Raw genomic sequence first — 288,358 nt, 5'->3', positions numbered from 1 at the left:
GGAGCTCCTACATTACGGGACACAGAGGAATCCACTTAAGAGAGAGATTTGTCCAGATGCCATCATTAAGGAAAATATTTTTTTTTGATAAGTCATTCATAAGACTTCAACTCTAAAACCAGTTCCAATTAGCATTGTGCTTACAGAGCAACTTCTACCTTTGGCTTTACAATACTTCATTGCTCCAGAATTTTTCCCTCCAATGAGTCCCTAGGTAACTTCTGAGAAATCCTTCTGCTGACCTGTGTTTTAGAGGATGTTATTTTACTTTTCAAGGTCATGCAGTGACTTCGTTGGCACTCCGTGAAGGTCACAGAAATGCAGGTCCCAGCTTTACAAAATCCACTACATAGATGAAATGACAGCTCAAATGCCTCTCTTGCCATTTCTGAAAGGACTCAGCTTCTACCAGAAAGAGTGCAAGTACATCGGTTTGTTTATTGACCACACTCCTGCTGACTTTTTGCCTGAAGGCAACTCTTTCCTGTCATGATATTTACTATCCACTTGGGTACGTAATTCTCACTAACCACTGGGGAGTCTCCTTCATCCTTAGCACTGCAGGTCCTCTCCCCTCTTCCCACATGCTTTTACCAATCCAGCTTCTTGAGTTGCCAAGAAGAAGAAAAAACCCTCTCTCTTGCTGATCTTCAGTGTGAGTCATAGATCAGAATTAGACAAAAGGATTATTCAAAAGAGTTAGCCTAATGGTGTCAAAATAACCAATATATTCTAATATTCTGTTTGGAAAGCATTTTCTGCTGGAAGATTTATGATCTTTTATCTACAGAAGACATTAAAAATATTCAGAATTGTGCTAAATATGCAAATGAAAATAATTACATGAAGTGTCCTATGATATTTCAATATGCAGCGGCAAGAAGTGGAAAAGGTGTGTTGATGTGGAAAATTCTTAATTAACATTTGAGTAAGTATTCTCTGTCTGCTTCCTCCTCAGCTCACTGTGCAAGATTTTAATATTCTCATATATTCTCTGTGCTATAAATCCTCAGTTCTACATCAGGGAGTGGCATGTATGATCAACAGTTTCTCGTTATAAATTGTGATAAGCCCTATTGATCTACCTTCCAACGGGATACTTGCCTTTCACTTAAAATGAATATTAATAAAGCTGTTAGCCCTCCATCAAAAAAACAAGTACTTTCTCCGTTTCAGTAACTGAGCACGATAATTGTCATCAGTATCCCTAAATATCAAATTCATTATTTCACCTCCAGAGCAGTCATCCCAAAAAGAGATTTAACATAGTTTTTGAACATCAAAATTATTTCATTTTATTTTGAGAGAACTTGTAAGAACTTCCTCTGTTTGTCAGGAGCAGTTCTTCTGTTTTAACAGTGATGAAAAGGTGTATCAAACATCATTGAAAATCTGTGTTTTCCCCATTGGCTTTCTATGTTAGCAAGGCTCCAAATCATTTCTGATCAATGAAGACAATGGTAGAGGAAGGAAAAAAGTGACAGATATTCCTGCAGGGCTGAAGGGCACACACCACATAATTTTGTTACTGTCAGTTTATTTCTTTTTTCCTGTGTAAAATAAAGGAACCTGTGGCTGGTGACCAGGATTGCTAGCTGTTGCTGGTTTCTGTTAAAAAGCCTTTTAATACCTCTCCCAGCTTTGCAGCCTATGCTAAATTTTTTGTAAGAAAAAATTACAGGTCCCAAAAGTGCAACCAAGGACATGTGGAACACCCTGGGGCTATTGGAGCAGGCGGGCAAAGATGGGATGGAGATATGTGGGAGGCTGGACTGCAGTATGAGAGATGCATGAGACACTACATCACTTCTCTCTCTTCTGTGCCAGCTGCATACTCTGCAAGAATCAGACAATTGCTAGAAGTCTGGGAGAGTGAATGAAGTACTGTGGAAATAAATAAAAAAAGATGGTACAAAAGGCACTCAAAGAATCATAGGAGATCTTCCTCTTCTTGCTAGACAGTCAAATTTTGAATCTAATTGTCATGTAAACTGATCTAAAATATTCAGAGTTTACAAGACCCCAGATTACACTGTAAAAACCCGTACAGTGAGAGTGAGCAGAGAAAAACTAAAATTTCATGTGTTCAAAGCTCAGGGGAAGGTGTTCACAATACAGATTAATTTAGGGATTTAATTAATGACAAATTAATGTGGGTGTTGTGCTCAAGAAGCTATACATCTTTCAAAATCTCAAGTACTGCGTTACTGGTTGATGAGAAGCTCAACATGAGCCAGCAATGGGTACTCACAGTCCAGAAAGCCAACCATATCCTGGGCTGCGTCAAAAGAAATTTGGTCAGCAGGTCGAGGAAGGTGACCTCTTGCAAGATTCCACCTGGAGTTCTGCATCCGTCTCTGGGGTCCTCAGCACAGGAAGGACATGGACCTGTTGGAGTGCATCCAGAGGAGGGCCACAAAGATGATCAGAGATTAGAGCTCCTCTCCTGAGAAGACAGACTGAGAGTGCTGGTGTTTTTCATCTTGGAGAAGAGATGGTTCTGGGAAGACCTTAGAGCACCTTTCAGTGCCTAAAGGGGCCTACAGGAGAGAGAGAGCTGGAGAGGGACTCTGTACAAGGGTGTATAGTGACAGGACAAGGACAAATGGCTTCAAACAGAAACAGGGTAGATCTAGAATAGATACTTGAAAGAAATTCTTCACTGTGAGGGTGATGAGGCCCTGGAACATGTCCAGAGAAATTGTGGGTGTCCCATCCCTGGAAGTGTTCATGGCCAGGTTGGATGGGGCTCTGAACAACCTGGTCTGGTGGAAGGTGTCCCTGCTCATGGCAGAGGGGATGGAACTAGATGATCTTTAAAAGTCACTTCCAACCCAAACCATTCTATGATTCTATGGTACAGCATCAAAATTCATTGAGAAAATAGTTACTTTCTAATATTTGTCCTGAACAATACTGAAGAGACAGCCACTAAAAATGACCCATGAGCCACCAGTGACAAATGAATTGTCAGATCAAAAAGTGCTTGGTATAGCAGGAGTGATTTTGCATCCTCTTTTGTAGGTCTGTTTTCAGAATGGGAAATGGTTCAGAAAATGCCAAGACTGTAAGGGCAACCGAGGTTAAAAAGGAGGAGTTCAGTTAGAGTTGCACCAACTAAGTGGACCAACCAAACTAGAGGCTGCCATTCCCTGCTTCATGTGAATGTCCACACTTCACACCCGTATGCAGCTTGCTCTGTAGCAGGTGGCAGCAGCTTTTCACCCTCCTAGTAATTGGTGCACTAATTGTACCATTTTAAACAGCTCTAAAATAAACCAGATTGCAGTCACATTGAAAAATATATATATATGTGTGTGTGTGTGTGTGTCTGAAACCTGACTACAATCTAATTTCTTTAAAGGTCGCCTGATGCTGATATCACAAGAAACAGTTCTGCAGAAGCAGAGATTGATTCCACTTTCCCTCTTTTGCCAGGCAATAACCTTAGAAAAACTTACATATTGATGGTGATTCACTAGTTTCAAAGGCCAGACAAAATAAATCTTTAATAAAGAGGTTTGCCCCAAGAAGGAACAGGCAGTTTAAAGAGCTTGGACCTCCAAATCGTCAGCCTGTGTGCTCCCTGTAATTTAATACTGCGGATCTTGCCTAACTTCATTAAGAGGATGACAGTGAAATTGAGACAAATCATCCCATGGTGAGTGAAGGACCAATACAGACAAAATTATAACCAGCACAACAAATAGGTTATATTATCACACAGATAACTTACTTCCACACTAGTATTAAAATGATTTTCATTAACACAAACTACATATTTTACATAAGGCTCTTGCTATTGTGAAATTAAGTACATTGTATGATTCACACAAATGCATCTGTAGTTGATGGACCATTCTTAGGTTTAGTTCTGGATTATTTTCATCCCCTTCTTTGAGTGGGAATTTTGTTATCTTTTGTAGTAACTTCTCAGTTGAAAAAAATTACTGTTTTGACGTGTAGAAAGACTTTTCCTCCGGAAAGCTGAGTCACTTTTTGATTAAACACATTCAGCAAAAAATGTGCATTTCAATAACTTTTTTCCCTGGAATTTTGATAAAAATTGCACAGAATAACATTGAGTTCATCCTACCTGGAAAAAATTTAAATTCAGAGACTTTATTTCAGGTCTTGCAATAGCAGCTTTTCAACACCAGTCCACTGTAGCTCCTCACTCTTTTGTGTCTATTCCTTTTCACAGGCAGAGCGCTTGATGCTGAGGGAAAGGCTGCCCTGGCATAGCCATTCTCTTATGTCATCTTTGGGCCATTGGTGGTGCATATCTGCAGGATTGTTTTCATTCCATGTTTTGGAGGTGACCTGGAAGGGGTAGGTGTGGGTTTTCACTCTGTTTTTGGCTGAGCACCATCCTTCTGCTCTCATCACCTCAAGGACACTTGTGGACTACAGACATAACTTTAGCAAATGAAGTCTAGTCAGTACAGATAAGGAGGACACACACCAAAAAGGGTTCTGTGCTACTCCTTGCCCAATTCTACTTCTGGACTCTGCGATTGTGAATATATTAATTTCCTGAAACAAAGTTTGTACTTCAGCATAAAATACTGTAATGTAAGGCTGAATGAAACCCAAGAGCCTTGGCTGGACTAGGAAATCTCTTTTTAATAGTTTTATCCTGTTTGCATTGAGTTAGAATGCATTTCCTTAGTACAGGGCACAGGAAAATATTCTTCTTATAATTGATTGATTTAGAAGGGTTCTGCTCTATATCATCAAGGGAGAATAATACAGATCTGTCATGGCAGATAACCTGATTTTGAAATAAGAGCACTAAACATTAACAACTGCAGTAACTGACCTGTCATGCCATCTACTTAAAAAAGACTTAAACAGTTACTTATAATCTAAACTGTAAAGTGGAGAATAGTCACACTAGCCATGTGTGACTGATTCCTTGCAGATGAGAGCTTTATGTACAGTTAGGGCAGTCACAGGGGCTGCACATATTCTTACCTGGTACCACCAGCCAGGACAGATCTCCTGACTCTTGTGTGAGCATCTGTTGTGGCAGCCAAGGACCTCCCTGGGCCATGAGCTGGGCTTTCTTTCACTGGACTGGGAGAGGAGGTGGCTGGTTCTCCCCTGGCTCTCGCATGGGGGGAGAGGCTGTGGTGAACCGGTTGACCAGGACTGTGTCCAGATAGCTTTTGAATATCCCCCAGGATGGTGACCTCATGATCTCTCTGGGTAGCTTGTGCCAGTGCCTGATCACCTTCACAGTATAGTGTATACAACAACACTAAATAATCACAGAATTACCAAAAAAAAAAAAAAAAAAAAAGTCTGAAAGGTTGCTGGGAAGATTTCTAAACCATTCTTCATCTAAGGACAGGAGCAGCTCTTTCCAGCGGGACACCACCACAAGAGCTCCCTAAAGTTCCCAGGCAGAGCTACCAGCCATGCAAAGACGTGTGAGCCAGCTCATGGGGATTCTGCAGTTGGCATAGCATGGCATGGCATGGCATAGTGCAGCGCTACCTGCATGGCTGGGGAAGCTCCAGGGCTCTGTGATGGTAATGGAAAGGGAAAGCTACTGCTACTGAGGTTTGAACAATGTTTAAAAGAAAAAACTAAATGGAAAACTTTTGCAAAAAAGCCCTCTGAGATATTGACCTTTTTTGGACTGCTCGACAGCAACCACTGATGAAATAGCCTTGTTTTCTAGCATGCACAAAAACTCAGAGCTACATATCCTGTTAAAAAAACCCAACTTCTTGTATTGATGGCATTTGGTTGTAGAAAAGAATCAAAGACTTCTTTAGTAAAGATGTGTTTTCCTCTGGTGCCACAATTTACAGAAATATTAAATTCTCCTAAGGAGGTATTAAAATATTCCTAAGAGTTGGACATATTTAGAGATTTACTACAGTAATATAACTTTGGCAAATCCCATGTAGGTGGCTGATAATGCAGGCAAGTATTTTCATGGGAAAATATGCTGTCTTCATTTGAATTTTCAATCATTTTCCAAGTGTTTCAGACTTGGAAGTGTGCTATTTGACTTAAGTGTTCAGAAATTCTGAGACATATCTTCATTAAGTGGTTAATTTTGCATTTGCAGTTGAAAGAATCTTAACAAGTTCCCTACATTCCCATGAATTCTGTGCACCCAGTGAAGACTGCATAGCTGCAACTTGTATTTTATATATTAAAATATTTAAAGAAGCCTCCAGTGAATAAATAAATAATACTACTATTTCTTGTGCAATATGAGGAATTATTTATGACACTTTTGATTTTTAAGAGTATTTGGATCCTGTATTTGCTGCAGCTTATAGTGTAATGCATTATGTGAAGAGTAAGCCACATCAAAGACTAAATAACAAGTTATTTGGTTGCAGATTATCTTTTAGCTAAAATTCACAATTGTAATGGAGAAGCAAAATAAGGAAATGTAATTTGTTTGTGTATCTAGGTACTAAAGTATGAAGTTTGATTCCAGCTACTAATTCTGACTTTGTGCCTGTGTCTTAAAAGTTTTAAGCATTATTGAAGCTATGAAACCTGATAAAAGTTGAGCATACCATATTTGTATGAAGAATATTGAAGGAAGTGAATGAATTCCCATGTTTTATGAACACTTAATCCTCTCCTTTTGGTAAAATGTGTAAATTTTGTTTTTTCCAATCCTTTGCGAATGCACTTATGGAGAGAGTATTTTCCTTTTGTAGGTTGGCTTGGATAGCAAATATTGCTGTGTAGGTCTCAAAGAGTGCTCCTCTGATTTATGTAAAGAATTTAAAACCTTAAGAAAACGCATCCAAACCTCCAAAAGCTCAGGTGCACTAAAATGTTTTAAAATTAAGTAAGACTTGTTACAAATATTAACATAAACCCTAGAGTAACAAAGTTATTTATAAGACCCTGTAGCTCAGGCTTGCTCAGGAGAAATGTATTTTCCGTAGAGCTTCTCTCAAAATCAAAGCTTCACTGCTATTTTTTCCTGGATGCTCCATTTCCATACAAGAAGGGGTGTCAAATCCTGAGACATTTCTGTCAGGTTTTGTTGCATGGGCCAACAGATACAAAAGATTTTGGGAGGCACAAGCCCAGACAGTTAATGTGAACATGTAAACCTCACTTCCTTAGGAAGTCAGGCAAAGAAAACTTTACCACTGACCCCAGATGATCACATAAATGGGTAACTCAAGTTCAGCTGAGCTCATTGTGCATTGTTGCGTATGGTTTGTTGCCAAGATCTGGAGTGCAATTTGTACAATCTGAAAGCAGCAGTAGCAGCTTTGAAGCCAGTGTTGGAAGTGTGATTGGGTAAAATCCAGGCTCCTTTCAGGTTGGTTAGAAGCCTGCCAGGAGCTTTCAGGAGCTTGGGCTCATTAACTGCAACCAGGTTCAGAAATAAAGGCAAACATGACAAATAATTTCTCAGCTCCTAGGAAAAATATTCTACAGCTCACTCGAAAGTATTGATTTATTTACATAACTCTTCTAAAATAATAATTTTTAAAAGTAGGTAGGTTGTAGATTTTGAAATGGGAATGAGCTAGAGCCAGTGCACCTCCAGGTGCTGTTCTTACAGAAACATCATGTACCTTTAACACAATTAAAACATAAGTATGTACAATTTCTAAACCACAGCTGGAGCCTTCAGCTTTTTTTCTTGATTTGCCATGATGGTTACAGAGCGACACATAATGGCTAACTCGGCAGGCTGCCTTTTTGCAGAGGGACAAGTAGAGCTAGTCTGTACAAAGAGGCGACTTAAAAGAATCCCTTATCCCATTTTCTAGAAAAAAAAATTACTCCCTATCATTGATTTATCTCTAGGAGGTGCATTTGAGAATATATGTAAAACCAAGAAATTGCTCATTTGAGATTTTAGGACCACTGTGGATTATACAGAAAGATCTTAAGAAGTTCATTTACAAGTTCCAGGGAAGTTGCCTGTCACAAGTAAAGCCTATTGAATATTTATCAGCTACCTCTGCTCTGTCACATTTCAGAAAACACCCTTAGAAATCTTTGTTTTCTGAAGTTACTAATGATTTCCGAACCTACCCATGTACCAAACGTGAGCACAGAAGTGCAGCTGCTCTCTCACCCCTTGATTTCTTTCAGCTGCAACCAGAACAAGTTTTCTTTGTTTCAGGATAAGTTAATGGTTTCCCCTTACCAGCAAAGGAGAGACTTTTAAGAAAGATAAAGACTGCCACAAACCTGTCTGTCTCTCCCACATATACAAACAAAAAAACAGTCAGCAAACCAGAAACAACCAGAAGTAGTGTGCAAGACTTTTGGGATGGAGTTGACTACGAAAACAATGCTGACAGCCTAACAGATATGTTCAGTTGTGGGTTTTACGTCACATAATATCACAGGCTTTCTCCTGTCATGCACAGGCAGTAGATTTCACCTATCACAGAGTGTTCACAGCAAAATCACTCTGTTTGTGGGGTTATTTTTCCATGCATAAACTTACATAAAGCAGGCAAAAAAGACTGAGCAGTGAGGATCTCTTATGGTCTGGGCAAGTTTCTGTTGGCAAATAATTTATTTTCTCAAAAGAGGCTGCTGCTTCATCTCACCCAAAACATACCACGATTTCTGTTTTAAAGACATAAATATTTATAGGAAAAATATGTAGGAAAATTGCTTCCTCAGAGCAGCCCTGTAGATCAAGTGTCACCTCAGAGTTAAGACTGATGTTTTCAAGGGTCTTCAGTGTCCATCTATGGCCTTTTTTCCTGTACCTTTCTCAGTTCCTTCTGGTCTGCTGATGTCCTCCTAAGGAAGGTCATATAACAGAAGGGGCCAAGATCCCTCAACCCCATTGCTTAAGCTGTTGCTCCATTGCTGCATGCCAGAAAGACTGGAGAGGGAGTAGATCTTTTAGCTGTGCTCTTGTGCTGCTAGGGTAAAACAGTGGCTTCATCACGGCCCTTTATACCACCTGTTGCTCTCCATGTGTCTGCACTGTTGGAGTCTTAGTCCAAGGTGGAGGCAAAATGATAGCAGGAGAAACATAGTACTAGCTAATACCCAAAGTGACAGTCACAAAACATAGTACTAGCTAATACCCAAAGTGACAGTCACAAAACAAAGAGGAGTTGTCTGTCTCCTTTAGGTGTCTGCAAACATACACCGAAGCCTCAGGCTGATGGATTGTTCCTCTAGAGAGGTATACTGAGAGGAAATTGGGTTTCTTTGCCCTTTTGCAGAGCGTTTGGCATCTCCCTGAGCAATGACACATTTTTTGTCACCAACAACATGAAAATTCCTATGTGGAAGCATTTTTTTGCTTCTGTAGATATGGATGCTTGGGTGAAATGAAGAGATCACATAATAATAAGGAACAGGGCCATTACCAGCAAAACTCATTTGTTATCTGCTGTCGAGCCTCAGCAGTGGAGGAAATAGAGTCATCTGTGTGCCCTAATGAAATGTGACAGACATTTACAGACCGAAGGCTGATATTTTCTGACAGCATCACCATCTGCACTCCGAAAGCTGCTAGTATCCGGACATCATAATCTGCTGTTGGCTGTTTATTATTGTACCTCAAAATCGCAGGTCACGCAGATCCTGGACTTACATGTCATCAGCTTTGTGTGCAGTCCCCTTACCTCAGCTAGGATCTTAATTCTCAGTATATCACTGTGCTCTCTAGTTTGATGTTTAACTTTACAAATAATCAAGCCAATAGCCTAAGATGTAGATATTTGAAAGGGAAAAAAAAAGAAAGGAAGAAAGAAAAAACCTTCTAGCCAGCCAGTAGGGAAAATGGATGTTAACCTAATTCTTACCAGGGCAGATGGAGTTATATAATCTGATTTCCAGGAGTAAGTGATTTTTCAAAGAAGTAAGGTTTTAGTATATATCATGAACGGCAGGTTTTGCAGCTTCAGAATTCTAATGTGGCAGTAGTTTCTACAATCCTATGCACAATGCAGGCACAGGGAACAGCATTAAAGAAAAAAAGGTGCAATAAAAACAGGGGGGTTTAGCTTAGTCAAGAAAAAATATGTTATTCCAGATATGCGAGAACACAGAGAATAAAACAATTATTTTTTTAAAGCAGTTTTCAGAACAAGAGAAAAAGTGACCTTGAAAAAAAACAGTATAGGTTAATTGGAGAAAAAAAAAAGGCACAGAGAAACCCTTAAAAAAACCCCAAAGAGTAGGAGTTAACTTCACTTTGCAGACTTCAAGATTTCCTTGCATTATAAGGAAGAGGAGAAAAAGCTGAAGGCACAAGTCAAGTTAGCGAAGATGTGCTACTTTGGCCTTGAAAAAAATGTTTTTTTCTAGGTAAAGTCCCCTGAAGAGGGGTCCTGAATTTTCAGCTTGTTTCCTAGAGTGCTGAGTTTGCTTTCCTCCCCAGTAGTAAACATGGGCACTCAAGGTCTTTTTTTTTCTTTTAATAATTGAATAAACAAAACACCAACACAATCTCACATAAGGAGGAATATTTCTGATCAGGTAAAATCCTAGTGCCTTCTGCAAAGTTCTATTCCTCAGAGCCTGGCTTGAGACATGCTGCTTTCTTATCCACCCAGCTCCTCTGAGCACAGTGATGAGCAAGCTGTCACCTGACTCAGGACTGATCTTTGAAGACATATTTAGCAAACAGAAGGAAGAGTTTGTATATCTCCTGAACTCAAAGAAGCTCTTGACTTCATGGCATCTGAATGCCTCAAACGCTGAGGAAAAATAGAGATTTCAAGCCTTGTGTTCTTTCAGCTAGTTACCAAAAGGAAGCATGCCATGGGGCTGGTTTCACAGAATTATTTAGGTTGGAAAAGACCTCTGAGATCATCAAGTCCAACCTTTGACTGATCACCACCTTATCAACTAGACCATGGCATTAAGTGCCACATCCGATCGTTTTTTGAATACGAAAAACTATAAACTTGAGGATGATGTAAGTACACACTGTGCCTTTGCACCTCTGGTATCTCAGATATCTGTTTTGTGGACCTCCTGTCGGGAAGCAAATACATAAATACATGAAAATAAAGAAACACAAGGTCAAGAGAGGAGCCACAAAAGCAGCACTGAGAGTGTCATTTTCCCAAACAGCAAAGCTCTGTCACTCCCTGCAGGTTTCAGTGACCTAAATAGAGGAGGACAACAAGATTCCTTGTTCCTGCCTATAGATTTAGCAAGTCTAATGCTCAGTAAAACAAAGTGGTTGAAGAAAAGTATCTACAGTTCTGGGAAATATGATGGGAGGAAATACAAGATCTGATAAAAAGTTTTACTTAAGGTTACTGGACCGCAGACATATAAACTTCTTCATCTAGTGGAGTACAAACATACTCAGCAATGTACATATTAGACCTGAAAGTCTGCTGTTCTACTATAGTGGGTAAAACTATGTATGTGGTCAGCGGAAGTCAGCTGGAGCTAAAATCTGTTACAAGGCAGGACAAACTGTGTCCCAGGAGTAGGTTTTCCCTTGGAAGGCAATATTGAAGATTACAGCTTTATGGGTAATCCCTCAGCAAGAGATAGCAGGCAAGCACTGGCTAACAGTGTCCTTCCTCCTTGGAAATAACTACTTCTGTGGGAAAGGGTCAATATCCCACCAATGAGGCAAAGAAGATTTATTATATTCACTCTCCCCGTTAGGAAGCAGATGGCTTTCATATTTCATCTTGTAGCTGAGGATTTTTAGAATGAGCTGCTTCATGGGAAAGAAATGAGGGGGAACAGCATTAGTAGGAGCTATGTTTACTAAGCAATTACAGGGCAAGGGCATCTACTATAGCAACTGGAGACAGGGTCTAAACATTCTGAGATGCATGTGCAAACAGAAGAGCAGCTCTTTGCTCCATAGGGCAGGAGCAAATGTGTCACCTTGCCAAAAGACACAATTCAAAGTTTTCCATAGACACAAGGAGGTAGCACTTAAGTCTTCAGAACAATACAGTAGTGCTCATTTTCCACCTCATATAACAAAGCAAGCAATTACAGTCTTCACTAGCTGGTATTTCTAAATGGGGTTCAACTCTCAAAGCACTCATGGAATATTTTCCTTAAAGCTACCAGGAGTGCCTTACTCTAACATTTTAGAATTAGCTCAGTTCAGCTTTGAATAGCTGGGTTCAGTTTCCATCTTTCATAAGAGTCAATTGTCTCTCTTTCTGTACAAGTTCTACACTGAGCTACTGTCACAGCATGTGTGAATGATTCATGATGATTTGCCCACATGGCCTCTGGCCTCCTGCTAGAGGCAATTGAGGGAAAAAAACCTCACAAAACCCCCACCACAACTACAGCACTCCCCCTCCAAACTTCCTTCTCTTTAGAACATCATTTATTGTTGTTACTCACCTTTAGTAAAAGGAAAGACAAAAGCCATACCACAATGTAATGTGTAACACCACAGGGGTTCTAATCAAACCCAAACTAAACAGGAACTATTGTTGTTTTAGTGTTAAAACTAGCAAGCTCATATAATAAAATCCAAGTAGCAAGTCACTGGAGGAAAAGTTATTAGAAAAGAAAAGCTGATTATGTTAATTAAAGAAAAAAATCTGCTTGTCAGACAAGAACAGCTTAGAAGCAAATAGATTTAAAATATGTATCTATTTCTTGGTGTTCCCTGGAGCACTCAAACACTAGTATGCAAGTATGTGTGCTCATGCATTAAGTCTTAAGGATTAAAGAATTGCTGGGTAAGTTGACTAAATCCAGGGAAGATTCAGTGGTCTTTAAAAATAAAATCCCATGTGTGTCCACAACGTTTTGTGAATAAAGCTCTGGAAGCAGAGAATAGAGACTTTATTTCTACTGATTTTGACACAGCAGTATACACACAAATTAAAAACCTATTAGGCCTCAGATACCCCCTTTGTTCTGGAAAACCCAAAATAGCGAAAAAGATTCTGCCAGAGCAGAAGGCTCCAAAAGCCTATGAAGAGAAACCCCATCCATTAGAAACTAAGCTCCATCAGTACTGCTACTCACTCCTTACTGAGTGTCAGGTAAAGAAGATATTTACCAACAACACAAGTTTTCTCCTCACTCCCACAAACTCTTTTAACAACTCGATCCCTGTGTTGCAGAAACCCATTGAGAGAAATTAGGTTATGTCAAGAGTCAGGTTTTCATTAATTTCTTTTCAGACCTGAGTGGATAACCAAGAGACTTAGGGTGAATCCCACATACTTTCAGGAATTTATTGTACTTTCTCTTATCCTTCCCCTTAATTGAAATTAAACTGTTTTCAGAAAAGCCTTCAGTAATGACACATTAATCCCTGCATTTGATATTAACTCCCATTTAAAGAAAAACGGCAGCGTATTTCATGGTAGTAATATTGAGAATAGTTACCTAGCAATTTTACTTACCATTGTAGACATACTACATTCTGAAACATTTAAAAAATGCCAACAAAAACCAAAATAATGAGACACAACATGAGTAGAGACAGTAATATTTTTAGGTGGTTGTTTGTTATTGAATAAATATTCAAGAATTTTCAACTCTTAAATATAATATTATCACAAAATGCTTTTATTTTTCTGAAATGATAAAATTAATATGGCTGTTTCCAAGTCACAGTTGTTGGTTTTATTTATTTTAGAGCAAGGAATTCCCAATGTAACCACACAGAACCAAAAACCAAAACCAAACCACCAATGTACAGTGGCATTTAGTAATCTCTTACAACATTCTGCTGTGACCATGCGAATTTCCATTTAAGCATTGCTGCTTGATTACCCTTACAAAGAATAGCACAAGTATGGTAATAAAATTCGGATAATCAAATTAACTGAAAACATAGCAAGTGTAGTGCAGGATTGCCACAGGCACATGACTGTTCTGTTCTTTTGGAGTTGTGATAAATACAATTTCACATAGTTGTACAACCCTCTACTTACCACTGTAAGTGCTAAAATGTGGTGAGTTTGTTTTAAATACCTATAGATACCATTTTGATTGTCTTGTACTTCTAAGATATGAATTATTGTGCTGAATAATGCATTCATTACTACAAATCTCATGAGCACAGTTTGCTTCATGAGACTTGTCTAGTGAATCTGAAAACTGCTTCCCCTCTTCTGACAGGAAAAACCAGAGACATGTAAGGTACTAAGAGTTTCTTTAGGCGTTCTTTTTTATTTGTAGAAAGACCTACATCACATCTGTAATAATTTCTAAAGTCTGTATTTTCTTCAGAAAATATAATCTGTCAGTGAAGATAATACCAAAAAATACCCGCTTTCATCATGTAGTAAGCATATAATGAACCAAGGGTAAAGTTTACTTTTGTGCAGTTTTCTCTCATGTAGCACAAACCTCAGTTGCATATCCTGGATGTAAGTGGTGTGTGGAACATCTGTTGTCAATAGGAAATACTAAATGCATGCTCTAACTTAGGGATGTATACTCTAGATTGGAGACACATCATTTGGCTCTCAGGGAAAACTACACTATTTAAGATGCAGTATTTGTTTGTCCTCAATAGGAGACTATAGAAAACTTCCTCAAGGCTTTGCTAGGCTTCCTACCATTTTTAGTTTTCCAAGATATTAGACTTCTGATGGTATCAGTATTCTGACAGTGGTGGACATGACTGTTAAATGGTTGAGTAATAGTGTGTCTGAAAGGACTAGGACAGTAAAGAGATATTGTAGAACAGTATAGTGGGAGGAGTGGGACCAGGAGTGGAATAGGGTCATATAAAGCAGTGGCAAAAGCCTGGACTCACTGGCTTTTGAAATTATTCTTTCTCTAAAATGATTAATTAAAAAAAACATGACATACAAACAAGTTTTAAAATTATATGAAGATCATTAACGTAATTACCAGGAATACAAAAAAAACCCCAACACAAACACATTTCAAATTTATAGTGACAAAAAACATTAAAGGAGTAGAATATTTTCAAAGAAATTGATATGTTCGATATCTCTCCTTCCTGTAGCATTGTAGGTGAGTCCATGGCAAACACTGTTTTGCACCACAGAGTCTCTCCAAAAGGTTTGCTTTCTCTCATCCACTGGACTTGCCTGCTCGTCAGACTCAGAATTGAACCTTTACTCATGATCAGTTTTCTTAGGCTCTCAGAAAGCAAAGATGCAAAGAGTGCTTAAAAAAGAGTTACCTCCCAACCAAAGGTGAACTGACTAAAAAGCTAATGGTAAAACAATTACTATTAAAACAAAACCACACATGCCTCAAGATCCAATCACTTTCACCTTTTGGTTTGCTTGGCTAAAAACATTCACGCAGTGTCTACAGAACTGAACCATCTGTGTAATTGGAATCCGAGTCAGTTTTCATTATTAGATGATTTGAAACAACTTTAATCATATTGAATTCTTCTTTTAATTTTTAAGTGAAAGAAGATTGAGCTTAATTATTATCTTGTATGAGTCAGTGCTGTTAAGTTAAAAAAAAAAAAAGAAAGAAACCAAGCAAATTTAAAAACTTAATATTACAGTATGTGGCTATTAATGGCTAAGCCTCTGGCCGTGATGAATCCAAAATTGTTTAACACAAGCAACAGGACACAGTAAGTAATAGCCAATTGCTTAACCCACAACCGCTTTGAGAACCACCTAGTTGAGTAGAAAAATAGTTCACAGTTTTGCAGAACATCTGCTTCTCTGTATTTCTAGGTGCATTACTACAGGAATTCAGTTGAAGCAGAGCTACAAGCCATTTCTAGAATTAAATACACAGTTATTAATTTCAGACATATAATAGCGCAATCATCATTACAGAAAGGGAGCATAAAAGTGAAGGGAACGTTTATTTAATTTGTATTTTCTGAAACATCATGGATTTCTTCAGCTATATAGAGCACTTAAAGGGTAAGCTCTGTATTACCAGCTTAATGCAGTGCTATTTAAGGTGAATCTATGTTACAATTGCAAATATATAAAGTCCCTTTACGCACAGCAGGTGAGAAATATCTACCATGACAGAATTCAGACACAGTATATTTTCATCCTTCAAGATATTAATAAATTCAACCCCTTTTTAAGACACTCCAGTCTTGTAAATCAAGCCCCAGAAAAGCTGCAAAACTGAAGAATATATTGGTGAACTCCTTATCATTGCATCAGTTTATCTTCTTTCAATATCAAGAAAATTAAAAGGAATAGTTGAGGCACAAGTGATTTTTATGCAGAAGTATAGAAGTATTTCAAATAAGTAGACTAAAACTTCAGTACTTATTTTAACTTTCTTAAAAAAAGACAGAGATCATAGGTATATGATCACAGTAATAGATCACAGTTACTGCAGTCTTACTCTTTTTTTTCCTAAGATGAAAAAAGAAATTGGCTCACAGAACTTGCCAAATCCACTTTATACTCCATTTCACATAGCTCATGTCTAATCAAAGCAAAGCACAAACCCGTGCTTCAAGGGAGCCTGAAATCATTCTGCTATACTTGACAGTAAACTATTTCTTCGGTAAAGACAACTTCAGTGAACCCATTTGCTCAAAGAAGAGTCCATCCAGCTGAACTGACATAAATGTTGCACGCAGAACTTAACATGAAAGTGCTCTGACAACAAGTTTTTGAGAATAAGTTCATATCATAAGAGTTTGTGCTTGAAACTACTTTTATAACTATGGTTATTGTTTCTGTTAAGAGGCACTGCATAAGTATGGAGTTATTCATCTAATGCACTTAATATTTCTCAGCTGAGGACTATTGCAGTTTTACCCTATGTCTAGGTGTGATAATACTTTGGTTTGCTTTACAACAGTAGCATTGCACTGGCAATACAGCTGATACTAAAGAGAAGGCTGAAAACTCTGCAGACTGGAGGACTGAAAAAACCCAATCTGCTCCCTTACTTCTTTTCATGCTTCTTGGTTAGTTTTCCTCTTTCTAGCTGGAGGCTTGTACTGTTTGTTCGCTTCTCCTTTTGCTGGCTCTCCTGGGAAACTTGCTGCACTGCTCGGAGGATAGCAGTCTGCACAATCTGCTTGCTGGCGTTCTGCAGCTTAACTTCATCTTGCTCCTGCTTCTCACCTGCCAAAGCCAAAAAAGAAAGAAAAGGAACTAAGTACTTGGGACTACTCTGTGAAAACATGAAGGACAGAAAAAGAGAAGAGTAAAAATACCCAACAAAGCAACCAAACCACAGAGTGCCTGGGGAGAGTTTATTACATAAGAAACCTGCCAATACAGAAGACAAATTAGGGTAGAAAGTGCCCCTGTGTGCTCAGTGCTACAGGACTGAATGAAGGGGGAGACTGAGTCATACAGCTGAGTTACCCACACCCCAGCTCTGGGGACAGCTGCGACTTCACAGCTGAAAAAAAGCACAGATACATTTTGCAGTAAGACAGGAAATGAGGGTTTTCTCATCCAGCTGTTAATCACATCCTTTTTGACTTGAGCTGTGTTTCTGGACAGGGAATTGGATTTCAATTTGCAAGCCTGACGTACTACACCACATTACAGAAAAAAATCTGTTTCATTAACATTTCTGTTTACTATTACTTCAGATTAAAAGCCCTCATCCATCAAATTCTAACTGACTTCAACGTACAAAATTTTGTTAAGTGCAGTTTATTAATCCTTAGCTAGGTTTTCAAAGATATCTGCACAACATTAAAAAAAGCTCAGATTGCTATACGTAAAACAGAAAACACTTTCTATAGCAACCTGACAAATACATATTTCTTATGTGAAACTTCCTTGTTTTGCCAGAAAGTTTAATCTGGAGAACAAAAAAGTAATGTAGTGTGACTACTGACAGTTGGTAATGAAGAAGAACAGTTTATGTTAAGAGGTTTCTCTTTAAAAGTGTTTTGATTCCTAACACAAATGACAATTCAGACAATAAAAAGTGTTCCATAACATTCAAAGTTATCTTGATTAAAAAATATATATTCTGAATTAAGGTGATTTACACCTATTGGCATTTAGGAACTCAGGTGCCAATTGAAATTCTTAGCCTAGGTGCTTATTTACATCACTAGATTTAATTTTAAAGGTTTTGAAGACACTGATCTCAGTTCTTTCTTAAATGACTGATATGCTCAAGCATTTAATTAAATAGTATTTGTATTTTACTGTCTTTTTTAATGACATGTATTAAGAATTACATCCTGAGAGAAATCAAACAGAGTGAATTAAAGGTCAGTTGCTTTTATGAGAGGTCCATATCTGGAACCGTGATAAATTCCCAATGTTCTTTCAGGATAAAAAGATAGAAGCAGGATAAAGATAGAAACAAATGGAGAATCACTAGTTTCCTTAAGGAATACACTGTTAAGATGTGATATGCTTGAGGTCCTGCACCTGGGTCAAGGCAATGCACAATATCAATGCAGACAATGAATCGGTGGTGAATTTATTATGAGCAGCTTTCTGAAGAAGGACGTTGAGATAGCCATAGACCAAATAGCGGAAATGAGAAGGCCATGTCTGCTTGCAGCCCAGAAAGCCAGTTCTATGATGGTCTATATAAAAGAAGAGTGGTCAGCAGGGCAAGGGAGGTGATTCTACCCTCTACTCTGCTCCCACGAGATTCTGGAGTAGTCAAGGTCTGGGGTCCTCAGCACTGTAAAGACACGGACCTGTTGGAACATGCCCAGAGGATGGCCATGAAGATGATCAGAGGGCTTAGATGACTGTCCTATGAAGGCAAACTGTGAAAGCTGGGGTTGCTTAGTGTGGAGAAGACAAGACTCTGGAGAGACCTTATTATTGCCTTTCAATACATAAAAGGGACTTACAAGAAAACTGGAGATTTTTTACCAGGGTAAGTAAAAGGTCTGAAAGGACAAGGAGCAATGGTTTTAAACTAAGAAGGTAAATTTATACTGAATGTAAAGAAGAAATTTTTTATGATAAGAATGATGAGACACTGGGAACTGCCTTCCCAGAGCTGTTGTGGATGCCCCATCACTGAAAACATTCAAGATGCGGTTGGACAAGTTTTTGAGCAACCTGATGTAATAAAAGATGTCCCCGCCCATGGCAGAAGGGTTGGACTAGATGATCTTTGAAGGTTCTTTCTGACCCAGACTGTTCTGCGAGCCCAAAACAATGAGCTGCAAAACAATCAAAGCTCACTCAATGAGAAAGGAATAATTCACTATCTCCCATCTCTCTCTAAAAACAAATACTTATTTTTATCATGTTCATATTATACATGTTTTGCTTAAAAGCAAAATTAAAATGTTGTTTAATTCTATTGAAACTGAATAATTAAAAAGAAATCCTGCAACTGTATTGTGATGACAAAGTTTGTCTATAATTAAGAGGTTAAAAATGTGAAAACTTAGAAAATATGCTTTAAACTGGAAAAGCTGACTGAAAGGAATCACTTGAATTCTTGGTACTATTAGCTTCCCTGATTCAGCTTTTCCCACTCCTTAGCACTTGAAACAGTGTTTTTTTGAATAAAATTCAATGTTACTTAACAGTAAAGTATAGATACTTCTTTATTACTCAAATATGAACTCAATTTTATTACACAATTGTAAGGTGATAAAAATTAATTAGTCTTCTTGCAGAGTTGATCAGTCAAGTCAGCTGATGTTCAGAAGATAATATATTAACAAAAGCATAGATAAACATGAAATTCTAAATACAGATGAGTATGTTGTAATGGTCTATGATATTATGTGTAAAGTGAAAAATTTGCCGACCCCTAAAGCCATAAACCCCCAGAATTTATTGCTGAAAAGATACTGTCATTAAGTACATTGCTGTTGAAAATGACTCAGTTTTCTTTCCTTAGGGATGCTTTGGCCCTTGCCATTTAATATCTGCAAAATCTGAATTTTAAATACTTTTACATGAGGAAGGTCATTCACAGCAACACCCAGCTGAAAAAAGGATAGTTTTCCAGGGAATTTCTATCTTTTTCAGTTGTTTATTTTGGAGTAAAACCCATGTGAAAGCACCACTCAGATAAGTGAGATGTAGTTTTCATCTGCTCAGCTTTAGATTAGCAGCTCACTAGATGATTCTTTTATTTGCTGAGATAACCAAGAACAGAGAATTCAAAACCCCTGGACTACTTCTGCCCTGCCTCTGAGGGCTTAGATATGCACAGAAAGGAAATAAGGCAGCTCAAACAAATTTAATTTATATTTGTGTAACTTTTAGATAATAACAGCTAACTGACTTTGGACATGGAGAGAGCCAAAGCTGTTGGAGTGGGGGTGATGTGACCAATGAGACCAGCTTCTGCTGATCATCTAAGTTAGAAAGCAAGTGAAAATAATAGTTATTTTTGAGGGGGATATCTGGCGCTGTGTAGAGGTCCAAGACTATTATGTGCAGAAGCTGGACTGCCAACTAGAATCCAGACATGTTAAGCAGCTCCCCTGGGTGTGTGTTATTAATTACAGCTGGCCCATCTGGACATGATGCTGGGAAAATGGTTCTATATTACCCTACTTGAGCAGGACTTGGACAAGATGACCTCTAGAGGTCCCTTCCCACCATGAATTTTCTTCACTCCTGTGAGTCTAGCTGGTTAGGCTGCCATAAACCCCAATTTTTCCACTTCCTGAAGGAGTAAACAGCCGTGTCTTGAAGAGCATTCCCACTACATTCTCTTCTTCCAATTACTCATTTCAAGGAAATCACTTAGCTAGCTGTTTCTGAGAAGCTCATTTATTTATCGATATGCTGGACCTACTCTGAGGAAGAAGAAAGGAATTGACTAAGGAAAGCAGAGATGATTCATGCAAGAATCCCAAAGAGGCTGAGCTGGAACATATCTACCTTCACCTTGCTGAAATACAGACTGCTGTGGACATCAAAGCAGAAATTTGACTGCCTATAGAATTAATCAGGCATTTTAAGAACTGTGTCTTTTCAATCAGGTGAAACAGACATCACTCCTGCTGTCCAAGTATTTGGTGTTTTGGTAATCAAAATAAGAGTTATTGGGGTGATAACATACAATTAATTTTTATCTATATTTTTTTAAATTTGAAGAATAACTAGTTAAGTTAAAATTCTATGACAAATAGGTCACTCGAAGTAACTGCTGGGGAAAATTTGAAGGATATCAGAAGTAGCATTCTGTCTACTAGTTATCCTTGTCTAAAGACTACTTTTTTTTCTATTGATGTCAGAAAATCTTTTCTACTTACTCTCTATCTTTAGATGCTCACCTGACATACAGGAACCCAGGACCTCAATTCTGTAAATAGAGAACTGAAATATCCAGGTTAATTGATGTTAAATGCAAAGCAGTAATTTATCATTAACACCTGACAAATTGTCTTTAGCATGTTTTTATTACCTTATCTTTCACTTGGTAAATTTTATGCCAACTAACACAGAAGATGAAAATTAACTTTCAAACTCTGGTCTGGTTCTGCAATCTAAAGTTTAGTTTGAGGGATCCAAAAAACCCTCAAAATCTTGGACTGGCTGCAGGAATCAGTCACATATTCCATTTCCAGTTAAAACTAGTCCCATAGATCAGTGCCTTGAAATTCCCTTAGCTTGCTTGAGGATGTTCCCCAAAAAGGAAAACATGCTAGCAGTTTGGAAAAAGAATAAAAGTATTTGAAGTAAATTCCAAGTATTCATTTAAATTAATAGAACTAATATTAGTTTAAGTTCAAAAACATCTAGTGTGGGAGAATTTACATGCTCTGTGATGTTTCTAGACCATGGAATACCCACAGAAAGGTATACATATTAAAAAATAGGTACAGAGAAAAAGCATTTGGCAGAACTTCACTCTGGTTGCACATGAGCCTTTTCTCATTTATACAGTTCACTTTCTTCAAAGCATCCCAAGCCATTTTCTTTCCAGCCCACAATCAAAGTACACTTTCTGTTGATATCCCCTGTGGCTTTTCCCTTTCAGCTTGCTACAAATTTATTATGCCTTATAAACACTCCTACTAAATAACAATCAACAACAGGTAATGTGTTTGAATCAGCATCTAAGTTCTCTACTGTATCTTGTCATAGGATTGTTTGGAATATTATCATGAAACTAAACTACCACAGGCATGACCTTGCAAAGATGCAAGTTCATCCCAGATCCAGTAATGCTGGCAATAAACTGTGGGGTGCGCGATAGGTGATCTAGAAGGAAACAGAAGCAACATTTCTGACATGCAAAGAGAGTAGGAACTAAATGGTGAATGAACTGTGGTAGAATGAAACTTTCCACTCTTGGAGAACATGGAATAGAAATAATTTATCCCATACTTTCTGAGAAGACATTAGTTATGCATGAGCATGCATGACCATGAATGTACATTCAGTCTCAGGAAACTTCTACTGTCCCTCAATTATCCCTTTTGCTTCTTCGCCTGTATGAGGTTACTAATTTTCCAAGGAGAAAAATAATGCCTTTAATTTTAATTCACCTTTCCTCAAAGTTTGTGACATTTATGCAGCTCATCATGTCTTCCTGAAGGTTACATCTCATTCTGTCTTGAGGAACAATACAAACATTGCATTTGAAGAGAGCACTTAGCTTATGTGACAGGTTCCATAGCCCTTGAAGGGGGCATAGCCCTTGAATCTCAAGGGCTATGCATCAGAGGTCAGAAGTTTATGTTCTGCTTCACAGGAATAACAAATGCAGTTTAATTCCAGCAAATGAATACCACTAACGTCAGTCTTCTGGAAATGAGAATTTTTTGTTTGTGTAAACAGCTTTGAGCTTAACCACATCTAAAACTAAGAATAAAAATCACATTCCTCTAAGTAAACTTCTGATCAATTTAGAACTCAGAAATATCCAAAATGTTTTCCCTTGTTAGCTACAATTTTAATTTATGCAGGAATCTTGAAGTTGAAAGAGCCAAGAAGTAAATATTTTTTTCTTCATTTTTACATGAGATTATGCAGGTATAGCCTTTAACCGGAAAATTGACTATTAGTTTTATCAATATATTGCTTTGGATTGCAATAGTTAACCATTATACTATTTTCCGCAGCTCTGCAACATTAGAATTAATTTTTTTCCATTATTAATAAAAATTAATAATAATTCAACATAAATGCTGATCTCTGGAAAATCCATTTCAATTCTATTGAAAATTACTACTGTAATTTTTATAATCCAACTGAGAGTACTGATGAATTTTTAAAGGAAATGACAGTATAAGTAAACAAGACCATGATGATTAGAATTCATCAAATGGTCCAGTGTGGATGAATGGGAGCTGTATTTATGGAAAAAAGTTGCATGTTATTACCTAAATTGTTTTTATAAGCTCTACATATTTAAAAACTTTCAGAACCAGGCAAGTTTATAATAACATAATATACATGTGTATGTTGCAATAATTAACACTAACATTCTTTGCATCAATATTGATATTCTTCTACAAGAAACCAAGTTAATTTCTTTAACTTCCCTGTGGCATTAGGCAGTAACATATCTCCATCTTGTTGACCACAGCACAGAATTTCCAGGTGAGCCTCTTCTGGTGAATATTTCGTAATCTGTGAATTAAAATGGTTAAAAAATCTCCTTCTTTGTTTTGTTTTAGAGGTTGGAGCTAGGACTTCAGTACAAAATGCCTAATTTGAAGAAGAGATATAAAGTATGAGGCTACACAGCATCCATAATCAGGAAATGTTGATGAGTCAGTTTAATTATATCCAGAATGAATGAACACGGCAATCAGTCAGGGCTGAAGGCTTTCCAACACATGTGCACAAACCAACTTTATGCATGAGAGCCATTAAGCTGTTCACAGGATTAGAGACCCAATTTGTATCAATGTTAGTAATGATGCCAGTTCAGAGACCTCATGAAATGATCCTACAAGGAAGTTGTAAATTTAATATTTAAAAAAAATAAATAATAAATGCATTCTTAACTGCATTAGAATTAATTGTGTCCAGTACCATTTCTCATGCTCTAAAATGCAGCCTGGTGCGGTCCTGACTAATAGTTGTCAAGTATTGGAAAGCATTACTCAGTTACTGCAATTCCTTCAGGAAGAAGGGAGGACACTGAACATATCAGAACGGCTAAAAGTGTTTTAATGTGGGATCATTGAGTTTTTCCAATACCCTAATCACTCTGTGCAGGGGATTGTAACACTCACTTTCACTGGAAAATTCATGGTTAGGTTCAGTTTTATTTTTTGCCCTAACATCACTCCCTAATTCCTGCTGCAAAACAAGTATGGAAGAACTTCCCCCAAGAAGGGGGCCAGCACAGACTACTTTTTTCTTCAAAATAAAATATAAGAGCAGAAATACAGATAAACTGTTACACAGACTAATACCCACTATAGCAGAAGGAATCCTACCTGAAAGTCAGTTTGGTTTCAGAGCCAACAGAAGTACCACAGACATGGTATTTGTTCTCAGACAACTGCAAGCAAAGTGTAGGGAACAGAACAAAGGTCTTTATGTAACCTTTGTCGACCTCACCAAGGCTTTTGATACTGTGAGCAGAAAAGGTCTGTGGCAGATTTTGGAACGTTTAGGTTGTCCCCCCAAGTTCCTTAAAATGATCATCTCACTCCATGAGGATCAACACGGTCAAGTCAGATATGGCAACACACTTTCTGAGCCCTTTCTAATAAAGAATGGTGTGAAACAAGGCTGCGTTCTCGCTCCTACCCTATTCACAGTCTTTTTTCAGCATGATGCTCCAAAGGGCCATGGCAGATCTCAATGATCAGGACGGTATCTACATTCGATATCGTACTGATGGAAGCCTATTCAATCTAAGGTGACTGAAGGCCCACACCAAGACCTTAAACCATCTTGTCCGGGAGCCGCTTTACGCTGATGACACTGCCCTTGTTGCCCACACAGAAGCAGCTCTGCAGCGTTTAACATCCTGCTTTGCAGATGCTGCTGAGCTCTTTGGGCTGGAAGTCAGCTTAAAGAAGACAGAAGTTCTCTATCAACCGGCACCTCAGGAAGTCTTCCATCATCCCCACATCACCATTGGCCAACCAGAGCTCAAATCAGTCCAACAGTTTAATTACCTAGGTAGCCTCATCTCCTCGGATGGTAAGATTGACGGAGAGACAGACAACAGGTTAGCAAAGGCATACAGTGCTTTTGGTAAACTCCACAAAAGAGTATGGCGTAATAAACACTTGAAGAAAAGTACCAAGATCAGTGTTTACAGAGCCATTGTGCTGTCTACTCTCTTGTATGGTTCCGAATCATGGGTCATCTACCGCCACCACCTGCCTCTCCTAGAACGCTTCCATCAACGCTGCCTCCGTACAATCTTAAACATCCACTGGTCAGATTTTGTGACCAATACATCTGTTCTAGAGCAAGCAGCAGTCACAAGTATCGAGGCCATGTTACTGAGAACACAGCTGCGTTGGGCAGGGCACGTCTCAAGGATGAAGGACCACCACCTCCCTAAGATCCTGCTTTATGGTGAACTTGCCACTGGCTGCCACATGAGAGGAGCCCGGAAGAAAAGATACAAGGACTCCCTGAAACAACATCTCAGCCTTGACCATATTGATCACCATAACTGGTCTACTCTGGCCTCCAATCAGGAGGTCTGGAGACACACCATCTATAATGCAGCTGTCTCCTTTGAGAACACACGCAGGATCACTCTCGAGGAGAAAAGGCAACGCAGAAAGAACCGTGTCTTGCAGAATATACCACCTAAGGAGTCTTTCTGCTTTGCCTTTTGCAATCGGATATGTCTGTCTCGTATTGGCCTCATAAGCCACCAGTGTGCCTGTAACAAATGTGGATAGAGCCTTCCCAAATCTTCGTTCGTGAAGCCCAGCCATGACGACTTTACTGTATCTTTTTATCCAGACACTACCTACATCTCAACTGAGTTTCTGTAATTATTTTCCCCACTGAATTTTTCAGTTTCTTAAAAGAAGAAAATATCAGGAAGCCTCTTTGGTTTGCTATATGGAAATTGTCTGTTTGGAGACTCCAGCAATTTATTTCATACTATTTGAAATATGCCAGCCAAAATGAAGCTTCCAAAGTTGTTTTTTCTTAGAGCTTGAGATCTATAGATACATTATCTATTCCTAAGCATTTTTTTCAACATATTTTAGTAAGGTTTCTTGCCATAAATTAATAATATTAACTAAAACCAGATTAAACACTTCAATCCATATATTTTCTTCACACATAGCAATAAATTCACTTCTTAAGGACTGTGTCTTTTCAGCTTTGAGACTTAATGTAGTTCAAAGGGTTGGTCACAGACAATTCTGCCACACCCAAACGCATAAATGTGATACTTAGATTTTGATCCCAGAGGGAAAATTTCTCATTCCAATACTGTAAACTAACAATAATTTATCAGAGCTTTTAGCTCCTAGGTTAGAGTTCAGTGTATCAAAAATAAGATACTTCCTAAAGAGCATCTAGGACCAGCTAATTCAAAGTTTGTGAAAAATTTATATTCTCTCCATATGTACAATTTTCTTATTTCTTTAGGGAATCTATTTCAAATACTGAAATAAGAAACCTCTCTATATCAAAACCTGTGATTCGTCCATGGAGGGAGAGGTCTAACGGCACAGAAACAGGTGACCTGTAACAGAATTGTAGAATAGTTTGGGTCAGAAGTGACTTTAAGGATCCAAACTCCCTGCCAAGGAGCATCCACAACTTCTCTGGACAACCTCTTCCAGTTCCTCTCCATCCTCACAGTGAAGAATTTCTTCGGAATGCCTAATCTAAATCTCCCCTCTTTCAGTTTAAAACTGTTCCTCGTCTTATCACTATCTACCCACATAAAAAGTCACTCTCCCTTTTTTTATAAGTTCCATTTATGGACTGGAAAGCTCCATGAAGTCTTCTCCAGGCTGAACAACACAAACTCTATCAGCCTGTCTTCACAGGAGAGGTATTTCAGTCCTCTGATCATCTTTGCTGCCCTTCTCTGCTATAACAGGTGCATGCCCTTCTTTTGCTGAGGACTCCAGCACTGGATGCAGCACTCCAGCAGGGCTCCCAGCAGAGTAGAGTAGAGAGGGAGAATCCCCTCCCTTGATCTGCTGGCCACACACTGTTGGCTCATGTCCAGCCTCTCATCCCAGCACCACCAAGTCCTTCTCGGCAAGGCTGCTCTCCCAGCTCTTCTCCCAGTCCATGCTTGTGTCTGATTGCCCTGATCTGCAGGTGCAGGACCTTGCACTTGGACTTGCTGAATTTCAAGAGGTTCTTGTGGGTCTACCTCTCAAGTTTGCCCGGATCACCCTGGATGGCATTCCATTCTTCTGTTGTGCCAACTGCACTGCTCAGCTTCATGCCATCTGTAAACTTGCTGAGGGTGCACTCGATCCCACTGTCTGTGTCATTGATGAAGGTACTGAAGAGCACCAGTCCCAAGACAGAGCCCTGAGGGACACCACTCATGATCTAACTCTCTCTGCCTTCTATTTTCTACTGTTCAGGTGCTCAGAAATTCCCACACAAATAAAGAAAACATTAAGAATGAAAAGCTAAATAACATTTATATAGGTCTTCTGAATCTGTACCAAAAAGTTCATTGGTGGACTTCCACAAACCCCCACTGAAATACTTAGCTTTTGTGTTAGGAGACTTTTGTATCCAACACTGCATAGCATAAGTAAAGGGGAAGTTTTCAATGGAGGTGTATTCCACTACTAAAGGTTTATTTTGCTAGTTGTTGTATTCATATTTCTGCAGTCTTTTGTGGGTTTTGGTCTTAAAGATGTATGTACAGGTTAATTAAAATTTGCTATATCTGAACCTGATTTTTTTAAAGAAGAAAATTGTGAAGAGTTTATGTAACCTGTAAAAAGCCAGCAAAACAGTGAAAACAACCTGCTACATTTTAGATGTGTTTCCGTTTATACCAGATTACTCAGAATAAGAAATTGTCTAGGTAAACCTCAGCTGATACAGAGCTCTTCTCTAGCTTTAAAAAAAAAAAAAAGTACAAATAAACAAACAAAAACCCCCTACAAACAAAAACCCTAGGAAAAAACCCTAAATTTGCAACTTTCCTGCTTATTTTGGAATTTGACTGGAGTACCAAAGCTGTTAACATGGCTATTAGCAATTGAGGCTGAGATTTTATATATACACACACACACACATATATATATATATATATATGTATGCATATACACAAAGTCACAAGAGAAAGTGAATCAAAGATTATATAAACCTAAAAGGCACCTTGAAAGAGTAAAACCTTTTATTTTTTTTTTTTCATAGCTGTAATCTTGACAGAATCTGTCCTTACAACAGGTTCTTTTCCACCATTGCAACTAATGCTCTGTCTTCCCAGAGAAATATTTCCTGCTCTATTTAGGAACTATTACCTCAAGATAAAATGCAATGTCAATCTGCGAGTATTTAATAGAAGTAGTAATGGACATGCAACCCCTCCATACTGATAAACTGTGAATAGATTCATCGCCCAAAGACAGAAAATACAGTGTCATTGTATCAAATATGCATACTACAAAGTGAAGCAAATGCAAGTAATTCACAGGAGATTATATTTGCCTTACCATTAGAGAAACAGCTGAGTAGTACATGGTTCAATTTACTTCTTCAGGCAGAAAATTTCAAATTCTCTTGAAGAAGGAAGACAGTATCTTCTGATAACACTTCTACAGGCATTTACAGGAGCAGACAACAGCAGCACAGAGCTCACCTGCCCTGACTTCCCTAGCAAGGCATTCTAAAGGAACCTGAAACATTTTATGACTCTTTAGGTCAGCCTTTAATTGCTGCTGACATCAGTAAAGACTCTTCTCCAATTGACATTCACTGAAATTCAGTAGGACCTTTGAAGTTATTATGTAAAGAACACAATACAAATGGGTAACTAGTAGTCAGAAAATTTCAGAAAGCCTATAAAGAAATTATAAATACATTGCTTGTAAATAATTTTTGCTTAACCTAATATTTGTAAACTTAATAGAATGGATTATGTCCTTAATAAAACCTTTAATAGAAAAGATTGAAGGTATAGGAATAAATCTACCTTTCACTGTATTTTACAGTAAGTGCATTTATTTCCATTATCATGATAAAGCTTATAAGACTGGAATCTTATTATTTATGTCTATTACAAGTACAAGAGAACAATTCATCTAGAAGAATAATGACTTGGAGGGATAAATTTTAGAGGTCAGTGTAACTCGTTCCTTTTCTACATTGACTGTTTGACTTTCCTGCTCAGTAAACAGTGCCAATAAGGATGTTAATAATAACTGTATCACTTATTACCACCATCCCCCAACTATGAACAATTCCTTCAATATAGGCCACTACACTGCCACTGTGAAACCAGAATTCTACTCACTGCTAATCTGAATAGGATTCAACCCAGTGATATGGAAGTGAAAGGTGCCAGCCTCAGTTGTTTAAGCCTTCTGTTCTGTTAAAAATAATTTTAAAAAGTACATTCTGTGCCAGTTTTTAAGACTATATTGATTCATACTTTAAAGAAAGATTGCACCTAGAACTGTTGACTATTTTTTAAGCTTGATAATTTCACCACATTTCTGAATGTCTATGAACAAACTTTCTTTCACTTCACTAATGAGATCTGCTAGTAGAGTTTCACAGCAGGGGAAAGATCAATGTGTCATTGGGGAGAGGGTAGCATAAGTAACAATTTTTCCTCAGCAAAAAAGAATAAGAAATTTCCTCTTATATGATTTCTTCCTACCAGGTGGCAAACACTTCAAACTACTGTTGAGAGTTCTTAGCTGTAAATGCATTTAGATACTTTCGGCCAGCAACTGGTCCTACACTCACTACCAGCCATCACAAATTCTGGACAAGAAAAACATATGAGACTGCCTGAAGCCCTGTAAATAGTCTTGTCTGTAGCTTCTGATTCATGTCCATCACATGAACTTTGTCAGCAGTAAGCTAATGAGTAAGAATCCCACATATAAATACTCTTCTGTCTTATTAGGGATTTTTTTTGTAGGGGCTACAGAAATCAGAGCAGTACCAGAACATAGCACAGCAGTTAATGGGGACAAGGACTGCATCCTGCCTTGTTCTCGTGGATAAAAGACACTTCATTAACGGACATAATACCACACTCCGCACAAACACCGGAGATATCCCATAACAGGTTACCTTCAAAAAACCTCGTTATTGGTAGCAATTTTTGCATTCATTAACATGTCCCTCCATACCGTCTTGATCTGGGCATTTTGGACAGGGATCTCCATAGTACCTGTAATTCTATAATCAAAAAAAGAAAAAGTCTATCAAGAAATTTCATGTCTTCACTTTCCACAGTACAACAGGTTGCTGCTATCCCAGCTTTTCCATCAGAGGAGATAAGGACTATTGAGACCAGTAAGTACATCTCTTTCAGTGTGCAGCTGCTATGTCTTCAATTGCAGTTTAATGAGATTCCTAAAATGTTTGGTACAGGATACGCTTCTGATCTTGTGTCATTCTGCAAGTCTGCTATAGTGCTCCTAGTTTAAAAGTGTTAAGAACAGCTGTGCTGCTGAAAAGCTAGTTGAAAAGGTACTGGTGTTGCTGTTGCATGAAAAAGGCGCTGAGCATTGAATATTCTGACTTCTCTAATGTCTATCTTTAAACTTTGTGTTCACACTTTTTCTTTTTTACATAAAAATATTGATACAAAAATTAGTTCTATCTCATTCTCCTTCTTTTTAGATTGCAGGATCATAAGTAAAGCACATGAGTTTCTAGCTATTGAGAAAATGCCAGGTAAAAGAAATTCTTCAAATTAAATTGATAAATAACAAGATTCACTTAAAAGTTGAAATCTCACAATTCAAAGCAGGTACAAGCTTAAAGGAAGGGAGTATTCTGAACTGAAACAAGCTGTCAGTGTAAATGTTCCAATCTTTCTTGAAGTATTCAGATCAAAACTGACTCCTTTCCAGGATACATTATTTAGCCGAAAAACCCCAAACCTATTCAACCAAATACAGCTTTGTACTAGATGAAAGAGTGATAGTCTGCAATGATAAAATTCTATAATTTGGCTATTTTATTTATGGTTTTACAGAATAAGAGAAGAGTAAAATTCTCAAAATAGACTAAAATAACCACAGAAATTATACTCTGGTGAGATCTGCTTAGAAAACCCATTAGGTAGCTCAGATGCCTTTAACAGGTTTCTAACTTTATTCCCAAGTTAATTTTAAAAATGCAGGCCATAGCTGTGCTCTATCAATACACACACATAAGGGCAAAGGCCTAAGACATAAGCATTTGAGCGACTCATGCAAAATGGCATCAGAGAAAATCATTGGAGCATGAAAAACACCTTTGTACTGTGCTTGTTCAGGCAAATGGGAAGTAAAGAGTATTATTTTTATGTTTGCACTGAAAAAAAGACATCTTAAGGTTGATAATAAGCATGGAATATGCCCAAGGTAATTTTTGGAAGAGTAACTAAAGTTTGCAAATTAGTTTGATTAGTAACATTTAAAATTATTGTTAAATTTGATAAATGCCAGTATTGGAAGATCACACCTTTGTAACCTAATTATGTGCTATCAGAAGAAAGCTTGCTGCATTCTGTAATTTTTGCTAATGCTTTAGAACAAATAACTGTTTTAATACCTCTTAATTTCCTACCTCACAAGGACAGATATTTAATCTTTGGAATTATTTAGAGTTATCAATATTTTATAGGCTAATTTGGCATCGATTTTTTCTTTTTAAATTCTGGAATACACTATCCTCTAAACAAAATCTATCTCCTAAGAAAACCTGCCAATTCAACAGTGATGACTTCTCTTTGCTTTTTGATCCAATATAAAACCTTGAAATTTCATGCTTCTCTACTGCAGTCCCATACATAATTCCATCCTTAAATCCAACGACAAGTAACATATTTTTGTCTACTTCTCAGGCTGCCTAAGGCAGTTCAGTTTAGGAAAGGTAAAGAAGTTAAACCTTGCAATATGTAGCTTGTGCACATTTCCACCACATGGATCATACCCCATTGTAAGGGCAGCACAACATGTGAATCCTCCAGAAAAAAATGAATGCCCAAACATCTAAGAATTTGGACTGCATTTCCTATACATCGGCATAACATTAGTCAAATAGAAGAAAACTGTAATGAAGCCCTGCTCATATTAAACCAAGTAAGGAAAAATGTAATTTTTTTTATTTCTTTTTCTGGAACAGATTTAATTCTAAGTGGGAATGAAGAAAGATCACATATGAAGAATACATTTTTACATACCTGCAAATAGCAATACACTGTCTCAAATGACCCAGAAAGTCCAATTTTGAAAGTGGAATACTGCCCTTTTTGTAATAATTTTGATCTATCTAGCTCAGTAATATCCAGGCTTTGGGAGGGATTGTTTATTCATTTATTTTGGGGGATTTATTGTGGGGTTTTTTCCACACAGTAGCTATAAGATTTCAGGAGTTGAAGATTAACAGGAAAGTATCTATTCAAGTAAATAGTCAGTTGGCTCCACCTTTTCAGAAGTCTATTTAAACCTGGTAAGTCTGCTCTTGGTTGTTGTTTTGTTTTCTTCTTTCCACCTCCATTCTGGAAGTATGTTTATCATTCTGACCCCAAACGTTTATAGTTTGATAAATCTTCTGCTTCCTCTCCCCTCACACCCCAACAAATAAATGGACTTTTGCTTCTTCTCCTCTCGCATCTCAACAAATAAATGGAACAGAAAATGAGGTCGTTCATCACAGTGAGATAAAACCAGAAAGTTGACTCAAGAAATGAAACTCAGTTTCTAAGTAAATTTACAATATTCTTACATTACATGGCCTTAAGAACTGTGAAGATGCTAAGGCTATATAAAGCTCTGATTATTTTTACTTTTTTTTTAATATCTGGAGAAGAAATAATGCCAGGTCAGGGTTGATTTGCAGCGAAAAAAAAAAGCAATAAAAAAAATCAGAATCTACTCAGGCTTGCTCTGTCTGAATATAAGAGATTGCTTTATCATCTCTTTTACAAACTCCTACCGAGTTGCCCTATGTATTTTATGGCAACATTTGCAAGGAAACCATGGGCTTTTCTTTGAGTAAAAGCATACTGAATGACTATACAAAACCAATTTGGACAGATTTTTTTTCTGTCTATGGATTACAGTTGTGAAAATAATAATTCATGCAGTTATTAATGACATTTGGGGTTTGTTCTCTGTCAGTCTTTGGGAGGGGGGAAGCACATTTTCATTATTTTAGAGGTAATCTCTTCCTGCAGTATTCTGGTCCCACAGTGCACTTCAAGAACACGTACAGTTAATGGTGACAGTCTGACAGATGAAAGGAGTTCAGAAAAGAGTCACTAATACTGAAAGGTGTATTACAAAAAGCAGTGGCTGGTTCTATTAATATAAATCACTTGGTCCCAGTTTCAGAACACGATGTAAGTGAACGAATCAAATTAGACAGCAACCGGGCCAGTTAAAGAGACAAAATGAACTTCAGATTGTTGAAAAGATATAGTATTTTTTCCAAAAACTTAGACTCTATCGAGCTAGCAAAGTTAATCCCAAGATAATTTATTTTAATGAAGGTTCTTCCCCCTTCACAGACTGGATATAGGACTTCAAAGAAGACAAAACTTCACTTAGCTTTGCAAAAAAAAAGGTTTTAATAGTTATTCATTGTCAAATTGCAGCTTTTACCTTCCCTTTTCTATTGACCCACTATTTTACTGACAGTTATACACCTTTAAACAAGTTATTTTCAAGTCATTTCACTACACATTTATATCCTGGAGCTACCAGGCCTCTCATTCCTTTCTGAATAACAAACTGCCTACTTCAAAGCAGAATGTATGAAATCCAATGCAGATTCTCTGTAGTTTCCCTTCTTCTATGTGTTAGCTGATATATACTATGCAGCAGAGATTCTGCACCCTTATAGAGTGAGGTCTCCCATTAGACATGCACTCCTTCTGAAATCTTCAATTTTGTTCCAGTAAAAATTGGACCGAGCAAACTTTCTGTTCTCTTCCATTCAAATATTTTTGGGGGGAACAGGGAGGAATTGAAATTTGTAAAATATCTCCATGAGTTTCACAGATTGTCTCATCTGCAGTCACCAGTGCGGATGCCGAGGGGGACTCACTCTCCTGTCAGTCCAAGGCCACGTCCCCCTTCCTGACCGTTTTGTACAGTCTGACAATCAGTCCTCTGCACACTTGTATAGGAGGCTCCTCTCTCTGATGGGAACCACAGGGATGACCCTCATAACCTCCGGCTCCACAGCCAAACACATCCTAAGCTAAGCCACCTTCTTTGAACCTACCTGCCTCTGCCTGCTGGCAGCTCTGGCTCACCCACCACCCCCTCCCCGCATCAGTTCTCCGGCACGGCCGGGCCCTTCGCGCTGGCTTCCCCAGTTGGGATCGGGAAGCGGCTGTCCTTACCTGGAGCGAACACCATGGTACCGCCCGGGCGGCGCGGCTCAGCACCTCGGACAGCTCCCGGCCCTGCGGGGGCTCAGCACCACGGACAGCGCCCGTCCCCGCCGGGCTCAGCACCACGGACAGCGCCCGGCCCCGCACGGCGGCGGAGGCGGCTGCGGGCCGCGGTCCCTCCCTCCACAATGCGGCGGGGCGGGGAGGGGGCCGGGGCGCCCGCACGGACACACAGACACACACACACTCTCACACACACTCTCACACACTCTCCCAGGGAACCATCACTGCCACAACTCGTTGCCCTGCAGTGGCAGCAGGGGGAAGGGCAAAGAGGAGAAAAGCAAGAGCGACGTGCCCAGCAGGGAGCCCGGCTAATTGCTCCTAATTACCTCGCGGCAGCCCCGCTGCCTGACATTTTGGGGTACACTGCTCTCACCACAAGCTAACAGCCCTGGTAACGGGCTGCAGCGACACTGTACTTCGTCACAGTATTTTACTTTCCAAAGGTTCAAATGCTGAGGAATTTATACTCTGATTTCACAGGCCCCTTAACCCAGCTGTACCCAACAGCAGCACTTTAAGAGGGAACATGAATGTTTTCACATATAAAATATGACATCAGGGCCAAACAGTAAAGAAAGTAATGAATAAGTAACAAAATAGAGAAGATGAGGCCAAACAGCAGGAGAAGACAATTTAAAATTTCCCACCAACTTTTATGGGTGACATTTAATTTGCTTTTGTTTGTAAAACCCATGCTTAGATTTCCTGTGGACCCTGAACTTCTATAGAAGTAAGATGAACAACAGCCAAATGGGACACAATTTAGAAAAACTAACTGATTACCAGTGCAAATTAGAGAAAGTAGATTTGAAAAAAAAAATAGTATGAATGTTTGCATGTAAATTTTTCCAATATGCAATACATTTTCCAACCACATTTTCATAACCGACAGGTCATTTCATAACCCACAAACTTATTTCATTCTTTTTCACAGTCAAGCATTTTACACACATAGAATTCTCCAATTAAACCTGGAGAGGTTTAAGTCTCAAAATAAGGCCTTATTCTTAAAATACAGATACAGAAAAGCACTAGCCTGTTTAAATAATATTGCCTACATACTTCAACAAGAACTCAAGAAAGGCATCACTGTCAAAGTCAAACTAATTATCTGATGACAATTTTTTCTTTTCTTTTTCTTTTTTTTTTTTTTTAACTGTATAACATAATTTCTCCTTGGAAATGCCTTTCAGATTTACCTTCACTTATCATTTCTAGTATCTGATTTCTGGATATTCCTTTAATTGCTCTTAACAATTTCAGCTTCTTTATTGCCATTTGTTTCTCTCTCCTGTCCTGTATTTCAGGGACTTAATTTCACTTCTCTCAGAGCGCAACCAAATTACAAATAGAAACATATCTCCAGTTGCTCAGAAATGGTGTTCCCTCTATGATTATTACTTCAAAATTACTCCATTATTACTCCATTCTAACCTTTTTTCATCTATTATTCTTATTCACCTAAAGTCTGGGAACTAATAGGGTACCTAAGAACTCAATTAGAACAATTTCTAGTACAAGTATCCCACATGAAATACAGACAAGACTGCAGTCAGCATTATTTAGCATTCTTAAGAGAAAGGTGAAGGATATCCTGTAATCTTTAGAAAATCAGAACTGATATACAATTTGGAAAGGCCGTAAGAAAATTTACACTAGTATTTTTATGATATATCAGTTATGTGGCCCCTAATGCTTGATTTGTGGATCTCCATTGCTCAATGGAAAGTCATCCATCATGAAAAAGAGATGCTAAGCCACTTCTCCCAAAAGAAAAATCTATTGTATATATTTCTATTACATATATCCTCAAAAGAAATTATATGGATGTCTACAAGGGATTGGGCTTTGAGGTAGTGGAGCACCTTGTTAAAAGATTTTCAAAACATTTTGGGGAAAGAATACAGTTCATTAATGATAATGTTCAACACACTTCTTTCTTTGACTGTTCTCTGTGTTTACCCTAACAAATAGCTCAAACCAGGCACATTTTATTTTAGAGTTTTCAGTTTTCTTGCTCAAATTAAAGGTTACCAGCAAGTAATGTTTTCTAACACAGAAAATAAATATTATCAAGAAGCATTTTGGGCTTCTTTTTGTCACATAATTAATTTTCAATTTAAGATTTGGTCACAAGTTCAAATGAACACAAAATCACTGAAATAACTGCAAATGACAGAGCTCTGTAGTGAACTGTCACCTAAAAAAATGTGCAGTTAATGCAGTAAAGCCACCAAAACAAAGACTGAACTAATAGTTATTTTTCATTCAACTTCAGATCAATGGAAAACATCATCAGGTATTCCCAGTAATAAAAAAAATTAATCTTGAGAATGAAGCACAGTGGTAAAATTTACATTATATCTTAAAAATATATGAAAAGATGTACCATCAACTTGTATGAAATAGAAAACACAAAAGCACTTACAAAAAATCTGTATATATTTTTATCATTAATTATACACTCCCTCTGTAACATCTACATTCTTACTGTTCGAGTGAGGAATTACTAATTTCTGTATAACACCAGGACATCTAAAAATTCTTTAGTATGTATCTTCAAAAACTTTTGAAGAAGTCTTGACTTACCTATAGGGTACTTTTTTTAAGAAATGTAATGCTTTTTTAAAAAGTTAACTAACATTTTGAGACAGTTATAAAAATCAAGTTGACTGATGTCACTTTAAATCATCTGTTGCTATTCATAATTACATGGTTTTACATCTGAATTAAACCCTGAAAACAATTATTTGGTTGCATAGAATCAGAAGCTTAGTAAATATGTATTAAGGAGGTATTTTTACCTGATATTCAAAGTTTCAATGTTTTGTTAACAAGTACACACAGCTAATATTTTTCAGGTAAGATTTTAAACTCTTTTCTGAAAGAATCATTCAGAAGTAATTACTTAAACATGAGAACAATTTATAATAAAATGTTTTCCAAAGCGATAAACAAGGTTTCATACATCTACATCAGAGGCTAGTATTATATTTTGTAAAAAGCTTTCTTCTCAACTTTGAGAATTAATTATCTCATATTAGAGTTTGGTTTTGGTTTTGTTTTGGTTTTTTTTTTAAATTTCCCTCCACATCCAAACTTTAATAGTCAAATCTAGCTTTTTGGGAGGAAAGACTAATAGGAAATTGCTTTAACTACTTGATGCCTTTTGCTAAACTAACTGCTATCATAATGGTCTTCAAAAACTTATTACAGTCACTGACTCTCTTACAGTTAAACTTAACAACAAAAATCTTTACTAGCCCAGGTGCAATACATTACATCTGAAAATTCAAGGAAATTGTTCAGAGGAAATTGTGACTGTCAGCAAGAAATATCTAAATATTAGATGAATATTTGAAGTGTCAAATGGCAATTTGTATACTAGGAGTCATATTATTCAGGGTCCTAGATTTAGACACCTAACTTCTAATACCTCTCTGATTATTATACCTCTAACAGAGAGATGTAGTGAATAAACAGAGGAGGTAGAAAGCAAAAGAAGGGGCACAAGTGCAAATCTCCTGAAAAACTAATTAAACGAAAAGCCAGTCACCTTTCTGTGAGTGCTCCAGAAGAATAATGATGCACAGATTTCCAGCAGCTAAAGACATGACACCTTGAAAGCCAGAAGCAAGAACATGCAACATTTCTCCAGATAGGAAAAAGTGAATACCACTGAAGATAAATGTGGCCACCACAGTTTCAATTCATCAGTCTATTAATCTTTCTTAACTAATCTGATAAACTGCACAGTAGTCCAGGGCTGAGATTTACAAATATGAATAAATTTCAGACAGAGTCTAGGAGAAATAGCTGTACAGTTTTCGGGTGGGTTTTGGGTTTTTGTTTGTTTCTTTGTTTTGTTTATTGCAGGGTTTTTTAAGTAGCACAAAGATGAGCCCACCACAGGACTTCCACAGTCTGCAAGTAGATCCCAAAAGCCCCACTTCCCTCAGTTGGTTTTATTGCCACCCTCTCATCTGAATGCCTCACACCCATGAATGGTTATCTTCCAACAGTCCCGTAAGTAAATTGGCATCTTTCTCTTTTAGATGGAAGTCAAAATTAGAGAAGCTGAACCCAAAGCAAAAGCCAATCAACAAGAAATAAGGACCTAGATAAATTCAGAAGGTTTAAATAAAAGATTGACAGACTCACCTAAACATCACTGCACATACAACTGTGCAGTAGAATCAAAGCAATCGTTGCTCCCACCTGCCACACCTCTGCAAGTTGCCAGTCCCTTCACCGAGACAGATGAATGAATCACAGTCCAAAATTCAGAGGCTTTCCACTACACAGGAATTCTTTTATACAGCAAGGAATTCAGTTCAGTCAAGTCCTTGGCTAGTGACTCCAGATCTAGCAGAGACACTGTGAAACATAGGCAGAGACTTTAAAGAACCTCACACACAACAACTGTCTCCTGACATGGACCAGGCCATACCATTCCGCACCACACTGAAGACACATAGGATGGGTTGGGAATCTGCCACAAATGAAACTCTCACCTTCAAACCTTTTCTGTTACTACCAGTGTGACATTTGTTACACTAAAAATGAGTGGCTTTTACGTGTCTTTCTCTCTTCTATAAAAACTGTTTTAAGACTCTGATCATGCCATGGCTTATTGGTGTGTGTAACTTGACACGAATCATAAAATTTGGCATTTGCTCAAGTCTTCAAAGAACCTAAAAGGAGAGAATTAAAGAAACATTTATGACCCATGGCAAAACAGTTTGCCAATGAACTAAGGAGAGGAATGAATGAAGAAACTTCCTAACTCATAAAAAATGCTATTAGAGTCCTCAATAAATCAGTTATACATTTTGACAAATGTAAACAACCTAAATATTAAACCACATGCTTAATTTAATGCTGAGAGAACAAACGTATGTAAATAACGAAATCATAATTTTAATATGCTACTAAACAGCTTAAATTCAAGAACTGAGAATGGGAAATTGTACTGAATTACAGCAATATGAAATACAAACACTAAATACACAACTTGTCCTATAGAGTCAAAAGAATGGAGATTTCATCATGCACGGCTAAAAATTAAAAAATGTGGCCAAATAAGATAAATATATGAATTTTAAATTGAGTTTGAAAACATCAACTTTGATACAAAAGAAAGGATTTAAAACAGTAGAGTATCAAAACTTTAAATTAGGTTAGCAAGATTCACAGAGCATAATGCATGTCCAATTGAAAAGTATCTATAATAGGACATCCCTATTCTAGTAGAATTTATCACATCCATCAAATCAGGGCTACTGTCTGACTGCATTTAATCTGTCCTTGAAACAATGGGAGATCTACAAGAAAGTCATACAACTGGATAAAAGTTAATTACTGAAGTGGAAAATTAAATCTATGCTTTATATTGAAAACATATGACTAACACTCTTAAAATGGGTAATTGTTCACTTCAATTAAAACATTTCTGTCTAACATAACTCTGTTTATGATGGCAGTAATGACATTTTCAAGTAAGAATTACAGGGTTGTGGTTTGGTGGGGGTTTTTGTGTTGTTTTTGTTTTTTTGGGGTTTTTCTGCAGATCGAATGGCAAAACTCGAGCATAAGCAAACTTGTCAGGCACCGTAAAAAATGTAAGTTTTAATTGTTACTATATGTATAGTTATAGATAACTGTTAGTCTAGTAACCAAGTCCAGTTATGTTCAGACTTCTAACTCATCTGAAATACAAAAGAGTAGAGCTGCTCTTTCCTAATTCCCAAGCTGACAGTTGAAATCTTTTTCCTTACTTGACCCAAGATCAAGAAATCCAGAAACAAAATTAGAATATACATACACATACTTTTTTTAAAAAATCAAGTCTTTCCAATAGGAGCAGTCAATGAGATCTTATTGCTTTCCGGGGTATAAAGTTTTCTGCACAGTGCTGAAAAGTTAAATATTGAAAGCTTACACCAGCATTACAAATTTTATACTCAAAATCCTGGTTTAAGTTCTATTTTATACTTTAAGAGCATGAATATAGTGGTCATTGTTGTTATAAATCTTACTGGATAATCTGGACAAATTAGTAAAACATTACTGGGTAAAATATCAAAATCAATAATAGCTGTAATATAAAATAAGGCATTTTGTAAAAAGAAAATATTCAAATACCATTACTTCAGATGGGGAAAAAAATTGTTAAAATCACAGAAAACTATGAGAAATACCAGAGAACAGAAATATTTTCAGGTAAGAATTTCTCACTGAGAGAAGGCAACTCTCAGCAAGGAATACCTTCTGAAGCCTCAGCTACACAACTCAATAACCACATATAAAATGCATTAATCTGAAGTATGTACCAAGTGGAAATGTATGAAAACCTACACATTTTATTTTCAGGCCTTCAAGTGCATTAATATTTATATATTAATATATATATTTATATATATATTTATAAATCAAAATCAATCATTTGAAAGTTTTAAGTTTATCACAGGATCCTAAACCAGAAAGACAGAAAAAAACAACTCTTGTGATGAAATCAGTCTAGCTGACATCACCTAATGAAATACACAACCTACTTTGGATTTATATTATTTGCAATAACTAAAAAGAGTGATTATTTTTTACACAGCAAGTGACCTAAAATAGATGTAAATAACTATGAGGAAAATATTGTTTACTTCTAATACTTGCAAAGATTAACTTATGTTGAAAAAATACATTTTTCATCCTTTTGGGATTACAGTTTTGTTCTTCAGTAAGTTAAATACCTATTGTCTTTTATTAATACCTCTTTTCTCCTTAATTTGATCAATTTGTCACCATTCAAGGCTGTGTAGGATTGTTGAATAAGAGGTAAGCAGGGTCAGATTAACTTAAATAATAACAAAGAGAATAAAAGCCCCAACTTCAAACCCCAAATTCCATTCATCTGAAAAAGCAGAAATGAAGCACAGATATCCCTCTTCGAAATCCCATAAATCTACCAGCAGTGGGTGTTGCAAAGGACTTATGTCTGATCCTTTCTGTTGTCTGGCTGCTTCTCGCAAACCGTGCAACAAGTGCTGTGTTTCATCATATGGCATTCAATGTGGTGCCAAAGCTGGCAAGTCCTGCTCCATTCCTTTTCCTAACTCTAGCAATGTGCTCCTGCCACTTACCTTGGGTCAAACCTAATGAACAAGGGAGGTCAATTTAAAACTAACTCACTGAAGCACTAAATTGCATTGTTATAGGAATACACTCAACTGGCTTATTCTAAAGCCACAAAAGCCACTAAATCCGAGGCTAACAGAGGAGGAAACAGGTGCAAAAGGTAACAGCAAAAAAAGAAAGAATGGGATAACCCCTTTTAGCAACAATTTGCAGTTTTACTATGGCAGTTGAAACACAAAGCTGATGTCTTAAGAGGTAGCTCCACAATAACTGAAGTCGTTCTAAATTGAGGCTGCTCTTCCACTGACCCTAGCACCAAGGCAATCATGTGGGGCTAATAAAGTTAAGAAAAAAAATGCCTCAGAACAGTCATTATTGTTCAGGTGCTTCAGCTCTTCATGAATTGGTTCACTGAGACCTTACAGGAGTGCTACTGCAGGCAGAAAAACAACAATAAACTGCAGCAACCACAACTTTGGTCTTAAATCACTGTGGATGTGATTCCTTGACCTCATTTAGCTCTTTCGTTAACTCGAAAACAGGGAAACATCTCATGATTTAGCTGTGCCTTGGGCATAAAGCCTACTGCCTTGGTGCATTACTTCTCTTTTTTTGTTACCACCTAAGACAGACAAATAGGTTCAAGCTAAATAGAGTGCCAAGCCTCTTCCTGTGCTCAAAGAACCAAGGCTAGATCATCTTTGGATCAAAGTCAATAGCTATTATTTTGTTATAAATAGTACATACTGTCCAGCATATTAATGAGTAACCAGAATATTAGATCTACCACAATTTTATGCATGGTAAATTCTACCTGAAGAAACAGGTGGAATTGTTTTGAGCTTCCCTGGAACCTCTTTACCCTCACAAGTACTCAAAAATAAAGAATTCAACAGGAACAAAAGAACATAATTTAGCAATGAGATTTGTCATGACAAAATAAACCTTTAGGGGGTGAGCTGTCACTCCTTACACCAGTTTAAATGAGAAGGTCCTGTTCCTTCCTCTTTGCTGTTTACCATCATCCCTGTTCTTACCTGAATACTTTGATCACTTACCTTGCACTGACAGAGAAGTTCACCAGACACCTTTCTGAGCAGGAAAGGAATCAAGAAGGAACAATTAAGCTTTACTATACAAAGTATACTTTGCTGTGCCTTTAGAAGACTGTACTCTCAAACAGCAAGCTTTATAGCAGAATGGAAACAAATAAAAACAATGTTTAAATTTAGAAAAAAAAAATCATTGTAAACTATTCTTCCATACACAAGAAGCCACTCTCTATTCATTTTACATCTTTGCAAAGCAATCGGATCAAATTCTACTGCCATCTGAGAAAACATTCCTTAGTGGCCTAAGCAAATCTCATGAAAACTTCAGTTATTTTGTAACAGGAAATGGGAGAATGCTAATGGGTTTATCTAAAGTATAAAAAAGATGGATGTCCAGGTGTAAAGAAAAAAAGTACTAAATGTGATTAGCTATAGACAGTCAGTATAATTTGATATATCAAGCATCAGAGTTACATGACACTTCATGGCTTTCATAGCCAGAGAATCTAAAGCTACACACTGATTCTAAATGCTGGAGATTAAAGTAATGGAAACAAATAAAAAAATTATGATCTGAGACTAGTGACTTCTTAAGCATTGAAAACATATTCTTTAATATAATGTACCCTAAATGTATTAAATACAAAATTGCATTCAATTTGTAATAGTTTAAGAAATGCGGTGTTTAGAACATTTTCACATTACTTTCTTGCCTTTACCCCAACACTTTTCCTTTACTTTGCCCATGCAACCTTAAACACAATAGGAACATGTGAACAAGGTCTGACAGTATGTAAAATTAGAACTAACATTTTGAAAGACAGCATCCCGAAAACTCTTCTCTGTAAACCCTAATTATGCTGATGATGAGTACAAATCAGACAGAAATCACCTGCAGATAACTGATAACCTCAGTTATCAGTTGAAGAGAAACTCCCACGTGGAAGTACACACAATCTTGTGTCAGTACCATTTCCAAATTCTATAGTAGAAAGAAGTGAGGTTTTGATCTCAGAGTGGAGCTCTAGTATACCCCATCCTCCTGTTTGAGCAATCTGCAGAGCCACTACAATGCTTTATTCCTGTAAGCACTGTTTGTAGTACCCTGGGACCCTGAAAAAAAAGTGTCTTTATTACTGAAGAATGAAAACTTAGATGCAGGGAAGCTTGGTCTTTAGAATATTTTAAAAGACAAAAATACTCTAAGTTCTTAGCATATGCAGGTTACTTAAATGTATAAATAGGCCATTGGGAAGAAGTCAGAAAACTACAAGTGTAGGCACAGTAGTGGTTTTAGTTATTGTTTTCAACAGAAGGGTTTGCATCAGAAAAGACATTTTTCTAAACAGAAGAAAAATTCTCATGTTTTGGTGGAAAAAGTAGAAAATAGCTCTCATGATTTAATGATTTCATAAAGATGATCTATATCCAATGCATTATATCTATTTCTCTTAGTTCTTAGTTCAAAAATTACTAATTTTGGCTATTTCAGGTTTCTTGTATTACATTTAAAAATCATTCCTGAGAATAGGTGTCTCAACTCTTATGACACATATTTAACAAATCTATTCATGGAAATTCTCCATCTGTTCTGAAATGAGTAAGAATGTTATTATAATTGTTTTAGATCTATATGAAGACAAATGACAGACCAACTGCAGTAATGGAATTTTTAATGAAATGCGCAAGTTTCTGGCTGATTGGGCATATTGCTGTGATCTAAAGACTAACTGTTTGAAAAAGATGAAAATTCCTTAGATCTGTCTTTACCTTCCAGGTAGAATTATTCTGTTCTGTATCAATCTGCAAATGTTTACATTCAGAAAAGTCATCTGTTGTAAGCAGATGTACTCTCCTGCGTAAATGCTTTGTCCTTTCTGTAAGCCTAGAGGTATCTAAATTTATAAAATACTTAATAAAAGATAATCTGTCCCTAAAAATATACTCTAACCTTAGGGTAGACTTTCTGATATAACCAGATATTTTATTCTGTATGTCACACAGACTCTATTAATTTTAAGTATTCTTACTTAATGGAATAACAAAAGTTATCTCTACATTAGAAAACTGGGGCCTGATCTTCAAAAGAACTTGTTTGGGTACCTAAATGGCAAGACTTTAGTATTTTGTAGCTTATATGAACAAACAGAAACTGATCCACATGTTTGCTACCAAAGTGAGTGTGACGCATTTCCTTTCACAAACTGACCTCTAATACTCTAATCTCCAGGTTTAAATCTTTCTAAAAGAATTAAGCAGAAAAATAAAACCAGAAGTACTCACTCAACTGTGAGTTGCTTCATTTTCTATTATTTTTTTAACTATTGATAAATGAACACTGTGTAAAAGAAGGGGTGGGGAGTGGAGAAGGGCTGAAAGGTATTCTTCCTGAACATTTAGTTTCCAAACTGAGTTGTGCCAAATAATCAGCAGCATACCTATGGCTAACACAATTAGGATCAGAAATTAAGCAGATACCAGAGGACAAAATGTGTTACTTTTGTTCCTTTTTCTCTTAAAAAAAACCCCGAAACAAAACCCAAACAAAAAACCAAGCTATTTTAAGAACACACAGTTAAAATCACAGAATAGCAAAGTTCTTATTTCAAATATTTCTTTTCACTCTAAGTTAGTCTTTTAAGTGCAAAGCCTTTTAATTAAATTATTATACTTCCTTATATTTAGATCTTTTTGCAGCTGAGACGACTGTGGTTTAGTGTCTCATCTGGTGCTGACCTCACACAAGACAATCGCCAAAAGAAGCTCATTTCACATCAACTAACATGTTGCTGCATTGTATACATGTAAGCCCTGCTTACACAACACCTATTAATATACTTAATTCCCATACACAGAGGGTTCCATTGAAGCCACATGGTCATGCAACAACACAAGATGGATGGAGGTTCAGTGTCAGCCAAAGAGAGTAACCAAGTGTTTGCTATCCTATGTATATTAAAGACATAACTGACTCTGATCTCATAAACCACAGATTGATAAGTGTACGTTCAGGACTAATTCTATACATAACATTTTTGCTACTTAATTTGGAGAAAAAAGTAATCCATATTCAATGTTATTTTAGCCATCTATTTTCTACAGCATTCTGTCATTCCTGCATGCACACCAATTAGCTAACTTGCCTGCTCTTCGAAAACTTTTAAGGAATGTTAGACTAGTCTGGCCCCAATACAGTCAACAGCAAAATTCCCTTTAGTCAGAGAAAATCTCATCCACTGTCTCATAAACTCTGAAAGAAGCTGCCATGCCATCCTTGTAAAAGCAAAAATAAAAATTTGCCCATTACTCAATCAATATGGTTTACAGCTTACTGTTTATCAGGTTGGAAAACCTCGGTGGCTCGGAGCTGACACACACCTGCTTTTATACACGATGTCTTCTGGCACAGATGAGAGACAGAAGTAGTAGTGTCTTAAGATGAAGACAGATTTATCTGAACTTCACAGACAGATCCCCACAATATATAAGTGAACCTCCCTTCAGAACATACACAACAAACAGGTTAATTTAGAACACTAACAATAATCTATATACAGCTAAGGTTACATCCACACCTTCTTTCTGAAACCTCTTCCAAAACTTTAAACTTAAGTATTCTAGGCCTTCTCTCTGCCTTGAGTAAAAACAACCATGGAGAAAACCAATTATCCATTGGCTTTCAAAAAAAGAAAAAATAAGGTAATTTTACATCCTTAAAACAGACGGTGGTAGTAGGAATTGTCAATAAAACTTTCAATCAGCTTCAGAAATATAACTGAGCCTTTGCCTTCTTAACCAGTATTGTCAGCTAAGCAGTCTTCTGACACTTAAGCACCTAAAAACTAGCAGGAGGCCGAGGCCCCTTTCAAAACCTTTGACATGGAGACAATTCAATTGACTTCATTTAATTTGATCCTGTCATAGACTGTTAAGACCAAGTCTCACATAAGGTGTTTATACTTGTCCAAGGAACATGCAACAATAACATTTGTTCATGCCTCTGCACACTTCTGTATTAGATTATATATAATATCAATCTGTCCCAGCTTTTAAAAGCTACAAACATCACACAGTCCTTATAGCTGTTAACTTTTCCGGCCACACAGAATGTTATCACACTTTTGGTAGTGAGTCTTTTAATGCAAGCCTGTTTTTCTATAACAATTTCAAATTCACAGCCTGACTGTTTGTGCTCGAAAGTCAGGGGGCAATATTCTTTTAACCGTAAGACTTGAGCTCTGTCTTTCTACTTAAGTGCCTGCTGTCCCATGAGATCCATTTTAATTTATTACTTTCCAAAAAACCAACTAACCAACCAACCAACCAAAGAAAAAACAAACCCTCCCTCCCCCCAACAACAAACCAATGAAGCTGTTCTTGAGAGGTTATTCAGCTTATCCCTCAGCTTCAAAGCAGAATTAACCATATTTAAACCATTCCTAACACATGTTTGTCTAACCCATTTTTGAATGTCACCACTAGTGGAGATTGCAATGTTTCCCCAGGCATTAAACCCTTTAAAAGATTTTTTTTAATGTAAATGTTTACTGTTGTAATTTAAGCTCATTGCTTCTTGCACTTTTCATATTAGACCTAGAGAAAATTTACTTTCTTCACATTTTACACTTTTGAACTCTTGTTACAACAGATCTGTTTTGTATGTTCTTATCAACCCCAATTTAATCTAGAAAAAAAGTGAACACAATTTTAGATAAGAAAACATAGCACAACTAATATATTTAGAAAAAAAACGTAGATCCTATTTTGGACCTACTATCTTTATATCTATGATCATATACAGTAAAACATTTTAACAATGGTCATTTATCATGTTCCTCAAGAGAACCAATAAAATGCAATGAATACACATCCTCTGATGTTGCACAGGTACAAAATGTATAGTTTGTTTACAAACTAATATTACTGAATGTAAAATGAAGCAACATTTTAAAAAAATATATTGGTAAAGGTCCGAAGTTTACATTTTCTAAAATATTAAGTTCATGTTTTATTTACAGACCAGCGTTCAAACAATTACTGGCATTTTAAGATAACTGTTTAACCTGATGAGTACATGAATAAAACGAAGCTGTAAAAAAAAACCTCAACCAAACAAAAAAAAACCCCAATGATAGAAGTTCCATATAACAGTTCCAAAAACACTTTCTAAATTTCTTTTTAGAAAAGCAAGATGTGATGTACCACACAGTAACTTACCAGAAACTGACCTAACACTTCCATATGCTATAGGTATCACAAGTGACCAATGTTACTACAGTGTGCCCAAGAGTGTGGGGTTTTGCCCATTCCAACTTCAAATGAAGTTTTCACAACAGTTGTAGTATTTACAAATTTAAAATAAAGGCTCAATATCCCTTTGGATTACATTACCACTGTTATTGTGTCTTCTCTTGCTGACTACACACAGGAGACTGCAATCCAAAGACAACTTATTTTGTTGACTCTGTGAGTTAACTATTAAATTAGCAGCATGTACCCCAGCTTATCTTAAAAAAAAAAAATAGGCGAGACTAAGCAATTGACTAATACCGAACACTCACTCTGGATCAATTACAACTGAATTCACTCACTGAAGTGTCTCTATTGCTGAGAGGTGGTGAGTTAGAAGGTGGAAGCTTTTAAACTTGAACAGGACCTATGAGCTGGTAAGACAAGCCATGACACAAACCCCAGCTGAACACTGTGGGCAGGTATGTGACAGCCTGTGGCTGTGCTCCGCAGCTCCAGGAGTCTGGCAGTGACAGGTCACTCACCAGTGCAGCTAAACCTCCTGTGCTCCCAGAAACACTCCTTTACCTTTACTGTGCTAGGTTAGGTGAACTGAAAGCTGCATAATAAAAAGCACAGCCTCAGGCTGTATTAGCCTAAACTGATTTCTACTGGGTTTGAGTAAGGAGTACATCTCATCCATGCTGCACCCTTTTCCCTTTGTGGCCCAGTCCCAACTCCAGGGCCCTATATAAGAGTGAACACAAAAACAAATGAGGCAGACTTTTTTACCCACTGAAGGGATTGGTGAATGCCATGACGCTGCTGCTTTGCCAGCCAGAATCACTGTGAATAATGTAGTTTTTTCAAGAAATCAAGTATTTCATTAAACTTGCCACCTTGATTAAAGTAAGAGGGTATCTGGGGGAATGGAATAAGAAGCAATTTCATTCTGATCACCATCCCACTTACACTCTACTGTACCTACCTACATTAAGTGGAAAAAGGAGGAATTAAAAAGCTTAGGGAATCAATGTCTGTTTCTCAAAAAATTATAACACCTTTAGAACTATGAAAACCAAGTATTTCCTTTCCATGTTTGTGATTTTTGAGATTTCAGCACTTTCAAACTTACTGATTCTCACTGATTGCAATGTTATGTTGTATGCAGTATTCCATACTGAATGAAATAAGTATCAGCCAGCAATTATCCCTGTTTTATAGAGAACTTGATCACACTCTCAAATTAAAGCAGGTATTAGTGCGCTATACTGCTAATGGCAACAAAATTGCTTCACATTCTAAGAATACCCCTCTCTGAAATGTTTTAAAATACCTAACCAAGTGATGCTATGTATTCCTATGTAACATTCAATTCTTTAAAAATATGATTTCTTGAAAAAATTCTCAGTCTAAACGTATATCAACACTAGATTTTGTTCATTTTCATTTCTTATATTATTTCTGATAAAGTTTTTGCTTTAGATCTTAACTACAAGCTATAGTTTCTAATTGCTGCTCTGCTTCCGCAGCCATGGCTGCTGCCTGTAACTGTTCTGTTTCACTCTGGATGGAATTGGCTGTAGTAACTTGTTTTCTTTCACTGTGCATATTGTTCTCATGCCTTTTTAGGTCAGATGCCTTAGCAAATGCTTTAGTGCAGGAACTGCAGACAAAAGGTTTCTCTCCTCGGTGTCTTCTTTCATGGTCCTTGAGATGGGACTTGTGCTTGAAAGCCTTATCACACATATGGCATGCAAATGGCCTCTCATTACTGTGAACTCTTTCATGCTTTTTTAGATCTGGTGCGCGAATAAAAGACTTTCCACACACCTCGCAACTGTAAGGTTTGTAGCCTGTGTGTATTTTCAAGTGCTCTTTCAAATGAGCTTGCGTGGTAAAGCCCTTTGTACACATTTCACAAACAAACGGCCTATCAGCAGTGTGTAACTTTTCATGTTTTCTCAATCGCGCTTCGTCAGAAAAGGTCTTGCCACAAGCCTGACATACAATATGTTCCCTGTGACCATAAAGTAAGTACTCAAACTTCATATCCCCAGCTGCCGTGGTCCAGCCAGGTGTCTGTTCATCTTTCACTTCACTTATGCCATCGTTAAATGTCAAAGCCTGAGGGGTCTGAGATCCTAAGTCTTTAGATTCAGTCGTTTCCATAGGCTCTACTTCTTGGCCATAGCAGTTTACTTTTCGAACTTCTTCACTTCCCAACTCTTTCAGAATTGCCTCTTGCACTCTCAGGGTAGTTGTTGGTGACTTTCCATCTTCCTGACTTGGAGGAGTTCCTTCCACTGTCACATCTGATGGACTATCATCATGATCTCCAATTTCTTCCACCTCATCATCTTGTGTATCATTGGGTTCTCCCATAGGACGGTTTATTTTTAGACAGTACTTGCTCTTGGACTGTGTGTTGTCTTCAGGACTAGAAACATCACGTTTTTGAGAGCAGAGTTTATCGAGAAATCGAATACCGAGGATCTGGCCTGAAGACATCATCAAATTTACATCCTCTTTCTTAACAGATATCTTTGCAGTATACATGTAATTGAGAACTTCCTCAAAAATATCAGAACGAAGAAAATCTATTTCTATTACTGATGAACTATCAACTTCCAGTTTTTTGAAAAGCTTTTTGAAGTAGGTACTGCAGGCAGCAAGCACACACCTATGGGCTCTGAACTTAACATCTTCAACCACAATAGCTATGTCACAAAATTCTCCTTCCAAACGTTGTTCATTCAATGTTTTCAGGAACACAGTTTTGTGATCGTCGTCATTATATTTAATGGTTTCAGACATACTGATGAAAAACTCCTGTAAAATAACAAGGGAAAGTTTTGTAATTTTTATAAAGCAGTCTGAGTCATAAAATCCCAACAGACGAAACCATTTACATACTAAAAAAATTGTCAAATAATTTTTTTCTTAATATGATCAGAAAAAGCTTTTAGATTATACAAGCATTACTCTGAAACTTATTTTAAAATTGTAAATACATAAACGTCTTTCCTTTTCACTTTACAATTACTCAGTTTTATTTATTGATTCAGTTATACAAAACTGGAAACCTCCTCTGTGAAACTGCAATTCTCAGTAAATGTATGATCCAACTCTTAAGTAATTCTTACAGCTAAAGAAAACGTTAATACTAAAAATGTGTAAGAAATACTCTGTGTCAGCACAACAAACTGAATGTGAAATATCAAATATAAGCCTTACCATGAACAACGTGGGAAATTTTCTGAGCAAATGATTATTAAATATTTGACAGATTAGCCCTCAGACTGGGCCACCTTCAGCCTGAAAGACAGGAAGATAATAACATTTCAAGAAGTTATAAGATCTATTCCAAAAATTATTTTAAATTTGTATGTTAAAACACAGCACTCTCAATTATTTTATGTTAGACAAAATGCACTGTTAAAATACTCAGTTATTTTTCAGTGGTACTACAGTTCTACTGCATAAACTGCTCTGATAACGTTGATATAAATCATGTGTTTACTTTTCTCTGGCTACTGCACTTCCCTGGCTCCACTTTCCTGCTACTTACTTCGCGCTACACCTAAAAGTCTGAAAAACCTCCACAGGAATCACTACAGTCAACCCAGTAACCAACCCATCAAGAAGCTGATTAGTCTTCTGCTGAACCAGAGATTTGAGCAACCCTAGCAGAGGGTCTGGCAAGCAGATTGGGCATCCCAAAGGACAGCAGACTGTGCTATGGGCAGATGAGCATCAAGGACCAGGGAAAGAGACACCAAGTGTACCAGATCTCCAAACAATGGAGATATCCAAAGAGTAGAAGCATAATGCCAGACACATAATTCAAATTATTTAATCCCAATCGCTGGCATCTCATTGTGACAGAAAAAGGAAACATAGCATAGAGGAGGGAAATTTAATAATGGTTCAGAATAAATCCTCCATCACCTGGCACAGAGCTGCTGGGAACTTCTTTCCTAAATTCTATGACATTCTACAACAGGTATGATGACAGGTATGCAACTTCCACTCTTGGTGCCGTGTGTTTCACATGGTATGGGAACGTTTGACTCACTACAAATACCTTTGCAGGTCTGGCATCTCAGCTAGTGTTCCTCGCTACCAAAAAAAAAAAAAAAAAGGAAGACCACAAAAGAAAACCAAGAAACGCTCTTGTGTCTTGTGTATTTTTCTGGGCTCTCTGAGTCTGCTGGCCCACGAAAACGTTATCAATCCAGCACCAAAGAGGGCAAGACAACCACTATTTCAACAGGCTATGTTTGGAGCTCTTTGTAAGCTGGGAAAAATGCTTTCTTTTCAAACAAGTAGCAAAACGTCACTGCTAATAATCTAGCAGCAATTGCACCCTGTTCTGTTAAAAAATATGCAATTTTACTGCAGTTCTGTTGACATTTACTGAGGGAGAATTAATTACTGAGGTAATTGTCTGAATTAATTCTGATTTATTCCTTCACACACTTTTTACACTGCCGCTACCACCGCCGGGACGTGGGGAGGTGTGTCCGGGGCTGTGCCTGCTCGGGACGCGCTCGGTGCCTGCCCACGCCGGTTCCGGCGGCTGCTGTGCCCGTGGCCGCGGAGGCGCACGCCCGCTCCACGCACCCGCCGGCGGGGACGCGGCGCGGGCGGGTTCCCGGCGGGGACCAGCCCAGCTCCTGCCGCGCCGCCCGCGCTCCCGGACCGGCGTCGGGGGCGCCCGCGAGCGGCAGCGGCTGCTCTCCGGAGCGAGCCCGGCGCTCCCGCCGCGCCGCCTCACGGGGCTGCGCAAGGACGGCGCCCCGCTCGCTCCCTCCCTCCCTCCCTCCCTCGCTCCAACGGCTCCCGCGCGGCTCCCGCCGCCTGGATGCGGCGCCCCTTTGTTGCGGTGGCCGCTGCAGCGCGCGGGGCCCGCGCGCCACAGGGTGCGCATCCATCGCTGGACGCGTCCTCGTCCTCCTCCTCCTTTCCCTCTCCCTCCCATCGCCTGCGGGAGGCAGGCGCGCGAAGGCTCCGAGGCTGAAGGCGGGGGACGCGCCCGCGGCGCCGCCATCTCACCCAGCGCGCGCTGCCGGGGCTGTAACGGTGGCGGCGGCGGCGAGCGGGGGAGGGATGGGAGGGAGGAGGAGGAGGCGGAGGGAGGGAGGGAGAGGGCGCGCGAGGGAGAGCGCGCGCGCGCAGCGCAGCGCCGGCCCGGCCGCCGCGCGGGAGCAGGGAGGGGGGAACCGGGAGAGGGCTCGCGCTTACCTGCCGCCCGCGCGCGCGCGCGGAGCCGCGCTTCCCGGGGGAGCGGGGGGGGCTCCGCTGCCGCCGCCGCCGCCGCGCGGGAGGGGCACGGGGAAAAGGGAAGGGAGGGAGGGAATGGGGGGGGGGGAATTTGGGGAGGGGGCTTCGGGGGGGGGCCTGCGCGCGTCTCTCCGGCCGTCACCGCCGCCTCCTGCACGAGCACTCCAGTGCGCGCGCGCGCGCGCCGGGGGCGGGGGGGTGGGGGTGCGTGCATGCGCGGTGCGAGCAGAGGGCGCGCCTGTGCCCGGGGAGCGCGGAGGAGGCGGAGGCGGGGGCGAAGGCGAGGGGGGAACGGGGGCCGCGGCGCGCCGGCCCCTATCGCCCTCCTCCCCCACCTCTGGGGGGCGCGCACCGCGGGGGCGCGCGGGGCGCAGCCGTTCCCTCCCCGCCGCGGGCACCCGCCCCGCCGCGCCTGCGCCAGCCGCGTGTGCGAGCCCGGGGCGCGGCCATGGCCTCCCTGCCCCGGCAGGCGGCGCACGGCCGCGAGCGCGGCGCGGGCTCGGCCCCGAGCCGGGAGCAGCGGGAGCGGCGCGGCCGGTGGGCGGCGCTCGGGGGCGCGCCCGCGCGTCACCGCGGAGGGGCGGCGGGAGCGCGAGAAGCTGCGGGAGCTGGAAGTAGATGGACTAGCTGGAAGTAGATGAACTTCAAGGTCACTTCCCACCCAAACCATTCTATGATTCTGTGAAATCTTTTAAGTATTTCTGAATCCTGTACAAGAATTCTCTCCAGCGTGGAAGAAGCTTCCCTTTTACAGTTTCACAACATGCTAATTCTTTCTTCGACAGTGCCTAAAACACTCCTGCAATAAACTTCTTACTCCTGAGAAACATGTAGCTGCTGTTCTATCACACTGAGCAGCAAATCGCACCATTTCGTTATGCTCTCCCTTCCTGCTCTATCTGTACAGTGGCTGGTGCAGTGTGGACATGCCTAATTTCTAGGGCCGGGTTCTGCTGTAATGTAAGTAATCAGAATTAAACTACTAGTGGAAAAAAAAATAGGATCTTATGAAAGGTATGGCTATCCATTTTTTATCACTGCTTTTCCTGTGTCATAGGCTACTGCTGAAATGTGTATTTTTGCCTGTTTCAAATTGTATCATTAGTAGCTCCCACTGAGATACTGTAGTAGAGGAAGCCTACGTTCAATATCCAGACTAGGTAACTATGCATTGTGGAGAAGAAAAAATTAAGCATTGTTACTGTCTAACTGTGTGTGGTGTGTTGAGCCTGGCTGGGTCTCTGGTGCCCACCAAAGCTGCTCTATCACTCCCCTCCTCAGCTGGACAGGGGAGAGAAAATATATTGAAAGGCTCATAGGCCTAGACAAGGGCAGGGAGAGATCACTCACTAATTATTGTCAGAGGCAAAACAGACTCAACTTCGGGAAATTATTTTAATTTATTATAAATCAAGTCAGAGCAGGGTAATAAGAAATAAAAACTAAACCTTAAAACGGCTTTCCCACACCCCTCCCTTCTTCACGGGCTTAACTTCACTCCCAAATTCTCTTTCTTCTGCTCCCTGCCAGCAGCACAGGCGAGTGGGGGATGGGGGCTTTGGTCAGTTCATCACACATTGTCCTGCTGCTCCTTCCTCCTCAGGAATAGGACTCCTCACACTCTTCCCATGCTCCAGTGTAGGATCCCTCCCACAGGAGACAGCCCTCCATGAACTTCTTCAACACGAGTCCTTTCCACAGGCTGAGTTCTTTGCAAAGTGTTCCAATGTGGTACCCTTCCATGGGGGGCAGTCCTTCAGGCACAGACAGCTCCAACATGGGTCCTCCACAGGGTCACAAGTCCTGCCAGCAAACCTGCTCCAACATGAGCTCCTCTGTCCATGGCCCCACAACTCCTGCCAAAAGCCTGCTTCAGCATAGGGTGACCCCCACAGGGTCACAGCCTCCCTTGGGCTTCCACCTGCTCTAGTGTGGGACTCTCCATGGGCTGCAAGTGGATGTCTGCTCCACTGTAGACCTCCACGGGCTGCAGGGGGGCAGCCTGACTCACCATGGTCTGAACCATGGGCTACAGGGGAATCTCAGCTCCGGTGCCAGGAGGACCTTCTTCCCCTCCTTCTTCACTGACCTTGGTGCTTCTTTCCACATATTCTTTCCACATATTCTTTCCACAGGGCTAGTTCTTTCACATATTCTTCCTCCTATCTCTTCTGTTTCACAGTTCCCCCTCCCTCCTTAATTACATTATTCCCAGAGGCACTACCACCGTTGCTGATGGGCTCAGCCTTGGCCAGCAGTGGGTCTGTCTTGGAGTTTCCTGGCATTGGCTCTGTCAGATACAGGGGAAGCTTCTAGCAGCTTCTCACAGAAGCCACCCTTATGTCCCCTCCAGCATCAAAATCTCACCACACAAACCCAATACATTGTGTCACATTTTTCATTACATATGAATGTTGCACTAGGTTTTGGAAATAAAAAACAAAAGGCAAAGGTCACAGAAATTCCGGCTAAAGAGACCTGGGCTTGAAAATATGTACTATTGATGGTGAAGCATAAGAATAAAAAACCTCACATCTCCACTAGCGTGTCAGTTGCCAAAAACGAAGTATTTTTTCAATTTACTGGAAGATACCCTTCTGCAGAAAAGGTGTTTGGATCATGTATCTGATTGAAACACTCTTCCTATGAAATTACACTGTGCCTATCTAACACAGATTAGTAATCAGGCTTTGAAGTAATTTTGCTGTTTTCCTATCTGATGAACTAGACTGTAGATGCTGTGAATATATTGAACCAACAGGCTGTTTCCAGATTGTTTGGATTTCAGGGATATCTGTAAGTGATAAGAGCCCTTTGTAGGATGAGCTTGTTTTGTTTAGAAAATTGTGTGACAGGAGTGAAGAATGACAAGTGCCACTCTTTGTAATCATGTGTGAGGCATTGGAGGTGGCAAGCAGGGAAGACTGAAGGTTTGCATCTAGTGTGTTTGAAGTGGTGACTGATTTAAAATATATATTAAGTATCACTGGGTTCTCCTCTATTTGAGATGGTAAGGTTCATATCGTCTGTATGAATTACAAGTGGCAATAGAAATATGATATTATGGCCAGTTGAAATTGTATCTTGTTCTTGCAGAAATGGTCATCATACAAGGACATAGATTTCCCATGTTCATTTTTTGTGGGTCAGGCTTCTAGTCAGGCCAAATTGACAAAAGAAAGTGAAGGTACAAATTGTCCAATATTTGTGAAAGGGTATCAGACTCTGTTAGCATATTTCCACGTCAGCAAGGACGGTCTATCTAAGCCCCCTGAGAGTGTAAGTGAACGTGCTAGAACAGAGAAGCAAAGTCAGGGAGCAGATGCTCCTTGCAGTGTGCGTTTCCCATAGCAACCTGGCAGATTTCCCAGCAGGAATTTGCGTATGAGTTAGTCATGTTTTTGCATCACTTACTCTCTTCTATATTTTCAAGTATCCCCACAAAAGAGGAAATAGTAGAGACAAATGGGGAGCAGCAGAGCATAGATGATGGAGGTTGGTGGCACAACCCCTGGCTAAGCTGTATGAACAGAGATGGCGAGAGGCCATGTCACCCTCCAAATGGCTGAACAGTGCTTACAGTTTGTACCTATGCCCAAAGGGGCACAAGTCCTTTCGAGAGAACTTGATCCAAAAAAACTTACTTAATACTATTGTATTCTAAGTATAAGAGCATTTTAATTACATACTTACCAATTAATTCTCGTACACATTGTGACATGTTTATCTACAGTCATGTATATTAACACATGGTGATACACATTTCTCAAAAGTTGTAGTAGGTAAAAAGATGTGGCCATGTGAACACAGCAGTTCATACTCTGTGCATGCACAAGGCATCCCAAATTCTAGTCAGGTCTAGCTGTAACTTATATAGTTACACACACCTCATTACTGTCCCTGTTAATGATCTCTCTGTCTCTGTGCCCTGTCCCCAGCCCCCCTACACCTTTTATGGGGTATATATTTCTTAACGTTTTGGGATTCGCACTCTATTTCTTCATCAATTTTATCTATTTCTTCCCTTTATCCTCCTCATCCTCTAATTTTTCCTTATTTTTCTTTCTCTTTCATTGTCAATTACCTTACTCTAGGCCCAATTCTTGACTTTGTCTGACATACTATTTGACTGGAACCATATGGATAGTGAGTGAAGAAGGATGGATGCCACACTTTCCAATGCCAAGTACCAGAAGAATATCATGAAACTTCACTTCCTCTCTCATGGTGTTCTCTCCATGTTTCCTTACTCTTGTGTAATTATCTTCCTTCCTTATTCCCTTATGATCCTGTACTCTGGTGCTGAAGCTGAGAAGTGCTATAGGCTTTAGGGAGTAGCAATGTCTACTGTCATTCACAGCACCCAATGGAAAGAGTACACTGAGCATGTATGAGAGGTCCCAGAGGATCATGCATCCTAGGTAAAGATGGTATCAAATGGACAAAACCCTAAAATGACACACTCAGTCTTACCTGTATATTTCTAGACCTTTCAGATGGTAATGTATAGAAGGCATTTTTGGGAAATAGTGTTCTCTACATGAGAGCAGTTTCTGTGCTTGATTCCTTCTTGTACTGCAGACCTGCTAACATTTATGATCACACTGCTAAGAAGCAACTGGTCCATGAGAATATAACAGCTTCCACATGCTGAATCTATCAAAAAAGAACAAAATCCTCATTCACAGGTCAAGTGTATTTTTGATTTACAAAATACATATGCAGCCTGGTTCTATACGATGGTTTTAGTTTCAGCCACGTTTTGTGTGCATGGCAGAGTCTGTCAGTATGCAGTTAATAGGAGAGACTGCCATTCTGTGAATTATTCATGTGCTGTCCAGTTTGTTTGTGTAAGTAGGGCAGATATACTTTTTTGGGTGAATGATCTGCAGGTGTGAGAATGGGCAGCGCAGAACAATTTAACTCTTCTTTGAGGTGGAGTTGTGGTTACCAAGTTATCATGGATCTTATTATGACTATGTGAAGAGGATTTTTATTCACATGTGAATTTCATAGAATTGTTTAGTTTGGAAAAGGCCTCTAAGATCTTTGAGTCCAATAGTTAAGTCAGCGTGGCCAAGTCCACCACTAAGCTATGCCTCTAAGTGCCACACCTACATGTCTTTTAAATACCTCCAGAGATGGTATTTCAACCAATTCTTTGGGCAGCCTGTTCCAATGTTTGACAACCCTTTCAGTGAAGACATTTTTCATAATAATAGAATCATTTGGACATGGCATAGCGTGCATTTTCTGAAAGGAGCCAAGCTTGCCAAATGTAAACAAATGCTGTTTACTGCAATGGATTTATTTTATAAAAAGAGCTTTTCTCTTGTGTTTGAATATTGGAAACTGTTCCTCATAATTATGGATAGACTATAATTGAAAAATCAGTTGTCTCACAGCTACAGCCCTCAGTCCCCTCCAACCTTATTCTTCATCAACCTTATATTTTGTTATTCCTGAAAGTTAGATGTTTATTGTTTACAGCAAAAACTACTCATTAAATTCCACGTTACTATTTTTGTTATTTAATGCTGTGTAAAAAAGCTAAAAGCAATATCTAATTAGATTGTTTCATCTCACTGAATGACCAGTGTTCCTGCACTCATAAAGCTCACACAGAATGCCATTGGTAGAGAGGAATCAAGTTCCCCCAGTAGACAGCTTGACTGCTTCTAGGTGATACAGCTGCTTTCTTCACTGGCTCATTGCAGATGTTTATATATTTATAAGCAGTTAAGCGTATTTTGGCATTCATATCATTAAAGAGAGGTGGCAAGTTTCATACAGTGAACAAGTCGTGTGGCTTTATGTGTGACATTTTATTTAAAGGTAGTCAGACTTTCTGCACATTTTGCTTAAGACCATAGACTTTCACATTTAAAAATGCACATTTTTGAATGGAGAGCACTTTTACTGACTGTTTTAGTTTGCACATTTCAAGCCTTCATCAGCCCTTTCCTCCAAGGAGATCAGAAAGATTTTAGCCTGTTAACACCTGCATTTTCCATCTCACTACTGAGTCTGAATATTTGTAGAAAGCATGGAAACAATTTTATGATAATGAAAATAGAATTCAGAAGTGGTATCATCTAACAGCTAAGTCATTAAAGGTCATTGGAATACCCATCACCAAAAAACCCCAAAGCCCACCATAACCACAGAAAACCATTTGAGATGAACTGTACTCGGACTAGAAAAAAAAAGCTCAGTGCACTACTGAAACAATTAAATATAATTGATTGTAACCTGTTCAAGAATAAGAAATATTTAGATAACGAGAGAAGAATTTAATTAATTTTAAGGGAATAAATTGGCCTAGAAAGCTAAAATAATTATCCTGATGTTGTACAACATTAAGGAGCTAAAATTTGGCTTTTCAGTTTTCTCAGTTCCATGGACAAACACATCATCTTCATTACCAGTTATTAAAAGTGTAGAAAAAGAAAGAATGACTTTGGTATCAACTTACCTTCCCTGAATTGACAGTCTCTTTGGTTATATAAATGTGGCAATAGCTATCCAGGAAAAAGAATTAATTCTAATAGTCTGTAATGTCAGTTTCTCAAACTATCTTACTCCTAATGACAGGCGCACATAAAGTAATAACAAACACAGAAAGAGAAATTGAAGTTCTTCTGGTGCTTACTTTTGCTTATAACCTTTTTATTTCAGAAGAGCAAACCTCATACATTGCCTTCAGGCAACTCTGAGTTGCAACTCTTGCAGTAGCAGTAAAACTGTTTTATATATCACTTCTTGCTGATGTTTTTGGCCACATGCTTATAGAAATGCTGCAGAAGATGGAATCTTATCTATTAGCTTCAAATGCTTCTCAAGCTGAAGAGAGAGATGAAGAGAAACAAAGGGGGAAAAACTAAGATAAGAAAGGAAAATAATGCAGAAGTAGGAAGGTTGGACTGGAACAGGTCTAGTAAAGGCAACAGTACTAGTGGAGTTCCCCTGGCTTGGGCTGGTTTGAACACCCTTGGATGAAGGACCAGTGTTTCTACAGTGGATTCTGACCCTAGCACAGTAGCAGATCCCAAGTGTTCTCCTTATCATCTGCTTGTACTTCTACTACTGGTGTCAGTGGGCCTTGTTGCTGTGTGATTTTTTTTCCCCTGCATTTAATGTTTTTCAGAATGTAACAGACAGCATAATGTAAAATTAGTCTCATAAATCTAATAGGTCTGTAACTGTCCTAAGAAGTCTGCATAACTTTTGTCCAACAAAAATAATAAATATGTATGGGTAGGTTGAGACAGGGGGGTGGTGTGTATAGTTTTGCTTTGGACTCGTGATGGATATCAGTCTCTCATTTCCTGTTGAAATACAGCATAATTCTGGTTCCCATATTCTGAAGAAGATGCAAAAGAAAAGAAAGAAGAAGTAGAAGAGAGCCTCAAAATTATTTGGAGGGCTACAGAAAGTGTTTGAGTGAGAGACTTTAGAACTGCAAGTTATTTAGCTTCCTTGACAAGTCTGCATTAGGATAACTTGTTTATAGTGACTAAGACACTTAACAATGCAGAGAAAATAGTGAGTGAATAAAGGGATCTTTAGTCCAAAGACAAAAGACCTGAATTGCTCATAGTTGGAAGCTGAGACCATGAAACCACCCAGATAAGCAATGAGGCATACAGTTTCTTAAACAGAGGGACTGATTAACTGTTGGAACAAACCAGCAAGAAAACTAATGGATTTTCCATTTCTCAAAATCCTCAAGTGAAAAAATTAATGCCTTTGAAAGTTATGCTTAGTCACACACTAGTTAATTGGCTCAAAGTAACAACAGCAAGTGACATTGTGTCCTGTTTTACATAGGAGGTTAAATTGGATGGTTATAGTTCTCTCTCTGGCTTGCCAGTCTATGAAATACTGCAACTGCCAAAGACCCACATTAAAAGAAAAGTAGTGCTTTGAAGTTAAGCACTACAAGGGTAAAGAAGGAAGAATTGAGGTTACTTTAGTAATCTTCATTATGATCCTCTCTGTATTTGCATTATGATGCAGTCTTAACTGCTCAGTAGCTCAAATTTTTCTTTCAAGCTGGACTATTACCAAAGCTATAATCCTAAGTTTTTGTAAATCAGACTATTCTACAGCTTGCTTTATGGAAGCAACTCCTACCTCTTTTATATGGTTTAGCCCTTAGTGAGGGATGACCCTTACTGAGGGTAACAAGTAATGAACAAGTTGTTGTATAAAGGACTGGCAGAATGAAAAGCACTTTGTATCAGTGTCAAGTTAATGAACATATGTTATCTTCAAGGAGAGAGGATACTCCATTAGGCCATCAAACTGACTATTCTGAAAGGCAGCTCCTCAGTTATGGAGAGGGCACGATCCTGCATATTAAGAACAAATATTCTGTTCATAAATGCAGATACAGAATATTGGTTACTCCCCAGTTGCAGAATACAATGGATTTTTACATGGAGGATTTTCTTTCTCATATTTATGTTTGTTACCTGAGATGAATACAAACATCATAAGACATATGCCTGTTAGGAAAAGGAATGAAGCTAAAAAAATTGCTGCCCAGCAGTTTGCTTGAGCTCATCATCTGTACAGTCAGTAGGAATATTGCCATGCTTTAGGGAATTAGATGTGAACCCATAATTTATAATGCATTGTATAAATAAAACTGACTTATTGACTAACGTTAATTTTTGAACATATCACTTCATATTGAGAAAAAAATATCAAATTTCAATACAGAAAAATGCCTAGAGCTATGAAATTATCTTTTAAACTCATAAAAAATATCCCTCTCTATGGCTCTGTACATAACAAAAAATTCAGGAAATAAAATTACTAAATTAAAATAAAGAAGTGATGTAAGTGCATTTTTAAGGGAGAGGGCAAAGGGAGTTTAATTTATAATGTTGCCTGCCTTTGTCTCTTACCAGTCTCAACAACATTAAACAGTTGTATTCTAGAGTACAAAAGAAAAATGAAAACCAACATTTTGATTTTTTTTATGTGTGCTCCTCTATTTTTCATGCCCTTTCCAAATGTCATGGTGTTCAGAGATCACATCTAACATCCACTAATGTACCTAGAATGGCTCCCATTGATTTCCATGGGAGACAGTGTCAAGTTATGTTAAGGATAGAATTGGACATATCCTAGGTCTCTTCAGATGTAGTGGAGTTTTATTCTGACAAATGCAAAGCTCTCAATGTAAATTATCAGTCTCATTTCTTACAAGATGAAAAAAACAACTATCTCTCCATTTAGTTTGATGAGAGTTTGGAAAAATTAAAATCCTGTATTAGAATCCATGTAAGTATTGTTACTGCCTCGTCTGCTTTCTTAGGCCTGGATTTTGCAAAAGCAGTATTTAATTAATTACTTAAATGTATTGATACTTGTATCTTCCTGTGCTACTCAGTGTGAACAATGTTTCTGGAATAAAGGCAATGATTTTGCTGAATTCTACTAGGTTTACTATTTAACACAGAAACAATCCCCTGTGAACTAGTCTGGTTCTCCTTCCATGTTCATTATTAGTATAAGCTTCCTCTCTATATCATGTGGCTACTTGTCTTGCCCAAAAGAAACAATACCGTAATTGCTTGGTGAATTTGGCTCTATCCCTCCATTAAAGTTTACAAACCCCAAGAATTCCCAAAACTCTTTATTATTAAGTCTCTATCATGTCAAAAATTTGGAGCTTACTTCAGTAGTGTAGGACTACACAATTAATGCAAGTTTATATTTCTTAGGCTTTCCTAAAGAGAAATAAAATAGTTAGACCATTAGGTTCTTACATTAAATTAAAAGAGTAAATTATTGTGGTTTTGGAAACTTACTCCTCAGTTTAGTGCTCCCACTGAAACACTCCAAACCATACACCACTCACTCACTCCCCTCTCCCCTTCCCCTTCCCCCCTGCTGAGAGCTGGAGAGGAGAATTGGAGGCACAAAAGGTAAAGATCGCAGGTTGAGATAAGAACAATTTACTGGAAACAGCAACGAAATAAGAAAACAAACAGTAATACCAGCAATCCTAATAATAATCTACAAGAAAGAGGTGAATGATTCACACGATGGCTCACCAGGCAGAGCCAGGTAATATGCAAACTACCACCACACTTCCCTGACCTCAGGACACCCCTTTCCTGGTTCCTGGAAAATGATGTTGAGGTATTATAGAATAACCTCTGGGTCCTAGCTATGCCTCATCCTGGCTACTACAAAAATTGACCCAGAAGAAGCATTAGCACCAACTACATTATCTTCCACATTGATAAAACCCCCTTCCTGTTATCATTTTTGGGCCTCACAATATTTCAACATGAAGAGATGTTAACTGTTAGTTATGGGATTTGGTGGGTAGAGCGGAACCTTTACTGACATGCAAGTATTTATATGGTAGATAAGAATGATTTTCCTCATCTGAGAAAAAAGCTTTACATAAAATCAGAAATTAGTGTCATATTAAGTGAAAACTGTAGCTAGGATAAGTAATGGAAAATAGCTGGCAATCACTTACTTTGTATATACTAGCCATTTCCCTTTGAATAATCTCCTGAGTACATCCAAGTTAATAATTCTGACTTTGAATTCAAAAACATATCCAGAAGGAAAAGGGGTTTCTGTTAAGGATAATAGTTTTTAACCATAATCAATATGTTTTCTGTTGTGCAGTCTTCAACAAATTGCTTTGCTACAGTTTTATAAATTGCTAAGAGATCCAAATATATCAAAGTGATGATGTGCAGGAAATATTAACTTAAGGTAACAAGGTAACAAAAGCAGCTCTTCCCTTTCCTCCCCTTCTCCCCCTTTAGTTGTTTCTTGGTTTCCAGAGGCTTCAAACGGTACTCAGTATTTGCTGAACTGAAAAAAAAAAAAAAAACAAACCATCAACTACGAGCAAATAATATGTAGTGGCAAAGAAAAAATACTTTCCTCCACTGTCAGTATGGACCATAGTGGCAGATATGATAGGTATCCACAAGCCATTTCAAGGGATGATATTATCCAACAGTTTAAGTTGTCCTGCCTTTGTAGAGACCTATTTATTTTGCTTTTATATGACTGTATCATTTGTGCCAACTCGCTCAAGGAATTATGAGAATAGAATATTCCAAGTAAAGCAATCAGGTTTTGGAGGGGTTTTTTTTGTTGTTGTGTTTGGTTGGTTTTCAGTGTGTTTGGGTTTTTTTCCTTGTTGTTGGCTTTTTTGTTTTGTTTTGTTTTAAAACCTGGTCTTATCAGATCTAGATCCAGAGCATATTCCACCAATTCCTTTTTCTCACCTAGTTACCTATGATCATCATGGCTGGGCTTCACGAACGAAGATTTGGGAAGGGCTCTACCCACATTTGTTACAAGCACACTGGTGGCTAAAAAGACCAATATGAGTTGAACAAGTCCGGTTACAAAAGGCACAGCAGAAGGACTCCTTAGGTGGTATGTTCTGCAGGACACGATTCTTTCTGCGTTGTCTTTTCTCCTCAAGAGTGATCCTGCATACTTTCTCAAAAGCATCAGCAGCGTTATAGATGGTGTGTCTCCAGGCCTCCCAGTTGGAGGCCAGAGTAGACCAGTTATGTTGATCAATATGGCCAAGGCTGAGATGTTGTTTCAGGGAGTCCTTGTACCTTCTCTTCGGGGCTCCTCTCTTGCGGCAGCCAGTGGCAAGTTCACCATAAAGCAAGATCTTAGGGACGTGGTGGTCCTTTATCTTTGAGATGTGCCCTGCCCAATGCAGCTGTGTTCTCAGCAACATGGCCTCAGTACTTGTAACTGCTGCTTGTTCTAGAACAGATGTATTGGTCACATAATCTGACCAGTGGATGTTTAGCATTGTATGGAGTCGGCGTTGATGGAAGTGTTCTAGGAGTTGAAGGTGGTGGCAGTAGATGACCCATGATTCGGATCCATATAAAAGAGTAGACATGAAGTCCAATGTCAAAAAGCCTAATAATATTGCCTTCTGAAGCTCAGATCTGCCAATGTTTCTATTGACTATTGACTTTAAACACAGCACTCTTCAGTGGTGTTTCAGGGCACTTTAATAGCTATAGGTTGGCTTAGCTACCATTGCAGAAGCTTGAAAATAACCCAATTCACTGTAGGTGGTAATGTTTTACCTATGGCAAAATAATCTGACTTTGACTTCTGAGATAATGGCTTAGATGCATTTAACTAACGTACAAAATCTCCAGGGATAACATATGTCCTTATGAACACCGGTAAACACAGTTAACAAAATGAGAAATGTAATGACTACAGCATAAAAAAGGTTTAGGGCAACAGGTATGGCAAACTATTCAATTTGCTTTTGGCCTGCTGCAGCAAGAAATTATAACATGATGAGTGCTTCTGGCTGAGGCAGAAAACATACAGATTTTCCAAATCTGAAGAGCTTGCATGAAAGGGGAAGATTGGAATAGACCCATGGGATGTAACTACTGCACACTAGAATGATAACTGGCTGTAGTGTGCCACTGTCCCTAGTCTGATGATGTTGTACAGTTGGACTTGGTCTGAGAACAGCGTTGGTTGTTCAGCCACAGGATTGTCAACATTTCTGCCAAAACAGGCTAGTCTTACCAGCTTCTTGGATTGAGGTTCTTTCATCTGTTTGAGTCCCCAGTATATGTGTGTGTTTTTTAAACTGATACACGATGTCAGCTGCATGTAGGCTTTAATCAGGTCATGTGCTTCAGTACTGTACAAATTGCAGGAAATACAGGAAACATAACTTGCAATAAATTATAGGCTTGTGTGAATTATTAGTCCCATGGAAATAAGTTGAAGTTACATTTGCCTGCTTTGAACAATTTATGTTTTATAACCACAATCTGTTAGAGTTTTTCCCACAGAGCACATACAAATATTTCCAGCAGCTGCAACTGCCGAATTGGAGCAAATGAACATTGCTCAGTCTCTGTATGTATGAAGAGATTAATAACAATCATGCCTTATGCTCATCCCAAACATTACTCACTCTGCTTTACCTAATGCATACTTTGGACTTAAATGCCCATTGACCTCTCAGCCAAAGCTGTGAGTGATGCAACTACTGCCTGTGATAGTAATACAACAAGTCTTTTTGCTTGATTTGTGCTATGACTTTAAAATGAGTTAGAGTTACATTAATCACTTATAGTACATCTGCAGCAGAATTTGAAAACTTACAGTCAGATTATTTTATGCATTGATAACTAAACTAATCTGCATTTACCACTCAATCCAAATTTATTATTCACAGAATTCAAGGTGAATGGCTAAGGATAGGTCTCTGCTTTCTATCTTCTGCAGTTTTCCTTTATGCTTTATTTTGACATGAAAGCACAGAGATGATCTCAGAAATGTGGAGGAGAAACACATGCTAATATAAGAACTTCTTCTTGTAGAACCCTAGAGGAACTTCAAAACTAAGTTACCCTTCATCCAAGTGTGATACCAACGAAGATACAGCAACTTTTCAAAAACCTTTTATAAATACCAAAATGGATATGCACAGTCCAGAAATTATTGTTATAGTACCTTCTCAGTCTCAGTATCTGTATGTAAGATAAGCCAAAGGAGGAAGGGGTGGAGAGGATAGAGGAGAAAAATTTTCCTAGTATCAGCATAATGGCTCTGGCTACTGTCTGTCAAGCAGTCCAATCTACAGAAAGTAATGTTGCCAGTCTGATCATCCTTTAATGGTGGGTGTCATGGAGGTGAAGTCAATAGAAAGCCTATAGTGTGCTTTAAGATAAGTTCTGTCTCTTCATAACCTTTTCCATCTCAGTTATCATCTCTCTCCCTAAATCAAATGTAACTAGCCATTGCTGATGTTCATACCCTATATATGATGTTCTCATAAGTGGAGATATGTGCAAATAAAGCAGGTGTGTGGTATTGCATATTGACTATCGTTCTCTGACCTTATCATAGACAAAACATAATTTTCCATGTGCTGGCCAGTGCTGTTCCTCATGGCGGCACTCACTGAAATGATAATCAGGGTTATTTATGCACTTTTTAAGCTAGAGATATTTCTAACTGCAGCAGTTTCCAGATTTGTGCTTATTTTAATAAGATACATTGTTATTAATAGAAGTAGACCCAAGTTCTTTGCGTCAAGCTGTTAAAATGACAATAAGTAAGTTTCCATACACATTTAAGCAAATCAAAGTGCTAGGATAACTCTTGCTTCAAATACATCGCTATGAGATAATGTGGCCTTTGTTTCTCTTAGACTATATGTCCTGCATTTGGAGTTAAACCATGACACCATCCTGTTAATTTCTCCCATCAGTGCCTTTGGGACCAGTCCCAGCATGCACTGGAAGTTTCTTAGGCCATAGGATTGGTATCTTAACAGTGTAAGCTCTGATTCAAAGATGTCTTTCAAGCAGACTGAAACACAACAGAAGCAGGAGTGAAATGACAGCAGCTATAAACTTCATCTCTTATATTGCTATAGGTACAGTACATGTCATTCATTTCAGTAGAACAAGCCCCTCTATTTAGGTATTTGACATCCACAAAAGATTTCAGAAACCATCATCATTTCACTTTCATCCCATGTGGTACCTCACATTCTGTCCAAACCTTTGGCATTTGAGAGGGCAAGCACTTGTCAGGAGATATTGTACCACACAAAGTTTGCACTTAGCTGTGTTGTAACTCTGTCTAAAGCCAAATATAGAGAAACATAGCAGGGTGTTTTTTTGTTTGTTTTAAGATCACCAAATATAATTGTTATACAATTCTCAAGTATTCTTATTTGCTAATATAGCTGTCATCTTGTTTCAGAAGAACCTGAGACAGCCTTTATTAGACCACCAGCTTGAAAAGCTCAGTTATAGCATTTTAAAGAGAAAAAAATCCTCTAAATTTATTAGCTGGAGAGCATACAACTTGGTAAGTTAATCAGAGAATCTGGAGTTGGAAGAGACTCACAGAAACCATCAAAGTCCAACTCCTGGTCCTGGACAGGACAGCCCCAAGAATCATACCATGTGCCTTGAGAGTATTGTTCAAACATTTCATGAACTCTGGAAGGCTTGTGCTACCTTTTTCTTTTTTAATCAGAGAATCATAGAATATGCTGAGTTGGAAGGTACCCCCAAGGATCACTGAGTGCAACTCTTAGCCCCACACAGGATATCCCCAAGAGTCACACCATTTGCCTGAGAGCACTGTCCAAACACTTCTTGAATTCTGTCAGGCTTGGTGCTGTGACCACTTCCCTGGGGAACCTGTTCCAGTGCCCAACCACCCTCTGGGTGAAAAACCTTTTCCTGATATCTAACCTAAACCTCCCCTGACTCAGCATCATGCCATTTCCTTGAGTCCTGTCACTGGTCACAAGAGTGAAGAGATCTGTACCTACCCCTCTGCTTCCCCTCTTGAGGAAGTCATAGACTGCAATGAGGTCTCTCTTTCAGTCTCTTCTCCAAGGTAAAACAAACCAAGTGACCTGAGCCACTCTTCATAAGGCTTCCCCTCCAGACCCTTCATCATCCTCGTGGTTCTCCTTCGGACTCTCTCTAACATCTTAATATCTTTTTCATAAGATATTTCTGTGGTGTCCAAAACTGCATGGAGTACTCAAGATAGGGCTGCTATACTCACAATATTTTAATATTTCATGCACCACACAAGTCATCAGCACCTATTGCAGCTTTGGATCAGTATGCTGTTTATTAACCTACTACACTAAGTGTTAACATTATTATATATGTTTGCATGTTTTGCTGTCACAGTTACAAGATCAACAGGATTATGCATGATCAATACAGAGGCTGAATATGTCATAACAGCCTTAGGTATTGCAGGCTGCTTTGATCCAGAAATATTCTGTTGCAGTCCTCTAAAACACTGTTAAAATTTTTGGGTTGCTGGTTTTGCAGGAGCAATTTAACCATGAATTCTGCTCAGCCAATCACTTTGCTTTTTCTGAACATAAGATATAGTGCTCACAAGAGTTTCATGTAAGCAGTAACTCAGGTAAGACTTGGGTGCTTTTTTCCTCTCATAAAATCAGTGGTGCAGAAAGATCAGAGTGAGGATGTGACAGCTTTTGCTTTCCAGTCTTCTTATTTTCAAATACTCTCACTCACTCTGACTTTCAGAGCACTTGATTTCATCTTACTCTTACTATCTCCTGGATACCTGGTACCTTGACTCTGTCAAGTACTGTCTAATTTTGACTTACTGTTCTCTGTTGAATGTCTTACTCCTCTTCTCAAGGTTACTCATGCTCACATGTCAGTGACTGCCTTATTGATGGATGACCTTAACTGCCCATTTCCTCATCCTCACCTCTGCTCAACTTACAAGCTTAGCTCAAAACTCCCACAAGAATAATTATCCAATTTGTGTCTTCACTGAATAAAAATCTCTGTGATCTTTGCCTCCATTCCACTCTGGTACAGTTTAGTTTCTTGCATCATTGGCCCCTATCATCATGTCCTGTCATTAGTCCAGCCATCAAAATCTGTGTCTTAATTTCTCTTAATTTATCTTAGGTTTTGTCTCGGGCAGTCCATTATGGAACTATTTTGAGTTAGTTCTGGGAATTCTCTATAAACATGAATAAAGTGTTTCTCAAGTCCTGCTTAAAAATTCTCCTTTCAAAACTCTTCATTGTAGATAAGCCATGTGTGTTGTTATCCATTATCCTTCACATTCCTTTGTATCTTTACCCAGTCTCTTGCATTACTGTTTGACTGTAAGCTTTTTCATGGAAGAATCCACATTCTTGTTCTGTATGTGTGCTACACCTTGAAAAATGAAGTCCTGGACCATGACCGGGACTTCAAGACAGTATGATAAAACAAATCATATACTGTCCTGATGATGAACCTAATTGTTATTAGTTCCTCACTTTTTACTGTGTTTCAGTATGAAGTAAGTCATTCAATACCATGCCAGATATACAACTTGTGTTCAATACACTTGCTTAAATCTAGGGGCATGGTCAGGAGGTTCTAGATTGTGTATTTACAGTTTCCTATGGAAAAAAATATTAGCACAGTTCAATGCATATTTGCCTTATGAATTACCTTTACATGGTAAAATCAACCTCACCAGTTCAGGCCCTCAAAGGTCTATGGTGTTCACAGACCTTGGTTTTCATTTGAAATCTGTGCTGTAATTTATGAGGCTTCTCCAATGTTGTTGTTCCAGTGATTTGCTTTGGTTTGCTGTCAGATACTGGCTGGAAAACTTCTGTTTAAAGGAACACTGATCTTCTGAAGTAAAATTCTGAGGCAAGATTATACTTCAAAGAAATACTACACAAACATGAAACATTTGAAACATTTTCAGTTTCATGAAACATTTGGTGACTTATGGTTTCAAAGGGCAAGAGGGCTCTAAGAGATGATTGCAGTTCCTGCTAACAGTGGAATGTATACATTCTGTATAAAGTTTACTAAAAGCTTAGTATCTAGGAATGAGAGGACCTTGCAGACTTCTGTTTGCAGCCCCCCAAAAAATTACACAGCAGGATTCCTTTCTTTTCTCTCATCTGGTTTCAAGTCAGCCTTCAACTGTTTCTCATTAATAACAAAAATAACATCTCTTGCAAGTACTGTTCACAAGTTTTGTTCTTACAGTGCAAACACATAGAAAATCTTCAGTTTCGATTTATTTTTCCTGCTTTCAGTACAACCTGGTGCATCTGCTATACATCTGCTCTTTGCTCTAACCTCTTTTTACAGTCACATTCTTCAAACCCATCTTTTTGGGCTATTTCAACTCCTAGAGCTCAGGGTATACACACGTTCTTTTTCAAATTAAATCTCTTTTTAGAGACAAATATTTCTGTTTGTCTCTCTGATACAGGTCACAGTATTTTCTTCTAGATCTGCCATAACTCCCTGGCTGCACTGCAGAAAGGAATACGCACTGTAGAAAGGAATATGCATTCTTTAATAACCACAATACACATTTCTATGTCTTGAGACAACATCTGCCAGTGAGATTTCCTCCCACATGTTGGAAGCTGTTGCCTTCCCACTGCCATGTTTAATTCACTTGTACTTGCACCGGGACAAAGACACAAAAAATAATATCAAATCAAAATTACATGTTTTCCTGTCATTTGGTAAGTCTGATCTGAGAACTACTTGATAATTTTATTTAAAACATGATGTATAACAGTAAAGAGAAAGAAGAAGTAAAGGAATTTCTCTTAATGTTCTGGTTGTCCTGTCTGCAAAAGCAAGATCCTGACAAGCCATGCTGTTGAACAGCATAGCATACAACACGGACATGTGGAGGAATCTACTTCTGAATGACAGCAGATAGCTGTTGTGTACTGTAGGGGCATTTCTTTGCCAGTGAAGCAAAAATACAACTATCTGAGGAAAGGTACTAGGCTTCCTTTTACCTTTGCTCTGTTTAAGCTGAGGATATGCTTTTTACTATTGAAGTCACCCTCATGCAAATTTGAGAGGACTGGCTGTTTCAGTAAACCAAATGACTGAATTCAGTCTAAAAGAAATTCCTATTAAATATATTGAAGGAAATATTCCATTTATTCTCCATCAGCCATGAGATTAATAATTTACACCTTAATGTTTGCAATGAGATATGTTGAACAGAGACTGACATTAGTTTTCCGAGGGGCTCTAGCTGGCAATAATACTGACACACTCTGCGTTTGTGAACTTCTGCTCATCAGCCATAGCAGCAAGGTATAAAGAATTATAAATGATGGTGGGCATTTGATAAATGGGTATAGATATATTGCAGCTATCACTGAATAAAAATAAAAATAGACAAAAGCAGAGGAGGGCGTTACATTATTTATGTTTGAACTTCTCTTTAGGTAGCTATTGTATGCACTTCTCTTCTGCCAACAGAAAGATTAGTGCTTGGTCATACTCACCAAAGGGACTGGGACCCAGTATGTGGGTTTTTATAACGTGGGAAGATCCTAGCTCTGACTGCTATCATAGCAGGCTCTGAGCAGGCTGCAGGTATTGGCTGACAAGTAAGTACACATGCAGAGAGTTTCCCTGTCACCTTGGATGGATAAGGATGCCTATGAAAATTTCTGACAGCAAGGTAGTAGCAATATTGTATTTGTAGGTTAAATTCAGTAGACCAGTAAGGTCAGATCTTCAGGTCTTGTGACTTGTGTCCCTATTTCCTTTTACCAGGAATATGAGAGTAAAGCTCAATGTGTCGCCTGGCCATGACTCCATCCCAGAGAGAAAAGATCGAGATGAAAACTTTTTTAGAAGAAGGATGATGGTGGGTGCTGAGTGCCAAGGGTCCTGTAATGCATACAGTGAGAAACGCTGCAGAATATCTGGGAAGGATACAGAAAGCAGAAACAGAACAAGGAGAGGACGGTTTCTCCCCCTGCTGCTGTTCTAGATTAGTTAAAGTGTAACTGGGCAGGAAAGGCTGGTGAGGAAATTGATGCAAACCAGGTAGAAAAGACACTAACAGATCAAATGCTCTCAAATATCACATCTTCTGAGGACAACGGCTTGCCCTGTCAGAAGCAAAACCTGCATGGGATTAATGACTTCTATCCATCAGTATATTCCCAAAAGTATCAAGAGAGAAACCCTACTGTCTGCTATTTTTTCTTCCCCTGTGAAAAAAATGGATGCAGAGGATGAGGCATCTATATTAAAAAGTCTTAGATACAAATGCTGTCTCAAAAGATCATTATTTCTTTCCTTGGTAGGGAAACAGTGCCGGAGGAGAGACCGATATTGGGGAGTTTTAATTGTTGGTGCCAACACAGTAGACATTAGTTTTGACAAACAATGTTTGCTTTACCAACTGACATATAACAAATCTACTTGCCAGCGTAGTTGAGCAAGCAGAGGTCTTCTTGGACCAAGTAGAGAATTTAAGGTGGATCATTATCAAAGTATGTGTAGCCAAAATCAGATCACTTGGGAGTCTCAGCAATAGCTGCTTTGCATAATTTCATGTAGATATTACTGGTTTAGTGTTGAAATACTTCCATCTTGCTCACGGAATTTGTAGTTTCATGTGTGTAGTTTCATCCTCTGTTTATGAAGGGGAAAATACATATGCAAATACTGCTGCATCATGAAACCCCTTGACATTTGTGCTCATGAATGAGCCATCACCAGCTGTAAAATTCACAGGAATTGGAGGTCTGCAGGCACTGGATTTAGACCATCTTCCCCCTAGTTTCTCACTGTATACATTAAAAATAATAAGAGAGTTTTTGGTATCAAAAGACATGATTAGAATTATGGTTTAGTATACACACTGAAGGCATCTGTGGGACCTAGCAACATTATGGGGATGGCCTTTTCTATTCCTATTTCTGTTCATACATACTAACAGAAGAGATATGTTGTATTGCATATATGATCATTTTGTTACTCCTACAGTACAACATTTTGTCTGATTTAGACAAAGAGGTTGTGTTCTCTCTACAGAAGTCCTGCATTAGCATTGCCCCCCTACCTAATTTTCCTTAAAAAAAAAAAAGGTTTTTACAAAACCCACATAGCTATTGGTTGTTCTGTATCACCTCATGCTACAACACTACTCCCTTATTTTACTTGCATGTGTTTGGAGGTTTTCTTTTTTCTATGTGATAGTTCTTGTATGAACAGCCACAAGATTTTTCTAACCCTCTGTCACCCTTGCTTTTGCCTTAAAGAAGCACAGAATTAGTTCTGTAGACACAGCACAGAGTTTGACATGATGGCGCAGTCTTTTTACTGAGACTCAGTCATAAGAAGTAGCTTTCTTGGTCCTGAACTATTACCAACTACCTTATATCTCAGTCACATCATCTTCCCCAGGCTCAAAAATAAGTTCCATCATACACAGTGAAGGAATTGATTTCTCCACCATAACATGTGAACAATACCGCTGCTGTTAGAGGAATTTTGTTAAGGTTGTGGGTAGGGTTTTTTCCACCCATCACTGGTAGGTTTTAGCTTTGGCCAAATTAGTTTTCCTGTGACAAAATACTTTATTCCAAATCACTAGAGCAATGGGGTTTTGCCTGCCACAGTACCAGGTGTCTTTTCTGACACTGTAGGGTTAGTGGTCAACAGGAAATTAACATACTTCACTGGAGAAACTGGAATCAGGTCCCCACACTGTACATATATTTCTGGTCAAACAAGGACATATAATGATAAAAATTTGGGGAGGGACCCAACTGGTGCTACTGTTGTCCCAACATTCATTAGCTTTTATTGCTGAAATGATTGATGTACTTGACAACACAGGTGGAACATACCAGGTGTCAGCCAAGGTTTCTGTCACTCACAAGGCTATGGCAGAGCTTTTGCTCTGCCTGCTTCTCTTTTGCTATCTCATCCCCTTCCTACATCATTAAATGCACTGAAGGAGAGCTTAGTGGCATGACTGAATAAATAGTGCTGATGCACCATTTTAGTACAAATGTGCCGACGCATGTAATCAGTGAGTTGATACCTGACTTGGCCAGCCTGTGTCATAGCAGCCTGACTCACATGAATCAGAAGATTTCTTTGCATTCCTAGGCTTTAAGTAAGGGCCATAAGTATTAGAATGGGAGGATACAGTCCCATTCCTCAGCCCTTGCTCTGAGCAAATCAGGCAGAAACCAGTTCTAGTTCAGAGATCGTGCAATGTTGGGCCCTACTGAAGACAACCATTTGGTCATGGGGTAACTTTATAGGTGGAAATAAAACTGGCTGTTATGCCAAAACGGTTTTGCCATCAATATAGCGATGATGTTACCTCTTTATTCTCACACACTAACAAATATCTCATTTCCTGGAGGTGTCTCCATTTTGCCTTCGCAAAGAAGTCATAATGTGGTTACACAAATAGCAGAGCTGTTTCTACTAAACAGTGCTGCAGCTGTAAATACACACAAATTGGTTGAATAGAAGTAATACTTATCTTCTTTTTATTAAGCTGGACAGAAATATGGGCTGAATCCACATTCCTGGAGAATCACAGCAAGGCAGTGTAAAGGGAGATAGGATGCATGCCATAAGCTCCAAAGACAGCCTGTTGCTAAAAGAGGGTCAAAGGGACTTAACTGAACATGGAGAAGACAGGATTAAGATAGAAAAGTGGGGTATGTGTCTATAGAGAGGACAAGTCATGGAGAACAACAGAAATGTACTGGTCCTGAGCCTGGAGAAGAGCTGTTGTGGGGGAAAACATGCTGGCCTCCAGAATGGAAGAGAGTAGCTCTAGATAATGCTGACAACATGATACTGGATATGAAATTGAGAGTTGCTGGAGACCGGAGTAGACATTTTTACAGTGAGAGGAACTAAAAATTTAGGAAATAAAGCTGATATTTTTGAGGAGAAAGATGCCTTGGGATGCAATAATGAGGATGTATTGAGGCTTTCAGAAGTTGAAGTAGACAAAAAACTTCTATGTCTGTGAAAAGGGCAAGTGGAAATTGAGAATTAAGAGGAATTTGAGAGGATGGTAATAGTCATTCTGCTTGTTAATTATGCTCTCCTTGGAAAGCATGGGCAAGAGCTCATGCAGAAAGAAGTAGACGCAACAGGCATCATGTATATTGTCTACTTGGGGGAAGGATTTATTTAAATATAAGAGTGTGGTTTAACATTGTTAGAGAAAATAAATGTTTTTGCACTTAAGGAAAACTATCTGCAGGATTTCCATCGTGCATGCTTTTCAGTGACAGGTCAGAAAGAGGTGCGGGAAAGTCAGGATGGGGTTTAAAAGGTCTGAAAGCAGATGACAATCCATTAAAGCTAATGGACCAGAAAACATGAAAGGTCCAAGTGTCAATGCGAGAGAAAATTGGCAAATACTGAAAGAGATCAGATGAAAGCTGAAGAGGGAGAAAGTGTCTACAAAAAAAAAAAAAAATCAAAGGGAGTACTGTAAAATCATTTATGGGAAAGACACCAGTGATGAAAAGAATGAAACAAGACTGAAATTTGAAGAGAGATATGAAAGCAAAGAAATACACACTTAAGGGTTGGATGTACTGTCATTGTAGGAGCTGAGGTGGTTAGGGATGACTGGGGAACACTGCAGGACAGAGAGAACTAGCAAGACTTTAAAGAAGGTTGATAGGTGGGATAAGATGTAACAACAGAATGAATGCAAAGAGAAGCAGCAGATGTAGTCTGCTTAAAAGTCATGAAGTTGGAAGGGAGAGAGGATGCACAAGAGAGGAGCCTGATAGATCAAAGACAGATGGGTTACGTTGGAGAATATGAAAGAAAGTAAGAAGGGACAAAAAGAATTTAAAATAACTGGGAAGTGGTACGATAACTTACTATTACAGGCTGTATTCTGAGAGTCTGCAGACGCTTCCTCATCACAGAACCACATTACACAGATATTCAAGACAGTCTTTTATTTCTGTATTATCAGGCCACAGGTTACAGTGTTTTCATGTTACATTTTCACTTTTATAGATCAGTATGACAAAAGGTATCTGTACTGACATGTCATCTGATTACAGGAAAAAAAATCTTCTTACATGTCAATAACCAGATGGCATTTTGAATGGAAAAAACAAACCAAAACAAAGATCCTTTGTTTAATCCATATTCAAAGATGATTTCATCAAAATACTATTAGAACAAATAATGTTCTGTGGAAATGTGTTTGTTTTAGTCCATCTTAGGATTTAGGTGTTTTAGAGATGAGACGTTAAACTGTCAACACCTCTGTGACTATGTAAAAAGATTGATGGGTATGTAAGTTGTATATAGATTGGAGATTGGACTAAAGGAATATAAATGCCTTTAGAAACCTTCGTATGCCAAATCCATCAACTGTTTGGCCAGAAAACCGATGTCTGAGAAACAGCCTCCTAAATCCACTGAGGAAGGACATCTGTACTGGTAACGCTATTGATTTAATTAAACAGTATCATCATACTAGCTATACTCTTCCTACTGGAAGAGGCTTTGAAGGTTTCTTATTGATTTGCTTTTGTACACTCAGATATATTGCTTTCATTTTTTTCTTTGCTCTGTTGTACAATTTATGACACACCCTTCTGTGAGCCCCATCATGTGCTCTGTATAATCTTGTCTTTTTTACACTATAGTCACACAGGATTATTCATCAAATAACACATGCTCAGTACTTAACATGTGCACTGTAAAGCAGGGCTTGTGTGGAAACACGCTGCTCTGAGTTGTAATTCAGGCAGCCCCAAAGCTCCATTCGTTCTGGGATCTGTGTTTTGCAGTTCCAATTAGTTGACATTGCCCGAGCTTTGCTTGTGCACAGAAGTTGAGAGTCATGGTACACCACAACACAGCAGACAGCAAAGTTACTTCTAGAAAATGGAAAAGAAATGCCTAGTAAACTCTGGAGAAACCCAGTTCGCCTCCCATCCCTTGACCTCCCTCGGTCAAGAATAAAAGGTTCTTCTTTAAGTTTTGCACTGGAGAAAACAGAGCTAGTAGACTGTCGAGATAAAAGTCTAATGTGTTTAAAAATGAAAACAATTTCCAGTGTCAGTACTCTTTCTCATTTTTCTTTTCCACTTTATGTCACTGTAGTCATTCTCAAAGAACAGGCCATTAATCCTACTTAAAATGACTGATGGTCATTTCAGCTTCAAGAGTGAGGTCACTGGTTTATGGAGGTTATAGCTGCCTTTGGGAACACGAGATGATGAAAGAGAGTTGACGGACTTTTTTTTGTGTAATTTGAGCATACTGGTTTTCATTTAAAACAGAATTTTTGAAATTCTGTTCCAACTGTCTTTACAGGAGCCATTAGTTCTAATTGAGAAACAGCACTGATGTTGAATGGGAGACAGAAAAAAGGGTGGAGGTGGAATCAGGTGGTATAAACCAGAGTAATGTACAGTATGAACAAGGGCAAACAGTACTCCCAAGATAATGGAATAATCTGTTTTCAGTTAATGAATACAGAAACTTGTGGAAAATATTTTTATATGAAAACTAATAGCAATGCGCCCCATTGTTTATTTAAATGTAAATCCTTGAAATGGAACTAAAAGATGCGTAACTACAAAGGGTCTTTTTAAGTTGTCATGGGTTAAGATTGACCCCCCCCCCCGAGAGTCGGGGGCTCAGAGGCGATTGAGTGCCAGGGCAGTGTTCCCTGGAGAGCCAATTACCACTTGTTTTGTTCGCTTCTGCTAAAAAATCATATATACACAGCACCAGAAGCTGCTGGCAATTCTCTGTTGGTGTCTGCTGCGTGTAGGTGTAGAAGGCCAGGGGGTGGCTGGACTCCTTCTTCCCCCCACTCCAGGTGGGAAGGGGAGCCCTGCGGCCCCCAACTCGGCCTAGGCCAGAGTTGGAGGCAGCATTGAAATGAGTGTGTGTTGTGAAAGAAGAGATTCACAGCACCTGAGGTAAGAGGGAGAGGCAGGCCCCTTGCGAGGAGGCTAGGACCTCTTCCCCCCCCCCCCCCAACCCCCGCAGCTGCAGGAGGCTTGGGACAGTGTATAACTTGACCGAGCTGCCTGTGGCCAAGGCTAGGGGGCTTTTCCCCCACACACTGCATTGAGGCTGGTGGGGGGTGGATTTTAAGGCTTAGTATTGAAGCTCAGCCAAGAGACGGGGCTGGAGGAGGAGGCTCGGTTGCCAGGAGAAACAGTTGTGATTCATTGCAACAGTTGGAAGAACTTCAGGCAAGAACCGGAGATGGACCAAAGGGCTCGGGAGTTGCCCTACAGAGGTTTGACTGGGGGCAGCTGAAAACTGACTCAGAGGACATTGAACTACAGCAGCCTATGAACCAAGGTATGAGAGGACGAACTTAAAGCTACCTTCTTGGACTTCGTGAGGAGAAAAGACTGCAGCAAACAGCTGGAGGTTGGTAGGGAGTGCTCAGGGGCCCCAGACATCCCCATGAGAGAGAGACTGGCTGCTTATCAGCCTGAAAAGGCTTTTCCTGGACTAAAGGTAAAAGGAGAAGCTTCAAAGGGACTGACAGAAGTGTAATAATATATATATATATAGTTGCTTTTAGTTTGTACAGTATATTTATTTGTGTAAATAAATGTAAATACTTCCCCCTTCCCCTATAGAAGCCTCTTGCCTGAAAGTTTTCTCTTCAGCATTGAGATAAATTGTGGGAAGGGGTGGGGAAGCCTGGAAATTGGATTTTAGATTTCTAACGTGGCTCAAACTGCCACGTAAGTGTATGACCAAGGTTTTGCTAGGAAGACTGGTATTTTGTGTTGCTCTGAGGGACCAGAGCAACCATGGGCAGACTCTTTCCTGATGTGGCATAACACTAGCGACAAAAGACACAGCAAACCACTGTTTGCAGTGTAAGACTGATATAGCCTTTGGAATCTATAGATTTAAGAAAAGTGCTTAATTTCTTCTTTCTTTAAAAATAGTATAAGCAATGGAGATAGCATTTTTCATAGTTGTGCATTAGTCCACCCATAGTCCATCCATAGTACCTCAAACCAGCACTACATCTTGGGATCTATACAGGACTGTAGGAGGTCCAGCTCAGCTCCTGTTATCATATGTAGCCCTTCTTCATGTCCATCCAGCCCCAGATCTTTTGAGAGGATGGATGTTTGAGAGGACTTTGGTCTTATTCCACTCAGTGGAGAGTTTTGTGTCATTTGATAAGCACATGGCCACAGAAAACATCAACCCTGAAAGCCTGTTACTAGAGTCAGGGAGTTTCAGGAGCAAAAGAAAATTACAAAGACATCTCAGGAGACTAGATCAGTAAAGTGAACTGAAGGAAGTTCAGTACCAACAGAACATGTTTAAAAACAAGTGTCTGCTTCATTACATCATGGAATGGGAAAAAAAGAGAATTCAACAATTGTTTTTAACTTCTCCTCATTAGTCAATTTTTACTCTTCCATGTACTTCAGGAAAAAGTGGATCTAAGACCAGGGAATGAGATATTGCCCAATTAAGGATTTTCCTTAAAGTTAACAATAGAGAAGAGCTAAGATCAAATTTCAAAACAGTGAGCCAAAGTTTGCGATATATGTACCTTGAAAAAATTGTCTTCTTAATGCTTTATAATAGCTAAAGTCAAATGAAAATAGCCTTTCCTTTGGTTTAAGTTTGAACTTTGTTTATTTGAGACAGTTTTTTGTGTAGCATCTCAGACTGTATGGTAACTAATAATATAAAACAACAATAACAATAAAATAACAATATAAAATGGTGCTGGCCAGTTTGATTGAGCATGTGGTTAATTTTGTGGGATTTTTTTTTGGGCAATATATAGTATGTGCTTCTGGTGTGTTCAACAAACATTAAAAACTATAATCGTGCAACATATCTCACCATTGCCTCAGGCACGTCACAAACTTTAAATAACTAGGAAAAATAATGAAAAATAAAGGTTTGATTCCTAGCTCTGCAGAATTTAGACCACTGTTGTTCCAGTACAAAAAAGGGGAATGCATTTCATTATCTCACCATTATTACCTGTGAAGAGGGAATGTGTAAAGGTGAAGCTTGTAAATGGGCCTTATGATCCTAAACGACAGAACTATTTTGGTTTAAGGCAAGAAACCTGCAGCAAGACTTGCCAGTGTGATTACCGAACTGAAGCCTGGACTCAATGTACAATTTATATGTCATGAAGAACTATTTATAAGGAGCTGTAATTTTAGTAGATACAAATTGTTGCACAGGTTAACCACATCATCTCACCAGCTGTCTAAATCTGCTCTGGGAAGAAACAGGGCCAAGCTGTTAAATCCTTGCTCTGATCTACTACATGGATTTAGAAGCTTATTAATTTTTTTTATGTGTGCTTGAGCACAGAAATACCATTACTTGTCATTTGTGATGAGACAGCCTTAAAAAAAACTTCAGAGGGATAACTGTTAAGGGATTTCAAAAAATCTTAAAAAATGCCAAGGCGATGTATTCACTCTTTCTGTATCTCTAATGGTCACAATTGCTGTGATCACTTGTGATGCCCACTCTTGCCTGGTGTGCAAAGCCCTGCCCGGACATCTGGGTCCCTTACTAAAATGGTGCAGAGTGTGGGGCTGAAGCTGTGACTCCAGTTGTAGCAAGTGAGTCTGTCTCCTGTACTGCTGTCTGTGTTGGCAATGGTGTTTTCAAGTAACACAATATTTGATGGTTTGTTTTCTAAGCTGTTTTACGTCGAGAGGCCAGACAAAGACCAACAATAAATGAGAAGAGACGGAGACAAAAGATGGTTGGTAGAAACAGGCAGGTGCTCTTTATTTCATGTGGCACAGCATTAGGTAGACAACCCAAGAAACAGTTTCTAACAAAAACCAAAGCCATCACTTCCAGGAACCATCCCCCAAACAAGGGTCTACTACCAACAGTGGCACTGAGATGTCCTTGCCTGTCCACTCTCATCTCCTCATAGTTTGTATGTGCTTAGGCTGTGTCTTAGCGGTGAGCGTCCTTTCCAAGGAGACTAACTTCTTATGACACAATATCTTTAGACAGCATACATACTGTGCAGGATCACCAGAGTACAATCTCCTCAAGCCATGCTAAAATATAATGCTCTAACTCTGGAGAGAAGGCTGTGTGATAGCCTCGTGTCTCTCTGAGGTAATACAAAGCTGTTCCTTAGCTGACAACATGAGGGGCACCTGAGGGAGGATCGATATGGCTTCAGAGTCTATTTTTAAACTCCCGATGCAGTAGGGAGGACCTGGCATGCTGTCTGCCGAGACAAGGTGAGGACCTCCTCCACCCCTGGCCGCCAGCAGCACCAGAGAGCTGAGCCTACTGTCACCCAGAGGGATGAGAACAGAGATGCTCTTGGACTAGGAGAGGGCCATCAAAATTCACAACGAACCGGTGGTTAGTAGGTGAAAAGTGAGCAATGACGGGAGTTTGGGGGGGGGTGTTACATCATTAGCACTCTGGATTTAAAGGCATGAAGAATGGTTGGTGGAAGGAAGATGTTTTAGAGACTAAGGGCAAAGCTTTAAAAGCCTCAGGATATTACTTTTAATTATCTACAGGTTATTCTCTCTATATATACTATTTTTTTTCTAAATTATGAAAATAAACATTTATTAACAAGTCACTGGGTCAAATCCTGCTCTCCAATGAAGCCAAATCCATTGACTTCAATGAGAGGGAGCCCTGTGTAAACAACGAAGGGCAAATTTGGCCCTTTATGTCCTGAAAAGTCTGCTTGTACCCATTTTCTTTCAATACTGCAAGGAAATACAGATTGAAGGGTGAATTAATTGTTACATATATCTCTTAAACTACCAGGGGAGTGTCAATGAGATGCGGCAAAGGAGCAGAAAGAGAGAACCATAAGTAAGTACTGATTTAAAGAGAATTTTATCCATATTTCAGAACAAATGTACTAAAAGAGAGTGGATCTGGATCAAGCCCTACTGTCCTTTACTTTCTAAGCAATGACAAAATCCTTCATTTAGCTTCAGTGAAATGTTTACACAACCAGAGAAAACAGAAGGAACCAAACAGTCCTTTTCCTTTGCAAACATCATATGCACAAAGGTGAACACCGTCATCCCTTCAGTTGCTTTGCTAACTCCCACTGTCTGCACAGTGCAGCGTCAGCCGCTGAAGACAAAACACATCTACTGTGCACACGAGTAAAACCTGTGGTGTCCTACAAATGTAACATTTTGATGTTTTGAATATTAAAAACCTCTAGGTGCTTTTAGACACAGAACAATACGATTTTGGATGCATTTACCACTTTTATTTCACTATGCAGAAACATACATTCACCATGTGTTGTGATGCAGCTGACAGTGTAATGGACGCTATCCCTTCTGTGGGTATTAGAGCTGGACACTAATGAGTTTTTGGTGGATGTTCTGTACAGGTTAAGGCTTGACTCTGAACTAGATAGTAAATGCTGACCAGATTCTCAAACAGATTTTCTTTTTCCTCTGAGAACAAAAGGGAAATCAATAGAAAACCATCACGGTTATTTCAGATTAATAATTTTCTAAAGCTGCAAACTAAGTAAAATACAGATATTCTTTTTTTCTTTCTCCAAAATAACTACATATAATTTACAAGGTTAGGATCTGTGAAGGGTGACTGGAAGCTGACTCTGAACAATGCTGACAAAAATCGGTAAAGTTAATATACTAAAATCATTACTACCTCATAGGGTATTCATTCAGGTATACAAAGCACACTTTGTAAGCATTTAAATGTTTTGATAAGAGTAGAGATTCATCATTGTTTATCGGGCAGTAATAAAACCAGATGAAACAAATATAAGATTCCAGTTGTTTACCGAATAAACTGTGTTATTGGCACATCTAATGTGTGGTAAAACATTATACACAGTACCTATACAGCTTCTAGCATTTTGGGGGTAATCTTCATTTACAATATCCATAAACAAAAGGCTTGCCACCTAACAAATTTTAATTTGTTTAGACTTTCAGAAACTGTGAAAGGCATGAACTGTTTATGTGTTACATGAGATCACTGTTTATATTGTTTATGAACGTGCAGGTATAGCTGAAAACTTAGACATTTTAAGAAAATTAAAAATGCTGCTTTTCTGTAATTTTATTGTTGCTTCATGCAATATTGTTTAACTGCTGCTGATTCAGATTGTTTTCTATGGGAAGGTATCTCTGCCAGTTTCTTTAACTGTCAAGATCAATTCTTCTGTACTGAAATTTTCCATAGACAGATACAAGTCAGTCATGTTGGAACTGAGACTCCGTATAGGCTCTCGTATTCCTACTGGTATGCATGTCTGGATTCATATGCAATCTAGGTTATTCCTGCAGAAAAGAGAATTGAGTTAATTATTTGAAGCAACTACTCTCTTACAAAAGATATTTTGTAACTTTGTTCATGTAAGAAAAGCTATTTGAAAATGGCATCATCCCAGTATGAGCAACTTGGACCAAATCCAAAGTCCACTGATGCCAATGGAAAGAATTAGCGACATCAATAGACTTTTAAGCAAGCCACATTGAGCTGTCTCTGAAACAATTAGCAGAATACCACAAGAATCACAGCTACTCACTCCTTAGTGACTGGTTCCATCTTCCAAATAAATAACTGACACTGAAATTCAGTTTTCTTTAGGGTCTGTATATCCAAAAGCAGAAGAGCCAAAGAGCTTCAAAAGGTGCTGTGCATTATACTCTGTTACTTACACCAAGTGCTAAGGAATACATATTGTTTTAAGAATAAAATGCTGCTATTGATTCCAACAAATCTGACAAGCAGCGTTTTCTTCCCCCTCTGCATACAGCATTCAAAGCAATTTGTGCAGTGGTGCTGGCATTAACAGCTTTTGCATAGCAGGTTAGTATGCATGGCATGTTTCTGCACACAGAAGAAATATAGGAATATTAAGATGTCTGTTTATCCAGCCACTATTGGAGAGCATGCCTTTACTGAAAAAAAGCTTGACACAAGAAAAGCTGCATTATCATCTCATCCTGATAAACAATGCTGCTTTAAAACATAAAATGTTCTTTCAAATACAAGAAAGCCAAGACACCCAAATACTGACAAACTAATTCACTGCGTTTAACAGCAAGTTGGACCATATCTTTGCAAGTTGGAAATTAAAGCATAACTTGTAACATATCTGCAAGGGACATTTAAAAAGCAGCTGTAGGTTTTTTTCCTTGGCATTTTTAAACCAAAATGCACACCTTTAAGAACAAATTATTTTTGTTCTTAAATGATACGAAAGCAGATGATTTTTTATTACTTCAGAATTAGAAAATTAGACTATAACAAAGCATGGACAATGAGGACTTTTCAGAGAGCCAACGAAAGCAAATGAGTAGTTCTCTTTCTCCAGTTGGCACCGTTAAATGAAGACAGATGATTAGAGCTGAACGTGGTTTACTTTCAAATACCAGAACTGATAACCAACGCAAATGCAAGTGGAAAATGCCACTGAGAGAAAGCGAAGAGTTACAGGTGAAATATGGTAGGAGAACAACATTTGCAACATGCCAGCCCAGTAAATGCCTAGGAAAATCATCTAATCTTCTTACCTCTGGTCAATCCTCCCCATCTTCTGGTGTGATTTCTGTCTCTTTATGTACCACTACTTTGGTCACTGACATGTCAGGGTGCTGCTCTTTGGCTTCTTTAATTGCCTGAGCCAGCGCCTATCCCAAGGAAACCACAGAAGGGCAAAAACAAAAAGGAGGTGGAACATGCATGATCAGTAGCAAGGTGGAGAGATTCATGAGATATTACACAATTTACAAATGGGGAAAATGATTAAAATATGAAATATACCATCAATGATTTAACTACTAATCCAGTTTAATTTAAGGCATGCCAGTATGAACAGTATCTGTCAAAGCAGTATTTAGAAATGTTCTCTTTGGCAGTCTTCATGGCAGCTTCTTTAGCAGTCTATAGATTTTACCTGATCATGATCAATATCTGCATCTCCTGTGATGACTATTCTTTTTTCAATTCTTGTCTCTGAGATGCCTCCTTTCACAGTCTAGATGGGAGGGATAAATGCATGTCAGTAACTTTGGAGCGCTGCTACTCATCCAGAGAATGATCAGGGCAGGAACCCAGACATGACTGGACTGAACTGGCTCAAACAGCACATGCAGAAGGGGCAACCCAGAACTGCACCCTAAGCGGCTCTGAAGTCAGCTTGCTCTCAATGGATTAATGACCTCCCAAGGTCCTTCCAACACAGATTATTTTATGATCCCAGTCAATCTGCACATACATCAGGAGAGATGTTTGTATGTCAAAAATGGTAGGTATTTATAGTAAATTTGTCCCATGAAGAACAGAATGGGAATACAGACACTCCATCCAAGACAGGGTGGTATGGCCTTTGTATAGCTCATCTACTAAAGGGTTAGTAGCATTAGAAACTTCCCTGCAGAAAGATGAAATCCTGTCCCCAGTGAATATTGGTAGGAGAGCTATCAGAGCACTAAGAGAGTTTCTGCTTAGGGAGGAACTGTTATTTAGATGCTGTCTTGGAACTTGGAAGACCCAACATCTTTTGTCTTTGCAGCTACGAGTTTTCAGTCTGGCTGTTGGAGAGTTCCCCAGGGTACTACCCAGAAACACAGCCATGGTGTCTGAGCTGACTGAATGTCCTGTTATGATTACATGGTACAGATTTACTATGTGCTTTCAACACCGTGCACGGGCAACAGCTCAGGAATGAAAGGCAGTATAGTCATGTCAGTGGAGCCTCATGCTCAGGTAAATTATTCCTTCCAGGCTACCAAATGATGCCAATGTGATTATACTGCTTCCAGTTCTAGATAGTATTTGCAGGTAAATCAAGTGTCTCTGCACAACAAGGTTTTGTGTTTGCAAAGACATACGCTAAATGTTCATGACTTTCAGGACTCTGGTCAAGTTTTTGGGTGATGAGTTAATCAAGTCAGTATAGCCAAAGACAGGTAATCGAGGACAGGTACCCGAAGCATACAAGATTTTGCCTAGAGAGCATAAGCATGGGTCCACAATTTGAAATAAATCATGGAACTGAGCTTAAGAAAGCATGCACCCTGGTGAAAAAAGAGCTCCCTGTTTTCTGAGGACTTACTTTGGTGATATGTGTAGTAGTTGTAGTGCTGGTGGTTTCAGATGTGATAGTCTGTGCACTCATCAACACACCTGGTTCGGAGTCAGCACCGGAATCCACCTAGGAACCAGAAGAGAAAACCAGTCATCAAAAAAAGTGCTTCAGAGCACAGGGAGACAAGAACTGGACTGTTAAACTTCCCTGTTTCTACAGTTCTTCATAAAGTGAGCATCTAATGGTAGGGAGATAACTGCTATTAGGGTGATCATGTGTCAGTATTTGTCTTCATCTGGAGGCTCCCCTTCACTTCTGGAAGGACAGATGAGAAGCTGGTGTTTTTAAATCTGTAGTTTTATCTAGAAAGGCCCTACACCAGAACATGAGAGTCACCCTCAGGTAAGTTATTCAGATGTACATCCTCCTCATGCCAATATTTAATACTTGAACAATTTTGAACAATTTACACTAAGGTATACACTTAAAAATGGGTAAAGAAACATGAGTTCCTTAAGGGCATATTAAATTAGACAGAATTTCTTACCTGAGAAGACTCGTAAGTAATGGTTTTTGTTTCTGTATGGACTACTGGCACTTCTTTTGTTGAAATTTCAAGGTTTTCCCCACCAGGAACACTGCTGAAACTGATAGTCTCAGTCTTCACAACTGGTGACTGTGTGAACAAAAAACAAGGAATTGGAATATGGATTTCTCAGAAGGTTTTTTTTTTTTTTGCTTGGGGAAAAGAAAGAACAACTAAAAAGTGTTCTGCATTTAACAAAAAAAAAAAGGAGAAAATTATCTTCATTACAGTGGTACATACATGTATATAATGCTGGCAACACTTCACACTTCCCTGGACTTCATGAAAACAAAGTTCAAAAACATTCTAAAAACTACAAGAGGCAATGGTCGCAACCTGAAAAATAGGAGATTGCCTCTGAACATCAGGAGACACCTTTTCACTGTGAGGGTGGCCGAGCACTGCCACAGGTTGCCCAGGGAGGTTGTGGAGACTCCCTTCTTGGAGATGTCCAGAAGAAGCTTTCTGGACATGGTCCTGGGCAGCAACTGACTCTGGGTGTCCCTGCTTGAGCAGCAGGGTTGGAGCAGATGAGCTCACGAGGGTCCTGCCAGCCTCAACTGTTCTGGGATTCTGTGATTCTGTGCTTTCTTAACATGACGAGAGAATGAACCCTGTTCAGGGTTAGTCTTCTGCCTTCTTTGGAAAAAAACCCTCTGCAAACCAGCTCTTGAAATTCTGCTAATGGGTCTAAGGTAAGGAACCTGGGTTAAAACACTGTACACTTGTTCATAATTGTACCAAGCGTGGAAAAAAAAAATCTATTTCCTGTCTTTGAGGACATATGAACTTTGCCAATCTGGACAGACTTTCCCAAAGACAATGCCAGCTGATCTTGTTATCTGTTGCATAAAATGCCACGAAATTCAGTATTTCGCTGTAGCATGAAAAGCACTTTTACATAAAACATGCATGGCGTTTTGCTAACAATGGAAAGCAGCAACAAGCCTTGCACATGCCACGCAAGGAGGAAATAAGAGGAGAAACAAACTGCATGCTTCAAAGATGCAATCATACAAACTTGGTACACTTTACTTTCCATGACAGGAATTAACTTAGTCCACCATTGCCTATGTTCGCAATTCAGCAAAGGCGTGAGTGATTTAATAACAAGTTACCTCAAAATGAGATTTTCTTTCCAAAGACTCTGAAAGTTGGACTGTTGTTCTGTGCTCCTCTGCTTGCTCACATGAAGCAGTGGCAGTGACTCCTTCCTGTTTGGTTAGGGCTTTCTCAGCCTCCATCCTTTTTTCCTCCTTCTCCCCCTCAGTCCCAGAAGAGCCCTCCTTCCCTTTCACGCCAGCAGCCACTGCGGATGTTGCCTCAGCCTGGGCATCCAGCGCAAGTCCAACCACTTTAGCAGGATCCCCGCCTGCATGCACTTCCATCCCATGTCTCTCCTTGACAACTACAGTCTCCTGTACAACCTTCTTCACTGTATCCTGATGTGGTTGAACTGCTTGCTTCATGTCACTGGAAGTTATCTCCTGAGATGTCGTTGTGTCTATTCTCTGCAGGGAAGGAGGAAAAGAACATTCAGCATCAGAAGGAGACAACACTATTTGCCGTAGCTCCTCAGCTTAATGTACTGTGAACATAAACTAAAAAATGGGTATTATATTTTGCCAATTTATTTCTCTCATGTTGCATGGATTTGTTCTCAGGATGTTATCAGTACAGTAGAAATGCAAAACAAAGCAAGAATCACAACTTTTAAAAGTGAAGAGAAATGTCAATGTCAGTGTTTTTCTCATTGGTATTTTTGTGGGAGTTTTATAAAGGCAAAATACAATACCCTGCACAATGACCAAAATAAAGTGAAATGAGAGGAAACCTGGTTTGTTTTTTTTTTCCTTTTTCAGTGAAGTTTCTGTTGTGATCTCTTGTAACAAAGGAAAAGGCACATGAATACATGCATTACTTATATAGTTCCAAATTGTGCAAAAAACCAGGAAACAACAGAAAAGCAAAAGTAATTGTTGTGTAGTTATAACACTGATGGAGGGAATCAAACGGCCACCTGAGCCCAGCTATGGGAAGTTGAAGTAACCCCTCCTATGAACTCAGTCGGTTTTCTGGCAGACTCTATTAGAGTGAAGATATCTGAACCATCCAAGGTTTTTTCACTGGTGGACTGTTTAGTCTAAATAGACAAAGAAATGTAGAGTCATACACAGAAGAAAGGCAGACCCACATGAACAGACATATTAATTGCCAAAACTGAAGGCAGAGACAGAGGAAAAGGAGAGAAGGTTGCAGGGGTACAGAGAAGTTGGAAACAGGAAAAGAATGGGAAAATAAATCAGAGCGAATTCATAATGGCTGTAGTAAGCAACAGTTTAAAAGCATAGTTGTTAGCATTGGCATTTTGCTGGTTCAAGCAAATCTTTTTTTTTTTCCTTTTATTAACAAGCCACAGCAGCAATAGTACATTTCAGTAACACGGATCTTTAAATAAACCAGAAAGGTTGAAAGCCTTATATAATGTCTGTTTCAGACTGTGGAACAGATTCAAAGTATGAGAGAAAAAAAATAAGCTGGGTTGGCTGCTGTCAACACAAAGCCAGGCAGCAAGAGAACCAAAAGGTAGGGCGGTGTGAGGGGATTGCCTAAAAGAAGTCATGCTTTTATCTTTAAATCGTGGCATGAAGTCAAAGCCACTTGTTACCACCACTCTTGATGCAGACGACTCAGTAACATAGTGAGCAGTAGCAATGGTAAATGGTTGTTCTCTGGAATATCTCCACTCAGACAGGCTCTTATCTGTCCAGGCAAACGCCCCTGCTTTTACAGCTTCACTGCCAAGATGCTTCTCTGCTTTGCCAAGCTGTAAGCTTCCCAGTGTACCATGTAATTGCAAATCCTGGTCCATCTTCAGTGTCTTTTTCAAACTCTCCTCTTCAGGACTTTGCAACTGAGATTCTGCTTCCTTTATGGGTGTCAGAGAGTCGGACAGCTTTCTTTTTGTGCTCTGCATGTCGGATCCCCGCCTGGCTTTCTCATCAGTGACGGGCTTGAGAATTTCATACTTGGCCACTATTGGAATGATTTTCACAGATTCTTGCACTTCCCTTTCCATTTTTTGTGAAGTTTCTACTGAAGTTTGTACTGCTTTCTCGCCCTCTTTAGCTTTACTTGTCATGGTTACAATTTTCCCAGACATGGTATCATAGGACTTTCCTAGAGTGAACATTTTCTGCTTATTCTCCTCATTGGATTGTATTTCGCTTTCCAAGTCCTCAAAGCTCTGCATTAGAATGGTACTGGATTTTAACATCTCAGGTGGAAAGGCAGTTTTACCGCTCACAGTCACTACCTTGTATGCCAGATTTTTTTCCGATTCACCATCAACTACCTCAGAGGGTATTTTGTCTATAATAACCCAATCCTCAGTGCCCTATATTTGAGATATAAAAGCTAAATTAGAATATCTGAAGGTTTATCTGTACTTCAGGAACACTAAAGTATGAAGACTTCTAAGAAATCAATGCTGCCTCTTCTGAAAGCACATAACAACTTTTACCACTGTAGTTCTTAAAGCAGTTATCAAACAAACAAGCAGAATCACCTTAGGCATATGATTTCTTTGCCTACTGTCTCCCCTCAGAGGCCCATATAACGTGGACACAAAAAATATTTTTGCCACACTATGTTTGTATTCGTTTTAAGTGGTATAGCATTTCAGGGCATGTTTTAAAATGATGATTGGACTCATCCTGGGGTTAAAAATCACATATCACAGAGGTTCATAATGCTACCGTAAAAGAAAAAAAAAATTACAAAAATAGGGCAAATAAACCCATTCAACTGTTCCCCGGTTGTCACAAACACACTGTTGATGAGGTTTTATAATAGTATGCATTTGTACGTAGCTGTAGCCTGCACTGAATTTCCTTGTTTTCATTAGAATAACTTCAACCCTCTTCAGGATTGTCTAAATGGAGCAGTACAACACAGTTAACTGTGTAAACTAAACATACTACTAAAGATTCTGAATGGAACTTAATTGCAGCATCTTTTTCCCTCCTCATGCAAATATGCTATGTGATTTTCTTTGACTATGCAATCAGCACCCAGCTATTTGACCTTAAGACCATAATTTCTGTATTTAACTAAACAAATGAGGTAGTTTAAAATCGAATGAATTAAAAATAACCTCTAGGGATGATGGGATACTTTTCTGGATAATGATTTGATGAGAAGTAACCAAAGTGCCAGCAGATTCTCCTTCCTGCAGCTTCTTCTCTATCACACTTGGCTAATAGAAAAACCAATAAAAATACAAAGTTCACCATCACTCGGCATAATCTAGATTCACTTGATAATATAAAGGAAATTCATTCTAGTGACAGAAGTGCCCCATTCACCATAACGTTCTCAGTGAGGTTTATGCTGGAAATGCATGCACAACCACAAACAACATCCACAAACAGCACCGTGCAAGTAGATTTCTAACTAGCAGAGAAATCAGTCTCCATTAGGAAGACATAAGCTCTGGAGGGGACTCATTCCTCAGAATTTTGTCCCCGGATTACATCTCCATCTGAAACTTATGAAATAATAATAATAAAAAAAATATTAAAAAGGGAGGGCTTGGAACGGAACAAAAATAATAAAATAATAAATAATTGCCATCCTATTTGACTGCATTTCAAGAAAGTATTGTTTGTTTTTACCTGCATTTCAAGGAATGTAGTACCTCCCTTCTGCAAAAATATGAGTTTTTCTGATTTTTCTCTTTCTTCTTTGGTCTAGTGTCAGGGGAATAAATTATTTTAGTAAGTGGAGGGTATAAAGTCCACTATACAGTAGCTCATCATATTTCTCTACACTAAATATTATTAACTGAATGGTAAATTAGGAAACAGAATTAAAGAGAATCATTTTACAGTTTCCAATAAGAAGTGAAATCAGTGCCTCTCTGTGGTGAATGCAAAGTCGTCACAAGCAAACCACTTGTGTAGTACAAAACCCACTAAAATGAGTAACACCTCAGTGTGGATGCACTGTGTTCCTTTCATCTCATATTGTTCATTTAACAGTGACTGATGTTGAGAACAGGCCCCTCCACCTTCACCCTGGATGAGGCTCTCAGTTCTGAGTTTGCAGCCCTTCCTGCTGAAGCAGGCACAAGGTGTGCCCTGCAAAGATTTCAGTACTCCCTGCTGGTATAAGAGGCCTCAAGAGTCCTCCTCCTACACAGGAAGCTAACCATTGCTCTATTATCACTATAATGAGACACTGAACTCCTCCTCAGTTTTTTATCCCATCAGTGCCTTCTCAGTGCTGTGAGAATAGTATCTCTGCAACTTGACCAACTGGGAAAATTTTAAATGTTGGTAAGACTCCACTTCCTAAGCCTTTTGAGCCACCTTCTCAGCCAGCCACTGTTGCCATTTGGCCAGAGAAAGCAAGTCTCTACAGAACAAAATAGGTTTCTTGCTAAACCCTTTCTAGCCACTTCAGTGGCTATGTGATTTTCTTTGACTATGCAATCAGCACCCAGCTATTTGACCTTGCACTTAGCCACTTCAGTGGCTAGTGCACTTAATAGACATGCCAGTGGAAGTGTTATGACTGGCATGACAAAAGCCTATACTCAAGAAGAAAGGCAGAAATTTAAAGAAAGATATGAAACTAGAAAGAGGAAGGGGTAAAAGCTCATCTCCCCGACTGCGATGAGATGCATAAAAGTGTTGGCTTGATCCAATCCAGGTCAGATTAAACACTGTCAAGGAGTTTGTTAATATGTTTGCTTTCATGTTCTGCAGCTATCGGCCACCATCATGGCAGATATTTAAAACCGTATTTTTCATAACTAAAGAAGAACAAAGTATTTCCTCTACTATTGTAACAAACCAAGTGGGTTTGCACATTTTGAAAAGGCATATTTTCCCTTCTGTTCTTGGGGTTTTTTTAAATGAAAGAGCTACAGGTAACAATACACTGAATACAATTTTAAAGTGGATATGCTAAATTAAATGTGTAACTTCTTTGACTAACAGAAGGCACTACCTAATGCAGTTCTATATGCTCTCTGCCCTGACTGCCTCTGCATTTCTTGGTAAATATCAAGGTGCTAAATTTGACCTATGGATGACTTCAGTTTTTTCCTGAAAAATTCCTCTCTCAGCAGGACATGTGAATTGAAACCACCCTGCTAAGTGGGACCAAAAAGGATGGCCACATGTTACCTACAGCAGGGGCCCATTTTTGCCAGAAGTCACCTCAGAGTTAGTCTCTGATAGTTCAAATCCTCTCTCAGTTTTCCACAGAAATGCCTTCATTTGGGTGAGGTTCTGTGAAATAGCTGTAGATTAGTTAGATACATTGCTTTTGAGCAAGTCATTTTCTACTAGTAAGATAAGAGATACCAGATAAGGATAATTCTTGCCCTTTTCCTTTCCAAAAGAATGGTTAAATTAGGATGTGTTTCCTCAGGGTGAAGCCTACATAACTGTGTAAGCCTTTGCTATTGCTTGTGTGTTTTAATTAAAAATTGTTATTACATTTCAAAAGTAATAAAGACATTACACAAACAGGGTGGTGCTATTTTAAGTTTGCTTCCTCTGCAATCTGATTCAGGCTCAGCTAGCTACCTGCTCCTTTTCATCCACTCCTTACATCTTTAATATGTTAAATGCATCCTGTCCATTATATTTATAATTTTACTTTACAGTTTTCTTTCATGAAAGAAAACCCGTATTTTCAACTACAAGCAAACTAATCTGTTCTAGGGTCTATTATGATTCCTGAACAAGATGGTAGGAACAACACTACGACTCCTCTGTGCTCCCCACAAAAGGGAAGCTCTGGGTATTGAGTCCGCTTTTTTAGGTATTTTAATTCAACTTGATGGCCACACCAGTGCATGTCTGATGCCTGTATCAGCCACTGGTTAGATGGGTATAATGTGGGAGAGGAGGAGGTGACAGCCTTTTTCTTGGCAATATCCCTTTCCCTAAGCGGAGAAGCTGACACATGCTACCTGCGTGCCTCCACAGATTCCCTTCCCCAGAGAGTTGTGGGACTGCAACACCAACCTCTGAGGTTGAAGAGCAGAATAGCCTTTCCAGCCAATTTTTGCTGAGTTCCTTACAACATTACATCAGTGCTGTGGGCACAGAAGCAAACTGCACATCTTTGCAAAATGCAAAGACCACTTGCATTATTGGTCTGTAATGCTAAAACCAAGAGGTAACCATAAAGATGATTTCTGTGAGGCAGACACCAGATATCCATCCACAATAGAATAAAAAAAAATGAACTTTCATGCAAACCACACGAGCTTGTTTCTTTTTGCTCCACTGGATTTTAACCAAGATGCTGTCTTTTTTTTGAAGATCTATGTATTTTACTGCAACATGAATGTTGCTACCCCTACATGTCATTATCTACCCACAAATTAAGTAAATGCCAGCTTTTAAATTCACAAGTTTCTTACAAACACTTCAAAGACTGCACAGTAATCAGGATTTTTTCACACATGCACACTGCATAGAAATGCAGACACTTAGCAATCTGCATTGGGTCTTCAATGGAACAGTATCCAGCAGACTGCAGCGACCCTTATGGAACTGGCCAAAGTGGTCTAATTATCATCATTATTTCTTCCCTGTCTTCAAAGACTGAGAGAGTTCTGCCCTTTGCTCTGTATTTTCTTGTCAAGCCTGGCACCATACCCCCATCTGTCTCACTACACTGCTTCTCCCAGTCAGTCACCATTATTTAAATTTTCTCTCCATCACTTTCACAGTTTCTTTCATGCATGGTTGGACTTCCTCAAGCTCACCGAAACTGTAACGACAGCTCAGAGAGACCCAATTCTGCCACACAGCTCAGAGTGAATTTCATTCTCTAAATACATATATATTCTTATATGTATACCATATATATATTTATATATATGTTGATAGTATCTGCTCTTCCTTGCATCTTCCTTGCATCTAGAGCTTCAGTCCTGAGGAAAGGGGATGCCTACAAGCAGGGAATAGCTTCTAACTACGGCCTCTAATCTACTGAGGGCTGCTATAAGTAAAAATGAATAGACAAATACACAATGAATCCTTTCAGCTCATGCTGACCTCTTCAGGCACTAGTGGTTCAATCATAGGAGCATCCTCCTGCCTTGCTGCAAGCCGAACGGGAGATGTGGAAAGCCTCTTCTCCCACTCATTAGACACAGTCGTTTCTGTGGAGGTTTCCAAGAAGGTGCGTTTCAACTCGCTTATATTGGTCTGATGTTTCATCAGATCTTCCTGGGTTTTGTCTAGGTCCTGGACAGTTTTAAAAGAATAGAGCAGTTTGTGATACATCCTAAGCCAACCAAATTTTAGAGCCAAAACACACAACTTGGTTAGTATAGAGGGAAGTAACAGCTCAGGGAGCCGGGGAGCACAGCACTAACACAACACTCTGTGAAAATGTGGCATTTTGAAAGATAACAGCATAGCATATCTCGTACAAGTGAGTATAAATACACTCTTAGAGAGCTTATCCATATCGCTATAATTTGCACCTGATCAGGAGGCTTCAAACAAACATACATATGCGCGTGGAGGCACACACATATACGCACACGCATATATCTGTATTTATAGTACAAGTTAGAGGAGTCATCATAATCTGAGAAAAAAAAATAATCTATTAGGAGGTGGGAGTACACAGTTCATGCATCATAGTGCAGATCCACAGTTTACCACTAAAACTAACACACATGTACGTACATGCACTGGTATATACCAATACCAACCTCTAACATAAGATTACTATGTTTGACATACACATTTTCACCCTGTATTCGCTTAATCAGACTATTCTGAAAGAAGTGAAAAAGAAAGGGAAAGGTAAGGGACACAGTATTGAAAGGATACAAAATGCTGTTTCTACACATTTCTTCACAGAGAACCGACAGTAACATGCTGAAAGAGGTGAACACCTCCACATTGATACCTGAGCAACATCTAGGCCTTTCGTTTCTGTACCTGTGCCTTTAGATCTCCATCCTCCTCTTGATCCGACTGCCAGCATGAGAAAGATTGGAAAACAACACCTTACCCACTCATATCAATTAAGGCTTTATGGACATTGGTGAGAGGTACATACTGGGTTAAAATCCCATTTTCTCTACAATAAGGGCTTAAGGAGGAGTAGATGCACTGGCTTTGCACAGATTTTCTAACTCAGAGGAAACCTCCTCTTCTCAAATTTGTTATTTGTTAACAAAGTGGTATAAAACCCTTTCCTTTTATAAAAATTGCTACACTCCACATCCATAGATCTCTATTTATGGAGCAGCGCTTGCACCTTCTCACCAAGGTCATGGCTGGACTAGTACTGAATGGTAACAGCAGATTTTTTGGAATTCCGTAAATCCAGAGTTTACACATATGGTATCATCTGGGCAACAAGCAAAGCTTTGCATAAACTCGCCATGGGGAAACAACCCGCAACACTTTCTACAGAAGGAAGCACATTTTATTTACTTGAAATGCTATTTTCCTAAGCTCAGCCCCTTCCTGTATTCCTATAATTTTATTTCATATTTAGCCTGTATATAATCTTTCAGGAGATAGGTCTGCAGCGGTGGTCATCTGGAATGACACAGACATCCCATCCCCTTCAGTGCATGTTTTCTAAAGTAATGCCATAAGGACTGCCCCAGCAACCCGGTTTCTGAGGGTGCAATTTTCAGGTGGCAAATATACCACACATTTTGAAAATCAGGTATCTGTAAGGAAAACTGAGGTTTGTTATATATTCCCCTCTAAAATAAAGATGGCAGCTACAGAGATTAACATACATTTTTAAGTAATAAAATGAACATTTTAAATGTCACAATTTTATGATTACATTTTACTTTCTGGAGGGTTCAAGGCCTGAAGCTATGGAGTGCAAGAGGCACTTCAAAGGATTTTGTACTCCTGACTCGTCTCAACAGAGTTTATGTTGTTGCCCTGTTTGAATTCTTTTAATGCCTGTGCTGATATTTTATCATCAATTTTTCATATAGTCCTAATTAGTCAAATGACTCATGGGAAAATCTGTTGATTACTTTATAACTCAGTTCAAATCTATTCTATTTACAGCCAAGGCTGAATTGTCCTGATATGTCATACGAAAAATTTTTCCTTGACAATAATTTTAACAGTCTCAAATATTAATGAGATCCTTCTGAAAACCTACAGTAGTGTTTGTGATAAGACTCTTGTCTTCTAGTAGATGTCAGACCAAATTCAGCTCATGTTTGCAACTGCAACCATATTAATTATGAAAGCATTATATGCACTTCAGTGAAGTCACATAGGGTTGAATTTGTCTGCGCAGTCTATGTACTATGTTGTGGATAGGAGGCTTCCCAGTGCAAGGAAAATATAAACATTTTATGTTCCTCCTCTGAAGACAATACCTAGACTAGTGGCGTCAATATGTGAAGATGCCATGTGAAATTAAATTCAAGGAAAAACTTAGGTATTTATAATGTGGAAATACCCTTATTCAATAAATTTGAAAATTGCTTTTAACTGTTTTTTCCCCACTCTCTCACTCAGGTGGCAGAGTGTAAGCGCAAACAAACACACAAAAAACCCCAGGGAACGATCTGACCAGCACGACCATCCAGGTGGGGCACACCAGTGTGTGTGACACTGCCACTGCCCCACTATCCGCACAACGTGGAGGCCTTGCAGTTTCCAAACTAAACTCAGAAATAAGAGGAACCCGTAGGGAGCACTGAAAACTCAACTCCCCCAGCAAAGCTGTCCCACTTGCAGGCACACACATGCACACGCGTGCAGAAAGGGATCCTGAGCTGCCGGAACAGACATGCGGTTTAGCCCCGATGCCCAGGGTTGGGAAGAGACAAGGAAAAATGCTCTCCCCTGCCATAGCTGGGTGCCGGCGACTGTACAAACCTCAGTGGCAGTGGTCTCACCATCAGCCGCAGTATCCGTCTGCTCACTGTCAGTCTATTTGGTTAGACAAGTAACCGGGTCCCAAGAGGAAGGCAGGAATAAAGAATAAACCCAGCTCATCAGTACACGCGGCTCACACGGGGAACTGTTAAACTCAACATCCCTGTGAACTGCATTAGCATTGCTTTTCAAACAACACACAAGTCAAAGAAGCAAAATAAAAATGCTATATTAGTAAACAGAACAGACTCAGAGGAAGACTCGAGGCGTACTGTACACAGTATATGGCTTTACTGGAACAAATTTATAAGCCATACAAAACATTACTGGAAAAGTGTTACTTGAATAGCAGATTTTTTTTTTCCTTAAGAAAGCCAGGTAGCTTTAAAAAAAAATGGGGGAAAAAAGCAGCTAATATTTTCTAAACAAACTTTTCCTCCCAATAACTTTTCAAAATAAAATTATTTAACAAATTTTTGTTCTAGCCAATATAAAGTGGTGGTTAAATTTTTATCCAGAGGGGGAAAAGATAATTAAAAAAAAAAAGGCTACTTTAACAGTCACCTGACTTTCAGCCCCTCATTTGTACAGAAGATTTTCTTGTCTCCACATTTATACACCATGAGGCTGTCTGCATTACCAAGGAGTTCAAATAACTATACCCCCAGCCCATCTACTGTCTGTCTGTGGAGTAGTGGTAAGGCTCAGATCCCACTTGGTTCCAATAAAGAGCAGCTGATAATTGTTAATAATAGTAAAAAGAAAGAAAACTGCCACTAAAAGAATAAAAAATATTTCTCATTTCATTTAAGAATATGGATGAAAGCAGGAGAAAAACAAAAGTAACTCCCCCCATCCCCCAAAACAATTACTAGGTATGAGTGATAAAGATGAAACAAAGCACAGCATTGCACAGACTGATCTATCCCTGCTTTGCTTGACACCATAAAGAACATTTTAGTGGAGAACGTAAGTGTCAGGATTTAATAGAGAGTGGAGTGCAGGTTATTACAGGCTGAGAAGAGAGTTCAAAAGATACTTTGCTGTTATCTAAGCATATGGAAAACTAGTAAGTAAAGTCCTCCCTGTTGCTCCAGACTGGCACATCCAAGTTGTTTCGATACCAGCGAGATCTCTGGGTTTGATTAGTGATTTTCTGTGGTCCTTACATAATCTAAAGTAACCCAGGCAGGTAATATAAAGCTAGGACAACACATCTCATGCTCAAATCTCATCAGTACGGACAAGAAAAAACCCATAACCTACTGGTGGATGGAGTATCAGTCTTAGCTTTGAATTTCCTCCAATCTTCTGTCATTTTCTGACAACTCCAATGTTTCATAAAACTGTTTTTTTGATATTTTTTTCATTGCTTTCTTTTCTATTATTCTTTCTTTTGAATAGTTTGTATTGTTTGTCTGACAGGCAGAAGAATAAAGAAGCATTTTGCACTATTTGATAAGTGCATGAATGCAAGTTACATGCAATTTTTCAAGCAATAACCACTCGTGAGACAGACTGCATCCATTTTTAAATGAAACTGTACTGTCAAAATAGTCTATTAGGCTAGTCCAATTGCTTTCACTAAAGTGTTAGAAAATTGTTTCTTTATTAGTGAAGGATCTCATAACTTTATAACACTATAAGCAATTGTAAAGGTACGGCAATAGAAAAGAAAATCTATGCATTGTCACTCCTATTTACAAAGAAAAAAAAGAAAGAGGAATTAATGAATCTAGACATTTAAAAAGAATTAAAATATTTGTGTCAAGACACAGTAACACAAGGCTGGCACATAAAGTTCATTTAAGAACTTGAAGTCAATAGAAATATTGGGTGCTAAGGTACAAACATGGAAGCTAATGAATTCTAAGGGGTGAGATTTTGTCTTTGATTGCACAGACTGAATCCAGATGCATCTCTCAAGGGACAACAAGCTCAACTATGTATGAGATTGGCTCAGGATACTGGCCTTAGCCTTCTGCATCTCTGTGTCCAGTCATTTGTGAATTGAAGGGGAAAAAAGAGGTTCCTATTATTTTACCATAAGAGCAATGAAATCCTAAATAAAGCATAAAATTTGCTTTATTGCAACATACATGTCTGCTAATAAGCCAATCAACAGCCATGGAGTTGAAGTCAGCATTGCTGAGTTACTTGAAATAAAGATTTGGGGTTATCAAAAAGCAGGGAATGGTGAATTAAGGCTGAGCAAGGCAGGCCTCCAGAGCGGAGAATAAGAAAGGTCAGGCTCAGCTCCAAGATGGGCTGTAGTACAGCTGCTGGTGGGGCTGGCGGACAGGCAAGGGATGGAATAGGACAGAAGGTAGCTATTTCCTGAGATGCTGCGCCTGCACCTCCCCTAACTTGCGATCATAATTGCTGTGATTTGTTTTGCCAATGTAATGCAGACATGCCTGAGTTTAAAACATATTCACTTTCATGCAATATTTTGAACAAGAAATACCCCGTGGATTAGGCACAAGTCTGTGTTGTCTGCCAGGGAGCACTGCCAGAGTAATCACCCTCAGAAAAGAGTGACACTGAAAAAGCCTATTTTATATTTTTTTATGCTCAATACTTCCTAACTTTGCTAACAAAAAGAAGCGCTCATTTCTGAAAGAGGAACAGACCAATGTATTACATAAATACTGCCTCATTACTGCCTCTGGAGCTGGCACTATATTAATGCTGTTACTGCTATTAGATTAATCCAAGTGCAGAACTAATGTAAATTGAGACCTAAATGCTGTCTCGAAATGAGGACACAAAATGAGACAGCAGTGTTTTCGATGCCTTTTATCAGAAATTGCACATTATTTTTTAATTGTCAGGCATCACAGAGCCAAAAGCATCCAAACCCAATGTTTTCACAAGACAAATTGATGCAACTTTTGGCTTTCTATAAAAAGGAAATTAAATCCTGCACCCAATCTTACAAAACCAATAGTGGCAGATGACACAAATGTTTAGATGTGCAAGCTGATTTATTGAAGACAACTACTGCAATGGCATCGACAAGTGGCCAAGGCGGTTTTTTACAAGCGGCCAACTGGTCTATCGTTATCTGATCTGGGGCTTTTTTCTTTACATACAAAGCAAAACTGTACTTTTGTACTTGAAGACAAAGAGGAAAAAAGCAAATTGAACTCGTTATTTTATTCTGTCAACAAAGAATAACCAGGCACCAGCAAAAACTGAGATGCCATCTACTTTGTTACTTAAGCAGATTCTTTTCCTACTTCTGGATATATCATCACATCCACTGTTCCCAGAACTACTGCAGACTCCTACTGCAATTGGTTTATCTGCCCGTGATGACCCTGGTGGCTTGAGGCATCGGTTTTGGCAGTGCTAATCTAACATTGCAAATGTCAAGACAGCCCACATGGCACGCTCCCCAAACAGCTGCAGAACAGCTGTCCCAATCTGACCTCTCACTGATACACTGGATTTAACCATAGGAAAACAATTTAATATGCAGCAGAGATGGGATCAAGGCTGAAAATCGAGATCCAGGTTTTGCTGGACCAGAAAGCCTTTTCTGCAGATGGGTTACAGCTGATAGCCTTTTGCAAAAGGCTGAATCCATCTGGATTTTGAATATGCTGAAGTTGGTGAGGGTGCTCTTTACTGTTGGGTAGCTAGTTATATAAATAAATGTAGATACATATGCATATATATGCATGCTTCAGTAATTACGCAGAAAATGACACTTAATATGCACTATTTAGATAACTATTCTAACCCTAGAATAAATTGATAGAGGGAAGAAAAATGTCTGGGTTGGTTGAGATACAAAACTCCAGAGCTGATCTGTGACAATTTATTTAGTGCAAGTGACTTTACACCAGCTCACACAGTTCAAACCAAGCCACTTCCACACAGTGTTGTGCCTAACCCTGGGCCCCAAGCTGCACTCCCAGCATGAGAAAAAAAATAAAAAAAAGAAGAAAAAAATAAACAACAACCCCCAAACCAAAAAAAAAAACCCTTCTAACATATCAGCACAGACAGAAATGAGGCTCTGAAAGTAGGACCACTATTGCAGCAATCTAACACTGGTTAGGACTGAAGCACTGAACACGAAAAAGAGTGTGTTCGATGCCGAGGTACACACCTCTTCCTCTGAACTGTCACTCAGGTCATTGGCAAGTGAGGCACTCAAGGAGGCCGCCTTGGGCTCCAGGTAGCAGAGGCACATAGCCAGAGGAAAGGAGAGAGTGAGGGCGTATGGCACTGAGAAAGAGGCAGAGAGCAGAAAGAAAAAAATGAAGAGGAAACAAGGCACGAGGGAGGGGGAGCGGATGGGGAGGTAATGCTGCACGCTGGCAGGCAGGAAGTTGGTTTCGGAGAGGTTAGGGAGTGACAGGTAGCCATCATCATCCAGGAGGGAAGGAAATGACTCTGGAAGTTGCAAGGAGAAGGAAAACAGCGTTCTGCCCTTGCCAGCTTTTTGCTTGTAGCCGAAAGCCATGTCTTGCTCGGCGGAGCAAACTCGCCCCTTTCTGTCAGAGTCTGGCTCCGACTCGCTGTGTTCTGGGGCGCTCTCTTTGGGCGCCTCACAGCCTAAGGACTTTGTCCGAGCTCTCTCCTTGCATCTCCTGCGAAGCTTTGCTGAAGATACATGGGGGCCAGGTTGAGAGGATGGCGAGGGGTGGTGGGAGTCAGTGCCAAGCACAGATGTCTGGTGACAGAGAAAGAGCAGCAAACAAGGCGCAAAAGCAAAAGGACAAAAAGAAAACTGTAATTAGTTAATTTTCTTCCGTGATGATAAATAATATATATTATATATATAAAATTATAAACAGTATTTTAATACCACAGCTTTCCACTGAATTAAACGGTGCATGTTCCTATGCCACACACTACAGGTATTAGTGATTTGAGATTCCAGCTTACAAAAGGCAACTTCTTGATTCAACGTTTGCCTAGTCCTCTCTGCAGCACAGGATTTACTTAAAGGCCTCCACGGCCACATGTGGACTTCTGGGTTCTGCCAATTTCCACTTACTGTAAGACTGGCTTCTGATCATAAGGAGTTTTCAACATGAAGTACATGGAGAGCAACAAAGAAAGAAGGGAATGTATTTCTAACACCAACACTGCTTGTGACAGCATTCCTGCAGTCAGGAAGAGACCCAGTGGGGGCCAAAATTTTCCCATCTATGTCTTGGACAACCTCAGCAGTAATAATTAAAACTCCAAGAATTCTGAAACTCTACGTGCCCAAATTCCTCCACTGCAATATTAAAAAAAAAAAAACAAAACCAAAACCATCTAGGTCCTAAACCTAACTAAAACACATTCTGGTTTGGGAGGGGGGCATAAAAATCCATATGTTAACTGCTACTGATGGAAGAAAAACTCACTTGATACCCACCCTAGCAGCCAGGTCCTCAGTACAGCCCCCACCGCCACTCAGGCTGGCCTCTCCTGGGCATCCCCACAGCCCTGCCCTCAACCCCTGCCCACCGTGAGCGGGAGCAGGCACAGCTGGGAACTCACCCCCTCCCAGCCATGCACCCTGTCATCCCTCCATGCTGCACGCCACCGGTGGCACATCGAAAGAAGGGAGCTGAGGTGTGTGGCTAGGCAGGCCCCATGTTCTCTCACAGGGGATCTGAAGGGGGGCTGACCAGAGAGAGGTCTGTGCCCCACACAGCCACATCTCCTCATAGTCAAAATGTGACCCTCTACCTACAGGGAAGAGATAAAAATGCACCCAATGCTTTTGCTACAAATTTTATCCCAATGCAAAGAATACTGGCTACCAACAAGCAGGAGTTACTTTGGTATGCCACTTGTAGGGTATTCAAATGGTCTTTCAGGTCATTTGAGGACAAAAAATTGGTAGGAGAAGGGAGGTGATTCAGCAGGAATGGTGACTGTCATTTCACAAGCTCCCTGTGGGCAGCCACAACTGCTTTTTAGAAGGACAACAACCACTATTATCACCAAAATGCATATCCCAGTACAACACATCTGACACAATGCTGATGGATTTGAGAAGTTTTGGCCAAAGTCCACCAGGTGCACTTAGCTGAAGTGGCACACTGGCTCCATGACCAAACCCTAAGTGCCTGAGCTGCTCCATCCATGGTGCATCTCCCCAAGGAGCTATAAAAGCCATTTCAACTGCACTGCCACTCCAGACTCCCAAAAGCAAAATGTCTTCAAAGCCAAAACAGCATTTTCCTCTTTAAGATGGTGTCAAATTGGAGGCAACAAGGAGGGATCCAAGTTTTAGACAGAGGCTGTATCAATGCTAGCTACTAAGCCAAATCTTTACCAGGTATAGTAATGGTAGAAATGGGATTTAAGCCAAGTAATTACACGGTAGAACTCCTTTCCCTCCTCTTAATATTTTGCATCTCTCTCTTCTCTAATAATCCTTCAGTTCAGGCAATCTGTATGCTCAAATTAAGCAATCAAAACCAAGTCTAGCTTCAAACTGCTTACAGGTGTCTTTATGTGTTTAATGCGGTAAGCTCAAGTCAAAATTTACTGCCTTATGTGAGCTAAATACACAGAACTTCTCTTTATATTCTAAAGGCAAAAAAAGCCAAAGTAAATGTATTCTTTGCTAATACAGACTATTCACTTACTGACATCTTCGCAGTGTTAATATTTAGAATAACTTCTGGTACTTAAACACACATGGATAAAACAAAGGCAAAATGTCTTAATGGAAAAGTTGAAAACCTACCTATACAATTCATATACCCTTACACAGGAATTTGATTTCAAGCTTGTTTTGTGTTTCTTGAAGCCCTATTCTCTTTACGATGAATGACAAAGTTGTTGGCAGGTCGGTGTGGAAGCAGGACTAAGATCTCTATAGGCTTACAGAACTGAAGTTCTATTAATGGCTGGTTTAAACAGAACCCACCTCTTGAGTGGGCTGTAAAAATTAATAATTTCTGCATAATTAAGTTCCATCAAAATAGTCTCTTAAAATACCTTTGACTATTCCTAGCTATATAAGGATTGACTGAAATTTACAAACATTTGGAACAGAACTAGCTTCTATTGGATGTTTTCTGCATATTTGATTTTCTTCAGTCTTTCCCCAAGCAGAAACTAATAGAGTTCCAAGAAGACCCCAGCTAAATTTTGTAGAGATTATCTTTTTAATGCTACAATTACAGCATACACTTTCAAAAGAAAATCTTTTCTCATTTGCAATTTTCAGTAATTCAATTTGTTTCTGATTTTTGGTACCACAATTGCAACTCTTTTTGAGAACTTGATCCTTTACTTACGTAACTCATTGTTGCCTTATATGATAAAGCTAGAAGTTCAGATTTTAACATTTGCATGCGTGGGTATAAAGGTTTTTCTTCCTAAATGATGAGGGTAAACCTTATTTGTTTAGCAAGTGTATTACACAGTACACTTTTTGAACATGATTGTACTGTATTTCTCTTCACTGTCAATCTCTAGTGACTGTTTTCTCTGTCCTCCTGTTTGATGTACCCCATATTAAAAACTGATTAGATATTATGCACAACCATGTGCGTATGTGTATGTGGTGGTGGTGGGATTGGAGATGATGAGCTGTGACTCAAGTTTAACAACTAAGAAGAGAACCATCAATGAAAACTGCTTTCTTCAACACAAAACTTCAAACAAGGGAAGCAAATGCTTTTGTAAGCCAGGAAAAGAAAGCTTATATTAAAGCAGATTAATACCCAGAACTTAATAGAGAAAAAAATGCCCATTGAAATTCATGCAAGGAAACAGTGCTATGGCAAGTATAAGAGAAAAATACAATAGTTTAAAGCATAGAGCTACATACAAGAATGCAGAACTGTTTTGTTGCCTTGTCAAAATATAAAAAACATTATGGCCATACTAAAGTCAAAATACAATGGAAGACCAAAGGACCAAACATGCACTGCCAGGTTACTTTTGGGAGCTCTTGAATACTATGTAAAAAACACCGGGTTGACTGTTAAACAGATTTAAAAAAGCAGTCCAAGGCAGGAACTAATTTTTACAACATCCTATGAAAACTGAAAGGACTACAGAAACACTGATTTAAGACATATATACATAGTATATTTCTTTTCATGGAACTTGTTTTATCTCCTCCCTCCCTCCCTAAAAATTCTGTGTTTCTCCAAGTACTCTCCAGGCAGCTCTGTTGAATACAAAACCCTGAAAACTCTACCTTGGTGTCATGACGTATTGCTGAAATTGGGGTGACTTCCTCTGCTCTCTTCTTTTTGCCCTCTTCATCATCTTTCTCCTCTTCTGTCTTTTTCTCTGGAGTCACAGTGGTTATCAAGTTGGTCTGAGAGATGCCCTTTGTTGTGGCGTACTGGCCAGTACCAACCTCTGCAGCAGACACAGAATCCTTCATGTACATTTCATGGTTTTCATTCACTGATGCTAAAAGCAAATATTTAAGAGGGAAAGTCTGAAATAGCTTTTGCTGAGAAGCTGCATAAAATTAAAAAAGCTGGTTTAGAAAAACATTTGAGATAATGCTGAAAACACAAATATGTCATGTTTCAGAAAACCAGAAGCATTTAAATAAATCATTTACTTAAAATAAAGCTCGTAGCTTTTATATGCATAAACAGATTTTATGGATGTGTATACACACATTACTGTAGCTAATGTGTGCATTACACAGTTGTTAAATGTTAGCAAGCCATTTAAAGTACTACTGTAGTAAAACACTAGAAAAAAAATTCAATGCATTGCCACAGTTATCAGGCAGGAAACATAAGGAGAACCGGCTATGACATCAGCCATGGGGGTGGAAGAGATTTTTTTTTAAATCTGTCAGAATATAACAATGCAGATCAAATGCACAGTTAGTAAGGTGCTGCATTATAGAAAATGACAATATTCATGTAACACAGGCATAATACCTGAGAAAAAATGAAATGTGATCCTTGTATTACTGAGTACTAAAGTCTGCCAGTTAGGTGAGCTCATTATCCTAAAAAATTCTGAGAAGCGATATCATTCAATTCAGTGGACCAAACCAGAATATTTTAGGATGCAAGTCTTCAATAATTCAGCAAACTTAGATATATATAAATAATTTTGAAATAAATGTACATTTATACATAGAATGTAATAAAAACTTTGACAGACCCTGCTCTTGAATATTGTGTAACTAATTTCTAAGCCAATAAGATTATTCAAATTTATTAAGTTCCTTGCATCTGTAACAAATGACAGCCTGGATCACAGTATAATCACAGGGCAGAATGTTACAGCCACATCTGCATCATAGTAACGATGCTGGTAAAGAAACCGTAAGCATTGATTAAAAAAACACCTCTTTCCCCCATCACAAAATCCCTGCAGAGTCTAACAAATGCTGGGAAAAGCATTTCAGGTATCTTGTCTCTTGGGAATGCGCTTAGGAGGTGGGAGAAAGCAAAGGGAATAGAGGGAGACATCTTGCTTAGATGTTACAAACAAAATAACGCAGAAGGATAATTTCTGCTTTGAAACACATGCACAGCAATCAGGTCACCAGTTGCTTGGTAACGAGCAAGAAGCGCATCAGTATTAGAAGATTCCAAAATAATTAATGACAAGTAGCACCTTTAGGGGGAGAGAAAAAGGACTGTCACTTGTACTTTTAAATCAAAGCTTCTCTCCCTCCCCACCATCAACTATACTCATTGCGATTTATGATATTCTGCAGGAGAATTCACCTTTTTTTCAATCTGTAATGATTCTGAATTTAGTCTTGGTCTTTTTTCTAAAAAAATAAGTTGCAAAACTACAACCCCTTTTTACTCAACAGCTGATAACAGTAACAGCTGATGGAAGTAGCTGATACTCTGAAACACATGTTGATTTAACGCAAGCAAGCAGCAGAACCTTGACCTCCACAAACCAAGGATAAAGAGAGAAAGGACATGCTTTTAAGCTGCGTGTGTTACTCTGTCTCATACCTTCAAAAGTAATGTACAAAAAAAGTCTTTTAGAGCTCATCCGACTAGGACATGAGGTAATTGGAAGCAAGTGTTATTACTCAAGAGAAATAATTAATTTCTGAATTGTATCAAGCTTAAGTCAAAACCTCCATAGGAAAAAAAGATAGATTCAACCAAAACCCAAAGAGTCACTCATGCAAACCCAGAAAAAGTGTTGACGCCTGAATTTCTTGGGCAGACAGGTCCAGTCATCCTGTTGCTCCCCAAAGCAGGGAAATGGTCTACAGGTGTGAGACGAAGGAGAGAAGTTCTGTGATGAGTGGGCTCCCAAGGACATCCTCTAGGGAAACACTTTGTAAGGACTACAGCAGTACATTTATCATGGAATTTCTCTGCATCGTCCCCTACCCCTACACTGAATGTGCAGGTACTCACAGCCTCTACTCAGCTGAAGCTCAAGGAGATGATATGACAAGAGGTTCATATTTAACCTAGAGCAGTGACCAGTGCAACAATAGCTTTTGACAAAGTCAGCTGAGAGGACCTTACCACCATCTAGGCTGCGAGACATGGTGTAACGTTTACTAGAAGACCGCTCAAAGTAAGGTGCAGGACGGTCTATGAGGGCACTGGCTCTTCTCGTCTGGGCCTGCGTCCGACCGCTGTAGCGAAACTTGGAGCCCAGCGTAAGGAACTTCTTTGGAGGCGCTTCAGGCAGCAGGAGCCTAAAACACACCAAGCAGTACACCTGTTACTCCCCCTCCTCCAAAATCAGTCCACTCTTTCTGCAGAGGAGAGAAGACGACTGCTGGGTATCACTCTCCATCGTAACCTGTGCCTCACAGGTCTGCAGCTAAAAGGGAATCAAAGGATTGCCCCTCATACAGCATGACAAAACCATTTAGCTAATGCATTTGAAGATTTGAGTTCTTCCTAATAGTCAAGAATCACTCAGCTCCTTCCTGCTTGAAAATCAGATTTATTATCTTCTAATCACCAAAACTAAATACAAGGTGTTCCTTGTACCAGGAACCCTCATTGTGCTGAAATACTTTTACTTCAAATTTAACATGGTGCTGCTATGCTGAGGATAGGGCCAGAACAGATTTCCAGTGAATGCCAGGCAGTACTCATTCACAGGGTTGCAGACATTTTTCAGGTTAGAGCTCTCCCACCCTCTGTATTTTGGCCACGGGAGCTGGTTGAAGAAGCCATTCTCCTGCTACGGAGTTTATGCTTCAGACATTGATTTTTCATTAAAAAGTAGAAAATACACCAAAAATGCACACCACATCTCTTTAGATCTTTTGCTGCTAAGACTGCATTTCATACGAACATACAGACAGCCTGAACCAACAGTTTTAGGAAAGGAGAGAAATTCTTCAGTCCTCCCAAACATCCGCCAGAGGGGGTTTTTAAGCACCAAACACCCTGTCAAGTTGTTGAAAATCTCACTCTTTTGGGTTTCCTTCGTTAAGTATCTCTGATGACTATCTTAGCACAAACTGATTACAGCATTTATTGCACTATCCCAAACTTTTCTTGGGTCTTCTTAGAAGTCAAAAAATAGCTGCAAAATTCCACAGTAATCCAAAAATTACAGCTATGGATTGGGTATTTTAGGTGACTAAAAAATAAACTATCTACTACTGTCTGTACTTTCATATGTAATTAAATAAAAATATCCTTTTTCTTTTTAGGTTCTTACCCACATCCCCCAGCAATCTTCCATGTAAGTTGTTCTCCCTATGCAAGTTTATGTGCAGAAGAGCAGCAGTCCTTCATCCTTTTAACTATAGTCGCTGATAATACCACGGCACAGATAAAGCAAAATGATTAATTAGGACCATATGGTGATTTTTAAGCAGTATCTTTCTAAAATAGTATGAATAATTTGGGAGAAACATTTCAAATTTTGAAGAAGCAACAACCTTCCCTTGTCTGCTCAGAGGTACCTCATAATCAAAAAGACAATTTGATTCAAAAGGTTTTGTCTCTGCTGACAAAATTGATCTTTTCTGTTGCGTTTTATATCACACCTTTAGGAAAAGAAATCAACATACCTGAAAAATGTATGGTGTTCAACACACACTTTCCATAAGCGCTTTGCAGCACGATGATTTGGCAACTTAAACCCAATAGTGCTTTCAAACTGCTCAAACTAGGTAGGAAAAAAGAATAAGTACGTTTTTGATGCTGTGCATCTATTTTTAGACAGTGTACACAGGTTCATCTTCATTTCCTCTGTCTGTATCATCTCATTGCAAGGGTGAACATATATGCTCATGTATATAACCACATATATTCTACAGATTACTGTCTGGGAAAGAAGCTGAGTGATAATAAGTGGCAACTTTTGAGGATCATTTTTGTGGGAAAACACTGGTAATGAGCAGGAGGTTTTTTATAGTGACAGTAATGTCTTATACCCCACAGTAACAAAGAGATCAGTTAAGACTTGGAAGACTTCTGAGAAAAACATCACTAAGTTTTTTAACCCTGTTGATTTAATTTCACCAGTTTAAACTACAGTGGGAAGCCTGGTAATATCTGGAGGGGAGCAACAGTCCCTAGGGACTGATTTGGCCTCACATAGCCTTAGACTAAGGAGATTTATAGTGAAAGAACTACAGTTAGTAAATCACAGTGGTTATAGCTAATTTATCTGCTGAGGAGGATGAGGCAAAGACAGGTAATTGAAAAGAGTTGTCTGGGGATACTAAGACACCTTTTTAGATTGTGCTGCAAATTTTTATATTTCAGATGCAGAAGCTGTTCCAGCTACAACTACTGTAACATGATGATGGCTACATGCAGATATCTGAGTAGGTGAAACAGAGTTGCTGTGATGGTGGAAAGGTAGGCAGAAGGGCACTTGTAAGGAAGCCTGGTTCCCTATGGAAGCTGATAGAGAAACAAGGCAGGAAACAGCAAAATAATAAAGATGACACATGGGATGGTGAATCACATTATCATCAAATGTAATTTGGAAAGAGGCTGCATTGATTATTTTATATATGGAACCATGACCTGGTCACAGGACACTATATACTAAGGCCAGCAGAGCATTAGTGGTGGAGAACTTCAGCGCAGGCGCTGGGAACATCAGTGGTTGTTCATTTGTTTTTTTTAAATCACTCAAGACTGGGAATTTGGTTACTAAAACTGTGTCTGCTGATAGGCAGGAGATGTAGTTTTGTGGATTTTAGTTTAGGACTCTAAAAGAGGCTGAGGTTCAGGGGTGGGGGACCTCAGCAGATTTCCCAGGTCAATGATGAATCATTGGCTCAGGACCCGTCTGCCACGCTGCATTAAGGGATAAATGCCAGCCTTCATCTAGGTGATTTCTGTCCTGGTATACAGCCCCACACTCTAAACGGATATGGGGTTTTCATGTATCACAGATCATTTATTGTACCAGCATTTAAAATGGAAATACTCCTTCACCTGTAATGATCCTGAACTTCTGGGATTTTTCCTAAAAGTAATCATCTTATAGGCCAGGCTGGATGGCGCTTTGAACAACCTGGTCTAGTGGAAGGTGTCCCTGCCCACGGCAGGGTGGTTGGAACTAGATGATCGTTAAGGTCCCTTCCAACCCAAACCATTCCATGATTCTATGATTTCTGGGTGAGCGCATGCTCGGCCCGTGAGCTCGGTATTTGCTACGCATCCGGCTGAGCCACGAGAGGGCACTCGCTGTACGAGGTTTCACATCCCCTTCTCCAGAGCCAGAAGACAGGCTCCGGTGGGCCTGGGAGAGCTAATGTGTTGAGGTTACCAAAAATGCTGAATGACGGATGCTTGACTCTGTTTTACCAGTCACTGGATCTCTGCTCCCACTCTAAGTGTACTAGTCTGATATGTTTATGAAGTTTGGTACGGCCTGTCTACATCTCTTGGTAAGATAAATAGATGCCAATTTAAAATACAACATGACAGAGGATAACAAGCTCTCCACAAATAAGAAAGATGTTACTTAAATTCCCAAAGTATTCATAACAGGGATGAGCTTTTTACGTGCAGATGGCCATATTTATTCTTTATGTTAGTTCATGGATGTAAACATAAAAATACCAAAGAAGTTTTTTTTAACCAGTATTTTAAAGAAAGCATGTACCTTATCTTTCCTAAGAAAATCAGCATAAATTAAAAAAATATAAATGGAGAGGAATGTTCAAGGCTTGTAAGACATGAAAAATCAACAAATCAATGAGAACTCAGTTCTTTTCAAGAGGTTCATTCACTAAAGAGTATCAGGATGCCCTTACCTCCCCTGGTCGGATTTTTATGTAGAAGTTGTTCCTCTTGTAGGAAATTTTCAGAACCTTTGGCCAGGCGAATCTATTTATTCTGAGTCTGTCTCGATATATTAAAAGTCCACTTGCACAGACTCCTAGCATGATTTCCACTCCTTCGGAATCCTGGAAAAGCAAGCAATGCACTTTGTTGAGTATTCCTATCCTTGCATCCTACAGCGCTACAGATTCCTGTATCCTGTGTTTCTATCTGAGCTATGTCTTTTTAATGCATCAGCTGTAGTGACCTGATTTCTGAGTGCTACCCTACTCACTGAATGCATTCATGCAAGTAATAGTAAGGTTGGGCAGGGTGAAACAAACTGAGGGCTGCCAATGTTTCCTTATATTTTAGAAAGACTCCAAAAACGGGAGGGAAATTTTGGATGTTATTAAAAGAATTGTGTCAGCCATATATCAAAATTTTATTAGCATAATAAAAAAGGGTTATTAGCATAAATACCAGATCGAAAGTAAGTAGGACAGCATAAAAATTTACATCTCCTGGTATCACTCATCTCCATGACTAAATCTGGTAAATCCCTAGAAAGGATTTTCTTCTGTAGTTTGCTCATCTTGGCTTTAGTAGGTTTGCTAGCTTCTTTAACACTGTTGTGTGTATGCTCAGTAATTTCACTTTGAAATGCCCAGTGGGCAGAAAGTTGGGCATTTGGACCAGAAAAAATTCTTTTTTAGAAGTTTGGGGCTGTGCCTATGCTATAACCTACATTTGACAGGGAAGATGTAGGTCAAACACATTAGTACTACAGAAGATTTGTCCACAATCTTATTAGAATATACCCATAAATATGTATTTTTAAAATAAGAAATATACATTTTTCTTTCCTTTAGAACTCTTCAAATAGTCTAAACCAAATCTTCACTGGCTTCTATTACTGTTGTTTTTATTTTGCTAAGCACTAGTAGTGCTGGAGAAAACAAAAATCCACCTTAAAGCACTGACTGCACTAAAGCACTTGAGGAATTATTTTAAAACAACTTAAAGTCACAAAAACCTGACAGCAGAAGCTATGAAGATGTCAGTCTATGATAATCATGAAATGAATTCATAATTTTCATCTGGTTTTCCCAACCAGCCATCTTTTAAGCACATGATGAAAATCTGATTACATTTTAAAATGAACACAAAGGTACACATGGTCAGTCATGATGAAAAGATTATGGCACAGCTTGAAATAATAATAGAAAAAAAAAAAAGGTTTAAAAATCACAACATAGAAATAGTGCCACAAAGTCACTCCAGTGTTAGAGAATACACCAACAGAGGATAAGTGTTCCAACAATGATAGTATCATAACCTAAAACCAGATTTTTCCTAAATAAAGCACTTGTGTGATAATACTGTCAAGTACTGCAGAAGAGACAAAGCTAATTTTTTTCAGTACTTCGGTTTCATTTTCCTAAGCAAAGAGTAACGCCGAAATACAGTGACCAGATTCTAAAAAAGAAAGTCTCATTGCCAGTAATCCCACTGCCTGGTGAATGCCAGAAATGCCTGTGTGCCCATACATGGCACATAGCTGCAGGTGCAAGGGGCTCCTTCTTTTGATATGCTTTCTCAAAAACTTTTTGAGAAATGCCTTCCTCCCTTTTCTCCACCTTCACCACGGATCTACATCTGTTCAAGCCTTCTCTCTTACTTGTCGGTGTCAGAGACTGGTTTTCAATGTGATACTACAGGTAAAATGAAACTGAGTAAAAGAATTTGGTTTTTTTTTCAGGAGAGATGTGGTTACATGGAACAGAAAACTGTGACATCTGAGGCATGAAATGCTGAGCTGCACATCCCTGCAGCTCCGCATACAAACTGGGGGCTACCTCAGAATGGTGTTAGCCCAGAGGATAAATCTGTCTATTTTAACATATTTTTTATCGCAGCCTTGCACTGGATAACTGAGAACTAGTTTTAACAGCAGCTGGTGAGTCCAGCATCTGTCTAACACCTAATATATTGGCACAGCCTTAATGAATTGACATTAGCATGAAGACATTTGCCACAGCATGACTTCCAAAAGGCATCCACAGAGATGCTTGTCCCCTAGCCTGACACCACCAGATCTCGCTGGCACACTAAAACTAAACATGACTTCTCATGCAGTCTACCTTTTCCACCTCCAGCTCAGTTTCCAGGATTACTGTTGGATTTCCAGACACAATTTGGTTACCACTGTAGCTTTTTTAAATTAAGAGAATCACTTTAGAGAGAGATTGGCTTGTCTACGAACTTCTCTTGCTCTGAGTCTTTCCATTTGAAAAAAAAAAAAAAGAATAGGAAACCAGGATACTAGGTTTTTTTTTTTCAGAAAAGAATAAGTAAAATGTTATCTTAGAATATCCTATCTTAAACTTCACAGCCTTTCTCCAGTATTCTGTAAATAATACTTAATGCTATGTTATGTTATTTTCAGTAACAAAGCCTGAACAGGAAAAATTTAGAACAGAAATCCACTTTGTTGTTGGTTTATGGGTATCTTTGTATTGGAAGAAAGCTAACAAGTGACATTTGCCTATCCATTTCTCTCTGCTCTGAGTGTGCCTCAAGATTTTGTGCCTATCTGCAAGACACAGGGAAGGCAGTAGACTGCTGCCCATTGAGCTGTACTCAGATTTTTCATTTTCATTGAAGGCAATAAACAGAACACAAAAGATTGCCTTGAATTCTCTAACATACATGCACAGCTCCTATGAAATGCCCCAGGGACACAGTTGCAGGCTCTTTCAAGATCCAAGCTGCAAATTTATCTCAGTTCTTGAAAGGATCTGCTGCAGTGCAAAAACAGGCTCACAATAATTTGACCTTTACAGAAAATGCAGTGCTCTCCACAGGGCAGAATTCTTTGGTTCAATACTCATTTGCCAAGGATGCTTGCTAACCTCAAAAATGTTAAAATCCATTAGTCTTTCTTTGAAGAGTGAAAAAAAAATAGTAATTATTTATTTGGGAAAAAAACCCAACCCAAACACAAAAGTCAGACAACCAACACAAGGCTAGTAGCTGGCTCTCTCAAGCCACAATAAGAATGACCACGTTTTATTCATAACTTAACCTGCTGATGATTAGAGAATCTACTTGATCATGGGAGAATGTTTCCAGAAGAATTACTGCCCTTCCTGTCAACTGGGATGACCACACTTCAGAAGAGAGACAAGATGCTGTCTCCCCATTACCATCAATCTGATTAGGTTTCCAGCCCAGCTAAATAACTGTTTGTAAGTTCTCTGCAGCATTAGAAATTATCTGCTTATCTAGTTAAGATAGCATAGTTGGCCTTCTTAAATTGAAAAATGTAGCTGAATGAAATGACAACTGATCACTCTCTGGACAGCTTCTAATATCCTTCCTCATTACTACATCCATTCAATATTTTCCCCAAGGATTTGGTTGTTTAATCAACATGAAAGTTGATGTGCTTTGAATCTACAGGCTAAATTATGTTACAATTACAAGATATATTTATGCTTATCCCATGAGTCACCTTTCCTCATGCTGACACATGATTTATCCCAAAAAATCTCCCATCTCAAAAATACAAGAAAGAATAAATCAGGGAGTCCATGCAGATTAAAGTACCATGCCACAGGAGAAATGTGACCCATGAAAGAACCGAAGTACCTACCTTGGCATGATGGAGATCTACTCCATACATTGATAGTTTTTTGGCATTCTCCAGGAAATGCATCTCAGCTTCTGCAGGTGTCATTCCCCTGAGGAAATGCAACCAGTTCTAGCATAAATGTTAAGGAAATAAATCCAAAACAAAATCCAGCAGCTGGAAAACATTTTCAGCCTGTCAGAAGTACAGCCATACCCCTTAGGCAGCTGGGTACCTACCAGAGCCAAAGATCTGATGCAGACCCTGTTAACTTTCACATTGCAAAGCTCTTCTCTATCCAAAGACACAGAGAGGAGTCTTATCCAAAAAATATTAAGTATACCGCAGCAGATTTTAATATCTCCTGATGCACCAGGATGGTACCTGAAGAAGCAGGCTAGAGCTCACATTGCTGCCCTCTGCTTACCTGTGGCTCTTGTGCAGCTCAATCACTTTGTCCTCCAGCTCTTTAGTGTGATTCGGGGCAAAGCGAAATTCGCTGATGTAGTCGCTGCCGTATTCATCCGGGTCGTAGTCACCGAGCTCCGACTGCACAGTGTAAGAGCCCAGCAGGGCCAGTGTGACGAATGAGCAGGGCAGCCGACCCGACACAATGTCATCTCTCAGCTGCAAGCAGAGGTAGTACCTGCAACAGAGCACCAACGTGGCTCAGACAGTGCTCCTCCACCTTTGCCCTCAGAGAAGCACCACTCGAGCACTGTCAAGAGGTCTCAGTTCCGCTAGTAGTTTGCAGACAGTTCCCAAGCCCATAGTTTTTCAAGTATTTACAAGGATAATAATAATTTTGTAAAAAAAAAAAAAGTCCCAAACAACCAAAAGAACTTCAAAACCAAAACACCAAGCTTTTGCCTAATTTATCAGTAGCAACACCTAATTTACCGTTATACAGCAGCATGGAGATCTCTTAATAAAATAGGTTATTACTTTGTTTAGTGACATAAATGGAGAAATACCCATTAAACATACTAGATTTCTATCACAAATCACTAAGATATAAATCTACCTGATAATTCTTTTCTTTAAGAAAAGAATTAAATTATAATTATATAAAAATATAATTATAATTATATTTTTCTTTAAAAAATAATTAAAAACCTCATATACTGCTCATTAATGTGTAGCTGACCTCTAAGTCATTCAAAAAACATAAGCTGTCTCTTTAGTAAACTGTTGTGCTTTCTCAAAAATTCATTTAAACAGTAAATGCTGCTAAAACCACAGAGATAAGCAGTGCAAGGGATCACTAGATAGAGGAAAGTAGAAAATAATGTGGAGAACACTGGTTTCGTGGCAAAGGCAGAGTTACCGGGGGAAATTTGAGAGTGACAAGAGGAAAAAAGCAATCCTTTCCTTTTGAAGTCCTCTGTTCAAATGTGAACTCTTGGCATACTATTTCTGCACAGTACCCACCACAGGGAACCTCTGATCTAGGCCAAAGGCTTTGTGCTGCCTTAAAAGCAACAAGCAAGTCCGTAAAGCATTAAAGGTTAAACATATCCACAGGTTTCAAAATGTTGAAACAGGCTAGAGAACAATTAGCTGATGGCACAAAACTTCTCATGGCTCAAAGCTTTCGTGCCTTACACCAAGGAGGAAATCAGGTGAGGGTTCTTTTGGTTGCAGTTGCAATCTGAATACAAAAACAGAGAGCAGAGGTGTAGGTTGCAGAGCTAAGCGACTTGGAGAGCAGGGAGCAGCCATTCACTACCATTGTATTCTCTATTCCGTGCACATCAATTGCTTACTTTGTCAAATGACACGCAAAATTTACATGCATGCTTATTCTTATCCATTCTGGTCTCAGCTGGGGTTTGGGATTCAGTATGGTGCTTAAACCACAGCATCATCTCACTTCTTTTCTTTTCACAGATATGATTTTACTTACAATAATAACTCGTTACTGCTGGCAAAAATGGGCATCAGGCATCTTTGTGAAAATTAAAATCAACTCCCAGGAATATGTGTATTGAAAAAGCTGGGGCTTAGAATTAAATTAAACAAAAGTCTTCATAGCTCCAAAGACAGACACTGTTCATACTGTCGTTTCTGCCAAAGCCTTGCATATTTTCCATAAGCTCATATGAGAAAGAAAGGCAATGGGAACATAAAAGATTCCTTTTCTTGGATAATTACAGTGTAAGTGCTACTAGGAACAGCTTTTAAGCCCCTCCTAGAAAGGTATTTAATGTTTAAAATACCTGGTAATATCTTCAGATAGCTGGGCAGGATCTGGAGGGTAGAATTTCACATTAAATGCAAACTGCCAAGCACCACCTGGAAAAGAACATAGATTGACTGAAAGTACTCTATAAGTGCAAACAAAGATGTTCATGCTGACTTAAAAATATCCCAGCCAAGCAATTAATAAGAACAGGATTTAGTATCTTTTTCCCACACTTCACACTGAAGACACTGTATTAGATCAGATTTTACAGCTCTTTTCTTATTTAGTAAGATTGCCACTGAAGCGAGGACTCTAAGGGAGCAGTAATTTATTACCAATATTAAAAAAACCCTCAGTCTGAAAACCAGGTTTATTGAAAATAACTGCCTGAAAACACAGTCTATATAAGTTTTAAAAAACAATAACCCAAATCAGAGGTACTGAAAACACCACAAGTCAAGAGTACAAATGGGCTCTGGGGCAGGGTTATGTGCCAAGGTCTAGCTGCCCAAACCAGCTCACAACATCCTCTCAGAGTGCTGCCTCAGCACATAGCTCCTTTCTTCAGCAGACATAAATTGTGCAGACAAAGCTGCAAGGACAAACACAGAAAGCATGACCGAAAAAAGTACGTAGCACTAGGGAATTCTTCTTGACTTATTTCAGTAAGTTTAGGTGACCCACGTGATGGATACCGGTTTGTACCACCGCAGTTGGTGAAATTATTTCTGGAGTGTTAGCTTTAAATGTTGTAAAGAAGGAATATCAAGATTTTAAAAAGAGTTAAACATGGTATGTAAATATAGAAGCTATTCTGAAAAAGGGTCAGGTTACTCTAGTGCATGTCTTGAATGCAAATAAAAAGCAATAACAAAACCCCAAACCACAAGCAACAAGGTGGTTTTACAGTAACAAGACGTTTCACCAAGGCCTCTGTTCTGGGATATACCCCTCATATCTACTTCTACCACATAAATTACAGTCCAGAAACCAGATGCAAAGTAATGTCACTTCTCTATTCTGAAAGGCACTGGTGTCAAAGGACAAATCTAACTAGAAATAAATATCCCTCTTGAAAAATCCATATTGGCCATGTAACAAGAAAGTGCTCAGGAACACCGTGAAAATCAAGACTTTTCCTTATAAACCTGACACAGGGTAGGGCTTTCCCATGATCTTCCATTCAGGGGCATGTTGTGCCTAGGTACCTCCTAAAGTGTATTGAAGGTTTGAAGGGGTTTGAAGGTGTATCTGGTGCACTCTCTAGCAGGATAGCTTATATGCTGGACAGATTTACTCGCCCAGAAATACTGTTTAGTTCTCCAAATTCGGTGTTTGGGAGCATCTATTTAGAGACAATAGGGAAATTTCATTCTATGCAAACCCCCATTCACTTTGATGATGCACACACCTGAGAAAATAGGCTCATATGTTCAAGACCAGGTTGGATGGGGCATTGAGAAACCTGGTCTATGGCAGGGGTTCAAACTAAGATGATCCTTAAGGTCCCTTCCAACCCAAACCATTCTATGAGTGTGCAAGAAGAGTTTTGATGTTTATCATCAGGACTTCAGCTCCTTGTAAGACTTTTGGAGTCCTTGATTTTAGGAACTTTTCTGTTTTCTTGGGCCATAAAAGCTGGTAAAGGAAGATTTGGCTGGCAGCGAGGATGGGGCATGGTCCCACCTGGGAATGGATCAGACCCAAGGTGGGAGTGCAGCCAGTGGGTGGCACATGGTCCCACAACAGATGGAAGGGGCCCATAAACCTATTCCTTGGCACACATCAAATAAATCAAATCTATGATAAAGCCTATCATATAGCACAGATGGTTAAGATACTACAGTAAGAGGCCTTCACCTCACACAGGGTTTTAAATAAAACCTAACATTGTGCAAGTTAGTGGGTGCAAATGAAGAGTCACACACATGGCCCTTTCTCACCACTGGGATGAAATCCCTGTGGTCTGCAGTGTGGTACAAGAGGTGTACAACTCAACCAGGGTTTAGCAGGACTATATATATATGTTTGGAAAGCATCATGGGTAACAGCACTACTTTTCACCATTGTCCTGTTCCAAAATTCTGGGGTGAATTGTACAAGCAAATTATTGCTGTCATCTTCTGCAAATACAACCGTCCACTGCCTCAAGTACAGGACAAGACTCTTCTGCCCTGGTTAATCTCCCGCTGTCACAACCTTTCATTGTCTATTTCATGGTTTGGGAACATATTAAATGCATTTCAAATCTGTGGTGGGGAGCTCAGTTGCTTTTCTTGTACTGAGCAGTAGCATAACCTGATTCATCAAGGTCTAAAGCATCTTCCTCTCCAGATACATCTTCTCGTGAGATTTAGAAAAGGCAAATTTTCATCACTTTGTATTGCAGATCACTTACCTGTAATGAAAATACTACTGGAGGAAAGGTGAGGTTGTTCATAGTAAGTGGGGAAATTTTCCAGTGTAAATTAACCTTTTGAATCTTGGAGAGAGAAAGGATTCACTTGCCAGGCCTGGTCCAACAAATGTGAACTACCAGATACATTTGCTTGTAAAAGCAAAAGTGTTAGAAGAAATAATTTACAACATGTGCAAAGAAAAAAAAACAAACAAAAAACTGAGCTTTCCTGCACATAGAAATCACACACATAAAATATGGTCAAGTTTTAAAAGTGAGGGGAAGGAAAAAAAGGCAGGTCAAATTTTGAACCTAGCAGTCTCAACAAGGCTTTCCTTCGAGAGGTTTTTGAATTTCTAATGTAGCAGACATGTAGTTTTAACAACCAAGATTTTTAAAAGATTCATGTGAATCAGAAAATTGACTGTTTCTCTGTGAGTTGCATGGTCATTTTAGGAGCAAAGATCAAGCTTCTGAAATGCAGACAGGAAAGATATTTTAGGTAGAATGCTATCTTTGCATCAGTGAAATATTTCAGTACAAGGCATGAGTAGTGTTCCTGGATACGATATAAATATCAGTAACACAAGAAATAATTCATATACATGGTCTAGTCCCTAAGGTTACATTGCTTAATGTCAAACCTCGGGTTTTTGCATCTCTGCAAATGTCAAGTTGTTTTCAGCAATGCATGTTCATTTGTTACGAGCCTCAGTAACCACTCTCATTATGAGGTAAAATATCCAAAAGATGCAGGTAATTCTTTTGCCAAAGACTTGGGACTGGATAAAAAGATGATTGTGAAATAAGCTTTTTTGCCACGGGGAGACATGTAAAAGGGGACAAGAATAACAAACTTACTTCGGATCTGCTTCTTGATTTCCTTGGCAGGGTCCAACCAATTCTGCAAAGAAAATGTTTCCTTTTTTCAATTTGAATTAGAAAACACAAGAAACATTATTTTTAAAACAGTGCTATGAGTCGAAGCTAGAGCACGCAAAGGTCTGCCACCCCTTTCTCCTTGGAGCAGCAGTAGGCTGGGATAACACTACCTTTCATGATGTGGCCCTGAGTAGAAGCAGGATTTTTATTAACCTTCCCAGACATTGAGGGGCTAAATGGTTTGAAATAAAAGAGTAAAAAAATAGAAACTGGTAAAGTGAATCCACAGAAATCTTTTTCCAGAGTATCTTCTGGAAAAACTACATTTCTAGAAGCTTGTTACAATTGGTTGCTTGGTTAATTTTTTTTCTCTAATCCTGGAAAGGCTGAAAAGTCTTGCTAGATGATAAGCAAGTGCAGAGGAGGGCACTACCCCATTTGCAAACCAATGTGGGCATGAGGGGCTTTTCCAAGGAAACCAGAGGCAGAACCACAGTACCTTTGCCCCCATCCATACCATGCAAAGCCCAGTGACTATGCAAGATAAAAACCCTTCTGAGGAGATGGGGAATTATCACAGTGATGTGTTAGTACTCTGTGGACGCCAAGGAGCAGATGAAAATTCCTCTGGGTGAGGTACATAACAGCTTGGGGTCTCTTAGTGCCACTGCTGCCTTGACCTCTAACAGAATCAAATTAATATTTAAAATGCATAACAGCCCAGAACAAAAAGTTTGCCTCCCCTAGGAAAGTTTCACTTTCTCCAAAGAAAGATAAACAAATGTATTGGAGAAACAAAAAACCACTAAAGAAATATCAAACAAGCAGAACACAACAATCCCTCCCCAACAAAAACAACCAGTTTGCAGCTGTCCAAACCTGGTCTGTGGTGCAAAACATGAGCCTGAAGAACTCCAGCTATTGCTGAGGACAAAAGCACACTATGTACCACAAAATTAAAGATGCATCAGCATTTCTGTTTACAAAGATGTCATGTGATGTGGGCACATATGTTGTCTGGTTGGAAGTTATGTAGGAGAGGATGGAGGTGAATTGCTAAGTACTTTGACATTAAAAATATATGTTCTTGATCAATAAATGTGGTGGCAGGTAGTTATTCTTTTAACTGCTTAGTTATGTAAAGTAAATGGTGACCTACAAATGTTTAGTGCTTCTAAACCAAGTGTTAATAATAAATCCATTCTTCTCTTTCCAGTACATGAAAGCACACCTATCTGGAAATGAACTTAGACATCTGCCTAGCTTTTATAAAAACTCAAAACTAAGCATATGTTAAAGTGTTATCTTGCACTGACATGGACCAAGTATCTGCTTAGGTGATTTTCTGAATCAGAAACAAAGAAGTCCATAAAGGAAGGGGGAAAGAGAGACAAAAAGACTGACTTTTTTTGTATCATATATAATTGAAACAAATGGAAATCTAGAAAATACAACTGTTGCTCCCACAAGACACAAGCAGCTGAAAAAGTAGTAAGAGCTCCAGCTCCATCAGGAAGACCTTTCAGGCCACGTAAAGCAAAAACAGCTTCACCTGGTGAGCTCTGCTGGGCTACTGCATATATTGCTACAAGTTTTGCACTGTTTCAAAATATTTATCTTAAAATGCCAAAATCACACAGCATATTTTAAATTATCTTTGATACTCTCTCTTTCCCTGTAACAATATATATACATATCACCCGCACACTAGATAATCTTTGACACAGCTTATTTCATACTAAAGTTGAGATGCAGACAAGCAGAATGTGATTCACTCTTGCTACCAACTGCTCCTGAAGACTAATGTCTTTAGTCAAAGCAACAATAATGCTAAGATAAAGAAAGTCAAGACTTGGAGCCTTACTTTATCTTAGCAGTTAGCAGGAGCAGTCAATCATCTCCTGCTTATCTGTGTCCCAACCACAGTATTATTAAGCCATATTTTAGTATCATATATTTAGCAGTGTATTTCTGAATGTCAATCTGACTTTCATCTGTGGCAGTAAAGGAATAAATTATACTAGAAAGAGAACCAGCTATATGATTAACTTCTTTCATGTCATAAACAGCCAAAACAGAGGGAAGCCAGGGAAACACAGGAGATGCTTTTATGAAGTAGAGTGAGTCACAAAAAACAATAGCTCAAACTATGTCTATGGAACCTGGCAAGGAAGGTAAAACCAACTTCTGGATTGTTGCAACTGACTGGGGAGTCTCTGAGTGAGCTCTGGTGTTCACAGGCCAAAGGTCAGCTGCAGCTCTGTGGGTTACCTTTTGGTTTTCTGTGTCTCTGTATGTTAGTCCAAAGTAGTCTTTTTCCAAAAGGTTCAGATGCTCACACACTTTGTCGAATAGCACTTGACCTCTGGAACGTTTCTGTAGGAAATTAACAGAAAACAAAACAAAAAATATTACGTTTGCAAAATAACATAATAAAGCATTAAAATAGTGCCTCTTCTGTCAAATCAGTAACTTCAAAATCATTCAATTCAATGCATCCATCTTTCTAACCTATTGACCTGGAGCTTCATAGGAAGCTGCTGAATGGGGCAAATTCTTTTTCCCTAAAAGCTCAAGTCTTCTTGCAGAGTTAAAAGTAAGTCACACATCTCATGTTTCAAGTCTCAATAGAAGATCTCTCCTGTCTTTCAGAAACTGCAACTCCAAGGGCATGCTAAGGTCATATCTCTGCAAAACCAGAGCAATTCTTTGTGTGCAAACAGCAACAAACAGCAGCACAAAATATTCCTGCTCATGGATTATCAGAGTTGTGACTGCAGCGGGGTGTCAATCCACTGGAGATAAAACCAAACATGGAGATACTTTTTGCTTCGGTAACAACGTGGACTGATTCCAGGACTCATTTTTGTCTAATATACATGGAAATGTGATTGCACCATCTACTGAAATCATGGAAAGAGCCTAGTATCTAACTGGGAATGCAGCTGGGTAAGAAAGCAGCTTCCCATTGTCCCACTAACCCTCTTTACTGCTGACATGTTAGATGAGAAGATATCTGTCAACAGCCAGAGCCCTTAGCAGAAGCTTCGTAGTATCTCTCATATTGGACAGTAAATATTCAGGTCATCCTAGTTCTCAGTGTTGTATGTGAAATTGAGAAAAAAAAAAATCTCCAAAAGACCAAACACAGACAGAAATGTCCTTTTTATAAGCTACATGTTCCAACTTTGATATGTATTAATTATGATAATCAGTTCAAAATTATTTGGGACACTGTTTCATTACTGCTTACTTCCGTAAGTGCAACTCAGCTAAAGGAAAAAAATCTCCCCGCTTTATTCCAAACACACGCATGCATAAATATTTTAGTTGATGTTAGCACAGCATTTTCTTTATCTGTAGCATACACACGACTTGAAGCAGACTGGAAATACACCACTTGCTTCAAAAGCAATGCAGGCGGTTGAAACAGAAGATGAGAGAATGCTGCCCCCAAATTTACGCGCCTCTGCTGACAGAGTTGCAGCCAGACTGCGTTACCAGCCCAGCAGTCTTGGCCGGGAGAGGATAGTTCACAATCCAAGCTGACACAGCTATGCCAACAAACCCATGGAGCCCAATGCTGGCCTCAAACTATTTTAGAAGTGGTAAGCAAGCCAAGAGAAAAAAAAGAAAAGAATTGAGGATTGCTGCCTAACACTCCGTGAAAACATTACAAGAGACAATGGAGGGAGTTGTGCAGCTTAATGTAATTTATGTTAAATTTGGTGTTCTGATGGTATATTGGAAAGGACACTGGGAAACATCCTTTACATTTTTATCAATGGGGAAGCTGATGCATGTGGCTGAGCCTAAAAAGTGTTCTCCAGTTGAGGAAAAAAACCAGGCCCAGAATTGCATTATGAGTGTATTGCTGTAGCTTCATTTACTGTGTCTTCCAGCATCATTTGAGTAAACAGCTTTGCGGCCTTGTTCTACATGTCACATGCTTTCCACCCTGTAGTAGGAAGCAAAAATATGCTCCAGCTCCTTTATAATGTCAAACAAATGTTTAGTTAATTCTTCACGCTCCAAACTTGGAAGTAGATAATAAGAGGTTGGTGGTTTTATACTTGATGCTCCATGTAGAAGAACAGGAGGATAAAAAAGATCTCACTACTGCTGTGTGGAGAGCAATGAACTCAGAATCTTCCAGCCAGAATAGACACATTTCTGCTATAAGCAAGCAATGCTGTATTTTGCCAAATTTCCTGCTTCTTTACTTCTTAACAAACTAAGTACTTATACTGAAAGGAGAGAAAAAAGCAGGTTAGCTCTAGAGGACACCAGCTTTGAAAAATACTGTCTGCACCACTGTGCCATTTACACGTATTCAAATTGTGACACTTCAGTGCTCTCTTAATTTTAAGAGTCACTTAAGGCCAACACAGGAGCTGTTTTATCTGGCCAATCCGTGTAGCTACACAGATGTCTGCTTTGAGAAATACTAGCTAGCAGCTGTAAGGTATGGTGTTTTAACAGGGAACTACAGGAAACAGTTGTGCAGGGCTGTGTTGTAATAAAAACCAACCAACCAGAAAACGCCCAGCGCTCAGGATTTCTTGACTATGGCAATCCCGAATAATTTGCATGGCAATATATCTCCCTCCTCCTCTTTCTCCTGTATGAAGACTGTACTCAGCCACTTTCTGCAAAATTCCTGCTGCATCAGGATATGGGAAAACACTGCTGGTGCTGCAAGAGCATAACAGAAATACCACATGTAACTGAGAGCCTTTCCTGGTTCCGGTGCTCTCTTCCCCATCACAAGGTAGGAACTAGTGATAGCTGAGAGAAAGCCTTACTAGGACCACTTCCCTTCCCACTATCCACAGAAACGCCCATCAGCATCCAGACAGATGAGCCTCTGACCGCTGTCCCAGGTCAGAGATGACCTGCAGGAGCAGGATTTAGACGACTCCGGTCATTTGAGGAGTGGGGGTTGCCTTGCAATGGAGCCACCCCTGCTGCGCTAATGAAAAAGCCAAAAGAAATCCTCATGGACCTGTATATTGGCAGCACTGCCACTTTGCACCCATGTGGTATGAGCAGGCACACTCTGCTTCTAAACCATCATTGCACAGAAATATAGTGAAGGGAAAGTACTGCATAAATTCATGGGAAATTAAGAGGTTTAGTTAGGAATATATAATTAAAGAAACTAAACAGACCTCCTGTGCTCTTGCTAATTGCTTTTATTTTTCTGTGTGCCCAAATAACCATGCCAAGAAAGACACGGGTATCATTGCTTTGGCAGGGACAGAGTGGAGGAGGAGAGAAAGGTCAGCTTACAAATTCATACAGCTCCTCAATCTATCCTAAACCTTTGCTTTCTATCATTTTGAAATGACAAGTCTAAGACGATGAAAGATTGACAGTCTGCTGGTTACTGTGGATCATAAGTTAATCCCAAAAATGCCAATCAATTCTCAGCAGTCAAAAAAAAAAAAAAAAGAAGACTTCGAGCTATAAAATACTGGCCCTGTAAATGAAGAGCTTTTCTGAAAGGCATATATTGCAAGAGTCTCCACTAAAAATACTCTTATATATTTTTCAGGCATGAATGGGATGAAATGAAATGTGCAGATGTGAAAAAAGACACTTTGCTTAAGCTCAGGCAAATCAAGAAAAGAGAAAATACAAAACATAGATTTAATGGTATAAATGAACACAAAGGTCTGGGAGCAAAAACTTTACGCTTTTCACAGTCTCATCCCTGCAGGTCTATAAAGGCCAGGGCTCTCTCGAAGCTGGAATGGGAATAAACAGCCTCCTGGTCAAGCTCCTAGTGAGAGGAGCCAGCAGCAGCAAACTTGGCAAGCCTGTGCCTGCCAGCAATTCCCACACACACACAAGGGAAAGGAGAAGCAGCCTCTCTTCTCACCAGCTTCTCTTTGGTTTTGGAACTGAACTTCTCCCTCCCTCCAAGACTGAAGGTCTCCCCTAGTTGTCTTCTCCAGAAACAGTTCATGCTCAAACCTTTCAACATCAGCTTCTTCAGCCCATATCCCTCCATTATACCACCAGAACAAGATAACAATGAGGAGCTCAAAAATTAAGTACTTCTGTCCTAGCTCTCTCTGGATAACAAGATTATTATAAAGTCAATTATTCTCACTGGCAAACATTTGAGTAAAATATTCAGTATTTCTTTATGCAGAAAAAAAAATATAAAAGTTTTCCTTTATTATGATTAAGCCCATAAGCTGTAACCTACTTATAATACACAAACATTATTCAAGTGAAAACATTCAAGCCTTTGTTACTGATACATTGTAACTCCAGCCATAAAATACGTACTGCATGTTAATCACAGAACCACAGATTGGCTGAAGCTGGTGGGCACCTCTGGGGATTGCCTAGTCCACCCGCCCTTCCACCTACAGCGGGTTGCTCAGGATTGTGTCCACTTGGATTTTGAATATCTCCATGGATGGAGACTTCCAGCCTGTGTGGGAAATCTGTGCCAGTGTTTGACCATGATATGATATTTACTATGATGGTAATTTTTTTTCTTCCATTTAAATGAAAATTATTATCTTTCACTTTGTGGCCCTTGCCTCTTGTCCTGGCAAATGGGTACCACTGAGCATACTTTGGCTCCGTCTTCTTTACTCCTCCCATCAGATATTGATAGACGTCGTTAAGATCCCCCCAGAGCCTTCTCTTCTCCAGGTAGAACAGTTCCAGCTCTCAGACTTTCCTCATGAAATAGATGCTCCAGGGCCTTCGTAATATCTGTGGCCCTTTGCTGGACTCTGTCCAATATGTTCATGTCTGCCTTGTACTGGGGAGTCCAGGTCCAGACTCAGCACTTCAGGAACTGAGCAGAGGGGAAGGATGATCTCCCTTGACCTTCTGGTAACATTGCCCAGGATGGCACTGGCCTTCTGTGCTGCCAGGGCACATTGTTGACTTTCTTCCACCTTTTTGCCCATCAGGACCCTCAGGTAATTAAAAAACCTGTATTGCAGCAACCAAGCTACCAAACCCGTATGTTCTTGTACTGTGACAAGCAAAGGGGAAAATTACGTAGAAAATGAGCAACCAACAACTTAATACAAAGATGTGACACCAACTTTCTTGTCATACAGGTACTAGTAAGACCCCAGGAAATTTCTTTGGTATTTAGTAAGATACAGGGACGAGATCAGAAAGATTTCAAATGTTATGTGCTGGATGGTGCTTCCCAGACTGGAAGCCAGTTGTGCCAGAGGAAAATTTATCAGGATTCAGAACTGGCACCTCCAAGGGACAAATTTTATTTCTGTGCAAGACTGTAGGCTTGGCTCCCCCATGCCAGCAGGCACCACCTCTCCAAAATGTCTCCTTTAAGCTGCTGTGGCCTGTCCTGAAACACAACCATTTGCAGTCTTCCTGCAGGGCACTTTGGCACCCACTGATGATGCAGCCTGAGCCTCTCTTCTGCTGCACCTCACCCTGAATGACCCACTTTCGCTTGCTGGGGTAACCTCCAACCTACAGGACCAGTTGTTTTTTCTAGCTTTATTCCAGCAAAGAGGTGTCCATGCTGAGGATCTGTCACACTTGAGCTTCTTCCAGACAGAACCTAACCCTCTGTCTGACAGATTTCTCCTTGGAGGGGCAATGCCATGCTAGGACCGGTAGCTCAGGAGGGCCAAAGAGTCTCTGTTCTCAGAAGGTTTCAAGGCCTTGCCACAGCTGGCCTGACCCAGCACCAGCCATTGCCCTGCTCACATCAGGGGCCTCCCCAGTCCCTCCAAACCGTGATACACGGTCATGACACTGGGATCCCTGTGCACCTCTGCAGATTACCTTCCTCTCACTGATAGGGATACAGGAGGAGTTGAAGAGCAGCAAACAGCCCTCTCTGCTTTTTAGAAATTAAACTATTGCAGTCTGCAAAGCGATGCATTTAGGGGTGGCTCTACTTTGGCATTTGATACTGCAGTTTCATGTGGGTGCAGAATGCGGAGCAAGAGCTGCCTGCAGCATGGAATCAATTACAAGAGATCACATTCAGACCAAATTTTGCAGTGCTAGGGAAAATCTGAAGAGAGAAGAGACTTCTGCAACCAAACAGCTACAACAGGATTAATTTTTGCCACCAATAACCATCATCTCCACTGCACAGTAACTTCAAAGTCAGGGCACCCTGATGGACTGAAACTCTACCTCCCTTTCTGATTCGTCAAGGAGTACAGCAAGACGAACAAGTATCACAGCTGTGGACCTGAATTTTAAATGGAGTTTGCACGTATCTTTCTGCGCGAATACATATGCAAAAATGACATTGCCGCTTTCCTCGGAAAAGCTGCCAAGCTGCCAGCGAGCAGTGTCACACTAGCACTAGCCTGGCATCAAACTCCATGCAATTACTGTAATAACTCTAGTTGGGCACAATTGCTGCAAGGAGGACAAACAGATCTGTATCATGAAATCCCAGTAGGAATAATTGGACTCGAACTGATGTTGAGGTTATCTGGTTCACATTCCTAATTAGCATTTGCACTTTCCAATGAATCTTAACAATGCACTGTATAAATGTATGGGCTGGCTCTAGCCTTGCATGCTGTAATGTATTTTGGCATGTGGTTGTACTAACCTCTTCTTTTTCCCCTGTTCTTTCTGGTAGGGAACCATTAGTTAATTTTTTTCATTTGCAATATGCCTGATAAAAAAGATACCAACTGTGCCCAGACCACTGATTTTATTTCATTTCACTGTTTCAATTTAAATTACTCTTTGCAATTTATTTTGGTTGACACTTTGGCTTTTACACTACATGGTCTGCACAGTAGTCTCCTCTGTGCAAACACAAGGAAAACACCTGCAAAAGTTAAAATGTATACAGCAACAAATAGCTAGAACATACAAGAAGTTTCTCCCTCCCCTGTTACAGCTTCTGCAATTCTTGCAACACAAACAAGTGAAAATGACTAAGTGGTTATACTTTGTTCTCACCGCAGTGAGATCTCTCTTCCCAAAGTTCCCCCAGCTGAGTCGCTGAGTTGCTGAATTCCAGCCTCCTGACAGCACATTTTCTCATTCTTTCCTTGTGAATTACCCAACTTACCCAAAAATATGCCTCATCCCAGAAAAAAAACCCCACTACTTCTGCAAATACTCATGACTTGCAAGCTAAAGTGACCAAACTTCCAAGATCACTTTTATATTGAGAAACCCCATTTCTGGGGGAGAGATCTTAACATCACATATATGTAATAAATTAATATGCATAGGCAAATATGTAAAATTTAATGCACTTAATATATGCATACAAACAGATGCAAATTTATAAGTGAATTCAGTGTGGTTCCAAATGCAGAGAAGTTCCTGGTCACATCACATTGCTTCCCCATCTATGGAGAGCCAATGAGAGATCCAAAACTCACACAAGCTGTTCTGGTAAGAAGCACATTTTAATCAATGAATGAAATAATAATCAACATACTATGAAATTTCACATGGTTTTTTTCTGAAAAGACTTTGAGTTGGTCAAGATATGAAGGAAATTCTAGAAGCTAATCATTGCACTTTTGGCCAGATAATGCTGAAAAAAAAAAAAAGGCAAATAGTTTTTTCTTTTTTTCCCAAGAAAGATAAATGGAAGAAGTAATTCAAAAGAAGTTTAACTTCATTTCACTTCTACACACTTTTAATTTGCATTTTCAAAGGATTTGCTCTTGTGCTGTTTACACTTCTCCACAATTTCTCTCCACAGGGAAAAGAAGGCGAAGAAGAAAGATGACAGAAGAGAAAAGAAACCCTGAATTCCTTCAAATCTATCATTTCTCAACTGAAGTCCCCAGCAGGAAGCTAAGTGAGGAGCATCCAGAAAGAAGAACAGGACAGAGAATCCTTCGTGGAGTCTTAACTGGCAGAAAAAGAGCAACTTTTCTGCTGGTTTAGTGAACTAAATCTTACATGTGTAATGTGCGTGATAAAAACTTTTGTAAGCATAATATGACAACAACTGGAATTTAGACATCTACATCCCCTGCTGTGCTTGCCGAAAATGGCAATGGCAGTTCCAGAACATCAACAACAGTTAATTCATCTGAAAGTTCAGAAATTCAGAAATTCATCAGAAAGTTCAGCATGTTGAGAGTGATGTTCTTGGCATCACACAAAACATTTTCAAGTAAGTAATTTCTGCTATGGAACAAAACCTTTGCTGAAGTCTATTGTACAACACTGTACACCAAAGACAGAAGTAAGATATATGGAGTGACAAAGCAAACAACAAATACCCAAAGAGAAAAAAGCTTAAAGATAAAAGAAATTACTAATCTCGTCTTTTTATTCCAACTATTTTACGTTTCCTACATAAAAAAAATGGGTTTGGCATATGGAAAGTATTATAAATCAAAGAATCACAGAATGGCTTGGGTTGGAAGGGACCTAAACGCTACTAGATCAGGTTGCTCAAAGTCCCATCCAACCTGTCCTTGAACATTTCCAGGGATGGGGTATCCACAATTTCTCTGTCCCAATGTCTCATCACCCTCGCAGTAAAGAATTTTCTCCTCGCATCTAACCTAAATCTTGCCTCTTTTAGTTTAAAACAGTTCCCCCTTGTCCTATCACTATCTGCCTGTGTAAAAATGTCTCTCTCCCTCCTTTCTGTAAGTCTCCTTTAACTACTGGAAGGCTGCAATGAGGTTTCCCTGGAACCTTCTCTTCTCCAGGCTGACCAACCCCAACTCTCTCAGTCCAGTCTTTATAGGAGAGGTGCTCCAGCTCTCTAGAGCATTTTTGTTACCCTCCGCTGGATGAGCAGGACACATAAATGTTCATAAATTAATATGCTCATAATATAACATGTAATCAATAATAATAAAGGTTCATAAATGAACATTTATAAGGACACATACATCCCTAGGATGGACAGAATGCTCTCATTCAATTCCAAAGCAGTTTGCCAGCATATGTAGGAGATACTGAACAAGATATTTCTGCCAGCCTTTCAGGTCACAAAAGAAAAAAAATATGCTCAATAAAAAGAAAAGGTTCAAAGTGAAACACACTCATTTTTTGGTCCTCAAAAAGAAGTACAGCTTAATGTTTTCCACAGTTCAGTGGTAAACTGTACTTAGAAATTACTCCAGTCACAGTTTCAAATACAATCGACTGAATAAACTATTTAGTCAAAAGTGGGGAAAAACTAAGAATGAAGCAATTTCAAAAAGATTTCATTGAATGAAAGCTGCACTAAAAAGACTTTTTTTCCCCAATGTGAATATATTTCATATAAGGAAATGCTTTTCCTGAAGGCTGCATGCCAGTACAACCTTTCCAAATGTCCTATTTCTTTATTAACTTTTTTATGTGTAAACCTGCATAGAATGTCATAATGACTAATATGTTCTAATAGTTTGAAATAAAAACTTCAATACTATTCTGCTTATCTCTGATTTTTTAATTTAGACCCTATCTTATATTGCTGTGCACATACAAATGAATGCCACGTAAGGAAACTTCCAGGAGACAAGGAGGTATTTTGACACACAGTGATGACTGATCACTTTCTTTTTTCCCCCATTATGGTAGTACTATAATTTATCAGCTTATTGATATTTATCTTAATATACCATATTGAAATGTATTACCATTCCTGAAAATAACCTTTTCTGACTCTTGCAAATGAAGTATTTAGATAAACAGATAAATATGTAACACTGTCCATGCTGCAGTTACATACCTGCAGCAAATGTCAATGACATTGTATAATATGACATAGTTTTTATCAGGGGCAACCTTCTTTAATGCCGTTTGAGCTTGCAATCCTAAACAGCTAGCACTAATCTAAAAAAACCCAGAGGACTGCTAAACCTCAGTAAGAAGATTGGTGACCTAGTCCCGATTCTGGCATCAAACCAAATTAGGGTTTTTGCCTTCTACATCAGCAGCAGAGATCACACCAGCACTGGCATCACATGAGCTCCTAGCATACCGACAAGTGCACCACACAGTTTGCGTCCTTGGGAAAAAAGTGGGCACTTCACTCACGGCAATGCAACTGCTTTGGGGGCACCTGAGAAAGAACAAACACTCTGGAACATGCTTTTATACATGGAAATGCAAAAGCCATGTCTGCCTGCGCGCAATGACTACAGAAATACCTGTCAAACACGATGATTATCAAATGCATCCCAAGTGCATCAACAGAATGCATACTGTATAAACTGAGATCTGGTAACAGCTTATGAGCACTACTCTCTGATAAATGAATACAAAAATAGTGGACACAATTTCTCAATCAGCAGTTCTGTTCTCAGCACTGATTAGTCTCACACATTTGCTAAATGATGACATAAAATAATAAACAGTATTCCACATTTCTAGAGGCTTTTCAACAGAGAAAGTAACCCCCTCACTCAGCTTTCTTAAGAACACAGATTGTTTGGGCTCGGATTTTAGCTAAATGTGCAGCTGATCCATTGGCTTAATGCCTCCTGATTGCCCTACCATCTTCCGCAAAACACTCTGCAGTAACTCAGATGGGTCTCCTGGGATTCAGTAAAGCAGCTGAAGCTTTTCCAGGGAGGTTATAAATATAAATATTTTCCTTATTCTACCTATACTTGAGCCAATTCAGCAAACGCTCATCTCTCCTTCTTAACTGCTAACTAACTGTGCACAAGCCTAGTAGTGTCACAGTGAGCAAGGGGAACCAATCACTACCTATAATATAAATAGTTCCTGGCAGACATTAACAACAACCAACCATAAACATTTTGTTTACTTTCAGTTGAAAAAAGCTCCACTGTCAACATAGTCCGATTTACAGAGTAATCTTGCCATATGAATTTTAAAGCCACAGAGCTCTCCCTGACCTACATTGCCAGGTTGAAGTGAAAAAAAAATACATTGCACAGAAACCACAGCAAAGAGAGATGCTCTTGAGGCAGGAGAGGCAGCAGGATGATGAACCTTTTAGATTTGAGGTACCTTCGTATTACACCATCAGTGCTGGGGTTGTGAAGAAAACTAACATAGCCTGTTCTCAAGCTACATCCAAGCTTTATCCACTTCAGATCAAAATCATTTCTGTCAGAGCAAGATAAACCATGAGAGATAGACCTTGCTGCCTATCAACACTTTGCTTTGCAAGCAGATATTTCCTCACCACCCAGTCCTGTCTCTGGTGTTTTGTTCACTGTATCAACAGACACGGGTAAAAAACATAAAAGCAGCCCAGTGAACACTGCATGGGGCTCAGCTGGGAAAAAAAATATCTCCCATATGAGGCATTAGGATTTTATATGACAAGCTAATATAGTTAGGGAATGATAATAAAGTGAGATTTACTTGGTTTTGGTCTCGAAACAGCAACTCTTATTGCTAACATGGGGACAGCACCTATAAATTGGAGCAACTAGCAACAGAGTTGATGATGTATTTAGACAGCTCAGTTGGGAGCTCGAGCAAGTAGCAGGCACTTCAGTGACACAGAAATGGGGCAGGAAACATGACAAAATGCACAAAAGCTTGGCAGGAGCATGACTGGGCAGTGACATGAAAATCAGCAACTTCTCTGTTGGATGGGCATGGGATAGATGGGGGAATGTACACATTTGTTCACAAACAGCAAGAAGCTTTAAAATCTGAGTATCCATTTGGGAAAGGGAAAAGGATAAGCAAAGCCCTTCATCCACTCTTTGTGATTTACTTTCCAGCAATGCTTAAAAAACATGTGTGGAGGTTGAGTGCTGGCTACACTCAGGAAGAAGCTGGAGGCAAGGACCACCCCAGGAAATAAGCCTGGAGAAGACAAACATGAAGGGAGTGACACAGTCTCACCCTGGTGAGGCCATCAGCAAGGACAATGACAAGGACAGGACCCCTGGAGCCACCAGACATCTATCTGTCTGGGATAAAGGGCAAGTGGAAGATCATCCTCTCCTAGGCTCTTGCAAACAGATTAACAAGCAATGAGCCTTGCAGTACCTCTGTTTGAGTGTGCATGACCAAACCAGTTTTTTTAACAACTTCACCAGATGGTAAACAAGCTCCTGTTGTCTGGCTTATGTCCAACTGGTGCCCCAGGGGAAGGGGACCAGAGGCAATATTTCAGTAGGAAGTTTTCAGCTAGCCATTTGTTCCCTAGAAAATGCAGCTTCAGGGTAGCTGAAACTATTTGTCAATGTAGGTGGACCCCTCTCAATAGTTTTCAACACTATGAAAAATAGCTGGCACCGCCAAAGTATCAAAATGAAGATTTTTACCTGCTAAGTCCTTCATTTCACAGTAGAAATCACTTTCAGAAACTATTAACAAAAGGCAAGAGATAAGAGGACTGGATGTAGAAAACAGATGTAGAGACGACTCGTACAACTTTTTTTATTTTTTGTTATTTTAAGCTTCTGGCATTTGATTGTGGTCATGTCCTCTGTTGTGCCAAAAGGTGGAATTTAAAGCCCAACCTGCTGTTCACTTGGTATGACATTTGGAGAAGTTACTTGGTTTTAATTCTTGGTTTCTCATTCAGTCTCTAAAATACTTGTCTATTAACTGGAGAAAATGCAAGAGACCACCACTTAGGTGTTTTGCTACCAAGATTACAAGAGACCTTCTCCCTGAATACCACACAGCCCAGATGTTTCCAGCTGTGAGAAGGTGTCAGGGAGCTGAGCCTCTCCTAGTGAGGAAGAAATGGTCCAGACCCACACCAATATCCTCCCTCAGCCTCAAGGTATTTCCAAAAGGCTTAGCTTAACCTGACGTGACTTGTTTTGATAAAGATTTCTTTAGCTTCAGTGAAATAGTAATAATAAACATCACTAAAAGAGAGTCCCAACATTTTTATTTTTGTTTCAATTACGAAGCTTAAGCAAAAAACCTTTCTCAGTTCAGCCTCACAGTTGATTATCATGAGTTGGATAACATTGGTGTCGATTTTCAGATTATTGTGCTTCTTGAATTGATGAGTATTTTAAGACATAAAAAGGTGCCTATGGTATTTGGAAAAAGAAAGCCAGAAGAATTGTACATTAACTTTATTCAGCTGAAACATATTCAGGCAATACTTAGACTCCTACTGACATGTGTCAGGTAACATAGATCTTAAGTGAATCCCTTGGCTAATCCAAGTCAGCCCTAATTAGAAGGTCTGGGGACAGAAAACATGCTGTGTAACGGCATTGATGCCTCTCAACCCAGTCACTTTTACTGAAGCACGTCCTGGGGAAGGAACAAAACCCAAAACAAAAGTCTTCATATTAAATTAAGTGAAATGTAAGCAACGAGTAGGTCAAAAGGAAAAGACTTACTAAAAAAATTCCCTCTTGCATTCAGTAATCAGTTTCACATGTAAAGCCGTTTGCAAGAGACTGTGTGGAATTCATTAAACAATTAAAATGTGCAGGGGGCAACTGAAACTGTATCCTTCAGAAATCAGAGTGCATCCTATTACAGAGGTTTCCTTCTTGACCTTAAAGCCTACCTCAAAATGGATGAGAAATTCAATGTTATTAACTCCCCATGCAAAAGCAGGTCCATGCTGAGACAGCTCCCACGGAAGGGTTAGCACGGACACTGTGCAAAGAGGAGGACCACGGGGCCATGCATTCCCCCACTGTCATACAGAAACACATGAGGATTTTTCCTCCAGAGGGAGTCTTGCAGGGCAGGAAAAGCAGCACACACAGCATTGAAGCCAGCAACAACTCCCTTTCATTTCAGGCAGTGCAGAAATAAGTCCTCTTGTTCTCAACTCTTCAAGCCTGTCCTATGACAGTTTTTAATAACTTATTTTTTAAAGAAGCATCCATGTACTCTCACTTTTTAACAGCAAAAAGAGAAATTCATGCAAAATGCGATATCTCAACCTATTAGAGAATCCATTTATTTCACCTCTGTTTTGCCTTCAAAAAGGAGTGCCAGCCCATACTTGCATAGGGCAGAAAGGGACCTGTTTACTCCAGTCGGCTTCTGTCCATGTTACAAATCCTGGTTTCAAATGTATGGAAACAAAACTGTTTGCCATTTCAACTCAAGTACGCTACTCTGATGTTACCTGAGGATGTGGGGAAACCCACTAAGAAAGTGGTGTCTCCATCATGGAGGACATGTCCCCCCCATCTGGGGACGAAGTGACCAGAGGTTCATCACAAAGGCATAGCAGCGGCTACAGCATGGGACACCCAACCACTGCCCAGATCCCAGTGGCAGTGTGACTGAGAAAATTTGAGGAAAAAAACCCAACAACCAAACATAAATAGTGTATTTTTGCCAGTCCCCTCCTACCTCAGCTGACCTCCACTCACCCAGACGTGGGGGTAGCAGTAATGCTTTGTGAGATGTAAGCTTTCCATGTGCTCTGCAGCTTATCAAAATCTTGCGTCAACTCACTGCTTGATGTAGGGCTGCAGAGATGCCACAGACAGGCTGCCATGGAAACATTTGTTTTAATTTACTGGTGGTCTGCACAATAAGAAAGTCTGAGCGGTACAGGAATGACGAAAGAGTATAAATTACCAATGGGCTCAGACAGCTGAGCCTACCAAAAAGAAATCTCATTATTTTACCATTCTACCATTTAGACAGATTATGTTATAGATTACTGATCTCACTTTGTGAATAATAACATGTACATGTTTAGAGCAGAAACAAATACAAATTCCAACTTGTTTTAGGAAGACACTTTAAATTAGGCTATGTGTAATGGAGAGCATAACAGCTGGTTCCACTTGCATCTTTTAATTAAAATGCAATAGTCTAGATAACAGAAAATTGAAATGGGGCAGAGTGGAACAAGGAGGGAAATAAATCCCAGAAAAAGCATAACTGTATCCCTACTTAAAGCTGATGAAACCCAGAAATAAGTTACTTTGCTTGGTTTTTTGTATCTTAGAAAAAACTTGAACTAGTCTGTTCATTGTCTTTTCTAAGGTTTTAGCAGTCTTTGATCTTGCTTTATCTTTGGTTCTTCAAACAAAAAAATGCAAAGCACAGGTCTAGCTTGCTTAACACAGAAGTCTTCAGCTAAATTTTTGCAGTGCACCTTTGACCACAGCTATGGTCTCTTTGACAGTCGACATTTCTGAGCCTGATGCTGGCTGAGAGAGGACAGTGAAGAGGCCAAGGAGAACCGCTTGCAGCAGGGGTGGACATTTAGGTGGATACCACCACTCAGTATTCCTCTGAGCAGACTGCGTCAACTCCTGTGACTGAGTGCTCCAGCTTGCTCACAACACTGGAGAAACACACAGCCACCCTGAGGCTGTTCTTCTTTAACAGAGTACTGGGGAAATGCCTGTGTACAGCAAATATCTCTTCTCCAGAAGCCAACAGCCTTCCCTGGGAAAGGGAGGCACCATTAGGTGGCCATCCCACCTCTAAAAGGAAACCCCTCTCTGAAATAAGGTTGCCACTACCATCTGAAGGTTTCTGGACAAGAACAGCAGAAAGGGTAGAGATGGCAGCACTGGTGTTTTATGGTTTTGGAGGAGGATGAATGAACAGGTTTGGGTTACCTACTTAACCTGGTTTTGGCTTGTAATGTCTTACTGCATGAAAGACTTTCTGGGTCAGGACAGATAGAGCACACAGGCAGTAACACTGCAGAGCCTCAAGGGAAGGATTTTACCTGGCATTTGCTTAAGATCCTTTCACTGAATGGATACCACATTAGACGAACCCCTGTTAACCTCAGCTTTTAAGTTAGTTCCTCTACATTTTCCCTTTAGATACATCTCATACAATATGAAAACTCCCAGTGTCACAAATGCAAAGCACTAAATGTGAGAGAGACTGAAAGATACAGCAGAAAGCAGCAAAGAGGCTCAGAATTAAATATGGAACAATAAAGAGGAGCTTCTGAAACAAAGGACACCAAGAAGATAATGGATTAACCAAACCTGCCTCAGAAGTGTTTCAATCTGAGAGTATGTGCCACGTCGGCTGCCAGGTCATTAACTGGATGAACACATAATTGACAAGCTGCAAGCTGCACTCTACTGGAGAGCAATAAGCTCCTTTAAATGACATTAATATTTAACATATATAAAAAGCATTTGTCATTTGCAAACCGCTCTGTAGAGTAACTGATGGATTCTATAATGATCCCCAACTCCCAGACTAGAGAATGCAGTTCTGGAGAGATAAATACCTGGCCTGCATCCAAACCAAGATTCACTGACAGAGCTATAATTCTAGCTCAAAATTAGGTTTCTAAGTTTCTGGTCCTTCTAGATTACATTGCTTTGCAGCCTTCAGTAGATAGAAGCACGATACGCACAGAGCTGAAAGACAGGAGCTGACAAAATAGGATGACATTTCTGACTCACATTCACCAACTGTCACATTCCTACCCTGGGTCACTGTCCACTCCAAAAGATGCAGCTGAGTGGGTTGAACACAAGGAATGGAAGTATTAAATATCTGATTGCCATGTGTTGTCTGCCCCTCTCACCTTTCTTTTAAAGAATTAATCTTGGTGAATTTACTGACCTCCATAACTTGTTGGGTGTCTCAGTATACTTCATATATCTATCTATATATAGAGAGAGAGATGTGCATGTATAGGGTTTTTTCCCCATTTAAGTTGATACAGTGAGTTCACTTGTAGGTGAGCCTTCAAATATGACAGCATTTTTCTGAAACATGACAGATGTATTTCTCGTGCTGCAGCACTGAGTTTCTGTGAAACAGCCACAGAATTTTGTTATTATCCAAAATTCTTGTAGGAGAACTTCACCTTCAGCCTCCTACATGATTTCCTGAGATGTCTGCTGAGACAGACCCTCAGTTTCTCTGCCCTACTAACTCCCTTTGTATATACTTTTTTCTCCTCAGGAGAAAAAGCACAGTGAAAGTCACAGAATTTCTCTTGGCTGGACTCAGTATCCTTTTGCTGTAGCTAAACTTTATGCACATGGAAAGTAGACTCCCCTGGGGATCTACAAAGTGTTCTGATGGGCTGAAGTGGGCTGCGCCAGAGAGGTACCTGCAGTTGCATCCTCCATACACACAACATACTGACAATACCACCTAGGAAGGATGCAAAGTCTGAATTGCCCATTTAAGGCAAGTAAATGCATAGGTCACTCCAGCTGCACTTGTTCCCTGAAATATTTGTTCCTTCTAACTAACTTCTGTTTCAACAGTCTGCTCATCATTATAGCCTTACAGCTTTGTCATTTGAGGATTCATCCTTTTAGGAGCTATATTCTCATCAATATTACATTCTGCCAAGGCAGCCTGATCATCTTAGAAGCAGATAAAATGATTACTGATGACAGTCAATACAACTTCAAAATATTTCAGCAATTTAAGTAGAAAAATGCATACAAAATTTATACTGGACATTATTCAAGAGTTATTCGGAACTTGCTGAGCAGAGAAATTTCACAAGCAATAAAACATGATGGCTTGCATATGCTAACATTTTGACACTTCAACTCCAACAGAGCTCAAGTTTAGTGGAAGAGTGCAACTTCCTATCAGAAATTATTATTCACATTTTTTGCATAAGTGGAAACCTGACATAACAAATCTCTCTTTCTGCACCATCTTAGATTCCAATAAAGCTCAGCCTGCTACAAGATCTCGATAGAAATCCTATTTGGTAAAATTCGCTTGATTATATTCCAAAAAGTGACTCACATTTTACAAACAAGTGGCAAGAGCTGAAACAAGTTTGACTCTTTACATCAAAGCCAGTATGAGTCATTCTTCCAGCTTAATGGCTCACATGCTATCCTTGAGAGACCAAACTGAGACTGCAGGTCAAGAAATGACCATTTAATAGTCACAAGGTATGTGGCCAAACAGTTAGTCCTAGACTGAAGGAAACAACAGAGGGCTCAACCAGTGAAATTAAGATATTCAACAGCATGGACTGCCAAGTTGTTGTAAGAGTAGTAAAATACCAGCTTCTGTTCGCAACTCACTCATACCATAGCAAAATGTGGCCCAAACTGCAAAGTCAGGGTTAAATAAAAACCAATAAGGCTTTTCCTCACATGTCATTTTCCAAAGCACTTAAAAGGAGAGCAGCTGACAGACATGAGGGCCAAGCACAACCTGATCGTAAAGATGTCGTGATTTGGCTCCCAGTCGGTACTTTTTCCTCCACGCTCTCTCCTTCTCCATGCTCCTTCGGAATCCCCTTTCAAGACTGAAGACTATTTAATCTCTGCCTTTATACTCTCCTGTTCTCCCCAGGTGACTTTTCTTTTCCATGGCACTCTGAGGTTACTCAAAGAAGGGTTGGCTTTGCCAAGCCCTCCAACACACATCCTTCCTCTACTATCCGCTGCTCAGCCAGGGATCAGCCCCTTCCTTGCATGCATGACCTCCTGATCTGAAGCAGGTTCAGGACAGGCTAGTCCACTGTCCAAAAATCATCTCGTTGACAACGAGTGAATGGAGAAATGGGTCAACTCTGAAATGCTGAATTTTGTCATGCTTACTCTGAGGCAATCAATGTGCTCATTTTCTGCTTTTCTGGGGCCTTCTGGAGTTCAAGGCAAGGTATCCTCTTAGCACGAGTCTGCCCCCTGGTACAGGCTGGATCCTAAGTAAGAGCGCATTTGTTCCAAAAGTAGGCTCCTGACAGAGTCTCAGCAGGGAAAGCAAGTTTCCTTACAGAAAAATCACAGCATCTTTCTGCCAGTAACATTCAGACACAGTTATGATTCACAGACATGGATAAGCACACAAAACTCTCCACTCCCACTGTTATTTGCTCCTGAAATTTCCCCCACTTACCCAGGACATCTCTCATGCCCTTACTCATCTCACAATAGTCAGAATTACTGCATGGACAATGACTCAATGTAAGTCTCAACTCAGCAGAGTACCGAGGAAAAGAAAAGCCCGATGGGATCAAAATCCTTCTTTGTTTATGGGCTTTGTTGCCCATAATTTGTTTTCTGCATTCTGATGTGGCATGTGCCAACAAAAAATTAATCCAAAGTCTCTGGCTGTTTCAGGGAGTGCTCAGAATGCCTTACCTAGCTCAAATCCGTGCACCTTCTTCAATGTCCAGAAAAAACAACGAAAGCATCTCTGAGCTTGGCACCGGCAAAATATCAGGACATTCATCCTTTTGCTTAAATTAGAAATATAATTTCCACTATTTACTGCTGGACAGTTGAAAAAAAAGAAGACAAAAAGCCATTTACCTCTACTTCACATGCATATTCCGATCCATCCAGGAGTGTCACTTTGCATTGCATATTTTTCGGTTTCTTGACAATCTTTAGAGGAGACTTGGAGAGTTTGCTAGATGAAGATTTTTGAGAAAGCTTGTCTTCCTCTAGCTGCTGATATTCCAGCTGTTTTGCACTTGTAGCTGCAAACTCTTGTTCTTTCTCTGTGACCTATAGAGAGAAATATATATACTTTTTGAAGTGAGATAAACCAATCATGCCATGCAGTACACTGTGCACCCTTCACCCAAGCATTTAATTGAGCCTTGTGTGGGGCCTGGACAAGAAAGCCCCTGATGTAGGACAATCTTTATTGGAAAGATTTCCCATGTTCCTCCCAGCTATTATTTTAAAGTCCCATACCTATTAAATCATATGATGCTTCCATGGTGCCATACGGAATAGAAAAATACCATCAGGTTTGCACTAATTTTGCTGTCAGTGAGAAATCAGTCCCTGAATGAGGGCATGGATGCCCCCCTAACAGTGTGAATTCACAAGGGGATGCTGACATGCCCGGGAGAGCAAAAGGCTACCCAAGCACCCGAGCAAAGGGTTAAACAAATAGGATGGAAGTGAGGGACCAAACAACTTTTATGTGCAGTCAGCTGACTAATGGATGATAAGTACAGAATGAGATGCTGAATTTTGCTCTCTGAAGATGCCCACTAAGTCCCTCTGGCTGACAAGAAAGGTGCTATTTGAAAGACAAATATACTGCAGGGGAAAAGGGCAAGAAGAAACAACCATGGTCACTTTTGTTTGGGTTTATCTGAGAGTAAGGCCATTTGAAGAGTTACCGTGATACAGTGCAGCACATGGTTCTCTCCATGGCACTAGATGAAAGCCAGAGCAGCTCTACAGCATTTCACCCTTTCTAGTAACAGCACTGTGCTGCAGTCATTACCCTTCTCATCAGTTATGTCCTGATAGATTCCAAACAAAACCTCAAAAGCAGTGCAGTAATACTTAAGCTAAAGTTTAAATAAAATAAAAAAGTCTTTCTGTTATCTCACACAAGGCAAAAAAAAACCCCACCCTGCTCTAGCTCTGAATTATTTCAGTAAAATAAGCAACAAGCATTACTGGAAATATATTATAAATTAACCCTCCAACTCTGTTTCCATTCATTGAATATAACAGACTTCATGAGAATGGAGCAAATCCATCTAAAGGCTTTAATCTGCATTGAGACCAGAACAACCTTGAATCATATAACCAGAAACAACAGTGTACTGCTAAATCACAGTGAACTGTCCCTGAGTGATTTCATAAAAACAAGCCACAAGCTTCCCCTCTGCCTTCAGGTGAATGAGGAGAAGGGGAATTTGGAGCTGGCTGGCTGTGATACCAAAGGTGCCAGCTCCAACCAAAGCCCCAGCAAATTACAAGGAGGTGAGGCAAGACCCCACGGTCCTACTTTCTCTGCAACAGAGGACATAGCAATGGTCTCCTGCACTTCCTGGGTGGGGAGGCTAGAAGAAAATGGAACTTAAAAGATAAAAAAGCAAGAGCTGGTTTCAAAATCCACCACATCTCCCAGGCCATGGATTTTCTTCCCCAGGAGCAGACCAGCTCCTGCCATCTCTTCTCCCATCTAGCTCCAGCACTAAAGGACTTTCTCCTTCCAGTACTTGGACATCAGCTTTGACATCTGGATGTCAAGGTCCTAACATACCTTGAAGACTGTCAGGAGATGGAGGCACAAAGTATGTCAGTGGATTAGCTGTTTGCTGAGCATTTAACACTCACAGCAGCTGTGACAAAGAGAGAGAGTCCCCCTGGGCTCACAGCAAGGCTCGAGGCCAGCTAACCTTCCACCACCTCCACAACCAGCTGGCAAGCGGTCCAGGCTGGTGCACTGAGATATAAAAAAGACTGAAGATACCTCCTCCTAGGGCCTCTGTGCAGAGCTGCACTGCTGCTGATGGGCAGAGGGACTCTGATGATTTCTGTACATTTTGTTAAAAGAAATCTGCTAGGGAAGCTGCATGTGCTTATATGTGGGTGCAGAAGTCATTCTGGGGATGAAAAAAAAAGCAGCACTGTCATACACAGTTGCTCGTGACATTTCTGATGTGAGAGTTAGTACTCCACTCCAACAACAAAAAAAAACACCAACGAAATACCCCAGATACATGGAACTAACTAATCTTTTACAAGAAAACAGAAAAGTTGCTTGAGAGAAAAGCCCACAACAACAAGGCTGCCCATCGCCCATTTAAACTTGAGAACTATATTTAGCCTGCAAGTAATTTCTGGGAATCCTAATGGACTAGTAGTTATTTTCCTTCATAAAGACACTTGGTAACTTAAGACTACAGCAGAGTTTTGTTTATTTATAAATATTTAAAAATATTACTGAGGTTATTTTGTTTGTTAAAGTTCCCTTTTTACATTAAGATCAGGGGAATGTGTCTAGGTTAAAATCATACAGAAGATTTTCTCTCATTTGTCTGGAAAAAAAAACATGCCAAGAACTATTAGAGAAGATTACCCCAAACTATGCTGACATGTTCAGGCATTGAGGTACTTTCAGACTGTATTAAGACCCTTCTTCCTAAAGAAACCTGACATTCTGGAATCTAGGAAAAAAAGATAGCCAGTGAAAAATCCATGCACACAGTGAATCATTTTGAACTCCACAAGTGTAGATGCATTTTCTTCTAAATTCTTCTCCAAGATACTTTTGTACCATATTTTTGCAGTATTTTTGGTGTCATCGACTAAATTCTAGTGCACCAGAAGTTGCTTCAGGGTTTGTATTTTTTGAGCACAACCTCTTTCATCTATGACACAGTATGTTCAAGCCCTTCTGAAGCTGCACCTCCTCTCAAAGGAAGCCTTTGGAGTCTCGGGATTCAGCAGTAATGATCTTGGCTACTTCACAGCGTCCCATTGGGATATGAAGTGATATTACCACACTTGCACAACACATTAATCCCACCTACTTATGGTAGTTGCTTGGAAATATTGATGCCCAACCCATGTGATACCACCTTCTCTTTTTCAAAGAGACAGGAAGGCAGGCATATAGCTAGGCTGCATTATTACACCTGATAGGAAGGACTTATTGCTCTAATAACTATTAATCTCAATATGGAAAGGTTCTTCCTCTTCATTAAAATGTTTAAGGGGTTTTTTTATGTGTATAAGGTGACAAAAGACACTTTCATGGATTGGTAACTTAAATCTTTCTTCCCAAGGTTCTCTCATATGAGCAAGAGCAAAAATCAATTTCCTCACTACAATTACAGACATCAAGAAAGAGAACAAGCAGCTTCAAATTTTGTTTTTTTTAATGACACCATTGCAAATAGCTTTGTCTCTTAGTGCTGCTTTTGAGTGGTTCTTTCCTGTGATACAGACACTTAAGCCACTGTGAAATGTACTGGGCCTACCATCGCTGTTGGATTTGGCAGTCTGCTTACAGCATGGACATTTGGATTCAATCTGGTAATCTCAACAGGAAGGTGTCGCATATCCCTTTCACTAACCCAGTTTTTCTATCAAGCCTTCTACAGACACCAGCTCACTGTGATCTCCTTTGGGAAAGAAAGGGATCACGCAGCACATGAGAGCATCTCAGGTCTGCAAACTCACACCTCTTAATATAAAAGATGGACAGTTTTGGTGTCTAATTTGGGGTGGTTTTTTGTGTGTGTGGTTATTTTGGGGTTGGATTTCTTTTGTGGTTTGGGGTTTTTTGGTTTATTTACTTTTTTAAGATGAAAAGAAACTTGAAGTGGAATGATTACTGAAAATGTCTGGAAAAATAAAATAATACTACTTATGCCTAGGACTGATAAAATTACACTTTAAATTAATGACCAGTTTATTCAACACCTTCCTCTTTTGGACAAGCAGCCCTGCTTCTTTCCCCCAAAATAATTACAGGCAATTTCTGATCTATTTCAGAGACCAAAATTGTCCCAACACATAATTGGTGGATGTGGGAGCAAGAACAGAGAGGTGTCTAGTGGGCAATGGAGTGAGGCTATCAAGGGTTATCAACAATAGAAATGGCTGGCGATTCAAAAAAAACCTCAGTTCTTCCAATGGCTGAACTTCAACAGCAATCAACAGCAGAAATCCTGCCCTGCTGTCTACTTCTTGAGGTGGAAGATTTTAGACACCTGTTTTTATTTGGTCCCAGAAACATTTGTTGTGCCAAGCATTTAGGTAACGCACGCCTACCAGAGTGAGATACAAAAATATTTTGTATCTGAAATTGCTCATACGCTCATTTTTTCCACACCAACACTAAGTTTGGGCTGTAGCTTTCTGAAAAAAAGCTTAAAACCCAAGACCACAGCCAGCCCCAGAGAGCTTCTAGAGGAGCACTCACACTGATTTTAAGTAACACCTTACACCTGCTTGCTTCACTAGCACTGTCTCTTCCAGTCAGGTAAAATAACAGAAGCCCACTTCAAACAGCCAGAAGTTTTTTAAAGGATGGAAGAGAGGAGGAGTGAGACTGGTTCTCCAAAGGTGAATGTGATCAGATGAGGGTCATAACCTTATGGAGCTAAGTGAAGTGATTTGCAGGTACCTCATTATTTGTGGGTCAGTTACCCATGAAGAACAATGTCTGTTAATCCTATTGACTGGAAATTATTAACGGGAAGAAGAAAGCAGCTTCCGCAAATTTAATAAGTGCTACAATAAACCAAATGGAAAAGCACGCGATAGCTCTTCTGAAACCTATTACATGAATAGTTCAAGTAATTATAATGCAGTTATTCCAGAACCATGAGAAACTTAAGGGACCACAGACTTCATGGCTCACACATTAGACAAGCAAGCATGAAATCAGTGTTCAGCAGGTGTCAAAAGAAATGAACTCTGAAAACATTTTCAGCTTCACAAAAACTGACACTGTGTGCTATCTAACACAAATGCAAGATCGAAGATGTTTCCTGCTTAGTTAATGAGACTAGCCTTATATTTAAGCACTGCAGGCAGAAATACCTGCCATGAACTTCAAAACATTCTGTGTGAGAACTATTATTCTTTAAATGCAAAAGGCCAGCCAGCCAAGATCTACAGCATCACATCAAACACCCTTCCATGCATCACTGAATATATATTTCCCCTCCTAACATACCAGACTTGTTATTTCCCAGGAGCAGTAAGCGGGTACACAGCTACTTGCATGCTCAGGCTCCCTTACCTGCTCCTTTTTCACTGGTGTGCTGTGTGCTGCCACAGCTGAGAACTGCTCGAGTGCGTTTTGAGGTTCTTCACTTGGCTGCTGTTGCTGCTGTTGCTGCTGCTGCTGGTCCTGCGGCTGGGTCTCTGCTGCCCCTTGCTGCGCAGGGCTCTCCTGCTGATCCTGCTCTTTATCCTTGGACTCGGAGTCCGATCCTGATTCTGTAGTCATGGTTGGTTATTCTGCAAAACAAGGTGAACAGACCCACTGAGTACACTCTCATAGCCGTGAATTTGTAAGCTAGGCTTACAAAATGAAGAAAGATCGGGCACAAAGTGTTAGTCTTAATATGCTTAGAATTTAAAGTGGCTATCACACTGATCCAACTGGCATCCCTAGGAAAGCTTCCCTGGTGTAAAAGACCAGGTCTAAATGCATCCATACTCTGAGGAAGAGTGTTTTTCCATAAAATCTTATTTTACACTGTAATACACTGACATTATAGGACTTCTGTTCCAATTAAATACAGAATACATAGTTCATAATTCATAGAGGGAGAGCAACATGATGAGAAAAACTTATGTGATTGAGGGCCTTAAATCCAACAAAATCCACTGCAGTTCTAAAGCATTTGGAAACTTTTGAAAAATTAAATCTTTTGTCCTTTACATTGAAACCAATATGGCTTGAGCTCCTCAACATCTGCACTCCCTTTGGGAAATGTACTCAAGTGCTTTTGATGTTTCCAGGCAACATATTATCTGTTGGACTCCATGATCTTAGAGGTCTTTTCCAACCTAAAGGATTCTGTGATTCTGCATGTGCTAGAACGTGCCAATTCTCCAACTACATACAAGCAAAACCAAACGTTATATCAAAACAAGGATTTGAAAAAGCAGGCTCTGCACCAGTTCAGTAAAGGGAGTGTGCTTTTACGTTTGTTACTCATATGTTCTCAGACCTCATGAACTTTGCTTGAGTATTTTGCTTTTAAGAAACAAACCAGTCTGCTGCAATCTATTTCTGTTCATCATCAGGACATGATTCCTTTAACCTGGTAACCATAGCTACTGTGTAATTATAGGTGGTTGCACAGAATATACATCTGCTAACTCATCTGCTAGGAATTCACTATCAACTCCCAGAATACACTACAATGTTTACTAGTAGAAGCAGGTTTATTTATAGATCACAAGAAAAATAAACTATTTTTTTAAAAATGTTTAATAAGCTAAATTGTTTGACAGAAAATGTTTTAAATTAGGCCAATTACTATTTCCAAACTCACTTACGTATTCTGCACTTTCAAGGCTAAGCTCTCTAGTGAACACAAGTCCCTGTAGAGCAAAGCAAGTAACAGCATTCAGCCTGGGCTCAGCTTTTGCCCTGCGTATGGGGATAGGAGTGCATGTTCCTACCCCATGCAAGCCAAAATAACACAAGAGAGAAGCAGAACTAGAAAGCATACATGGCAGATTTATGCTTCAGGCCACATTTTTGAAGTACTAAAGTGTGACACACTTGTTTAGGAACACATCATAAATTTCTACACTCAAACTGGCACAACTGTATAAAAAAAGCCCTTTTAAAATGTATTATTTAACAAATTGTCTTTAGCATCTACAAAAAGCAATAATTAGCTTGGGTCTTAAAATGTGACAGTCAGAAATGTGTTCACCTAATTGAACTTCAGCTGTCCATATCTGAGATGGTCACTTTAAATGTGGAGGAGAAAAACAGACGCTTCAGAGAGCGATTCATCTGACCTATTTTAGATTCCTGCTTTAAGCTGAGATAAATCACATATTAGTGCAACTTCGTCCAACTCACTACAAAGGAAGCCTAAACAAGTTCCTCCAATGTAGATCACACAAACCCATCCTCTACGTTCAATTCTCCTAAGCCACTCTTTTTTGTACGCTTTAAACATTAAATTCCAGAACAACATTATTCTCTCAGAGTTTTGGTTTACCCATCTGTCAATTCAACATGGAATAAACTATTTTTCATCTGATGCTGTTACAGTTGCCTTGAAAAGCACACAGGCCTCCATGAATGCCCCAAGTTTCCCCCAGCACCATGTTTTGTGCAAGCGTATGAAAATATGAAATGCAAATTAACCAAGTAATTATTTCAGTAAACTCAAACTACATATTTCATTTTCTTTTCCAGAAACTATGCATTAGGAAGTAGCCAAAACCTAACTTACAGCTACAAAAATCATTGATCAAACAACACTAAAGAGGACCTATGACCAATACAACGTGTAATGCATGAAAGTTGTAATATCAAGTTTTTATTTCCCCCCCTCTTGGTATGAATTAGAACGGTGTAAATAAAAAGTAGCTATCATGCTTGCTGTTCAGAAAGAGGTATTAAGGAGGTATAAGATATATATAAGAGGTATATATATAAGGATATAAGAGGTATATATATAAGGATATATATAAGAAGTATAGGATCGGACTGCCAGCCAATACAAATCAAAAGTCTGTCTTCCTTCAGATGCCATCATGGTGTCACTTGAAGCTCATTTTTGCACCCTGTGTAGCTTCTTTCCTAATGACCATTTGAATCCTAGCTGTTTGTAAGCATGGAAACACAGCCATTTAAATCAGCCCCATAAACCACAACTTCATGTAGCATGAGATAAAAACAAGTTTTACTTTTCCTGCCAGTTATAATTTTGAATCTCAGGGAAAAACAAACGTGGTTCTTATATTCTTCTGGGACATTCCCACATGAAACACAGCCTTACAATACTGAGTTACTCTCTAGGATTGGTTTTCTCTCCAGTTCCATGAGTCCCTGCTGGTTTAAGAGTGCTTTGTTAGAAAACTTTGTGCATTATCAAATCTTTTAGCATAAGAGATTCCCTGGATACAGTATTACTGTCATTAGTCAGACAGCAGATGGGTTCAATTAACCTAAGGTTACCCATTTCCAAATGTCTTTATTTCCCCATGCATACATGTTTAGTAACAAATACTGAGAACAAAACACTATTCATTTCATGCTGTTATGTTACAGGTGTAAATAGAAGCAAAGCAAACACATTGTGAATCCAATCTCTTACAAACCGCTCAGATGACTGTATTATTAAGATTTATCTCATTCCACCTAGTGCAGGTTGAAAATACCTAAATTGCAAGACAAAAAACAACATTCCTCTCTCAGTGCAAACCAATAGCTTGTTTTGCCTTCCTCAGCAAACAGCTGTTTATCCACATGAACTCTGACAGTATTTCATTTGTTATAAGTAGCAAAACAGTCCTCCTAGTAAGAGGTAATTTCACTCACTAGAAGAAATAACAGTAATCTTAAGAAATTCACCAACATAAATATTACTCTACCTTTGTATGCAGCAAACCTGACAGAATAGCTAGTAGGGCCTAAACATTTATCAAACATGTAGCTGGATGAGAATTTCTTATTCCTATTTGATTAGTTTATTTACTGTACCTAGCTATGTACCAGAACCACGACTTCTACTGTGAGAACGAAATCACTGAAGTTCCTTAAAAACCTTTTCTGTTGCCACCACAGCCTTCATATCAAATTCCCCTTTCCAGCACACAGAAAACAAAATAATGAAAAGAAACTGGGAGCACTACCTTACACAAATGAGGTAATACTATGCAAGCCAGATGTGGTCTTGGATAGCCAAGTTTTGGCTTACAGTTCAGTGTTCAAAGATTCAAAAAAGATTAGCTGAGTCCAAACTCAACGCAGATGATGCTAATATTGGATAGTCTGAGGCTAGGGTAAATTTGGCTACAGAATTCAATCAGAATGAAAATCAAGTCTTTTGATTAAAAGTGGGGGAGAGGGGGAATGGCTCAAAATTAGCTTATTTAATCCACTACTAAAAAATTAAGTTAAAAATGTATGTACTTCCAGCAAAGTTTTAAAATATAAGTGTTTGAGTGCTGCAGATGAACAGATAAGAGAGTATAAATATTAATTTACTGTCAAGGTATTAAACCAACTTCAAAAAAACCCATGACATTTAAAAATAATTTTATTAGGTTAAATTACAGAAAACAAATATTTTCCTACCCGTACACTATGCAAATTCATTACATAAGATTACAAAACCTGTAAACCACTTGCACAAAAAACCCTACATCCTAAAACCTTATGGCACACCTAGACCTAGTTACCTTCAGCCACCAACCTATTACTGCTCGGAAGATTACCATTTCCATTACCAATTACTTACTATGGACTTTAAGCTCATAATTTCCTCTTCTCCACAAGGGAACCAAAACCATGTTGTCTTCTGTGTCACCTGGTCCCCTCCAGTAAGTGACAGTCCCAATCTACTGTATACATTCATCCATTCAAAAACTTATTTGACACCCTACCTCCCGTTCTCAAAGCACAGACCTTCTGGGTTGCATCCACAGAGCAAAAAAATTCACAGATAATTGACAGCAGATTCCACAGTTTAATTAACCTAGCAGTCACTAATAAACTTTTATTTATATATAAATACATGCTAGTGAAAATACATGCTATATTAAGCAAACAGAAATCACATTAGAAAAGAAATTGCGAATTAATTCTGAATAAATTGTGATGTAATGAGAAAACAAAATTGAACCAAGTATAATTAAATGAACTATACATAGTCACTAACTATTTCCTGTAATGCACAGATTAATGATTTACATTTAAAAGCTTCTTTGATCTAATTAATTCTCTTTGTGGAAAGTTCTCCTTTAATTACAGTAATTTTTGAAGATTGTTATAAATCTTTGAAAAGGTCCAAATTTGGAAGTTATGTAACAAAATAATGATTCCATACTTCAAAAATAATGTTCTGCATAATGAGAGACATATTTATCCAACAATAATGAGATGCTGATGAGAAGAGCATATGGAGAACAATATTGCTTCAATGAGCAGTAACAGAAATGTCAATATACGTTTCAAGAAAAGAATACACACCAGAACTCCACCTTCTAAGCTTGAAATATAAACTGTTTTCATCAAACCGCCTGAAGCCTCAGCTCACTTCATTCCAGTTGTATTCCTTTTTAGGAAAAGAACCATTTTCTGTTGATCCATTTTAAGTTGGGTGAGTTTTGCCCTCACGTGCAGGAGGCACCCAAGCCACAAATATCTGGTGCAGGGGCCCCAGGAGTTAAAAACAGCTCTTTCTTGACCCATCACCATCCTTCAGTGCCAGCCAGGCCTTACAGAGGAGGCATCTCCCTGGCACTACAGTTACTCCAGTGGACACCAACAAGCCAAAGCGACTGCGAAGATGTGTCCTAAATGGACATCGTTGGGAAACAGCCCCAAAAAGGGCCACTGGATGCCCCCTCCCAACCACAAGCTCCTGTCACCCCTCTCATGCCAGCACCAGTGTAATTTTGGGGCCTGGTGGCTCAGCTGAGAAGGTTGAACCTCACCACCACGCAGAGGGAGAAGCAGCATTTCTCCTTCCAGCATCAGTGGGTGCCCCATCTGTCTGACATGGTTGTGAGGCTCCAGCCCAGCAAGTGCAACCCTTATAGTTCAAGGCACAAACACACTGGCTGAGCTTAGTATCTCACCTTAAATGTATACATATAAGCATAAAAGCATTAGAGTCTGCACATAAAAAAAAATAAAATTAAAAAAAAAGTCAAAAAAGTCATAACAAAAGAGACAAGAGGAAAACCAAGAAAGGCACTGAGCATCAGAGTGAGGTGCCATTGTGCCAGCAAAGCGTGATCCAGGTTAAGTGACTTAACAGATGTGGCGGCACAAGACATGGGCCCAAACATAAGTGCACGAGGGAGACTGCAGGGAGGGCAGGGAGGTGTTAATCAACAATAATAAAAATGGTTGCTTGGAGGTGATGCAAGAAAGACATAGCATGACTTAAAATATTTGTCTGGTCTGCTAGGAAGGTGCATGATACAGATTTCTTTAAAGTTTCTTGATGAAGATGAAAGAAGGAAAACTAGAGGTAACATCTAAGGAAGGAGTCACGTAATCCAGAAGAGAGGGAGGAGACACCTTAAAACCACCAGACACACCCTTCAGAGGGGACAAAAAGGGGACTGCAGATGTGAAATACCCATCAGGACCCAAAACTCCGCCATCCCAGGCACCTCTGTGGTGGCACCACCACCAAATGAAAGCGCAGCTGAGCATTTCTGGAGAGATTATCCTTCACCTAGCAAGGCTGGGGACAGAAAGTGTCAGAAGCTTTTAAAGGACCTGGGAAGGAAGGGAATATATCAAAAAGGGATTATACACCAAAGCAGAACCAAGGACCCATGAACACAAAAGGAAACATGAAGACCAGGATAAAAACTGACTTAAAATCACCAAGAGCTGTGGCAAATAATAAGAGAGTCTATAAACACATAATAAGGAAAACCAAGCGTGTTACAGAACATGAGAAAGGTTGAATTCTTCAGTGTCTCATTTCACAGCAGCTAGATGGGACCTGATAATGGGGGCATATTTCATTTGACGCAAAGGATGTGCAAGGGAACAACAGAGCAAACCCATCTGTCAGCCAGCTGGTTTCAAGTCAGCAGGAGCTACTGGAAACCTCCTTATGGTTCTTGGGAAACCACCATCAATCATCTTTAAACCGTTAACCACTGCCACAGAGATGCCAGAGAGGCCAGGTAAGGTCTAAAAGAAATGAAGAGACCAAACACAGCATCCAAGCTTATAAAGGAAACAGAAAAGCCAGAAATTACAGTGTACTTTTAATACCAAAGTTACGGGAGCACACTGCTAAAGGATTTCTAATCCTGTAAAAATAATGAGATTAGGAACAAAACAAAACAAATAGCTAACATTAATGTATCAAAAATTCATGTCAAACTGGAGTAATGTTTCTTTTGCTCTCTCTGACAGGACATCTGTCCCAGCTGATAAAAAGGAAGTAGAGTAGTACAGATGACAGAGCCTATCTTTAGAAAGGCTTTTAAAACAGCCCCACATGACCTTTTCATGAGTGAACTACAGAAATAGTTTCCATTACAAGAAAAAGAGGAAAAAAAAGGTGCACAAGTGATTAAAAACCTCAACACTAGCCTACAGTTAGCAGCATGACAACAACCTGTGAAAACTTATTGATTTGGAGAATCACAGCCATTTGAGGATCAGTGAAGGATGGGAGAGTGCCTGATCCATGCTCATCAACAAACTGGGGAGGTTGGGACACACTGCTGGCATCCTCACCCAACTTAAAGACGAGAAAAGCAGCCTGACAGAAAATCATATATATGCTGAATCCAACTACATTCCTGGAAGGATAACGGCAGCAGGAGTGGAGACCTCAGAAGTTAAAAGTGATAAGGAAGATATGGGTTATGTGTCAGGAATGAAGCAGTTTGAGGGTCTGAAGTCGTGTTAAGGAAGGAGAATTCCTGTCGACACAATGCTAGAGATGTTCTGCCTTCTGCAGCACCAGGGAGAAGTATACAGTATACTGTATTTCAGCTTGGGATTCATATTTTTTGAAAAATATGCATCAAGAAGGGAGTAGGAAGAACAACAGCAGCTTTAGAAAATGTGATCTGTGGAAAAAGGTTTAAGGAGTAGGATTTTTTTACTCTGGGAAAGGGAACAGAAAGAGAGGCTGATAAGAGCCTTGCAATACATACAAACTTCTTGCAGACAGAAATTAATCAAGCATTTGCTAACAGTGAAGCAAGAACTTGAATTGTCATCAAGTGGGATTTAGAGTAGACAGCATATCAACTGTAATGACAGTCAGGAAGAGGTTATCTATAGCTGTGTGGAGTCATCATGGGACACTTACATACAGACAAATAGGAGTAGAAAAATTCTCTGTTCGCACTTTATAAAGCATAAGATATTAGAATTTTGTTGATTTTGCTACCCCTTCCACTTGGGTTGGCAACTGTAAATTCAGAAATGCATATTTGCTTCTGTTTCAGAGCACCCGGACACACAGGATAACATTTTTGTCTCCTGTTTATCTTTCATTTCTGCAATTCAGTGAAATCACCTGGGTCTGTTTTCCTCTCTGGATGGGTGGCTTCCCACTGCAATAAAACCCAGAATCACTGCCATTTCTGCTGCCCTTCCTGCATGCAGGTTTTATGAAGAGTATGACTGACCAGGTTTCCTGAAAACACCAGATCATTTTTGGAGGTCATACCACCTAGAGCACCCCAAGGCTACCCTAATTTCTGAACAGGACAAGAAAAATCAGGCCACCATAACATGTTTTGGCTCATTTTTTCCTATCCTGCTGATCCAAGCAGCTTTCCCTATGGGCAAACATTGATTTACCAGAGGAAGAAACAAATTGCATTCTCCTATCAAACTCTCTTTTCAGGTCTGCAGGTATGGGGTGCAGTTGCCACTGCACCTTTCCCTGCATCCAGAGTGAGGGCTGGCTCTGCCCCCTCATCCCCCACTGCCAAGATTCAGCCACCAGCTTCAAAAGTAGGTTTGATCATGGCCACTGTTCATGTCAGTTCCTGCAGACAGCTCCTGTCTGTAGGAACACACACAAGCTGGAAAACACAAACCTTTCTGGAAGTGCCGAGTGTAACTATAGAACTGCACAGTGATTAAACCCAAAACTGGCAGTTATTTCATTCATTAAGAAAATAACAACCAGTGTCACCACCAACACAAAAAATAACCCACCAAAAAACCGAAAAGGTAAAAGGAGAACTCATGAGAAACGCAATAAACTGCTGCTTACAATAGACTTCAGCAAAGCATCTGCTCACTAAAAACCTTTAACCTACAGAAATACTGCAATTGCAGAAAGGTAAGGGGAACCAAAAATAATACACAAATAACTTGATAAATATGTATGGTAAGAAACAACAGGGAATTACAGGGAGTAGGCAGATGTGAGGAGGAGGAGAAGGAAATGAAGGAACCAGTAACAGAGACTACATCCCACAGATGGTGGTCATGAGAGAATTGCATAGAAACACCCTTAATTTCACCCCTCTCCTCATTTCAGTTACAAAAAACCCTAGGCAAAAAAACCCCCAATCCCCCCAGCAAAACTGCTTGTAGTGTTGTGATTAAAACCAATTGATAAATATTTCATTCAGAAACTAGAAAGGCAAGAAAGACCTCACAATGGCACACCCTAATTTTCTGCAGACAAGTGACTTCGATTACTTCGGTCACATTTACATGAAGTTTTGACCTTTCTAAATTGCTCTGGAGCCAAATGTTCACATGGGGCTCCCTGTGCATCAGTCACTATTTAAAAGTTGCATTTAATGTCACAGAGGCTAAGAGTGCTTTAGGCATCATATCATTAAAGTTCATAATCTCACATTGAGCAGAAAATAGAATGAATTCAAAGTTTAAAAAAAAAAAAAGAGTTTCACAAGTTGCTGACACATGGCAGGTGTGCTACATTATCACACTACCCTCAGGCCAAAATACTGTAACACCTGTGAACAATATTTTCTGTTTCATAGACTACCTAAATAGACTGTGCTCCAGTGCTCCCAAGCTGGTGACCTGCCTAACCTCACAGAAACAAGGGAATCAGACAGGCAAAGTACAGATCAGAGGATCAAGCCCATCTCCTCCAAGGGCTTCTGACTCCCTCCCAGCAGACATTTACCTTTCTAGCTCAGGTGATGGAAGAGAGACTATTAAGTAAAACAAAAAAATGAATTGTAATTTAAAATATCAACCTGAATTTTCTGATTTCCTGGACATCTTACTAACTAGAATTCAGCAACAAAATCAGTCAATTTTTTGCTTCATTTTACTGAGTAGTGCTTGAAAAAGTCACAAAGGACTGCTCACTGATGAATCAAACACTCCCCAGCCTATTTCTTGTAAAAGCAATGTAGTATTATAATTTTTTGTGGTTTTTTTGGGGTTTTGGTGGTTTTTTTGCAGTGACTGGATATTTTCTCCCCAGTTTTACAGTTTGGAGGGGATCAATTTTTACATTTTTGTAGCTTTGTCTCTAATCCAGAGTGGTTCAGAGGTGGAGGAAGGAAGCAGAGAAGACGGTCATTTGGCAGGCAGCTGCCTAACACCTCTTTCAACTGGCCACAGTCATTTCCATTGTCCATTGCTGCTCCATCCTGGCAAGACATACATCAGCACTGTGGCTGCAATCTCTGCTCCCAGCTCCATACAGGTTCACAGGCATTGCTGCCCTGCAGTATACTCAGCTTCAGGAGGCCACACTGTTTTCCATAAACCTCCCCAGAACTGAGCCTTTTAAGTTTTTTAAGGCGGTCATCATTCATTTCTTTGTGGAGGCAGATGTGTGACACGGGTCATGCAAGGCAAGGCTTTGAGCAATGGCTTCCCCCACAGCATCTCAGAGCAGCGCCCTGCTCTTCATCACAGAGGAGCTCCAGGTGTTCCTGAACACTGGATTAAAATAATCAGTAAAACTTCAAAAACTAAGGCAGACACAAAAGGAAGGAAGAAGTCATAGGCAGTGAAAAAAAAACCCAGAGGAACCATCCTGAAACCTAGTTAGATAAAGGCCGCTCTGTGCAAGGAGAGCCAACATGTTAAGGCTTGGGACAAAAGTGCTCCTACTTCATCTTCCTTTTTTTTTTTTGTTCCCTCCTATACTAACACTAATTTTACATCCAGTTTTTCAACTTTTAAAGGCATTAAAGGGGACTGATACAGTAAGGCTACATAGTGAGGCATCATAGTGTGTTTAGTCATAATAGCTTTTGTTTTTCTGAAATGGATTATTAATGTCATATTTAGATTTTAATTTCATGGGGATTCATGTCAGTTTTGAACATAAAACACATCCTGCAATACCAACTAATAGCCTTTCCAATTTGGAGCACTGCATCAGCAAACCAGCAGTTCTCCAAAACCAATCCCACGGCATCAGACAACTAGCTTTTTATACTTAAACTCTTCTGGGATCCCCATGCTCCCCAGAGCTTTAATTACCTGCTACAGATTACAAAAATACTGTTAATTTGGCACTGGCAGCTAGCCTGTGACACCTGTGCTCCAAGTTACACTGTCACTGCAAAAACAGTCTCCCAGCCACCTTTTAAAATGCATTTCAATGTTTTCCCCCAAAACTGAAATACACATGCTAGCAGTCTGCTTTAATGCCTCAGAGCCACCAGCTGTTAAATAATGTGTTGGATGCAAATCAAGATCTGAGGATGCTGTAGGAGCAGGGACTTCTAGGAATGAATCAATCAAGAGTGGAAAGGCATGGATGACAAGAATATTTTCAGTGGATCCAGGCATCTGTAGAGTGATCTCACTTAAAATGAGAGAGTAAGCGGGACTCTCTCCCAGCTTCAGTTACACTTTGGTTACATGTTTTAGGACCATTTTAGTTACATATTTCCAAAGCACAGGAAGGTCGCACATATGTTGTCCCAATGCATACTAGTTAAGTCCTGAGGGTCCTTTGCATGATGAGCTCTACATGGAATTAAGAGAAAGCTTTCTGTGTCTTCACATCCCAATAAAGCCAAAAACCTTTCACCATCTGTGCAGTTAAACTATGAGGATTTGCAGATCAGCATCCAATACAGCCTGACAAAGAAAATAGCTATCTTTAAAGAGGCTCTAACCCTTTTTACCTATTAAACCCTGAAATGCTCTACATACAGCTACATAGTAATTACATTATATACTCCTGACCCAGTGTTATACTGGATTATGCTGGCTCTGAAGATGGATGTCACCAGATCTGGCAACTCCTCTGTGACATGTATGACCTTCTTGGAGTTCAGATACATAGAAACGACAGCAGCTCAGAGAGGACAGAAGGGTTTGAGGCAATGGGGACAGACAGGTGGCTTGAAGTGTCCCCACAAGACAGTGGTCACAAAAAAATGGAGGAGGAGATAAAGAATAAGAAAGTAGGAAGTTGCAATAATGCAGCTTAATCACAAAAGCTAAGAGTAAGAGGGAATGGACAGACTCTTGCAGCAAAAAGAGGAAGAAAAGCTCTTTGCAGCTTTTAAATCATGAGGGTTTCAAAAAAGCAAGTAATGTAAATCTAGGTTACTCAACAGGAATTGAGCATTTAAAATAATAATAAAAAATCTACTCTGTATTGAGTTGATAACTTAAAAGCAGAAGAAAAGGTGTTATTACCTAACTGAGGAACAAATGACTTTGCAACCTGAATTATTTCCTTCCCCACATACTTTTCCTTATACACACCTCTGCTAAATATTTGATGGTGTGTTTTTAAGGCTACAAACCACTAATTTCATAGCTACTAAATAATCCAAACAATCTACCTTAATTTAAGGGAGAATCCTGCAATTCAGAAACAGAGTGAAAGACTTTGATACCAGACCCTATTCAGTGTGCTGAGTTTCCAACTTGTCTCACTTGCTAACCACATAAATGCCCAAATCAATGAAACAAGTCCATGAACAGTAGCTTTTTCCATCCTTCCTCCTGATGTTGCACAGAACAGTCTCTGGGCAAGTGACAAAGGACTGCTGTGCATTGTTATCTAATGATGATTTTATGCCAAATTTTTTTTTTCAGTACCCTTCAGGTCACAGCACATAAAATTCAACTTGTTTATATTCCACAGTATGTAGTAGTGTGGGGGGGTGGGGGGAAAGGTAACTGGGTAACTGTCTCACTCCTTACTGGAAAGATTTGCCCAAGAAGGCATTTATAATTTCAAAGTTTAATATATCAAACAAATTTGATACCTTAGTGCACAATTCAACATTCTCAGAATCTAATAAACATGCAGAAAACACAAAGAGTTACTCCTTGCTGCATCATAAATGGTGGCTCAACAACGAAAAACTTCTAGTAGCTCTGCCTGATGCTAGATTAACGAGAGAGTTGCATTTCACCTCTCCTTCCCCTCTTCTGCTCACTCTGAAGTCTGTTTTCTGTGGGGACACAAATCTCCATGCCAATATTCACATGGCCATTACATCTGAACTAAAAAATGAATGAGGTAATCCACCCCCTCGCTAGATGTCATGAATGCCCCAGGGAAGCGGGACCCTGCAGCTGGGCTCCAACCCACTCTGCTCTCTGTCACCTCCATTATATGCATGTGTTTTACCACATCTGGGGCCACAGAAACTTTACCTCTAAGAAATAATTGTTTTAAAGGTTTCCAAAGAAGCAAAAACCTACTAATCCTTCCCTCAGCTCCAGAACAGCATTAATTATTCCTACAGCAGCAGCCACCAGAGGCTCTCTCTCTTTGGAGAGAGACAGCCATGCAAGCATGCCAAAAGCACCACCAACAAATCAAGCACATAAGATATGTGCTGGATCTTAATTAGGGGGTTTGTCTTGCATACTGACATCAATGCTCTATGCTCCCCTTCCCAGTTTCCTTTGTCTAAACTCGGTCTGGTATATGTTTATGTCACCTTTTACCAAAATCCCACAATGCTGAAGTTTCCATGTTCCCCACAGGCCATATATTCCATTGATTTCCTAGACTTACTGTTAATAAAAATTTTCCCAAATGTCTGACCTAATTCTTCCTATTTGAAATGTAGGCACACTCCCCCTCACCCTGACGACAATGGATACATAACACGGCTTTGCAGCTTGCAGACGGCTGCTGTTCGTCCCTCAGACCACTCTCTGTCTCTTCTGGCAAGTCCTATTTTTAGTTCTCTCTCAGGCTCTTTCTCCTGTTTTCTGTTCTCTTTCCCATCAGTCCACCTTTCTTCCGAGCAATAGCATCCAAACTCTACTTTCGGCTGAAGATCAACTTACTGGTGCTTACTGGTGCTGAACAGTTTGGAAGGAAGGCTTTATACCTGAAAACAATACTTTTCCTGCTAGCAAAAAGCTCAATAATTTCACTGTATTATGACAATTAGCAACTCAGTTTTAACCTTTGATCTATTCAAAATCCCACACTGTTTTCTTCAAACTCGTGCTTAAAGATCTCCCAAGTGGAAGATAACTATCCTAACTACATAACGTTCAACAAAAAGCAAGGAACAAACCCTCAACTTACTGGGTAAATATTTTTTTTTTCATTTTATACTTTAAAAGTCCTTTTTCTTATGCTGTGTATCATCAAAAAAGTAAAGTATTTATTGCTGTAAAAGATCCAGTTTCAGTGACAGAGTGCACATGATTCGTATCAGAACAACTGCAGCTCCCTGGATTCAAAGTACATTCATGCCATTACACACTCTTATTTATTAAAATTTATTAAGGAGTAGCAATTGGAAACATTTCCAATTTCACCTATAGCTTCCATCCACTGCTGACATATGCATTCCACCTCCTCGACAGGTCTTGAGGGCATTAGCAATTTGGCCAGGCTGACCCCCCAGCACGTTTGCTGTAGTGGTTTCACGAGAGCAGAGGACATCTTCCAAAAAACACAGGAACTCGATGCTCTTGTCCGCTTTCAACAGCCACAGGGCCATTAAGGTGACCTGAGTGGCAGTGCTGGCAGTGTCGTAACTTATTAATAAATTGAGAGCAAGCTCACATCTGCTAGGAATGGAAAGTCTAGCCTACCTCGTTTTACGGTCTCTAGCTGAGTCAAGTACATTAAAATATGTATTACTTCTGTCTACCTGTCACTTCTTGTAATATGCTTAGGTGAACCCATGGCTGGAAGCCAGAGCCCAAACTGTTTCAACACAAGCAGTGCTTTTGGGGAAAAGTTATTTGCAACACAAGTGTCAGGTTCCTCTCAGTATGCTGGTAAATGTATGCCTCAACCCTTAAAGAACCAAAAGTTAAATCATGAGGAAAGACTGCAATTTCAGCTTAATCTGTGAATCATAATACACTCATGAAATGAACTACATGCTCTGCTTGTAGCTCATGCTCCAATGAGAGAAATGGAAAAGCCAAAAGACTGATTGAGGCTGATTCCTTTAGCATGTATGTTAAAAACAATTTTTATATTGGTTTCTCAAGAGGGAGCAAAACCCCAGCCTACATTACACCATTAAGGAGAATATCATCTCCTACCTTTGGTACTGACAGTAAACGTGCCATGGGGACACAAAGCCACAAAAAGGGCTGACAGGCCAATATAGGATATTGCTTCATTCCAACCCACTGCTAGACAATGGCTGGCATTCAGACAACTGAAAACTTGCAGAGAAGCTAGTTCAAGCTGGCTTAAGTGGATGCAAGTATGGACTTGGATATTTAGGAGTTCTTAAGAAGAAAAACAGCTTGCAGTATTTCAGGGTGGGGTTCTGAGACTTTCTTTTTTGTCTAATCCATTAGTGCTAAATAAGACCAGGAATATGGCAGGGTCATTTGTGCTCAGAACTGCATCTAAGCCTCAGAATTACAGCTGTAGTTAATGGGTTTTCCAAGTTGGGGGGAGAGGGGAGGAATCAACAAGGAAAAAAGAACTCTAAACCAAAACCACTTAGTAAACCCCAGCAGCCTGCAGACTAAGTAAGTTAGGGATTCCTTCTCTTGCTCACACACAAGTATACAATCAAGGGCACAACTTCCAAAATACATATATTTGAGGTTCTTCCTCGTTTCACCCCATTTATAATCTTTTACAAGCTCGTAAAAGCATGCTGCCTTCAAAAGGATGAGGGTTTTTTTATTTCTTTTTATTTCATCTCCAGTTCAGCACATGGATTGACCTGCGCTGACATAACCTTAAGTAAAACAGGTTCAAGTATGCATTTTCACCATCCCTAAAGCGAGCTCTATTTTATTAGGTTTTTTTTTCTTTTTCCTCTTCCACTGCTCACACTTCAGACGAGAGGAAATGCCTGCTGTGAATTCTTGTCCAGCATTTTAAATACCACATGAAACGCTTTCTTTTCAATGCGAGACAGCTTCCCATGTAAGCTTCTCCAAGACCAAGGGGTCCTTCCTCAGTGAGTGGGAAGCAGCTGGACCAGAGAGGGAGACCAAAGGCCCTACATGCCACAGCACCTACCCAGCACCCATGCTCATACCAGCAAGGACAGAAAACACCATCGGCAAATAACCAGCCACTTCTCTCGACCACCCAGCTCCAGTTGTAACCAAAACTGGCAAGCACCCAAAAAATACCAATTTTTTATATGAAAATCATTCAGTTATTTTTAAAGCAACAAACTATACTACCCTATACATCACAGCCATGTGTTCATTATGGAATTATATGCAGAAAAGCTAAATTATTACCTTTTTTCAACAACCTTGGTGTTGTAACACCCAGAAATCTCATAGGAGACAGTTTTGTAGCTTATTAAACTAAATACGTTTTTGTGTTCTACAAGGTTTCATTGTCAAGGAAGATCATGTACAGCTATAAAGCTATGAAATGTATTATAGATAATGCCACAGGTTCAAATCAGTTCGATTGTAATGGAAATGATGATTCTCTTAGTTTATTCCTTCAATGTTCAGGCCACAGCAGTCTGCAAGGTACAGCAGACCCATTACTGCAGCTGCATAAAAGGTAATTTCAAAATTCACATAAAATAGAGACAAATCCAAACTTCTCTATTTAGGTTGTTACCTTCAGTAGAGACACCAAGTCATTATTGCACATCTGTTTTAAACACTCTTCATAACAAAAAGTCTGGATTTTTGATTTATGTTTTGTGGGCTGGTTGGGGTTTTTTGATTGCCTTTGGGTATTTGGGCATTTTTTTCTTGTTTGGGGATTTTTGGGGGGTGGTATCTTTTTGTTTTTTCCCTAAAAGATGGCTCATGTTATCATTCTTTGTCCTCTCAGATACTGTAGCATGTGAGAAAGCAGATTTGTTAAGTCATGTATGCACCTAGCAAGTTTAAGTCTGGCACACATCCATTCCAACTCCTCCTCATTCAAACAAAATTTATATTGTGAAAAACCTGTACCACAGAAGAAAAAAACCTTCTATTTTGCTATTTTCAGAACAGAGTGAATGTACTTGAATGAAAAAACCTGAACTTAGTTCCTAGAAAAATGACAGAAGATTGATTGAGCCTTAACACTGTGTTAGCTGTAGCTATCCTAGCCATTTGTACCATTACTAACCTTGGCAGTGGTGCCTGACCTCTGCAACAGAATTTATAGGCACCCTGAGCAGATGCTGAACTATTTCCCAACGTATCGCTTTTAAAGGCAAAAGGATGTGGAACTTTCTTCAAACTACTAATGTGGGTCTGTAACATAAGGTACAGCATGCTTACAAACCCTACACTCCATGGCATGGGTTTTTGAACTTGTTTTAATTCACAGGTCTTGGCAGGCAGAGGCAGTGTGCTGTTTGGGACCAGAGCAAAGCCAGTGCAAAGCACGTGGATGGCAGGACCTCAGCCCAAATATTTCACTGTATGGATCTCCTTCTCTTAGGCCAATGCCACTCACCTAATGTGGACATGGGTGCATCCTTTTCTCCTGGTTTATATTTATCCCTGGCCCACGTGCTGTTTTCCAACAGTAAACACAATCTCACCAGTGCTCAGGACTCTGAAACCAAAGAAGGAATTTTTCCCCAACTCTACACATACCTTTTCACATGTGTGAGACGTTAAAATGATACAAATTGGGTTCACGTGCCAAGGAACAACAGCCTGGAGTTTTTGAATGTTCAAAGCCAGCATATGTCTAGCCTTACACTTATCTTCTATATGTACTTTGCCTCTCTGAAGCCTACAGCACAGCTGTCATTAACAGTCACCCCTTCTGCTAACACTTTCCTTAATCCCTAACTGACTTCCCAGCCTATAATTAAACTTTCCAGCTGCCACACTCAGAGATGGCACCAATATCCATCATTTATTTCTAAGTAGTCCCTAGAAAGCTCTTTTTCCGATTTCCAAGGCCATGGGCTAGGATCAAAGCCTCTTACACTTACAGGTTTTAGGCTAAAAACCTTTCATTTGCTTACAAATTGTCCCATCTTTTACTAGGGAAATTAAATGGCCAAGTAGTATTATCTTAATAATTGAACTCATGTATCTTTATAGTGTCAATAAGTGGAATGCAAAGAGCTTGAAAACCGATGGATAAACACTGCATGTGTTTACACGTTTTGTATGGAAAACACACCAGAAAGAGCTGTATAATCAACATCATTTACGAAGCTGTTTGATCCAAGCTCGAAGTTTTAATTGGAACTCTGTGGCAAAAGAATTAAGATTTGGAAAGACCACCTGAATAGAAGTTGTGGCGCTTAAATCCTTGTACAACAAGGAATGAATCATGCTCCTCGTGCGGTGGTGAGACAAAGAGAATTTATTCAAACTCGCGCGCTCCTTTATCCTTACATATCATGTGACTTTCTTAACCAACCAGCTTACTAACTCTGGGGCATGCTCCTTGGGCTCTGTACCTGGGCACATCCTCTGTGCCACCTTAGCCACGCCTCCTACAAGAAGTAATGAAAGGCCTAATATCTAACTTTAGATTGCAACAGTAAATTGGGGTTAGCACTTCAATCTTGAAAAAATCTGTTTCTCACATTCATGTAAATGATTACTTGAGTAGCAGAGCTGGTTGGCAACATTTTTGTCTGGTGCTATTCTTGCAGTGTTCAAGAGGACTTCATATTTTATGAGAAAATTACTGGCTTCACTGTTGAAAAAGGAAGGGAGAAGATGTCTAAAGCAAATGCTGGAGTTTTTGGTGATGTGACATAAGACCCTGACGCAGGTCGGGGCAGTGTAACACCCAGTGCACACCCAGTATGGGCTTCAGGACACTCATCATCCACAAGCCCTTCAAATCCAGGGCAAGAAAACTGCACCAGACAGCCACAAAACCCCATAAACTTTTGTGGGCCTCAAATGTTCTGGACATCTGCTGTGTCTCTGAGCCCACAAAGCTCCCCCAAACCAAACCTGAAGGATAGAGAACCGTGCACAGCATCTTCAGTCCCAGAGCTCTGCAACTCCACGCACCGCAAACTAGGAGCCTACATCTCCACGTGCTATCTGTTGTAGAGTAGGGCAATATCTGCTTGAGTGCTGAAGCACTATCACTGAGAACAGTAAGCAGACACAAAGTGGGGGCACCTTCAGAAAAGGAACCCATTGGTTTTCAATGTTATCCCAGGGGTTGAGGTTAACAATTTAACAGTAAAGCTTTAATGACAGGTGCAAAAATTCAAAGCTTGGACAGCTATGGCTTGTTCCTAGCAGTAAGGCAATAAAGTTCAATATTTTAAGAGAAAATGAATACACTTTCAGTTACATCTAAACTATGGGTGAAACCTTTCTCTGTCCTTACATTAAACATATCATTTCAAACGTGCATTTTGAAGAGTGCACGTGACACTCTTCAGCTTCAAATACGTATGTGTTGAGAGGTTAGGAGAACATGAAAACAGTGTTTCATTGAAACCCGTTTGTCATTTTTAATCACAGGATAACTCTAGAAGAGGTGTGACTGATGCAATTTAAATTTTCACCTGACAAACTGAATTATTCATCTTTGCGGTGCCTATGACAAAAGACCAAGCAGAGCAGTCAGTCAGTCACCAACCCCAGGAGCTACCACGGAAAATCCTTGAGAAGGGGAAGTTGTGTCTTGCAGCTCCTGAGTGTGAAGTCCAGCTCCTCCCAGGCACTGCAGCCAGGAGGGCCCAAGACCTCGTCCTTGTTCCCACTGCTACCTCCTACCTCTGGTTTTCCAAAGCAGAGGAGGACCTTGGGCAGCTCCACTGATAAGAAATGCTGTGGTTTGCAAGGAAGGTGACAGAGAAACAAAGTTAAGGGCTTTATCTGCAGCTGGAAAGAGCTGTTTGTTCTGTACTTGTGGCTCTGGCAGGGAGAGCTAAGGAGCCCGAGGAGCTTTTCACTCATATCTGAATGAAAGCCTTACCTATTGCTAGTCACTATTTCATTTGCCTATGGAAAGCAATAAATATTCCAAGCTCACACTAAGTTTTCAAGGAGTTGTCTTTTTCTAAGAGAGCGCACTTGTCATGATGCCTTGTTACTCCAGTTCTGGAACATACCAGAACCGTTTTGTAGAACTGTTATCTTCAATGCTTTATATTATTCTTATACACTAATTTTGTATCTCTCTCTAATATTAGTGATCAATAGTTCCCTTATTATGTGTTTAAGCAGAGTTCAGAAAGAAATAAAGTTCTGAAAATTTCCACAGTTACTTAAAATGGGATTTCCATACACCACAATTTCAGAATATGGGGATAAATTAGAATAGGTTATCCAAGGTCTTAAAATGAGGGCCAAAAACAGGATTCCTTGCCTGGGAACCTAAAGATGTTGGATTAAACATGCCTCTAGTCAAAGACTGAATTCTGCTCAGCCCACATCTCCAACTAGTATGTTTTCAAGTAGGAAATAATTCTATTCATTATGGAAACTCTTATTCAGACTCTTGTTAATGTTTTTGCTATTCTTTCTGAATTTCTGGACAGTTTATTTCATGCTCAGCAGCCAACATTTAATTAAGAAATATTTAACCACTAGTATTTTTTAAACAATGCCACGTATGCAGAAATAATTGCCTATCACATCTACTTTACAAAATCAAAACACAGACAGTGGAAACCAGATACAAAACACTCGCCTTCAGCTGAAATAGTTTTGTTTAGAAAATGAACAGACAATGTAGTTCCTTGGCTGAGACCTTGATCTGTTTGCCAAGTCCCATCCTGCAGATAATTCTTACAACATTCCCATCCTGCAGAAATTATTCTTCTTACAACATTCCAGGTGCAGAGGACACTATGAAGGAAGCACACTCACAGTTATGCAGGTTAGGAATAATGATAGCCTTGGTATACCTTAAAAGAAAGGTAGTAAAGGATTTTCAGCAAAGTACATAATGCAATATGTAGTTAATGTATCCATTTTAGATTGGAAGCTAGAGAACGATGGATATGATATGACAGTTAGTTACTTTAGCATATGATAGTTTGTTACCACATCATCTATTGCATGCCAGCGCTTTTGTTACTTAAAAAAAAAAAAAAAAAAAAAAAAAGGCACAGCAAGATTTCTTACAAATCTATGGAAATATCAAACACTTGTATAGATTTTCACAAAGTGGTTAAAAAAAGGAGGCATAGCTACACTGACAGCATTCTTCAAAGCAACATCACAGGATCAGAAGGTCATGGGAGGGTATCTTTTTTCATACCAGCTATCTTGCTTTTAGATAGAAGAAACACAGACAAGAGTTAGAAAGGGGCGCTTCAGGTGACAGAAAATGCAGGACACAGGGAAACAGGAAAATAAAGTGCAATAACCAAACTGCTACTGAGGTGAGGCGAGGTGATTCAGAACAATAAGAGATGGGGAAAGCACAATGATCATGTCTGCACAGCAGATTGGTAAAAACAAAATTGGAGCCAAAGAGGGAGGCAGCCCAAAGCCAGGTAGAGTTCACTTTAATTGAGACACTCCTCTTACAGAAGCTGCTCCTATCCTTCTGGTCAGTGTAACCATCCTGCCTCCACGGGTAACCCCAAAACCATGCAGTTTGCCCTGTACTGGCAAGAGACATTTTATGTCTGTTCCTACAGAACAGCAGTGGAAAGCTGGTAAAAATTTAAAAAGAAGGAACTTTTTTATTTTTTCAGCTCTGCGTCCCTAATTTAATCACTGTCCCCTCAGGCTGAGAAAAGGACTGGCTTTACTGTTCTGCATCACTATGTTGGCAGAGATGCTGCACAGTACAATATTCATGGTTTATATATGATACAAGTGTAAGAAAAACAGTTTTGGGTTCACACAATGAAGAACAAGTCAAGAAATCTGAGTCACAGAACTAGTAGATTAGGATAAAATACTTTCAAACTTTAAGTGTGAAATTCTGGATGGTCTGGCTTCATGAAAACTATGGTCAATGGGTAACAGAAATAACAACCTCAGCACCAACACTTAGAAGAATAAGGTAGGCTTTTCAAGTGAGTTTAGTTTAGTTTAGTTTAGTTCTCAAGTAATTCAGTTGTATCAGCATTTCACCATCACAATAATTGTGTGGCATATTTAGTTATGTGCACATAAAAGTAAGTAACATTGTTTATGCAGACAGAATATATTTAAATATATTGATGAAGGTGATGGGCACTGCCTTTTCTCCCTGCCTTGGACAACCAGTGATGGCAGAAGCACTGTCTGCTGGCTCTGCTTCTCCATCCCATTACAGGTGTGAAAGGATTTCCAAGATCAGAATAAACTATGACAAATCAGTTATTCTCTAGTTCTTGAGAGTGTCCTTAAATAGGGTGGCATGAGAAGTGGTTGTGAGTCATGGTTATCTTTTTTACTTTTTCCAAATATCTAGTATAGCACATGAATAGAATGATTATAATCTACAAATATGACTAGTGGCATTGAGGGCAGGACTGAACACAGAATACAAGCCACTGTCATTACCAGATCTAAACTGGTGTAGAGCCTGTCCACAGCCTCTGTTTGCTGCACTTAGCACGCTATCCCTACAAGTAACAGACGAAACCCCGACAGAGCGCTGGCACAGTATTAAAGGATCCTCCTAATTGCCATGCCTCAAATTCCAGCTCTAAGCTTGCTAAGAGAAAGTCTGCAAAACTCTTTAATAAATCATAGAAATCAGAGATGGAAATTAGGTCATGTCACCCACGTCTCCTATCCGCACTGTGAGTTTGTTACCCATACATTGCTGCTGAGTGCTCTGTCTCGACAACTCTTAAATGATTCAACCGCTGAGGTTTCTCCCAATTCCCCAGGCAAGCTGTTACACAGCCCAATGAACCTTACCATCCATGCACTTTTCACTGACCAGCTTCGTCCTCTCCACACCAGTTCTGCCTTGGTCCCATTTTGTTCTGTTCCTATTTTTATCTCACTCCAACTCCCTCCAAATCGGCTCTTGATGCTACTTCAACCACCATCCAGCAAAAATTGTTGCTCAGGAAACGTTCTTCTGCCTCTCCTGTAATACCGCTGTAGTGTGCTGCTATTTTTAGGAGAAGAAAGGAGGTGGTAAGGGAATAAAAGGCTGCTGGTTCCAGCTGTACAAGAATAATGCTCCAGTGTAAGGAAACTATATTACAGTGTTTCTCTTCAAGCACATATAATTGACCAAAAACTTATAGCCTTCTGGAAAGATCCAAATGGGAGAGACAGAAGAAATGGAAAAGACAAATTCCAATGTTAAAAAAACCCCTTGTCATCTCACTTCACCTTTCAACCCTGCAGCTGGGCTTCTCCTTCCAGGGTTGCTCTTGAGATTTTATAATGGCATTTTCCTAGTGAGACACATGGTTAAAGCAGTCATGTACTGTCATTATCCTGGAATCACAGAACTGTTTGGGTTGGAAGGGACCTTAAAGATCATCTAGTTCCTACCGCCTGCCATGGGCAGAGACACCTTCCACTAGACCAGGTTGCTCAAAACCCCATTCAACATGGCCTTGAACACCTGGCTCCAGACAATGTCCTCTGGCACATGATGAGATTCTTGAGGTGTCCTGCACAGGGTCAGGAGTTGGACTCAATGATGCTGATGAGTCCCTTCCAACTCAGCGTATTCTATGATTCTATGTCTTCCAGAAATGGGACATTCACAACTTCTCTGAGCAACCTGTTCCAGTGTCTCACCACCCTCACAGTAAAGAATTTCTTCCCAATATCGAATCTAAACCTGTCCTCTTTCAGTTTAAAGCTATTCTTCTATGTCCTATCACTATATGCCCATGTAAAAAGTCTCCCCATCTTTTCTGTACTTCCCTTTAACCACTGGAAGGCTGCAATGAGGTCTCCCCAGAGCCTTCTCTTCTCCAGGCTGAACAACACCTCTCTCAGCCTGTCTTCATAGAATGACTGCTTCAGCCCTCTGATCATCTTTGTGGTCCTCCTCTGGACCTGCTTCAACAGGTCTACACCTTTCCCTGGGGACCCCAGAGCTGGACACAATACTCCAGGTGGGGTCTCATGAGAGTGCAGTAGAGGGACAGAACCACCTCCCTCAATCTGCTGGCCACTCTGTTTTTGATACAGCCCAGGATGCAGTTGGCTTTCTGGGCTGTAAGCATGCATTGTCGCATCATGTTGAGCTTCCTGTCCACACACATCCTCAAGTCCTTCTCCTCAGGGCTGCTCTCAATCCATCTCTCAGCCTGTATTTGTGCTTGGAATTGTGCAGGACCCTTGTGAAGGACCCTTGCACTTGGCCTTGTTGAACTTCATGAGGTACATCCAGGCCCACCTCTCAAGCCTGTCAAGGTCCCTCTGAATGTAATCCCTCCCCTCCAGCTGACCTCAGTGACATCCAATGGGCTCTCTAGTGTTGCTTTTTTGGGATAAGAAGGAATGTAAAACCCATAATGCACAACAACCACACATCCTCAGTACTGTATTATAGTTTTTTTAATGTCTCAGTTGGATTCAAACTTACTGTCCCCTCCAGCATGTCAATCGCACCAAACAGCTGGGCATTGTCAGCCAACTGTGTGGTGTGGTTCACTATAAATGATCAACTGAGAAACCTGCTTACAACAGGAGGGCACTGCGCCTTAGGCCAGACCTTTAAGTGGAAGTGAGACCTGTGTTTTACACCCGCATCAAGACAAGGTGATGTGCTGACCTTCAAAAAGACAGCTGCCCATCATTCTCCAACCTCCCTGGCAATGCTGGTGCCAGATACCCCATACAAAGGGCTGGACTATCAAGACCATCTGGCCAAACTAAAAAGACCCTGCTTTCCCGAGTGCATGGTTTTATACATCAACCACTACCTTTACCCTTATCAAACCTCCTATTTACTGATATGAAAGGTTAAGAACCACTACTGGGATCAAAACAGAGGTACTAGATTTCTTGATACAAATAATTCCCACAGGCAAGTGGCAGTGTTTCTCTATAGAGATGCATATGTCCATGTACTGACTCCAGTGTACCTGTGGGGCACCCTCAGCAATCACACTAGGGAGCACAGGGGCTAAGTGCTGCCTGTCCCAACACTTGCTCTGCAACAGCAGTAATTTAATTGAAAGAAAACAGCGATAAATTCAGTTAACCTGGTGAAGTAATCATCTCCAGGGTCCTTAGAAAGATTACAGCTTCCTGACCGAAGCTACGATTTGGTTGGGTAAGATTTGATACCTCTATTTAAACTGAATTGAGCCATGCTTCACAGATAGGCTCACCGATTTCTGTGAGAAGACTGGCAGATTAAGACACTCCCCGACATGAGTCAGGGTGCAAGAACAGGTCTCTCAGTTAGCATAAACATATGTTTCCTAGGTCTGGAAGAATTGAGTGGTTTTTTTCTTCCTTCTTCTGTTCTTCACAGCCTGTTTACGTCTGCTGGCTTATTAAACAAGAATGTATTTGCAGCCAGTATGTCCTAGGAAACAGGAGGTGTTACACATAATTGCCCTTAGATTCATAAGGAGTAAACAAGGTAACCTCCACCAGGGAGTCCTCCTGCTCCATTGCTACCAGCAGTGTCATGTTCCCTGGCTACCATGAGCAGTGTCACCTCCTGCCACCAGGGAAAGGGCTGCTGGTGCTCCCCAGCACGTGGCTGCCTCCCAGGATTTACTCATCTCCTCCGGGGAGGTAGAGAGTGCTGAAGCTGAGCCACTGCAAGGGATGAAGCTCTGAGGAAGAAGAACATGAAGGAATAATCCCAAATGGGGAGGAGGAGAAGGAAGCAGATGCTTCACCACCTTCCTGAGTAATGGGAAGAACGGACAGTGCTAGAGGCTCCTGTCCCAGCAGGGACCCCACCAATGAGCCCAAAGAAAGGGGCACGCAGCCAGTGACAGCAGCTAGGGAAAAGGGACACGTGGCAGGAGCAATAGGCAAGAGCCTGACTGGAGGAGCAGGACACAACTAAAGAGCAGAGCAAAACTACAGACGTAAGTGTGCTTGCTCTGTGGTGTGACACGGGCCAGGGACTGGTGTTTTCCCTATCTCTCTCCCAGGAACAGCCCACCGATCATCAACAGGGCTCCAGCCAAAAGCCCACCAGGGTCAGCTATTGTCACCACAAATTACCCCCCCACTTGCTACCTGCAGCCCATCTGGGAATAAACCCCAACCCCTGGTTTAGGAAAAAGGTTGCAGAAAAGCCAAGCAATGGATGCACGCTACTCCTTGGTAGTCTCAATTTTAACAAAGCCCCAAACCAGAAACATCAATCATTCTCTATTCCATACAGAGCTTTCTTCTCCCAACTCTCACTTATTAGAGCAGTGCTATGACTACTTCCCTCTGTCACATTTGCCAATAAACATCTGTTTCATACAAATACATGCATGTGAGCAGGTATCCAAAATTGTATCCTGCTTTTTTCTCTTCACATTCCCTTCCCCTTCGTGAAAATATTTATTTATATTCACATATGCTTTCCATTTATTCTAGCCCTTTACCCCGACACATGCTCTGAGTCCTCATTTTCCACATTCCTCTTTAACCCTCTAAACTGAAAGACTTTTCTCAGTGGGATCAAACATCTGGTGGGTGATGCTCATGCAGATTTCAGTACTTCTTTTGTTTCTCAGCTTGCCAACAGATCAGTTTTGACAGGTAGTGAAGCCACTGAAGAGAATTCTCTGTGGCACAAAAAGTATTTCCAAGACACATAAAGGAAAGGGTAAAAATTTAAGAGGTCTATGTAAAAAGTTTTCCCCACCCCTTTTTTATTTTTTAAGTTCATATACTTTTTATTTATGTATTACCCTTTTGCATACTGCATCCCATAGGATGCAAATAGATTATTATAATTTCCTTTTTTGCCTTTATCCACTTTATTCAAGAACAGCCAGCTCTGCTGATACAAAGATGAAGTAAAAAGTAAAGATTTCATTTTCCTCCAGAGATAAAAAGCTGACAATTACTCAAATTGCATTATATCAATTACTCAGGAAGGGTGCAGAAGATACCGATTTTGCCATCTATACAGCACATTGTCTCAGATTAACTCACTTGTCCCAAATACTGACCCATTTCTGCTTTTCTACAGATACTTAGTCCTCTGCAATCCTCCCGAGCTTCCTCTGCACCGATGCTTATGGTGATGATGATCGAGAATGGCATGGGCGGGAGCAAAGGGCCTGTAGGTTTTCTCTTACTGAAGCCAAGATAAGTGCTTATGCTCCTCTTCTCCACTACCTAGGCTGTTTATTTTAAGAAACTGAGATCTTTCTAAAGAAAACAAGCATTTCTCTTTGGGTGTTTCTAGCCAGTTAAAGCAAGAGGAAGTGCTGTGTGTCCATATACACATTTAGACTTGGACCATTCCTCAGCCCCTATGAATGGCTAAAACTGGAGACTGAAAATTTAGAGAAACTTGCTATAAAAACTAGCTAAGCTATCATTCTTTCAGTGGTTCATCTGTTTAAAAGACTTCCTTTATGGTACTGACTCAAACTGCTTAGTGATGCTTATTTAAGTCTAGTTCTGGGTAACACTCTTTTATACTCTAACTTTCACACCAAATAAAAACAATCCATCGTGATTCTTCAGAATAAACTTACTTTCAGCCTAATTTTCAGCTTAGTTGACAGTAGACATAGTTTTCAGTTATATGCATGCATTATATTCACCTGATTAAGAGAGAAATTCTGTTGGAAGAATTTGCACTTTGAAACACTGCATTTATAACATATGCCTAAAACATTCAAACATTGCAGTCATAACATATTTCCTGTAAAAATGTGATAAATAAGATGCTAAACTGCGGTATCCTGGGTCCATGCTATACACAATGAAAGATCTCAATCCTGCAGACTCACAACAGCTCTCTCTGCATGGACCGACCCTTCATTTTCAAAGCCCAACATATACTGAACATGCACTGAACACACAGAGATTCCCACCCAATGATGTATTTTGATGTAAAAAAAGTCACAGTTACTTTTGTGTTTTGTGTTGAAAATGCTGTAGCTCGAGAAACAAAGCTGATGCTTCCTCTCATGAGACAAGTAGTCTTTTATAACCGCTTATAAATGGTTTGACGTTTTCCCTCAGACAACAAGCAGTCATTTACTGGTACATGAGATTTCCACAAAACAAGTCTGAATGTCACCCACCGTGAATAACACATTTAACACATTTCAAGAACTTTCTGTTAAGTCAAGATCATGCCTGAAACACAAAGGAGTGACATTTTACATATTTTAAGAAAAGAACCACGCATAACCCCCATGGAATTCACAACCATGCATCAAACAACAAATCTAACAACCATAGGTGCGACCATGTTGCTGTGGGACAAACCTCCTATCAGTACCCTTACCTATACTCTTACCCACAGACCCCTCCCCAGACTTCAAAGAAAAATCTGTGAACAATAATTTTTTCTCATCAAAGACTAAATATTCTGCAGATTTCCACTACAGACAAGAAAAGATTTCACCCTGTTTAACTGAAAAATTACATAAGTTGTAGCTTCACCTTCACTTGCTCCTCCTCGGAAGAGAGAACAAAACCCCAACCCAAACCAGACCTCTCCAGTTTTGGTGCAGCTCTCCAGCAGTCAGACACAGCCCTATCCAGTGAGGAGCCGCCAAGGCAGAGGCGCAGGGGCAGGCTGGGGATGGGTGCCACACCCTGCTCCCCCCCTCCCCCGCTCCTCCTCCTCAAGGCTAAACCTGCCCACCGCAGCAGCGGGCTCCCATCGCATGAGCTCCTGATGCGCATCCGACCAGCTCCTCGGTCACACGGGGCAGCCTTTCGGGAGAAAAGGCCGTAAGCTGCGCCACTTAACGGAGGGATGCGACTGCGGGCAATTAGTCGGGGGAGCGGCACGGGCTGTACTGGTCTGATTAAATAAAACCAGTGTATTTTTAATGCTTCCCGATATATTTCATGTTCTCTGCTGCAGCAAGCAGGTCTGCAGCATGCCAGCGGCTCAAGGAGCCCTCCTGTTCATGCGGTGCCGTCAGGAATAAACTCCCAGTGCTCCTACTCTAATGCGGTGCTCTCGGGCTCTCTTCTCCTCCCCTTATTGCCATGCAGGTCTCATGCTCACATAGAGCTGAAACTTTCTAACCCAAGGAGACCAGCACAGCAGTATTTGCCTATACTCTATTATGTATGTACACACACAGAGGTGCAGCAAGACCAGTGAATTTAACCACATCAGTGATGCAGTACGATGATCTTGACCTTTTAATACTCTGTCAAAGGACTCTTCTCCATAGATTTAGAGAAAAAGCCCACATTTGATTGCATCTGACCTTACTGGTCAAAGCCTTATGTATTCTGCTTATATTCTTATTTTCTATGAGATTTAGTTGCTTTCTTTATACAACTATTTCAGCTTTCTATGGACAGAGACAAATGCTAACAACATTAAAAGTAAAATGAAAAAGGTATCACTCAGCTCACCAGGCTGTAAAAGGACGGACGCACATGGCACACAACTAACCCAGAGCTTTTTTTATTTTTTTTTTTTTTTTTTGGCAAGCGGGCCTCTGACTTGCAATCATTTTGACAGAAGAGACCTCAAACGTAGGTAGTTTCCCTTCAACTTACAAGCAGCATGCATGTTCAGTGGAGGAAATACTTTCCATCTCTGCCTCAAACACGGGCACATGCTGGAGAACAGCGGTGAGTGATAACAGCCTTTACCCAGCGCCTTCCTCCTCCAGCACAGCCCCAAGAGAAATTAAATCAAGGCAGCGCAAGGCCAGATGAGGATGCTTTGCTACTGCGATCATCATAGGAGTGCGAGTTTGTAAGCTTCTCGGTATATGCGATAAAGTTTCACTTCTGAATGAAAGATGGGACAACCGAAAAAGACAAAATGCTATTCCAACCACCCACCCCAGCCCCCCTCCGGCCACCCAAGGGCGAGGGGCCGCACCCGGACCCGCTCAGCTCGCCCGCTGGTCGCACCCGCGGCTTTTCTATTTCCCTTTCCCCAGAGACCTGACCGAGCACCGACACTTCCACGCAGCACTCCGCGGGGCCTGGCGTGGGGATGGGGAGGAGTGCGAGGATGCAGCGCCCGGGCCGCGCTCCCGCGCACCTGGAGCCCGCGCCGGGCCGGGTGGGCAGGGACGCGCGGTCCCCAGCGCGGGGCGGAGCGGGGCAGCCCCGGCCCGGCGGGGCCCCTCGCTGCCGGCCAGGAAGGGGCCGGCGCGGCGCTGCCACTGCAGCGGTCCGGGGCTGCGATGTGCTCTCCGTGCATAACCACACCCACCGCATTGCAGAAGCCACGGCCCGGGCCGGGGTGGGGGGGGTGAAGCCCCCCCCGCCACCGCCAGTCGCGGAGCCCCGGCCGGGCCCCTGCACCGCCCAGGTGCTGTGTCCCCCAGGTGAGCGGGGCAGCGGACACTCGGGGAGGCACGGCCCCGGGGGGGGCTCAGAGTGCGCCCTACCACGCCAGAAACCCCCCCAATCTTCCGCGCCTCTGCCGCCTACAGAAGTTTCCCACAGAAATGCGTATCGCCCTTAAAAAATTTAGAATTGCAAAGCGCCCCCCCGCCCCAGACCCCGGCAGAGCTGCGGCGGGAGCAGCCCAGTCTGTGTGACCCCGCGGAGCCCTCGCCGCCCTCCCCGCTCTGCGAGGGGCACCGCTCGCTGCCTACCCCCGGCGCCCCCCGGGCAGCCCGGCCGAGCGCACACACCGCCCCCCCAACTTAAAAATGGCTCCTAAGAGTGATGTGTATATATATATATAATGTGTATATATATATATATGCACACACACATATATATAAATAAATACGTATATATTTAAGGGGGGGGGGATGCAATCTGCTCCCGCCCCCCCAGGCATACCCTCTGCTTCCCGCGGCGGGGAGGGCGCCGCAGGCAGCGATGCCGGAGCGGCGCGGAGGTCCCTCTTGGGCGGCGCGGAGCGGCGGGGACGGGGCGCGGGGCAGCTCCCGGCGCGGCGGCGGCGGCGGCCACGCGTCAGCAGCGGCAGCGCAGCCCGGCTCTGCCCAGAGCGAGCCTCCGCCGCTCCCCAGCAAATCAGGGCTGCCGAGGCTTCTCCGGAGAGAGGGAGGGAAAAAGGAAAGGGGAAAAAAAAAAAAAAAAAAAAAAAAAAAAAAAAAAAAGAGGCAAAAAAGCGTACGCCGCGGAGAACGGCAAAAGCTGGATGCCGGCAGGTCTGTGGAGCCAGGCCCCCCGCCTGCCCACCTCCCCGGGCCGCCAAGGGCTGCTCCCCAGGCACACTGCAGGGAACCTACCCCCACACCCCTCCCGCCCGGCACAGGGATCCCCACCTGCGTCCGGAGGAATCCGGCCGTTTTTTGGCTCAGCTAAATGAATCCGTCTATTTAGAGAGATGAGTTTAGCTGCTGCAGTTGCAGCCAAACGCCCGCGATGGAGAGGCTCCTCGTCAATTTAAAAGCAGCAAACTGTGCGCTGGCAAGGTCTAGCTTTCAATTACACTAGGGGGGTTTTGACGCGGAGGGAAGTTACCAGCTTTTTTCAATTTTAATTTCCAGTGACAAACCCCATGCTCTTAAAATCTGAACCCTATTTCCCTAACAACAAAGACAAAACAGAAAAAAAAATAAAATGTAGGTCCTGCTACATATCGGCTCCCAATCTAAAAAGGAAACTGTAAAACTGAATACGACTTTGGAGTTCTCACTCCAGTACAGACCACAGCATTGCCACATGTCAAAAAGTATCAAAAATTTCTAGTGTGTACAGAAGCAGTTTGGGAGCGGATTAATCCTACTTGCACCATTCCTCTTTGGTAAGTATATAGTTTCTCTTAGAGCTCATAACTGAGCTCTCCACCTACTACACGGTTGGGTTTGAGACTCTGATGCACCATGGCACCCAGAGGAACTACTTGTTTGCTTCTCCGGGGGACCAGAAGCAGCTGAACTTGCTCTTTTCCAGAGGAGGAATTGGCCACAGGAAGGGCAGTGATGGTTTGGCTACAGAAGAGTGACAGATCGACACATTCTCATGCTGCACCTTCAGTACTGGTACAGCACAGTGAATAAAATGGGCTTTACATAGGCCCTTTATATAAGGCATTTCGAGAGCTCCCAAAACTTATGAGATCCAAATTATACTCAGGGCTCTGATATGAATTGGGAGAGGTAAGGGGGGCATGAATATCTCCTTTAATTAGCAGCATCTCTGGGGGATTTAAGAAGAGTAAGAGGTTTTTATAGTAAGCAGCAGCATACAATTTCTCAGGTCTGCAAAACTGTGCTGTTCTGTATTTCATGTAGAATCATAGCCAGACACATACCCCACTCTTCACCTGCTATGCAGGAGTGCCACTTAACACATCTGGCACGCCCATAGCGTGCATAAAAGGGAAAGAGACTTCAAAAGAAAAATGTGTGCCATCAACTAAGAGAGGGCATAACTCTGGTCATGTAGTTGAAATAACAAGACTTGCACATTCTTCTCCACCAGGAGCTCTGGAAGCCATCACGAATCACAAGGGAATGGACTTGACAGCAAAGACACAGAGTAGAGTTAACAAGGTTTGATTTGAAAAAAACAAAACAAAAACAAAAACCAAGAGGAAAGTAAAAGAAGGACTGAGTTGGTCTGAGTCAAATTGAGCCTCAAAAGAAGCTAGGAAACTTTAGAAATCTTTCTGAAAAAAAACGGGAAGAATTTACTAGCTCAACCTTTGGCAGCTCTTACACTGCCCATTACATCACTTTTAAGCAGAGATACATTGCTGGAGCATTTGCACTACCCAGCCACACTTGTTGTCTTTAAGCAGTACTTGCAGGTAGATTTGCCCCATAGTTACACTATCCTCTGTGATCCCTTTTGTGGTTATACTGCATATATAATGTCATCTTTCACCTGAGGATCTAGAAGGCTTTCAGCATATTGATTTAACTTCAAAATATAAAGTGGTATTAACAGGTTGCTCCTACAAGAAGGAAATCTTTGCTACAGATAAAAGGTAGCTGGTACATCTGAGGTACCAATATGGGCCCAAGTTTCAGAGTTCTCAACATTCACAGTATTTTTAATATTTTTTTTTCAACTTCAAATGTTACTTTCTAATTCCAAAATGGGTTTGTTGTCCAACTTGCCTTGACTTCTGTCAGATGGGAACTCCATGGAAGTTTAGGTTTCCATGAGTCAACAGCTTTTAATATTATTTCTCTTTTTAAAAAAAGGTATTTTCAGTAATTTATAGCAATTCTGAATCTATACTTTTCTCTCACAGGTGAGAAATGTGAGTAATCCCCCTGCACTTCACTGGAGTTATTCCAAGTATTTACACAAAAGGAAGACCAGATGACAAGTCCAGGTAGCACTAGAAGAGGCTGATCTCCTGCCTTGCTATGGGACAATAATTTTATTTTTGCTGCTTTCTCGTCTTTCTGGACGTGATGTTTCAGAATTGAATGTCAGGAGCAAAGGGTTCTGTTTGAGTTTCTATTCACATCAGACTTGGTGCAACCCAAGATAGTCCCTTCTCCCAACCAAGGGCAGTTGATGCATGTCCGAATTGCTTCCGTGCTGGTCTGGAAGCCAGGCTGTCCCCAGCATCCCATCCTTTGGGGAGGGAGGCACATAGCTACCGAGGCACCAGGACCCAACTGTACAAGCAAGAGTCAGAGTCACTCAGGAGATCAACACATAACTGGGGAAATGGATAAAATAGGTGGCAAGCTCTGCCTTCCATTGTCTATACATCCATCACTTCTGCTATTCCAGTTTCTCCCTTTTGGTGAACACTTGCAACTTGCTTGGGAAATCCCTTTAAAGGGAGAGAGGGAGAAAAAGCCAGGGAAGAATAAAGGCAAAGACAGCCTCTGACATGAAGCAGGTAAATTAGAGGTGGAGAAGGAGAAGGTGCCAACACACACACACACCCCCTTCCCCACAGGGTTCCAGTCAGAGGCAGAGAGCCGTAAGGAAAACAGGCCTGTGCAGAGCATTTGGCCACTACAAGGACTTTTTTTATAAGAGAGGGGAATGGGGAGACACACGGTCTCTGCCAGGAAAAGATGAATAGGCAACCCTGGAAGAACAGGGACAAGGATTATTGCCCAGCTCTGGGAACTGATGCCTAAAACATTCTTGTGATTCCCTAATTGATTGGACATGGCATTCAAAATAGCACATTACAGAAAAGCAAGACACAAAAATGCTATCAAACTCGGCAAAAGACTGTCTCAAGTCCAGCCAATGATGAATTAGCACTGAAAAATGGAAAGTACTGTAAAAGTAGTAGCATTAGTACAGCATTATTAAGAAGATACTTCTTAGCAGACAGGAGCTTGGCAATATCTGTCTAGACGGGCAGATGGGTTTGGAGTCGAACTGATTTTTTTTTCAATTTCTTTTTTATTATTACCGTATTCACTTCCATTTATTAAAAGCAAACTGTTCTGCCCATGACTCATGCAGCTTAACTTTCTGCATGGCAATGAAACAAAATTCTCATAATTAAGAGTGATTACTGTGAGCAGATGAAGGTAAGATTTAGAAATCAGACCAGATCTTCTATTTCTGTCTTCCCTCACTGCAAACATAATGCCCACTAATTGGCCAATATTACCATTGCCTTCAAATATGTAAGTAGTAAACCTTCTGGTGAGATATCCCTCAGTGACACTGCAGGTCAGATTTATTCTTGGCACTGGTTTATTAACCTCAGTGAAGAGATTTATTTGGTGTGCCGTCTGAAGTAAGTCTCACTCTGCCATTCAGTGCCAAATCCACCCCATTTTAATACTACTGGAGGAACAATCAGCAAATTTGGCCCCAGTGCTTCTGCAACTGAAATCTTGCCTGTAGAAGATTTACTGCAATTAATTCAGCGCTGCCTTTTGCGACTTTCATATCTGTAGCTACTTTCTGACTGAGAGCATTAACTGGATTATCGAGTGATTACCTCCTGTTGTTCTCCAGCCCCACTGTGAATCAAAGGTAGCCACATTTTAGGGATACACGATGCTTTGGCATGTACCTGAGGCTATGTCCAAAACATACAAAAGTTAGTTTTCAGACAGAGTAATAAACTGAAGCTTTTAATCTCAGTTAAGATCTTATTTTTTTTTTTTATTTTGTTTATGCATAATCATTGCTATGGTTTAACTGTATTCTGATCTAACATACACTGACTACAGGAAACTCACAATACAGAAGATGTGCAATATGCAGTTATCGCGAATTTATTTGAATTTCAGTAGGGTTCCTGAACAGCCTAACAATGAGGGAGGCAAAGACAACTCTCATTTTCTATTTGCAACTCTAAGACTGTAAGCTTCCCAGATGGTAACCATGTCTATGGAGGTCAACACAGACCATTTCCCTTTGACTGTGTTGCTTTCTGTTGAGTCCATCTATTTCAGTCCACGAAATTCTGGCTTTTTGTTTTCATGCCCACAGTACACGTTGTTTTGCTCTACTTTTGGGGTGCTAAATAGGAAAGCCTTCCTTCTTCCTTTTCCATACCACTAAACCCAGTCCTGCATTTTAGTTACAAAACTGTTTTTAGTTCTCCTGTGTCTTCTTTTCATCTAATTCAGAGAAGGATTTAAGCAGGAGTTTACCTTGAGTATAAGCTCAAGTCTCATTGAGACAAAGGAGAATCAATGCTTGTATTCATGAAGTACTACGAGAAATAGAAATGTCACCCTGAATCATAACTGCCTTCTACAATCCCATTTTGAGATACCTCTTTCTCATGACACCTCTAATAAAACAACTCTCGGTGGCCAGGTTAATAGGCATAGCCCCCAGCTGCTTTTATATAATTTGTCTTCATTAGCTGCAAGATTTACCAGGGAGGGAAAGCACTTTAATGAGTGTTTGCATAGCACCCAACACAGTTCAACTCTCATCTTAACGAAGGTTAATAACAATTAAGGGAAGCACTATAGGTTCTTATTTAAAGTACAATGAATATTTATGCTTATCATCATACTAAAATGTTATTGAGAAGAGGTAAGAAGTCCTGCTCAAACGTGAACACAATTATCCTTTATCTGTATTGTCTTAAATGCTAAGATGTCACAAATTGCTTTCTTTAGTGGTATAAGAATTACTTTAGGCTCAAGGATTCCTTAGAATTAAAATATTTCTGACCTGGCATGTCTAAACAAGAACTTTAGGTTCCTTGGCTATCTTTCCTGTCAAATTATACCTCTCCATCTTTATTCTCTCAAAGTGACATAAAAGTAGAAAACCCAGATCCAATGTTTGTCAGTAAGTAAACTCACAGAAAGGGAAAGGGCTGATGTTTTTAATCTACCAAATATACTTACTGGAGGAAACAACAAGAAAGCAAAACCCCAATATATACAGTGCAATTTCTCCATCTCTAGTTAGAAAAGTCCACAGTTGTTCCCAGTACACCACCTCATCTTGCTCTTACTTCTTTCCTTGCACAAAACTTTACTGCAGAAGTGGCTGCTCTTCACAAAGGAAGGACCTGGGGCTGTGCCCGGTGGCTCAGGGCCCACCCAGCCAGATGTCGCCTTGCTCCACACAGCCCATCCCTGGTCCAGTCTGCCACATTCTCCCAGTCAGTTAAACATCTGCAATACCAGCAGCAGAAAAGTCTCCATCATTCCCCTGATTTCCCAGCTGCTCTTTCCCACCTCTGTCCTGCCCCTTTCATTAAGCCACTACAAGTATTCATTAAAGCCATGGGGAGAAATAGGCAAACCCTCTCATGTTAAAGCTAAAAAGGGAGGAGAGGTGAGAAATCTGATCATTTCCTCACCACAATTCCCTGTGAGATCTCATCAATATGAGACTGAGGAGTGGGTGGTGTGGTATGACACAAGCAGTGGGGATGATGGCAACGTCACACTGCTGCCTCTTTTGGTGCCAATGCCAGCCTGTGCTGGCATCAGATGGCAGTGTTGGCCAACAGCCTTTATTTATGTGAGTAACTGCTCAAAATGATACCACTAACCTTCATTTCCCACCTGAGAAGGGCTCCTAGGGGCCAGCCCACCTGCAGCTAACAGACAGCCTCTGCACACAACCAAGGGCTCCTCCACCTGATGTTTATAGCTGCTCAGACGCTTTCAAAATGCACTAAAACATGCTTTAATTCATATTACAGTTTAAGTCTCACATTCAGTTGATGGGACACTGCCAGTAAAACTGAAAGTAGTGAGGAGAAACCCATCCCTTCCTTCTGCTTCAACAGCTTACTCCCCCTGCTACTCACTCTGTCAGTATTCACAGAGAAAAATCAGATCCAGGTTTTCTGTGTTTTGCCCTTGGCAAATACAGTGGCATACCTTAAAGTTAGGTGCCCTGCATGCACCTAGTAAATTGTATTGTGGGATAGAAAGTAGCACATTCTACTGGTTTCTTTCTAACTGAAATGAAACTAAGCGCCAACTGGACACAGACCTGAGAAACAAGCCTGGGAGATCTGGGTTTGTATCTCTGAAGGGTAAATCCTCTTAATAGCATGTAAATGATACTGTTACATTCAAACAGGGAAATGGGGGGGGATGAAGGGGGAGATCAAACAGCAGCAAAACAAACCACCATCTTCAACTCACAGCTTTAAACTAAACAAGTTTCACTCACCCAAATGACAAATGGTATGTATTTGTCCCCTAGGCACTGAAAAATACCCAAGAAAAGCATCTCAAGCCTCTCACCCTTTTGAAAAGCTTTTTAAACTTTGCAAATAATGAGTATCTTGAACAGCTTCTCACAATGTAAATGTTTAATTTATCCCACATCCCCTGAAACAATAATTTTAAGACCAGGTTTGCTCAGTCACCACCAGGCGCTGCTCCCAGTCAGCCTGTGTGCAAACATCTGTCCAGCTGCTCCCAGAGAAACGCACCCACAGCCCAAAGTTGCCAAGCAACACCCTCGATGCCTTAAGCATCAGGCCAACTTGACTGCTTTAAAAAAGTTACTTGGAAAGAGGCTGATAGGAACACGCAAGCTTTCATAAGGACCCTGTGTTTAAAAGAAGAGATGTTCTGCCACTTTCCAGAAAATTTATGGGTGCGCAATTAAATAAATGTAGCAACTCCTGTCATCAACTCCAAAAAAAAAAAACCAAAAAAAACCAAAAAAAAAAAAAAAACCACCAAAAAAACCCCAAAAAAAACCAAAACAGAAAAAGAAAAAATTTGTGTGCTAAAGTTTCTAATGTTGAAACTAACATCTAAACAAATATTCAGGTTGAGAAATTTATTTCCTGGGCAGCAACAGACAAAGCACATACTGCCTTTCCATTCCTTACTTAACTCCAGGAACAGGCAAATATCCACTTGGTGTCCCTGGGGGCTGACACAGCACCACTGGAGACAGCTAAAGGCAAGCACATGTCATTGGTTTCAAAAGAATCATTAAAATAATGTATTTACAAAAAGTCTGTGAACTAAATAAATCCTGGCTGCATTCTTCCCCATATTTGAACTCATTTTGCTCAAGCTTCAGGCAAATTATTTCCAAGGTTCACTTTAACACATCAATCAGAGCACCCAAGTACTCACACTTACTAAAGTTTTAATGCTAGCTCCTCCCTCAAAACAAAGTAACAAACAGAAAAAATGAGACTGGAATCTCTGCAACAAGATAAAATCACGCCAACAGTGGCAGGGCTTAAAAACAAGTCTGGTCCTCAGTTTCCCAACTTGCCTGCTCAACTCTGATGAGACCATGGTGACTGATAGCATCAGTTTGCACTTTGGTATCTCAAGCCATCTGCTTAGGAAAAATTTGCAATAGCCATTGCACCTATTAACAAAAGTAACCAGACTTCATGTTATTTGGAATTTTGCTGATGTTTGAGGTGTCAGGCAAGGGCAATAAGGTTGGAAAAGGAGTCTTTTCAGTTTAAGACATTGTTTTTACATGACAAGACTCATAGTTGGAAAAATAGTGAGTGCTACAAATATTTTCTCAAAGGAAAAACAAGGTGGCATTGATATAAAACATTACATTTACACAATATGCAGCACACAGTTGTTTCCTTTGCAATTGCAAGAAAATTCTGTAATTCAATTAGTTTGGAATAAAACGTCCCAAACCCTTCCAATTCTGACTTTGTTGTTGAATCCATTTCTGGAGGTTTGGGCCATTTCACTGCTATATATACAGCATTTATAGAGCAGCTAATCTATAGCCTAAAAGTTATTTTTGGCAGAAGAAAGAAGTTACAAAGAAACGCAAGCAAGCCAGATAAATGAAATCATAAAACAGCCTTCAGAAGGTTCAGATGACTTCAATGAGTTGCTCTCCTACTTTCCTTTCACATTTTGGGGAGAAAAATTGGGAAGAGGAAAATTAAGTATGAGAAAGGTTGTATTCACAGGGTTTTATTGCTGCTCCTTGTTCTCTACACTCCATCCTTACTCCACCAAGCCCAGTGCTCTGAATAGATATCTTTAGATATTTCGGCAAGGCAGGAAAGAGCATATGCAGTAGCTCTATGCATGCTGACAGGCAGCACTGCCCATGCTGATTAATCACAACACATGCCTTGATTAATCTAACGGGCTACCTGTCTGGTATGGCCACACAGGGCATTTAACAGCTGAGCTCCTGCCAAAGCAAAACACGTCCCTTGGAGAGACAAGGTTTGCCTCTAGACTATCCTAGACCAGCATGGCTACACCACCACCACACCTCTTTATTTCTCACACCACTACCCAGGGTGGATTTGAATGTGCAGCATCAAAGACGCTGAAGTATCGTCTCGTGGTGTAGAGCCTCCATGTCTTTCCCTGCACCACCCACCCTCTGCTTTGCATTAGGCATACAAAGTCCTGCTCTATTTTCTTTTCTGGGGGATTCCGCCACTCTTTGAAGGAACCTGAAAGTGATTACACTGATGAACAATGAAATGTGAGCTCTTGTTCTCATGTTCCACCCAAGCGAAAAGGCAGGACATAGAGTGGTTTATTCTTGGAGAACTCAGCCTTGAGTTTCCACCACAATTGTGGTGACATATTTCTTGGGTTGCAAGAGTACCAACACCCTTCAGAGAGCAAAATCTTTTTTTTTGAAAATGAAAAATTTTGTTTGAAATGAGCTTCAAACAAAAAGTGTTCTCATGTCATCAGTAAATTCCTAACTGCCAGGTTTTGGGTTTGTTTTCCTTCCTCCTATTTTTAATGAGCAGCAAATCATTATGATCATAATAACAACACCAATAATAATTTTAAACACCAACTTTTAATGAAAATTTCTTGGAATTATATGACAAAAAGTCTAGCCTTTGAGAGAAATAAATTTTCTATACTCCACAACACCCATGAAATAAAATACTCTAATGTATGTCCACTACGATGATTGAAGTAAGGACTTTTGTAAGCTCCTCAATGGTTAATGTACAAAGTAAAGCAAAGTGAAATTTTGTTTTTCCGTAACTGACTGTGATCTTGAAATGCACGTGAATTATAAGGTCTCTTGCAAACACTGCATCATCAATATGGATATTTTATTCAGTTTCCTTCTTCAAAGCCTCTCTAAAGCTAAAATTATTTTCCCTGTTATTTATCAATTTTATTTAGGTTAATCAAATAAAATTTTCACTTTACAACTTCCCAGACATCCCATTATGTGGTGTGTCTAAAGTTTGTATAGAATTCATCAGTCAATGAATGTAGTAGAGCAACGTTCACCAGGCAATTACAGCATCTGAAAAATTTGCCATAAAACAGCAGTTACCATGCATTATATACATGCAAACTGAGTTATTATGGTAAGATTATGTAGCATGTTACATCTTACTTTCTTATCTTTTAAGTCCTTAATACCCTCAGTTTCTGTACCAAGAGTACAGCAACTGCTTTTAACCACTTATTATTACCTCTTTTAGTGCCTGAAACCTATAAAATACTTGCATTGCATAAGGAAAATTTCAGTTATTTTTACTTATTTACAAAAGAATAAAGTGATGAAAACTAAAGACACTTTTAAAACATCTACCAAAGTTGTTTACCAAGTGTCAACCGACTAAGTTAAAATCTAAGGAATATTTTGGGTCAATTTCCTTAGCCCAGAGAAAGTAGTGATAGCTATACTTAGGCATTCCCAAACAAGCCAGAGCTTTACATATGTGGAACAACTGTACACTGTGTGCACAGAGATGACACACTGGAAGTGGAGCATGAGAGAGAAACAACAGCTACTTGTAACCACGCAGCCAACATTGAACCTGGACAAGCCCAGGGAACATCTCCATCTTCTGGGCCAACAAGCTCAGACTTGTAGTGGGAACTCAGCTCTGCAACTGCCACGCTCAAGAGCAAGGGGGCTGGACAGATGAAGAACACAGCCAGTGTCCTGAGCAAATACGTGCCGGAGCATGACTCCAGAGGATACCAGGATCACATCGCTGGAAGACTATATTTTAAGTACTGAGATGTTATCAACCTGGTTCATTATGAAGGACCAATAGTGAATCTGTCTTGAAAAATATAAGTTCTGTGGAATAGATGAGCTGCAAATACTTTCAGACTAAAACCAGCTGAAATTCTTACCAGAGAAACCATTTTGAAAGCATTGCAATGTAGCAGTTATATAATTTTCAACTGTATTGTATATTCTCTCTCCCAAATTTCTGATGTTCTTATACTTGTTTCTATACCAGGTTCTCTTTATATACATATATTTAGGGAAATAAAAAATACCAAGTCTTTCTGAGAGTTTCAATTCCCCCTTCTTCCTCCCACCCACATCTGTACATTTGGAGCCTTATGGTTCCAAAGAGCAGTAAAGTAACTTGTGGAAGGGAAGCTGAGTGTTGTAACAGTCTGCTACTGGAATGAGAAAACAAACATAGAAAGGAGAGGTGGTATGAATCATGCTGAGACATGTGATATTTTTAAATCACAACAAAAATAAGTTTGAAAAAATTTTTAGTTAATAATAGCATCGTATAACTCAGACTCCCCAGAAGACAGCCAGTATTTGGACCTGTTCTTATCCAGGGTTCTTACACCTCTGTAGACTGCAATTTCCTTTACTTTTTGTAGTCTTCATTGTACTATGATAAAGTTTACTTTTTAGCATAAAAGAAAATCAAACTAATCAGGTGTATGAGAATTAGAAAAACAATCAAGGCATTTTGTCCAAGTGTTCATTATTACACTGGGAATGCATCCATCTACTTTGTATTATGTTTTCTACTAAGTGATTTTAGGAGGTGCTATCCTCAAGTTATTATAGGTAATAGTGGGATATTAAGAAAAATTTCTTCACTGGAAAGGTTGATAAGCATTGGAACAGGCTGCCCAGGGAAGTTATGAGATCACCGTCCACAGAAGTGTTCAAAAAACATGTAGATCTGTCACTTAGGACACGTTTTAGTGGTGAATCTGGCAGTTTTAGGTTAAACGAACAGGTTTCAAATCCGATTTGAAACCTGCACTGATTCTCAGCACGTTGGCAAGAGGAAAGGAGGGAGCAGGCAGAAGCAGCCCTGCCTCCTCCATATGATTTTCTAATGCATAATCTGCTCTCTGGCAGCAGCTGATAATTATATCGGATTTCACAAGACCGCTTCTCTGCCTGAACAGTTGTGTTGCTTATAAGAGTAAGAATTAAAGCAGCATTATAAAACACACAAATAAGCAGCCTCTCTGTGTGTTTGCACATAGGTTACCCATTGGTGGTACTGAAAGGCCTTATCTCAACACATTCTTTTCCAACCAAAGCACTGAGAAACAACAGAGACTTTCTAAACCTCTGTTTGAAAATCTTATCACTCACTCAACAAGAGCCTTAAACAGACTATCTCAGGAAGTACAGCAGAGGTGGAAAAAAAAATAAAATCAATTATATCTATACAACTTTCCACAGTAGCTTTGCATAAGCAAAGGTGATACTCCTCCTGCAGAGAGGTCTTATCTCAGCAGTTCAGTGAGTGAAGTCCTTGACTATAGAAAAGGATGGGAAAACTCATCAGTTTAATGATGCCAGGGTGTCCCTTCCCTATGTGGTCTGATATTCCTGGTGGTCAAGCCCAAGAAATCCAACAGAAATACAGTGTCGAAGAGAAACAGTGCATTGTCTGACTGCTCTGTTTTACAAATTAGACACAGACAATTTTAACAGCTGTACAGCTGTATACATATGTACTGTGGAGAACTAAAATCTGACTCTATCCCTTTATTTGTGTTTTACCCAGTAGTAACGCAATATTAATTGGAGAATTTTTAAAAATACCTCTTTTTTCTTTCTTACAAATAAATGGAAAAAAGTACATTCAAGAGAAACAGCTACATTATGCCTAGTAATGAACTATTACAAAATACATACTCATCCCAAAAGTATTCTAGCCTAATATTACAGCCCATTTGATAATTTAATTCAAATGAAGACAATATTTGAAAATTACACACACACGCTTGCACATAATACAGGTAGTTAGTGCAATTACAATAATTTCTCATCCAAGTTATGTGCACAGTTGATTTTTTGTGTGTCTCTCAGCATTAGATCCACTAGACCTCCCCATTCCCCCCGCAGCATATGAAGGTCAGCTGCTTTTAATACCGGAAATTTAGTGAAACATCTTGGGTTTTTATTGCATTGAAACTGGTTTTAGTCAGAGCAGCTCACAGTTAAATGGCAGGCAGAACAAGTAAATTCAATTAAAATAGCTCTGAGGCAAAAAGGAGATGAGTGTATTACAAAAATATAAATGGAAATTTAAATGGGTGCTACAAGAGCACAACCAGGCCAGAACACAGCCCCAGTCTTTCCTTCTTTCATACCTGTGTTTTTCTCTAACTATGAAAAATATTTTTAAATAGGCTGTGCCACTTCACTATATCTTATCTTGGCATGCAGTGAGCAGACACAGAAGAGTCAGGTTTTCACCAATCCTGCAACACCAATCCTTTCTTGCAGAGGAGAACTTTCAAAATGCATGGTCTGAAGTATCCCGCTTTCCCAAGCTTAATTTTTATCCCCTGCCACAGAGAGAAGGCACACAGAGCACCCTTTCTGCAGGGTGTCAGGCTGAGCGCAGCCAAGGGAAGAGCTGCCACTAGCCTCTTAGGGAAGAGAAAGAGAAAGGGGGGCACAGTCCCCACAGCTCCCAGGCTGCTCTGCCAGGAGCTTCACAAATGAGCCTGCAAGTTATTCACAGATTCACATAAATGGCCACATAAGCCTTTGTTGTTGTTGTTGTTTTAAATCACTGCAAGACACTGCTCTACGTGAGGTCAAGGGCAGCATAACATTTTCTTGGGCTCATCACTCAGGACCAGAGTAGTTTGGGACCTCTTCTCTAGACCTTGTTTTATTCTAATGAATTCTAGAGAAGAACATCACCCATGAACTATGTAGCTGCCTGCCTCCCCAGGAGCCTAGTCCTCTGGACTAGGGCTCACCTGTGCCTTGCTTTGCAATTAATTAATGCAATTCCTTCCCTTCATCATTGCTTGCTTGTGGTACCACTTTTATTTCCCAACTGCAGAACACTATCTAGTTGAGGGAGAGTCAAACCCTTTTTAGTCCCACAAGATATCAGACAGTTCTACATTACACTGAAGAGAAGCAGGAATAAAATTAACATTCTAATTATATTCAACAGTTTTTGTGTGTCTCAATGAATTTTTACCTTTTTTTAATTTTTAAATCAACTGTATATGTTTGCATAACATCTACACCAGATCTTAACAAAAATTTGCTTTCAATGGGTCTGTTACCACGGTAGCTGTGATGTGCAGCTATATCCCTCTGCACCAGCACTGGATCAGATAATAGAACTCATCCAAATTACCAATTAAGTTCTGTTTCCTTGACTTTTCCACAAGTTTAAAAAAAAAAATCAGTCATCAAAGCAATGTTCAAGTAACACATGTTATTCAAGTTCAGACTCAAAGTTTTACTCTTCAGAGCTAACTGAAAACAGGCATTTTCTGAACTAATGGGAGTCACACAGAGTTGTTTGCTGTTATTTTTTTTCCTTTTTTTATTTTCTTAGAATCAAAGTAATGTGTCTTCAAGCACAAATACTTTACTTTCTCAAAACACGCCCAAATTTTCCTTGTCGTTTGTACAGTAGTCTTAATAATTGGAGAACTAATGGACTTGGGATAAAGACAGACCTCAGGGACACTGAATAAAATCTTTTCTGTCCTTAGTACTATCTATTATTTGGGCCACCTTTTTTAAAGAAAAATAAAAACTTTTTCTCCTATATTTCCTTTTTTTTTTTCCTCATGCCCCATTTATTTCACAGTTGTAGTGATCCCTTTCAGATGTCAATATGAAAATGAGAAAATTTTTTCCATTAATACACCTAAGTCATACTATTAGTTCTTCTCCTGTAGCATCTCAGATCTCCAGACAGTGAAAAGAGCTAAAGCACACTATACCCTGTACACATCAAGAGCAAGTAACCCTTGCTTTAGATAGCCAGGATTAAGACCAGAAACAGGACTAAAGTGAAATTATTTTGAAACTAAACCCCCTTTTCACAGTGAATCCAAGCAACTTCACATTTCTTACATGTAATTATGTTTATGTTGTGTCTAGAGCAAGTGTAACTTGGCAGGAGTGCAACACTCAGCAGACAGATATGGCAGAGGGAGAAAAGATAGCAACTCTAAAAATAAAGGCTCCAACGTATCACAAGCAGGAGCCAAAATTCAGAAGAAATATATATTTGCTATCAGTGACATTAAAGAGATGGTGGAAGCTCATGCAGCGGAAAGGTCCACTTAAACCCTGAAAGACAATTTTACATTTTCTCTGAGTGATCTAGACAGGACAAGCTGGACTTCTCCTTTTACATCAGTAATGCTGAGGATGCAAACAGACCGAGAAGCTTCAGAGGAACATGTCGTTAAAGCCAACACTTACAACAGAAAACTGACCCAAAAAAATAGGAACGTAATTTTATGGGTAAAATTACCCACCAGAATACATTAGCATTACACTGGTCAGTACTTCAGAAATGCCAGAATTAAGTTGCCTTCTACTGATGCACTATGTCCAACCTCCTTCTTTCTCTTTTTTTTTTTTTTTTTTTTTTGACCAGGAAGGAACTGCTGCCTTATCCAGTGGAAAAGGTGAAGAATATTTAAGGAATTGAGTTATGAAGACAGAATGATCAATTTCCTCGCTTGCTTTCCGGTGGTACTCAACACTGATAAATGAGCACTGCAAGAATAGCCATCAATACCGATAAATTGCCATCTTTCCAGCCACATTTTTTACACAGGAGACTGAGCCACACACATTAGTGTCAAAAGCATCCATCAGTTTGGGATGCCCGACTTGTGCCACCCAGGGAAGCGTGCTAACACCATTTGGTATCTTCTAGCACAATCTCAATATTTTTCAACTATATCTCTTTTTTTTTTTCTACTGTGATTCTCAAATTACAGCTCAGACCTCAGAAAAGGGAAAATTCAGATAAGTGACATACCATCACTAGGGAACTCTGGGCTAACGGATAGAACTGAATGGTCAATCAAGTCAAGTCTGCTACTGCATCACCTGCATTGCCTCGTCCTATTTATCACAGGCCTTCTGCAAAATGTAAAAAGTAGGCTGACTGGTTTCTGAGTATACCACTAAATGAGTCTTGCCAGGAAAAAAGCAAGATTTTTGCTCCAGTCCCTTCCTCTGACTTGTTTCTTTCCTTCCAGTCCCTTCCTCTGACTTGTTTCTTTCCTGCTCCCTTCTTTTTCCTCCCTTTCTGATCCGCATCACACTCTCTACTCTGAGACTTCCCTTCCATCCAGACCTAGTCTTACCAACTTGTTCAAATCCTCACTAAACACAAACTTTTTATGCAGTACTTCACTCAGTATGGCCTTGTCAAAAAGCCACGCAGCCTGCCAGACTAATAGGATTTGCCAGAAAGCATGAGATTAATAGAATTTTTGACAAAGGACTGTAAAAATATTTTAATACAGGTAAAACAATATATAATCCTTTCATTCCTGAAAACAAGGCTAAGATAATTTTGGCTTGGTAAAAAACAAATCCCTTCTCTTCCATTCCAAGTGAAGCACACACTCCTTTTGGATAAAAGTGTTAGCTGAAGTGTTTCAAATCAGGAATAGTTATGGGTTGGAAAACAGTTTTCATGAGAAAGACCAGACTGGCAGTCATTCCTGCTAAAAATCAAAGAGTTCATAAAGCATAGGATTTTACTTGAATCACTGAATAATTTGGACTGGAAGTGACCTCAAAGTCATCAAGTCCTACCTCCTTGCTGAAGGTGGGGTTAACTTCAAAGATAGATCAGGTTGCTCAAGTGTTTATTCTGTCAAATTCTGCATATCTTCAAGTATGAAAAGTCTGCATACTCTCTGCACAACTGTGCTGGTTTAAAGGTAAACCAGCAGGGGAAATGAACTCAATTCAAAAGAGAGATTATAAATCAGAATAACAATTTAATAAAATAACACAATAAGTACGATTATACAGACAAACAATTGGTTTTAACCCACAAAAACCAAATATATAACCCAGCACCCTGGGGCATGAACAGAGTGGTGTTCTTTGGGCCCCCTGAGTCCAAAGTAAAAGGAGAGGGGAAAACCTGTTGGTGAGAGTGCTGTTGCAGTCTGGTCACGAGTGGTGATTGCAGTCCGGTCGAGAGTGGTGGTTGCAGTCCAGTTGAAAAGTGGTGGTTGCAGTCCAGTCGAGAGTGGTGGTCTGCAGTCCGGTTGAGAGGGGTGAGCTGCAGTCTTCCTCTGGATCCCACGAGTGGTTCAAAAGGTCCCAAGACTCCAAGATTATATATCCTCCAGTTCAGGCAGGAATGTTCAGAGCCTCCCTCAGGGCGGGGGGTTCTTTAATGGGTGTGAGGACAAGAGTAACTCCTATCTGGCAGGCCTCTTAGAGCCCAGTTTATAGCCTGAGGAGTCAGGCTCTGTGTGCAGATGGTGTAAATGGTTCATTGGTAACAGTTTCTGGGAAATGGCATGGAAGGCTATAGAATACACAGTTTTGGGTTACACCCATACAGTGATGAACTGGGCCCAGCTGTTCTAACTAGGACAACAACCTGTCCTGATATTTGATCATCCTTACTGTGAAATTTGGTTATTTACACCTAGCAGGAAATCCCCTTGCTGCCACTTTCAAGATGACTCCGAGCCACCTTATTTATAAACCATTTGTAAGATTCCCCTTTAACAATTTTCTTCTTGAGGATATATAAAGCCACACTTCCCACCTCTCTTGGACTGTCATTGCACCCCTCAGCCTCCTTCTTATTTTGATAACCCTCATTCTAAAATGGAAAATCTTTTTTCTATGGGAGCAGGACTCAAAATGAGGCCCAGGACTCTGGATACAGCCTGTCTATTGCTGATTAGGGGGCACTTGTCTTGACATGCCTTTTTAATCATCATGGACATGGTTTAGTGGTGAACTTGGCAGTGTTATATTTATGGTTGGACTGAAAGGTCTTAAGGGTCTTTTCAAACCTAAATGATTCTATGATCTATGATTCTGTGGTTGCCCTTCACTGCTGACTTACATTCAGTTTGTCCACCAAAAGGACTTTCCTGCAAAGCTGTTACTGAGGCAGCCGTCCCCAGCTTTTGCTTATTCCCTCCTAGATGCAGTTCTCTGATTTTGCTAAGCTTCACAGGGTTGCCTCCCAGTCTACTAATGAAGTTTTCTGCAGTTCTCACTATTTCTAAAAACTTCAGGCCTTTTCATGGCACTGTAACAGTGAATAGAAATCACTTACTAAGGGAAAAGGTTTTGGAGTGTAAAGTCACCTGACAGGAATGCCCATCCAGATCTGGACCCTAGCACACCTTTTAACAGCTTGTATCCAAGCTTAGGACTGACACACTTCTGCACAGCCAGGGAAAGGCTCAATACCCACTGCTTTCAAAGGCAGCCCCACCAATGCAGTGGAAACTCTGCTCATGAAGCCTTCTTTAGAAAAGATCCCCTAACCACCTTCCCACAGAAGGGACAGGATACGTTTATTCGAGCATCACTTCTGGAAACATTAACTACTCTTTTGAGAAGGCACACAAAAAAATCAATGCAAGCTATGAAGCACTAAACCAGATGTGCAGCAAGGAGAAATGAAGGAACTTTTGAGAACAAAGTGAAGGATGTAGAATTGACAAGTTTCTTTTTCCCCACTCCTCTGAGAAGAGCAGGAAGCTGATGGATGATTTTTTGAAGGAACATCTTGTTAAAAATGTTGGCAACACATCATCAACTTTTAGGGTCTACTTAATCAGTTAAAATGGCTATCTCTGAAAGAATCAAATTAATATTAGACATGAAAGATGAAGAAAAAGCAGGAACCCGGAGAAAGGAATAGATTTAGCTGACTCATCCCTCTGAGAATCTTGTTTAATTATACTTTGCCCACAATGGAGAGAGAATTGTTTCTCAAGTAAAAAGTTCATGGAAGGTAAATCCATCCATCCAATCATCCATCACCACTGAAGCAATGTACTCATGATAGAATGATAATTGCCATCTAAGTTCCTGCAATATTTAGTTGAACCAGTAAGTGATGTGACTAGTTCTCCCTGTGAAAGGGCTAGTGTGTGGCCCCACACTGAAACAGCTGATGGTGATCTCAGCTGGGATGTAATCACCTGCTCAGGCCAAGGGCATTGCAGTTGTGCTGGTTGTCCAAAAAATAAGCATCCTTGCTTTGGCCACCTTTGCTTCCTCATCATCCTTTGCCCCTTCTGAAAGCATCAAAGCCCCATGTGCTACTATCCCAGGGGGGTTTTGATATGACTGCATTTGCTATCTCACCCTCTGCTAGAGTGGTGTGAGGAGCTGCCCAGATTCCCTGAACACACTAGCAACAGCATGTGAACCTCACTATCTATTCTTGACACGTTTCTACTGTGGAACAAAAAAATAAAAAGAAAAAAAAACTGCTGGTTGCTAGCAGTTCAGTCACAGTTGTGGTTACTGGATTGGATGTCAGGGTCAAAAACTAGATGCCAAAAACACCGAGATCTCATGCTCTCAGTAGGGAGCCAGATTCTCATCTGTCTCAAACTGGCAGGGCTCCACACTGACAGTCTGGCTCCCAGTGTAAATGGGCTACAAACATGGTCTTTGCTTCATCTGTGAGGCTTGGGGTATTTTAAATTTGACAGTCGTTGAATGCAACTTTACTCTGGAATTGAGAGGCAAATTATCGAACTGACTTGTTAAATTATATTTCATTAGCTGTAGGAACATTGCAAACGCACACTTTGTTATTTGAGCCTTCAATCTGATTTTGTCAAGACTCACTGTACAATTTTCTAAAGCAAATTATTCTGAAAGGTTGTGCAAATGGCACAAAAAGCAGCAATAGAGTAATGACTTTCTAAGCAATAGTCAGGGGGGGTGAGAATTAATTTTTTTTAAAACAAAAAAATCAAAATTTCCTAAGGCTTCTTAGGTCAACAGTTCTCAACGGCTTCATATGCAACCAGCATATTCTCAGCCCAAAGGTGTAAATCCTGAGGAACACTACAACTTGAGACCTTTGCACTCCTGTTTAGAGGACCCTCAGCGAGCTGTGATTTAATATGCACCACAGTGAAAGAACTTCCAGCTGCCAGCAGAAAAGGAAAAGAATTGGAAAACAAAGTTTGAATTACTTCTGTAATTCATCAGTTAGGTATTAAGGAAAAGAAAAGAAGAATGGCTGATTCAAAGCCTGTAAGGAATCACTAGGTTTAAATTTACCTCTGCAGAGAAGGAAATCACATCTGGAGTTTATATTAACTTTTTCCACAGAAGCAGAGTATATTCACTTGTGAAATCTTAAACAGCATGAAATGAAAGTCACATAAAATAAAATTTTAAAAAATCATCTTCTCATAAAAAAAATTTGAAAATAACATTTTTAGTCATCGTAAAGACCAGGGACCTATGAAACTCCTTAAAAAAAATTTAACATTCTGCTTATTCACTTCCCAAAATTATTTACAACTCCCATGAAAACCAGGTTTGAGAACCTTTGCTGCCCCTTCCTAGTGGGGGGGGGGGGGGGGGGGGTGGGCAGGGAACCTCAAACCTTAAGTTCTCACTCTAGTTTGAAATTAGTACAAAGTGCAGCAAAATAACATCCCTACAAAAGGTGGAAATTTATTGTGTAAATGAAAAACCTCTGTAAGTGCCAGACAGCCCACGAGGCTCCCACCTACTTCAGGATGCCCCTGGGCTATCTATGGTTGGAATTGACCCTACACTGGTATCAGACAAGGATCTCTGCCATTTTTGCACATGTGTATTTTCATAGGCATCATGGTCACACACTAGAGTAAGGTTTTGGTGACAGCAGACAAGAGGCATCTTCCGCATCCCACATCAGACCAAGCCACGGAATCATGCAAAATACAGTACATTTTAAGCAAGTTAAGGTTTCTGATTTACAGAGATGTCACGGTCGGATTTGGAGCACAGGAGGTTCATACAGTATCCCTCCCGCAGCCCGGGCACCTGCTCTGTGCACAGACTCCAGTGCTGCTACGACCCATTTCAAAGCAGCTGGTGGATAAACAAAATGAAGCACCCACACTGCGTAGCCCCAGATGCTGAAGGGCTGCCATGCCCTCGCAGATATTTCATCCACGGTTCCTGCCACCAGAGAACATGTCTCAGATTCACAGCAGGGAGGCCTCACTGAGCAGCCAAAACACTCCTGTCTGCTCATCAGCAGTAACTGAGGGGTGGAAAAGAACTATTTTGAAGTAGCATAGCCTAGAAATTTAACCCAAGCCTCCTGAGCAGGAGGTTGGAAGATTATTCCACCTCGCCAAAGCCATCTTTGTTTTCCTGAGTGCTTCCTAACCCACAAAGTGTGTAAAATACATTGCCTTCTAGTATTATAAGCATGATTTAGTTATCTATTAAAAACAAAAAAACAAACCCACCTCCATCCCATCCACCACCCCACCACGCCCCCCAAAATAAAGTAAAACCAAACACAACCCAGTAAAGAGCTCTGCCTTTACTAAGAACAGAGATAATCCAATTCTATTCACCAGTGGAGTACCATGGAGTGAAAAATATCAAAGCACTGAGTTTTTACACTATGAGGATGAAGTTTATAAGTTCAAGGTGATCTCTTTAGACATCTTATGCCCATTTCTCTTAATGTGTTTGGTAAAAACATCACATGTATTGTATAGGACAAAAAGGCAGCCTAGAACAGTCTATGTGCAAGATGTGAACAAACCAGTTCATCATCTAAGTCATGATAGTGGGGGGAAATATTTGCACATGAGGAAACAAAGTACTTTTACAAAGTACTTGGAAAAGAGCATGCAATAACTAGCTGGTCAACAGCAGAGCTCTTCCAAATTTACTTTTCAATAGAAGTCTTCATAGTAGCTTTTCAACAAAATTCACTTTCCTATGAATTTGAGATGTGTAGAAACTTGAGAAACAAAAATAATTTAACTTTTAAAACAAACCTCAGAAAAAGACCTGCATATAATCCATGTTAGTACTTTTAAAGTACACTCCTCACATCTCACAATCAATTTTATCTTATACTCTCATTCCCTTTCCAAAATTCCCACCACCAGGGATAGAACATGTATCAATATCATAGAAAATACCATTGTAACATACTCCGGAAAAATTAAATTAAGAAAGTACATTTAATTTTTTCCCAAAGGATCAAGGATGCCAGGCAGCACAAACCAGTTACCAGAGCTGTCACAGGAATAGAGGTTTCAAGGATCTACACCAAATCTGCAGGAATGTGAGAGCCTTTCCTGTAGCCAGCTGGCTGTCAAAGGGTGATGGATTACTTGCTCAACCAAATTACAGGAACAACCAATTTTTAGGTGATTTGTTTGATTTTAAATCCTGATTATGATTCAAAACAACCACCCTTAACTTCAGCATGGTACCACCGTAAGAGACTTCATTAGGATTTGTGCTTCCATTAGACAAAAAACCCTCTCCAGTAATGTCTGTGTAAAAGCAGCTGAACTTTGCCAGGACATCTGCTGAACCCAAGATTAAACCCGAGCCTCTATCCAGCCTGACCAACAAAACAGAGTTTCACACAAAGGAATTAGGAAATAGAGAAAAGCCTTCATCTGGGGAATCCATGGAGCTGACCCATGGATACCTTTTCTCCACTTGTATGTAATAATATATTCCTATATACACAGCCAGAGCACACTGTTGGAGAACATGCCATTTTTTTATTAGTTCTTAATGTTTTACTGTCTGTCCGTGCAAAGATAGCCTCACAGATCATATCTCATCAAATGTGTAATGAGCCAAATTATTCTCTACTACTGTAAATCTGTGCAGGTCCATTGATCTCATTACAGGAGAGCAACTTACACTTGCAAAGAGGGTGGGAGACTACTTCTAAACGAGGAAAGAGAACAAAAACCGTAATCATGGGAAGCCTAACTCAGGAACAAAATGCATGCAGATCACTTCCTTTTTTCTCATCTGAACAGATATATTTATAACAAATATTCACAGTAAGGAGTTAAATAGTGTTTAGAACATCTTACTGAGCTTCTGAGACTTTGACGAGACTCTGCAGTGTTTGCAGAGTTGAATAAAGGCAGTTTCCTTCCTCTGCAAAGCCACCAAGGCCTGGGACTCACTTGGCATTCCTAAAGCATTCCTCCCTCCGTCCCTTAGCGATAATAGCCAGGGCCACTGACCACCAACTGCTCTATTTACCTTCTCCCTCTGCAGCCACCACGGGTGACATCCACCAAATGCAATGCAGAAACCTGAGCAACACCTCTGCTAATGTAATTGCCAACATGTCTTGTGGATGCACTCTGTGCATGTGTTTTATAAATTTGGGGCAGGTGGAAGGATTCAGGAGGGAATAAGAGATCTAATCTCTCTGCCATACATTGCCTGATATAAACATTTTAAAAAAGAAAGGAAGGAACACTTTAAAAATCAAATATCAGTGGACTTTATGACCTGATGATTTGTTTAGATTTCCTCTTGATATATGATAACATGTCTTGCTACAATATAGGCTAAGTAGGAAAACACATTTCAACATGGAATTATAGAAACTGCTTGTAAGCAAACAAGTAGACACATCAGAAAATTACTTATTTTTGCATCACATATTAATAATTTTCAAGCATAGGAATCTAAAGGCATCATTTTTTACTTAATATAATGAAGAGCTATACCTATGAACTTGATTTATTATTTAGTATACACAGACTTGGTCTTACATTGAAACTTCCAAACCAGCTCAGTAGGAGTTAGTTAATTCTAGTACACAGCATGAAGTTAAAATAAAAAAAGAAAAAATACAAATGGCTTCCACAGGCATAATGCAGTTTATTTGGCAGTAGTAACATCTCACATATAACATTTTAAAAAAATGCTTGTATAGTTGCTTTTGACTTCCCTATTCAGCCCAGAAAAAGACTGAGAAGATGCTGAAGGAAGATAATTAACTAGCAGGAACCCCTTCCAATGGTCCTCCCAGATGGTTGTTATTAGGAGACACAAGCTTGCTCTGCTGGGCAAGAAGCCACAGACATCATGCAGGATCCTATAGATCTCTGGGAATGGGATAGTAGGAAAATAAACAGTACATTTGTGGTTTTTTCTAGTTGTTTTTGGTTTGGTTTATTAATGACTTGTGCTGCTATAGTGTTCTCCCATTGACTACTGCTGCTCTGACCAACAGGCTATGTTGAACTATTACTTTCTGAGAGACCCACAAAAAGAGACAGCTCTGTTTCAAGTACAACCTAACCCAATATTTTGTGAGAAATATACTTCTCACAAATCTCTAGCTAAAAACAAATCATAACAGTAATAATAACACAATAATAATAATAAACAACATCACTGGACTCAAAGCACACCATCCCAGATGAAGAAAATTAACGGAAGAAGCTGCAAACTATGTGCAGAAAAGATCTCTCTCTGGCCTATAAAAGATCTCTCTCTCAGTATAAAAGCCCAACCTCCTGCTGTTGGGGCTAAGTACGTTTGGATTTGATTAATAACTGCAAAATGCTTTTCTCTCCTATACAAGAGCCTGTTAATGGTTTATTTCTTTCATTATCAGGAGGAGGTATGTCACTGCATGAAGGAGCAGCAGTTGCATCCCTCCCAAACGCTGCTTTCAAGGCAGAGCTTGCAACTAAGGCATCAGAGACAGAACTGGTTCCTGGGACACAGTAAGGCAAGCAAGAAAAGCCCACAGATGCCCAGCAAGCCTATAATCAGCAGTCACTGCTTTTCTCTTAGTGTCACCACAAAAGGGAGCTTTAAGAAAAATAAAAAGCTTACAAGAGCCATTCATGAATGTGGTACTGGTCTGAAAACTTGACAGCTATTAAAAGTCCTTTTCTGGCTATATTTTGTACAGAAACCAGTGGAAAGGATAACCTAGAGAAATTGTTTGATAAATAAAAAGAAGACTAAAACACAGAAGAGGGTTACTCTGTATTTTATCAGCTGTCAACCTGGAAGAAACATCCAAGTGAGATCTGAAGCACTGCAGAAAGAGGGAGGGAAGGAGCTGGACCATGAATACGAGACAGTGACAGCAGGAAAGAGAGTTGAGAGAAGGGTGCACTCCCACCGGACTGGCAGAGCTCCAAGCTAAAACCATTATACCAGAATAGGAGAGAATTTATTTAATCTGAAGAGTCAAAATGGTTGTACCCTATCTGCCAGACACATTCTACCACACTGTTACTGTTTTTCCACTCAGTGGTGACAATAAAACCTGGGCCATCTCTGGGCTGCCATTTAACCATACTCAGAAAAAAACATTTCCAGAAACTAACTAGGATAGAAGCAAGCAGCAGCACATCACAGGGAGGTGGAAGGGGAGTAGTGTTTCATCGGCAGTTGTAATATATTTATTCAATACACAAGTAGATCTTTATGTTGCTGGCCAAAATACGATTCTTAGTGCAAAATATAGTACCCCCATCATGGATGAAAGATGCATTTCCCTAATGTTGCATATGCAAAATGAAAATAAAACTAATTAAGCCACTGTACTTCAGTGTATTCATATTCAAAAAATTCAGGGAATTTGACATATTAAAAAAATGATGAGCCAGAAACCTAATGATTCTCTTGTGCCTGGACATAAGAACAAATCTAACTGCATTAAAATGAAATAATTAAAATTTCTTCCAGTAAATGTGAACATTTGGAAAGTACAAATCAGTAGCTAAAATGTTAATCTTATTCTCCCCATGAGACATCACGTACATATCTAAGGTTGGCATCAGACATTAATTACATTTACTAATATTTTGTAGAGGTTAAAAAGTGAAAGCTGTCTTTGGTGACCACTCTAGACAGCAACAGCAAGCCAAATGGCTCCACTTCTGGGACACTTCCAAGTCAGTTCTCAGCCTATAACCATGAGAAACTGCAAGGTTTTCAGAAGGAAGTTCACTTTTTAAAACTGTATTGCAGCTTAAAAGAGTTGTCCTAGTAAAGGATCCAAACAGAAACAAGCTTTCCTATGCTACTCCTGGGGTCCCAGGCCTTCTGTTTCCATTCCAGTCTCAGTCAGAACGTTTCAGTGGGTCTCTAGCCCTCTGCTTCAGCTTTAGGAGAGCCACAAAAACCAGAGCAGGAAGAGAATTAAAGAGCTGGTAAATGCAAACATAGCATTTAAATTAGAAAAAGTGGGATTCGAGGGAAGAACGGGAACACAGGAAACCATCCAGCCACTTCTGAGACTGTGCCAAGAGCCGCCAGCCTCATCAGCACAGCACCCCATGCAGCTGCCCATGGTTAGCAAAGAGGTGGTAAGAAAAAGGATGAAGTCAGCAGCAAGGTGGGATCCATGTGGCACAGGGCTGAGATGACAGGCAGAGCCCTGCTAGAGCCAGGAGAGTATGGTGAGGCACCTGGGCTTCCTGCAGCATGACAGGAGGGCGTGGAAGGACAGCAAGAGCAGGACATACTGGGGAGGCATCACGCACAACGGTAAGTGGAGGTCAAGAGCAGTTAATCAGGAAGCAGGGGAAAGGTCCAAAGGAGACATCTGTATGCAGCAGGGTGGGAAAAGTGCTTTTGAGCGCTGTAACAAAGCAATAGGTCAGGCAAAAGCACAAGGGGAAAGCCCATCAAGGAATAACAGGTGCACTTTGGGGGACAGACTGCATTTGTCAATAAAAGGGTCCCCTTTTTCTGTCTCATTATTTCTTTTATTAATTGTACCATAGGTGGTTCAAGGATTTTCTTTCCTCCTTCTTTGCATCAAGCATTAGGAATTTATAAGAAGTAGTATTTTTCCAAGACAGCTTGGGACATAATCACAGAATGGTTTGGGTTGGAAGGGACTTTAAAGGTCATCTAGTTCCAAACTCACTGCCTTGGGCAGGGACACCTTCCACTAGATCAGGTTGCTCAATTCAACCTGGCCTTGAACACTTCCAGGGATGGAGCATTAATGGCTTCTCTGGGAACCAGTTCAGTGTCTCATCACTTTAACAGTAAAGAATTTCTTCCTAATAATCCAACAAACAATTATAAATTTGCTTAAATTCAAGCATGTATGAAGGCCTTTTGAGATTGAGACCACTCACAAATCCTGTCTTAAGCAAATGTGGAGTATATGCATGAACACTGCCTAACTTAATTGTATGATAGCCTCTGCATTTTCCTCTTTACTTCCAGACTGTGACCCCTCTATGCATATTCCCTTCTCTCACCTACCTTCTTGTCAGTAGCATTCAAGCAACAGTTTTTTTTCTTTTTCCTTTTTTTGAACTGGAAATACTGCAGCAAGGTTTTTTTAATAATATACCGAGTAGTACCAGTGTAATATCAGCAACACTAAATTTTATATGCGAAGCCATCAAATTTGTACTACAACATATGTATAAAATTATCAAACAGGCTGATCTGAGATATCAGAGATTCTTCAAGGAACATTTCCTTTGTAAAACAATAAAAAGATGATTTTCTTTTAATAATAACATGACAGACACTAGGATTGAATACAGGTCAGGAATAAATGAAATAATTCCCCCACACAAGATCATCATCAGGTGATCTAAACCAATCGTAGTTTCCTTACACTTTTTTTCCCCACTTTCTTCCAGAAAAAAAGTAACAGTGTATTTCAGAACGAATGTCAAGGTTCTCATTTCCAAAAATCCCAGAAGTGATGGTTTATTTTCTGTTCAAATATTGAAATACAGCAGGTAAAATAAGCCCAATCAGGATGCAAAAAGATAGCACTCCTGTACAGTGCTAGTATTGATTAGCTCCTGGGAGCTCTATAAATACACTTTGGTGACAATACTACCTGAAATATCTCCCTTGGAGGCATCATCATTCATCAATACTACATTTTGCCTGCTCTGATTGAGCTATTTTGATGTAATGACAAAATTGTTCTTTAAATATTCAAAACTCTGATTAATGCACTTTTCTGAGAAGCATACCTTTTTTTCATTATTTCTCCTAGTACTGATAACATTTACATTTTCCTTTGGAAGAAAAAGATTTGTCTTCATTGCTTCTTTTTGTATTTTGCTTTATTTTATCTCTTTCAACACTGAGCATAGCAAGGAAGAAATATTTGCATGCTAATGCAAATCAAAGCATGAAAGTAATCAAATCTAACAAAAAGTAAAATCATCTCTTGAATTAATGAAACTCTTTCTCCTCTTACAACATTAATTAAACACTTTCTTTTCCATGCTATTGACTAGTTGTCAGCTTTTCCCTTAACCAGAATTATCAAGAGAAACAAACCCTCAAGAATCCAACATTGTATTGTACATTCAAAACAACAACAACAACGAAGTTATAAAACTTTTTTTTTATGTGGGAACATGTATGTTTTAATTGACAAATTTAGATCACATCCCAGTTTTTCTAGAATCAAAAATTTTTAGGTATGTGTTGCCCCTTTATAACTTCAGAGCAAAGCAGAAATTTGAGAAGAAGGAAAAAACCTTTACAAATGCTATTGCATATTCCAGTTCAATCTAGTTTTATATTGCTATTTAAACAGCAATGAGATCCAAAATAACTCCAACTAACCTCATGCCTACTTTTGTAAGGAGAATAGCTGCAAGCATGCTTGGGCTTTCAGCACAAGGGACACTTTGCAAGGGCAGGCAGTCTGGCATGGCAAACTAATAAAACCTGCGTTACATGTAACCCACACGCTGCACTGCAGGCAGAGAAGTAACTTTTGGCCATTGCATTACAAAGTATTATGTCAGAAGGCATTCTGCTTGTATTTTGCAACAAAGTAAACCTCAAATTATTTTAATGGTGTGTATTTGGCTTTAATAATGCTATTTAAGATTAGATATTAAGTTGTATAACTTCTATCTTCAGACCAGGCAATTTCATTATTTTCCCCTATAAACAGTGGCTTTAATAACTAAGCTTTTACACTGTTTCCCCCATAATAAATAAATGACGTTGAAAGGCTCTTGTCAGCACTGAAGAGCTGGATCCAGTCCCACAGTGGACATTAAGGACACAGATTAGATCAAGCCAAAAAAACACTTAAAGCAAAGATTTTCCCTATTAGCTGTAGCAATTTTTAAACTGAAATTCAGTAATACGATTTTAATGCCAGGTGAATAAGGTCAGACAAAGAAGAAATTACATCAGGGACAACAGGCAAATTCTTACCAATTTCGTGTCTACAAATTAGAGCAAGCTTTCTTTCAGAAATGTCTCTAGAAGAACCGAAAGCAAATCATCTCATCAAACTCATGAAAACAGAGCTACAATAAAATGATTGCCATTATTTCTTATGGGCACATTAAGAAGGAAGGATGATAGCATCTCTTCCTCAACTAAAAAGACAATTTCATATTAAAAACAACTGTTTAGGCCACAAAACCAATCCTCTCAATCTTAGGACAGCAAAGTTACCTTCCCAATTTCTCTTCCTACAGTTTAAATGGATGTCCTTTTAGCGCACTTCTGGTTCATAAATATCCAATGTCACATGCTACTGTGGCACAGACCCAACAGGTCATGCAGCTACCAAAGACATCAATCCCCAGCAGAGCAAGAAAGCAGTTCAAGTCAGGTAACCAAAATGAATGCAAAACTGTAGGTGCCAGCTAGGTCCAGCTCCCAAACCAGCAGGTTCAAGTTTGTGAGGGGAAAAGGAATAAAACTGCAGGAGAGGTGAACACACATCTACTGTGACATGGGTGCTGTGCCCACCACATTGAGGAACACTGACAGCCAGGAGCTGACCACATACCATGGTCTGAAATACTGATCATAGAATGGTTTAGGTTGGGAAAGACCTCCAAGACCATCAAGTCCTACTGTTAACCCAACACTGCCAAGCCCACTACTACTAAAGCATACCCCTAAGTGCCACATCTACACACCTTGTAAATACCTCTGATCTAAATTAAGGATCTTGCCATCTTATCACTCTTAATCTAGTTAGCTGATGTATTAGTGTACTCTCTCTCAAAATACATGGCCCAACCCATCAATTAGCTGATGCCAACTGCCTGCCCTTTACTATTTACTTCCACAGTGCACTATTTGCTACCTCTACTATAACAGAGAACAGGTAGATGATAAAGTATTTTATACCTTAATTTTACTTGGAGATACAGAGTTCAAAATAGTCAAGTCTTCTTAATACTCAATTTATTTCCCCCCTTAACCCTCCCCATTTTACTTATAGCTTTCTTTTTCTTTCAGGTTAAATAGGTTAGGAGTAATTACATCATCTTCATGACCTGCACTACTTGAAACCATTAATTATTTCTGCTCTTTTCCACTCCCTGTCTCTATTTTAGTACATTCCTCCTTTAACACAGCAACAGGAACGATCAGAAAGCTTCAATCCCAATTTTCATGTACCAGAACCATGGTTCCAACCTTATGTTCTCAAGACTTTGATTTCCTCTTCAATTGCTGTTATAAACTCTGCAACAGCTCTTCCAAGTACAGCAAAGCAATTTTCTTCTACATTATCCTCCATTTTGCCATTTTGAGGTTCAGAGACTATTTGACATTTGCTTTGTCCCTTTAGACTCTTCTGTGCTCAGAGGGAGCTGCTGGATGCAGCAGCACACGGTACTTACAAGCTTCCCCTAGTGCTGCCACCCTCTTTCCTGCAGTTCAGCATCATGACCAAATACAGCCTTTTTGAGGTTTTTCTCTCCTTCATTGAGTTTTACCACTTATTATCTTGGACCCAGCCAGGAAGAACTGGTGCAGTTGTGCCATGAGGCCATGCTGGGGGACAGGGACAACTATTTTGGGACCCTCCCTCCCCTGCCAGCACCAAACCATTTCTCTTGGCTGTAAGACACCACCAGCATGATCACCAGCAGTGCTGGACATGGCAAGCATAGGTTCAAAGCTCATCTCTCACAGATTCAAAGCAACAACATACATGAGGAGTCCCATCCTGTTACCTGGGGGGGGACAAAAAAAGCCACCTGTTAAGGCCTTTGTGATCAATTTTAGCCTCAGCTAGAAGTGCAGTGTAGGTTACCATGCAAAGGGGATTTGTATATAGTGCAGTGTTTGAGTTGATGACTCTGGATTATCAGGCACCAGAAAAGAAAAATAATGCCTTGCCTTTTTGATCTGCAGTTTTACAAATACATCTTAAGGTGCTGCGGCAGTTTAGATTCAGATCAAATTTAATTTTGTTGGAAGAGACAAAAGGGTTTTTAGGATTTATAGGAAACAGAAAAATTGAAGTATAACCACTGCTTCTAAGTGGGTAACTAATAAAAACAAACAATACAAAATATTTAGTGATCTACTGTACCACTGTAAGACTCAGAAGCCTCAAGTAACACAAAACATGCTTGCTTTCATTGTCCACTCTAGGAGAAATGTGAAATTAAGTAACATAAAAAAAGTAAACTGGATTTAGCAATGTGTTATTTTAAATTTTTTAAAAATTCAACAGATAAAGAAACGTTGTTTTTTTTTTTTCCTACAGAAGACAGTATTTAATAGTAAAAGAAGTCCAGGTGTCCATCTGATGCTATCATCTCTTGTGGGGTTGAGAGACCAAACTTACAGCTATATGGGACTGAAGATGAGAGGTTGCCAACTACATCAGTGTCTCAAAAGCAATAACAACGACAACAAAAAGTTACGAAGTGTTAAGAAAGCGTGTATACTTGTACGTACTTAAGCACCCCCACTGAACCACCAGCTACCTTCCTTAGCCAAGTGAAACAAGCACAGCCCAACACTGGGAGGCTGTGGGGCCATCCGTTCCCAGGGCTTGGCAGTGGTACCCTGTGCCCAGGAGGATTTCACCACTCATTTCCCTGGCTCCCCTCTTCAGCCATCATTCCTGACCCTTTTCCCCACACTGCAGACGTGAGCAGCCTGGCACCCCACCACAAGAGCTCCCTGTTTTCACGTGGCTGAGGTAGCCATCTCACCACTCCCTCCTGGCACCAGATGTTTCCCATTAACTTTGTCTGCACTCAGCTCGCAAGTGTCAATTGGAAATCCCAGACCCCAAATATTTTACAGATGAAGCAACAACAGACTCTTTGCCAATGACTCAGACCTGGATCCCAGCCCCTGCTCCACACTGCTCCAGAAACTGGTGGAAAATAAGCCAAGAGCTGTCTTGGGATTTGGTGGGGGGGATCTCCTCTATCTCACAAGGGCAAGCAGCTCTGCAGCTCTCTGAGTCCCAGCCCTCAGTGTAAGCAACCATGGGGTCAAGTCACACAACCTCACCATGCCTTTGGGTTGTGGCAAAGGTCTGCAACATCCCCGTGCAGGCAAGGAGGGCTAAGACGTGAGTGGCTCCTGCGTGCCTGGTAGCTCAGGCAGCAGCCACACTCAGCCCAGGCATGGTGCCTACCTGCTCTTCCCTTATTGGTCTCAAAATGCTGCAAGGTGCCAGATTGCTCAGGGTAAAAGCTTGGTTAAGTGGCCTCCAAAATCTCCCTTTACCCAGAGGAAAAAACACAACTGGACAAAACCCCACTGTACTAATAATTAAACAGCTCTCAGACATCCCAGGTTTTCCTCTCTGCAGGTCTGCTGTTGTGCCCTCCCGACTAAATATTTTGAGTCTCTGCTTCTTCAGTTTGGAGTGTAGAAGGTAAATCTGTATTCAGTTTTAAGACTTTTATTTAAACTTTCTCAGTCTGTTTGGGTTAAAAAATAATGAAAGAAAAAAATTGCTTGGATAAATTCACACACATGAAAAAAACATTTTTCTTCTTGATGCTTCTTGTCCTGTTGCACAGCACCATTATCATCAGGGGACTGGAGACATGACATATTAACTACCAGATACTTTTCTATTTTAGTTTAAAATAGTTCAAAATGTGATATCCTTTTTAATTAAAAAAAAAAAATAAATAGCCTTTGCCAGAGGGTTAAATACTACAGAAGCTGAAAGACTAAGAAAACAGTAAAAATAAAGGATGGAATCCCATATGTTTCTTTAGAGAAGCATTGCATATTGGAAACTATTCTGTTGACTGCATATTAATACCCAATACCCATTTCAAAATCCATTACTTCTTAAAAGACCTCCACAATTAGTTTTCTAATTTTGATTTTATAGAACAGGCTGGTTTCCAACATGCCACATCAAATACTGTGAGATTATATATAGGAACTAACCACAAAATATTTCAGGATCACATCACTGCCAGGCTGGTTTAATTTCTTTTTATCTCTGTGCTATTTCATAAAAGCATTATTTTAGCTTCAAGTGAATATGGAAGACAGATGAAGTATTTCAGGTTGCCATTCCCATACTGACTGTATCGAGAAACATCTCATTCTAGATACTCATCAGAGAAAGTGATGCCTATAGCAATTCCTCCTCTATGTCCTTTATGCATGCTGCAAGGGCATTCAAGAAAAGGAACTCGAGTCTAATCTTTCATTTAAACACTAGATGGAGCCCACTTCCCAAGACTGAAAACTTAAAGCTTTCCTTGCAGCAAACTCTTACAGCCTATTGCAATATCTGGTCATGCATAAACATGACAAGACTCAAACAGCTGCAGTGACTGTCCTTAATGCAAAAAGATATACTGGTCAGCAATTATATCTCTGCATAAAAGGACAGCCTTTAGTACTGCACAACTGCAAAAGAATTTATATTCCTCTACAGATACATAAGTTTGTTGTAAAATACCCACAATACTTGGGATAAACTAGGCATATATGGATTTTTGTAATACCATATGATAAGCATACTGCTGGGTTGAGAACTATGACTGAGTCTGACATCTCTTCATTTTGACAATAAACTCTATTGATTCCAACTATGATCATTTTGTACATATAAATTTATATTAAATAGGAATAATCCTCTTTCAGTGGTTGGCTTGAATTAGTTCCAGCATGAAAGCTCATTTATGACATTTGATAAAATGCCACTTCTCTCCAACGAAACATACCACACGTTCAACTAGAGATAAGTGAGCTTTGGTGTTAAAAATAGGATGCCACAATACCAAACCTCAGTACAAGCATTCTGGTGAGAAAGAAAAAAAAAAAAAATAGAGCCAAGTTGCCAAGATCCAAATTGAGCAGCCTCATGGCTACTGGATAAATCCGTTTATCTTAGGCCCCACCACAAACAACTGCCACTCCTGCAGTATTTTTGCTACATTCTGGACTGTCCTCACAATGCACAGGGCAGGCAGAAATTGCAGGCTGACAACCCTTGGCCCTTCCTTAGCTTGTCTAAGGACATGCTCACAGGAACAGCTAAGAGCCAAGCAGACAAGAAAGTTGTGCAAAGCCTCAGATGCGATTCCCAGCAATGCAATTCTGCTGACAGCAGAGCTATTGCTGATTGCTTTAACCTTTGCTCAGTCCGGGCCACTGCCTTCACCTCACTCTTTTCCTAACAAACCTATGGTAATAGCTTCATCAAGGTTAAGATAAGCACAAAGGCAGTCAGCTTTACTACAGAAAACTACCTTCTGCTCACAGTGATCCATCCTGCTAAAACAAAATTAACCCACCTTGCATTAGGGTACATTCTAAATTGGCTGGGAGGAAAGACAAAGGAAGTTATTACCTAATGGCTATTTTCAGAAGGAAAAGCACAGTGTCTAGGATGATCAGCGCAAGTTTTCCTAAAAGGCCCTACTCACTCCTTAATTCCGTGAAAGACCTACACAGCACATTTTCTTGGTCCCACATCCTTGTGGATGAAAGATGGTCCTTGGAGTCTTGCAGATTACTGCTGTAATGCTCTGAAACCAAGCAAAGCTCTTCAAATGCGAGACCTGCTGCTAAGAGATTGTGGCTTGTAGTCACCATCACGCTGACAAGCGACCGCTTGACCCCACTGAAGAGCACGCACAGGACGATGATCACATCTGTTTGTCAGAGCTAGAGCAAACATACTGCAGCCATAAAAGCAATGTGCTTTCCAGCTGTAGCAAGCACACAGCCAGCTCAAACGTTAATACTTCTATCTCTGAATATCATGGTTCAATCCTATTACATTATGTTTGCTTTCCAATATATTTAAACTGAACACGCATCTGCTCCCAGATGGGAAGACTGATTTGTGTCATGGGGTTTTTTATTGGTTCGTTTTAGTTTTGGTTTTTTTTAACGGTGGGTATAGCAAACATCTAACATTTCTTTTACAAGTAAATCTGAAAATAATTAGCATTTGTTTGACACTTAACCTAAAACTCTCTGGGAGAACACACCCATGTACTTCCAAAAGCTTTCAGTTCAATAAAACAGGGACTTTATTAGCAGGAAGAGTATCTGACCAACCACACAAATTAAGTGTCAGCAAAAGGAGGAGACAATTGAAGTACCAGCCACAGTTGCAGGTTTGACTAAATAGTAATGTTTAACTACTTCCTTATCACAATCTTCCTGTACAACTATAATTTAGGAACCTTTGCCACTGTAATTTTCTCTGCTTCATTTTCTTTACAGCTATGCTTTAACATGTCAAAGGAAATACTTGTTCATCAGCACTATTACCCATGCAACAGTGGAAGAAAACCATCTGTGGGAAAAACACAGAAAAGAACAAATACAAAGGCTTTGCACATGTATAAAAGAAATCAAAAGAAAAGGCAAATTACCCAGTGAAGTATCTGATGATGAAGAAAAAGTGGACACAAAGTTACAACAGTTACACCAACATAACTCTGGAGACAGACACTGCACAGACATCCTGAGCGGAGTGGTTACAGACAAGGTAAAGCTAAGGCTAAAATCTAAAGCTTTCAGTTTCCCACAGCAATAATTCTGATGGCTTTCAGACTCTGAATACGGAAGGGACAAGACTGTGTCCTTGCTGGGACCTCACCCAGCCCATCACAGCTGGAGCGTGACTGCCAAGGATGGGTGTAAGCAGACAGAACAGCAGTAGAAAAAGGGCAAAAATAAGCAAAAACCTTTTAAATCCCCTTTGGAGTTACTAACTATTGCTTTCCATATTGACCTGTATTGCCTCCAAACACAAAGAAGGAAAGTCAATCTGTAAATTAAACTGATGCCCTTCCAGGAGAAACAAAAATCAAGCATAAAACCAAACCCAGAAATACAATGGAAAAACTGAGATTGGGTTAAATACTCAAATTCATTTGCACGTTCACAAGGCATACGCTACTAACAGTGAATTTTGTACATTTTCTGTTTGTTTTCAAGTGGTTGCTGGACTCCAGTGTTGAAGGCCATCTTCCTGAAAACACAGAGGAAAACACACTTGTAGGGTTGTCTAAACCATTAGCAGTGCTTTGGTCCTCCAAAGGTGCTATGATCATCTGACTCATCCACACTCCTCTTTACAGGCTCACCTATTTCATCCTGCAAGGCTGTCTCAGTACCTGGACCACTTCTCTCTTCTTCCCTCTACAGGAGCTCTGTTTGGCTTCATATCACCATGGATAAGCACTACTTCACACTGGGGAGCTGACTCACTTTCAGTCCACTCAACCACAGATTTTAATCTGCCTTCTCTTTGCACTCCTACACGATTTTTGATGGACTGGAAATAGCCATAGATCAAGCTTAAAAAAAAAAAAAAAAAAAAGCAACCTAAACAAAAAGTCCCCCAAAGACTAGAAGCTTTCTGAAGGAAGAATCTACTTGTCCTGAAGACTGCTCCCACAAGGTGAGCAGTGTTAACCAATATAAACAAAACTCAACTGATTATTTCCAAAATTTTGGAAACTAGCTATATACCTAGCATTGACATAAAACAAATAGCATACAGCAAGTGTCGGGTTTTAATTGCTTTGTGCAATTAAAACCACTCCAGATAGCACTCCAGAATGAGCTTGGACAGATGCTGCATTCCTCCTTGTCTTACAGCAGCCACCACCAGCCTTGCTGTTATCACAACACCCTACATGACCCTGCCACTTTACCCTTCCTTTATTGCTTTATTCTTTTTCCCAGCAGAAAAGTCCTTCTAAATTCAAGTGGTTTTTAATGGATTACAAGATAATTCAGGCTAGGAGGGACATCAAGAGGTGTCTGATCCAGGCTTCCGCTCCAAGTAGGGCCAGCTATGAGATCCAACTGGTTGCTCAGAGCTTTGTCCAGTCAGGTCCTGAAAACTCCCAAGGATGGAGACTGCACAGCCTCCCTGGGCAACCCATGCCCCTAGCCAGCTGTCTATCCTTCAGGTGAACACATTTCTCCTCGTAACCAGAGTGAATTTCTCTCACTTCAACTGGTGTCCACTGTCTGTTGGCCTTCCACCACTGGGAAGAAACTGGAATGACATAACTCTTCTAGTGAAAAAAAAGGAAATAATTCCTTATACTTTTAGCTCTGCTATTTATCTGTTTATGCAAAGTACACTTTGCTCTTCGATTTAGATTGCTATTTCAAATTTTAACTTTGCTAGCAGCATTTGCCAAAAATTCAAATATAACCAAATCAGAGTGAAAGCAAAAAACAAATCTAAGAATAAAACTTGGGTGGAAATGCTTGCCCATGTGATCACATCGAACTTCCCCCTGATGTGCCATGGTGACAGCAGCACTTCAGCACTCATTGCTGCATTTCCAGATATCAAAGCAGCATCTCTTTATATAGGTGCAACACAAGAGCCAATTTTTCATGTAGATTACAAAATAGGCCAGAAAAGCAAGATACATGCTGAAGCAAAGCCATGAGGAATTCAATCTTCTAGTTTTCAGACTCAAAGAGTTTTGAGTAGTGTGTCCATCACAGTAAATATGCATTACTTCCTGGGCCCAGAAGCTATTGCTCTCTCAGGCTGATCAAGGCTTCTTAGCACATCAAAGGATGGCAATCTGAAGCAGCAGTACACTTACAGACCCTTCTGCTTCTCAGTCACCAAATTACTATGTACCAGTCAAGCAGAAGGCTTCTTAACTGCACTTCTAAGCCATGCAACTGAGAAATAAAAGACATATAACTGGAACTAAGAGAGGAGGTAAATGCAGCAGTGCAACAAATGTTCTGAAAGGTCATATGAAATGTGATTAGCGCCATTATCCTCCAGGACTATGAAAATTGCCCTGAGACAACAGCTTTCCAGCACAAGCTATGGATCAATAAAAAGGATTAAGCAATAATACTTCAGAAATGCTCAAAAGTAAAATATCAGGCTTTATCTCAAATTATCTCTCAAGCTGTGCCTGAGAAGTTGAAAAGTCATCTTATACTCCCAGGTTCTCTGCATCAGTGCAAGAATGCAGGTGACGCAGACTGTGCACACTCGAGAGACAGAAAAGGAAGGAGAAGGAGAGCCAATGCCAACCCCCACCCCCAAGGGGTGTGCCCCAGCTAAACCCAGCTGCAATCTGTCAGCAAGTGGCCAGTGCCAGCCCTACGCTCACTCCCACACCTCACCCAGGAATGGGCCATCGCCACACCAAGAACACTCACATTTTCCTGGAACACGACAAGCAGCCAACTCCATGCTCAAATCATATTTTCCTTCTCCCTCAAAACTTAAGCCTGTGCATAAGTGAGGTAGTCACAACACAAGTGAGAGGTGAAGCAAGTTGTTTTCCTTAATTGAGCCTATTAGTAGTAACGAGTCACTCCTGCTAGGTCTAAATAGCTCAGAGATAAATCCCAAGGCTGCTAAGCTGCCAACCACCTCCTATCAGTGCTCAGAGGCAGCTTTACTCCTACAGACAAAGCTCAGTAAATACTACCACCTCCAACCATGCTTGCTTCTAGGGCAGATCTCCAGGCTGATATGCTCAAACCAAATGTTTTCCCTGCAGCTGTCCAGTCATCTTTACTGAAACACCAAAGTGCCAAAACCTCATCCTCAGGTAGCAACAGCAGGTACCCCCAGATGGATATTCTGCAGGTCAGCCATCTGCACATGAGAAAAGCGTATGACTCTGACAGAGCTTGGTGCTTTCTTTATTTTATTCTGAAAAAAGAGACCTCACCAGAAACTACTTGGAATGGAAGACCTTTTCATGGAAAAATCTGATACAATATTTAATGCAAACACACCATCAACACTTCAGGTCTTAAAGTTCACACCACAGGCGACACCAGTATTAGGAACAGTAAGAAGAACGACATAGTGCTTTTCTAAAAAGTCATCCAATGAATTAATCATTTTCTGTCTTAACTACTTGCAAAACAACTGAATAAGCCAGAAAAGAAAAATTAAAATGTTCTAAGCCGTTGCTTCACAGTGTGTCTTACGGAAAAGTAATTTAAAAATTATTACAAAGGCAATAACACTCAATTTCATAAAATGACAGTATTTCAAATTAATCCAGTGCATGTTAATTCCTTCACCTTTGCCAATGATTAAGCAGAATAAGAAAAAAAAACACTCCATCAAAAATAAGTTGAAATTCAGTAAGCTTTGCCTGTTGCTTTGACAAAACCAGCACTGCAAGAACAGCCTTAGCTTTCATCAAACCCAACTTCCAATACATGACATTCTTCCTCTCTCTCCCAAGCAGACAGAAATAAGTAAAATTCATTTTTCAGACTCACCAAAATTATCCATATTCCAGGAGGCAGCCATTCATCCAGTTTGTGAAGTTCATGGTTGCAGCACGGTCATAGCAACCAGCGGGAAAATGAAGGGAAAAAGAAGAAAAAAAAACCCTTTTGAGATTCAATGAACAACACAAACCTACTGCTTTCTGTACAGTCTGCATTACAGAACAGTTTCAGATAAGTCATTAAATGGCATGAACATAAACCCACACCCTGAACTTACTCTAAAAAGAAATAAACACAACTGCAATGCCATATTAATAAAAGAATAATAATTACAGTCTAATAAAGATCTGTCAAGGCTGACCTCATAAAGAATACTTTTTTAAGGGGGGGGAAAAGGTATTTTTAAGAAAAATAAAACCTTCTATTGTACCTCCCCCATCAGGCTATGACCTGTGGGCAACATCACATACAGAAAAGGTATGTTATTTTCTCATACTGCTGACATTTCTAAATCCTTGCTGAAGAGATGTAACATTTGGCAAGGAAGTGAGGCAAAACCGCCACAGGCCACAGCAACTGCTCATTTTCAGAATCCTCAGTCAAGGATGGGGGACCAATAATTTATTCTTTGCAATTAAGGGGGCCTGCAGCCTACCCCACAGCTGAGTATCAATGCACTGTTACACATCTGCAAACTGTCAAGAACACCCAAGCTGAAATAACTTTTTTTTTTTAATGTGGACCTTGAACAGTGTCTGAGTGACCAAACACAGAGTGTGTCACTTCTCTCCTACTAATAAAAACCCAAGAAAGAATTTTACAGCTTTCCCAGGCTCAGCATTGATTTCTTTTGGCAACTGCTCCTAAACACTCGACCAATTTAGCATTTGGGTTTTTTGCTTTTCTGTTTGGTTAGTTTTTTCCATTATTATTCCTTTGAAGAGGAAACACTTCAAAGACATCAGTATGAAATGCCAATTGCTATGGGTTAGCCTAAACAAACTCCGTGTGTGTATGTAAGGGCAGGGAAAGGCGTGCTCTTCTTTTGACCAGAGAAACCAATTGCCTGTGCTAGTTCAGGGTATGCGCAAGGTCCAAAGCATAGAGACAGCAGGCAAGGAGAGTGCCAAAGCCTGCAGTGGAAGGAAAGGAGGCAATGAAGAAAATGCTACCATCTTCTCCCAGCAGCTTTATGACCATCAGATTGATCATCACACCAAGGCTGATGAGATGACAAAAAGCCAAAGGTCATTGCAGAGTCCCTTGCAACAGAGCAGGATATCTTCTCAGTTCACATTTCAACCATCCAAATTGTCCAAACCAGCTGTTCTCAGGAACAGATATCCTCACAACTCAATGCTCTTCTGCTTCGTACCAGAAAAGGGCTGAAAGCCAGAGCAGCATTTTGGCCTCCAAAAATCCCAAGGCAGCTTAAAAGGGCAGTGAGCCACCAGTACAGCCCCTGATGTAGTTTCTACTTGATCCCTGCAGAAACCATGTCATATGAAGACAAATTTATATGTTGGTGTCAAAAAATAAAACCGAACTGGCACAATCAACTCATTTGCAGCCCCCCACCGATGAATAACAACTGATGAGTTACCTCCTCCTCTGCCTCCATGGCCCATTAATAAGACAGCACGAAAGACTGCAGAAGAAGGATGGGGATTGCTCATTTATTTACCACTTTGCTAGCAAACAACTTTTTTTTTGTTGCTATTTTTGTATGACTGCTTTTACAGTAGGAGCCTTTCCAACACCTTCATATGAAGAATATTGGAGAGGAAAGGGAAAAGAGATTGCAAAGGATTTGCCTTCATTTCTGATTTCTCTTGTCAGTCTTGTGAACCACAGTCCTTCCCCAGAGCACCAACCATGCACCACTACTGTCAGCGTGACTGTAGTGACGGATTGCCCGCAAGATATTACCTGTCTTTTACCTCTGCAAGGGAAGCTGAGATTACTGGGAGGACATTTTCACTGGAGCAGATGTGACTCCAAGATACTCCCAAGGATTGCAAAGGCCACTGAGTGACCTGCGTAAACACAGAAACTGAGATTTTGATGGTGGTATGAAGCAAGCTTAATATTAACAAATTTATCAGGAGGGGGTCACAGGAAAGCAGATGCTGAGTAGGGGGGAATGGCGGGAAACATGGTGTGCCAAAAGATGAGAAAGGAACAAATCAAAAATGTATGGATGACTCAGAGCTGGCAGAATTTGAGCAGAAGAGCTGCTGAACTAGTTTATTTAGAATGGGGAGGAGACAGGAGAGAAGCATTTCCATTGACAATACCACATATACATTTCTCAGCGAGGAGAAGGTGTGATTGTTGAAATTTGACACATTATCAGCTCAGAAGGTTTGTGAGGGAAAAAAAAGTCATGATATGCCATGATGGGATGGACAAACAGATGAGATTTAAATTGCCTTGAGCATTGCAGCACAATCCACTGCCTACGCTACCTGCCAGTTGCTTGGGTCAGGGTGCAAAGAGATACATAAGAGCAAGACCACAGAGGCATTTTGCGTTCCCCCTGTTCCTCTTCACATTCTATTTTTGCATGACACTTTTTATGAAACTGAAAACATTGGTTCAGCTTCAGGCAGCAATTTTAGGGTCAATTGCTTCTTCACCAGACACTGAAATCACAATTTGTCAAGCATCAAATTAACTGTGAACATTTTAGGGGACAGTGAACTTGAGTTATGTATTATTACTGGGTCCCCCTCCTCAAAAGCCTATCTGCAATCTCTCTTGATATGGCAGGTACTTTTTTTTCTTTTGCTAGAATCACACTTTAAGATGAACTCCGCAATTGCACTACTTGCTTTTTGCTCCATCAACTCATTCCTGACTGTTATGCACTCTCCAGAGTCCAGATCTCAAGTGGTGGAATACGCTTTCAAAACCACGCAAAGCATTTTATCCATTTATCACAAAAGTATATCAATATAGGTTTTCCAGCCGAAAACATTTGAAAGTTTCCTCAAAACTTTTATAGTTCAGCTTGGACCTATTCCTAATCCACGGACAGGGTAAAAGACTCATCTGGCACCAGCACACCATGAAATAAATAAGCAATAAAGCAGTAATGAGGTTAGCTGTCCAACAAAACACCAAAACCCACGGCTACGCATCTTTCCCTAATACTGTCAGTACAACACAGAACAGCTACAGGCCTTGGTGCTGCAACTGATTTCACTCTGGATCCAGCTGAATCAAACTGGTATTTAAACGGCATTCCAGCCAATCCTCCAGTGGTCTAGGAGAGATGGAAACTACTGGAAATTGGAAAGACATTGTTGGGAATGATGTCAGATTTTATGCCACCTCTAGTAGCAATTCTAGGTGAGAATCAAACTTGTATATTTTTACTCTTTACTCTGTTTACTCTTAACACTCGTTAAAAAGTGAATACAAAAAATGTGCTCTTTAAAATGGAAAAAACTGTCCAGGAACATTCTCCAAATCTGTGCATCTTCAGTTAATCTAAATGAGAAGGGATATTTTGTATCAAGATGGGATGCTCATAAAACTTTTGGAAATATGGTAGTTAATATGAAAAATTATGAAATAAGCTGTGAAGATTTTCCATTTAAGCAATGCATAACGTAAAGATGAGTTTGGTTTGTTCAGCCTCCATTTCAGGTCTACAGTCCTACCTCCACAGCCTGCTATCTGACCATTGAAGCACCTGTGAAAGCTTACCACATCACAAGCAATGAGCTATACAGCTGACAATTCCCGGTTGCCTTCAGTAAAGCAAAGGGAACATTAATCAACAGCAGTACCAAAATCTCCCCTTTAGCACTTGGGTTTTATATTTCAGGGATACCTGAGTGTCACCGAACACAAGCTGTGGTAAGCCCTCAGAAGGTGAGGAACTTCAGGTCTTAGCAACATTTCGTAGGTTCATCCAAGAACATCTATGAAAAAGCCATACACCTGTATGTGAATAAATATACACATAAACAGAGTATATGTATGTAAACACATACAAGTGCATACATACATATATATATAAATCAACTATAATTAATATAAAGAGGCTCATCACCCAGCAGGTGGCACTCATAACCTGAGCTCCTGAGGCTGGAGTGTGGTGGGAGGCTGGGAGCAGGCACTGCTCAACAGGAGGCACCACCGTTATGGGAGGTAAAGACACCACGGGCAGGAAAGCATTCATCACTCTTTTGCAATACCTGATGTGTCAAGTCCAGCATCTGGGCCAAAATCCCATTCAGCTTACTGGCCAGGCATCCCCTCCATTAATTCCCTCAACAGCTGTAAAACTCCCCCTTCACTGCTGCTAATTCTCAAGAGCTCTTGCAGCCTTTCCAAAGGAGCAGTATTTTGTGGACTGAAGGGTCATGGAACATTTTTGATGTAGAAGCATCACATTATGATGTCAAGAACAATACAATTAAATGTAAATCTTCCTTCAGACTTCATCACTTCTTTTCTCCATTTAACACACCCAACTAGCTTTCAATTAGTCCCACTAATAATTTGGGCTTTTGAAGATCTCATGAATGAGCAAATCAGAACTGGCAGAGGAAATGCTGTTTTCCTTTGATTAAAATTAAAGTCTTGTTTTCTCCCATGACTTAAGCGTCACTATCATATGTACATTCTTAATACACCTCCTTCTTCAGCTGAGTGGTGCTTCAAACTTCAGCTGAGTGGGTTTGTTTTTAAAAAAAATATTTTCTTTTCAAATTCAATATTCCACCCATTTCCCTCCCCTCTTAAAAAAAATAAATAAATAAACAAATCAATTTAGAAGCATCAATTTGAAGGCATCGGCTCTGTGTGGAGCAATGCTGTTCCCTGTAAGAGAATGCTTCGTGTCAGATTGAAAGATACCTTTCCAAGGTCATTTCATGTTCCAATGGGTTTGTTATGAAGTTGTGGAATGGCAGATAAGGTTGCGTGAGATAGTAAAGTGCCTTCCTAAGCTAGTTCTGGGCAGTAATGTGCAACCAATATTTGAGCAAGGGACTTCTATAACATTTACCTCTGAAATAAATGTCATATGCTGAAATAAATGGTGCTGCAGGAAGGACAGGAATAGTACTGAGATACTGATAATCTGTTTCCCAATTAAAAAAAAAAAAAAAAACAAAACAAAGAAAAGGCCATTTTCTTGACAGATTGCACTAATTGCAAATGTTTATGGCACTTGGCAACAATTGGATGCTTCTAGGAACGTGTGGGGGTATCTCTTCAGCAAGTTAAAATACTCAACCCTGTGTCATAAGAAGAATCTGATATTAAAAACTGTTTGATTCAGAATCAATAGTGATGCCTCCAAGTTACAAGAACAAGGATATTACAGCAGTTCCCTATTAGGTACCAAAAGTAATAATTTGCAAGGTTAAAAGGGGAAAAAAAAAAGGCACATATCTAAGAATGTTTCTTGGAAAGTCCTGTAGTTACACATGAGGGAAATTATGATCCAGTATTTTTAGACTGCTTCTAACAGAACCCAAAAATGGAGAAAACTATATAACAGTATCCTCTTAGCAAGCTTTTAATACTGCCTGAGCCTATCCCAAACTCTGAAAGAAGGTAAGCATCTGGCAGCACACTGAATTGCGTGCCACCATTTCAGCCATCACACCAGGGACTAAATCCTTCCCGGGAAAGAAGAGAGAAACAAGCAAGCAAACTCCAGAGAGACAGAGAGAAGGGGGAAAAAAAAATCCTCCTCACAAATGGTTAGCTACATCTTAATGAGGTTTAAAGCTTGACGAAGGATCACCCATTTGGAATACAAAAATGTAAGCATTTAGCATCGGAACAGCCCTAGCAAAGGGATAGTGGGGGGGGGTGTGTTTTTTCAAGTCCCAAATGAGCATCTTGTGGGTCTAACAGTCTGTCCGGAAAAAATAAGAAAAATGGCCACCCAGCATTGAACTATGCACAAAATGCAGAGTTTCGGCGCTTCCAGTTCTGCATTGCACCCTGCGCTCCCAGCCCCCCGCATTCCCACAGGCTCCCAAACACCCCTGGCCCCCTCACGCCACTGCCCACTGCCGAGAAACGGGGGACTACGGGTCCCTCGGCGCTATCTGCAACCACCTCCGGGTCTCTATTACTCTACTACTTTTAATTTTCCTGCTAGTATCACTTTTCTAATGAGCTGCTGTTGCTACAGAAATTTAAGTATCGCCAGCTGACTAGTTCGGGGTTTTTTTTAAAACGTCCGAAAAGGCAGAGAAATGGGGGAGGTGGGGGAACACCTCATAAATATCCACTATTAAACATTTTTAATGCTAAAGCCGCACTGACCCTGCCGCCCGCCCGCAAAACCTTGCGGCTTCCTCAGGACTGGCCCCAAGCCTACGTTAAACCTTCCCCAAAATTGGCTTCAGCGCCCATCAGCACGGGCTAGGCTTACCAGCGGATGCTCCCCCGGCCGCGCTCCAGCTTGCGCGGCGCAGCGCGGCCCCTGCGCGCCCCCGCACCCCGCCCCCGCCGCGCACCGCCCGTAACTTTGCAGACGCCGCCGCGTCCCAGCGCCCAGGCGGAATTTCCGCGGGGGGCAGAAAGGCGGGAAGGGCAGCTGAGTGACAGGCTCCTGCAAGAGCTGTAGCCCGCCTGCGGCACTCCCGCACCGCACCGCCCGGCCCCGCGCATCCCGCGCCGCGGGCGGCAAGTCCGCCCCGCCGCCGGGGCAGGGGCGAGCCGTGGCCGAGGACCCCCGAAACGACCCACGGCGGGGGCGAGCGGGGGCATGGGACAGCCCACACGGCCAAAAGCAAAAACGCGGAGAGGAGAATGGAAGCAGACGAGAAGGCGCCCCCGCGCCGCAGCCCCGCCGCCCCCAGCCCTTCCTCCCCGCGCAGCGATGTGCGGCAGCAGCGCGCCCCGCGGGGGCAGCGCACGCCCCTCGGCCCTCCCCGCTGACCTCAAGCCAAGGACAGCTCGGCGATCCCGCAGCGCATCGCGACTTGCGGGCCCCGCTGAACCGCGCCGGGCCAGGCGGCAGCAAGAGCGACCAGAGGAAGCGAGGGGAGCGGGGCCAGCAGCTCCTCACCTAAGCACGCCCCGGTTGGTGCTCTCCGCCGCCGCTGCGGCTCCTCCCGCTCTCCGCGGAGAAGGCTGGCGCGGACAGCCCCAGCTCGCCGAAGTTACGCGCCGTCGCGGAGCCGGGCTCCCACCTGCAGCGCCCGCCAGACTCCGGCGACCAGCACGGCACAGCACCGCACGGCTTGGCTCGGCCCGCCCCGCTCCTCCCCATTGGAGCCGCCGCCGCTCCGCCTCCGCCCTCCCGGAGCAACCGCGGGGGCGGAGGTGGGCAGAGGGGTCCGAGACCCCTCTGCCCGCGGATCTGCGGTCGGAGCAGGTGAGGAGACGTGAGAGGCATCAGCTCCCCTTGCCAACCCCCAACTGTCCCTGTTTTTTGGTGGGGTTTTTTTTTTTCCCTTTTCTGGGGAAAAAGGAAAATGCTGAAAGCGGATCCGTGACGTTACTTTATGCCATCGCTTCGTACGGTTGGGCTTACAGGGAGCCCGCTACCTCAGCAGTCGCTGAGAGGCTCTGATGCAGGCGCTGCCACCCGGTCCGAACCATCTGAACATGGTCTTTAATGCCCCGAAAAGGCAGCGGTAGCCCAGGCAGGATGTCACAGGGTCAGCACTCCGTGACAGACCCAGGGAAACCGCAAACTTCTGTGCAACAGTTAGAGGACAGGGCCGAGTGAGAAGCCTCGGGGCTTCCTAGGCAACGCTGCCCGTAAAAAAACCTGAGTACTTCATCCTTTCAGTCTCCTTCCCTCAACAGCCCGTTGCAATTTCTGACTTTTTTTTTTTCCTGTTCAATTTATAGGTAGCACTTGCACGAGTGTGTTCTAGACAGAGAAGGACAGTGTATGGGAACTGAGGGATGGAAACAAGAATACAGCTGCGCTGGTTGGAGTTTAAAGACAGTTTCCAGATAGTGGGAATCCCCTCTTGGATTTGGGAGCAACCACCTTGAAATTTTGGAGAAGGAGGTTGCAGCTCTGGCAAAACAGCTGTCCCAGGAGGGGACGTCTTCAGCCACATTTAGAGGTGAAGAGGATACCCACACAGAAGTGAGAATTTCCTGGACCAAAGCACAGCGGGGAAGAACCCAAACCACTCACGGCTGACTTGTCTTGGGCAAAGCGATTGTGAGATGTCCAGACGAGGGGAAGTGTTCCCAGACCAGCCGCTTTGGGTGTCATGCCTAAGTCATTAACACCAAGATTACACCTGACCCTGCCGAGGTCTGTAAGTCACGTCGAGGCTGACTTATCCTCCGTGGGAGGCAGCCAGAGTCGCCGCATTTAGAAAGCCTGCTGGCTATGCAGAGTCGACACTTAACGCCCAGCAAATCCCTCTGCTCCGCGGCAGGGAAGGCCCCGGAGCCAAGCAACACGGACAGACGGGCTGTGTCCCAAAGGCCACGGTGCAGGCTGCAGTAGGAAGGGCTGTGGCGTCCTTTGGCGTGCGGCCAGCAGCTCCTGCTGGCACCTCTGCCTGAAGTTTGCCCGCAGCACAAATAATTGCTGAGATCCACCACATGTAGTCTTAAGAGTTCAAAGGATACCCGTGGGGGAGAGCTCCTTGGGGGGGGGGGGGGGGGGGGGGGGGCACGGTGTGCCAGCTGCCAGTGGCAAAGGTTAAAGTTCTGATGGGGAAATTTTAGTTCAGCACACAAGATAATTTTCTATGATAAGTTATGCTTAGGTTAGCTCAGCGAGAACATTTTGCTATCGAAGGGAGTTTTTGTGTGGCAAGCAAATTTCCTGGGTGCTTGCATTTTTATTTTTTTATTTTATTTAACTGAGGATCTATGTAGAGTTATTGACTTTTACAGCTTTGCAAATTGATATGCAAGAGGGGATGGTCTCAAAGACTCTGACTTCATTCTTTTGCTGTTTGGCAAAGCATTCACAGAAACTAAAGTCCTGTGCCTATGTCAGGATGCACATAATGAGGTGAGAGAGCTGGGATGTGACCCTGGCCAATGCATCAGGTGGCTCCAGCTGAGAATGGTGAGGCCAGGCTTCCCAGCAGGAGCAGGGCTGCGAGGTGAGTGAAGCTGTGAGCAACAAAGTGGCTTTAAGTGGCTTTGGTCGTGCCACACATTGCTATCACATAATAGGCTGACAGTGCATCCCATAGAATAACAAGTTTCTTAGCTGTGCTAAGGTCAAGGTGGGCTCTGGGAAGGAACCAAGTGTGTAGCAAAAGTACTGTAAAGTGAGTGCTAGGGGTGGCAGGGCTCCTGGGGGAAGATGGTGCTCTGCCATGGGTGGCAGCAGGTGCCTGGGTCTTTAGGGTAACTGGCTTCAGGTAATTCCTAAGCAATTGCCCTGCCCTACTTTACTGGACAAAATGGCTGAAGCATATTTTGTTCCGCTGATGTGAGAAAAGGCCGCGTCAGTCCCTGTTGGGGAGGCATTAATTAAAGGAACTAATGGCGAGTTCCTAAAATATCCATCGGAGTGATCAGGATGTCTGCTGAGAGAAATCTGACTTACTGGGCTTCAAGTTGTGCCAAGTCATTGTGTTAATCAGGAAATGAGGGTGTTCTGGGGCAGGTAAAACAGAAATAAATCATACTGACCCTCCTCTGGTACTTTCTGCTCATATTTCCAAAGCAACATTTTGGGAGGTGGCTTACATACGTTCGTTATGTCGCTACTTAGTAGGATGTAACAGCTCTGAAGCACTTTTTTTTTGCTTATGTTGTGGTTAATGCTTTCAGCACACTGTATAGGAGTCTCTCCTTACTAAAACTACCATCCTAAGCACCCATCTCTGAAACTTCCCTGCTAAGTATCCCTTTCAGGGACTGCATTAGAAGAATGTTAACCTAATTTATGGTAACCTGACAAGACAATTCGTGGTAATAGGTGATAAAAAGTTGAAACCTTGTGACAGAGGACATTCGTCTCTGACCATGATGTCATCATGGGAAGTTGCAGAGGGCTGGCTCAGGAGAGCACAGACCTTGTGAGCATGGGATGATGAGTGAGGGGAAGTATTTGCAGCATCACTCTAAAGAGCCATTTACATCAGACAGGATCATTATTTCCACACATTCCAGTAGTTCCTAGTGTGGACTGGCCTCATATATCCAAACTTTTATGGGTCCTCTATATTATTTGTGTGGCAGTGGTGGGTTTTTGACTTTAAATGAACCTAATTAATAATGCTTCATCTATGAGTGCTTATTAAGGCATTTCCAGGAGATCAGATGGTGGGAGAGGAGTGGCTGGTGGTCACTCCATTTCATACTCTGAAGGAGAACTCCAGCCTGAGGGTTGGAGTGCTTTGAGGATGAGGCCAGAGGTACAGATTTACAATTAAGTTTGTGTTCACGTGAAAGGGTTAATAAATACTACACTAATACACTGTGCAGATGGTCTTTTCTTTGCAGAAGCACCTTTCTGAATGGTCTCTGCATCCTCGCCATCACAGGCACATCAACTGGCAACATCGGCTATTGGCATCCTCTGCCCCCAAAGGCATCTTGCAGACCTTCCACTGTGGCACCAATCCTCACTTGTGTGCTGTGAAAATCTGTTCCTGAAAAGTTTTCTGGTCTGACAACTTACCTGCTTACAATAAAATCCAAGGGCACTTGTTTAAATACTCTGTTTCCAGTAAATGAAACTACACCATAGAAGCAGCTTTGCCCCTCCCTGGTCATTTTAAATCACAGGGGTTTGTTAGGGGAACCAGGGCAGTGTTCGTTATAATTTGTCAGCCCCTGAGGGTTGCTTTCAAATTGGAGACCATTATGATCTGAGATTAGAGCTATCCCCAGCTTCATTTTTATACTATCATCAGCAGACATGAGTTTAAAAGACAAAAAGACAGAAAGAGGCAGCATCCCTGCCACAGCAAATACATGGTCTGGGGACTGAAACAGATTTATTGAAATCAATCTGCACTTTACCATTGATTTCTTTGTGCAGTGAGGCCTCTTTTAGAGCTTGTCAGCTTTTTCTTGTAAAGCTGAAATGAGACTAACCTGATGTAGAAACACTGAGGATTTCGAGGTGATACCTCTCTCTCTCTCTCTCTCTCTCTGTCTCTTTCTCTCTCTCTCTCTCTCTCTTTCTCTTTCTCTCTTTCTCTAGACTTCTGAGACACTACAGAATAACTTTTATTTAAAAATATGTTTATCACATTTACTGAAGGTGTCCAGGCTGCCTAAAAATATACATAATGCATGCAAAATTCAATTTAGCATTGGCAGGGGACTTGACCAGATGATATAACTGGTCATTTATAACCAGCTATGACTGTAATTGCATGTCCACATTGTGCTGTTTAAAATCTTAAATTCATCCCACACCATATTTTCATTTAGTGAAAGGAATTTATTTTAGCATCATTCTTTCCCCGTGTCACAGGAGCAATTTTTCGCTGTTGATAAGAAAATGTCATTTTTTGTTTAAAAATTGCAAATGACAAAGCCATTGCCATGTCTCCTGAGCTTTTCTTATTTATTGATTGTCTCCTTATTTAGTAATTTCAATGAATTTTATAATAATAACAATCTGTAGTGCATATCTATCAAAATGTTCAGAAAAGACTTCAAATAAATTTTTGTGAATTATGGTCTCGTCATATGAAATGGTGCTTTTTCAGCCTCCATAGCTTGGCCCCTGAAAAGAATAGCAAGAAATATGCTGTTTGACATTTTAAGTGGACTGACAGACTTCTGCAATGACGTCACTTGCTTAGTGGATGAATGGGGAGCAGTGGATGCTATTTACCTTGACTTTAGAAAGTCATTTAACGTTGTTTTTTATAAGACCCTCATAAATAAGCTGATGATGTACAGGTTAGATAAGTGGACAGTGAGGTGGACTGAAAACTGTTTGAATGACCAGGTCCAGAGTGTTGTCATCAAGGGCAGTGGGTTCAAGGGGACAAGTCACTAGAGATGTGCACAAGGGCTCAGTGTTGGAGCCAATATTGTGTAACCTTCTTATTAATGATCTGGATGATGGGGCAGAATGCAAATTTGCAGATGAAACAAAGCTGGGAGGAATGGCAGATACACCAGAAGGTTGTGCTGCCACCCAGAGGGACCTTGACATGTTGGACAAATGGGCAGATAAGATTCTTGTGTAGTTAAACAAAGAGAAATGCAAAGTGTTGCAACCAGACTTAAACAATCTCAGTACAGAGTGGGAGCTGATCAGCTCGAAAACAACTCTGCAGAGAAAGACCTGGAGGTTCTGATGATCACCAGCTGATCACCAGCCAGCTATGTGGCCTTCATTGAAGCAACTGGCCCTTGCTGCAAAGGCCAGTGGTGTCCTGGGCTGCACTGGGAAGAGTGATGCCAACAGGTTCAGGGAGATGATCCTTCCCATCTTCTCAGCACCGATGAGGCCACAGCTGGAGTGCTGGGTCCAGTTCTGGGATCCCCAGTACAGGAAGGATACAGACTTACTGGAGAGAGGTCCAGCTAGTGGCCTTTAAGATCAGTGAGAGACCTGAGCTTCTGAGGTTCACATGAGGAAAGGCTCAGAGAGCTAGGAATGCTCAGTCTGGAGAATAGAAGGGGGATCTTATTAATGTATGTCAATTCTTGATGGGAAGGAAAAAAGATGAGGTAGCCAAGCTCTTTTCAGTGGTGCCCAGTGCCAGAACAAGAGGCAGCTGGCACAAATTAAATCAGAAGAAATTCCATCTGAGCACAAAAAAGCCCTGCACTTTTTACATTGATGGCAGTCAAACACTGGCACAGGTTGCCTAGAGAGGTTGTGGAGTATCCCTCCTTGAAGACATTTAAAAGCCATCTGGACATGGCCTTGGGCAATCTGCTGTAGGTGTCCCTACTTGAGCAGGGGGGTTGGACAAGATGACCTTCAGAGGTCCTTTCCCATCTCAACCATTCTGTGATTCTCTGAGTAATTCAGATACTCCACAGAGTGCACTCTTCCCAGTTCTCAGTGAGAAAACAGCAAATTACTCCACTGCAATTCCATTTTCTGACTCTGATGAACGAAAATATGTTATGCATCATTAACAACATACCAGCATATTAAAACCATATTAAGCTTGTAAAATAAAGAATATTTTTTTAACCATTGCCATCAAATTTATTTCTGTATTAATCTGAAAAATGGAATAAGCCCACATGGATCTCCCAGTTAGTGACGCCAATTGCATGTATTCTTTAGTTTGAAACGAAAATATTTCTGTTCAAAGTTTGAGATGGAACGTGCACACTCCCATGTTTCAAATTAAAACAAATTAGATAATTTTCAATCAGAAAGCTACGTCAAGGCAAAGGAGATGGCAGTATCACATATTGACCATTCTGCCCTATAATGGCTCGTCAGTCCAGGCCAAAAGTGCAGTCAAACCAGAGAAACATCTGTCCTTGGTCTGGCTGACACAAATATGCAAGAGGCATATTGTGTTGTTGGACAGGACTGGTGACTGCCTGCAAGTGTGAAGTCTGGACAGTCACAGACCACACTGAAGTGGAAGGGCATGCTGATCGTCTTTTTTTCTAATGAAATGAAAGAAGAATTAAAGCCTCATTTATTTAGTGGTAATTGAAACAAGACGAGCCACTGCCCAAGGTGCAACACAATATAGGAAGGCTGGGTTGGAAGCTCGGCCATGTGGCTAGGGGGGTTTCACTGGAAATTGGTTGCAAACCCAGGAAATGGGGCATTGAATTGGTTGAAGCTCTGCTTTAGCTTGTGGGTGGAAAGAAGCACAAAGCAAGCAGGCAACTAGACAGGCAGAGTGTGTGTGTGGCCCCAGAAAGGTAGCCAAGAATGAATGACTTTTTATTCTTTCCAACCCTGAAAAGCCCGAAAAAAGATCTCACAAACAAAAAGACAGCTTCTAACTGTCTGGTCCTTCTGTGTTTCAGTGGAAAAAAAAAATTATATTCTAACAAAAGGATTTTACCCAACTTGTAAAAACAATAGAACTCTGTGAACTTTGGTTTCCTGCAAGGAGCAGCCTTATCTTACTGCAACACTATATAACTTACAGCGCTTAAAGCAGTTTTCTATACAGCAGGCTAGAGTCCCATCCCACTATCAATTAGAACTCCTCTCACAAAACAGACTGAAGAAGATGTGTATTGCAGCCTTGGAGCAATGCAGCTTCTCCCACAGTTATGAAACCTTTCTTCCTTTAGGGATAAACAGAAAAGAAACATCTAATTTGTATGAATAACTCTTCCAGATGCCTAAATACTTCCAGCTTGATGAATTTTTAAGCTCTTCTGATTTCTCTAAATGTATTACTCTTTCACCTGTTATTTTAGTGCAAACTAAATCATGCCATGTCACTAGTGTTTCACATTTCCTTCCATGTTTTTTTTAAGATTTGTGATTTGACAGCTTTTTCAAAATGGTAAAATATTAGCCAACTGTCCTTTAGATGGTTCTCCAGGTAAGGTTTTATGCCTGGTGGCCTATGGCATGAAAAAAAAATCACTTGCTGACAAAGTTGTTCAGTCTACTCGTGGTTCTTGCTGAACTGAGAATTTGCAGAAATGAATGCAGTGCATGGACTACTGCTTTTTTCTTGCCAACTCCTCGTCTCTAAATGCAACGCCATTTGTGTACGGAGCTATCCAGATGTGTGTCACAGCTTGATTTCTTGGGGCTGTCCATGGAAACGTTTCAGGAGAAGCAGTGCTCTCTACCCCAGTGACATGATAAATCCCTTCAGGATGCTATACAGTACTGGAGCAGCAAAGCTTTATTACATTTGCTTTTAATGTGTCCCTTTTCAGTTTGTTGAAAATCCATCTTCTCTTCTGAACATGTTCATGAAGCCCACAGAAAATTCTTTTTGTCATGTCTGACTAAACCTTTTTTAATTTGACAGTGGAAATTGTGCTTCTGTACTGTTAGCTGTTTGTTTGTAATCTGGGCTTTCTCACTTATACAACAAAAATAGCTCCAATCTGAAGGTGAAAATTCTAGTCTGCATTTCTGTGCCAACAGTCACAGAAGAAGTCTAGCAGTGCAGGGGGATACAAACATATGTCTTAATCCTCTGAACGAACAGGTGCCTCATAGTTAAAGACAGATGAATTCTTATTTGGAATATTTATTTGGCATATCCCCTGTAGGTTCCTGCCTCTTACTACCCTGTTGCAATGCTAAGGACTCATACCCAAAGCACAGCATGGCAGCTCCTCCACTTTTGTCTTCTTGTGCACCTGGTTTCTGGAAGTAGAGGGGCTCTTGTGTCAAGAGCTCAGTTGGGAAGTGTGCACAACCCTTGGAGGTGGGAGGTAAGCTTTGATATGTAGGGAGAGGAGAGGTAGAAGGATTCAGATCCTCAGGAGTTTGGGATGAGCCCACAGACTGAAATCTTACAAACATTTGCAAGTTGTGGATTCCCTTGCTTTTTACTTCTCTCTTGCTTTTCTTTTTTTTTCTTTTTTCTTTTTTTTCTTGACAATGTGCACTTTGTTATAGCAACTATATCTGTGTTTTAGTCCTGGTGCAGCACTGGGAGCTTGAACCATGGTGTAGGACCTCCAACTCCTTGTTCTGTGAAGGATTTCCCATGATAGAGCTGGGCTGTGGGAGCAGTCCCTGCATTTAGCCTTGCAGTGTGCAAACTTCCTGTTGTGAGGGCTGGTGCACAGTGATGCTGGAAATGTCTGCTACCAGGGCTGCTTTGGGACTCATTTGTCCTGGTTTGGGTCGATGGGCTGGGAATAAGAGCAGGTGCTGTGATTTGTGGGGCTTGCCCTGCTCTGCTGAGCTTTTGCTCTCCCTCTCGCAGTCCCTGGCCACATCTCCACCAGGGTGGCCCTCAGAGGACATCCTCCAGCAGGATGGGCACTGCATCTGCTGGCATAGGTGGACTAGGATGGACATGGAGACCCAGGTCCAGCTGGAGATAAGGCTAGTTTTGTTTCTGTGTGAGCTACCACAAGCCTAAGAAGACATTAAGCAGACCATGCTCGTGTAGCTGCATTTTCACTATTTTCTTTTAAAGCTTTGGATTTTATAGTTGAGAAAATACAGATGACAAGTAAGCTGAAAACATTCTAAGGATCAGAAAATTTGTAAAGGTACTTCCTGACAGCCTTTATATTTGGTTATGTTGTTTCTCAATGGCATTTACAGTTACTGTGACAGCTACTATTATAACCCGTTAGGTTATTATATATGATTTTACAGCATGGATCATGAATTGATTACAAAAGGATCATTGCATATACTTAAGATCCATAATATGCAGTGTATGCTATATTAAAAAATAAAAAATGCTTGAAGCAAGACTGTCTAATGGACTTACATATCTTTTCAGACCATATTATTCTCCCTGATTGAATCACAGATTTCAAACACTGGAGAGGAAGGGTTAAACCTCCTGACAGCTGCAAAAGTTTTCACAAAACAAGTGGTAAGGGTACCGTTAAAAAAAAAAAACCAAACAGAAAATTAGTCCAACCCCTTCACAGTGGAGACTGAAAGACAGAAGATAATTCCTTGGTGAGATAATATTTGTCTTGGGTGAGTATCACCATGAAATCTGTCTTTTTTATTTCATTTTCAATTTTAAGTAAAGGCATCAAAACTAATTATTAAAATAGCACCTCACACTCCTTATTACAGTAAAAAAGAGATTATTAACATCCATGAGGGCCCTATTTAAAAAACCAAAAGACATCAAATGAGCTGAGAGATGAAATAGATCCTGCAAACAATAGGTAATTCATTAAGAATTACAGAATAACATCAATTAGACTCAATAACTACAAATACGTTGACATATTTGACTGCTTTTACACAATTTATTAACTCCACCCACTAAAATTGAATACATGCAACTGCAAAAGTAGTAGAAGGCATATGTCTAAGTTCAGTAATTCTTTGACACCAGTAGCATCTTTGTTAATCATATGAGTGGAGGAAAATAGCTTTTCATAACTGAGGGCATAATTTTTTGAGTGTTGCTGGAAAGACAGTGAAGCTGAAAGCACAGGATACGATTTGGAAACTTGGCCCAACAGAAGACAGCAATTAGCTTTAATTATGATTTCTATCATGAATATTAATGTGGTCACTAGGTGTAAAAAAAAATCTAACCACCTGTAAATAGTGTGTTTTGTATGGGTGAGATGGAATGGTTATTTCTTGTGGTCAACACTTTATTGAGGCAACTTAAAAGAGCATATAAAGAGCAGTGGGATTGTATCCTGGGATATTAGCAATACAGGAAGGGCCATATGTCCTCTGACTAAAGAGTGTTACTTGTATAAAGACTAAAGAATATATAAAATCCCAAAATAATAAAAAACTATATAAATTTTCATATATGTATTATTTTATTGAAATCTGTAATGTTTCCTATGAATTATTTATGGCATTTAGTCCCACTACACACTATACCTTACACACATTTTCTAGCAAGCTGTCTTGTTTGCAGTAGTTAAGACTTGTTTTGCCAGTCTGTTATTCACAAAAAAATTATATTCTAAAAATCTTTCTAAGCTGCTTTCAAACACACCTGCCCATTCCATGTCATACACACCATATACCAGAGTCATGGGTAGTGTAAAGGGGTTTATGGCACTGATTTTATATGTGGAGCCCCCATAATCTACCCTGGCAGTGAGCAGAGCCTGACACCTGTGCAGGAAACTATAAAGTCTTAAATGTGTGATCAGTAGTTTGGGAAGAAGATTAATCATATGTTTTATGTGTTACCATTTCTCTGATAAGCCAGTAACTATGCCAGTTCAGAGGACGTATTGTGCCTTCAAAATTAATCTTACAGTCAGAGTTGTCACTTCCCATTTACTCTGTGACCTTTGAGCTCGATTAGAGAAACTTGCACAGTTTTAAGTTATTTGCAAAACTTTTTTTTTAATACGTTTTACATTCTTTTGATAACATTGTGTGCAGTTTTAGTCGTCAGTAAAGCATCTAAAAGAACAAAATTACTTTTAAATATAATCATTAAGTGCTCCCCTGAATTAGAACATTATCGACTAAATTTTCATGCCCACAATAAAGCTACTAAAGCAGGTTATTGGAACAGGATTTGAGATTTTAATTCAGATTTACAATAAAACATAAGGAAAATGGCTAATGGATATTGACTACCAAAGGTTACTGTGATGTAAGGTAAAGACTGAGACGGAGTTCAATCAGCACGATGGTGCTGAGAAAGTTTTCATCACAGTGAAGATGAATTTGTGATACTATGGACTGTTGCATTCAAAACAGGATAACTTTTCCCAAGTCTTACATAGAAACTTTCCATTTATATTACATTAAAACATTACACATTTTTATATTACATTAAAACATTATACATTAACAGATATTTCTAAGAATGGCATGATTTTTGTTCATTATCCTTTTCAAATTAAGTCACTATACAGAGAGAAAATCCTATGGAATAACTTTACCATGAAGTAAGAAGGATGTTTCAATAGAAGTAACAGTAGAAGTTCAACTCCCAAACAAATTTCGTTGCTGTAGAAATGTTTTTTTTTCTAAAAAATGAAAATACTTTTGACTGAATTGCAAAATAGAAAAAAAAATCAATAGCATTCATTGGCAAAATCATTCCATATATTAACAGCGGGCGAACTCACAATTAAAGACTTGACAGCATAGGCAGCATAGACTTAATATCCTTAACTTCAGAATTCTGTAATTAAAACTGTAGATTTTGTTTGTAGTCCTATAAACATATCTCTAGCAAATGCTATCAAAAGACAATATGATAAACTAGGATAGTTTACCATCCATTTTTATTTACCCCTCAGTTTAACCGTATTTTAGTCTGGAAAACATTGCCATTCCAGAATGAAGAGTGCCTTGGAACTGTTGATATAATCTGTTTTATCTTACTTTTAGTCAGGAAACCATCAGCAATTGCTCCTAAAATGTATATCAAATTTTGTTCAAGTTTGATGTCTGGCTGATGCAGCTTACACAGACACCGGTGGCCAAGTTCAGACTTCAGAAAGGTGAATACTGTGCCATCAGACTCAAGTGCAATTTCCCTCATTGTACTCCAGGCCCAAGCAAGGTCCCAATAAATAATTAATCCTGTGAAAAACTCTAAAACCTCCAGGATATGAGACATGGGTTTGGACATCTCCTGTTTACTTTGGACAGTAACCCTTTCGGATGTAAAAGTTGCAGGAGCTGCTTGGCACAACCAAATGCATCCTGCAGACTTACGACCATTTCCCACAGGGGTGTAATAGGAGGGAACATTTCTAGGTTCCAACATTGGCATTTTGGACATAGAGAGGTAAGGAATGTTTCCAAGCACTGTACATGCTTCCAGCAAAATGGAAAACTATCTTCTCTGGTTATTAAGCAAACAGCATATCTGAGTAATTCTTACCAGGATGGTGATGATTCCTGTTGTCAGTTCTTATCTTTTTTTCTTTTTCTGAATAGAATTAAGGCTAATTTATTTCACCATGTAAAAATTATAAGAAAATAACATTTGTTGTGAAATAAAAATTAATTAAATTTAAAAGATACATCTGAATTCTCTTTACTAGCAGTTTAGGCAAATATTGTGAGGTACTTGATAGGTTTCGGTTCCTTAGCAGTTACAAATGCTACTCTTTATTTTTTTCAAAAGAGAATAATTTGGAATACTTATTTAAGAATGATGTTTCTATAAAAAAATCCACCAGTGAACCTTTGTACTGCTGGTAAACACAAATGAGGTTTTCGTTAAACAACCTTTCTTCTAAGTCCAACAAACAGCCATTGAAATCCCTCATCTGTCCAGACATTACATGTTTGTCCTTTTACTAAAGTCTACCTCAAACAGTTCTGCACTGCAGTTACCTGGTGTAAGTCTAGAACTGCCTACAATCATCTCTGAGTGTCTTCAGCTTCCAGGCTGGCACCTAAGACAGGCTAATATGACTCAGCTACTTTCTGGCCAAAAGTTTTTGCTCCTTGCGAAATAAATAATGCAGTAACCATATTAATTCATCTACATTCTAAAAGTAAGCATTTTTTTTCTAGTGTGTATTTTGTTTTATATATTATATATATATATTTGTATATATATGTTTAGTCAAATGGCAAGAAAGAGAACTGAGGAAAAAAAAAGTCCCTTTTATAGTTGCTGAACAAAGTAAAATTACAGTAATATACATGGGTAAAAGAAAAAGCACATTAATTTTCTAGTTTGATTAATAGACCATTTGCAGGAGGAAATAATTTGTTAAAACAAAAGCTATACCAGGTAAAACATTCTTCCTTGGTTAAAATTTTCTTCTATTTTCAGTGAAAATAATTTTCAAAGTGGAAACATCATGTTGCCTTATGCAAACTATCTGAGCTAAGCGAAGGACTTTTCAGAGTGTCTCCAAATCCTTTTTTCACTTTAGCAAAGATCTCTACCATTGATTTGATACTCTTTTTATGGATGAAAATCTTATCCAAGAATGAGAAATGTTTCCATTGAAATCACTTATCAAATAATAAGCCATTAGTGTGTTTTCTTTCTGGAAGGGATGATGCCAAGTAAATTACTTTCATTATAGGTCAAATATCACCAGTACTAAGAGCCTTGGACATAGTTTTTAAATGCTTTGATGGATCTATAACAAGGCACTTTCTACTGCTGAGAACTTCTGAATTCCCAGATCATCAAAATTCAATTCAGCTCAACTTACCCGTTCAGTTCCAGTTCAGGCCTCCTCTTCACAGAAGAATTTCAGTGAAGAGTCAGAGGACACAGGAACAAAGAGAAGGGTTCTGTTTGTTTATTTATAATTTTCCTTTTTAAGATCTCCCAGGAGAAGGAAAGAAAATAGTTCACAGTCTGGTAAGATCAGAACAGCAAAAGTATTTGCAGTATGGCACACAATAAAGCATTGCCTGCTGCACTTCCAGCCACACCATCCTGTGAGACTCACAGATCAGCTCCAGATCCTGCCACACATTTGCTCCGGGACCTAAAAATCTCCTCACCTCTGGAGAGTTTTCTTCCCTGGAGAGCGTTAAGAGACTGATGCAAACCAGATTTGACCCTCTACAGAATATCCGGTTATTTTTCTAATTTTTTGCTCTATGGATGGCTAGTTTTTAAGTACTACTTTAAAAGTGAGGTTGGTTTTCATTCCCACTGACAATGTTCATATCCCAGTAAACTTGTATTTATTTTACAAGTCTGTTTTCTTTAATCATGTCATGGAGCAGACCACTAATTCTCTCCTTCTGGATGGCTGCAGTGAGACCACACAGGCTCCTCTCTGAGCACTAGCAGACTGGAAGGAGATGAAAAGACAGAGCAAGAACAAAACACCATTAGAAACCCAATGCTGTTCCCATCTGAATTGTTCTTATACAGTTCCTCACCGAGCCTGCAAACTTCAGGATCTTTGGTCTCCGTGGCCTGGTTATCAATTATTTTTTTTTTCCCCCACTGCTTTATCATTCCAAAAGTGATGGCAAAGCTGCATCCAAAGAGCTATCAGTTAGCCCTTGGAGGTAATCCAAAACAACCAGTAGCCCACACTATACTTTTTGGTTGAGACACCGAGACCAGAAAAGGTGGTATTGAACTGATCTGCCTGAGGATCTCTTTGGAGTACCTAATCAGAGAATTTTTGAAGTGCAGTACACCAGTTATATGGAGGGATGATACTGCTGGGAAATAAAGTCCCTATGTTAATGTGCTGATTGATTAGTTATTTCCAAAAACACAACTTGAATATTGTATGCAGTTTTGGTCACCACAATACGAGAAAGTTGTTAAGCTAGTAGAGAGTCTACAAAGGAAGGCAATAAAGATGGTAAAGGGACTTGAAGGGAAGTCCTAAGAGGAGCAGCTGAAGTCACTTGGTCTGTTGAGCCTGAAGAAGAGGAGACTGAGGGGAGACCTCATTGCAGACTTCCTTGTGAGGGGTAGGCAGTGACCTCTTCTCTGTGATGACTAGTGACAGGACCTGAGGGAATGGCCTGAAATTGCATCAGGGAGGTTTAGGTCGGATATTAGAAAAAGGTTTTTCACCCAGAGAGTGGTTGGGCACTGGAACAGTCTCCCCAGGGAAGTGATCACAGCACCAAGCCTGACAGAGTTCAAGAAGCATTTGGACAATACTCTTAGGCACATGGTGTGACTCTTGGGGAGGGTCCTGTGCAGGGCCAGGAGCTGGACTTGAAAATCCTTGTGGGTCCCTCCCAACTTGGCATATTTTGTGATTTGGCAACCAGAATCTATTTTGAGTGCACAGTGAGCACTTGTCTGAACTGTGCTTTCCCTATTTCAAGCAAATTGGCAAGTTGGAAAAGTTTGGCACAACTACACAGACTGTAGTGGCCTTCATTTTAAAGGGAACTGCAATTTGAATCTCAACAAGAGACTACTCTGAGAAGACATTTCTGATTCCTGATTGGAAAGTACAAAGCATTCAATTTGATTTTTAAAGTAGTGATATTGTCTAAAGGAGAAACAGCTTGTGGTAAGTATTGCTGCCTTGACATAAAAAGCTCTCTTTCATCTTCCTGTCCAAGATGACATTTTTTGTAACATGAATCTCGCTTGAACTTCTGGAAAGAAAGCTACAGTTTGGAAACCTGGTTGTTCAGTTTGCACTATTTGCATAGTGCAAGAGACTGTCATTGACTGCTTCCATCTCTGCAGCACATTCAGGGTCATTCACATTAAAAGTGTTTTGCCATCAGGAATTCAGATACAGCCTTTCCCTCGAGGATGGTAGCCTTATAGTCTCACCTTAAACCTATGATTTTAAGAGATATATATGTTATTTTACGGACATTACAATCACTCAGAGAAATAATGGCTTGGAATGCAGGCTCCCTACAGAAGTTACTGGTGGCCCCATGGGGATGGACACACTGTTTGCAGATTATACTGGTTGCAGTTCTTAATTTGGACACTCTCCTCTGCCAGCATACACAGTTATGTGTCTGTACCCTTCCTCAAATAGGAATATTTTGGCCGTTCCTTCTAGGTCTGCCTCTCCTATCAACCAATGTAATATTTGACATCAGAGGTGCCTGGGGCTGAGGTCAGATAGTGTCATGGACAGAACCATTCAGCCACTGGCCACAGGCACGTTCAGGAGCTGTTTGGGAGGTCAGAGTGCCCCAGCAGAAATATTTGCTGCCATGGCACTATTTGGGCATGGCAGCAGACAGCATTTTACACTAGTGACCATGAGGTTTATAGGGGAATCCAACTACTCAGCAGCTCAGAACCAGACTACAGCACTTTTACATCAACCCATCTCTTATACCTCACCTCTCAATTTTGTCATGAATAGAGTGCATTTCATAATAATTGTTTTCATTCACACTTTGAGTGCACACACTCTAGATAATTTACAGGCTTGTTACTAGAGGCCTGTCAGTTTGTCAGCCTCACCTCGGTGCTGTGGAAGGTCATGAAGCAGACCATCTTCAGTGCCATGACACATGCAGGACAATCAGGGGATCAGGCCCAGCCAGCATAGATTTATGAAAGGCAGATCCTGCTTGGCCAACCTGATCTTCTTCTGTGTAAAGATGACTTGCTTAGTGGATGAGGGGAAGGCTGTGGATATTGTCTTCCTAGACTTTTGTAAAACCCTTGACACCATTTCCCACACCATTTTCCTGGAGAAACTGACTTCCTGTGGTGTAGAAGTCATCATCAACAGCTTCATTGCCCTTCTTACAAGACCAAGTGCTGGGTCCTGCACATGAGTCACAGCAACCCCATGCAGCACTACAGGCTTGGGGCAGACTGGTTGGAAAACTACTTGGTGGAAAAGGACCTGGCAGCGCTGTTTGACAGCTGTCTGAACATGAGGCAGCAGTGTGCCCAGGTGACCAAGAAGGCCAATGGCACCCTGGCCTGTATCAGAAATAGTGTGGCCAGCAGGACTAGAAAAGGGATTACTGCCCTGTAATCAAAACTGGTGAGGTCACAGTTCAAATCCCATGTTCAGTTTTGGGCCCCTGACTACAAGAAAGACACTGAAATACCAGAGTGTATCCAGAGAAGGACAATGAGGCTGGTGAAGCGTCTGGAACCCACATCTTCTGAGGAGAGGCTGAGGAAGCTAGGAGTGTTCAGTTTAGAGAAAAAGAGGCTCAGGGGATACCTTATCACTTTCTACAACTACGTGAAAGGAGGTTGTAGTGAATGGAGGGTCAGCCTCTTCTCCCAAATAACAATTAATAGGAAAAGAGGAAATGGCCTCAAGTTATGCCAGGGTAAGTTTAGATTGGATATTAGGAAAACTTTTTTCACAGAAAGGATTGTCAAGCATTGCAACAAGCTGTCCAGGGAAGAGGTGGAGTCACCATGCCTGAAGTGATTTAAAAGATCTAAATGATCTTTAAAGTCTTTTCCAACATTAAAAGTTCTATGATTCTGTGATCACAAGTAAGTTTGAAAGTTCAATTTTTATTTCAAACAACCAATTGATTCAAATGTGTCCAAAAAAGCTTCTTAGCTTCAACTGAAAACAAAAGTTTTGGATGGATGGTGAATGAAATCAAGAGTTTATTTGCAAGCTTTTAATAGCCATTTGCTCAAGGTGGAGTAGGGCCTCAGGCACAGCGTATGCAACAATCAGTGAAAAGTACTTGTACTGAGGAACCAGCAGCAACTATTTTTCTGGCAAATATTTACCTCTATGAGTTGCATTATCTTTCTAGCCAAAATCTTTGTTATCAGCTCCTCAGCAAACTGGAATGAAACTATCTGAAATGCCATCAGATCTAGATAAATGCAATCACGAGCATCTTACTCTGTCAAACTTAACATAAAAATGAATATTAAAATTAGTATTATATTGAATAAAATTAGTATTGCTGCCTGTGAAGTATTCCTTGTGTTCTTCATTTCAGCACCAAATTCTATTTATCTTCTCCCAAACTTTTCTTTTCAAGATGTGTCCCAGGCTGGCAGATTGACAATGCCAAATTACTTTGTAGCCTAGGAATTGTAGGGAGGAATCTGGAGGTTTTGCTGACTGGGCAGAGAATAGGTGGTACTTCTGCCACACAGTGAAAAATATGGGAAGTGGTTTGGGAATGTAATAAGAGCATATTAGCTGGATGTTTCTGTTAGAGCATTCAGTAGCAAAATATTTAATGATGCTGACATTTAAATTGTGATAATTAGGTTTCCTAGTTAGCACCACATTAAGAAGAATGACAACAGTTTATATGTTGCTCAGAGCTATTATTTCAGACTGTCTACCAACTTGGATTGGCAAGAATGACCTGGTTCATATTCTATTTATATATGAGTTTTATTTTGGTGTTAATGAAAGCTTAGCTCTTGGATCACAGTCCTCTTCTATTATGTGGCTCTGTGATGATGGAAATCACGAAAGGCTTGCTTTCAGCCAAGCTCTGAGCTTCTCTAGTGAGACAGCCCCACAAAGCATTACCTCTATAATTACTGGTCTGCAAATATGGCAGGATATGACACCTCCTTTTCAAGGGAAGATAGATTATCTAGATGTCTTAGAAGGTGCACTGGACATTTGAATAGAAAATGTTTTCTTTGCAAAAAGATTGCAGGAGGAGCAGAGTAAAGGCTTGCCACTATTCCATCTCCAAAACGTTTGTGCCCTGGCTGTAAGAGGTTTGCTACACCAGGCAGCACGGAGAGCTGCACCTACGGTGACACAGACTGACAGTCTCCAACTGATGGCCAGTTTTGTTGCCATTCTCAGCAACTGTAGGGAAGCAATCCATGTGAAAAAAAACCATCTTCTGCCAGTTGACTTTTTTCCTCCACAGTGTTTTTGCAACAGAACAGCTTTGGTGGATGGGATGAGGAAAGAATCTACTGTCCTGCCCATTTTAAGAAATATTATGATCATTCTCTTCTTTTTCTCCTGTGGGCAGGGGACTGGTCTCACTGTTAACTGTACTTTCGGCCCACATGACAAATTAATTATTTCAGTTTAGATGTCCTTGTCACAGCTTTGGGGAAGGCAGCTTGTCTTCTGAAATGCTGCCTGCAGCCAGCTTACTCTGCAGCTGAGTGTGGCTGGGTATAAGTCCAAGCCCCAAAAACAGAGAGCCAATCCCCCTGGTGTGGGGGCTCCTGCCAGCTGAAGGGGCAGAAGCCCCTGCCTGGATTGAAGGTTGGAAGGAGCCCAAAAGCAAGTGCATCTGAGGGGATGTCAAGGCTGAGGGAGGAAAAGAGGGAAAAGAGAACCAGAGTAGGACTGGAGAGGCAGAATAAGTGCATATGGGATGAATGGTGGAACACAGGGATGTGTGGTGGTGATGAATGGAGATAAAAGACCAAATAATATGGGTAAGAGCAAATTGGAGAGAAAAGAGAGAGCATGGAGACAGACTATCTGTAGCCACTGGGGTTTTCTGCCCTCCAAGAAGCCAGGTTGATCCCAGGGGCTTCTCCACCCTTCTGCTGTCAGGTGATATCTAAGAAATCCAATAATGAGGTGTGAATCTCACCTTCCCTCATTTCCAAAAGGCTGGCTTGCAATCTAGCACAACCCCCCCGCACTGTTCCAGTAGCAAAAGTGATCAGGAAGCCAAGATTTATGCTGTTCTTGTGGGGATAAACAATACTGCTGCTAAAGTTCAAATGATGCATGCCTGGTTTTTGAAGAAATCATTAAGCCCTCCAGAAAAATTCTAAATGAGTCTTTTTATTAAAGAAAAAAAAAAAGCTGCAGAGCAAAGCACTCAGAATTTTACAAAAGCATCCAGAATTAACAGAGACTGTGTACACTCCCCATGTATGTGCTCACTGTGAAGCAGTGTTTAATTAGGTGACCATGTAATATTTCATCCACATGACCTTTACCTGATTCCACACACAGGGCAATGAGTCTTCAAATTTTTTGCTACTCTTATAAAGCACATTTCTGTAGCAGGCATTTTATTTTGCTCTACAGTAATTAAACGTATTTATTCAGTTGTAGTAGGTTAACAGGGGAACTATCTGAGGAGAAGCAGAAGGGAAGAATGACTTGATGAGTAACTAATCACTCATGAAATTCTCATAGTGACAGTTTCTACAGAGATTTCTGAATTTGTGAACTACCTCATCTTCACTGTAAGCAAATCAGGCATTATTGACTTTGTCTGGTATATATGCATAGCAAGGGATGAAATTACATAGCACCCTTCCCCTTGGAGGAAGCACTGAGATGGTCTTTTCACCTATACTACTGTTTATTTTCATGAAACTTTCAGGATCTGAGGATTGCATAACTTTAGACCTGCTGTCAGATCTGACCAGTGGCAAGTGTGCGAGCTGAGAAAGACTCCCCCAGCCCACACTCACACTCATTCACAGTTAGTCAATCAGTCACCTGAGTGTTAGCACCCAAGCCTCATTTCTATGGGCCACACAGATTGATTCCACATATGGCAGATTGCAGAAGGCTTTTTCCAGTGTCTACAGCGTTGGATTTGCTCAGAAAAGTTTGGAGTCCCACATCTGCAAAGCCTTATCCTGGGCCTCTGGGCAAGGAATGCCTGGCCGCATGAAGAGCACTGGTGCTGCCAAGACAAGTTTTTAAGGGAGGAAAGCCCCAAAATGCAGCCTGTGAATCCCTGCTGGGTGAGGATAGCCAGCTGCAGAGCCTTTAAAACCAAATGCACTGTTTCATCAGAAATGATACCTCTGACCATACACATTCCCTCGAGCTTGAAGTATCTGCAAACAGTCAGTTTGCTCACACTATGGAAGCTTATCATCAGGCAACTAATTCAGCTTTCCTCCACCGGGATAATAAATTCTATTTACTTACCTGTTATCAGCAACAATTGTTGTTTAGAAAGAATGAAACAGAACATGATTGTTTAGTTCTTTCTGCAGCTCTTTGAGGATCCAAGGTTATTTTTGTCATTCATCATGCCACATTAACACAAGCACAATTCCTTTCAAGGTACCAGTGTGGCTATCATGGTAACGGAGTGGATTATTTAGTGACGTATTCAGCAAGAGTAGCTGTTTTTCTCCCATCTTCACTGCAACATGAATATAGGATTTCTAAGGCTACCGTACGCTTACAGCTTTTTCTCCCATACTTTATTTAGACAGGAAAACCTGCTGGTTTCTGTATAAATTTCAGTGTCTAGAAATAAACTGCAATCCTCTGAACTAAAACTGAAATTCAGATATATCTCTTTGCTAGAAGAAAAAATTAAACTACAGCTTTTTTTGTTTTATTTATTTACTTCCTTATTCTTTATCTGTATGGGCAAACAGTGAATTTTCGCTTCCACTTTCACTGAAAAGTCTCTTACCAGGGCTTAGGTCCTTTTTTCTCCCCTGAGCATTCTCTTCATGGAGCTGCAGCTGGTCAAAATAGAGCCAGCAGAACTGCAGCCATGGCCTTGCTTATTTGCTTGCTATTAAAGTCTGTCTTTGGTTCTACAATAGACAATATAATTTCCCACTTGCAACAGGTGGCGGAGCAAATGTAATCCAGACAGGCATTCACCCAACACAGCAGCTGTGGCTCTACCTCCCCTGGGACATGCCATGAAAAAGTCAATACACTTACAAGGCATGGTTTTTCCTAAAAACTGTCTGTGTATTTGGATAGAGACAGCTTGCACCTCCCCTGCCCTGACCTCACTCTTTCTCCTCCACCTGTAATGTTCATGGTCTACCATGAGTCTTTAAGCCAAGGCTCCCTCTGCAAGTTGGCACAGAATTTGGCATGTCAATGCTGAAGATGAAGGTACTCTCTCCTTCAACAAGGTGGAAAGACTGGGGTTTTTTTCCCCAACAAGTTTTAAGGGATTGTGGATGTGTCCTGTGGGCCATTACTTTTGCCAGGCAGATGCTGAAGAGGTAGCACCAATCTCATCACTGTCCAAGTCTTCTCTCTTTCTTCCCTTATTTTACTCCTCAAAAGTTCACCAGTCATTCAGCTGTCTCGTGGACTAGGACAGTGGAGAAGATATGGGAGGGAGGGTGGGAAGGCGCGCAGATGATCAGAGGATAGATGGCCTAAGTGATGTAGTCACATTCTCTTCGTTTAGAAATACAAGATGTATATGATATCTCCTTCTGTCTGGCACTCATGAGAATCTCATCTTGCCATTCCTGATCAGCAACAGGCACTGTGGAAGAGTGCTGACACTTAAACTCTTCTTTTCAAGTTGTGTCCATACTGTGTGGGATCTCATGTGGAGAAAGAAGACCCGTGGGGTAGTTCTTGCCTTGAGTGACAAAGAATTATTGCTCTGTGTGGAGGAAAGGTGAGTGCACTATAGGACAGCTCCATCAAAAAAAGCAAAATGAAGAAACATGAATGACTGTGAATGAACTTGACTGAAGCACTCTGAGGCCCCAGCTCAGTTTTCAGATGAACTAACAGTAAGAACATTTTTTTAACTGATTTAATTTTAATCAAGTGAGAGGAGCGACTGGTAGGTCTGAGGGGAAAATGAAAGAAATGCAACTGAGGAGAAAGTCTGCTGCTGCGCTGGCTTCATCACACCTTGAACTAATCCATCCCCATCAGCACTGCTGAGGAGGGGGAGGAAGAGTGCAGCTTTGTAGATGGCTGGCAGCCAGCCAAAGTGGACCCACCACACTTGGAGACCAGTGTATGCCAATATCAGCGCTGCCCGAAATCACATACTGAATGTGTACGGAATGATAACAGGCATGGAGGTCTTTGGGCTGTCTGTTCAACACAAGGTGCCGGAGCAAGCAGGTAGTCACAAGGACATGGGCTGCCATTTTTGTCCCCTTCAGCCTGCAGTCTGGAACATCAAACTGGAGTGTACTCTCCTTGGCAGGCAACAAGGTGCTCCTGCTTGAGCAGCTGGGCTTCCCAGTGCTTTCCTCAGGACTGCCATGGCACACAACAGCAAGCCTGTGTTGGGTTTTCTGAGTCCCTACTCCATCCTGCTTAATGAAATCTTTAGCTTCTCAGAGCAAGAACAGTCCCTAAGTCCAGGGAAACCTCTGTTGCAAACAGATTCAGGGTATTGCTGTGACATGCTAAAATAATTGGCTGTAATGGGAAATACTGAAGGAGATGATGCCAAAAGGACTGTCAAGAGCACAGAATAAATATTGCAGAAAAACATGACTTGACGTAGTCTGAATTGTAGGCATTTCTGTTTGAAGAAGTAAACATACATTTTCCAAACGAAGTTTTATCATGGTCTTTTGAAAAAAATCGTTTTCTTTAAACCTATAAAAATATTGGAAGGTACTTGACTTGATACGAAATGCAAGAGGAAATCCTAACTTTTAAATGTTGCCTTAACATCATGATTTCTGAGAAGTTGGCACTGAAGATGTGATATGTTGGTGCTCTGAGCAACAGAAGACCAGGACCACTGGTATACTAGAGATCCTGCTCTTAGGAAAACTGAGTCCTTAGCTTTTAGTAACCATCTACTTTTTTTCCTTGTTATTTATAGCAATGCTTCTACTTCTGAGTTCTCATGCAAAGATATTTGAATGAAATCAACACTGGTTTTGTTGTTGTTTTCTGTAAAGAGAAGTGACCTGGGACCTCTTGTACAAATGGTTCTGGGCATGTTTCTGAATCTGTGCAACAAATATCATGATGATCAGAAGTAGCTACAAAACTAAGGCTACATCTACAAAATAAAGAGTTTTTCCAACTTATCCTACAGGTTTTAAATATCCGCTTTGGAAAAAAAGCCCAAACAGGACCTTCATTAAGTCACTTGACAGCATAAACCAGAAGCAGATCTTAAATCCTAACTTTTCTAGGTCCATAAGTAGCAGAGATCCCCTACCTATAGCTTCATCTGGCCCCAGTTACCAAAGTAATTGTGCATATCGAAAGATTAAGCCTTTTAGAAGCTGCAATAATTTTCTGCCAGTTTATGCCATACAACTATATTTTTAATGAGGTCATTTTCTGGAGGGTTTTGACCAAAATCCAGAGTATTTCCAGACTGGTATGGACTGCCAAGAACAATGGTAGACAAAAATAGAGTGTATGACTTTTCATACAGGGAAAACTGAAATCTGTATACTCATTTTTAATTATAAGTTCTTTGATCTGGGAGATGTGTGATATATTCCAAATCTAATTAATGCTTAAGTTTTTTTTTTTTACTTCATTTATTCATTCTTGAACAGTTTTTGAATAGTCTTCTGTGCTATTAAACACAGTGGGCCCAATTCTCATGAACATTATGTTTCTGTCCCCTCCTGACAGCTCAAGGAACCTTGAAAGCAAGCAAAACTGGCAAGAGAAAGTTGCACTTCTTTTTCATGCTCCTCTACTTTCTGAACAAGTCCATTATAAGTGAGAATAAAGGTAGCTTTGCTTCTTAAAAAAGAACAGGCATATTCTTTGCACAGGAGCACTTATATGTCTTCACCAAATCTTTGGCTTTTGCACTGGTTTAGCTACAGCAAGCTGGGCAGATAAATACTATCTACAAAGAGAAGCACTTGAAGGCTGTGTTTATCATTCTAGTTTAGTTAGCATCTGCCAGCAGCCAAAGTATCCTAAAACATTTCTAAGTCCTCCAAGAGAGGAGCTATATCCTTGTTCTATTATTTTATTTCTGTGATAGTAGCAATGGTCTGAAATGCAAAGGTCACCGGCTCTCCAAAACATTCACACTTCAGTGTGATTATTCATCTCATTCTGGCTCAAGTCTGTATCCACAACCTCATTAATGAGGGTCACTCTTGGGACAAAAGTAGACCCTCTGGACTACTTCTATATGACTCTCATATAAGATTCTCGTTTAATTTATATAGAATAAAGTGAGCTTAAACTCAGGCTTTGAGGTTAATAGTGGAATCTTGACTGGAATAAGTTCAGCCCAAACAATATCGGTGTCATCACTGTTATAACAACAGACTCTGAGGATTTTTCTTTTTGAGCATCTGTTCATATATCCATAGATTTTCTTGAATGGGAGCTTGAATTCAGCTAGCAGGTTTAAATTGACTTCTGGTTTGATGCTGATAATATGTGTCTCTGCCTATGCACAAGTTTGGATGTTAATCAGTTATTTCATTACATAAAAATTCCTCTCAAATTGATTGAGTTAACATGTTTCCTTGTTTCCAAACTTCAATAATTAACTTGTTGCCTTGCTTATTAACCAGATCTGCACCACTGTGGCCTGCTATAATCTTCAGTAAGGGAAACAAAATTGGAGGATGAAGAAAACTGGGAAGAAAAGTAAAGATGAGAGCTGTATGCTGTTCTCTGTTATTGCAGGGGGTTGATGGTCCATCCATAGCTGTTTAAATAGGCAGTGTCTATAGAAGGATTGGCTCTGGTGCCTGTGCATCACTTACTGGTAGAAAGTAAATCTTTGCTAGCGCTTGCAGTGCAATGCCTAAGGCACAGTGCTGTATCATAATGGGGAATTAGAGCCAGACTACGAAAAGCTTTGTTGCCTGCAACTAATCTGCAGGATGTCAGCATTTTAAAAAATGGATAAATGCTACCTGAGCAAGGGAGGGAAACTGCATTATCAGAGAAGACACAGTGTATTTCCCCATCAGCAACAGAGGCTATAGCTCACAGTACTCAATACGTTGGCTATTGTAATCACACTCATACAGCATGTGATTGTTTTATGTGGTTGATTTGCTCTTATCTTTAATTAGCCACAATTCTGTCTTTTTGAACATTAAATGAATTTGGTTTAAGAATTCTAATTGTCAAAGTCTCTCAAATTAACAGAATGGAAAAAAATACATTCATAATGAACTGAATTTTAGATTACAATGCGCTATTACAGGGAACAGAACAAACGTGTGCAGGAAAATGATTAAACTGCGGAGTTCTCCACACTGTACCACATTCCTCTGCCTTCCCCATTCTGGATACTCTTCTAGGCTCTTTCAAGCCCAGAGCTTCATCTTCTACAGCCACATACAGTTTGTTTCAATGGAGACAATTCCTGAGCCTCAGTCAACCCATTAAGGGAAGAATACAAGAATATTGACTCAGAATTTAGATCATCATTTTCAAGGGCTAGAATGACTGAAAGATTTTCTGCCACTTATTATAGAAATGGTGTAATCTTCCAGAAGAAATTTCACTCTCCCACAGCCTTGTCTTGAATCTTCTGTGAAAGGAAATAGGCTTATATATTGCTAAAATATCTTGAGCAGCTTTTGACACTTCAAAGCATCACAGTGCTCAGCACAATGTGGACTAGCTAACACTTCCAAAGTGACTGTACACTGAGGATCACACTGCTTTAGAGACAGACAAAATTCTTCCAAAACAGATGTCAAAACTGACATGGCAACCATTCTGCTGGGTACTCTGGCTGTCGCCTTTCTTAAACCTGCCACAGGGCAACCATCAGCGTATTTGCCATTTGATACAAGCATTTGCAGCTCTTTCAAGATACATCAGAAAACTACCTCTGCAAAGCCAAGAGGATACGTGAATGTAATTTGTTTTTCCACAGAGTATTTGCTGTGTTCTTCGAAAGGTTAACCCATCTTACTAAACTGTTCAAACATTATTTCACTTTTATTGACACTCTTTTCCGACCATGAAATGACTTGAGTTTTAATCTATTTTTTTATACAGAAAGGAACAGACTAATGTAATAAGCTACACGCACGGAGGTATTTGAAAAACAGGCTTTCCAAAGCTCTTGAAGTACAAGGGGGGAACAAAAAATGGTGTGGCAAAAGAAGAGGTTATTGTAGAGATAAATATGGCAATATTTATTGGGCTGATATGTAGTTTTTTGGAGGGTTTTATATCAAGGTCTGAGATCAGGGTTCAGATTTCATGCAGGAAAGGCTCCATGCTACTTGCATTGCAAATAGTAAGGTTTTATAGTTTGATTATCTTTTATTATGGGAAAAAAATAATATTAAAATAAAACTCTGAAAGGATGATTTTACTCAGCACAATATTCTTTATCCAAATGTACTGTATTTACATTGCCCACTTCACTTTCCATGGTGTGCAAGAGCAGTTGGTGGAGTACCTCACAGTGCTGGCTGCTCACTGGGGCACTAGCAGGGGTTGTAGCCTCCAGTCTGGTGCTACATAAAAGGAAAGTGTAGGCAGCAATTTGTTCACTTGATTTTGCCATATAATTTCCAGAACCAATTTTCCATACTGTGCCTAGGAGGAAGTAAATGGTCCCAACACTTCTGAACATCTCTGTGGGCCTAACTACAGAAGCTGATGAAACACCATTAACCATTGTGACCAGCATGCTCAGTTGTGTGAGCTGGCTGGTGGAGTGGGGCTGGGGACCAAGTGCACAGCAGCCTCTGCTTTCAGCATCTGTGGGTCCCATGAGAAGTTCCCCAAAGGCTATGTTTTCTCAGGGGACAGGATGTCCACCCAATAAAACCTTGCAGTGGTCAGTCCTGTGCCAAACCAGAGTAGTGGGTGGGGTCCACTTCCCATGGGAGACCATGAATCTGTGGGGCACCACTCCTGACCAGGATGCTCCTACTAAATACTCCAAGCTCTGAAACAACGAAAAAATTTCATCAGTGTGGGATACTGTGACCCTGCTGATACAAACTTGTCTCTATTGAGAATTTCACCCTGTATTTTTCTGGTGAGGAGATAACTCAGAGACGACATTCCACAAATGCCACTTCCAAATTCAGTAACGTATTTGAACATGTGTTTGAGTAACACAGCTTTGCTCTGTGGAAGTGGATTTGACTATGTCTGCAGACTCTTGGGTTTCATAGCTCATGCAATTGCTTCACACAGCAAAATACTAGGGATCTCACAGATTATATAGGCTACATAAATTAGGAAAATGGCACATAGCATTAGCTAGCTGTTGCCTGTTACTTAAAAGGAAAAAAACTCAGCAGTTCAGACTGCTCTACAGTAAGCCTATGAGGAATCCAACTTGTAAAACTACGTTAAAGTCTCTTGAACACCAGGCTGGTCAGGTTGACCAGGATAATAAATTCAGTCTATATTAAAAAACTTTTAAAGTACAACTAAGGAAACAAGGATTTTGTTCTTGACAGAACAGCCCTGTCAATGCTGAAACCTGCAGCCCCTTTGTTTTTATTCCCACACTTTGAGCTGAGCATTTGGCATTACTTATCTTCAAACTGACAGCAGCAAATGATCTTTATGATGAGAGGAAAGACTGTCCCAGAGTAGCTGCCTATCAGAGGTTTCTGCTGTAGAGTCTGTGTCAAAATGATCAGCACTGGTGAGGACCCAGCACTCCTGCTGTGTCCAGTTCTGGGCTCCCCAGTACAAGAGAGACATGAACATACTGGAGAGTCCAGCAAAAGGCCACAAAGATGATGAAGGGACTAGAGCATCTCTCCTATGAGGAAAGGCTGAGAGAGCTGGGACTGTTTAGCCTGGAGAAGAGAAGGCTCGGAGGAGTCTCATCAATGCCCATAAACACCTGAGAGGATGGTACAAAGAGGACAGAGACAGCACCTTTCCAGTGATGTCCATTGTCGAGAGCAGAGGAAATGGACACAACCTGAAACACAGGAAGTTCTCTCTCAACAGCAGAAAACACGTTTCTACTGTGAGGGTGCATATATTTTCTTTTGTCATATTGTCACCCTGCATTTTCCTTGTTTGAAATCTCTTATACTCACTTCTAAGCACAGACATTGGACCACACAGTCACCTTTTTTTTGTTCCATAGTTTAGACCTCTTATGGATGGCTCAGGGCTCCATTTTTTCCCAAGAATGTGTTCTTAGTAGTTTTGGAAATCCAGACTTGCATGTGAAATGTGAAAACCCCAACACACTTGGGCAGCTTGGTCTCTCTCACCAAACATTAATGTTTCATAGAAGTAGACAAAGTTACATTTCTTCCCAAGTGGGACATCACTGCAAGTATACAGAAAAATATACACAAATATGAGAGTATAATGTACTCAAATATAAAAGCATAATGACAGTTTTAACTCTTCACCTGATGAGTGTTGAGAACATTTGGTCGTGAGCACATAACTCGGGAGAGGCATATCACATGGTTGTGGTAATTCCGGTTATCTTTCCAATTAGATTCAGAGTATTTGCAGTAGCTGGAAGAACTCTGAGATGGAGAAGAGGTGAAGAGCTAGAAGCTCCGAGGCCATATAAGGTGAAGAGAAAAAAGGGGTAAGAAAGAGAAGGTATCAGATAAAGTGATTTACAGAAGTTCTTAAAAGTTTTGGAAAACTGAGTAGTTCAAAGTGTTATTTATATTGGATTCTGTGATAAAAATCAAGGTAGACCTGTATGATACTAAAACTGAAAACCTTTTTTATATTCTTTTGTTCAGTAGCAAAAAATGATGGAATTGAAATAAGATACCAAATATATTTAATATTAAAGTAATGACTAGGACATTTTTCCAGACCTGAATTTTGAAACTATTATTTTTTTAAATTAAGGGAGAAATAAACATCTGTAATCTCTGTAAAAAAAAAAAACCCTTTTGGGATGTACCATCTCATTTTCTACAAAATCGAAAGTTGTAATACTGTACAAGCTCTGCGTGTCCTATTAGTTCTACTTTTACAAAATCTGGTGATTTTCTTCTAAAGCTTCTTTCATTACTTCCTAGCACCCAAAGACTAAGCAAAGATCTTCTTTAGTAGCAAATAAAAAAATTTAGAGGTTTAATGGACTGTCACTTGGAAGGAAAATTATCTAAATACAGGCAGCAATCAGGTTTCACTGTAACCATTCCAATTTCAGCTCTTCCCATTACGCTAAACTTTTGCTCCAGAGCTAAAATAAATTAACAAGAATGTGAACACGGCTAAAGCAAAAATTTAACCTGGCAAGATTTGGGGCTGTGTAAAATAAATTTTATTACAAAGTCCTGTTATGACAGACAGAAGTAATTTTGTTTCCTCCTTGCCTGTTGTATTCAGCTGGGCCTGAACAGCAGCAATTCAATTTGCACAGGAGCTTGCCTTACCAATAAAGAGAAAAAAACATGGCACAAACTGTGGCTGGAACCTTGACTTCCTTGCCTGTAAAGGGAATGGGAATTTGTTCTCTACTTAACATGCATGGTAATAATAGGAGAAATATTCCTCTTTTATTGTTACAAGCAGTGCATGAAAGCTAGTGAAGAAAATTTCTGTGTTTACCTTTTCTCTTCAGAAATCAAATGAGATGTGTGAAATTTAGCAAGAGAATGTTAAAGCTTCATTGTAAATTCAGTATATTTTTAGAGATGTGCTATCTGCTTTAAATACTTTCTAATTTGGATCTGAGCAAACAAAATCTGCTAGCTGAGATAAATACCTATGTAGGATGGAGAAGATTTTGGCTGGGATATATGCAATCATCCATATTAAAAACCTTTAATAAAGCACTGAAAATCTTTGCAGTGCTTTATCAACACATAATTATAATATATTATTTTAGGACCCAAATTTTCACTTAGGTTTCACAGATCAGAATAAAAAATATTCCTCTCTTGGAAAATGCTGGATCTGGACACGGATATTCCCTACTGTGACCATCTTCCCCCACAAAATGCAGTGTGGTATGGAAGTCCCCAAGGAAGGCTGAGTAGGCTGCTCAGTGCAATATTCAGACAGAGCCCACGTGGGCACCTCTCTGCCTGCAGGAAGCACTGCCCTCAAAAACCAAGAAAGTGGTTCAGGTAGCTTGTCATGTCCAGAGTCATTGGGTTGTCTGTGGGCTGTCCTCCTCAGCTGCCTCTCAGGTAGAGTATGGGATTCCTGCAGGTACCAGGTCATGTCTGCCTGCCCATAAAGATGATTTGAGTACCATTGGGCATTTGAGAGTGCTCTGCTCATTTGAGCTTAGGCTACTGAACCTCATCTCAAGCCCCCTCTGCATTCATAGGACTAAATACCTAAATGTCTTCAAATATCTTGGCCTCAGTGTGTAAAATTTGATGGTGGCACCAAAATCATTATGCAACACCATACTGCAAATAGGAAGAGTATTCTGACAGCTATTTCTAAATCCATTATAAAAAAAGTCCCACCAAATTTACACATTCTAAAGCTGGTTTTGTTAAATTCCAAAGTTCTCTCCTTGGCTTTACTCTAACCATTGTAGGTCATGTTAAAGGTTGTGTATTTGGCTATAGAAAAAAATAATTAAAGAATGATTAGACCACATTAAACACTACAGTCTAACGGTGCTTCCTTTCTCTTGGGCTAAACATTTTTGGGAATCCTATCATATCACTGCAGGAGGATGGCTTCTTGAAGGCTTAAAGATTTGTGTTACAGGTAAGGGAGAAAAAAAGAGGCAGCAATATGTATTCCCATCCATTCAGCCAATTCAATCTGCTGTGCAAAGGGGTGAGTGGTGACTCTCCTCTTTCATTCTCCTCCCAACAGAGCAGGCCCTCCTGGGCAGGACCTTACTTTCTAAATCACGGCCTCAGCTGGGTTGGGATCCCCATTCATCCCAGGTCTCTGATCTCAGGGTCATTCCAACTCTTCTGTGATTGCCTAGCAGAAAATAGCCCTCCAAAGGCAGAACTTACCTGCTCTCAGCTACATACCACAGAGCATACCACAGAGTCAGCTTCCTTTAGACCTCCCCTTCTGGTTCAATGAATCTTACCCTGCTGTGAATCACCTCATATGCCTCCCTCAGGCATCTAACCTCTAAAGAGGTCAGAGTCCAGCCTTTACTCCTGCACTAATCCTTTCCTTGGGCTGGCTGAAAGCAGCTCTTTTCTCAGTAAATGGCCTTAAATCATCTTCCTCGGTCCTTGGATTTCATTGCGGTCAGCATGTGTCTAGAATGAAGAATTGCAGCATCCCGGTTATACGCATCCCAGGCTTTTATTAGCTATGGTCCTAAGACCCTAATTCCATGGTTTAATCATTAGATAGGTCTTCCTGCTAGAGATCAAACTTCAAAGTCAGTCTTAGGTCAAGTTAATATTGTTTGTTTAATAAACGTTCCCCCATATCAAACCATGCACTGTCAAAAGGTTAGTGGTCACCCACCACACTGCTTGCCTTTTGAACCTCTCAAGTAAATTGGCTTCAGATAATATCATAGTCGAGAAATATTTTTTCCATTAGCTAAGAAAACAAGGCCTCACCTATTGGAAGCTACAAGCCATCAGTAGGATGTAACAAATATCTGAATGAAACTTACCTCTGTAGTGAATGAAACTCATTCATCTCAAAAACAGTGTTGTAGCAGCAACACTGAGACTATGAGTAAAAAGTTTTACATAATTATAATAGCCTTCAACTATATTTTTCTGAGGAATATCAGAATTCAGTGGTGATAACATTTAATGCAAACTCTTCCTTCTATGTGAGTTTGGGGCACATGGAGGTTCTTTGTTTCAGGTACAAGAGACACACAGAAACTGAGTGCTCCTCTCATTTTCTAAGGTGTCCAAATGAAGGATAAAGGAATGGTACCATCTGAGACAATACAGATAGGAATACCTAATATCTATGTCCACCTAATATACAAAGAGCAGATTTTCAAGAGATATTTGAAATGACCGAAGAGTGTTGGAAACACACTGTATTTACAGAATTTAGTCTTGGACTCTTGGCAGCCAATATTCCTCACAATAGGAGGGAGGTTTGCCAAGAAATTTTGAATAAGGTCTCTTCACTTATTCGAGTCTTTGAAATGTGTTTTGCAACCCATGGAGGAAAAAATAGTCAGAAATTAAGACCGTGACTCAGAACTGTCCCTAGAAGGTGTAAATTAAAGGGTTAGAAGACATCTCACTTTTAAATAGTATTCACATTCAATAGAGAAAAGCACCCCTGGATGTTGCACTGACTTTTTGATTTAGAGCCCAGTAATCAAAAGCAGTTATTTTTAAAATGGATGTTTGTTAATCCAAGATGCTGTTTCTCGGCATTTCATTCCAGGCAACACTGTTATGCGTTTGGTCATAAAAAGCACCCCAAACCCACCAGTTTTAAATCAAAAATCCTGTGAGTATTTATCTATTGGATTTAAGACATGATGAATTTAAGAAGCTTAGGAAGATTCCAGCAGAAGTCCACCAGCTTTCTAGCACTGCAACTGCTGTGATATAAGTTGGAAATGGACTTCTTTCAGAAGAGAGGGTTTGCATTGGAAATTGTACATTCTCATTGTGGGTCCAAAAGGGGAAGGGGAAAATTGTGATTCTACCATGTTGGATCCCTCCATGGCTGATCATCCCAATGGAGGGAACTGGGTGCTCTGCATCCTCTGGAAGAGGAAAATACCTGGGCCTTAAATTTTTGTCCAATTAGACAAATATAAATGGTCATTATGGTTAGATTTGAAACTTGATGGTGTTTTCATGTCACTCAAAGAATGTAGTGACAGCTAGGTATTTCAGATCATCTGTGGGGAAAAGCAGCATGAAGAGCTTTAGTACAGATTAGTTTCCTTTAACTTTTAACTCCAGGATCTATTCTGTGCAGCTAAAGTTGGGTATGTGAGGTTGTGAGTGTCTGATTAGGGGATTTTAAAAGAAAACTCGATCCTTGTCTGTTGATAATGTTTTTAACTTATTTGTTTAGTCTTAATTCCAATTTTTTCTACTTCACTTATTTATAAGTTCTGTTTTCTTCTCTTTATATTCTTATAGAATTGAACTCTAGTATTTTTAGGCTTTCTCATTCTAGAAAGAAGTTTAAAAATGAGAGTATGTATTTACTTCTAGTAATACGCAAGTTACCAGGCATCTAATTAATCTATAACTACCTCTAGATCTGGAGTCTGAAGAAAATTTCCACCTCCTCTGAACACATCAACAAACAGATGTTGAAGATTGTTTTCACTGATCATGTGGAGCACAGTCTAGTTTCTAAACAACGGTTTAGGACAGTAAGAAGTTTTCTTCCATGGAACAGGTCTGGGAGAAATACATGACCCCAGCTTTTCTTGATAGCATACCTGTATCTGCAGTTTTTTATTCCTTAATTTGTTATAGACTGCTGGGAAGTTATGGAGTGTGAGGCATCAAGGGCTGCATTGTCCTTCCTGTCTGAACCTGGAGACTGTGCCTAAGATGGCAAAGGACAGCCCCCAGGAGCAGGTCCCACCATCCTGTTTAATTTGCCAATGCAGAATCCAAACTTGCAGGTCTGGTAAATTCAGAGTTTTCCAGGGAGAAACCTCTGTGACCAGAGGATGCCAGGCTGGAACTTGACTGATATTACTGTGCTAGTATGTTTGCCAAAGGAAACATGAATATAGGAACATCATTAAATTTGGTCTGAGAACTTCAGTAGGCAAGCAGGACTTCATCTAGAAAAATTGTTATAGTTTGAATATTTCCCTTCTTGTGAGTTTGTATTTTGTCAATCTTTGACAAATATCTTAGCTCATTTGTCAATAAAAATGAGAGAAGAGTAAGTTCAGAAGCATGTCAACACCTTCTGTTTTGTTATCAACTGTGATAAGGTTAACCTTGAATATTTTTGAATTTGTTTGGTTAAGAAGAAAAATGACATCTGTTTTGTAACCTCGCATCTTCCTACACTTTCTGACAGCCTACAGCATTTTCACTGAACTGTAAGGTTTGCTCATGAAAGCTGAGCTAATCAGAGGTGGCTATCCAAAGTTCAGTCAATAAATAGCTTGACTTTCTAGCTTGTAACAATATAAATGGAGATCAATAAAAACTATTAAGATTATTTCTCCCTTTCCTTCTGCTTCACGTAAGCTAGCCATGAAGAACAGACTGCTTCCCTTCTACTAGTTTCTTGTCCTTAGATATTATGCTGCACCTATTCAGTGGATATAAAGAATTGTAATGTGAATACTAGCATTTGAATATTTGCATTGAAGTAATACATTTCTAAACAACACCTGTTTATAACCTTTGTATATTTACTATCAAATCAGAATATTTAATTTAAAAATTATGTAATTTTAGTCTTTAGGATAGACATGTTTTTTTTCTTACTGTTCTTGCAGAACCGGCTCAGTTATGACTATGTAGACCAACTCCCTGTCCTGAAAAATGCCTACAAATACTAAGAGCAAGCTTTTATTCTGAAAACAAGTATATAATTTCTACCTTAACAACATATAGCACAGCTTCAGTAGTGTCAGCCCACATGGAGCTTGTGAGATATCCATTATGTCAGATTACTTTCTCGAGAAGGGTTTAGTAAATGACTGTACTGGAACAGTAAGGAAGTGTCCAGTTTGAATTGAATATCAATGTGGAGATTAAGCATTGACCAATGTGAAGTGAAGGATATTTCTGAGGCAAAAGAGAAAAAAACAAAAGCCAGTAAAAGGAAACACAGTTACATACTGAATATAGATTGTATAGAGAAAAAAAGTCAAGGAAAAGGATCCAAGAGAACCAAGTTAGTTTTAAGTGTTTACATAAATGCAGTTAACAGCAAAACCAGTCACAATTTCTATTGGGATTTTTTAAAAGGTTGGTTTAAGTGAGTATGTACTTTAGATCTGTATCTCATCTGCAATTAGGTTTATTTGTGACCAGACATTTAATGCAATTTTAAATAGAGGACTAAGACACAGACCAGAACCTGGAAGAAAATGCTTAATATTCATAAAGAGTTAAAAGTATTTGAGTTGTCAGGATGGCTGAAATTCCAGGAAAGAGTCTAGGGAAATAAGCCAAAGTAATCTTGGAACAATTCTCTTTGAATATTCATTGAAGACAAAGAAGGTCTGAGAACAGGAAAGGTTCAGAATGTATCTCCAAAAAAGAAATTTATGGAACAAAACAGAAAGCTTAACTTCAAGACTCAGGAAGAACAAATCAAAAGTTTCAAGAAATGGTGGAGCTTTTTCGATCTTGATTATCTGCCTTCAGTGTTGAAGAGGTTTGTCATTGCAACTAAATGTGATGTTAGCTAAAAGTTTGGGGTAGTTGGTAATGTAGTGCCACAACTTAATATTTCTGTTAATAAATTCCATCTCAGAGCAGGAACAAATGCCAACTTTGAGTACACTGAAAGGGTCATCACAAACTCTGCACCTTTGAAAATCAGAGGTACTGCCTGAAATTTGTAAAATTAATTTCAACGCATAAAACTGCACGGAAGCAAGATAGGAATGAAGAACAAACACAGAGTAGGAACCATGCAGCTGAATACCACTACTGCAGAAGATAACCTAGCTCATACAATTGGTCGTGAACTGCATACATGATGATGCTATGATGCTATTACAACAAAAAAACAAATTAAATTTTTGTGTGTTGCAACACAGGCATCACACCTAAGTCATAGGAAGCAGGTTGGGGTTTTCTTCACCTCATGTGGTGCCTAGAATCAGTAGTTAGGGCCCAGTGTCCAGTTCTGGATACCACAAGGTACAGAATTACAAGGAGAGAAAAAATAACCAGGGAGAATCACTTTAAAACACCTGAAGTCAAAAGGATGAAGGGATTAGACCTAGCTGAGAAAGACAAGAGAGAAGAGACTACCCAAGAGTGTAAATGTTTTGATATAAAGGTGATAGTCGGTTCTTCATGCTTTTTAGGAATATGACAGGAATGAATAAGCCCTGATGTTCAGGGCTTTCCAAGGACAGAGCCTACTCAGACCCTTTTGGCAGGTTGTTGCAGAACTTAGCCGCTGGGATATACTCAGGTTGCAGTATGTTCTTTTGCCCTGTCACTATGTGTTGCTAAATCTATCCCCATCCCCTCTGTAGTCACCCTCATGGGTAGTTGTAGGCAGCAATTTAATCTCTTTACCCTTTGTTTTTTAAGATTGAAAAAGCCAGTTCCCTCTCCTCTCCTATGTCTTGTGCTCCAGACACGCTCCAGCATGTCCATGTATTTCTTGTACTGAGGAGCCCAAAACTGGACACAGTTGTCCAGATGTGGTCTCAGAAGTGCCAAGACAAAAAGGAAAAAGAATTTTGCTCAGCCCCTTCTCCATCCTGTAATTCATGTCATTGCCATAAAAACCTGCTGACTGGTGTTAAGCTTGCCTGTCAGGATTTCCAGGTCCTATCCTGCAGAGCTGCTCCACAGCCAGTCAGCCTCAATGCATGTGACAGATTATCCCATCCGTGCTTGTTTTTATTGAGCATCATGAAGTTGCTGTCAATCCACTGCTTTGGCTTGCTGAGGGTCCTCAGCTTCAGTCCTGCCCTTCAGTCTTTCAGCTGTTTCTCCCCAAATTTCATATCACCCACCAATTTCCTAAAAGCATACTCCATCCTCTCATCCAAGGTAACAAATAAAGACATTACACAGTATGATACCTGAGGAATACTACTTGTACATAGCTGCCAGGCCTTCCAACAACTGACTACTACTGCACTAGTCAATAAAAAACAGCCATTTTTTTATCCACCTTGCAGTAAATCCTCACAGTTTGTATTTCCCCAGTTTTCCTATAAGTTTACTATGGAAGGTCCTGTCAAGGTAAAAGCCAAAGTAAATATGTGGAACATCCACTGCTCTCCCCTCATCCACTGAGTCGCTCATTTTTGTTGCAGAATGTAATCAGGTTTGTCAGTCTCCTTTTGCTCATGATAAATCTGTACTAGCTGCTTCCAAAGACTTTATGTCCTTTATGTACCTGGAAAAGGCCTCTGTGAGGGTATGCTCCATAATGTTCCCATTTACTGATGAGAGTCGAGCAGGCTATAGTTGTTCTTTCATTGCTTTTTTTTTTTTGAAGTCAGAATAAGATTCCTCTTTTCCTAGTCATGAGAAACCTCTCTTGAACACTTGTGGTGGTCTGACCTTGGTTGGATGCCAGGTGCCCACCAAGCCGCTCTATCATTCCACCTTCCCGGCTGGGCAGGGGAGAGAAATAAGATGGAAAACAACTCACAGGTTGAGATAAAGCAGTTTGCTAAAGCAAATGTGAAAGTTTGCACGTGATAATCAAAGAGAAAAAAAATGAAATTATTCTCTACTTCCTGGCAGCAAGCGATATCTGGCCACTTCCTGGGAAGCAGGACTTCCACATACATAGTGGTTGCTTGAGAAGGCAAACATCATAAATAACAAATGCTCTCCTTCTTTCTGCTCCTTTTCTTTGCTTTTATGTCTGAGCTGACCTCATGTGGTATGGAATATGCCTTCGGATAATTTGGGTTAGCTGGCCTAGTTGTGTCCCCTCCCAGGACCTTGCCCAGGTCCAACCTACTGATGAGGGGGGATGTTGGGGAGACAGCACTGATGCTGTGCCAGTGCTGCTCAGCAATAGCCAAAACAATGGAAAGTACAACACTGTGAGGGCCTCTACAGGAAAATTAGCTCCATCTCAGCCAGACCCAATACAACACCAAAAGCAGTTTTGCACAGCACAGGTCAGTTCCTTCAACTCCATCTTTGAATTCAGATCTCCTCTATCAAGGTGGGAATATATATCTTGACTTCCTATACCTCAGTCTTCTAAATGCCACTACTAAGAAACTGCGAGGTCTGAGGTCAAAAACTTGCCAATAAAGACTGATGAGAAGATGACCTTGAGAATCAATAACTCTGGGTAGTAGTTGTTCATTGCCTGGGGGTAGTCTGTCCCTGCTTCCAACTATTTTCCTCCTACCTGGGCTCACTTGGGAGTTTTTCCTCCTTCTGTCATCATTTTCTATTTCTATATACAAAAGGAAAGATACTCTATAAACCCCCAGCGTAGACTTGGAACTAAAATTCTTCACAAGAGGCTGTCTTGGAGCAGGCAAATGCAGAGGTACAAACTTCTACATACCCATCCCAAGCCAGATCAGTCCTAGATGCAGAACAAGCTCTTTAAACTCAGTTTGGGTAGCTGCAACCCAGGTTGATGGAAAACACTGTTGACACTTGCTTGAAGCTTCTTTACAATGGACCATTAAGTTACACATGCCTGTCTTTGGTTATATTGATACAGGAAAAGCAATTCAAGCTTTAGCAAGAAACGTGGAAAAGACACTCCAGAAAATCCATAGTATGTATCTTCAACAAAGCCAGGAAAACACTTTCTAAGATTCTCCTTGCTGGTCTTCATCTTAATACAATCCTCAAATAAACTCTTCCCAAACATCCATCTGCACTAGTCTAATATCTACCTGCCATTAATGAGTTTGATTTGCTCTTGTCTGCAGCAGGAAGACTTTCAATCTGCATGGTATGGTACATAGTGTGATAAGCAATATGAAGTGCACTTTTTTGTACAGTACAGCCAAGCTGGTAAAAATAGAAACAGACCAAAGCCATCCTAAGGAAGGATTTTTCATTCTCCCACAACCAGATGAAGCTCTTTAGACCCATAATTTAACTGTTTGTCTCATTGTAGAGGTGCTAAAAATTTTGTGAAAAGACTTCAGCTAGTTAGTCTGCAATTTAGCTTGAAAAGTTTGTTTCTTCCCATTCTTCCTAGTTTTTGAATAAAGAGATAAGGAAAAATGCATGCTTGCCATGGTAGGTACATGAGCTATAATTTGCAATGAAATATCGTGAACTGTGCCATATTACAGAAGCTTTAATTAGAGTAATTTAAACACATTGTAACTTACCAGTGATTTTGCATTCAGTATATTTTAAACAGCTGAGCCCTGAAAAAAATGCGGTGATTTGCTCACCACCATATATCAATGGGTTTCTGCAGCTGTGGAATCACACTCAAATCGAGCTTGCACAGGCAGCCAAATTATTCTTTAGGAACTGGAGAAAATCAGAGAATGATATTCCTAGAGACAGACCATTAAAGAAAAAATAACCATTAGGTTTCCTATGTGATTTTTAACTATTTTTACCTGGATGGTATATATACATATATATATGTATTAATTCCTAGATATTTCCTTTTTTGCTTCTCTAGCCTCATGCATTTGCTGTTCTCCACTAGGGCAGGAGGTGACTGACTGGTCTGCACTGACTGCCTGATCTGCACATAAGGCCATGAACGTGTCCCTCTAGTTAGCCAAAGCAAAGAAACATGCTCCAAGAAAATATGCTATTAAAAGGACTGTGAGAACTGACTCATGGTAGAAAGGAGAAGTTATCAGGTATTACTGGCTGGCAGAGTCAAACCAGCTGTTTGTTAAAGGATTATCTCACAAGACTGTACTTAAGAAATGAAAATGCTTTTGAGTGAAGAAATGAGGGCTAGAAAATTTTTTTCCTAACTGTTTCTTGGCAATTACATTAGCTTTGTATATACCCCCAGTGCATTTTATTATGTAAGCCCTTACCACTTCCAAAAAATATTAAAAAAATTGTTTTCATTCCTTGCACAGATGCTTAAATCAAGATCAGCTATGGGTAGGAGACATCTAATTTGACTGTGCTTTTATACATGCTGCACAAGCGCTTAGTGAGAAATATGTAGGAGATTTAGCAGCACCATCACCATCTCTCTAGCATGTCTCCATGTGGCACACTGCAATGGCTAGTTCAGGTTGCATGTCTGGTGCAGATCTAAGTTCAGGCTTGTGCCTAAACACACGTACTCTACATGCAGAAATTCCTAAGCTTCAACTACCAAGTATATCCTGCCCTGTGTCTGCTAGAAGAGAAGCAATCAAACCTGTCTCCTGTACATAGCAGTAAGAGAGACTGGAGAGTCATAGCTAACTGCCCATCTGCCATTAGTTATTTCTGCAAGCCCACCGTGAGGGCTGAGATGGTATTTGGTGTTCACCTAAGTAAAAGTGCTGACATCCTTCTAGCCAGCACATATCAGAGGCCAATTTGGGCAGAAAAGTGCCAGCTCAGGCACCAGATTTGCAAAAACCTAGAGATTTCCTTTAAGGAGAGATCAGCTGTAAATAAAAGATTTTTACACTTCAAAGTTTAGAAAGGTTAACATCCCTGAGATTAAATGTACACTGCAGAATCTGTAAATGGTAGAGAACAGTATCAAATCTTTAAAGGGCATAAAATTTCCCCACAAAAGCAAGGGATTCATATGAAAACACTCTCTCCAGGAAAGGATTGTTCTAATAATATTTTCAAAAGAGAGAACAACAAAACAGCTAATCATTACAGGCTTCTGGAAGACACCCTACATAGTTAATTCAAACTAAAAACCAGAGGAATAGAAGCACTTTTTTCCATCACTGTCCATTTTTTTTTTTAAAACTACCTATCTGAAAATGTAATTGAGTCAGCTATTCAAGTGACAGCATTCACAATGGGGAAAGGATGAGTCTTCAGTGAGTGATTAAAATCTGGAGCAACCCATTTAGATAACCATAAAAATATTTTATTGCAGAGCTAGTCCAAATTCAGGAATATGTGTCATTGGACAAAAGAAGAAGAAAAAAAGAAAAATTAATACAAGATTCTTGAATAAGTTTTTCCTTTCTTGGGAGCATTTTAAAATTGTAATTTAAAATTTCTGATAGGGTAACTTGTCAGAGGACATCACTGCCTCTCACTGCACACCAAGCTGTCCCTTCACACCTCTTGAAACTGTGAGTGTCTTCTGCCCATACAGCAGGCACCAAATTTCATTAGCATGCTGTGACTGCATTAGGGACACCGATGAACCTTTTCTCATTTCAAATTCTCATTTATCTGCAAAATTCATAACAAAATAATAATCAACCTTCACAAGGCTTGTCACAAGAAAACATCTACCTGACCCCTGATAGTACTCACAGCCCACCACGTGGATGCTTGTCACTTGCACAATAAGCCACTACACCTACAGCCCATGTAGGGGCCCAGGGGGGTCAGGGTCCCACACACAGCCCCAGTAGGGAACCAGGGGAGAATGCTCTGGCTTAGAACAGTGGTAATGATAAGGTCATGGCAGCCACAGGCCAAAGAGCAGTAGCCTTATCTCAGGTCCAGCAATGGCAGTCCAGTGTTTTGTCCCATAAGGATGTACTCCCACAAGATTTATTTCACCATATAGAGTTTATACCACCAGTCCCTGCACTGAATGTTACACGGGTCATCCAGTCCTGCTCCTGTGTCTCTGGCAAGAGCAGGGTGCTGAGGGGTGCTGGTACAGACTCCTCCGCAACAGGCATCTGTTGCATTAATATTGCAACCAGAGGGAAAGCTGGCTAAGAAGCCTGGATAAAGAGAAAAGAATCCAGCTGTGACGTCCATAAATCAGTTAGGCCCACTACTACAGGTAAATTCTCTCAGCAACTGTACTTACTTAGGAAAAGAAAATAGCCTTGTTTTCTGGGTATATTGTGTAAGAAAAATTCAGGATCTTCCTGTTTTACTGGTAAACCCATCTTTCATTTGACCCATAACAAAATTTGATTTAAATCTTTTTCATAAAAGACTTGTCAGCACTGTATAAAGACAGTATTAGTTATTGTAACCTAATGCCATGATATTTATTATTTTATGATTAAAAAAATTACAGAGGCCCTAGTATACTAGAGAGTGAGTTATCAACAGGGATTTTAGAATAAGACTAGGGAATTCCTGCAACGTAATCTACATTCTTCCTTTGAAGCATGACTAGAGAAAATAACAATCGGTAGTACCAGCAAGTTGTGCAATGCCAGTATTTAGTGTTTAGCTTTCTTGCCTTCTCAAAGGTCAGTCTATTCTTCTAAGAATTGCTACCTAAATACTCACTCTTTCATCTAATCCTACTGCTTATTTAGAAGCACATATTTAATATTAGCCAATTTATTATTTTAAAAATGCTGGAAATACCTCAACTCAAATCAGTTGGATCTTTCCCTTTAAAAGCAACATGCTAAAGAACCCACCTTCTCTGCAAAGATTTATCACACACACCTTAACTTCATAGCTAAATGCCACCAAGAGTGTCTTCTCAGCAAATTTCAAAGACGATGCGGAGCAAAAATAAAAAAGACAGAGCATAGTAAAGGAGAAGGTTTTATAAAAGTAGGTCACAACCAGCCCTAGTTTTTTTATTCATTAACATTTACCTGAGAGTGTCCAAGAGCCTCATGTGTTCAGTGTAAGAAAATATATGAAGCAGTAAATCTATTGAGGAAATACTTGGTGTTTCAGCTGTATCAATGGTTGCCCTGCTGTCTTTCCAATCTATCAGGTAAGCAGTAACTTGTAGTAGTTCAGCTTCAGTTTTAATCACTTTATTTACTACAGGTGCAGACGGGTCACACTCATGAGAAAGGCTGAGTCATGTGAATAGGGTTTGGTATAAAACCCCATCTCAGCACTCAGTTCTGCCTGTAGGGAGGGAAAGTCTTAATCAAAAGATTTAGGTGTGTCTAGCATCATAGTTGTTGCTGATCAAAATATTTAGTCTAAAGGATGTCCATGTAAGCTGTCAGTATTGTTATTAGCAGGTAGGTGAATTAATAGGTGGTTAAATTTTGCTTCATAACTGTCTTCATGGTTATAGCATTGCTGTTTAAAGAGCAATAGTTGGTTAAGCAAATATGCTGTGTGTAGAGAAGCAGCAAGTTGTGGCTTCTGCTAATGTGCTTGAAAATAGTTAAGCATCATAGGACTTTGTGGGTTGGGAGAGAGGAAACATGAGATGGTGTGGTCTGAGCTAATTTGGTATTAGTGAGGGTAAAGATGTAGCTATTATAGGCAGAAAAATCTAATTGCTCATCATGTTTGTATTGTCCCTTTTTATGGTGACTCCGTAGAGTACCTTTTGACTGTTTTTACTTCTGAGGGAATCTCCCTTTGAAATGTGTTCCTTGGGGTATATGATTTATTATAGTGCTGTCCATTAGCGCTGGTTTATATAGCAGGAGGTAGCAGTCTGCTATAAATCTGAGTTATGAATTGTTTATATCTTTCCTATTTTAAAACTCTGTTCCCAATTTTTTTTGGTTATGTCTATCTGTGATGCTGAAGTGACTGGAAAACTAAAGAGGAGCAGAACCCAAATCTATTTGAAACTGAATCTGTATACCCTTCCTTTAGGGGAGGGGAGATGATAATAAAAATATTTTCTTTCTGTTTGTTTTTTTTTTTTTTTAATTTATTGAACTAATGTCTGTCCTTGGAGCAAACTGGCCTTAAACATCAGTTAATGCATGTTAGTAGAAACCTGACCCTCTTAAATATAGCTATATAATGTGCTGAGCTATTCTGTTGTCCCTTTAATAGGCCTCCAAAGACATGGAGCTTGAATAATAACCTAAATCTAAGGCTGTTACCAAGTGACTACAGGCCTAATCAGCTACCACCACTGGGAGTAGTTAAAGACAAAACTGTCCCACTTCTTTGTAACTTGTGTGTATTATTTTTGTTTATGCTTTAGCATTTGCTGTCATGATGCTTTTCAAAGAAAGAGGACAGTAAAGTTTCTCTCAGCCTTAAGGTTGTCCTTTGGATTTGACACGTGATTCTGATAACAGCTTGGAGATGAACTTGGTATTACTGGACCAATGCCAAGCCAGTAGCTTTGAAATGTAAATTTACTGTTTTGTTTGCCCAAGAAGTGCAGATGAGCACTGGTAATGTAAGTCTACCTTGTCCTGGGGAGTACTTGGTAGTGTGCTTGAGGGAGGATTGCCTGTAGCTGAGAGCATTTCATCACCTCCAGGGAGATGTCTCCTGGCTCTACCACATTGCTGAGGGACTGAGAGGCTCTGCTTGGGTAAAATGCAGTAAGAAAAGGTGACGCCTTTGCCCTTGCCCCCTACTGACCACTGGTTGTCTGTTCTGTCTTGCTGCCCCAAGATCCTATCTGTGGCTCTCATTCCTTTTCACCTATGGAATAACTGTCTTAAATCCAATTTGCCTCTTTTCCTCTTAGCTGTGCAGTAAGTCTGCTGTGACTTTCCATAGGCTTTTCTAACTGCTTTAATAAGAGCATGGCCTTGGGAGATATCTTAATCTTCGAAGCCAAAAGGGGGATATTGGGAGGGGAAAATTGCTTCCTTAAGTTGCTGGCTCTGATCTGCAGAGTGGATTTGTAGGTCCTCTGCAGACTGCTAACAGGGATAAGTCCTTGCTGTTCTCTGTCAGATAATCTTTCCTTGCTTTTGGGGTCCTTTTAGTGCTGAAAGGAATTCATGGATATGCAGTGTGAAGGGTTTCCACAGTTAAGGAAAGAGCAAATTGATTTATACTCTGATATTGGCACACATAAGTTTGTATAAATAAAATGCATGTTTAGGTTATATAAAATGTATATGTACATACACATTGTATGTGTATATATCTATGTATACAAGCTGTAACTTAAGATTCTTATTACCATAGTGTTTACTTCTAAAAAAAATATTCAATTCTAATGCTCCCAACCCAGAGCATTTTTTTAGAGCTCCTTTATTTTTATTAATCATTACTTTTTGTGGAGTTCTTTATTCCTTTTATTGATGTAGAATGTAATGGTGCCAGTCTGCCTTGAGATGTTAAGACAGACTATCAAAAGATAAATTTTCTGTAAGACTTAGTTCAAAGAGACGTATTATTCTTGCAGCTCTCTTCCATGTTTCTGAATACGATCTCATGAATTTAAATAGATCAACTACAGTTGATGTCTCAATCTATTTGAATTGCTTCTGAAGCTACTGATCATATGCTTGTCTCCTTCATGCTGGTGACACAGCTGCCTGTTCATTCAAGGCCCAACTTTTGAGATTCTGGTATTATTCTGTGGCTCTAAACTGGCTCTAAAACTGGTAGCTCTTATAAGTAATCAATGCTAGCTCACTCTTGGCAAGGATTTAATCCATACCAGGATTTTGATGGAATGGTTCAATTATTCTTTCTCTTAAACTTGATAGTCAGATGCAAAAGGAATAAAAAAGATAGGACAGTTTCCATAACTCTTAATGATATTGTGCCTTGCTCTGCAATTAATAGTGTTTATAGCTTTATGTACTCTTTCTTCTGCCTCTTTGATATAGAAAGGTGAATTACCGCTTCCTAAAAATCCATAATAAAGAAAAAATAACTCCTGTAAATACCTTCTTTATAGTTTATTTGAGCAATTAAGCATAGTATGCCTTCTCTCTTCAGTGACTGAACAAAATTCGAAGCAGTTTCTAAACAAAGCATGAGTCTATACATATGCTGGAGGTGTATTCCACATATATATATTACAATTGCTTATCTTGTAGCATTAAGTAATATTTTCTTTTCCTGAGAATGCTTCTGAGTAATAGCCTTGTTAGAACTTCTGCAGAAACAAGCCTGACATTTCAGAAGTTCCCATTTCTTTGTTCCCTAGAGTATCTCATCTAGCAGGTGCTGTTTATTTCCTTTTCCATCCCTGCCATCCTCTTGTGTTTGCATCACATTTGAAGTGGAGATGACTGACCCACATAAAAGCCTCCTCTTCTGTGGACATCTGACCTGTCTGAAAACACACAAGAGACATTCAGCCATAGAAAATTAAAGTATCTCTGAGATGTTTATGACATGTTAATTTTGTTTCAGTATGAGGGTAGTAAGTGCCTACAATAATTCTGACATGCTGCACAAGCCACAGCATGTAAGAAGTGTTTGCATAATATATACCCAGAGCTGTTGTTCCTCCTCAAGAGGATCCTAGCAAATTAAGATTTCATTCATGGAAAAGTTATCTTTCAGGATTGCCATTTCTTTGAAGTCTCAACAACAATCACAAAATATATCAAAGCAGTTAATTTGTTCCTGCTGTACTCAAGTGTCTGCAAGCATGTGCCTTAATAACTTCCTGATGGATGCTTAAGAAGTCGTGTCTGTGTCAGTAACTGTAGGAAGCAGAAGGGTCTCAACATGTTATGGCTAATACCCATGAGTTTAGTTAATGGGGTTAATAGGCTGCAGTGAGAGGTCACCTTTTTGCTGTCCCATTTGGGAATTCATTGTCAAAGACAAGTTACCTGGTATGTCCCAGTGTTATGCTTTTTTAAAGAAAAACAAATTTGGTGGATAGAAAGGAGAAAAGATCTGCATTTAATGTGATTTGCTTTTGAAGGTCAGTAAGCTGGATGACTGAGTAGAGAACTGAGTTCTGTCCAAAATCATGTCTCATCCTGTAACTTATAACTCTGGGTACATTGTGTGGTTTAGTAAAACACTGTGTAGTACCAGATTAAATTTGTTCACCAAACTTTCGTTTTCTTCTGGTAGTTTGTTAGGATGCAGTCAGAAGTAACCTTCCTCTCTGTCCTGCTGTAAGCTCCTTTCCTAACCCATCCCAAGAAAAATGGTGCAGGTGCTGTGGGTAGTTACTTCCCTGTATTCATGGAGGGATCAATCCAGCCCAACACATCCTGCTAAAAGAACAAAATCACTACAGAAGTTTTAGTGTTTTTTATTTTTGCAATCTGAGTACAGCTTTCATAGTGATAGCTGGAAGTAGGTTGCTCTTAGCTCTTCTGTTGTTATTTAAGAAAACTACTTTTTGTTGTGGTTGTTTTTTTTTTTTTGGTCCCCCAGACGGAGGGTATAAGCACAACAAGGAGGGCTTGGCAGAAGCATGTTACAGTAGGTGTTCTGTGGCATAAGAGCAGTAGTTCTTTACTCTCTACTTTGTCATACTGCAGTTATACAAGTAGAAATATGTCCTCTTAGTCGCCCCCTTCAGACCCCTCCCCTCCCCCCCAAAAAACCCAACCACACAAGAAAGACAAAACCCCAATACCTTCCACAAAACAAACAAACAAACCACAACCCACAAACAAACAAAAACTCCCAAAAAACTCAAAACCAAACACATCCCCAACTCCCCCAAACAAACCCTAAACCAAATCAAACCAGACTAAAACACAGGGAAAATTTTGAAAATTTAATAAGCATCAGCTTGCTAGAGTGAATAGAGAAAGGAGCTTCAGGGGTAGCTGTTTTCTTTATATCCAACAATTATTTTCTTCTCAAATTGAAGAATTTCTTGATAACAGTCAAGTATCACAAAACTTTTTGCTTTGCTCACCTCCTAGGCCGAAAATTAAATGGTAGTTAACAATTCATGCTTGCATGATGATATAATAGTAATGTGTTGTATAATTTCACTACAGTCCAGTGTGTTGTCACTATTTCTGGCTTTAATACAAAATTCAGAGTAGCAATTTAGGATTATTGTGCTGTATGGGGCTATATCTATAATAGCATGTGCTTCTTTGGAGAATGCAAAAAAACAGCCTCTCTTCTGGTGCTGGAGTGTTGGATACTGTCTTGGTGTCTAAATGTGGTGAGCATATGAATGTGAAATATAAGAGGAGATTTGCCAACTGCTGATATCTTTCTGATTTCTCTGCCTCCATATGTCTTTCCACTGGCTGCCTCTTACGTCACAGTTTCCATCCCCCTGCTCAGATGCTTTTATATAATTTTTGGAAGAAGGATCTGTGTTCCTCTAACAGAAGGCATGCATAATGTGAGCTACTTATTGAAATAGAAACACTTTCTTGGACCATACATATACATCGATTTTCCTGCGCTCTCCCTTGAGGGTACAGGTAGGGAGGCTGGGAAGAGAGAGCATTACCTTTTCATATCTGACTAGATCTGCAGTCCTTCAGTGCAGGGTGAAGCACAATGGGAGTGTGACTCTGCAGAAGTGTGTGTTAACGTGACAGAAAAATCATCCCTGTTGTGATTCAGTGGTTCATCCCGTTTACATACACCAATACCCAAGATCATTTTTATTAATAATGCTTGAAAATTTCCCAAGGAGGTGTGTGTAATGCAGGTTCTTAAATGTTATTGAAAAATATTCAGGTTTGCAGTCAGGTACATATGTTTCTCCAACAGAAGAATGGAAAATGCGGTTTCAAACACGTCAATAAAGAAGTGAAAGACAGTTAACTTGCAAAGAAATATTTAAACTACTGGCTTAAAACTCTTGTTGAAATACCAAAAAAATATTTTTCAATAACTTGAATTCTGCAAAAATAAACCTTCATCTAATATTTTTTTGTTTATACAATAGGTACAAACCAGACCTTATTATGTATAATGTATAGTGTCAAACCTAGTGTCTTTAGGCAACTATAAGTCTAGCAACTGTGTTCAATATTAAAATAATTTATTATTCTTCGTTTAAAGAACAGATTTATTTTTTTTAAAGGATATTTGTTAAATAGGTGCATTTGTTTCCCTAAAATTATCTCCAGTCTCCAAGTAAGCAAAAAAAAATGAGGTGATTTTTTTTGTTGGACAAGAGGTACTATCTCTGCTTCCTCTGGAGAGGAACATGCTGACTTTCAGCAGTTCCAAGCCTGCCTCTAGCCCACCTTGCAGCTGACTGCTGTGGCTGAAGGAGGACTGGATGCTGTGTGGTGGTCAGATGTTCCTTTGCAGCACTTGCTGTACAGCTGACAGATGCCCTGGCAATACTCTGTTCTACCCAAGGCTAAAGAATGTGTGAGCCTGAGTCCTTTCACACTTCTTGTCTGAATAGTATTTTTGTAATTGGCTGATTAGCAAGGCTTCAGGCAAGTGTGAACTAAGGGCTTGACATTAAGTGGCTTGGATGCTCATGCAGGGTTTGGAAATATGTATAAATTAAAACTCATGAAGGCTTAGCTGTTCAGATAGGGTATTCTCTCTCTTCAAGGTTAGATACAGAGTCACTTAAGATGGAGACTTCCACATGTTCTTGTGTGCTTGTAGAATAATTTTTTAAAGCAGCAAATAATCCATATTTGCTTTTCAAAGTAGATATGAGGTACTTAAGAAGATCCATTAATCTACTGAGTAAATCCTTTAACTTGCAGACAGTCACTGTGGCTGGATGCTACTGGAAACCACCACAAGCAGAGGCTGAGGTGATGTAATGCTCTGTATTTTGGATTAAAGTTTGTATCCTTAGTTGATAGTGGGAGAGCAGACACCTAAAGTATTCTGACTTGTGAACTACTGCTGAGATAATGGAGTTTGTGGAAGTGCAACAAGAAATTGTCTGTGATAGAGTAAGGCATCTGGACTGTGCTTTCAGAAACTCACAGCTGTAGGCTTTGTAAATCTGACAGAGTTAAGCCCTGCCTTTGTACACAACAAGTGCTTTAATATAAAGACAGAAGCACCTGTGGAAGAGACATCCATCCTGTATGGAGCTTGTTTGGTCTGTGGGTGCTTCAGAAGTGCTGATGCCAAAGAGCAATGAGGATGCCAGGTCTGGCTGAACTGGTGGGAGCTGAGGGTGTCCTGGTGCGGAGGGCCTGACTTTGAAGCTTCTGCTCAAGTGAGGGGGAAACCTTGGTTACTAGAATGGTATCTTTTTCAAATCAGTCTTGAACTTAGCCCTCCTATCTGTCTGTTAAATGGGGACTGCCTTTGGGAAGGAGTAATGAAGTCAGGACATCCCTGCTAGGAATGCTGGAGAGCAGCTAATTGTGTATAGCAACATGCTTTTTAATTATTACTTCAGTCCCAGTATTTTAGTTGCTCATGTATCAGAAGTGATTGAATCTTACCTTTTTAAGGAATGGTGTTTGCTTGCATAAATGATAAGCCTACCAAAAATCAAAGTAATCTCAAGTGTGTGCTGATTATGTTATGCAAATTCCTAAGATTATCTTGGGTAACACTCTTGTTTCATTTTAGGGAGTATAAAGATGCACTTTGAAATGCAGACTAATGTGCCCAGATGAATTGCACCTTAACTGAGTTTTGCTTCACTTGGGGCTGTGGGGAGGGAGACAGCAGAGATTACAATTAAACCAACTGAGAAGGTATAGAATATCCACTTCTGTTACACCTAAAAGATCAGTACAGTATCCAAGATAATTACTGTTTAATGGTTGCTCAGAGATCTTCATGAAAAAATGCAATGACTGGGACACATTTTATGGGTGCGTTGGTTTTTTGCTGCAGTGGGAAAGTGGCACAATCATCATATTATTTTAGTCAGTGTAAAGAAACTTCTACAAAACCTCTTTAACACAATGTATAATGACCATAACACAAAGGGGAGCACGTATTATTTGAGGGAGGATGGTTTATCTTGCATATCCAATATTTTTTCTAATTATAGTGTTTTAAACAATGGCTAATAAAGCAAGCTACACAAAATCACCTAAAAGCTAATAACTGCATTCCACTTCAGAGGAATGGTGGTATTGGCTTTCCTTCTCCACCATGTAGTGATGGTCTTTAAGATACTGTAGTCACTATTATATGCATACTGCATGCTAAATGCTGAAACTCTATCCACATAGAGATATGATAATGGCAGATCATTGAATACAAGTCAAGCCTTTTTTATCTTTCATCTGTACTCTGGGAACAATTCATTCACTGGGGTCTGACAAAGTGTGGAATTGTAATTAGCCACTAAGGAAAAAGTACCTTTGTAAAGTACACGTGTCCTCTGAATGGTGGGTGTTTCTGTCTCTAATGTCTTTCCACCAAACATACATATTATTCACTTCAGAGCTGCTGTTTCTCTTATTTTCACCCTCCCTTTCTTTAGCCTCACTTCTGTAGGGGAACAAACCCTTTAAATTTAATCTTGGTAAGGATTTAGCAACCTACTGGTGAATAGCAGCTAGGAATGTTATGCTCATTTGTTACTTCGTCTACTAGTCAGAGAAAAATAGACATCACCAAATACAGTATCAGTTTTGAGAGGTGTGAGTTGCCTCCTTTTGCTACTTTTATACTAGGAAAATGGAACTAATAAAATGTCAAGAAACCCTTGAACTTCAGTACCTCTTGATTAATAGATAAAGCTACACACAAAGAAAGCAACTGAAGAATTTACTACACTCTGAGTGGGCTTGGTTTAGACCCTGAAGAAACATGCAGGTATGGACAAGAGAACAGTGATGCTTTTGATGACTCATTCTCTATTCTGCATTACTTAACTATGGCTCTCTATTCCCTCTCACCTTTACCCTTCCTATTGTCCCTGTATTAAACCTCTAGGAAAAAGTAAGATGAGACAGGATAAAATATGCCTCAGTAAAATAATTCTCTACTTGAAGTCGTATTGTACGATGAATTTTGTATTTAAACTTGGTTCCTCTTCTCTTGCCACCATTTCTCAACAACTGCAACAAAATGTCTACCTCATGAAGGTGCAATAAACTGGTAAGGGGGGAGAAACTTGGACCCAATAATTTCTGTGTTTTCTCTTGATTTAACTTAATTTAGTTTTAATTCATAGAGAATAAATGAACAGATCTTGTGGCATACTGTGATGATTTAAATGATACATCTTCATGCAGAAATATTGTTTGTAAGAGTATATTTATGGCAGGTTCCTTGCCTTGTTGCATTGTCTTCTCCTTAACATTGGGGGAGCTGAATGCTGAAAAGGTGTCTTTGCAAGAAAAACATCCTAGCATGGCAGGATGTTTTCAGCATGGGTTGCCAGAGGGTGATATTGTTTAGAGAGAGACTTTTTTCTGCAGCATCCAGGTCTTTTGGCTTCAAATGCCTTTTGGTTCATGTACATCAGATTATTTCAGTAAGCTGATAGCTTTATTTGAAAAGAAATAGGGGGAGTACTGAGGACTCAGGAAGCCATGTAGATCTTGGGTAAAGCACAAGAAGAGAATTATTACAGTGGCCATGTGCCTATGCTTGACCAGGACCTGGTAAATCTTCCATTTATCCCCAGCATTCTAAGCTACCTCTCTGTACCTAAGATGCAAGTCTATGCCTCATGTGCTGAACTTCATTTGCATCCTGCTCTCCTGTAACTGGCTAGTAAGGGAGAGGACTTGTGCAGAAAGCAAGGCCCATAAATAGAGTTTTATTTTCAGCTTCCCAGACCAGTGCCAGCAAACTTCCATGTTACTGTCACAGCTGAAGAGTTTCTGACCTATCTGATGAAACAGAACTGTGTAAAAGCTGTTCTCATGGCTTTTATTCTGTGCAGAGAGGATGCTTTGCATGAGACAAAGTGGCTGTAGCAGACTTGAGCATCATCCCTCAGAGGTACTGAGGCAGTGTCACCCATTCAACAATTTCCTGTGGCACTTCTCTGAAGAGCAAAAACTGTTTCTGGGTGGAAGCAAATGTTGCCTGACTTCTAGGGTATGGGATCTTAACACTGTCAATGCAGTCAGTTGGGCAAAGGGGAATTTTATTTCACAGTAGAATTCAAGCTTAGAGCAGCAGAGTTGAATTTTGTATTGCCATTCGCGTTGGTAATTTCATTCTTTTGAGACTGAGGAAGTGAGAAGTATCAGAAAGACTGAGGTCTTAGGCAGCATTTAGCCAATGTCTGCATGAGGCAGGTCAGCTTTCCTTCAAGATGCTTCTAGACTCTTTTGATCAAGGCTGATGCTAGTTAGGCACAGTTAGTATTGATTTCCAAACTTTGGCATGGGACTGAGTGTGAGGGGAGCTTGCCTTTGGAGCTTGTGCTTTAGAACTGTGTTGTTTCAGAGCTGCTGGCTGGGATACAAGTGTCTGCATGAGTTCTGTCTGTCAAGACTGAAAATGGAATAAACGACTTATTTGAAGAAAGGGCTTTCTTCATAGTTTAAATGTTTGAGATGCAGGTGGGTGGCCTTCCAGCTTCTTGCAGGACCTCCTCAGGGAGTATTTCAGGGCTCTTTAAATGCCATGGGGGCAGGAACCTTTCTTATTTGTATAGACTGCAGTCTTCAGCTCTTGGCTGCCTGCCTTGCGCTGGAGCTTGTTGCTGGTAGACAAGTATTTGGTGTCATGTGGGCTAAATGTCTTGGTAGGGGTCAGAATAACAGTTGGAGGGGAGACTTGGAGAAAACTTGGGGTCCTCTGAGACACTGCTAGCACTCAGGATGTCCAGCCACTTTTTATTTTACACAAGTGCTGAAAAGTTTGACGTACTAAGATGCTACCACTCCATCAGCCTATGAAGAGTTCAGGCAGAAGAATACTGAGCCCATAATTATTGACTTGCAAATAGTGTAGGGATGGCTGGGTAACAGTTGCATCTCTAATCTTTTTTAAGTGGTGGGATTATCAACTAAAATTTTTGTGGTAAATGTGCACATATGAAGCAATACAAGATTAAGAGTGAAATAGTGTAGGCAATGAACTGTAATATTGTTGAGACTACCTTGATATTATGTATTGAAAACCATAAAAGTTATCCGAAGCTTCTTTCTATGTGATTCTTCTATATTCAACATGATTTGCTGCATTTCTCTTTGCTACATTGATGATAGCCTGTGCAGGCACAGATGCAAGAGAGATGACATGATTTTAAGTGTTAGTTCAGGGGTGAAAAAAAAAAAGACCAACAAAACCATAAACAAATGTCCACCATCACGGCACCTTGTTACAAGCTGTTACCTGTTTTAATGAATTTTCATAGTGGAGCAGCTCAGGCTGAGTGCAAGACAGGGTTTGTTTCAGCTTGTTATGCCTCAGCTGCACATTGCTAATAAGACACTTCAGTGGGGTTTATGCAGTTTTAGTGGCATGAATCTTGTCACTCTACATGCATGAAACTCTTTGTGATTCATCTTTGAGCATCTAAATACTTGTTTAGAGCTAACTTAGATGCTGTATTCTCTGAACTATTGTAATAGCTGCTTACCAAGGCTTTGCACAGCCTTGAGGCTTAATTTACATGACAGCTTCTGAAAGAGAAAAAGCTTTCTCAAGTACCTTGACTGTAGAGTGTAATGGTGTCTCAGCAGCTGCTATCCCATTACAAGTGCTGAAATGCACAAGTGTTCTACAGCAGTTGTATGTTGAAAGGGATTCTCTGGGAGACTTCAATACTGTTCTTTTCTTCCAGTTCCTCGCTTGGACAGTGAAGACATGAAAGCAGTGGCAGGGCTTCTTTTTGTCAAAGCTGATGTCAGAGAGATATTTGAAAGTAAGTTTCATGCTGTTTCAGGATGAAGTACTGCATTAGATAGTGCCCTTCATTAAGGATCATCTACTAGCTGATAAGGGACTCATCATATCACTGATTAAACACTCTTCCAGAAGGACAAAATCTTCTGTTGAAGCCCAGGCACAAATATCATGGATAATAGCTGATTTTATAATAAGTTTATAACCGCAGTGCTTCATTTCCAGAGAGGTCGGATCAGTCTATTTCCATAGGCATTTGGCCTCTTCCATTCTAAAAATCCTTGTTAGTCTCTTTAAGGCTTTACATTTGATGTACAGTCCGCAAAATTCTTAAAGTGTAATAGAATACAAGAAATGTAGATATGTCTAGTGAAATTGCATGTGAAATATATGCAGGTATTAAAACATCCTTTTTAAAACTAGTTTAATCTATGGAACAACACCCCTACATCTGGACTCTAGAAAGAATGTATAATAGCCTTCTTGTGAAATTCAGTGTGAGTTTAAGCTTTTCATCTTTAGCCCACTGCAAAAATAAGTTGGTTTTGTGTTATTTTTTTTTTTTAATGAGGAGATAGCTGTACTACATATATTGGATTGCCCAACATTAAAATATGTAGGCTGTGTGTGAATTTTTTGGGCTTTTTCTATTTAATTTTGACTTTTTTTCATGGTTGTGGGTTTTGTGGGGGTGGGAAGGGATCTAGTTTTCCTGCAAAATTTGAACAAACATTTTGGTTGTCTTGGAGAGCAGATTTATGAAAAATATATCTGCCTACTTTTTTATAGCTTCAGTGGAAAAAACCACAATGCTGCCATGACTTGGAAGGACTTGAAGTCAAAACAGGTTATAGTCTGGGGTTTGAAGCATTTTTCTCATGCGGCTCAATCCTGTTTAGTCTGTAGAATTTATTTGCTTAGATGTCTTCCTCAAAAAGTGGTATTTCTTTTCAGCTCAGTTGAGCTACACTGGCTGATGAAGAAATGTTCTTGGTTCTCTGGGCTTCTGTGGAATTTGGGCTTCTGTGGCCTCTGAAACAAGTAGGGGAAAAAAAGTATCCCTTTGTTCTTTCAGTGCCTTCACTGCTTTTATCCAAACAGTATGGATGAGCAAAACACATTCTCTGCAACTTTACTTCAGAAGAGAAGGAAATGGGAGTGAATGGGAGATGTTAAGATAAATACAGATGTAGCAGCAACTTACTGTAGAAAAAACTGTAATGTATGCACGGAAAGGGAAAAAAAAAAAAAGTAGTGTGTGCTGGTCTGATTAGATGGCAACATGTTGCAGTTACAAGAGACCAGAGCTTCCTTGGTGATTTGTTTCTGGATGTATTCAACTTCTGAGTCTTTTTAATCAGGTTATTCTCTACATCTGAATCTCTGTAAGTAACTACCACTAGGCAACATACCTGCAGTCTCTTGATTAGGCCTATATCTCTCTACTGCTTCATGCTGTGAAATGGTATGCTCATGCTTTAAAGTATGGGAGACACAACTGGGGTAAGAGCAGAAGTCAAGACCACAGTATAATGGCTAGAAGCAGTGGTTCAGTCTTAGGCGGGCTCTCCAGAGGTTTTTAGATTGAGCTATTTGACCTGCTTGGAGCTCCCTGTAGTAAGTCTGACTTCAGAGGTGAACCTAGACTGAACTATTGTAAGAAATATTTTTTTGATAGCTGTTGGACCTTTTTTCTTTTCCCTCTTCCAGTTCCTTTAAATAAGTACTTCAAACCCCAGAGAAAGAGCAGGAGGATCTTGGAGAATCCCCAGCCTAGGAGAAGAAAGTTTTGGAGTTATAAGATGAAGGCAATAAAACAGGAGTTGTGTAGGAGTCAGCATCAAGAGGTGATCCAGGAGCAGGTTCACGTGGATGAAAGCCCAGAGAGAGCTCAGCAGCTCTGCTCACCAGGACAGCTGGAGCAAGGAAGAGGCCATCTCTCAGCAGCACAGACACTGACCCCTGCTCAGCAGCCCCAGGGAGAGAACAATATCCATGTGCTGCCACAGTGGCAGACAGTGCAAGGAGGCATGGCCTCAGACATGGGACCACAACAAACAGAGCAGGGATGGGAGGCCCCAGAAGTCACCGTGAAGGTGCGGCCCCAGAAGATGAGCCAGGAGTGGGAGTGCCCGGAGGTGACTGTGCAGGTGCAGCCTCAGAAGCCAAGCCCAAGATGGAAGGCCCCATCAATGACTGTGCAGGTGCAGTTACAGCAGCAGGGCCAAGGGCCATCTTTCCCACAAGTAACTGTACAGGTACAGCCCCAGGAACAAGGACAAGGTACTGCTGGCATCAAAGTCATAGTGCAGCTGCAGTTGGTCTGTGACCCAGAAGAGGTAACCTGCCTCCAGGACCAAGGAGAGGAAGCCCTAGGTAATGAAGAGCGACGGACCTCAAAACAAAGTCAGGGAGAGCCAATGACAAGATCTGAAGGTCAGAGAGAGCTAGCTGTAGTGGAGCTGCTGGAGCAGGGGGTCCTGAACCAAAAGGAAGATCAAGGGGAAATGGTAAAAACCCAGCAGGACCAGAACCAAGAGGAAAGAGCAGAAGTGGTGGAGCTGCAGGTGATTCAGGCTGGAGACAAAGCAGATGTGGATGGGATGATGACAGAGGAGCAGCTGCAGGACCAGAGCCAAGAGCAGGAACAGCTAAAAGCAGATCTGCCCCCACAAAAGGAAGGCCAAAGAACTACAGAGATGAGGCAGGAGCAAGGTGATATTCAAGAAGGGCCCAAGGGGATGGTGGAAGACCAGAAGGAAGACCAAGGACAAGAAGTGTCTAAGAAATGTCCACAAGAGGCTCCAAATTACTTTGTTGCTATTCCAATAACAGATGATCAGGTACTTTGGAGTAACTGTTCTATCAAAACAAACAAAAGAAAACCCTTAACTTTAAACTTACACTTAATTTCTTATTTATATTTGTTGCAAAGCTTGTTTACAAGCCAAGAGTGACCAAATTCTGCTCCCTTCCCTTAAGTGGTGTATTGAGTCTGGCTGGGATGGAGTAAACTTACCCATAGCAGTCCTTTCAAGTGTTGTGCTTTTTTTTTTATATATAGATAGAACTTTGTCTATAACATACCAATGTTTCAGCTACTGCTAGGGAAAAAAAATACTTTCAGGATTACTATTGCCCTTTCTAAAGGGTCAGAGGTGTTGTCTCCCATAAATAATCTTCTATTCTGTAATTTTTTTCAAACAAAAGCAGTGGGTTTTATCATCTTGCATTGTCCCATCCTACATTGTCTTATGGCTGTATTTAGTAAAATGGTATTAATTTGTTTGTTCATCTTCTTTTGTACTGAAGCTCACAAGGGAGAATGAGAACTTTCTTCTCTTCTACAGAAGATTACATGGAATTGATCTCTTTTCTCCATCTTTTATCCAACAAACTTTCCTGAGATCTTAGGCAGACAGTTAATTTCAAGAACCCATGTGCAGAGTCTTTATGCTCATACTTTATCCAGATGTGCTCTATTCTGTGGTTTCCATGTTTAAACAATGTTGAAAAAAGCAAGAGATGATTTCACCTCCATATCGTTAAACCTAAGTACAGAAAACAGTGGAAATCCAAATAGAATTATTTTCTTCTAGAGACTTTGTGGGGGACCTAAAGCATTCCAGTTACCACAGTAAAGGCTTCTTCTGAAATATGTCAATACATACTTGCAAGGCTTGGCTACTACAGGCACTAACTTAAGATCCATAGAATTAATTCCAAAAAGGATACAATAACTGTAGAGACTGATTTCAATGAACAAAACTTTCTTTACAAGGTAGGGGCTTCAAGCAAATCATAAATAACTTCTGCATAACTCTCTGTACTTGTTAGTGGGGAAAATGGTAGTTCACATTGAACTACTTCTTCCCATTTTGCTGGTATGAATTTTGAAGCGCACACAAAACTTTCTGGAAGAAGGAAACAGAATGTCTCATTCTCAAAGCAGCGCTGTTAGTACCTTTATGAACAGGTTTTTTACCCATTAGCCTTTCATAGACAACTGTGACCTGCTGATGGCAGCGTTTTGTTCACAGTTGCTCAGAGGATGCAAAAGCAGAAAGAGCTCTCACTTTGTCCCAGTACCTGCTGCATCCCAAGGGGGCTTGGCTGGAGCCCTACTCCTCTTGCAGAACAGCAGCACTGTAAGGTGGGACATGCCCCATGCCTTTACATAGGGGCAGCAGGTGACTGTGCACTCAAAAATACTATGGAGAGAAAGAAAAGCTCTGGGGTGTAATGACAAGGAGCATACTATTTCACCTGACAGAGACAAGCAGGGGAAAGTCTTAATTTGAATCAGTGACTACTGAGTCCCAGCTAGCATGGGCAGAACTGAGAAAGAGTATATAAATTGTATGGATTATTAATATTTATAATACATATATATATATATATATATATATGCATCTTGGGATATCTTCTTATAAAGCAAATGTAAAAGGCAAAACCTGAATATTAACTTGTATGAACAGAGTGAAAATATAACCCTCTACTACCAGCTCCTGCTGTTAGTTTATGGTGCTTTTTCCAGTGAACCAAATGGATATTGTTTGTTGCAATATATAACTTGATTCCTTTTGTGTTCCGAGTTTAAGCTTCCACGTGGTAACTGGCATGACTGTATTTATGCTGCTGAAAGGCAATAATTAAGTAGGATTGCTATATCTGTTGTACAGATTTTTTTCCTTTGTTGTTTTTTTTTTTTTCCAGTGTGACAAGCAGCTGCAGTACAGTAGCTTGCTTTGGCAGGCTTCTGAGTTTTTGTTTTTGCCTTAGTTAAGTGTAAAAACACTATGTATGTGTTAGAGGGAGACGTCAAAAAGTGCCTTCCTCTTGGTAGGCAATTATTTGCTATGGTTTTGTCTTGAGCAGAATGATCTTTGGAGGTTATCTGGAGGATGACCTCATATAACTTTCAGTGATTCCTGCATATGACTGGCTTTTGAGAGGTGAACAAAAGTGCACAGCACATCAGGAAGATAAATGCCAGGAAGGGAAAATAACTGTGTAAGCTGAAGACAATGTTGGCAGGCGAACAAATGGGTATAAAGTGGGCAAGGAATAAATCTAAGCTGGAAACTGGAAAGTTTCCTGCCATCTGAGGAATGAGATCATGGAACAGTTTGAAGGGTCATGAATGCCTAACTTATTCTGGTATTTTAATGAGATTTGAGTGTCCTAATATATGGCTTATGACCACATCCTGTACAGCTCCGTGAATGTCCTTCCCCTCTTTTTCCTTTCTCTCTTTCGATTTTTCTCTTCCAAATTTCTCTGCTCTCACACCAGCCCTGGTAATCTGGCAGCTCTGACATCCTCAGTTGGATGCTCTGCCCAAGATATTGCCAGTTTATGCTCCTCTAAAGTGATACCTTTAAGGGTGGCAGTGACCTGAGACAGCCCCGTGTGAGACTCTGAAAGAAACTGAGGGGTGCAGTTCTTTAAGAATGGTGTGTATATATGTAGAGTAAGTAAACAAATCATAGAATGGTTTGGGTTGGAAGGGACCTTAGAGATCATCCAGTTCCAACCTCCCTGCCATGGGCAGAGGCACCTTTCACTAGACCAGGTTGCTCTGAGGTCCATCCAACCTGGCCTTGAGCACTTCCAGGGATGGGGCATCCACAAGTTCTCTGAGCAAACTGTTCCAGTGTCTAACCACCCTCACAGTAAAGAATTTTTTTCGATGTCCTTCCTGTGCTGGAGGCCCCAGAGCTGGATGCAACACTTCCAGGTGGGGTCTAACCAGAGTAGAGTAGAGGGGCAGAATCACCTCTCTTAACCTGCTGACCAAATGTGTGTGTATACACACACATATGCACATATTTCAGATATGTGACCATTTCAGATGCTTTTACCTATAAAGCAGAGGCTCCTTACCTTACTGAACATACAATGTTCAGTAATGCCTGTTACACTGTAGACCTTCTATATTAGAGAAGGGTTTTAAAGATGCCGTTAGTTTTTTGGGTAAAATAATTTTGCCCTAATTATACTTTTAAGAGAGCTCTGCACGTGACAGGGCCTAGGGCTGTCTACATTTTTCTCTTTCAAGAGGACAAAGGAAAAGCCCTGTTCCAGTCCTGGTGGGTGCACAGCCCTTCTCTCTTTGTGTCTAAGCAGGACTCCAGGAGGCTGCACACCAGACTTGGACTGGGTTGGATCTAAGAATATTGTGGTCTCAGACATTCAATATTCCTTTAAAAGTGCTTCCTTCCTGTTCCTCACATAATCCCCTCACACTGCTCCAAAAAAAAAAAAAAAAGAAAAAAGAAAAGAAAAAAATAGCTATCCCATCAAATACACAGCACTTACAGAAAAGTGTTACAGATTGATACACCAATTAAAAAAAAAGCTGTAGAGAGATAAGGTAGATCATTCTCATGGGAGAGGGAACAGGAAGTTTTGAAGGAACATGTGAAGCTGACAAAGAGAGGTAAGAAATGACATTAACATTAACATTGCTCTGTAATAGTAGTTAAATGTTTACCTGAAGGAATTTCACTCCAGCTCAGCTTCCCAGGTGTCTGTGCCTCAAACTGAGAAGGTAAAAGGATCTTCTTTCTTATTTCAAGGATATTCTTGGAACGATTGGACAAGTGAGGAGAATGGGAGGTTGTTTTGCAATTGCTCTCAACATGGAACCCAGTCTGTTGAAGCAAAGGTTGCAGTTTGTGTGGTCAGACAACTTGATGGTTTGATTCCTGCTCCATGTTTTCACAATCTAAACATGTGCTGTAAATAGCAGGCTGCAATAAATTGTGCTTCAGTTGCAGTAGGAATTAGCTTAATGTAAGAGTCATTTCGGTGATGCATTTTTCACAGTGACAAATGTACCGTGAGAGTTTGTGAATTCAGGGAGTTTGTATCTTCAAATGGTTATTTTAATTGTTTATGGCTTTTATCCTCATGTTTATCAGAAACTTGCTATACTAATCTCTTCTGACGTGCAGACTGTGGGACTATTTACAGGACTGCACAATGACTGCTGAGGCTGTATGTAGAAAGATAGCAAAACAAAAGCATATTGACCCAGCTGTTTCAATCTATGTAAGAATAAAGTGGAGCTCCAATAAGTGTGAGCACTTAGGCATGTAAGCCAGAATTTGCTCGGTGAAATAATCTGAAAATCTCTAAATGACTTGTCTGTAACAAAAGCTTCCAGTAGGTACTTAGTCCCTGTGTGATTGAATTCTTCTCTCTCCTGCCTGTTTCTATGACTGACTTATAAAACCTAAGAGATCATATCTAAAAAAAAAAAAATCTTTGGAGTCAGTTGTGTAAAGGCACAGATCCACAAGAGCCAGAAACTGGCCACACAGCTCTAAGAAACACCAGCTCAGAAAACAGCATGTTTATCCAGTCAATCTACTTTGTTTGCTGCTATATTTTCCTTTTGGGAAGAGATCTCAGTTTAATCTGTGATCAAACTTGTAATCAGAAAATGGCATAAGACTAATTATGGAAATGCTATTCAATTTCCATAGCCTATTAACAACTGACAACTGCATGAAGATCCCATCAATATTTACACAGTGCTGTAAGCTTAAATCTAATATGCCTAGGGTCAGATTCACATCTACTTTAAAATCTAGGCATTGTGGCTCACAGGAGACCTATGAGTTTAGCCCGTAGGCTTTAAAAGAAGGAAAAGAGATCAATCAATTCCTGAAAAATTAAGTTTGAAAATTGCTATATGATGGATCTAGGGGGTGGAGGGGGTTGCTTGTGTGGGTTCCTGGCTCAAATATTGAGTTGCATTTTGAGTGTGTAAGGCTTCAGCATTCTGAATTTTTCAAGTAATATATGGGCATTCCAAAATGAAAATTTGTTCCCTGTTTCCTCTTTCTGCATTGCAGATTTTGGACAGAATTGAAGATGTCCAAGAGCACATATTCTCTAAAGAACCTGACCTGTCGCGAGCTCTTCTTCCTATTCAAACTATGCACCTTACTATAATAGTAGCTCACTTGGGAACAGAAGAAGAAATAAAAAAGTAAGACTCTTTCAAAATTTAAGTGCAGCTAATTTTCTTGTAAATGTGGTAGCTTTACTGCTGCTATTGTGAATAATTGTTTTATTAGAGCCTACACACAATTTTTCTAAGACCATTTTTTATTGGTTTCTGTCTTGCTTTTAATACCTCTCAGGAAGAATCTTTACAAAAGCTGGATGTGATGATGCATCAGAGGTCGAAATTTTGTGTATCTGCCATAGGGTGAAGGGAAAAAGCAATGTTTCTGTAAATGATATTACTACTTTTTTACTGTGTTACTACCACAAATTAGCTCAACAGATGTAAGCTTTCTTGAGAAACCACAGCTTTTCAGATCAGTTATATTTGTATTAGCTGGAAAAGGTTAGCTGTTAGGACATCTTCCATTAAGCAGAAAACAACAAAATAATCTGCCTAATTCCTTTCCAAGTTGCTCTCTTGTCTAATTCAAGCTGTGGGCTGTTGCTGTGGCCCTGTGAATTAAGAGGATATTGAAAGATGGCTAAGGAAAGATACCCTGTGGTCAGAAAGGCTAGAACTGCTAGGAGGGTTGAGAAAGCAGAGCCAGTATGCTTCAGGGTTTTTCTCTAAGACTTATGCTACTGTACCCCACTAGGAAACCTGAGACTTCTTGATATGAGGAGGCAGAAAGGAAAGGTCCTTCCTTATATGCCAAGGAAGGCATTGCGTGGTAGAGGTGGGGACCTGGTGAGAGCAGCTCTTTCTCCAGGGGCCTTGGCACACATCAGCATAGGAATGAAAAACAGGCCTCAACACCATAGGAGTGTCACACAGGATCTACTTGGGTTTAAAGCAGAATGCCTAGCTGGAAAGGTGTCAAAAGAACCAATATAACTAGAAAAAAGACTCTTCTGCCCATACAGGCAGCACCAGTTAAATATGACTAAGATGCACGTGACAAGTTTGTATGTGCCTTATTTTAAAATTATCTCTGTTGTACACTCCAGGAACTTTTTTGTAGTGTCTGAGGGGAAAAAAATAGGAGTGTTATATGTGCTAAAGAACCTCATGCAGAAGATGATGTACAGTAATTCAGTAATAAAAACCTGTGCCAGTGCTGCTGACTGGGCAGGCTGTCATCCAGGAGGATAGGAAGCTAGTTGAGAGCAGCAGTAAAAATGGGAATCAATTGGTTAGGGAGGTGAGTAGAGCTAAGTAGTGTTAATGAACTAAAGAGTCAATTTGTGTCTGTAATGTAAAAATAATGGGCATACCTAATGAAAAGCAGATCTGCCTTGCAAAATGCTTTTCACTCTGTATCTTTCACCTACCTACGTAGCTCTTCCAAATGATGCTGTAGTTCAGTGGCTACTGCTCTGTGCTATCACATGAAAGAATGCCTTAAGCTGTTAGGCTGAGTATGTCTCACTCTCAAGCTAACAGTACTGCTGATACAGACAGCCCAGCCCCCCACAGGGGGAGAGAAACATCTTCAAATCCCATGGCAGAAACTGGAGAGGAACTTCTTAGGTGTTCGTCTAGTGACTGGACAAAGGGGGATGGCTTTAAAATAAAGAGGGCATATTTAGATTAGATACTAGGAAGAAATTCTTTGCTGTGCTGATCCGGAACAGAGAAGTTGTGGATGCCCCATCCCTGGAAGTATTCAAAACCAGGCTGGATGGGATTTTAAGTTGGTGATCTAGTTGGTGTCCCTACCCGTGGCAGGGTAGTTTGAACTAAATGGTCTCTAAGGTCCCTTTCAACACAAACCATTTGATGGGAGAAATTGCCCTAGCA

The 288,358-nt window shown here is 40.2% G+C and overlaps 3 protein-coding genes and 2 long non-coding RNA genes across 40 annotated transcripts in view; 1 reads left to right on the top strand and 4 right to left on the bottom strand.

Annotated features, from left to right (window-relative positions):
* Positions 1–13,538: 13,538 nt before the first annotated feature.
* AKAIN1 (A-kinase anchor inhibitor 1) lies at positions 13,539–47,122 on the bottom strand. Its single transcript, XM_051774136.1, has 3 exons — positions 43,489–47,122; positions 37,878–38,712; positions 13,539–16,977 (listed from the first exon to the last, which is right to left on the bottom strand). The coding sequence occupies exons 2-3, from the start codon at positions 37,983–37,985 to the stop codon at positions 16,804–16,806; spliced, it is 282 nt and encodes a 93-aa protein (XP_051630096.1). The 5' UTR covers positions 37,986–38,712; positions 43,489–47,122; the 3' UTR covers positions 13,539–16,803.
* Positions 47,123–47,256: 134 nt separating this feature from the next.
* ZBTB14 (zinc finger and BTB domain containing 14) lies at positions 47,257–53,446 on the bottom strand. 3 transcript variants are annotated; one of them, XM_051773631.1, is made up of 3 exons: positions 52,995–53,446; positions 50,985–51,065; positions 47,257–50,579 (listed from the first exon to the last, which is right to left on the bottom strand). In XM_051773631.1, the coding sequence occupies exons 2-3, from the start codon at positions 50,985–50,987 to the stop codon at positions 49,236–49,238; spliced, it is 1,347 nt and encodes a 448-aa protein (XP_051629591.1). In that variant the 5' UTR covers positions 50,988–51,065; positions 52,995–53,446; the 3' UTR covers positions 47,257–49,235. The 3 variants fall into 3 exon arrangements, with proteins under 3 accessions (XP_051629591.1, XP_051629601.1, XP_051629607.1); XM_051773641.1 differs by lacking the exon at positions 52,995–53,446 and adding an exon at positions 52,230–52,344; XM_051773647.1 differs by lacking the exon at positions 52,995–53,446 and adding an exon at positions 51,699–52,191.
* A 29,406-nt stretch (positions 53,447–82,852) lies between these two features.
* On the bottom strand, positions 82,853–224,321 carry EPB41L3 (erythrocyte membrane protein band 4.1 like 3). Of its 33 annotated transcripts, none has more exons than XM_051772767.1 (28): positions 221,338–223,522; positions 193,024–193,064; positions 147,578–147,798; positions 142,378–142,575; positions 123,533–123,637; positions 121,241–121,283; positions 118,016–118,091; positions 116,224–116,442; positions 115,821–115,908; positions 112,156–112,308; positions 109,948–110,045; positions 108,434–108,609; positions 106,150–106,370; positions 102,094–102,660; positions 97,974–98,027; positions 96,045–96,080; positions 95,813–95,878; positions 95,145–95,336; positions 91,737–91,811; positions 91,217–91,318; positions 89,729–90,457; positions 89,081–89,203; positions 88,179–88,571; positions 87,022–87,150; positions 86,502–86,600; positions 85,341–85,421; positions 84,958–85,074; positions 82,853–83,718 (listed from the first exon to the last, which is right to left on the bottom strand). In XM_051772767.1, exons 3-27 carry the CDS (start codon positions 147,785–147,787, stop codon positions 84,964–84,966), a joined length of 4,344 nt encoding a protein of 1,447 aa, XP_051628727.1. In that variant the 5' UTR covers positions 147,788–147,798; positions 193,024–193,064; positions 221,338–223,522; the 3' UTR covers positions 82,853–83,718; positions 84,958–84,963. The 33 variants fall into 33 exon arrangements, with proteins under 33 accessions (XP_051628727.1, XP_051628789.1, XP_051628817.1 ...); XM_051772829.1 differs by having other exon boundaries at positions 106,150–106,316; XM_051772857.1 differs by having other exon boundaries at positions 89,729–90,307; positions 221,338–223,521.
* Positions 224,322–224,416: 95 nt separating this feature from the next.
* On the top strand, positions 224,417–228,215 carry LOC127464070 (uncharacterized). The gene is made up of 3 exons (XR_007901136.1): positions 224,417–224,486; positions 224,969–225,192; positions 227,552–228,215. It is a non-coding gene; the product is annotated as an uncharacterized LOC127464070 (long non-coding RNA).
* Positions 228,216–270,828: 42,613 nt separating this feature from the next.
* The window catches only part of LOC127464048 (uncharacterized), a 19,264-nt gene continuing 1,734 nt past the window's right edge, over positions 270,829–288,358 (bottom strand). Inside the window, exons 2-3 of one of the 2 annotated variants that reach the window (XR_007901121.1) lie at positions 285,092–285,251; positions 270,829–271,124 (exon numbers count right to left, since the gene is read on the bottom strand). This is a non-coding gene — a long non-coding RNA (uncharacterized LOC127464048). Of the gene's footprint in view, positions 271,125–281,840; positions 282,147–285,091; positions 285,252–288,358 lie in introns of those variants that run through there. The other variant, XR_007901122.1, reaches the window with a different exon arrangement.

This window comes from Manacus candei, unplaced genomic scaffold, assembly GCF_025592945.1.
Source record: "Manacus candei isolate 608988 ecotype Guabito, Panama unplaced genomic scaffold, ASM2559294v1 h1tg000008l, whole genome shotgun sequence".
In the NCBI taxonomy this organism is placed as follows: domain Eukaryota; kingdom Metazoa; phylum Chordata; class Aves; order Passeriformes; family Pipridae; genus Manacus; species Manacus candei.
This window is presented reverse-complemented; position numbering and strand designations above follow the sequence as displayed.

Bases quoted from the DNA above. Each gene is read 5' to 3' on its own strand.
- EPB41L3 (XM_051772767.1), bottom strand. From the start codon at position 147,787: ATGACTACAGAATCAGGATCGGACTCCGAGTCCAAGGATAAAGAGCAG. The intron at 110,046-112,155 runs GTAAGGGCATCC...TTTCCTACCTAG, and splicing joins TAAAAATCCGACCAGGGGAG to TTTGAGCAGTTTGAAAGCAC. The intron at 86,601-87,021 runs GTAAGAAATTCT...TCTGGTTCCTAG, and splicing joins TTACTTACGAGTCTTCTCAG to GTGGATTCCGGTGCTGACTC.
- AKAIN1 (XM_051774136.1), bottom strand. From the start codon at position 37,985: ATGTTGCATGTTCTTGCTTCTGGCTTTCAAGGTGTCATGTCTTTAGCT. The intron at 16,978-37,877 runs GTTTAATTAGTT...GCAGGTGAGAAG, and splicing joins AGAAAGGTGACTGGCTTTTC to CAGGAGCAAGATGAAGTTAA.